Raw genomic sequence first — 288358 nt, 5'->3', positions numbered from 1 at the left:
CTGTTATTTACACAACCTGTTCTGTCATATTAGCAAAAGTAAATAAGTGTGATATTTACGAAATTTATAAAACGACCGAGAATTGGTGTGAGAAATCTTATAATCTTAAAGAAATTTTTTGTCATGTTTCCAAAACTAGTCTGAGATATTGCTAGTCCATAATATTTCTCATTTTATGGAAAATTTAATGTTATAAATACTATTTTAGTAATATTAATTAAACTGGAATCTTTCTGTAAAACATGATCATTTGTCCTCCTGCATTAACTGAATGAATATTACTTTTTAAAACAGTCGTTTAATTGAATTTTATTATTGCACCACAATTTCCTTTGTTATTACGTGGAGAAAATATATTATTTTGTAAAAGTTATTCCTCTCCATGATAAGATGAACGCTACAGCATCCGTTTTTCATGACTGTGTAAAGAAACATTCACAGTTTGGAAGTTATTTTTATTACAAAGAATGTGTTTCATCTGGTTAAGGGTTTTATCGGGTTTTAAGAAAATCTATCGAGAGTATTTCAAATCACTGGCTGGAAAGACAGATGTCATAACTGATAGTGAATGAACAATCTAAAAGAGATTTGTGTTGGATAAGACCAGCTTGTAAATCGTGAACACCACCAAACGAAGTGGAGCATCACATAAATCTGAAAATTGGTTAAGTAGGCCTAAGCTTTATACAACGTAGCTACACTGGAACTAGCTACTTTCAGATTTATATGACGTATGTGTGGCACTACAGTGCACTTTGTTTGGTGATGTGCATGTTTTACAAGTCCATCAGAAATATTTTTTAGATAATTTATTCATCATCAGTTCTGACCAAACTGCGATATGATATGCTCATGATAAATTTTCATAAAATATGATGTACCCTTAACCAGGTGAAATGCTTTATTTGTAATAAAAATAATTTGGCAACAGAGACTCTTTCTTTATACATATTCTGTTTTGCACAGAAACACAAAGTGACTTGAGAACAGCCTAGAAGGCTCAAACTAGTTGAGAAGAAATAAAATTAATGCAATGAAAGTGGAAAACACCAACTTATTTTAATAAATTTATTGCTGTGGTATCTACTGTGAAGAAAGTTTATGATATGCTACCAAAAAAAAATAAGGGTGAAATCCAACGTTATCAGTACATAAAAATTAGATGGTTGAAGAGTATTAAAAGCATCAAATAAAATGAACTGTTGAAAGTACTCCTAAGTTTCATCAATGTTTTATTAAACTTATAACACAAGTCGCTAAAAAGTGGAAATGTATAGTGATATTATGCAGATCAAATATGAAATTCATGCTAAATTTAAACAGAAGTTCTGGTTCAAATGTCATTTACATCTTGCACATCTACAAGGAAAAATGTTCACTTCAGTGCAATGTAATTTAATACTCAGATTAGTTAATGAGTATTCATATCTTGTGAGCAAAAAATTTAGACACACATATAAACAAATGAACAATGGCATAGTTCATGTTCAAATGTAAACAACTTATAAATGTGAAGAAGTAATCTACAGTAACTTAAAATTTTTGAATTTATAGAAGCAGAGCTAGATCTCCCGAACAATGAAATTTAATCTACCTTTCAAACTCGAAAGTAGTGTGATTAAAAATCTTATAGACTATAAAAAATAACCTTAGATATGGCACAACTCCCCATTGTAAATAAAAAAGATTGCTTCTAAAATCTCTGAAATCATTACAGAGCAAACAAAACACAATGCCACAGGCAGTTACCAGATAAGGGCTAACCAAAATACAATGTGATATATTAACAAGAAATCAAATAAACATGACACATGTAGAGGCAACACATTGGTAATAATACGAAAAGATGACCATCTCAATAAAATTTATAAGTTTCTTTGTAAAGAATGATATAATTATGTTAAAACATGATCCTATAAACAAATTGAATCCAAAAATCAAAGAAGTCCTTAAAATTTCAATTTTCACTTATAAAGGGATAAAGGAATGCACAGTTCTGAACTCCCAAAACCCAGAAATACAAGCACTACCAAAAGTCCATAAAAAGGACATACCTATCAACCCTATTTTTAGTAGTATTGATGGTTCTTCCTATTTATATGGAAAAAGCTCAGTTATCTACACAAAATGCTCTACACAAATGAAAATAAATACACAATAAAAATACACATGAATTCATTAACTAAATCAAAAATACATGTGTACTTGATAACAATAAACTGGTTTCTTCTGACATAATTAATCTTTACACAAGTATTCCTATTAAGGAAATCATTAATAGAGTTAAAATAATGTAATTAAATACATGTAACTAATTCCAGCTGAAAGCCACAAGTTCATTCAACTATTATAACTCACTCTGTCATATAACTGTTTTTGCTTACAAAACAGTTTAGAGTGATGGGTAATTGCATGGCAGGAACCTTAGCCAACATTCATTAAACATATTAAAGTAAGAAGTTTTGAGAAATTTAAGCATACAGCAGACAAAATATTTTATTACAAATGGTATGGTGATGACGCATTAATCCTACCACATGGTAAAGAAGAAGACATTGCCATCATGCATTACAACCAAATAGTATGCACAACAAAATCAAATTCACGTACAAAATTGAACTAAATAACTTTATTAACTTCTTACTTGTCACAGTAAGAAAAGAAAATTCACAGCACAAATTTTCAATTTTTTGAAAACCAGTGTTTACAGACACACTAATCAATAATTAATCATTCCACACACAAACCCATAGAAGAAATATTTTCATTCAATGATATGGAGATAAATTTTCAACCTGAAGAAAATGAGACGAAACAAAAATTAGTATTGCCAGAAATTTTACCTGAAGTACATTATTTCAGATCAAAAATATCTAAAAGAATAGATATAAAAAGAAAATTAAGCGAAAATCGGATGGAGATAAAATTACTCTAAAAAGAGAGTAAGCCAAACAAAAAACAAAATTTTTTGTTATGCTCTTTTAAAGAATCATTTGAAATGAAATAGCCAAAACTTTTAAAAATACAAATATCGAAATTATGTCTCTTGCTAGAAACAATATTAGTAATATAAGACATATCACAAGTACAACAGAGCCATTTAATTAGTCAGGGATCTACAAAACTTGATGTGGTGATTCTGACAGAATATACATTGAACAAATTGGTAGAGAGTTTCAGGTATGTTCAAGAGAGCACATAAAATGTAATGATGACAGCACAACATCTCCAAGGCAACAAACTTACACTCAAAAACATTAATGAAATGCTCGTAAATTTACGTTATGCTAAGAAATGGAAGCAAATTAATATCTTAGAAGAAATCGAAATTTCCAGTCATTTAAATAGCCATCCTGATACACTTCTTAATAAGTAAATAGATCTTCAGAACACAAAATCCCTGGATAACTTCTGGCACATTCTGCTAATCACCAGTCAGAGAGCATATATAGAATAAAGTGAAATTTTGAAATATAATCTCTCCTCACTATACACTTTAATATTTATTTTAATTTTATTTTATGTCATTTTACACACTGTTTTATTTCTTACTATTTTTAACTTTTGTCATCTACACAAATAAATATACAGTTTTAGTAATTGAAATCATTGCTCCAGTTATTCCATGCTTAGCTTTTTCTCTTTGATCGGTCTAATACCTTTGTAAGTGCTAAGCTGTCAAACCAAAAAGACAGTACTTGTGAACCAAAATGAATAGAAAAAAAATCGAAGACCTCTGATTTCAGTTTTCTATTGCAGGTAAACGCATTTAAAACACGTTTACACATATGATTACATTTCTATTCCTTTAGGTAATATAACATTTCTGATTTTATAGAGAACCACAAAATAACTAGAGAATGGCCTAGAAGACTGAAACTAATTGTGAAAAAATAAAGTAAATGCAGCAAAAGTGTAAAATGCCACCTTCTTTCAATAAATCCATTGCTTTGGTATCAGCTATGAAGAAAACGAAGGAAAAGAGTTTTATCAGTAGCCATATTAGAAGGTCCCTCATGAAACCTATTATACTATTAAGGACTCTAGTTTTTATAGATTCTCAATTCATGTTAATGAAACATGGTGTAATGAACTAGTTACTTCAACACTAGGAATATGGGTTTCATACAGGAATCCTAAAATACCATTTATGAAGGATTGTGTGGTATCTACTGAATCAGTAAGCAGTCAGTAACATTTCACTACTGTCCTGTCTTATGTATAAAAAATGAAATTTCGTGGTTGCAGTTCAGATAAGTGTCAAAGGGTCTGTTGCTTCGCGTCGCGATCGACTTTGCTTCAGTAATCGATAATCGATTATGAAACTCTTTCTGAAAGAGTGGAATTTAGCACTATAATTAATGTGTCGAATACAATAGTTGGCAGATGGAATGTGTAGCGTCTATTTGCGGCTTGTCGAAACCCCTACTGCCGCATGCAGATCACCGGGAAAATGGTATTCCAGCCTGTCTGAAAGAACAATGGGAATACTGCTCTGAGGGAACTCAGATAGTTATTTCAGGACTTGGCACTTGCCAAGTTACTTATGCATCAACGCACAGCTACACGAGATTTGGCTAAATAGGCGACAACATTGTTAGTGGAGCTGAAAAAGGAAATGAAAATATCAAATGTGGATATAACATGAATTAAAGTTAAAGAAATAAAAGCCTTAGGGATTGCCAATAGAATTGTATCTCTGCAGGTAATGCAATGGACTTGGACGAGGAATTGTACCGAATGCATACTTTCTTGAAAAGAAATGAAGTACAAACGAATTATATTAGGGATGCTGGGAAAACTCGGTTAGGAAGTGATGTCTATAGACTACCTTAGTTCTCAAACAAGGATTTGGTTATATCAACTGTCCATATGTGCTCCTCTCAATGTTACGATAACTACCTGCTTCTGCGCTTCCTGATACTTGACCATAGATTGGGCCCCTTTTACATATTCAACTAAAATAAATTACAGAGGTTTTAATGACTCCATAGCTGTTTCGTCATGGTGTTCAGTCTTGAATACTGTCTGGCTCGTCTTGTTTACCCTCTCAGCCTGAAGGTATGTTGACAACTACCCTGTAACGTCTAGTAAGACAACACCAAAAACCATTTACCTTCCACGTCTCACATGTAGCAGAATACTCAATAATCAAAGACTTGTGAATGGCTTTATTTTGTCCAAAGGACTACGGCTGGAGCCGATCTGAGACGAGCACCATCCTGAGCTCCTTCTTCTGGGGCTATGTGGTGATGTTGGCGCCTGCCGGATGGGTGGCGGACAGGTTCGATGCGAAGAACTTGTTTTCGGCCTCGCTCATCCTCTCCGGTATCCTCACCATGCTCACAGAGGTGGCTGCAGACACTGGCGGTGTGGTGCTCGTCTGTGCGTTCAGAGTAGTCATGGGTATCTCTCAGGTACGTGGCTGTGACATCCTTACCAGGAAGACATTATTCGTGTAGTATCTACTCCGCTCACAGCACTCAGAGTAACTACATGAACACAGGGTACAACTTCACATTCTGCAGCCAAATTGAATCCGCGAAACAACATAATGCACGACGCTTAAGGCGTGAAATAAAACATGTTATAGCATCATTGTGACACGTGACACATATGTGCAGACTTACGTTATGCTGTAAGATAGGACACTTACAGTATGCCTGCAACATACTCAATATCAATATAGGCAATTGACATACATGATGCAAAACTAAATTTCATACAACAGACGAAACTAACCAGCATGGCTTAAGATTGTTGCAGAAGCATACTGTAGACATCAGCAAGGCGCAAGTGTGGTAGCAATCCTTGGGCGGACAGAAACTCAAGTACCTAACAATAGAGGTCTATGGACCAGGCTGACTGCTACACCCAGATGATTTGCAGAAGAACTGTTCTTCGTGAGTAGATATGAAATGTGGGTACTACTATAAATTTGATCTTAACATGAAAAATTATATCTTTCTCATGAATATCTAGAAACATTCACAATACAATCATACCAATGCCTAAAATCTGAATACCATTAGTTTAAAAGTACGAGGCCGTGCAATTACCAAGTTCCTCCATTTCCTAAACAAAGTACGCACAATATACAATGGTAAAATAGTTTTATTGGCATTATACAATGCTTCAGTTATTTTCTACATAGTCGACATGTTTTCCCAAGCATTTTTTGTTACGTGACCGAAGCTTTTCCAAGACTGTTTGTACTAGGTTGGGTTCTGTGCTAGTAACTAGTTCTTGGGTGTTAATGTGACTTCTTCACCAGTGTTGATACGCTTACCTTCAAGACGACCTTTGAGTTTAGGGAACATACGAAAATAACTTTTGAGAAGAACTGGCGCATATGAATCTTCCGACCGCCGCCTGGGTCATTCGAGCTGAGTGATTCAGACCATTGACATGATGGGAGACAACTTTGCGACAGAAAAATCCAAGACATTTTCTTTTGGTGGCAGCTCGCAGATTCCTCAAGACATTACAGCACTTCTCTGCATTAATTGTGGTGTTGCGAGGCAGGTAGTGAACGAGTAACAATGTGTCGCAGCACCAAATGAGGGTTGACATTACTTTCCCTGTGGAATGTACGACCTTCGCCTTTTTTGGGCACTTAGCCCGGTTTCTTCCATGCCATACCCTGATGTTTCGCCTCAGGTGTCGAACGATGGAGTCAGGTCTCAATCTCATGCGAATACTCACACAGCCTTCTGCATAGACAAAGGTTAAGCCCCGATGTATGTCGACGGCAGACTTGTTTTGCAGCGGAAAACCGAATAACAGAGCGCAGCTCACAAGTGGACAAACGTTATAGTCCTTGACTCCATGCCAACTGGCAGCATACTGGCAAGATACTGCAGTAATCGTGGTAAGCCAGTGTTAGCGTTGTAAACACTTACTAGTCGAACTCCCCAGTCCTCGCATGTCACGGGTGTTTGATTTTGCAGAGAAATAAAATAGGGAAATTTACTGCTGGATGACCCTCGTAAAACCTTTCGTAATCATATTTGAAACACATGCTTACATTACGTCCAGCATGCTTTTGAGGGTAGGTATCTTAACTTCCATGTCTAAATTATTAAACTTCTTTTCAGGTTCGACAATGATGAATTTCCATTTGTTTTATATCACGCTCTAGAGTCATAGCTTCATCTATCAGATTACCTAAGTTTTTAGATGCTATGACAGCTATATAAATTATCTCAGGATAAAATTATAACTATTTTCAAATTATCCGCACCCTTCTTGCCTGCTAATTAGCCTTTTACACACCAATCTCAAAAAAACGAACACCTATATCTTTCCGTGCGAGCTCTGATTTCCATTGTTTTGTTATAGTGATGGTTTTATCTGTACCATTCTAAAATAAAGATTTGTGCTTTTTCGCTAGGTATTATAGATTTTGGTGCCCTGATTTGCATGTGAAATCAGTTACGATGAATCCAAAATTGTGAACAAAACCCTTGGTACATTTTAGAACAGAAAAAGTAGTGTTTCTACATTGACATCAACATGGATACTCTGCAAATCACACTTAAGTGCCTGACAAGGGCTTCATCGAACCACCTTCACAATAATTCTCTATTATTCCAATCTCAAAAAAACGAACACCTATATCTTTCCGTGCGAGTTCTGATTTCCATTATTTTGTTATGGTGATGGTTTTTCCCTATGTAGGTTGGCGTCAGCAAAATATTTTCGCATTCGGAGGAGAAAGTTGGTAATTGAAATTTTGTGAGAAGATCCTGCATCAACGAAAACCGCCTTTGTTTCAATGATGTGCACCCCAAATGCTGTATCATGTTAGTGACCCTCTCTTCCCTATTTCACGATAGCACAAAACTGTGCAGCTCTTCTTTGAACTTTCTCTGTGTACTCCGTTAATCCTATCTGTAAGGATCCCAGACTGCGCAGCAGTTCTCCAATAAAGCTTGGACAAACGTAGCGTAGGTAGTGTCTTTAGTAGCTCTGTTACATTTTCTAAATTTTCTGCCAATAAAAAATAGTATTTGGTTTGCTTTACCCACAACATTTTCTACGTGTTATTTACAATTTTGTAATTATAATTTCTAGGTATTTAGTTGAATTGGCGGATTTTAGATTTGACTGATTTGTCGTGTAACCGAAGTTCATTGGATTCCATTTGGCGCGCATGTGGATGATCTCACACTTTTCATTGTTTAGGGTCAATTGTCAATTTCTCACGATAGATATGTCTTTTCTAAATAGTTCTGCAATTTGTTTTGTTTTCTTCTGATGACTTTACTCAACGATAACCGACAGCATCATTTGCAAACAACCTAAGACGGCTGCTCAGATTGTTTCCTAAACCTTCTGTATATTGATACGAAACAGCAGAGGGCCTATAACACTGCCTTGGGGAACGCCAGAAGTCATTTCTGTTTTACTCGATGACTTTCGGTCAGTTACTACGAACTATGACCTCTCTGACAGTAAACCACGAATCCAGTCACGTAACTTAGACGATATTCCACAAGCATGCAATTTCACTACATCCCGCTTGTGTGGTGCAGTTTCAAAAGTCTTCTGGAACCCTAGACATACGGAATCAGTCTGATATCCCTAGCCGATAGCACTCAACACTTCGTCTTGGAAAAGTACTAGTTGTGTTTCACAAGAGCGATTTTCTAAATCCGTGTTGGCTGTATGTCAGTAGACCGTTGTCTAAGAGATAACTCATAATGTTTGTTTCAGTAGACCGTTGTCTTCGAGATAACTCATAATGTTCGAACACATGTTTCAAAATCCTGTTGAATTTCGACGTTAATTATATGGGCCTGTAATTTAGTGGATTACTCCTACTACCTTTAATAAATACTGCTATGGCCTGTGCAACTTTCCAGTCTTTGGGTAAGGATCTTTCTCCGAACGAGCTGTTGTATATGATTGTTAAGTATGCAGCTATTGCAGACTCAGAAAGGAACCTAATTGGCAAACAATCTGGACTGGAAGACTTGATTTAGTAACTGGTTTAAGTTGCTTCACTACTCCGAGGATATCTAGTTCTAAGTTACTCATGTTGGCAGCTGTTCTTTATTCGAATTCTGGAATATTTACTTCGTCTTCTTTGGTGAAGAAATTTCGTAAGGCTGTGTTTAGTAGCTCTACTTTGGTAACACTGTCATCGATAGTATTTCCATTGCGATCGCGCAGAGAGAGGATTGATTGTGTCCTACAGCTAGCATACTTTACATACTACCAGAATGGCTTTGGATTTTCTGCCAAGTTTCGAGACAAAGTTATTTATAGAAAGTATTAGAAGCATCTCGCACGTAAGTCTGTGCTAACTTTCGAGCTTCTGTGAAAGATCGCCACTCTCTCAGATTCTCGTTCGTTTAAATTTGGCATGCGTGTATCGTTGTTTCTGTGACGATGTTTAGGCCCGTTTTGTGTATCAAGGGGGATCAGCTCCTGCGTTTCTTAATTTATTTCTTATAAATCCCTCAATTGCTATGGTTATTATTTCTTTGAATTCAGTCAATTCAAGACACATCTGATCTACCCTTACGTTGTTAATTTGAAAGGAGTGGAGATTCTCTGTCAGGAAGACGTTGGGTGCATTTTTGTCGGCTTTTTTGAATAGGTTTTTTTTTTTGGGGGGGGGGGGGGTAGGATGATTGGTTGTTTCAGTATTCATTCTCGCTACGAAAGCCGCGTGTTCATTAATCCCCGCATGCGTTATGATACTCGTTATTAGCTCAGGGTTATTTGTTGCTAAAATGTCAAGTGTGATTTCACAACCGTTTATTATTCGCATGGGCTCATGAATTAACTACTCGAAATAATTTTCCGAGCATGCGTTTGACACAATTTCGGAATATGTTTTATGCATATCTCCTGATTTAAACATGTATTTTCACCAACATATCGAGGTAAATTAAAGTCTCCACCAACTACAATTGGATGAACCAGGTACATGTTCGAAATTAAACTGAGGTTTTCTTTGATCCATTCAGCAATTGTATCATCTGAGTTGAGAGGTCGGTAAAAGGATCCCGTTATTACACACACCAAAAGAAGTCTCGCATCACCTGGGTTCCGAGAGTTCCGGAACCTCTACAGAAAATTGGTATAGAGATCAACATAAACATCGTTCCCGCCCTTGTTATTGCTCATGAAAACCATACATTCCATTTTGTACCACCATACAGCGGGACCTTCAGAGGTGGTGGTCCAGATTGCTGTACACACCGGGCCGGTCGCTATGGCCGAGCAGTTCTAGGCGCTTCAGTTTGGAACCACGCGGCTGCTACGGCCGTAGGTACGAATCCTGCCTCGGGCATGGATGTGTGTGATGTCCTTAGGTTAGTTAGGTTTAAGTAGTTCTAAGTTCTAGGGGACTGATGACCTCAGATGTTAAGTCCCATAGTGCTTGGAGCCATTTGAACTATTTTTTCTACACACCGGTACCTCTAATGCCCAGTAGCAAGTCCTCTTGCATTGACGCATGCCTCTATTCGTCGTGGCATACTATCCACAAGTTCATCAAGGCACTGTTGGTCCAGATTGTCCCACTCCTCAACGGCGATTCCGCATAGATCCCTCAGAGTGTTGGTGGGTCACGTCGTCCATAAACTGCCCTTTCCAATCAATCCCAGACATGTTCGACAGCGTTCATGTCTGGAGGGCACGCTGGCCACTCTATTCGAGAGATGTCGTTATCCTGAAGGAAGTCATTCACAAGATGTGGACGATGGGGGCGCGAATTTTCGTCCATGAAGACGAATGCCTCGCCAATGTGCTGCCGATATGGTTGCATGATCGGTCGGAGGATGGCATTCACGTATCGTACAGGCGTTATGGCGCCTTCCATGACCACCAGCGGCGTACGTCGGCCCCATATAACGCCACCCCTAAACAGTAGGGGAGCTCCACCTTGCTGCAATCGCTGGCCAGTGGATCTAAGGAGCTTAGCCTAGCCGGGTTGCTCCTAACTCGTCTCCGACGAATGTCTGGTTGAAGGCATATGCGACATTCATTAGTGAAGAGAACGAGATGTCAATCCTGAGCGGTCCATTCGGCATGTTGTTGGGCCCATGTGTACCGCGCTGCATTGTATTGTGGTTGTAAAGATGGATCTCGTCATGGACCTCGGGGGCGAAGCTGCGCATCATGCAGCCTATTGCGCACAGTTAGAGTCGTAACACGAGGTCCTGTGGCTGCACAAAAAGCATAATTCAACATGAAACTTCCTGGCAGATTAAAACTGTGTGTTATTAAACATGGTGGCGTTGCTGTCAGGGTTCCTCCGAGTCATAATGCGTAGGTAGCGGCCGTCCACTGCGGTAGTAGCCCTTGGGCGGCCTGAGCGAGGCATGTCATCGGCAGTTCCTGTCTCTCCATCGCTTTGGTTCACTCCGAGACGCCTGGACACTTCACACTTCCCTTGTTCAGAGCCCATCCTTGCACAAAGTAACAATTCAGACGCTATGGAACCGCGGTATTGACCGTCTAGGCATGGTTGAACTACAGACAAAGGAATGAATGGAACTGATAGGCTGTCGGACCCCCTCCGTCTAATAGGCGCTGCTCATGCATTGTTGTTTACTTCTTTGGGCGGATTTTGTGACATCTCTGAATAGTCAAAGGGACTGTGTCTGTGCTACAGTATCCACAGTCAACGTCTCTCTTCAGGAGTTCTGGGAACCAGGGTGAAGCAAAACTTTTTTTGATGTGTGTATTTTACAGTATTCCGGTTGCAGGAATGATCTCTGCCCATACTGATTCACGGGAACTATCGACTGCAATTTCGCTACAAAATAAACTACTTCTAACAGCATGAAACTCATCACCGTCAACAACGTTTAGCCTATTCTTTCGGAACACCTTTAGGTTCTTCTCAAAAATTTCGCCTGAACGTATGTCCGTCTTCAGCCAGCATTCAGTAGCTATAACGATTTGAGCATCAGTGCTTTCTATTAAAGCGATGGTTCTTGGATTTACGTTCTTCCTGTGTTCTACCTCACTTTAGTGTCTTCCTCGATTAAGATATTTAAGTTGTTAATTCTTCTCTGAAAATTGTTTCAGAGCCGTAATTAAGGTTTTGAACGAAGACTTTTTCATTCTGAGCTGGAAGTTTTTTTAAATTTAATAAAGAAACTTATTTGTTTTTATTATAAAGACTAGCGAACACAGAAATTCTACGCAGTTGCTAAATATGTATGGGAATTGTATATGCGTCCTAATCTCCTTCTCCCCTCCTGTCTCTGTCTCTCACCATCTCCCCCTCCCTTTACCCAACCTCCCCTCCCGTTGTCTCAGTCCATCACCTTCCCCACGCTCCCTGTACGTCTCTTATCCCACACTCTGTCTATGCATCATCTCTTCCCTCGTCTTTCTGCCCACATCTTCTTTTCCCTTTTTTATATCCATTGTCTCCTCCCTCTGATGTTATTTATTGTTATTGCAAACGGAACCTTGATTGGGAACAGAAGTCAAAATTAATGGGTAAATCGGTTGGAATCTTTAGCACACGGTGTGTGAGAGAGACCTTTCCAGGTGCTACATCTGTGGGGATAGTAGCTTTAATGACGGTATTTGGCATGGTTTTGATGTACGAATATGTAGGATTGTAAAGTTAGCCATGAACACTGCTTTCTTGCTTTCTGTTGAATATAACTGCGAGAAGGAAAACTAAACCACACATTTTCTCATCAGAGCTTAACAGGTTCTTTCTCGCAGCCAGTTTCACAGGAGGTGTTTATTGTTTAGCTTGTCTATATACCGGTAGTGGTTCAGCCTATGAATTGTTTGTCAGTCTGTACGTCTGTCTGGCGAGAAATGATTCATACAATAGAATCTTTCCTTGAAAGCAACGAAACAATTTCAGTAAGATAATGAATTCATTGAAACGAAATAAATCCCAATTCATTGTTTTGGCAATAATTTGTTGGTGTTTTTAATGCGTTCAATGCAACGTGTGGTGTTTTGATCTTTCCGTTCGGAGAATTACAAATAGCGCCGATGTGTAACCGAATGTCGAGCACGCCATGTACAGCTACCCTCGGGAAAAACACGGCAATTCAAAACCTATTACACAAACATTGAGACGACAAGTCGGTTACAATCAGAGTTATTCCTGGAATCAGAATAGCCTCGCCTTTGAACTTCCCTGTGATTATCGTTGCTTCAGTCACGTCATTCGTCAGCTTCACAGCTAGTGTTGTTCCACTGCACAGTTTCGGTTGGTTCAGACTGCGTAACACGATTTTCACCGAGGCGACCTCGAGGTGTAAATTGAGCAGTGGCATTCCTGGCACACCCATTGAATTCAGAAATTCAATTGGAAAACAGGCGACTTTATCTGGATCTGTAATGGAATCGATCGAATTAAATGAATCCAATTTAGCAGGGATTCGACTTTGAATTTTTATGTTCATATTGTCTAAGTCCTCATTTCCAAGCCAAAATGGCTTGTTCGCTCCATCAAATACTGTTTGTGTAATTTGCAGCAATATTCGGGAACACTTTCGGGACGAATTTTCTTGCGATGTTGTGAATTGTCAAAAATGAAGTGGAAAAGAAATGAGGCCAGTGGGAACGTTAACCGGAATTTTTCCACTGCCATTGTCTAATAATTGCTTGGAAAACACTTCCGCGGTTCCTTCGTCTTGTAACGTAACTCGTATATTCGTTGTTAACTTGGGAGTTATCACGTGTCTCCACAAAGTCTATGACTTCAAGCAGTCGTTTAGTTCATTAGCAGCTGTTGATCTTGGAATGACCTGCAGCTTTTGTCGAAAATCGCCGGCCAGTAGAACTATCGCGCCTTCAAAGATGTCCAGATTATTGTGCAGATCTTTCAACGCTCGCGCGCCAACGGCCTTACCGCAGTGGTAACACCGATTCCGGTCAGATCACCGAAGTTAAGCGCTGTTGGGCTGGGCTAGCATTTGGATGGGTCACCATCCGGTCTGCCGAGCGTCGTTGGCAAGCGGGATGCATTCAGCCGTTGTGAGGCAAATTGAGGAGCTACTTGATTGAGAAGTAGCGGTTCCGGTTTCGTAAACTGACATACGGCCGGAAGGGCGGTGTGCTGACCGCATGCGCTCCTCCATATCCGCATCCAGTGACGCCTGTGGGCTGAGGATGACATGGCGGCCGGTCAGTACCGTTGGGCCTTACAAGGCCTGTTCGGGCAGAGTTTAGTTTTCAACGTTCGATCGAGTGCCCCCAATACTCGTTTGTGCGCCATCGTTCATTCATCCCGAATGGTTTATAACGCTAACTTCCGATACTGTTATACTATAACCTTAAAGCTGAAGGCAGTTCGTGTAGTCAAATTATTTTTATTCAGGTAATTATAGTATGAAGAAGCAGAGCAGTGTTACCCTCTCAAAGGATTTTAATTGTGTTGACCGTGATATACCTAACGGAGGTGGCTTATCGGAAGTGAAAGTCAGAAGTGCGTAAATATTTAAACAGTAATAAACAATATTCAGCCTATTCACACTGTTCAAAGGATAAAGAAAACGGGCGCCAGCCTAATTAGGAAAGAAAATGATTGCCATTCTTGTTCATGAAAATAAGTATGAGTAACTTTAACGGACAAACACAACCTATACTTTGCCACACGCGAGTGCAATGAACTCTGGTACCTGAATACAGTATGTTCACTTTAAGGTTGGAGCTAACAGATCAGAACAAACGATTTACTTAAATATAACACATAACAAAACACACTATTACCTTGAGGACTTAATCAAAGTAAATGGTCTCAATAACGTTACTATCAATATCCACTGTAGAATCGTGAATTGGACATAGGTTTAATATTACTTATCAAACAAATTCATATCTCACATGAAATATGGACATGGTCCACAGCAAATTTAGTTACTGTGCATAGATTAAGTCTTTCATTACTAAACACCTTTCTACTTTGAATGAAAATTAAATGGAATTCACTAACACATTACTTCTCACTGTCTTTTGAATAAAGAAGTTACTGTTTTCATAGATAGTTTTCTTTCTATTAATCGTTATGTAGCATGAGCACAGTAGACATACAGTGGATCCTGTTACAACATTAATATGCACTTTTAATACACAAGAGGAACCCAATATTGTACAGAATTTGACTTGAATAGCAATTGAAACTTTCTATAATTAAGTAAATTTGTGCATTTGAACTACTTTCAATGGAGGGGGCCCTTAAGCTTGATCACTGTAGAAGAGCAAACTAAACACCCTTTCATTACATCAGTGAAACAAGCACTTAGCAAGCATGAACATATAACTCTCAACAGTTGCAGTTCTGAACTTTTACTGCATTGAAACACAAAACTGAGATATTTGTAAGTTCCTTTCAACAAACAATATTAACTTTTGTACACTCTATTACCATATTAATTTTAATATGCTTTCAATGAAGGACGATAGGTAATCACTTCAGCATGGGAAGGACCCTAGGTGGTTGTGTGACTAGGGATAAAAAATCAAGGTAGGTATAAGAGCTCGAGTATAAGTTACCTTATATTTGCGCACACTAAAACATCCTATGAGCTTATCCTTCACTGTAAATTACTATAGTGTTCCATTACAGTGACTGCGCAATGTGGTGGCGATTGCATGTTGGTAGGTGGATTTGTAGGTAGAATTGCTGGACCCTTATCATTTCTTGGTGGCGATGATAGATACCAATTTCAGAATAGTTTCAGCTCTTTATCCATCCATCCGAGGCATTGGAAAGCGTCAGGGAAAGCCTCTCTCGGAACCAGCACAGTACACAATGTACAACTTTTACATGAACAGTTGATACTTTGGTAGCTCGGCCCCGACTGACTCTTGTTCCACCTTTCTATCCATGCCAACGACAATTTGCACGCGCTACACAGTTACGTTCGCTAGGGGAACCACAACACATTTTACATACAAAATAACTAAGAACCCTAAGTGAAGGTCAGCAGTTTACATAACAGAAACTGAACATATTGAATAAAACAGAACATTTCCACATATTGACATTTCTACAAAAAATTATTCACACAGAAATTACAATTATATACAATTAGTTTTGTCTCTCTCCAATTGAGACAAAGAATTTAAACGACAGATATACTACATTGCATAGAATCAAATCATGACATCAAATTTTTTACAAAGAAAGGAGTATACAATTTTGTGTTATCTATTCAATGAAACACATTTACAGAAGCTCAACGATGTAACATTAAACAAAAACAAAATGCAAAATAAATCAGTAGAGCATTAAAGCTATGGTGTTACAGGTTATTTTATTATGAAAGTGGTGCTTTTGCCATTGCTAAATTTTTGGTAGTATTGCATGTCGATTCATCCGTCATCTGGAAATTCAGTGGCAATCTGGGCCCAGAATGAACTGTTCGTCCTCCTTCTAACAATTTAGCAGCGATCTCAGATGATGCTACGGCCAACGGTATTTGTCCTTGTGAGAGAATCGACGCTAAAAACAATGAGATTACCAACGTTGTCCCAGGTCCGCCAGCTGGTTGAGGAAGAAGGTTTCTCATCAATGTTTCTCACGCTGTTTTCTGCTGCTGATTCCAAAGTTGGAATTGTGTTCGCACTGACTTACTCAAAGCATCTCGATCGTATTACAATTCTCGTTTATTTTCTCGACTGAATGCATCTTGCATGGGGCGATTCAGTGCTGGTATTCCTAATTCGAATAACATCTTGCCGGATCTCATCCGGGACAAATACTCTACCGAATCAACACCTCGTTGTGGATCTTCTGGTAGAATTCAAGTTCGTGATTCGCTATTGCCGCACGCACGTAGAATGTCTTCAGCGATATTGTCTTTGCATTTTTTCTACAAATCAGTTCGGCTGGATGAAAAACATGTTGAATGATGATGGCAAAACGTGATCGCATTTGATGCGCACTAGACGAATTAGCAGCATCAGCGAGTGTGGCATCCCAATGAATCTCATTCTCTAGCAAATGTAAATATTGACAGACTTCTCGATATATTGCGCACAACTCGCCACTGACAGTTCTTAAAAAATCAAATTAAGTCGGTGCAATAACATTAACCAACAACAAGTGCAGATAGAAACACTCGTCATTGCCCAAATGGGCTGCGTGAAAGCGCCCCAATGCATCGGGTGAACATACATTCACGTGTCCAGGAGCAGGCTTTTCGTGTTTCTGACGTTGGAATTTTTTATACGATGCGTTCCATGTAAAATATCCCGTCATGTCCGATCAAAGCAGCTTGTTGCAAATTGATCTCTTAACGTATGTCGCGAAAAAAATTGTCAGCTTTGTCGCCCGTGGTCATTCAGCGCTGCTTTAGATGCCATGAAATAAACTAATTGTCCTTTCTCCAGGTTCTCAGCGAAATGGTCCATAATGGGATGACAATCATGTATCGATAATGAAAAGATTCTCCAAATCGCCTCATTGTTGCTGCCGTATCTCCCCATCTCATAATGCGGAACTTCAACCGTGGCACCAGGAGCAACAGTATGAAATACAGCCACGCCGCTACCTTTCGTGGCATTATCGCAAACTTATTTGATGGACTTGACAAAATTGCAGTCTTAACGTTGCAATGCGCTTTGAATGTTTTGGAAAGCAGCGGCGAATACGGAACAGTCCAGCTGTTGCCAACTGCAACGTCCTTAGTCTTGACTTTCAGCGTCATCGTTATGCCGTTATCCTGTGCAGAGCGACTACGATTCAGGGGGTAACCGTCATTGCCTTTGATTGTGTCAGCCAACAAAGCACGTGGATAACGTTTGGAGCATTTGTTTTCGATCATGTAGAGTGATTCCCTGTTGTCATCGCCGCACGGTCCATGAACCGTATTCGTAATCACTACCTCATGCAACTAGGGATCTGTTTCGGGATCAGGAGTTTCTGCTCAAATGATGGCGTCAAGTTCATCTGTTCTTACTTTCTCGACCATCCACATGAGAAAATGCGCATGAGGTAGTCCTCTGATCTGCCATTCCACAGAGTACATCCAATATCACTCGTCTCCGAAGACATAATATCTGTTAATGAAGTCCAATGGCACCATGAGTTTCTACTTGAACAGTGGCGCTGTAATATCGTGGCGATCGATGGATGATTGACAGGGTAGTAGCAGTTGCGTGATTTCGATCCATTTTGCGCTATAAGTGAAAGTGATGAATAAGTCTGGTCGACCGTAATGACGCTTCTAACATACGTCGCTGACAAAATGGTGAGTCGGCCGACATTGTTTGCATTTCCATCTACATTCATGGTATGAAGCGGGTGAATGTATGCCTCTCGTATGCAATTTTTACTGATTGAAACTTTATATGTCAGACGTTTCGTTTCAATTTTGGCATGCATATCAACAGCGAACTGATGAAACAATATGCGACGTGTAAATATGTGATTGTTTTATTTTCGACGATTCATCAAATGCGGGAATAAAAAATCGTACAGCTGATCTTTTGTTTGATTCTTGATCTATAATTGAATAATGAATTTTTGTCACGTATCAAATTGAAACACGATGCTGCTATGTAGAGGTTATTGGATGAATCATCGTACCAGTTAAGGGATTAATCATTTTGATCAGAGAATGATATCTATCCTCTACTTGGGAAAATATCAGCGGGCACTGTAATGCATCATACAAATGACGAGTTTTTCAGATACGTTGAAGGTTATCACCATTACACAACGGAACCACTATGTCCCGAGACACCAAATTCTCGCCAACAACCACAATGGAAAATTCATTAACATCGGTGTATCGATATGTCTTTCATGTTCGCCCACTGGTCTTTTGTCTGGTCTGATCGCCATTTTGTAATCATCCGAAGGCATCATTTTTAAACCAGTCTTGAACAATTTGGCCAACTGATTGTGTTCATGTAAGAGTTGTAGTTGCGTAATAATCTCTCGCTTTACAGCGCGGCTGATAGCTCAACATTGATTGATCTTATCGTCCGGATTTCAGAGGAAATAAATCTGAAGAAGTTATGATCAGCATTCACTGGTGGCAATAATACTCCTACACCATGATGAAGCTGCCCTGAATCTGTAAAAATTATTGATTTATGAGCCTCGGCGAAACTTTGTGAGTAGTTGATGTTTGTTAGTATGATGTGTCTGTGTAAGTGATCTGTCATTCAGTCGAAAAAGAATTTCCCTTAAAAGTTGGAGTAAAAACTCGTTCTTCGACATTATTCGCCCCCAGATGATGTCATTTGGAATGAACTGTTGTACTTTTATACATTAATCAGCCAGAACAATATAACCACCGACCTACTATCGATATAAACCCATCCAGGAGGTAACAGTATCACCTGGCGAGGAATGACTGCTAGTCAGACACACTCACTTTGCGTATAATATCAAAGAGCGACCTGTCCTTGTGTAGTGTGGGGAAGGTGCCCGATCTATCTGAATTTGACTGAGGGCATATTGTGATGGCTCGGAGGCTCGGCACGAGAATTTCGGAAAATGCACGACCTGTCGGATGTTCGAGGAGTGCTATGGTGAATGTCTTCAACAAGTGGCGAAACCACATCTGTATGTCTTCGGGATGGGCGACCAACCCTCATTACGTATGTCGGATGTCGTAACCTGGGTAGACTGGTAAAACAAGACAGGTGGCTAACTATTGCGGAACTAACATCAGCCTTCTACATCTACATCTACATTTATGCTCTGCAGGCCACCCAACGGTATGTGGCGGAGGGCACTTTACGTGCCACTGTCGTTACCTCCCTTTCCTGTTCCAGTCGCGTACGATTCGCGAGAAGAACGACTGCCGGAAAGCCTCCGTGCGCCCTCGAATCCCTCTAATTTTACATTCGTGATCTCCTCAGGTATAGGGGGAAGCAATATATTCGATACCTCATCCAGAAACGCACACTCTCGAAACCTGGCGAGCAAGCTACACCTCGATGCAGAGCGCCTCTCTTGTAGAGTATGCCACTTGACTTTGCTAAACATCTCCGTAACGCTATCACGCTTACCAAATAACCCTGTGACGAAACGCGCCGCTCTTCTTTGGATCTTCTCTATCTCCTCTGTCAACCCGGCCTGGTACGGATCCCACACTGATGAGCAATACTCAAGTAGAGGTCGAACGAGTGTTTTGTAAGCCACCTCCTTTGTTGATGGGCTACATTTTCTAAGGACTCTCCCAATGACTTTCAACCTGGTACCCGCCTTACCAACAATTTATTAATTTTATATGATCATTCCACTTCAAATCGTTCCGTACGCATAGTCCCAGATATTTTACAGAAGTAACTGCTACCAGTGTTTGTTCCACTATCATATGATCATACAATAAAGGATCCTTTTTTCTATGTATTCGCAATACATTACATTTGTCTATGTTAAGGGTCAGTTGCCACTCCCTGCACCAAGTGCCTATCCGCTGCAGATCTTCCTACATTTCGCTGCAATTTTCAAATGCTGCAGCTTCTCTGTATATTACAGCATCATCCGCGAAAAGGAGCATGGAACTTCCGACACTATCTACTAGGGCATTTATATATATTGTGAAAAGCAATGGTCCCATAACACTCCCCTGTGGCACGCCAGAGGTTACTTTAACGTCTGTAGACATTTCTCCATTGAGAACAACATGCTGTGTTCTGTTTACTAAAAACTCATCAATCCAGCCACACAGCTGGTCTGATATTCCGTAGGCTCTTACTTTGTTTATCAGGCGACAGTGCAGAACTGTATCGAACGCCTTCCGAAAGTCAAGGAAAATGGCATCTACCTGGGAGCCTGTATCTAATATTTTCTGGATCTCATGAACAAATAAAGCGAATTGGGTCTCACACGATCGCTGTTTCCGGAATCCATGTTGATTCCTACAGAGTAGATTCTGGGGTTCCAGAAATGACATGATACGCGAGCAAAAACATGTTATAAAATTCTGCAACAGATCGATGTCAAAGATATGGGCCTATAGTTTTGCGCATCTGCTCGACGACCCTTCTTGAAAACTGGAACTACCTGTGCTCTTTTCCAATCATTGGTAACCTTCCGTTCCTTGAAACACTTGCGGTACACGGCTGTTAGAAGTGGGGAAAGTTCTTTCGCGTACTCTGTGTAGAATCTGAACAGGATACAGTGTGTCTGAACACACACTGCACCGAACACTCCTAACGATGGGCCTTCGCAGCCGACGACCCATGCACTCTACCAAGGTTAACACTACGATATCAGGATCTGTGACTGAAATGGACACGTGACTATCGGATGTTGGTGCAGTGGCAGAGAGTTACATGAAATGTTGCATCGCGATACCTTCTCGATCATGCCTATGGTAGGGCGCGAACCGGTCGTCTTCCAGGAGAACTGCCCCTTGACACCTGTTCTGTTGGAGGGAGACAAGCTCGCGGTGGCCCCATTGTGATCTGGGGAACTTCTATGTGGACTTCCAAGGAGCAAGTGAAGCTCGTACAAGGCACCATGACGGCCAATGAGTATCGCACACTGATTACAAGGCACATGCACCGCTTTCTGACGAGCATGTTCCCCAACGGCAGTGACATTTTGCAGCAAGCTAATGCGCCATATCACAAGACGAGTATGATGGATTGGTTCCAGGAACACATTGGCGATGTCCAATTGATGTGCTAGCCCCTTCTAGCTCACCAGATCTGAACCCTATCGAACACATCTGGGATGTGACTGAACGTGGCGTCAGAACTCATCGCCCTGCTCCCCGGAATTTATGGAAATTACATGACTTTTGTGTGCAGATGTGGTACCAGCTCCCTCCAGCGACCTGCTAAGGCCTCGCTGCTTCCGCGTCACTACGCCATGCCGCTGTTATCCGTGCAAAGATGGACGTACTGGCTATTAGACAGATAGTCGTAATGTTTCGGCCAATCAGTGTATATTCTGCGAGACATTCTTCGATCGAGGTTCTTGGCCAGAAAGCAATGATGCCAGTGGCTCTGGTGGCGGTGTAAGTTCCAGTAATTTGACCTTTCCGATCGCACAACACAATCCTAGTGGCTTGTGTTTAAACCTCAAAGCATTGCAATGTTTACAAACATTGTTCCGAAGTCGACCAGTATATCTACGGCGTAGTCAACTGCTGGATCGTATCTGAACGCTAAACGTTTAATTCTAATTGTCATGTTTGGCAATTTGTTTTCTCGACGATCTAATTTATTTTGTGCGTAAGTTACAACTGAGTCGAACTCGTCCGTATCCGATGTTCCAGTGTCGTAATGGATGTCGTTCGAGAAATTCTTATTCGATTTGCCTCCAAGCGCTGTCTACCTCTTCGTCAGTCTCACTGAGTCGACGATTATGTAGTTGATTGCGTTGCGTATAAGCCGATCGATATTTCAACGCCTCATTGGTGGCATTTTTTCCAAAGAAATTAACCCGAACTGAAATCAAATGTTTGCAGCACGCCAAATTACCACGAACTGACATCAGTCCAGTCTTTGCAGCACACCAAAGGTTTGATCACCGCCAATAACCCACTGAAATATTACTTTCAATTGTATTATTTTTCGTAAAACATCAGTATTCAATGCGGACTTTGTTGTTGTTATGAAAACATGCGACAGCAGAACTGTCAAACTGAATGTCATATTTATTTTTATCTTTTTATGAAATCATGTGACATCAGAACTGTCAAATCGACCGTCACGATTCTTTGATTAAGATTTTCATACAAAAAGACCACCCAAATTTTCGACTTTACTGATGGATTTTCCACAATTTTTTTTTTCATGCAAGCCTTGTTCGAACAATTACGAACACAACAAATGAATCAGCCAAACAGCTCGAATTGTTCTCAAGTGATCTTTCACACAGGGGGCCGCTGATTTTTTATTTATATACCTATGTTCTACCAAAAATGGAAAATGTCTCATTCAGATTTTCACAACAGTTCTAGAAAAGTGTTCCCAAATGCAGTAAGGGAATCATCTACACACTTACCTTAAGATACAGTATCATGATTATTTAGAACAATTTGATTAATTTTATCTTTCATTTGTCAAAATTTTTGCATTTCTTATAAACCACTTTCTAAAAGTAACAGAATTAATAGAACTCAACATTGTCAATTTGTTTCCAAAACTATCTCCAATTTCAAATCAACTTCCTTCTTGTAGTTGCATAATAAATTAAAAATTTACTCCCGTATAATGTTGAATGTAGGCGTCCGTAAGGTTCCCTTTCTGTGCAGCGACCGTGGAATATAAAATTATAAATAATGTAGCAACCAGTTGCGGAAACATAATTTATTTATCTTGTTGCAAATTGATTTCGACTGATATCAGTCATCTTTGGTACATTTTTCTAACCGATACATGTCATAAGTAGAAGTACTGTCGTTGGCAGATTTCTATCATGATAGACAGTACTTCTACTTATGACATGTATCGGTTAGAAAAACGTACCAAAGATGACTGATATCAGTCGAAATTGATTTGCAACGAGATAAATAAATTGTTTTCGCGACTGGTTGCTACATTCTTTATAATCCCATATACGACATTTTAAAATTATTCCTCTAAATTTCAATTTGTTTGTGCATCCACAAGAATTCTGAAACATGTGACGTAAGAACATGTTAAATGTCGGTTGAAACGCAGTTTTTTTTTACCTCAACGTCTTTGTCTAATACTTAATAAAAATTTAAAACATTCATATATTAGTCTTTAACAATTAAATTATTTTATATTATATGATATCTTTAGCAACAATATCTGTATTAAATCATAGCTAATTCCATTCATTTAAAGATTTAGTTCTTATGTAGGCCTACTACTAAGACAAATGCCTACTTTTATTGATAACCTAATTCAAAACTGTAGAACTTAAAGTTTTTTATGATACAACGTGAGCATTTCTCAGTAAATCATTTTATGTAATACGTGAAGTATAATTTTTTTGATATTAATACAACAAGAAGGAGGAATCATTATCCTATAATGACTAGAGATGAAACGGATATGCAACAGCTATCCAGTATCAGGCCTATCTGACACAGTTTACTGTCTGACTCGATCCTGATAGTAGGCCAAGATCTGAAGGCTAGTGAATTTTAAATAAATTATTAAAATGTCATAAAATCGACTTTATTTAATTCACATATAACATACTGTAAACACAAAGAAAATTGGAATATCTTCAGGTCAAAAAACTGAGAAAAAAATTATTTTAACGAAAGAATAAATTACTATTCATACTGTTACTGATACTGATACAGTTGCAAGGCACTCAAAGATAAATTCTGGCAGCTTTGTCAAATTCTGACAATGCGTCGCATTAGCTAAGCACCAAATACAAGAGTCGCTATTGTGAGTGATTCGAAATGTCTGCAAACAATAGTTAATCTCATTTGCAATCTAGACCATCACACTGACTGTTATTACTTTCATTTACCACCTCGTTAAACCGATCCCAAAACGTGTCGTGAGCTTTGCGAGCTGTAGTTGAAACTTATTACTTTCATTTACCACCTCGTTAAAGCGATCCCAAAACGTGTCGTGAGCTTTGCGAGCTATAGTTGATTCAGTCTCGTCTTCTCTACTTCTTTCAGCCGGCAATTGAGATGACCTGCTATGGATGGAAAGTTCTTTTCATAATTCCTGTAAGATCTTCTTCAGTTTCAACAATTATCATACAATCTGTGTTCTAGGAAGTTTGCAGTCAAGTAATTTGGATCCTCAGTTACGAAACGACTTTCTAATCCTGCTTTAAATGATGCTCTTGTCTATTGTAAGTCAGAGATCGATTGAGCTGTTTATCCTCATCACACTTATTTAATGCCACAACATGTAATTTTACAATGGATATGCAGGAGAGAAGAGAACTCATTTTTGTTATTTCTTCAAGGGCTTCAAAAGCTTAACTCATTTCTTCTTCAAACACTCTTGCTGGGACACCAAATCAATAAGCGTATCATGATCAGCAACATGCAGTGACATAGCCGATTTTTGTTTCAAGAGGTGTTCTTTCACATAAAAGGTGGAATTCCCTCTCCTGCTGATATCTTCTCCTTCTACTTCAGGTTGGTCCTTCAATGACTTATTTATAATTCTCTGAAGCGAATTGATGGAACATCTAGAGGAATTATACTCAGCTTCCAGAACAACTATGTCCGTGACAGAAACTATCATTAATGAATAAATGCATTTTTCTTTGGAAAATGTTCCTGCGATCTGCGACAAAATTAAGCTTCTTTGTAACGCAAAAAGACACAGCCAGAGTTGCAACTAAAATGGGTGTTTATTTAGTCGGTGACCGGTTACTCGCTGCGGCGTTCTGAAACCAACCAATGTTTGCCAATTGATTTCTGTCAAAATAGCAGTAAACAAATTGCGTACGTATACGTATGGTCCCTACTACAATTCGTTAACCAAAGTTCATGTTAACTACCATATTCTTATGTACACACTTCGTTCACTGCAATTTTGGCGGACATTTTATTTGGCAAACACTTGTCTGGTTTGACAATGGATGTAGCCCGAAACTGGTCACCGACAAAATAAACCTCCATTTTAGTTGCAACTCTGGCTGTCTCTTGTTGCATCACAATCTAAAAATGAGTTGCTCTCCTGCTATACCCAGCACACTATAGTTATGTAAGCTTCTTTGCTGTATTTTCTCCTTCTTGAGAACTTCGTGTTCCATCTGCGACGTAAAGCTTGTTCTAGGAGTCTTGGAAATCCAGTCCTTTTTTATGATAGATAATGGCTCATTGTACAGTGCAATCATATCTGCTATTAAAAAATAATATTTTTTGTAATTTACGTCGTGTACGTCCCAAAGCAATTTGCCTTCAAACGGTTCTGACATAGTTCTTTTTGTTGAATATGAATTTATTTTGAGGTTGGCTGAAGACGATGGAGCGACGAGGGAATCTGTAACTTTATTAACTGCTTGAAATTTATATGGATGTTCTGTTGTCAAATGATATTTCATAGCAGAAGTAACCTACCAGGGAAAAACAATATGTCATTAGGTTTAAGGTAGATTAGACGTTTTCCATTAGTTTAAGTGGTTTCTTGTAACTACATGTTGTAAAAACATGTACATACCACAAGAAATTTTATATAAACAGAATATTATATAAATAGATACCCACCTACCGGTATCAACAATCATAACTATGGACGATCATCTTGTTGATAAGTGTAATAAAACAATTCGAAATAAAAGAAGACAAACTAGGTCATTATTACATATCTGCTTTTTTTTACTTCCCCACTACGACAAATTCCAATTTGGCACAACAAAACAAAAAAGCAAAATTTTGATTTTCACTGTTTATATCAAAATATTGTCATACGGGCGATCTCTCCATTACCGATGAGATTTCTTATGACTTAACTTGCAATGAACAAAATAATTTTCAGATATAACTTCAAGTAACGGAAAGTTAAAGAAATCGCATATCGCAAGATATCAAATAGCTGAGTCAGTCAATCAATTTGTCAATCGTTCGCTTCATTCATGAACGACAATGCCCGAATTCACCCGAATCTGCCCAATCGTCCGCGACTGACCTCTGTGGGCTAGCTCACACTGCACGTTACGACATACTCCGTGGAAATGTTCAGCCGAATATCGGCCGAACATCCAGCTAACAGGATGGCCGGACATATGGTATCCGGCCACACAGCTATCCGTTTCATCTCTGGTAATGACTGCACTGCTGCGATGTTTTTTTCCCTAAATTCTGGCTTACCATAAGTTTCCTTGGTATTTTAGGGTTTCGTATTCCCATGCACGCATTCCTTGCTGGCAAAATGGATCACACCCAAAGAAAATGTTGTTTTGGGAACTGCTGTCTACACAGGTGACTTATGTTCAGTATGGCCTTCTAATCTGCTTATAACGGTTTCATGTGTAGATAGTTTCACTGCAAGTGACAGACGAATGGACAGATTTGAGAAATCTCTTATTAATTCAGTGAAAAGGAAGAGAAACTTTCTACTATTGTGCAGCTGCAAAATTATAGAGTTCTATTTTCTTGAATGTCTCAAGCATTGTAATCTTAATCTTGGGAAGTACGGCATGCTTTCCGAATAAGAAATTATTTAGAACAAAAAGTGGCTGACGTAATATAACTTTGCAACTATTTGGTTATAATGGGATCATGATTTGAATAAATATTACTCTATTTAATTCATTAAGTTTTTGCAGTGGAACAATGAGCTATTCTCTTTCAAAATGAAGCAATAATGATATTGTTTTCTCGACGTTTCTGTAGGTGATCAACTGGGCACAGTAGTAGCAATGATGATATCAGGAGCGTTAGCTCAGAGCGCCGTTGGGTGGCCATCTATCTTCTACTTCTTTGGTGGACTTTCCATTCTCTGGGGAGTGATGATATTCTGGTTTGGAGGGAATACCCCTTCTGGACACAAGCATATTTCTAGAGCTGAAACTTACCTATATTGAAGAATCTTGCAAAGATGTCTCACGTGAACGAGAGGTAAGATACAAGTTACTCGTATTTCTTATGAAATACATATTTATGTTATATATATTATGACTGAGACGGTTTTATGTATGTGGTTTATAGAAGTTTCCAACACCGTGGGTATCAATTTTCACATCACTGCCCTTCATTGCTCTCACAGTAGCCCATATGTCGCAGAACTGGGGATTCTATACGCTCCTGACAGAGACACCAACGTATTTAAGCAATGTTCTTGGGTTTGACATTGCATCTGTAAGTAAAACATCTTACATCTTCAACTGTACTCGGGTGTAAAATGTGTGACAGAAATTATTAACTGAGAAAGTGATTATAGTGAGCTTTTCTCCACCCTTTTGTCCACTGCACATATCAGTACTCTGACGTGATTTAGACTTTGCTGATAACTTTATAAATGAGTCTGGAAAAATTGTAGATGTGTAAATTACCGAAACTGTTACTGAAAATCAAAGAAATCAATCCGGCCCATCAACATTTGTGATCTCATGTCAGACCTGCAGCTTAAATTCGTCTGATGATGCAGTGAAAGAAATTGCACTCCGTTTTGAGAGGGAAAAATGGTTTAAGAAATTTCAAGAAGCTTTATTTCTAATCCTAAGGTCGCCTAACTATTTCTGAATGTAGCGCACGGTAATTATGCAAAGTCCTGAGCATTGCAGTCGAATGGCAGAATTTCCCAGTGTAATACTGGAAGTACCAAGAGATGAGGAATATGACATACTTCATCGTCACAATTGTATCACTTCTGTTACATGACTCGAAAGGAGATATATATACAATGAGATGACAAAAGTCGTTGGATAGACTTATGGACGTATATACACGCCTGGAAATTGAAATAAGAACACCGTGAATTCATTGTCCCAGGAAGGGGAAACTTTATTGACACATTCCTGGGGTCAGATACATCACATGATCACACTGACAGAACCACAGGCACATAGACACGGGCAACAGAGCATGCACAATGTCGGCACTAGTACAGTGTATATCCACCTTTCGCAGCTATGCAGGCTGCTATTCTCCCATGGAGACGATCGTAGAGATGCTGGATGTAGTTCTGTGGAACGGCTTGCCATGCCATTTCCACCTGGCACCTCAATTGGACCAGTGTTCGTGCTGGACGTGCAGACCGCGTGAGACGACGCTTCATCCAGTCCCAAACATGCTCAATGGGGGACAGATCCGGAGATCTTGCTGGCCAGGGTAGTTGACTTACACCTTCTAGAGCACGTTGGGTGGCACGGGATACATGCGGACGAACGTGCATTGTCCTGTTGGAACAGCAAGTTCCCTTGCCGGTCTAGGAATGGTAGAACGATGGGTTCGATGACGGTTTGGATGTACCGTGCACTATTCAGTGTCCCCTCGACGATCACCAGTGGTGTATGGCCAGTGTAGGAGATCGCTCCCCACACCATGATGCCGGGTGTTGGCCCTGTGTGCCTCGGTCGTATGCAGTGTCCTTAGTATTTCTGTTACATTTTCCAAGTGTCCTGCCAATAAAACGCAGTCTTTGTGTTCCTTCCGATTTAAGTTGTTCGTAATTGTAATGCTTAGGTATTTAGTTGAATTTACGGCTTTTAGATTAGACTGATTTATCGTGTGACCGAAGTTTAACGAGTTACTTTTAGCACTCATGTGGTTGACCTCACACTTTTCATTATTTAGGGTCAACTGCCGCTTTTCGGACCATTCCGATATTTCTTCTAAATCGTTTTGCAGTTTGTTTTGGTCTTTTGATGACTTTATTAGTCGATAAACGACAGCGTCAGCTGCAAACAACCGATGACGGATGCTCTGATTGTCTCCAAAATCGTTAATATAGATAAGGAGCAGCAAAGGGCCTATAACACTACCTTGGGGAACGCCAGAAATCACTTCTGTTTTACTCGATGACTTTCCGTCAGTTACTACGAACTGTGACCTCTCTGACAGGAAATCACATATCCAGTCACATAACTGAGACGATATTCCATAAGCACGCAGTTTCACTATGAGCCGCTAGTGTGTTACAGTGTCAAAAGCCTTCCGGAAATCCAGAAATACGGAATCGATCTGAAATCACTTGTCAATAGCACTCAACACTTGATGTGAGTAAAGAGCTACACTCCTGGAAATTGAAATAAGAACACCGTGAATTCATTGTCCCAGGAAGGGGAAACTTTATTGACACATTCCTGGGGTCAGATACATCACATGATCACACTGACAGAACCACAGGCACATAGATACAGGCAACAGAGCATGCACAATGTCGGCACTAGTACAGTGTATATCCACCTTTCGCAGCAATGCAGGCTGCTATTCTCCCATGGAGACGATCGTAGAGATGCTGGATGTAGTCCTGTGGAACGGCTTGCCATGCCATTTCCACCTGGCGCCTCAGTTGGACCAGCGTTCGTGCTGGACGTGCAGACCGCGTGAGACGACGCTTCATCCAGTCCCAAACATGCTCAATGGGGGACAGATCCGGAGATCTTGCTGGCCAGGGTAGTTGACTTACACCTTCTAGAGCACGTTGGGTGGCACGGGATACATGCGGACGTGCATTGTCCTGTTGGAACAGCAAGTTCCCTTGCCGGTCTAGGAATGGTAGAACGATGGGTTCGATGACGGTTTGGATGTACCGTGCACTATTCAGTGTCCCCTCGCCGATCACCAGTGGTGTACGGCCAGTGTAGGAGATCGCTCCCCACACCATGATGCCGGGTGTTGGCCCTGTGTGCCTCGGTCGTATGCAGTCCTGATTGTGGCGCTCACCTGCACGGCGCCAAACACGCATACGACCATCATTGGCACCAAGGCAGAAGCGACTCTCATCGCTGAAGACGACACGTCTCCATTCGTCCCTCCATTCACGCCTGTCGCGACACCACTGGAGGCAGGCTGCACGATGTTGGGGCGTGAGCGGAAGACGGCCTAACGGTGTGCGGGACCGTAGCCCAGCTTCATGGAGACGGTTGCGAATGGTCCTCGCCGATACCCCAGGAGCAACAGTGTCCCTAATTTGCTGGGACGTGGCGGTGCGGTCCCCTACGGCACTGCGTAGGATCCTACGGTCTTGGCGTGCATCCGTGCGTCGCTGCGGTCCGGTCCCAGGTCGACGGGCACGTGCACCTTCCGCCGACCACTGGCGACAACATCGATGTACTGTGGAGACCTCACGCCCCACGTGTTGAGCAATTCGGCGGTACGTCCACCCGGCCTCCCGCATGCCCACTATACGCCCTCGCTCAAAGTCCGTCAACTGCACATACGGTTCACGTCCACGCTGTCGCGGCATGCTACCAGTGTTAAAGACTGCGATGGAGCTCCGTATGCCACGGCAAACTGGCTGACACTGACGGCGGCGGTGCACAAATGCTGCGCAGCTAGCGCCATTCGACGGCCAACACCGCGGTTCCTGGTGTGTCCGCTGTGCCGTGCGTGTGATCATTGCTTGTACAGCCCTCTCGCAGTGTCCGGAGCAAGTATGGTGGGTCTGACACACCGGTGTCAATGTGTTCTTTTTTCCATTTCCAGGAGTGTAGTTGTGTTTCACAGGAACGATGTTTTCTAAACCCATGTTGACTGTGTGTCAATATACCGTTTTTTTCGATGTTCGACGTTAACGATATGGGCCTGTAATTTAGTGGATCACTCCTACTACCTTTCTTGAATATTGGTGTGACCTGTGGAACTTTCCAGTCTTTGGGTACGGATCTTTCGTCGAGCGAACTGTTGTATATGATTGTTAAGTATGGAGCGAATGCATCAGCATACTCTGAAAGGAGCCTATTGGTATACAGTCTGGACCAGAAGACTTCCTTTTATTAAGTGATTTAAGTTGATTCACTACTCCGAGGATATTTACTTCTACGTTACTCATGTTGGCAGCTGTTCTTGATTCGAATTCTGGACTATTTACTTCGTCTTCTTTTGTGAAGGCATTTCGGAAGGCTGAGATTAGTAACTCTGCCTTGACAGCACTGTCTCCGATAGTATCTCTATTTCTCTACTTTGCGTGGTTACTCCTGACATAAATTACTTATTGCGTTTCATAATAGTTACCAGTTATTTCTTTAATGAAGTCAGCTTTATCATTTGTGGATTGGGAAAATATTGTTCATCGTGTGCTCCAGGTTACTGGCTCCCAGCCGCGGCTTTAGTTGCCCTCAGCTTCATCTCAGTGGAGGACCCAACGGCAGCTGTGATCTTGCTGACTGTCTCCGTCGGTTTTAATGGTATGACCATCATGGGCTTCCAGATAAACCTTATCGACATCGCACCGAACTTCTCTGGCCTGATGATGGGTACTACTGGTTGTATCGGGACACTGATGTCCGTCGCTGCACCACTCTACGTGGGTGCTATAGTAAACGAGAACGTAAGTACAGCGGGCTTCACAGAGTAAAATTCAATTTCGGCTCCTTAGCGGAATGAATTTCTCACTTCACATATTTTTTAACCGTTTAATTGACGATATATATCATAAGGAGCACCTCTTTCCATCAGTTATTGTAGGAGTCCTAATATTCTAAAGTATTTTAAATGGCAGTGTACTATCAGTCATCCTTTGGCTGGGCACAGCTGGCAGCTGCTCTCATTTTCGTAGTGCAATATGTTGTCACCAGACGGCAATTATACAACAGGTTGCACGAGAACTGAGAGCTGCTGGATACCATGTGCTTTTTTTCTGATTTCTTTCATTGATCGCAAACGAGGACTAACTTTCATGCTGACTTTGTCAGTTAACTTTTGATGAAACGTATATCTATGTCTACTGTGATTTGTACATAAGTAAAGTAACGTTTTACGGAATGGTAGTACCTAATTGCTCATAGGCAACATCGTATATTATTTTGAGAAAACAAATAAAAAGAAACTTATGTGGAGTGTTAAGAAAGCGTCACATATTCCTACAGGTATTGGTATAGGTCAAAACTAGAAGAAAAGTTCCCATAAAGATATGCCTGGAAACCAATACCTTGTGAGATATGGACCATTTTGCTTGTGACGAGTAATATTGTAGTACGACGCAGGATTAACAAGAAATACATGAGTAAATCACCAAAACACGAACAATCATGGATGTGAAGCATTAGGATAGGTTCGGTATTAGCGTAGGGTCAGGAATTGTCGGTGAAGAAACTACACTTTCTAGACTAACAGGTACTGTCTATCAACGAGTAATGCGTTATATGAATTCTCCGAGATACTGGAGAACGTTACGCTTGCAGGAAGACAATGAGTATGGTTTATGCACGAAAGGGCAACGCCACATTTTCTACGGATCGTGTGATAGTGCCACGCCACGATACCCCACGGGTGCGGAACTGAACATGTAGGACTTCTGGCTAATGGGACTTTCAAACGCATTGCTGTATGCTCAACCCATCAACAATATGCTGGCATTACAGGAAATTGTGACCAGTGTATGTGACGCAATTCGATTGCAGCCAGGTGTATCTGAAAGAGCGTGTGCTTCACTACGAAGAGATGAAGGATGTGTAAGGATGCGTAGTAACCAACTACAGTGCTGACTATACTGTTCAAATGGTTCAGATGGCTCTGAGCACTATGGGACTTAACATCTGCGGTCATCAGTCCCCTAGAACTTAGAACTACTTAAACCTAACTAACCTAAGGACATCACACATATATCCATGCCCGAGGCAGGATTCGAACCTGCGACCGTAGTGGTCGTGGGGTTCCAGACTGAAGACTATACTCTTAACTCGTATTTCTGTGACCAGACATATGGGAATAAGAAGCCAGGTTAGTCAATGTATCAACAGGTATTGCTTTCTGGACATCGTATTATAGGTATTTTTCTTCTATTCTTGACCAATTCTAACTCCTATATTAATACGTGACGCTTTAGAAGAATGTCCTTTGCTAGTACCTCATAAAATACAAGGTGGTCACAAACAGCTGAACAGCTTGTCAGGGTGTTGCAGGATAGATTATGCTGAGAAATCAATGTTAAGGAAAAAATTCGATACTTTGCACCGTTTCAGATTTAATTAGCACTGAAGTTAGCCAATCGAGTCGTCGCGCGTTCAGATTCAAGCAGCCTGCCACAGAAGGTGTCGCCAAATGTCTTCTTCGTTCGGTTTCCTCAAAGCGAAGAAACGTAGCTTTTGCTCTCCTAGCTTAAATTTATCGCATCCGAAAAAGGCACATTTTAACTGGTAATGAGCGTTTGAACAAGTACCAGCTCACGGACCTATGGATTCTGCTAGTGCGTGCAAGTGCTTGAATTTGTGTGCGCGACAACCTGATTGGCTAACTTCAATATTAATTTAATCGGAAAGGGCACAACGTATCGAGTTTTTTTCTTAACGATTATTTCTTAGCATTACCTACCCTACAACATGCTTACAAGATTTTCAGACTGTTTCTGGGTACTGTGGTGCTTACCGCCCAGGTCCGAACACCGTCTCAAATATACTTACGGTGTACACAATGAATGCGACGAAAAGAGTGTGAGATCTTACCGACTAACTTTACTGATATTTACGCCCGACAAGAGCGTGAATAGAGCACTTATTTGGTGGAGCGGACACAAGAAAGAATCATGAAAATATGTGGAACCTGAATCTATACTTTCGTAAAATAGTTCTTTGAACCCTGGTTATTTAAGAGCGCGCGACCCACCGCCTTGTTAATATAAGATTGCACAAGGCGCTTTTAGAATTAGTTTAAACAGAGGTATACGCGGAGCTTTCATACTGACAAAAAAACGTAAACTTAATTTCAGGGATTGTATTTCGTGTTATCACATTAAAATATTGCTGCGGGATATCTTTACTGCAGTGAAATTTAATTAAAAGAAATCTTCTAATGAAATAAAGTATTTCTCTCTTTCTTAACGTAATAATCTTCGTCTTGCCGAGAAGCGGCCAATATTTGAACTTAATGGAATGTTCTTAGTTTTTACTTTCATACAATACAAAATAGTATATTCACTTTCTTTTCCTTCATAGTTATGATGCGAGTCTTTTAATGCGTCCGTTGATGACGAAATGCAATGAAATTTATAATGAAATTTTTCCTACGCAAGATGACTGCAAAGAATGGTCTATTGTTCGACCGTTGTTGTCGTTTACCCCGCGTGCTGAAAACTTTACAAATAATGTTTTTATTTCTGTATGCAGTTCACTAGGCATATGAAGGAAAAAATACACACTCAGAATAATTACCATATATTACCATATATTATTTAAAAATTACAACTTACTATGCGAAATGTCCGCCGAAGCGTGCGTTAGCTTCAAGAATAGGACAAAGAGTGAGTAATAACGCTGGTCTTTTTAGTTTCTTTCGTCAGCGAGTGAAAGAATAATTAATTAGCACAGAGATCCAATACAGTTACCTTACAGATTCTGTTTGTAGCATTATTATTTCATTGCATTATAAATTCCGTTATGGGAGCTAATTGCACGCGCATTTTCAGAGTTTTTTTACAATTTTCATTTTACTTCGTTTTGTGTCTGACTTTTTGTCGCACGATTTAATATTTTGTACCGCGTATCGCTACACCACCTTGTATAAAAAGCTCCATTTACTTTAGAAAAACGTTAAAATAATTTTTTCTCTACATTTTAAATTATTTCCAAATAAAGGATTTCTACAGAACCTCTGTGTTGAAACCTATAAAGTTACCTGACATCACTGGTTCGATCATCTGTTATGTAGATTCTATAAAAAAGGGATGTGGAACGAGTCAATGTCTACACGAACAAAAGAGAGGGGAATCGTAGAAACTTAGCCTGCATCCTATATTAAACGTAAACTATCGCTATAGTGCTTAACGCTACTTATAACTGTGCCACCTAAATCTGACCGAGTGCATCAGAAAGATGACAGCTTTTTCGGGGAAAGCTTCTACCTCCTCTGTTATATTAAGTAGCTGCTGTGTATCTGCTATTGGCACCTTCACATATACTTGATTACAGTGGTATTTTTCGTACACTATGAATAGGTACGGGCTGAACATTACAATCCGCACAAGAGTATTTTTATAGCTAGCATTCGTGCCTCCAAATTAGCATGACTACGGCATGGCTTAATTTTTTTGCCCGCAAGGGGTCTGCATATTTTGAATGTCATTACAACACTAGTGCACAAGAGATTCCTTTCAAAAATACCGCAGATTCTGTACACAGGTGTCACAAACATTTTAATTAGTTGGATTTTACATCTGGAATGGACTTGGATTAAAACGTTTAAGAGATAAATGCAAGAACAGTTCATCTTTTGCTAATTTATTTACTCATTTTTTTTGCTATGGGGACAGAAGGAATACCTCTCGCTATTTTTTGGGTTCTGTATTGCACTTGATAGAACTGTTATCTCTATTTTAATAAACTGTAATTCAGCGGCATTGTTAGTCTGCTTCCTATGACGCCAAAGCGAAGGTGTCCCGAAAAATATCGAACGTGGACCTATCACAAGTAGAAACATTTTTTAGGAGCGAAGTTTTTCAGTTTACATTATCTAATACCATGTGTTTTATCTTCATTCATCTTAAGGACAGTTAATATTAATGGCACATACTTATTATCCACATCGAAGGTACTGTAATACCATAGTTTTCTGTTGTGTACACTTTTTAGATAAGCACAGCGGGTTGCAGATCTGTACAAAACCAGCCAGTAATCACTCAGATTGTCAGGTATATAAATGTTGCCTGCAAGCGATTGTCCAAGAAGTAAATTAAAACAGTCCCCATTTTACAGTTCCAACAAAGATTTGCGGGAAGCTTCCCTGTCTACTGCTCCTTGCCAGTGTTTTCCACATATTCCTGTCCTCTCCGATTCTGCGCAGAACCTCCACATTCCTTATCTTATCAGTCCACCTAATTTTCAACGTTCGTCTGTTGCACCACATATCATATCCTTCGATTCTCTTCTGTTCCGGTTTTTCCACAGTCCATGGTTTCACTACCTTATAATGCTGTGTTCAAAACGTACATTCTAAGAAATTTCTTCCGCAACTGAAGGCCTATATTTGGTACTAGTAGACTTCTCTTGGACAGGAATGCCCCATTTTGTTAGTCTGCTTTTGATGTCCTTGATCCGCCCGTCATTGGTTATTTTACTGGTTACGTAGTAGAACTCCTTAAATTCATCTACTTCGTGGCCATTAATCCTGATATTAAGTTCTCACTGTTCTCTTTTCTGATACTTCTCATTACTTTCGTCTTTCTTCGATTTACTTTCATTCCATATCCTGTGCTCATTAGACTGTTCATTCCATTCAGCAGATCATGAAATCCTTCTCCAGTTTCACTCAGGATAGCAAAGTCGTCAGAGAATCGTGTCATTGATATCCTTTCACCTTGAATTTCAATTCCCCTCCTGAACCTTTCTTTTATTTCCATCATTGCTTCTTCGATCTACAGATTGAGCAGTATGGCCGAAAGACTAGATCCCTGTCTTACATCCTTTTTAATCCGAGCACTTCGTTCTCGGTCATCCACTCTTATTTTTCCCTCCTGGCTTTTGTACATATTGTAATTACTCGTCTCCCCCTATAGCGTACCCTTGTTTTTCTCATAATCAGAACATCTTGCAGCATTTCACATCGCAAACGCTTTTTCCAGGTCGACACATTCTATGAACGTGTCTTGATTTTTCTTTAGTCTTGCTTCCATTATTAACTGCAACGTCGGAATAGCCTCTCCCGTGCTTTTACCTATCCTAAAGCCAAACTGATCACCATCTAGCACATCCTCAGTTTTCTTTTCCATTCTTCTGTACATTATTACTGTCAGGAACTTCGATGTATGAGCTGTTAAGCTGACTGTGTCATAATTCTCGCACTTGTCAGCTCTTGCAGTCTTCGGAATTGAGCGGATGATATTTTTCCGCAAGTCAGATTGTATGTCGCTAGACTCATACATTCTACACACCAATGTGAATAGTCGTTTTGTTGCTACTTCCCCCAAGGATTTTAGAAATTCTGATGGAATGTTATCGATACCTTCTGCTTTATTTGATCTTAAGTCCTGAAAAGCTCTTTTAAATTCTGATTCTAATACTGGATCCTCTATCTCGTCAAAATCGACTCCTGTTTCTTCTTCTATCACATCAGACTAATCTTCCCTTTCATAGAGGCTTTCAATGTATTCTTTCCACCTATCCGCTCTCTCCTCTGCATTTAACAGTGGAATTCCCGTTGCATTCTTAATGTTACCACCCTTGCTTTTAATGTCACCGAAGATTGTTTTGACTTTCCTGTTTGCTGAGTCTGTCCTTCTTTTTCGATTTCGTCACATTTTTCACGCCGCCATTTCTTCTTAGCTTCCCTGCACTTCCTATTTACTTCGTTTCTCTGCGACTTGTATTTCTGTATTCCTGAGTTTCCTATAACATTTTTGTACTTTCTTCTTTCATTGATCAAATTAAGTATTTCTTCTGTTACCCATGGTTTCTTCGCAGATGTATTCTTTTTACCTATGTTTTCCTTCTCAACTTCCGTGATGGCCCTTTTCAGAGATATCCATTCCTCTTAACCTGTACTGCCTACTGAGCTATTCCTTATTGCTGTATGTATAGTCGCGTATCTCGTCATTCCTTAGTACTTCCGTATCCGACTTCTGTGAGTAGTGATTCTTCCTCACTAACGTCTTAAACTTCAGCCTACTCTTCATCACTACTATATTGTGATCTGAGTCTATATCTGCTCCTGGTCACGCCTTACAATCCAGTATCTGATTTCGGAATCTCTGTCTGACCATGATGTAATCTAACTGAAATCTTCCCGTATCACTCGGCCTTTTCCAAGTCTACCTGCTCCTCGTGTGATTCCTGAACGAAGTATTCGCTAATACTGGCTGAAATTTATTACAGAACTCAATTAGTGGTGCTCTTCTCTCATTCCTTGTCCCAAGCCCATATTCTCCTGCAACCTTTTCTCCTACTCCTTCCCCTATAACTGCATTCCAGTCCCCCACGACTATTAGATTTTCATGTTCCTTTACGTACTTTGTTACCTATTCAATATGCTTACGTACTTCCCTATCTCTTCATCTTTAGCTTGCGGCGTGGGCATGTATATCTGATGTATCGTTGTCGGTGTTGGCTTGCTGTCGATTCTGAACTGTTCACAGTAACACACTATCTGCCCTACCTTTCTGTTTATAACGAATCCTACTCCCGTTATACCATTTTATGCTGCCGTTGATATTTCCATGCACATATCTGACCAGAAATTCTTGTCTTCTTTCCATTTCACTTCACTGACCCGTACTATATCTGGATTGAGCCTTTGCATTTCCCTTTTAAGATTTTCTAGTTTCCATAACACGTTCAAGATTCTAAAATGCCAAACCCCGACTCGTAGAACGTTATCCCTTCGTTGATTATTCAGTCTTTTTCTCGCGGTCATCTTCCCATTGGCAGTCCCCTCCTGGATACCCGAACTGGGGAATATTCTGGAATCTTTTGCCAATGGAGAGATCATCATGACACTTTTTCAATTACAAGCCACATGTCCTGTGGAAACGCGTTACGTGTCTTTACTGCAGTGGTTTTCCTTGCCTCTGCATCCTCATGCCGTTGATCATTGCTGCCTTTAGGGACAGTTTCCTACCCCTGGGATAAGAGAGTGCCCTGAACCTCTGTCCTCCCCTCCGCCCTCTATGGCAAGGCCGTTGGCAGAATGAGGCTGACTTGTTATGCCGGAAGTCTTTGGCTGCCAGTGCTGATTATTAATCAAAATTTAAGCAGTGGCAGAATTCGAACCCGGCACCGAGAACGCTTTGATTACTAAGGCAAGATGCTACCCCCCCTTTTTTTCTCATTTAGTTCGTGATCGTTCGTTGCATTTGTTCTGGACGGACGTCCCCTGACATCCGTTGAAGTTCATTGTTGATCCATTCACTCAGTTTTTTATTACAACCCCTAGACCCGGTATATTATCGGATTTACAAACTGATAGTAGTATAAGCCTGATATTTACAACTCGTCTGAGATGCTACCGAAAGAGACTTCATAGAAGACGAGGCATCTGACTATTTTAAGAGAATTCGAAAGTGAGGAGGCATCCTGTGACAGATGTAGAGCATGCTCGTAACACTGCATCTTGAGCCAAAAATGATTTTAATATTCTACTCCTGTGGAACAATATATTTTTCTTCTGTCTTCGAAAATAACTGATATAAAAAGAAGGTATCTACATTTCACGTGTGAAATTCGAGGTTTATGGACAACAATATCCCTGTCTCGGATAGGGTAAAGTGGTTTTCTATTTCGTTTTTTAACTGTGGTGTATCTTGTTGGGCCGGAACTGCAGCTGGAACTATACATACAAGTCGCACCTGCTTGTCTTGTAGTGTCCCAGCGGCAGCGCCCTTTGGATAGCTGATAGCGAAGTAACTATTATTCTGGTTGAGCTGCAAAAAAACGTACGTATAAGCTGTGTGAGAAGATTCAATATGCCGAGTGAAACTTCCTGGCAGATTAAAACTGTGTGCCAGACCGAGACTCGAACTCGGGACCTTTGCCTTTCGCGGGCAAGTGCAGTTGGTAGAGCACTTGCCCGCGAAAGGCAAAGGTGCCGAGTTCGAGTCTCGGTCTGGCACACAGTTTTAATCTGCCAGGAAGTTTCATATCAGCGCACACTCCGCTGCAGAGTGAAAATCTCATTCTGGAAACATGCCTCGGGCTATGGATAAGCCATGTCTCCGCAACATTCTTTCTTTCAGGAGTGCTAATTCTGCAAGGTTCGCAGGAGAGCTTCTATAAAGTTTGGAATGTAGGAGACGAGATACTGGCAGAAGTAAAGCTGTGAGGACGGGGCGTGAGTCGTGCTTGGGTAGCTTAGTTGGTAGAGCACTTGCTCGCGAAAGGCGTAGGTCCCGAGCTCGAGTCTCGGTTTGGGACACAGTTTTAATCTGCCAGGAAGTTTCATATCAGCGTACACTCCGCTGCAGAGTGAAAATCTCATTCTGGAAATATACCGAGCGTTTGCGCTGGACCGCCATGTAAATTGGTCGCTTGACTCTTTGCTGTCACAAAGACAGTCTCTACAACCTCTGAGCGCCTGATACGGCTGAAGATGTACACGCAACCGCTGACATAGGCAATCTGTGTGCTGTCACTTTCGGACCAGCGCTACAGATCCTCTACGGCAGTCAGCGGATTTCGCGTGCTTCGCAGTTGTGTGTGCGACCGGAAGGTTATCGTCGGAAGTGTTTAGTAGAAACGTTGTGGTCGAGGAGGGTCCATGTGTTCTCAAACGTCGGTGCATATAAGACCTCGGATATGTTTAGTGCTATGATCTATTTGTGGTGGAAATTTAATTACTTGCTTTTAAAAATTTTTGTGTCTGGTTCTAAAATATTAAAACTGTGTTTTATTACAAAGAAGAAACATCATAAGATGGTGAGTGTTGGTAGCAATCTATTTGGCTCCTGGAAATTGTTGAACAATTAATTTGGTTGCGTAGTGTAAATTGACTATTTTCCACTATTTTTGATATCACACTTGCGCCAGCTCTTCTTTTGTCGTCACTATTAGCCAATAGGAGCGCAGTATTCTGAGGATGGATGTAAACTTCTGGCTGCGTGTTTGGACACGTTGGTTTATGCATGTGTTCACGCCAACAGCAAGGCAGAGATAGGAAGCGAGCCTGGAATTTCTCGGTCAAAGGAATGCCGCCACCTGGTGCTTTGTTCTGAAGCCACAAGAACGAATGGAGGTCCCTTGGCTCGTCACCTTGGTCTATAGATTTGAGGTGCAGATGTTACGACGGGAAGAAGTCACATGACAGAGAGCAGACGTGGTTTCCCGGATATCGAATACCCAAGGACGCTGTCTTCCGGTCAACCGTTGGTGGTGTTAAGTATCGAAAACGGCAGCTAATATACCACAGTTCATTCCATCCCTCAGTGCTTACAATTATTACATCATGGAAAGTGAGGGTGGGGAGGGGTAAGGGGACATGTCTTCCACAAATTTATTAATGGGAGATGGAAGGCAACTTTTATCCCTGTTCTGCCAATGCTATTTCACCCTTTGAAAAGGTACATTTTTAATAGAACTATAAGTGTTAAAATAGTGAAATTTTCGCTGAGTGTATATTACGTATATACTTACATTTAAAACTAAAATGAACAGAATAACTCTTATGGATTTGAAACCTTTTTTTATTCTTTCGCTAATAAAATTTAACTTTTTTAAATACTGTAATTATAATAAAACAATTCCTTCTGGGTTGGTGCTTCTCAGTTTACTTGTAATAAGTTATTACCATCCTGAGTACAAATTGACCAAATTTCATAGTTATTACCCAGTCACTTTAGGAAATAATGGTACCAGAAAGTAAAAAAAACATAGTATTCAGAGAAATCAATTTAAAGTTTAGTATTGCAATTTTAGTGTAGTTATTGATAAGAATTACTTGCCACCAGTATTTCTCTGCACCATACTGAGCATCATCTGAACCATGTACATCTTTTCTTCTCTTGGTCCCTCTTCTTATCTATCTGGCTTCTCTGTGCATTTAACTTAGAAATTTCTGCTTTGCAGATTCGTTCTTTATCTATCTGCGCCAAGGAATTTGCAGCATTCCCACTAGATTTAATGCCAAATACTTGCAGAACATCCAGTTTACTTGTTACACCTTCACTGAAGCATGAAATAGCATTATTAACAGCAAATTTGAGAACTGTAATGTGAACAAGTACAGTTTTACGTAACCGGGTCCAAATGTCAGAATTCACACATTCATTTACATTTTGCGTCTTCATAACGACATTTCTTCAGCAAAGCATCTTTATGAATTTCTCTAAATGTCGGTTTAATTTCATTTATTACTGCTGCCGGTAAAGAATGTTTGTGGTCATATTTTGCACTTCTCCTGTACTTGCTCCAAGGGTCATGTTCATTCAGGCAAAGGCAGTGCTGGGGATTTTCACTTGTGAAAATGTTATGGAAAAACATAGCCCGTAAACCTTTTTCATGTTTTCTAAGTTCCCAACGTCTCTTATGGCCAAGCATACTAATTCAGTAATATATCTATCTCAACATTTGTCAGGCGACCTTTACCACCTACCTTCCTACCATCTTACAGTAATGTTTTTGACTTTGATTTTAATAATCTTCTCAACCTGGACCCCTTTATCTTCTGGATACACTCAATGCATTCCATTTTAGAAATTGTGGCATTGGGACCATAGAGTTGTTCTGCACATATCCAGTCATAAGCATTGCTCTTATCGTCTGCTAAATAACATGTTTATCTAACACCTCTGTTTGCCACTGAATGATTAAAAAGTCTGAGTACTCTTGCTACTTACATCCCACCATTTGGACCAATACAATACATCTGACAGTTATGTTCATTTTGTATCAAATAATGCAGGTGTTACGACACCATTTAGTGAAGTGTGGCCACGTTTCAGCCAGCTCCCATCGAAACATGCACAAATATCACCACTTTCACTGTCATCACTTTCCTTGAGTGCTTTTTCAGCTGCTTTCTTCATTCGCAGGTTCGAATCCTGCCTCGGGCATGGATGTGTGTGAAGTCCTTAGGTTAGTTAGGTTTAAGTAGTTCTAAGTTCTAGGGGACTTATGACCACAGATGTTGAGTCCAATAGTGCTCAGAGCCATTTTTTTTTCCAGAAAACATGCAAATCCAGAGAAAACATAAATCAGCATTTACTTCAATCACACCAAACTTCACTAAGTACAACCAATAGTGCTCGTAAACAATAACAAACACGGTCGGAACGATGAATATCGATAGAAGATACTGGATAGGAAACCCTGACACGATAAAACTATAGAAGTAGGAAAATAATGTTCAAGCAATAAAAGAAACCTGTTCATTATCTCTGCGTGGTGCAAAAGAGAAGACATGGCATTTAAATGCCAGATGGCACAGAGTATCAGGAAAACAATCAAGGCGTCAACTCATGACCAATTTGTCGTATTTATATGAAACAAAGACTGTTTTATGCAGGAATCAGTGAGCATTTCAAATATGCAAGAGTCAAAAAATCCATTTTTTGAGCCCATTTGCCTTCCGCTTCTCCTTAAATGAAGAATATGCAAATTGAATTAAATAATATATTACTGACATTGATTTGAATATCGTATCCTGAAATCTTTCCTCTCAGCACAGACTGAAACTTTTTGCCATCAATTTCCAGATGGGATGGAGAGAGGGAAAGTGGGGGAGGGAGGGAAGGGATGGGAGATTTCCTAGTTGGCTGAAATGAGGTTCAGAAGTGAAATGGGGAGGGCTGTTAAAAAAGCGTCTCTTTCCCAGGGGAGTGGTGGAGTGGAAGGGAGAAGGCGGGGGGTTTTCTCAGATGGATAGATTTTCTTTGAGGGTCATATCTAAATTACCATACCAATAGGTATACCTAGGGAGTCCTGAATCAATTTATGTAACAATAAGTTAAGGGGGAGGGCAATTAATTTTTTCAATTTAATTAATTTCATATCAATTTGATATCAAAAGTATGCCAGAACACTCTTTATCTCACTACTTCTGTAACTACTACAGCTGCATTTCTGCATAAATTAGTGAGAAGCCAGTTTTATTTATTTTGGCTGTGACTTCTGAGCTGGTTAGTTAAAGTATAATATGTAAACTAGTGACTAGAGATCTTTATTGTCAAATTATGAGAATTTTTCTTAATTTTTTTCAAACAGACCATTCAAGAGTGGGGAACTGTGTTCCTCTCGGCAGCTGGAGTCTACTTTGTGGGCAATCTGATTTTCGTTATTTTTACTAAAGGCGAAGTTCAACCTTGGAACGACCCTAACTATTCTAAAGAAAAGAAAACAGGTGAGTTCCTTAATACATTGGAAGTGTGAATATGCAATAACTATAAATAAGGCTCAAGGTCAGAGAGATGGGGGAGGAGATGATGGACAGAAGGAGAGAGGTGGACAGAGAGAGGGGAAGGAGGAGGACAGAGACATGGGAGAAAAAGAGATTAGGACGTACATCCAATTCCCAGACACCTCAAAAACGTATGTTTCCTCTTCCCTTCCTTTTCCATTTAACCAGACGGAGCCAAAGCAATGTGTGGTTGGGAACAGCTAGTCACTAATACAGTGTGTTTCAAAGGATCCATTCTGTTTCATAAGACTACAGTTCTACGGGAATGGAGATAGAAACAGGGGTTTAATTTTAACTTACGGTTATGACTGCCAAGTTATTTCGAAAAGAACCATCCCATTTGACAAGCGTCTATTTTTACACGTATGCTCATACAATCTTCGGCTATCCTTTGTATTTACGTATAGGCTTAAAGTTTTCATTTGCTTTTCACACGTATTCAGTGTCCTCTTCATTGGACTTTAGACGACTTCGTCCTATACATTTTGCAAGCATATCTGCAGTTACTGCGTTCACTAATGCAGCCGAAGTTGTTTCATTGTTGGAAACATAGACAAAGTGGTTCACAACCTCCCCTCCCCCCCCCCCCCCCCCCCACCAAGAAAAAAATCACATAGCGTGAATTTAGGCGACTTTCGATGCCAGTGGCGCAGGGCCAGATCCGTACGTTTGTTTCGGACGATATTGTTAAAGAACGCTCTAACATGCAGATGTCACAAAGATGGTGTTCCGCCCTGTTGTGAAATTTTCGGTATGTTCTCGCAATTATGTGGAAAGCCAGATCTCCAACGTATTCAGGAACGTAATTCCTGTAATTGCATTTTCCTATTTTCTCTGTCCTATTAAAGACGTTTTATGGAATACGTAGGTCAGCTAATGCTGGGTTTTATTTCTTATTTAAGAAACGGCATGCAGATAGTTACGTTAAGCTGCTGGAGTAATGCGGAGGTACGGTACATCATCTGCGTGGGTAGAAATTACAATGGGACTCCCACATGCTTCGATCATTGGCCCACTATTGATCAAACTGACGTGTTGCTGCCTGCCCTGCCTCGCCAATACGTGCGCTGGCTCGCTAGAAAAGCACAGGCACCAAATGGGGGGGGGGGGGGATATAACGTCACCGTAGACTAATCATAGAGGACGACGACATCCAGTGCCTCCTGCCGGAGAAACAGGCCACCGTCTTCACATGCGCTATGAGGGAGAAGGGCGGTCGCAAATTGCGGCCCAGCGCGCTCGCAGGCATTGTGTTGGGGCCCAGTTTTAAGTGTCCGGACTCTGCATGACTCGTGTGACTGCTACCGTAAATGTCTTAGTACTGTCAGTGTTAGTTACCATGCCTTTCTAAGGTAAATGTCTTAGTACTGTCAGTGTTAGTTACCATGCCTTTCTAAGTTGAACTACCGCGTCTCTGTTAGTCATACGCATTACGATGGCTTCCTTAATGGTAGAGTACCATAATATGGAGGCGGATGAAAGGGTCTTAGTCACTCCACATTTCATGCTATGTCCCGTTTCAAGACGGTGTTGAACAACAGCAGACTTTCCTGCCTGACCCAGCCTGGTGTGACGTCTGTGTTCAGCGTATCTATCTTTAATTGTGCGACACTTCCCGCCAACGTATGATTTCCTACACTGGCACGGGATATTGTGCATCCCTGGCCTCCTCCGATTCAGGTTATCTTTAACAGAACCTAGCTGGAGGGGTTCTGTTTCTTGAACAGCCCGCAGATCTTAAGTGACCCACACCAACATCGTGTAGAAAACCATCCTCGTTGAATTCTCCGTTCCTTCCGGCAGTTATTGAGGTTTAGTGCGTGCCGGCTGAAACGCATTTCGAGTCTGTTTATCGGAGTGCCCGTACTGTACAAATACAAAGCGAAGATGAATAAGCTCTGCTGATAAGCTCTCTGGAACTGAGATAACTCTAGTTCTGTGAACGAGAGTCCGTAATATACCACTGCGTTGGGATGGGTGATGGCAGTTCGTATCTTGCAGGTATAGGTCAGTGTGTGTTGGTTTACAGAACACACTGTGACCCACGAAACCGCCATCTTTTCTGCGGACCAAGACATCTAAAAATGTCAGGTCTCCATTTTTCTCGACTTCCATATTCAAGAAAATGTTTGGATTGAGCACGTGTGAGTGTTGAGAGCTTTGCGTTTAAATTTGTGTTGTCGGGAAGTACATGAGAAGCACTTTTAAACTAGTGGTCAATATTGTTAACTCACAACTAACAAATGAATTTATCTGTCTTTTCCAGAAACTACAGAGAAAGTTGCTGCATGAGCCAGTCTAAGTGACGCCAGTAGTCTCATGGAATATAGTGTGAGCTACAGAACACTTCGTCAGTTGTGTCTGAAACATAAGTGTCTTCGCAATAAAACTTTCTACATAAAGAAGGCACAAGGAAGCAAAACTATGCAAAACATACAGCATTTCCGCAGCTCGAGTAACATACCAACGTCGGTTGGAGGAAACATATTTTATTTCATTCGATACAAAATTTATAAGTGCTAATTAAAAATGTAGTATCCACATCATAACATACATGAACTAACACTCCTACAACAGAAGGCTGATAGTTGTGATATAAGAGAAGTGGCTATGAAACTATAACTTAATGTAACTTAACATGAAGTATTATCAGATATTCGTGTGAATTATCTAAAGAGTTTTGATGAACAAGGATGTGATTCCATCGAGACCGAGGGATCTGAGGAATCCATTATTATATCTGTGAAAATGTTCTTATCTCTTGTTTCTGCTTCAGTTTTGAGAAGCGTCTCTCCATAAGCTGTGATAAGAGTCTATTGTCTATTAGACCAATGTAAGTTTTTTTGTGATATAAAAAATTAATAAACCTCTCTTCAACAGAAACTCCTTTATATTCAATGCCTCTGTCATATACAAAATTGTTCTGAAAAGATCCCGCAATAGTACTAAACAAAAACGTTTGCATATGACACATGAATATTTTTGAATCGACATAGGAAAAAAGTTTTATAATGCCGTATTCGTAATGTACATAACTTACTTTTGCTTTCTTTCAGACGTGGGTTCATTGGTTCCTTCATTCATTGCATTCCACAGATCGCCTCATCAAGTAGAGTAATTAGGAATGCGGAAAGAGTGTGCGTGAGAACCGAGAAATTGTCTCCAAATCCAAATATGTGGATTGTATTAAACATTAACTGTCATTGAACTCCTCTGTTATGTATATGCTTACATGGACTGTATGATGCAGATTCAAAACTCAACAGAAAATAAGTTACACTGAAAGAAACAGAGAATTTTCTTTCCAAGTACGCTAAAAACTCGCTCTTTTTTAATATTTACTTAATATTTGCACTGGTAATAACAGTTACTTAAAGTTCATACGAAAGGAGATATGTTTTCAATGAACAATTATACTGAAGTGTTTACGGCTTAAGTTCTGAGTCGTTAACTGAATCAATAGCTTCACCAATGACCTGTCAACCTGATGCTTTTCGTGATAAATTTAACCTTGTTTATTTTTTTTTTATGGTCGCCTTCTAGTAGTTTCTTGATGCTGTGGACCTGCTGTTCAGTTGCACTAATTGTACTACAAGGTGCATTCAAGTTCTAAGGCTTCCGATTTTTTTTCTCTGTACTGGAAAGAGATAGAAACATGCGCATTGTTTTAAAATGAGGCCGCGTTCATTGTCAATACGTCCCAGAGATGGCAGCACCGTATGGCAGATGGAATTTTACCGCCTGCGGCGAGAATGAGAACTGTTTAAATACCTAAAATGGCGACGTTTTCCTTCCTTGAACAGCGTGCAATCATTCGTTTTCTGAATTTGCGTGGTGTGAAACCAATTGAAATTCATCGACAGTTGAAGGAGACATGTGGTGATGGAGTTATGGATATGTCGAAAGTGCGTTTGTGGGTGCGACAGTTTAATGAAGGCAGAACATCGTGTGACAACAAACTGAAACAACCTTGGGCTCACACAAGCTGGTCTGACGACATGATCGAGAAAGTGGAGAGAATTGTTTTGGGGGATCACCGAATGACTGTTGAACAGATCGCCTCCAGAGTTGGCATTTCTGTGGGTTCTGTGCACACAATCCTGCATGACGACCTGAAAATGCGAAAAGTGTCATCCAGGTGGGTGCCATGAATGCTGACGGATGACCACATGGCTGCCCGTGTGGCATGTTGCCAAGCAATGTTGACGCGCAACGACAGCATGAATGGGACTTTCTTTTCGTCGGTTGTGACAATGGATGAGACCTGGATGCCATTTTTCAATCCAGAAACAAAGCGCCAGTCAGCTCAATGGAAGCACACAGATTCACCGCCACCAAAAAAATTTCGGGTAACCGCCAGTGCTGAAAAAATGATGGTGTCCATGTTCTGGGACAGCGAGGGCGTAATCCTTACCCATTGCGTTCGAAAGGGAACTACGGTAACAGGTGCATCCTACGAAAATGTTTTAAAGAACAAATTCCTTCCTGCACTGCAACAAAAACGTTCGGGAAGGGCTGCGCGTGTGCTGTTTCACCAAGACAACGCACCCGCTCATCGAGCTAACGTTACGCAACAGTTTCTTTGTGATAACAACTTTGAAGTGATTCCTCATGCTCCCTACTCACCTGACCTGGCTCTTAGTGACTTTTGGCTTTTTCCAACAATGAAAGACACTCTCCGTGGCCGCACATTCACCAGCCGTGCTGCTATTGCCTCAGCGATTTTGCAGTGGTCAAAACAGACTCCTAAAGAAGCCTTCGCCGCTGCCATGGAATCGTGGCGTCAGGGTTGTGAAAAATGTGTACGTCTGCAGGGCAATTACGTCGAGAAGTAACGCCAGTTTCATCGATTTCAGGTGAGTAGTTAATTAGAAAAAAAATCGGAGGCCTTAGAACTTGAATGCACCTCGTATGTGGCTGTAAGAGAGCTCTCACCTGCTCCAACTAGCTACGAAATCACGTAACCACTCTTAAAAAACTCTACTGTAATTTGCTTCTCTCATAAAACAATTGCTATGTCGGGTATGCAGTCATATATTCGACTACATTTACGTAGCAAAGATGGTGACAAACGCTGTCAGAATGTTATCACAGAAGTAAGTGACACATTACAGAACATTCTATGTTTGTTTCGGGATGTGGCTATTGTCGCCACCTCACCTTGTTCTGTGAATTTCCACGACACCTCCAAGCCCTGAAGCCAAAGTATAAAGGACCCTTCTCTCCTAAGTGGGGATATTCCATCGCTCCATCCTTGTTGGACGCTCTGCGCTTACATTTTCCTTTGCATATCTGTACACAGATAAAAAAAAAGGTGCATACAGTAAGAAGTCCTATCGATACACTACTTATCTATACAAGTTTTCTCCTCGTCCATCTTTGATCATTTTAACAGGAAGAAGTGAAGTATGTGGTTACATAATAACAGTATGTACCACTACGGATACCGTTATTGTAAGATGAAAGATGTGTAAAATAACTTATAATGCTCATTACCATCATAGTACTGCCTGTACCTGAAAAGTTTAGTAAATTATTATCATTGCTCAAAGTAATGTCTCGCCTGAATGAATTCAATTTCATTGCCCAACACAACAGTACATGTACGGCCAGACATATTAAGACAGCCATTTTTAAATTAACAGGGAATATTGATTTAAACATGAATTGTTTCCTTCATTACAATATAATAACGACTTTTCATTGGTCATTTTAGTGCATTATTATTAACAGACGATTAAATTGCTCATACATCTTCACGTTGTCACAAGGACTCATGTGAACCATTTGGCATGAGCGATCAGTTTCTATCATGATTACATTATTCCCAGTCAACGGTAATCCCATGTGATTAGCTTGTAACATCATAACTACCTCAACTTTATTGACCTATAAAAGTTTCAATCTTTATTTATCATAAGAAGTTAAATGCGGTCATTGTAATTTACTCTTCTTTCCACTGTTTCAAATCTGGATCTGTATTTTATGCAACGTGTACCGAAATGGAGATTCGAAGAATGAAGATAATACAGGTAAGTCTATTTGTCCTTAACTATTTTGGAGAATAATTAATTAGTGTGACTCTTAGCCAGTTAACAGCTTCATACCAACGTCCTAGCCTCACTTAAAACTTATTCTTTGGGCAGACACTGTATGCATGCATTGTTGTATATTTGATTAAGTGTTCCTTCTTTTCTCTTCCTAACAAGAAGGGGTCAGGTCGTTCCTTCCATGGAATCATCTGACCACGGATTAGACTCTTCCTTCTGTGTGTTCGCCTATCTATCATCTCTCCCCTATCCACAGCAAATCCAGATATATCTAATCTTATAGTTTTTCACTTGCGTAAAGTCTCTGACTTTTCCTCTTATACCTGTCAACGCAACCTATTGACTTTACTCAGGTAATTAAAACACAAAATTCCTTCCTCCCACTTTTATATCCTTTTTCTTATAATTTTCGTAAGGCCATTACTTACACATAGTTATATACTATCGAAATATTTAATACCGAGCATTGTCTCTGAGGCACTTGTCTTTAAGGGCTGTTCGCGTAGAACATACTGGTTGTTACTAAATTTAAATTGTTTTCATTAGGAACGCAGTTATCTACCGCTTACATTTTATCAATTATCAGGTACAAAACCCTTACTTAGCAGTTCCTTAATTCTTCTACCTAAGATTAATGGATATAATATATTATTGACGTTCCATTTTTCTTACATTTACATGAGTTTTTTATGCACTAGCGCATAACGTGAGCTTTTTTAGAATCGTTTCGTTCCTCATTTGTTAAAATAGTTAATTAGCGTTTTGTTATCGCCGATAACGCTAATGACATCTATCATAGCATCACTCAAAGAGCTTGCGTGTCACATCATCCCATTTTCGCATATGTATTTGTATGTCATCTTCTGCTTAAGGGATAGTATTAGCACACTTCCTTTAAACCCCTCCCCGTTCAATCGACGTTGACAACATGTGCGTCTTATCATAATATAATCGCTCTTCTCGATTACCATGCGTCAATAAATTGTTTTTCGTCTGTCCATAAGTAATATGTGTGGTAGCCTACATCTTACAAATAATCTCTCGCAGCTTCCAAAATAAAGCTCTTTCGCGTATTGTCCACATAGACTTTTCTTCTGATAGTAGTACTGCATGGTGACATCGTTGTCGTCTTTCTTCAAATGTTTATCTGTCTTTACATCTTGTTTTAGTCGTAAGACTAACCTTTTTACTTCATCGTTGGTAGAACTTAAATCAAGAAACTGATGGAAAAAATAACTCCTGGTACTCCAGTTCTCGTCATTTCATTCATGTTTGACGGTAATCGTGAGACTGCATTTGGTACTTTATTTTCTGAACAACCTTTTCTAGAGTTAATTTCTATTTGATGAAGGAATAACACCCATCACATTAATCGGCTACGTAGCAACCTTCTTTCAATAATGAAAACTAAAGCCTGGCGTTCTCTACACGTGATGATCTTAAAACCCCGCATTAGCGTTTGAACATTTTTGTGCTCAATACAATAACTAACAACTGTCTCTGTAGTTGAGTTCGTGTTTATGTAGACTTCTACTAGCGAAGGCTGTGATATTGTGTTCTCCTATCTCGGGATTGCATTCACCTTGGAACAGGTACACCATATTTTGAAGCGTCTGTTGTTAACAAAAATGCTTGTTAATTTAATATGGTTGCATCCACCAATCCATGCCTAATGTTCTGAACAGCCTCAAATTGTCCCTTTATTTCACACCCATTTGTTTTTTTGTTGTAATAACAATAATAATCTGCATCGTTCATTGGCTGCCCCTGTATGTAGTGAAAGTAAAATCCGGCTAATCCTAGGAAAGAGCGTATTTCGGATCAGGACAGTCTTTAATCGCCCTTATTCTCTCTGAATCTGGTCTTATTCCTGGGATTCGTACTAGATGTCCTAAAACTTGAGTTCTTCTCTTCCAAAATGTGATTTTGGTAACTTAAATGTAAGGTGTTTTTCATAAAACTCGTGTAAAGTTTTAGTTAACAACAATGTTCTTCTCCTGTCATGGACGTTAGTAAGATATCTTCTAAATAGATAGCTAACTCTTGTGACAACTCTTTACCTACAGCTTCATCTAGCGCTCTCATGAATACTAATAATAATGAGCGTATGGCATTGGTGGCCAGGAGACCCCTCGCGGGGTGGTTCGGCCGCCGCTCCACAAGTTCTTTAACGCCACTACGGCGACTTGCGAGTGAATGAGGATGAAATGATGATGAAAGGCACACAACACCCAGTCATCTCAAGGCAGAGAAAATCCCTGACCCCACTGGGAATCGAACCCGGGGCCCCGTGTGGGAAGCGAGAACGCCACCGCAAGACCACGAGCCGCGGACCTCATGGATACTGAGACACAAATATTCAAACAAAAGTGCGATGTCCTAAGCTGATTCGACTTACCGTCAAAACAAAAAATGCTGTACGCTTTCGTAAATTCTCATGTAATTTTATCTGCCAGTATTTATTTGTTATTAATTCCCGTAACTCATATGGAGCATAGCGCTGCAACAAAGAATCGTTATCTTGTTCTGTCTCTGCTAGTATTTTCACTTCTTCCCATCCTATTCTTTGCCGTTGACCTCCTGATCCAACTGATCGTCTCCACGTCATTTTGGAACTGCCTCGTTTCCATCGTCCCTGTGGGATCCAATGAAGTGCTCCCTTTGCAATATGTTCATTTGCTCTCCTACTGTGACGGTACGTTACATAAATATTGACATTTTTATTGGTTGTAAACGTATTTTATGAATATAATTAGTATAAAAGATATAGTTAATGTTCTTGAAACAACTGATATGCAGCGATAATTTAAGAGTAGCATCTTTATTTAATGTCTATGAAAATAAAAAAGGATCGAAAGAGACGCGATTGTGCGGCCGAGGAGGAAGGACGTATTTTGTGGGACACACACTGTTTTGTTTCGTGGTCCGGAACGCAGCCATTGAGCGGCTACACATGTTTTATGTAAGTTATTCGTATTTGTTGCTAAAATAAAATTGTTATTATTATCACAAAATGAATTCCTTTGTAATAGTTGTCACCTCAAATCCTCGCACTGGCTAATTATTTTTAATAAGCATTTTTTTAGTAATTTGCGCTGCGACAAGCTCATCTTCCGATGCAGCATCTGGTCGGCCTTTACGCGCCAAATTATTAATTTATTTTTCAAAGTGTTAACATTAAATGTAAATGCGAGAGATTTCATTGTAAGAACCTTTCTAAACTGAGATAATTATTTTACGTTAAAGTTCATGTTTTTAAAATATACAGATTCCATGAGTTCAGTAAGTTTTATCTTGGCCGCTCACCGGCAACAATCGAAATTCTCTCGAGCCTTGCTTTGCAACCAATAAATAGAAATTAACAAAATTACATTCAATTCAGTTAACGGCAACTGTATTTTAGTCATCACGTTCAAAATCTAAAGTTGGTACACGAATAACAGCGGCCCTTCAAGAACCCGTTTCATATTTACTTATCCACCACGTAAGTAAAAGTGATAATAAAAGACAATACCGAGAGAAAGAATCATGTAGATAAATTAAAAATAAAAATATATATAATATATATGTAATTTCTTTTGTATATGACGTAACGAATGCCACCGGACGTCACACTACGTGTACGTCCTAACCATCTCCACTTCCTGCTTCGTATTTGTAGCTCAATTGGCTTCCAGAGTGTTTCGTTAGAGATGACATTTGTCCACAGTATCCCCAGGATACCGGCAGTTAAATCCATTGAGCAAAAATACTTCCCTTGCTCAAACTTAAATAGTAATTTACCCGTATACATATATGTCCTTCTCTTTCTGTTTCTGCATGTTTAAGTGTTTGTGCATCTGACACTAAGTGCACACTTCCTCTAGCTTTCTTTATCACTAGTGAGGAATTGTCATATAAGCTTCAACTTCTTTCTATTACTTTATTTTCTACCATTTTAGTTATTTCTTCGTTTACTGTAGGTCTTAAACTCATTGGAGTACAATACAGCTTGCTTCACTTTCTTCTTTTTGAAATTCACAGAGATACTCACCTATCACTCCTGGTTTATATAATCGACTAGCAATATGTTATGGATCGTGATTTTTCTCAGTTAGCTGATTAGATTCACAGCCTTTAATCCTTGTTTGTTCACGTAATTAATCAAAATCCATGATTATTTCCTCTTTGCTCACTACCTGAGCAGTAGCAACTAAATGCATTTTATCTCTTAATGTGTGAGAGCTGTTTACTAAAGGATTTATCTTAAATGGCACTGCATGTTTAGAACCTCCAATGTGCCTGTATAATAATTTTACATTATATGCCAATAAACATAACATATATGCCAATAACCAATCAATGCCAAATAGTATTCGTAAATTCATACTTGGGACTTCTAACAGACTTAGCATGAACTTAACGTTTTTTTGTCTAGTTATCTTCCCTTTACTTCCAATTATTCCCACAATATAGACTCCAGTCACGGGTAATATAGAACAGGTATCCTTACTTCTAATTGTTTCCAGAAACTCCTGGGATAATAAGGGATAAATCTCACTTCCTGAATCTATGTAAATTTCAACGTGTTTCCATCGCGCATTTCTTATCACTGTAGATTTTGCATGTTATTTCTCTATCATCTTATATTCTTGTAGGAATAGTCGGTGTGAAAGTAATTATCCTCTCTGTGTACAGGCTTATGATTGTAGTATTACATCCTGGATTCTGACCCATGTTCCAGGATGTTGCCCATTTACCTTTACTGGAGTAGGATAATTATCTCTTTCATTGCTTTTTTTTGGTTGGAAAAGTTATTTTTTACTCTATTATCATCGGCATTATTGTTACTGGGTACAAATACCTGTGGACCATGCATTATTATTTATTTCATTATTTGTCGTTTTGTTGCCTCGATTGCTGTGTCTTTCATCTATATGGCAAAAGTTACTTGTTCTTTTCTTTTGAAAATTCGGCGGATAACGTCTATATCTGCTGTTTTCTTCATGTCTATTCTCTCCTTGAGTGAAAACTCCCCTTTGTTTAATTAGTGTATCTAGGCATTCTGTAAAAGTTAACAGATTATCTACATTAGTCCACCCTCTATACCAAATTTCTTACAGTACAAAGTAAGGTAATCTCATTCCAGAAACTGCACAAAATTTTTTCCTCTTATTTGTTGTTTAAATACTTAGATCTAGTCAAATGCCACTTTAGCTACCCCAGGTACTGTCGTAGTCCTTAGAAACCACTAATTTCAATGTTAATTTTTCTTGTGTCTCGGTGAGCAACTCTTTCTTTCAAATTTTTCCTCTCAGTCATCAGAATTCTTTCGAATGGGTGGCTCTTGTGTGAAGATCGAGAGAATATTCTCAAGAAATATGTCGGATGTACCTCACCGTCTGGTTCAAATTTCGAAAGCCCTTTTAACGCGGTCTTTCCATTTCCTGTCTGCAATTACTCTATCAGATCACATGATAACCTAGAGTTAGATAGTGTGGTCTTATTTTTAAATTCCTGCTGCGAATTTTCTACCACTTCCCTAAATTCTGAAATTTTATATGATGTTCAACAGCATCGTCAACAGAATTAGATGTAGCGCTAGCGGAATCTACTTTTTCTTGCATCTTCCGTTCTACTAATGCCTGCAAACGCCTCTCCCAATTAGTCAAACTGTTTGGGTCACTAGTGATTTCAACAACTACTCTATTTTGTTCTTATGCTTCTGCTGGATTTCACGTCTCTGAGATTTGACTGTTCGTTCAAGTAGCTCTAGAGTGAATCGTCCCTCTACGATCGTTTTGTTTTACCGTCTACCTCTGTACAGGATGGGCGTATGGGCAGGCGGTGGGCGTTGTGGAATAATAGGGTAATTTTTAGAGAAAGGCCATTTATTGGCTAAAGCATGTTGAAAGGGGCTACATAGGCCTAGGGAGGTGAGGGTGAGCCAGAGCTTACAATTTGGCGAACATTGTTCGCGAAGCTACCAAAAGTTGTTGTCTGCCAAAACCAAGTCCACAGTGCCGCAGCACCGGGAGAAGCGGGAGATGTTCAATGCTACAGGGCGCGCATCCGACTCACGGGTGAGCAAGCCCGGCGACAGGCGGCCGGGTATATTCGACACACCACGCGGCTTCCTCCGCCCTGATTGGGCAGGACCGAGCAAACCGTGCGGGCGGCATGGAACTTTCCAGAGCGTTGCCTGCTAAGCGACGCCTGGGACGGCGTTACCTCGTAAGCACATGAGAGAGGCGCGTGATCAAGGCGCCCTTCCTCGGTACTGACTTCCTGTTACTAGACCGTGGGACGAAAGAATTTACAGGCAGCTAACACTGGCGGCGGTGGCTTGGCCGCAATGTAAAAATGAAGTTACCGTTTGGAGGCTCATATAATAAAGTAAAATCCCTTATTGTCTGGCTCATCCTTTACACCTCTTTAAATTGTTCTACAACCTCCTTCCTGACCGCTAAACGTCATTGTTTTCGTATACCAGCACGCAAATCCTTAGGTAATATAAGGTCTCGTTTATATTGGAAAATTAACTATTTGAGGAGCTTATTTTTGTAGTTACCGTGTTTAATTGTTTCAATTCCACCCACTGAGCTTTAGTGTCATTTTGTAATTCCTCCACTTGCGCCTTATGAACTCTTTTGTAATTCGTCTATTTGTGCCTAAAAGACATTAGTTCCGCGATTTTACATGTAGTAACAGGCATACAATGTGGACAAAGTATATATAAACCTAAAAATAAGATTACGATCTAACACAGCTGCATACAATTAATGTCACACGCTTCTATCAAATTCCGCCGAGAAACTACTAACAAGTATTTCAGGGTTTTGGGTTGATTACAGCTCACTTAATCAGTATCACCGCTAGCTGCACCAGGCTGCTGATACGTCGTGTGGGTGCAGCGATGTCTCGATGAGCCGCTATGTAGACGTTGCCGTAATCTGCTGAACAACAGCTGTCCTGCGAGGTGAAGCTGCAGCTGTACTCGTAGCCTCGGAATCAGCACGCTGAGATTTTCCGTTTCGTCGACGAAATATGTCTTCACTCAGGTTTTATTTCAACACGTAAATATTTCTTGTTGTTGACTTGATTGCTGTGGTCAAGGAATCTCGTTCATTCCTTCTGCTGTGATAATACACAGTTATTTCGTTTGCACCAAATCAAAAAAGAAAATTTATTCCTTATTAAACATTTTAACTACATTGGGCGGGGACCGATGAACTCGATATTTGGTCTCCTCCACCAAATCAACGAACCTACATTGGGCGAAACTACCACGTGTGCTCGCTTCTACATTGATTCTTAAAAATTCTTTTTACTATCGCTAAAACTCTCTTACTTCGGTGCCTCTTATTCGCGTCCTTCACCTTGAGCGCCACAATGAAGTGTTTTTTCCTCACGTTGCGGGTTGTAACTGAGTCAGCAACTTCATTAACGATTAGTCACAACGATGCTTTGGTAAATGTTATCACAGAAGTGTTTTCGTCTGAAGTTATGGGTTGTAACCGAGTCAATAACTTCATTAACGCTTTATCATCGTGATGCTTTTGTGATCACTTCTACCTTGATTATTTTCTTACTGTCGCCTTCAAGTGACTTTTTGATGCTGTGGACTTGCTTGGTCGTGCCACTTATTGTACCTTGAGACTTTTTCTCCATCTACAGAGCTTCTCACGTTTACGCCAACTAGCTACAAAATCACGTAAGCACTCTTAACAAACGCTTCTGAAGTTTGCTTCTTTCACAAAACAATTACAACGTCGAGTGTACAGATCGTTATTCGATTACATTTACGTAACCAGGCTCGTGAAAGAAGCTGTCGGAATGTTATCACAGAAGTAAGTGACAGATAACAGAACAATCTTCGTTTGTTTAAGGATTTGGCCATTCCCGCCAGCCGCTCTTATTCTGTGAATTTGCAGGACAATCCCAAGCCGTGACGCCGAAGTGCGATTAAGCGATCCGGGGCCCACGAAATGTAGAGGCCCTGCAACGGCCTTGTGACGTCACACTAGACGGCTTGTCCGTCACACTTCGAGAACGCTCTGCTCTGTGCAAGCTCATGGGAAATCAATACGCAACTGAAAAACTACCCAGTCGTTTACTTTCATGCATTTAAACACGCAGTCAAGAATTATTAAACTCTTCTAAAATAGTTACTAGTTCCCGGCCAGAGATGGCTGCTGGCATTTGCAAGATTGGCAGTGGTACGTGCTATGACGCACGCGCCACTCCCAGGTGGAGACACCGTAACTTTCCTTCTTGAATGCTCTGCGCTCACTACTTATCTAAATAACCTTTCTCCACGACCATCTTTCAGCGGTTTAATAGGAAGAAGTGCAATATGTGGTCACATAATAACAACATGTTCCATTGCACTGGCTAACATGATTTGAACAGGGTTTCCAATCTCTAAATGTATTTAATACTAAGATACAAAGAATAAATGACGGATAATGTATCATTTTCTTTTTAGTATGAAGGAATTCTGTAATTGCTGGTTTCGATTTCCAAATGTTAAAATGCGGTAATGTCACAACTCGTTGTAACAGATCGCTGTGCTTAATCTCGCAATATATTGTTTTGTATGTGTATGTTTCAATCCCTGTGTCTCTCTCTTTCCCCCCCCCCCTCTCTCTCCCTCTCTCCTCCGTCTCTCTCTCTCTCTCACTCTCTGTCTCTCTCTCTCTCTCATTCTCACTCAACACACACACACACACACACACACACACACACACACACACACACACACACAGAGAGAGAGAGAGAGAGAGAGAGAGAGAGAGAGAGAGAGAGAGAGAGAGAGAGAGAGAGAGAGGAGCTGTGATTGTTCAACAAACCTGAGAGCATGCATATGTTTTTTCGTTTTTTAGCTTTTTCCTCTATCAGTTTCTATCAAACTGATCACTAAGATACGTATTAGAACACACTGACAAGATTTCCCATCGTTTCAGTGGAAATTATGCTATTCAGTGCTAATTATTATATGTAGGAAAAATTTCAATCAATCTTCCAGCTTACAAATTGTTTCAGGAAATAATTAAGTGTTCTTTGGTTTATGATTTTCAAAACAGCTTACACGCTTATTAATATCGCTATATTAATTTGTAGGCAAAAATTCGGTTGTCATGACTCCACAGTTTGACTGATGGGAGATTTATTAAGCATTTTAAGATGGAGTGTGTCTGCTGTAACAATAGTTAAACTGAAGTTTTGTGTAGTGTTGTACTGCATTTGTACAGACAGGTCATAGTGTAACTGTAGGTGATTCATTTTGCGTCATGTAGTTTTTCTACAAGAGTCTCGAGAACTACCATTATGAACCATTCCATTACAAACTTTGTTCATAAAGAAAATAGATAGAAGAATAAATGCCACATTCAACAACAGCAGATTTTAAAAAGGTGTAGAGAACAAGATAGATGTACATGTTGGAACAAACATTATTCTGAATCAGTTATAGTTATTTGCATTCACCCACTTTGTTAGTACTTGAAACAACTGAATAATGTGTTTCAAGAGACAGTGCTCTCATCATCATGATGTTGACACTCAGTTTGTGGTGCACAAGTACAGACTGAGCCTGGTCAAGACAAGAATTAGCTATTTAATACAAAAAGGAAATTTATTCCTTATTCAAAGTACAGATGGATGTGAGTAGTATATTTATGCCAATTCTGGCTCAAAGAACATTTTGATTAAAAATTCCAGGATAGAAACCAGGATTCCAATTTTTCAGTATTCCCCAAACAAAAAATTTATCTATACACACAAAACGAAAATTTCATTTCAAAATGATCAACAAAGATGAGCTACTTAAAAAAGTTAAAAAATTATAGTAAAGGAAATTTTTACTGTAATTAAAAAGTAGAAAAAATTATTAAAATTCAGTAACTTGAATGGGACGATTTTTTTGTTTTTTATTTTAATAAATAAAAAATAATCCAACAATTTTATCTGGTTTATCATTGTCATTTATAATGATTTTAGCATAACGATCTGGAAGAGTAATTTTATATTTATCATCTAAAAGTAATAAAACTTTATCACCAAATTTAGTTGGTAAAGTTTCAGCTTTTGGAGTGACATAAGATTTATGTGTTTTAAGTTCTGACAATTTAGTGAACACTTCTACACAAGCATTACTATAATTGTTAAGTTCAATTAATAGATTTTCAGTGCTATCTTTCATGTTAATTTTAGTTTTGAGATTATTTATATAGAAAACAGTTAAGGGATTCAAAAATCAAAACTTTTTGATATGTTTGGAAGACATTTTAATTTTTGAAAATCCAAAGTTTACGGTTTTTATCTTTTCTACATTTGTCGAAATATTTCAAAAGGAAATGAAAACATGAAGTTAATAGTTCGTTAAATTTTTTGTAATTTTTGATTCATTTGTGAAATTAAAAATATCAGTAAGCCTTCTGTGCTATGAATGATAAGTTTTCTTTTTAATATGCATAATAACTTATACAATTGTATCACTAGGTAGATTTTCATTGAAGAATGCATATAATTTTAGTGTTGTTTTTTAAGTAGTTAGAACATTTATTCTCCTAGACATATTAATTATGTAGATAGGCTAATTCTGAATAAATTTGAAAAGAATTACATTTATATCATTAGCTAACTGAGCTATTCTTTTAAAATCTCTAAGAGCATCATAAGATTTTAAGAACGTATTTGGTGCTTGAAGATTCCATAATTCTTAAGGAAAAACTTCATTTATTCCATTTTTGACATAGATATTTTGTGATGTAACTTGATCCAATAAGGAGGAATTATGTAATTGATTATTTTTTCTATTAGTTTGGAAAACTGTGGAAATAAAATAAGGCATATAAAATTTGGTAGAATTATAATAATTAGTAATATCTAGTCCAAAACTTCTTTTCCCTGTAATCTAGAAAATTTAGTAGTTTGGAGTTTGAAGAAAGAGATTGGAATTTTTGGATTTTTAAGTCTTTTTTGGTCTAGTTCAAGTGAATATTCTGGTTCATATAATTGGGTAGGCTTCCGCGGCCAGAGTCAGTCGACATAAAAGTTTTCTGGGTTTGGTACCACGTCATAATGTAAAAACTACTGTCTTTTTAAGAACAACGAGGAAAGAAAATAGAGACGATGGGGAGATGATCGGACAGGAAATTATAGACATGAGAAAAGAACACATGATCATGGAGGAGAGTCTGCGGAACGAAATTCGAGAGATAAGTGGAGAAACTAACGATTTTACAGAATTGGCAGAGAAATCTCTGAAAAAAATCAGATAAAGAGACAGACAAAGCCAAGAAGCAAAAATTATAGCAAATGAGCCACTTACAGCAAGTAAATAAACTGATAATACGAGCGGTGTTTGAAAATGCCGTGCTAAAATAAAAACTACTTACATGTTTAGGGTAAACCTTTTTTATTTTTCGACGTAGTCTCCTTTTAGACTTATACACTTTGTTCAACGCTGTTATAATTTGTTGATCCTTTCCAAATAACAGAAATTGTCCAAGCCTGCAAAATAGCTATTAGTTGCTGCAATCACCTGGAAGTGAAGCTAGAAACTGAGTGCATTTTACAACAGAGCATATTAAAACATGGGGCGTCGAAATCTGTCAGGAGTTGTTGAGAAGAAAGACAGATCAGTACACTTGCTACTGGACTCTAGACAAAACAATTCGATAATAAAATCGGATATGAACAAGATCCATGAGGCTGGAAGGACGAGGGAGTGGAGAGCAGACAAGAAGGCGTGAGTGAGGGAGTGCCATGTAGGACAGAAGGTTCTGGTGAAGCCTTTCCTTCTGTCTAATAATAATAAAAAAAGAAAGTGTGATTAGGCCTCCCTTCGGGTGGACTGTTTGCCTGGTGCAAGTCTTTCGATTTGACGCCACTTCGGCGACTTGCGGGTCGATGGGGATGAAATGATGATGATTACAACAACACAACACCAAGTCCCGGAGCGGAGAAAATCTCCGTCCCAGCCGGGAATCGAACCCAGGCCCTTTTTTTTCGCTTGCATCTGCTCGGGGCGGACGTCGTAAGACATCCATTTAAGTTCGTTGTTGATCTGTTAACTCAGTTTTTTTATTATAGAGGGCACATTACCCTCTGACCGAACAGGCTGAGCTACCATGCCGGCATCTTGTTGTCGTTAAGACTGTTGGGGAATATGTGATAGGTTTTCGTGCTCTTGTTTAATCTGTCGACACAGAACCGCATCACACACGATGATTGTTTGATTTATTGTTGTCCGAATCAGTGATGAGCATGGACATATTTGAGGAAATTGGTGTGTCATATTGGTTTGACGTCAGGAAACGTCCAAGGGTAGTGTATGTTCAATGTTTTTGTATTTTATAGGAGCACTTAGCCAAATGTTGGAATTACAGGCAAGTCTTTTAGTCAGTTGAAGGATAACGTGGGCAAGAATCACGACAGGAAGATGCTGTGCAGTGCAGACATTCCAAATGCATTTGATAATGTATAAGTTGTGCTGTTCTTAATTCATATTATCTATTAATAGTATTCAGGAGAACATAGGTTTACTGTAGCATTGGATTACCAGGGGGGGAGTGTGCATTGAATAATAATCAAGAAAGTTATAAAACAGCCAAAGATGATGATAATCGACAATTATGGGTATGATCGTGTAAAAGAGTGATGTACAGAAGGTAATTATGGCATCTGCATTCAGCTTTGCAAATTACTCCTTGTAAAAAACGAGAATGTGCATATACTAAAATGTGATACATCATTGTTCGTGAGTACTTTTTTCCCCTACAGGAAATAAGAGAACGTCGTGACAGAGAAAAAGCCATAGCCAGAAGGTTGACCGGGTACCCCAAATTTCAGAAAATATTTATGCATTCTGTTTGGAGTATTTGCATGTTAAGATTTATTAGGTCTATTTGCATGTTTGAATTAAGTAGGAATATTTGTATGTTAAGATTGCTTAGGCTACCTGCATAAAGATTTGTTAATGAGCGACTGTGCATGTAAAACGCCTTGAGTAATTAGGTCTAATGCATGAGTTGGTGGCATGGTAACTAACCATGACGTTATGGGGACAATTAGCGTGGGAGTAACCGGTTCTTGATTGGAAGAATGAGCATTAAGCAAATGATAAATTTTGTCGATATCATTAGCACAATGTGCAGAATCTATCTATCTATGATGCACAAGATATCAATTTGGATGAATACCAAACTTATAAAAGCATATCATGAAAGACAGGTGTGGACAATTGGTTATGGACCAGCACATGAATTTTGATAGCATCTGCCCTATGTTGCCTGTGCTATAACTGTCTGCTCTGGTGTGATGTTGCATATTTTGAAGTCGTGTGGTGAAGTTCCTTACGTGTCGGAAAACGTAAAAATACACAGTTGACAAACAGAGACACATTTCGGTGCTATTACTTCCATGGTGCAAGTCTGTTGAGCATCATCGTCTACGAAAGTCCTTCGTAGCGTCTCATGTATTATGATGAAAATAACTTATATATAATTATTTGATTATTAGTCACATCTTCCGATGTTTTATGTAGAAAAGTTGAGGAAGGTATTCTCATTAGCAAAATTTATCAGGTAAACCGAAAAAAATATCAAATGAAAAAAAGAGCCAATACCAAAAATTGAGCAGGCCGGTGTGGCCGAGCGGTTCTAGGCGCTTCAGTCTGGAACCGCGCGACCGCTACGGTCGCAGGTTCGAATCCTGCCTCGGGCATGGATGTGTGTGCTGTCCTTAGGTTAGATAGGTTTAAGTAGTTCTAAGTTCTAGGGGATGATGACCTTCAATGTTAAGTCCCATAGTACTCAGAACCATTTGAACCAAGAATTGAACACGGACCAGCAGTTTGGTAACCTAATGCCTTGACCATTTTTTCTTCCTCCAGCTGCGCTGACCGAGTTTTTTTATCCTCGTTCAGTCCTACTTTTTTGAATACCTTTCATAAGGAACCACGTAAAACATTTAAAAATGACATAAAAGGCAGAATATTCAAAACAAATGTGACTGTTTTCGTTAATTTCCTTACAAAGAGAAACCAGAACAAATCTGAAGCCTACTCCAAATTTTTCACAAGGAACCACATAAAAATATGAAAAATACCATAAGGGCAGAAAATTTTGATATAAATATGATTGTTATCTGTTTTACGAACAGGAAACAGAGTGCATCTGAATTTCGTTCCACATCTTTCACAAGGAAGTACATAAAAAATTGCAGACTTCCATAAAGACAGAAAATTATAAGAAAATAAGCTGCCACGCACTCCCGCAATAAATGAAAATAACTGTCTTGCAACATTACTACAAATAAAAGAACATCCGAATCTTCAGTCCTCGAACACAGGAGAGCCAATCGCTTTCACAGAATTTACAGTCCATAAGAGTTCGTTTGTGTATATAATCAAAAGTAATTACTGAGCGAAACTTCTCAGAACTGGGACACCCCGACTGTTGGGAGGATCCATGAATATTTTCTTAAGAAATTAGCGTAATATGTTCCATATCTCGTTCGTCTAAGTATATCCATATCTGCTGCACGTCCAATCCATTGTCGTCTTAGATGAAACTCACCGCCGTCCCTGCGATTCAGTTGATCGCTGTGGTATTTTTTCAGACGAAGTAAGCCATGTCCGGGTAAAGAGTTACCACCGGTGGGATCTCTATGTAAGCGGTACGGCTAAGAAAGGCTATCGTGTGATGTGTCAGAGCCTATTGCCTTTACACACAATAAAAGTTGTTCAGCCCTGTCCATCAGCTCGCAAGATGAGCAGTCAATCGTATTACGTGCAATCCGGCCCATGTCGTATACTTGTAAATAACTAGAACATACATCGAGGATTGAGCCGTCTAGTTCAAGTATAGGGGGTCGACGGAACAGCAGCGGATGGGCCAGACTAGCATGAGGTATCGCCATTTCACCACATTCCTGTTATGACACCACCTTAAGAGACGATAAATATCTCGCACCGACGGTTCTCTGAACGACAGTAGCTTATGACGGACGTAGCAATAGTCTACAACAAACGTTGCAATGTGAGCAAGTGTGCCGAAATGTTGACGACTGGAACAAGCAGCGCAAAAGAGCATTGCATCATTTAGTCATTCAGTGCCGATGTTACTGTGTATTTCGGAGGGTCCGTTATTCTTAGCATCGCCGACAGGAAATATTGCACAATTTATATTTATAAATATCTCCCAACCTAACGCGAATCATGAGGAGCAGGTGCCTGTAGCTCACTATCGCTGTCATCCGGAGATCAGGGTGAATGGAATTCACAAACATATCAACATTTCTACTACTCGTAATGGGCTGACGTCCCCATCCAGTTCTCGTCCAAGGAGCATTATCCCCGATTTTGCCATATTCAGCACACCGCCTCCCGCAACTCAATACTGTGTGATGCAATCGAGGGACCTTGAATCTCCTCTTCGAGGAATAGCAGGTTATCCGCATATGCTCGACAAGATGAACGTACCGCCCCTCAGCTCCATGCCAGTGAGCGTCCGCTCATGAGAGACTCAAGTGGTACCACGTAGAGGACTATTGAGCGGACAGCCTTGTATTACTGAGCTCATAATCGGTATAGGACCAGCATCTCGGCAGTTCACGATCACTGCGGAGACCACAGCCCTTAGCAGCCGCATCATGATGTGAATGAAAACAGGGGGAAAGGCCATGATGGGAGGAAGTCATGATTAATCTGGCAAAAAAAAAAAAAAAAAAAAATGAAGGTCCAACGGTATCGACAGGTCTACAGATGTCACTGGATGTGGATATATAGGGGCATGTGGTCAGCATACCGCTCTCCCTTCCACATGTCATGTGGCGACTAAGGCAGTCGCGCGGGTAGCAGCCGCTATCAGCTGACGGAACGCAAGTGTCAACGAGGTTCGCGTGCCGGCCGCGAGGAGCGCTGACAAGTACTTACTCCTTGCCGCGGCGCCGAGCGGTCCATGACTTTTAAACGATGTGCTACGTTATAACTGTTCCGTTGTTGATTTCACAGAACGTTTCTGGGGGGAGTTCTACCCAGGTTTTCTGTAACGTTCCATTGGTTATTATTTTGTAATCACTGTCTATGTTATGTGTTCTTTCCTGGTTCAAATGGCTCTGAGCACTATGGGACTTAACATGTAGAACTTAGAACTACTTAAACCTAACTAACCTAAGGACATCACACACGTCCATGCCCGAGGCAGGATTCGAACCTGCGACCGTAGCGGTCTCGCGGTTCCAGACCGAAGCGCCTAGAACCGCTCGGCCACAACGGCCGGCGTGTTCTTTTCTGAGTGATCTTCAACAAAAACATGATAAGCATATTCGTTTAAGATGTACTTCTTCCAAAATAAGAACGTGATAGTAAGTCGCGAGCGTCACGCACAGTGGGAACGCGACAGTCAGTTTACTAATCTGGTCACAAGCTTGATCAAAATCAACAGAGATCAGAGCCCCTCTAAGTCTACATGCAGTGGCCGGTGCGATCGCGTCTCTATAGTCGCTGAGCGCTGATTTTATGTCGCTATGTGTTCCAAAAAATATTTGATCTGGGGAAATTTGTGTGAAAATACGGTCTTGAGTCGTGGCGCCGTCAGCTGGGCAAAGATTTTAGAATCATCATTAAGCATGGCGAGTGGTCGGTAGTGATCCAGCTCTCACGCACTGACCTTGCTCTGCTAGACTCATTGAGTGACTGGTAACCACGCTACAACACGAAGACGTAAAAACATTAATAACTATAACATTATTAATGTTGGAGCCCGTATTATATTAGTAAAAAATGTTTGTTTTTAGACGATCTTCAGATGTATCGCATTGAAAATACGGATTTTCCGTTATCAACTTTGACCTCGATTTTTCATAAACTAGAAAGTGTCTAGCCACAAACTGAAACAAGTGTCTTTATTATTAGTATAGAACGTCCTTGGAAAACGTGATCGAACTCGGTGACCCATATGTCAGACCATCGGCTTGTAAGTGACGGTATGGAACTGTATACTGGGAGCTTTTAGTAAATAGGGCCCTACTAAAGGGAACAATCCCTGAGAGTGTATGGGGCAAAAACAAATTGACATATGGCCGCAAACGCCTTCCAATAGAGGTTCACCGACTTGAAGATGGCTATGAAATATCGTTGACAGCGATAAATTGCCAGCTGAGTTCTGCCTCACGTTCCACGGCGAACGTTTGTTTCACGATTTTTCTCAGGTTTCGCCAGCACGAGTGGCTGGCGTTGACAAAGCTTCAGTTCCATTACTGGTGGCGGACGGGAGCCGAACTCGCGACCACAGGTTATACTGTATGTACCCAGCGCGCCAACGAACGAGGGATTTTTCGTGGTCAACTCTTCTTATCTGCAGTGGTCGTTCGCTGCACGCAGAAATCCAGGATTTGTTCACCTTGAGGCTCTCCTCCTCTTTGAGAACGAAATCTTTCGTGACGTCATTATGTGCCTAAAACGGAACCCAACTCTGTCGTACACTAGAAGAAAGTTGCAGCTCCTGAAGAATTCTGGTCTAACAGAGGATGTCGTCAAACATTTTAGAGCACGAGCTCCTAGACCTGCTAGGCTGGATGGATTACCTGAGTTCCACATGGAAGGTATTCCATTGAGGCCAATTATTAGCGCCTTTGGTTATCCTATTGCAGGCTAGCCAAATATTTAACTAAGTTGACATCTCCAATAGTCGACCGTTGTGAAATTGCATCAAAAACTCTCAGATGTTCATTGAGAAAATTGAACAGGTTGGAGTTGGGACAAACAATATTTTACTCAGCCTGGATGTGGTCTCACTATTTACAAAAGTTCCTGCAGACGAAGCATTGAAACTGTTGGAAGAGCAATTTCTCCTTAAAACGATAAAGGTGTTGTAACATGTTATGACGACTACCTACTTCTTTTACGGCTGTAAATTTTATGAAATAAACGACGCAGTGGCTGCAGGTTCTCCATTGTCTCTAGCAATAGCCAACTTTTTTATGGGACATTTTGAGGAGCGTGCATTAAATTCAGCTCGCCTTCGTTCATCTTCATTTTATCTTTATGTTGACGAAATGTTTATGGTCTGACCACACACTGTAGAAGCTCTTGAGCACTTCCAGGAACATATGAACAGCGAAGATCCCGTTCATCGTCGAGACAGTGAAACGTCCCCTTTGAACAATTATACATGACTGTGCTTAAACTGACACACAATATTTTGTTAGCGCAACGCAATCTGACTTTCAAAACTCCCTACAAAAGAATGGCCCTGACTAACACTAAACCATACCTTTCACAAATCACTTACCTCACAAAAATCTTTGCTGCTCAAGCTATTGCAATACAGCAAGCGCCACTACTGCCAGCTAAATAAAAGATTCAAACTATGGAAGGCACTAACTACTGATAGGGATAGTTAGCAAATGGAAGATATTAATAGAGAACAAACAATGTATTTACCTTAATATCATCATATATAAATATAGCAGTTCATGACAAATTTCAAAACTCCGCCATCTCTCTCCCCACATCCACCACTGCTGGCGGCTCACCTCCAACTGCGCAACGCTACGCGCTGTTCACAGCCAGCTGCCTAACACTACAATGGCGAGTATTACAACAATGCAAAGCAGCCACAGACTGTACACAGCACAGCCAGTGATTTTCATACAGAGGTGGCGTTACCAATAAAAAAACCTAAACAGCCTACTTACATAGCCCCCATGCTCACCACAAAAAATTTTACAAATTGTTTTGGGCAGTGGCCAATAATGATTTGAAAATTTTTTTTATAATTAGAATAACAAAGAAATCAAATGCACACACTTATTGATACAATGTTGGTCAAAAGCTAAAATTTTCTCACAGTCCATAGAGACAGTCCTGATTGTTTATCACAGTAAAATAGCAGTGTTTGTCTCAAAGTCTGAGCAGTAAAAGAAAATGCACACGGAAGTAGTGGATTTCCATGCAGTCTTGAAGATGTAGTGTTGTCCTTCCAATGGAAAGACAGTGCTGACTCTTGACATGCTGACAGGTAATGGGCCACAACAGAGCAAACCCACAGCAGAGTCAGTCGACGTTTTGAAGAATATTGGTAGGTCATCACAGAGCAGACCCACTGTAGTCCTGGTAGAGATTACGATATTGGTGGGCCACCAGAGGCGCAGACCCACTGCAGTCCTTGTAGAAATAATGGTATTGATGGATCATCTAAGATGTAGACCCACTGTAGTCCTTGTAGAGATAGCCAGCAGCCATCTGTTGTGACTGTGCAGGTGCACAATCACCATTGAAGAGTCTTGCGGATAATATAGCAAGTCCATAAACCACCACTTGTGCACTCACAAAGTTTTTGGAATTGTCCTTAGAACCAACAATGCTGTTATCCAGTCCCTTGCTGAATTATTAACACACGTGCAAACACTAACAGTCCCTACTTCTCACATATTGTCCATATACTATGACCAACAGAAACGTGTGCAGTGAAATGTAACTTACAAGTTAATAATATGATGAATGGTGACAATTACAATTTTATAACATGAGAATACAATTACAAAGACACAGAAAACATCATTAAAAACATAATAATACAGATAACATTTGTAGTAATGCAGGCTTTACAGAAGAATCGAAATAACATATACATCAATGTTACAGGAATTATGAGATAAGTACATACATAAAAGATCAGAGTAACTTTCGAAACATCAACTTCACACATGAGCATTAAACAGAACAGAATTAATAATGTCTAACATCTTTACAAAGTAAATAACATATTATTAATGCCAATTATATTCGACGATAACAGTATTCCTCATCATAGTGAATGTAGCTTAATATTAAAAGAAGAAAAAATTCTATGAAACTACACAGAGACAGGAAGAAAACAAATACACAAGGGTACACAAACACACAGTGGGATAACACCAATAGGAAAGGACAGGGTTCGTTTTCAGTGTAACATTTGGTACTGCAGTCCAACCCAAAACTTCATATATCTTTCCTCTTATTTCATCCTTTGTTTCCACCAAAAAAAATTCTATCTAAGCATGCTTTCTGTATTTATATGTTCACACATTTCTTACCTCAACATTTATTTCCAAGAAAATCCTACCTAAACCTGTTTTCTGTACTTTTTTTCGTATAACTTCTCAATGCATTTCTTCCAATTCATCACAACTCATTCTCTTAGAGGCTACCCCCTCTTAAGCTAACTTAAATCTACTGAGCTCAGATGCTAAACTAAGGGTCGAGGCAATGCAGCAGCACAAAATAAGTAACGCAAACAGCAATGACCAAAAGAATGGAAAATTGCAAAGCAAGCTACAGTAAATCTAAATTACCAAGCAATGCAACATTACAACTATTATGAGCCAATGTGCAGCAACAAGAAAAATAAATGAGTAGTAAAATTGGCTTAGCAGAGTAACACAAAGTCAAATTCAGTAACACTATGCCTGGCAAACAGCAGTAACTTATACCTAAACATGACATAGCTCAAGCAGAAAAAATATTACAGTAAAAACAACAATGCAGATAAGGGAAATATATATCACATCTTAATGTCTATGTAATTAAAGTGGTGCACCACAACAACTTATTGTAAAAAAAATATTACCATGTAGTTGAAAAGAAAATTATGTGTCCAGTTACTGTTACTAGTTCCTTCTTATTGTTCTTTCCTTTCCAAGTGCTCCTTTTTTAAAGAATATGAATCATAAAATAATTATTTAATAGATCTGTTGACAGAAAGTGTTCACATTAGCAAATGCATTTCATTTTATAAAGCAATGCTGCAACACAGCTGGAAACCAGATATCAAATGAAATAAGCAACTATGAAAAGCAAAGCATAAAAATATCATTCAGTAGTCTTGTGACATTTCATAAGTTAGTAGAAATTCTCTCAACTCTCATAGAAAGACGCTTGTCATAATCAGGTGTGCAGATGTAAAATTATTTCTTGTCATTTTATTAGGCATTTCAGTAAATATCATAAATTACGAGCTCCACAGTATGCTTTCAACAAGGAAATGTCAGTAGCACGGACAATGGCCTCCCCTTTTTTTTTCTACCTGTGCCGCTGAAAGGCTAATGGCCTTTTTTTTATTTTTTTCGGGCGGCTGTCGCCCAGGTCGGTGCCCGCGACGCATTACGTGCAGGTGGTCACTTAACTTTCTTACAGAAATATTTACAACAGCAGTTACCGCTACAGTGACAGTCTCACATAAAAATATTTCACAGGTCAAGAATTAGCGTTGCAAATCTGTAGAAACAAAATCCTATAAATATAAGTGTCCAAATAAAATATTCGTCAGCATTGTGATACAGTCACGCATTTACGCACATTTCATAACTCTTAAAGTACGATTCTTGGTTTCCAACATACTTCCTATTCCTCATATACGGTAGCATCATCTTATTGATCATAAACATATCTCAACAGCATAGTACACATCGTCCTCGTAAAAATAACATCATAACACCTCAGTCAAATCTCAAAATCGTCGTAGCTTCCTCCAATAATTAAAAAAATTCTCTGCTCATGTCAAAAGTGTCATCTGCCTCAAACGTACTTTAAAAATCATGAATCCATACCAAATACATCATTCAAAGCTCTCATAGTATCACAATGGTTCCGAAAAAATATGAAGAGTTCACACAGTACAGACAAAATACAATTTCGTAAGTGTGAAGTTATCCAACGGTGTAATTACGTAAACATGTGTCACTGACGTAGTAAAAAACATGTTTATCTCTCAGTTAAATGATCAGATAGCTGTGTAATTTGTGTGTTAGAGAAATATGGTACCGATGTGTAAAGTTGTATAAGCAAATACCAAATTAGCTAGGGTTCCTTGTGGTTGCCACACACATGGTACACAAAGTAAGCATGTACCCCCCCTGAGGATTAATGTAATTACACCCTCAGGTGTTACAGATTACAGCAATGGAATGAAATGTATCACTGAAAACCTTTGTATCATTGTACTTCAAATATCTTTAAAAATAAATGTTTTAAGTACAAAATTAATCACTCAGATGCGTGTCCTGTAGCGCTAAATGTGCGTCTTGCTGTAAGATAATTCTGTGGAAGTGTCGTACTTATCGTCCTCCGAAAGCTAAGTTCTGCAGAAGTCAATGTACTTACCTCATGATAAACAAAAGTGCAATGCTTTATGTATAGATATCTTAGTTATTACGCTTATTGCCATGATGAAGAAAGTACTGTGCTGTAACGTATTGTTGTGCTACGGAAAAGGCAATCTCATTGTAGCTATACCACAAAAGTTACTACTAAAACATGTTTTACTTTGCAGAATAAAACAGAAAAACTGTGCAGAAATTAAACAAATACACCGCAAAAGCAACATTGTAAATTGTCACACATTAGTAGCGTCATGATATAGTCGTGTAGCTGTCAAATAAATTCCAGAATGTATTTTCAAGTAAACCAAAATGTTGCATTAAAATCTCATTAGCAGCACCAGTACATGTTCGAAGTATGTAAGCCTGATCGTCGTTACGTAATCGTGTAACTAACAAGCAAGAATGTACACACACAATAACACTGTGTCGTCTGTTCACAATAACAATGCATTCGTAATTTCTGTTTAAATAAGTTCTCTTGGTTCTTGACTGGATACTTAACTTCAAACATTGTTGCATATTAACAGATTCGAAGTCTGACAAAGCATACTAGTAATGTAAAGTGAAAAGTTATATGGCAAAGACAAAGTTAAAAAGCAGATTATCTTTCGATAAACGGTTTTACATGTGAAATGTGGTGTAAACCTTTACTCTTCCTGGTACGCAGAGGTTCAACTTGAACGGAATTATCACGCGGTATACGTCGGTGAGGAGTGCTAAAATTTTTTTCAAGGTTAGCGTCTTATGTTATTTTTCTCGGAGCCAGCGGGCGCACGCGGCTGCCTGCTGTGCGAGCCATTGTCTGTCTCTTTGTTAGCGCGCGCCGTTATTGGGATTAGGAGACCTAACTTCTACAAATTCACCTTGCCGAGAGGGCCCAGCTCTGTTAGAATCCCGCCAGTTCTGATGAAATTCACGTCTGTCGTTTTGTCGGTACTTTGCATAGCTCCTTGTTTGTCGGTCATTTGGTGGAGAATTTCTCCCTGAATCGTAACTCTGCGCCGAACTGTTGCGTCTGAAGTTATTCTGCCTCCCTTGATAATAATTGTTCTGGTTCCCATATTGTCTGTTTCTCTGATTGTCTCTGTGATAGTCATTACTACGGAATTGCGATCTTTCTCTGTAACTATTATTACTCTGCCAGTGGTTGTCAAATGGGTGGTGTCTGTTTTGGTCACGATTTGCGTTGTAAGAATAGGCTTGTCGTGTCCAGTTATTGCTTCTGTCGTCACGGAATTGTGACGGATGTGACCTGTAGTGATTGTTTTCCTGTTTTCGCATCCCACGACTGTCTGTGTCAATTTCTAATTCTTGTAAGAGTCCCTGAAAAGCTTCAATGTCGTCTTTGCAACGTCCTGCTAAAATAATATGTCGTAAATGTGCAGGTAATTTGATGAAGCAAATGCGGATGAGTTCTGAAGGGCTGTATGGGTTTGAAAGATATTGATTCTTATGCAACATGTCTTCAAAATATTTGACAAGACTGGAAAATTCAGATTGTTCAAAGTGTTTCATCATCATGATGCTATGTTTTACTCGGTCTTGTGTAGCTTGAGACCAATATGCTGAGAGGAAGGCATGGTAAAATTCTCCTTCACTGTGGCAATCGTGAATGACCGATCGCATTCTTACAGCTGGTTCATTCTGTAAGTAGCCACACATAAATTCTAATCTGTGTTCTAACGACCAGTTGGGAGGAAAACAATGAGAGAATTGATGGAGCCATGCTTGTGGATGAATGTCGTTACCAGAATTCTTAAATGTTTTGAATTTACGTGTAGTAATGAACAGCTTATAGTCAAAATCAACATGTCGGCGAGTCGCATATCGGTCATTGTTAGGTCGTGTCGGCCATTCCATCTCAAAATTCGGTGCACATTGCCAATTTCTTTCATAACTTCCGAAATGCCCTGTGTTATTATTTTGTGGCTTTTCCGTATTTCTAAGTCCCTCTTCCCGTGTTGGAGCGCGAGTGTCCTCTGAAATACGTAATTCTTTTATTACCTGTGTCAGCTGATCTTGTACTTCCCGGATTTCTCTTTGGTGTTGTGTATTAATTTGCTTCTGATTTTGTTTGAATTTCCTAATTTGTTCGTACTCTTCTGTGTCATTAAAGACTACCGGTCTTGCGTCAATCAGATTATCATCTACCTTCGTAGATAAATTAGTGAGTTGATCCGAAAGTTCGGCTACTTTCTCCGATAGTGTACTTATTTCCTCAGTGTGTTTTTCTGAACCAAGTTTCAGAGTATCTACTGTGTCCTTTAAGTTTTCCTGAGTTTTTGCAAGTTGTGTAACCGAATCGGTAGATGCAACTGAGTCAAATTTAGCTTGCAAGGTCTCATGATTTTCATGAACAATAGTTTGCAGTTCTTTTATGGCTGCTTTGTGATTCTGTAATGCATTTTCATGCCGCGAAAAAATAGGTTGAAAATGCTCACAAATTTGAGTTTTAATGTCATTACAGACTTTTTGACATTTCGATTCAATGTTATGTAACTCAGTAGTTAAATCTTCACGTGTTTGTTCAAGAATTTGTTCCAATGAATCTAACTTTTGAAGCTGTTGCTGTGTTTGTCTCTGATTTTGTTCCATCGTGTCTAACTTTTGAAGATTTTGTTCCATTGTGTCTAACTGTTGCTGTGTTTGTCTCTGGTGTTGTTCCATTGTGTCTAACTTTTCAAGCTTTTGTCCCATTTGTTGCATTAATTGTAATAACAATGCACTGGTGTCTGAAACATGTTCCTCAGTGCTTTTCGGCAGTGAAGTTGCACCGGCAACATTCACATTTTGACAAGGGGAAAATGTGTCTTGACTCATTTGAGAAAACGGTGGGAACCCAAAACCTGAGTCTACAGTATTTGCAATATTGTGTTCTGTCATTCCCGATTCCCGAGGCGAGCTGTTGCCGACCAATCGATTGATAACGCTTCCCTGTTCACTACCTGTTTCACTGTCTACACCATTGTTTGCCGCCCGCTCCATTTCCCTATGCGCAATTACCAAATTACTACTTTGAACATTAGTTAATTCATTACTCTGCGGCGCTAACACACTGCTTTCGTCTTCACTGTCATTTCTCAGTTTACTTTGGAGCCTAGTATTACGTTTTTCACACGCCATAATTGTCACAATATTTCACACGATAACACAGATAAACACAATATGAAGATCAAAAATAAGAGAACACATTAACATAGCACTGAAAATAATATCTAGTTAATTGCAGCTGCGAAATACTTGGTGCAAATCTACATGCATGCCACAACTGTTTTACTGTACAACAATGAAAGTCTGCAACTACAAAGGAGATTTTCTCTACAATTATGTGCTAGCAATAAACAATAGCTACACTAATTACACAAACTACAAGAAAAAATCAGAAGATTCCAGGTTCGAATCCTGGCAGGGTCGCCATATGAAACGTCCCCTTTGAACAATTATACATGACTGTGCTTAAACTGACACACAATATTTTGTTAGCGCAACGCAATCTGACTTTCAAAACTCCCTACAAAAGAATGGCCCTGACTAACACTAAACCATACCTTTCACAAATCACTTACCTCACAAAAATCTTTGCTGCTCAAGCTATTGCAATACAGCAAGCGCCACTACTGCCAGCTAATTAAAAGATTCAAACTATGGAAGGCACTAACTACTGATAGGGATAGTTAGCAAATGGAAGATATTAATAGAGAACAAACAATGTATTTACCTTAATATCATCATATATAAATATAGCAGTTCATGACAAATTTCAAAACTCCGCCATCTCTCTCCCCACATCCACCACTGCTGGCGGCTCACCTCCAACTGCGCAACGCTACGCGCTGTTCACAGCCAGCTGCCTAACACTACAATGGCGAGTATTACAACAATGCAAAGCAGCCACAGACTGTACACAGCACAGCCAGTGATTTTCATACAGAGGTGGCGTTACCAATAAAAAAACCTAAACAGCCTACTTACAAGAGAGAAAGAGGGAAGGCTGCCGCTTTTAGATGTTTTGGTACAACGAAGGTCGGATGGACGTCTCGGCCACTCGGTGTACGGGAAGCCGACGGACACTGATTTATATCCGAGCGCTCAGAGATTTCACCATCCAGTACAGAAGAGAGCGGTCTTGAGTACACTTGTACAAAGAGCAAAAACCGTTTCGAAAGAAGACCACTTGGATGCCGAAATCAGTTGTCTGCAGTATGTGTTGCGGAAGAACGGCTATAGGTGATTTGATATCAAGTCAGTATAACGTTTCCTGCTAAAATATGCTTTATAACTATGCATTTACAGTTTTATTTATATATAAGCACTGATTACGTCTGTGGACTCTGAATAATAATATAATAGAGACAATTACGTTGTATCTTGTATTTGTAAAGGATTACGTACTGGATTTGTGAAATAATATCTGTGTCGGCGAGTTCTGAAACCGCCACAGAAAAGAATTAGTAAAGAAAAACTCAGAGATTTCATGACAGTCAGCCATTGTATAAATAGTAGTGTAAGAATAATAATGTCGTTGTCGTCTTCTTGGAGTCACGTAGAGAGGAGGAACCTGTGACGCTAAGATTAACGCATAAGTAGCTTTCATTTGTCAAGATTGTGAGCTGGACGCCATTAGGCGCTGAAAGGCGTCTGAACTTGTTATTATTCGAGTTTTAAATATAGTTATTTAATGAGAATTTGTATGGTATTATTGGAAAGCTTGCCTGGTATTTTACCCATTTATTTCAGACGTCTTCAGCTTTTTAAGAGTAGTGTTCGTGATGCAGAGCTGCGACCCGGCGGAACGAGCCGCCGCCGCGGCAGATTCAAATCTGATAATAAGGGTGTAAGACGTGTATATTTCTATTGTCTACTGTCAAACCACAATTTATGAAAGATGTTTATATTTTATTAACAGGATTAAGTAGGAATAATTAATATTTGTCATGTTGGAAATAATTGTGGTAGGAGGGAATGTCTGCACCAAAGTATTGTTGGAAAGAGCGCACATTGATATAATTTTAAAAAAGGGCGGGAGAGGCCGCGTATGGATACATTTTAAGAAAAGATCCGGAAAGACCGCGCATTGATACATTTTGTAATGGTAGCACGGATTGTCTGCACCAGAAAGCATTGTTGGCAGGAGAGACCGCACTTTAGCGTTTGTAGGAAGTTAGTAGTAAGCGAGATGTGAAGCGAGTTGGTAGCAGGTCTTAAGCGAGAGGTTGAGAGGAGCGGTGTGTCTGCCAGTCAACAGCTATGATTTACAAGAGATTATAAACGGATGTACAGAGACATCAACTAACTATTATCGTAAGAGGAACTAATATTATTGAATTATTTTCTTTGCAAAACTCAAGACTCCTGAAGGTATGTTTGCGCAATGCTAGTTGTAAGATTATTGTAAAAAGTAAGTCCCAATTGAACGTTTGTAAAATCATTTCATTACCAACAGTAAATATTTGAAGCGTTTTCAGAATATAATTAATTTTTGTCAGCAATGTTCCATTACTGATTATAATCCGTCCCAAAAACCATCAACGTAAAACTCTGCAAAAATTTTATTGTTGTGAAGAAAAAGTGTAACTATGAATTACGTAACTTCAGTCAAATTAATTAAAGAATAACGTCAGCTTTGCTTTTAAAGAATAACGTCAGCTTTGGTAATAAATACAGCCACTTATTATGACAGCCCACCAGCAGTTAATAGAGTATAGTAAACCAGAGCAAGTATATTCGTGTCGCAGTTCGATGTAGCTGTCAGATGGTGATCCAGTTACAGTAAACAAGGTAAGGAACAGTTTTGGGTTGTTGCAGATAACGACTGAGGGCCACGACGACGACACATTCTATGTTTCGTCGAAATAATCAGAAAATCACTTTTAATAAGCAGCAATTAAATTTGTATGCGAAGGTTGAGAAAGAGAATAAATTTCAAAGGGAAGATTTCATTTGTTATTATTAAGCAAGAGATAGAAATCCTAAGGAAAAGAGTTTTATAGGTTATGTAGAAGGAAAAAAAAAAAAAAAAAAAAAAAAGATGTAGAGGAGACGGGAAGGTTTCAAGGGCAATCATACCGCAATAAGCGGTCAGGTAAAAAGTGAATTTAAAATTATTTCTTATATTTCTTACAGCAGTTCGAGATCGGAGTACAAAGCAGCAGATTTTACGTTGTGTTTCACAGGCGGACGCGGGCTGCTAATATTGTAAACTTTAACAGTGTCAAAGTTAAAATACTTTCATGTTTCAAAAGGAAATCTTGCTATGAAAAAATTCAGGACTGGGAAAAGTTACAGAATAACCATTTTCTGGTTAATAATGATAGTCTCATGCTCTAGTGTCAGCCGTGGTACTGATTAATAATTAATGTTGACGAAAAATCCGCTGCAAGATTTGAGGTTCTTTGAGCATTGCGTATGGCTCAAATGGCTCCGAGCACTATGGGACTTAACTTCTGAGGTCATCAGTCCCCTAGAACTTTGAATTACTTAAACCTAACTAACCTAAGGACATCACACACATCCATGCCAGAGGCAGGATTCGAACCTGCGACCGTAGCGGTCGCGCGGTTCCAGACTGTAGCGCCTAGAACCGCTCGGCCACTCGGGCCGGCCATTGCGTATGGTAACTTCATTATTTTTGATAACAGAAATAATTTCAGAACATTTTTACGATAGTTGTAGTGGAGATGGATGTGTTGTACATTATATTGAGTTACAGTAACAAAACTGTTCATTTAATAAGAAGCCAGTTCCAGTATAAGTAAACCAGTGTACCAAAAAAACATTGGAGCGCGAAATCAGCACTCACCAAGAAAAGGAAACATGAAGATGTTGAACATTCACGCGATGAGCACCGATTGCATTCTTCCCCTTATGCGACGCTATATTCAGCAGAGCCCGTTAAGACGAGGTATCGGATTAGTTTTCCGACCTTCTAAGAAGACAAAGCAGAGGCTACACTCTGTTAAGGACAGTGTTGGCCTCAGGATGCCTAGAATTTACAACACCCCGTGTGAATGTGGAAGCAATTACGTCGCTCAGTCCTACGGTAACTTTTCCTACCGCTGTGCAGAACATTAACGGCACATTAAAAATAGTGAGATGAAGAAATTTGCAGTTGCTGAGCACAGCTCAAAAAAAAAAAAAAAGTTCAAATGGCTCTGAGCACTATAGGACTTAACTCTTGGCGTCATCAGTCCCCTAGAACTTAGAACTACTTAAACCTAAGTAACCTAAGGACGTCACACACATCCATGCCCGAGGCGGGATTCGAACCTGCGACCGTAGCGGTCGCGCAGCTCAAGACTGTAGCGCCTAGAAGAGCTCGGCCACTCCGGCCGGCTGAGCACAGCCTCACAAACATAAAATACTGTTTGATCAAAGAGAAATTCTGTCCCATTCTCCAATATACTAGGAGTCTATAATTAAAGTATCAGTAAAAATAAGAATGTGTGAGAAAACCTTCAACTGTGACGGCGGATATAATCTTGGTGGTGCATGAAAGCCAGGTCTCGATACAGAGAAGAACCATTGATATTCGGCACAAAGTTTACGCTACGGCGGAAACGGTGGCGCCATCAGTGCAGACGTTGACACCACCTGCGACAGCATGACGTAACTGCCGACCAATCAGAAGACGTCTTCGTGCTATATAAGATCACCACAGCAACGAAGTTGACAGTCAGTTGCTCCTGACGATGACGATGGTGGAAATCTTCGAAAGCACGAGTTTTTACCCTGAACTGACGCGGCAAGATTTCCTCCTTTCCTTGGGCAGCACAGGAATCCGATGTCAGTTCACTGTGCTGCAGCGAACTACCGTAGCAAGTACCAAGGAGAGAACCTAGATGTAATGACCACGGAAAAGCCCTTGCATCTAGGCGCGCCAGGTACATACACGTACACAGGCCAGTCACATTAGCGTGACTACCTGTCAAATGTCTTAGTTACCACCGTTTTCAGCGCGTACCACTGCGAGTTGTGCAGGAAGAGAGCTGGAGAGGTTGTCGAAGGTAGCGACGGGGACGTGGAGCCATGCCGACTCAAGTGCTGTGGCCAGCTGTGCTAGGTATCTCGGCTGGTGGTCCAGGGCACAAACAGCCAGATCCAGGTGGTCCCGCAGATTCTCGATTGGGTTTTAATTTGTGGAGTTTGGTGGCCAGTGGCATGCACTAAACTAGTCTTAGTGCTCTTCAAACCACACACGTACACCGCGAGAGGTGTGGCACGTATTGACGTGTTGGTAGATGCCATAGTGCCGAGGGAAACCAAACTGGATACGTTGTGGACATGGTCCCCAAGGACAGATGCATATTTGTGTTATTCCACTATGCCTCCAGAACGACGAGATCACCTAGGGGATGCCACGAAAACCTTCCCCAGACCATAAAGCTCCCTCCTCCCCTGCTTTCAGGTAGTTCATGTAGTTTACAAATATGGCCATTACGGAAATGCTTCCAGCCTTGCCCCGAAAGCCGATGATCATGTTCTTTTGGACTTCAGGTAATCGCTACTTTTCTACGTTATGACAACTACGGCATTGTTTTTCCGTTTCCCTCTGACACGCTTTATACACCCTCCACTGCCACCTGTCGTCTGTGAATGGTTATTGCACGTTGACGTCAAACATAGGCCGTGGTCGCTTTGATATAACTGGATCGTGTAATCTGTGGCCGCCACCTCGACTCCAGTCCGCCGCCAGCAATGGGGAGTGAAGCTTTCACAATACTATTCACTCGTGTTAGCGAAACGTCAGAAAAATCCCCCTTTATTTTCGCTTTTTCAATTAATCATTGAAAACTAGTGTAGGCCGACATTAGCGACATCTGGTGAGCTAACAACACAAACATTTTGGGGCTACTGTACGGCAGCTTGTTTTAAATAGTAGTACCACTCACAACATGACTCCTGCATGTGATATTTATGTGTATTTGACGATGCTGGTGCTGATTCCGCATTTAACATTTGACGATGCCACTATGGCTGGAGTACATTAGGACTTATGAAACAGGTATTCCTCTTCATATTTAAAGCGCACAAACGTAAATTTTGTCAGTGCTACTTTTCATTATGGTCTATGTGTTGTTTTTAAGCTGTATACAGTTTGGCATATGTTTTTTCCCATTTTTGCTGCAGATCTGATGATGGTCATTAAAGACCGAGACCGGTAATCTGTTAACAAAAAGTTTGTGACCATAGACGTAAATTGAAGGAAACTTATCGTGAAGCCGGCCGCGGTGGCCGTGCTTCTAAAAAATGGCTCTGAGCACTATGGGACTTAACATCTGAGGTCATCAGTTCCCTAGAACTTAGAACTACTTAAACCTAACTAACCTGAGGACATCACACACATCAACGCCCGAGGCAGGATTCGAATCTGCGACCGTAGCGGTCGCGCGGTTCCAGACTATAGCGCTCGGCCACCCTGGCCGGCAGGGTGGAGGTAAAACACTAAACAGACAGAACATTCCCACTTACCTGATGTGTTTCAATGAAAGCTACACTGGCAAAGACCTTTTATTCAGTCTTCAAGTGGCTGTACCTCTATTGGAACGCATTATCTGCCGTATATCCATACGATCATTTTTGCTCCTTAACTTCTCAGGTATCGTTCCCTGCAGTTAGTCGCTATTTAGCAAAATCGCCCTTTTCGAATGACTAAATTTATGTGGACACGCACCACCATCCATCAATACAGTTCAAGTTAGCGAGGGCTTTAGTAGCCACGCTGTACCCGCTGGTAAGCAGTTCTCCAACAACTACAAGGCCGGCTGTGTAGTAGATAGCGGCAGGTGTAGTCGTGTGGTGGGGAGCTGCGAACAATTGCAATCAGATACAGCACAAGCGCATCAGTCACCTGCCATGGCTACGACGGACCACCAGACTGACCCAGACAAACATCGTAAGTACTGAAGCATCCATCAGAGCACGCTTATAACTTTAGGAGGCATCTAAAGAAAATTAGAAAACACTACTGAAGAATGGCTTGCAGTTTGACGCCGAATCACAGAAAACCAATTCAAAAGGCACTTGTTTCTTTGACACGGGCCAACTGATCATGAGTAGTCGTCTAATACCGTGGAGATCTACCTTCAGAATGGAAAACAGATCTACATGTATAGTCTGTGCTCCACTGTGAATTGCATGGCAGATGGTACTTTTTATTCGACCATATAATGAGTTTGGCGGCCGTTGTGACCGAGCGGTTGTAGGCGCTACAGTCTGCAAACGCGCAACCGCTACGGTCGCAGGTTCGAATCCTGCCTCGGGTATGGAAGTGTGTGATGTCCTTAGGTTAGCTAGGTTTAAGCAGTTCTTAGTTCTAGGGGACTGATGTCCTCAGAAGTTATGTCCCATAGTGCTCAGAGCCATTTGCACCATATATTAAGTTTCCTCTCTTTCCAGTCACGGATGGAGTGTGGGAAGAAGGACTGCCGTTACACACTTGATGTATATTGCATGAACTGTAGGGAAATAGTTTGTGTGTGTGCGGGGGGTGGGGGGGGGGGGGTGGGGGGTATTTTCGTAGATTCTGCCCTAAAGGCGAATCCTGAAGTTTTCTCAGCAGTTCTTATGGCTTCTTTCCCCGTATGTCCGAAAAACTATGTGACGTTTCTTTTCCCTCGCTTGCCTCTCATTGCCACTCAAAAAATTCATAACACAAATATTTGTATACGCTCGATGTGCCCCGTTCGATGATCTGTTATGGGTCTCATACAATTCAGTAATATTGTATGTCTAGGTGACGCCACATTGACTTTATTATATTTGCATATACTTTGAGCAGACGTGCTATACCACATTTTTAAACGCATATATACTGTACGTATGAAAATAATACAATTAGGTCCTATTTATTGCTTACAAAATGTAGGCTGGTCAGTAGTTGTTTAGGTTTCCTTTTTTGTGCAGGTCTGTAGATAGTCACTACTGACCGAAATCGAAGGCTTGAGGAGACAAATTTTGTGATCATAGACTGGAATAAAAAAAAAAAAAAAACTAATTCTACACTTCCTGGATCATTGTTTTTATTCACCCTTAGGTTGCAGCTTGAATATTAAGCTATCGGTGATTTTTAAGCAATCTCTTTTGTCTACAGTTTCCATTTTCCCAGTATCCTTCTAATGAATGGCGGAGTACCATTTTCTTTAGCTACAACTTAGTCTACAGTATGTTGTCCTTCCCCTCCGCCTCCCTGCACATCGTTACTCCTAAATATTTGTACTGTGTGACTAACACTAGTTGCGACTCACTAACCTTGTAGCCAAGGGATATCCAGCACTTACGTTTTGTGAAGTGCACACCTTTTTAATTAAGACCTTGGTGGCAGTCTTTACGCCATTACTGATATTTTATGGGGGCCTAACTGAATGACACTGTAATTTTTCGGGAAATATTTTTCTCTTACATAGCTCAATCATCTGCGAAAAGTCTGATATTACAACTAAGACTCAATGTGGTTCAATGTTAGGTGAACTCTACAATTATTTGCTACCAGGTCAGAGGCAGATGACAATAAATACCCGGTGATTTCTTTGGGTCAAGATACAGATTGACATTCATAACTGTTGTTGTTGCGGTCTGCAATCCGAAGGCAAATCTGATGCAGTTCTCCATGCTACTCTTCCGTGTGCAAGCATCTTCATCTTCGTATAACTACCGAAACCCACATCCTTCTGAATCTGCTTACTGTGTTCAGCTCTTGATCTGCCTTGACAATTTTTACCTCCTCGTCTTACCACCAGTATCAAATTGGCGATCCTTCGGTGTCTCAGAATGTGTCCTACCAACAACCGATCCCTTCTTCTAGTCAGGTTGAGTCACAAATTTGTTTTCTCCACAATTCTATTCAGTACCTCGTAATTAAGTGAGCTACCCATCTGATGTTTAATTTTCTTCTGTAGCACCACATTTCAAAATCTTCTATTCTCTTTTTGTCTAAACATTTTATCATACATGTTCCACTTCCATGTATGTCTGAACTCCGTACAAATACTTTCAGAAAAGACTTCCTAGCATTTAAATCTGTACTCGATATTAACAATTGTCTCTTCTTCAGAAGCGCTTTTCTTGCCAATCCCAGTATATATTTTATAACCTCTCTACTTTAGCCATCATCAGCTTTTTGCTGCCCAAGTAACAAAATCTACTACTGTATGTGTCTCGTTTCCTAATCTAATCTCTTCAGCATTATCTAATTTAATTCGAAAACATTCCATTATCCTAGTTTTGCTTTTGTTGATGTTCATCATATACCATCCTTTCAAGACACTGTGCATTCCGTTCAACTGCTCTTCCAAGTCCTTTGCAGTTTCTGATAGAATTACAATGTCATCAGAAAACCTCAAACTTTGTATTTCTTCTCCCTGAATTTTAGTTCCTACATCAAAGTTTTCGGTGGTTTCCTTTACTGATTGCTCAATGCATGGACTGAATAACCTAGGGGATAAGCCGCAACTATGTCTCACTTCCTTCTCAACCACTACTTCCCTTTCATGTCCCTCGACTCTTGTAACTGCTGCCTACTTTCTGAACAAGTTATAAATAACTTTCTACTCCCTGCGTTTAAGCCCTGCCCCCTTCAGGGTTTCAAAGAAAGCGGTCAACAATGTCAAAAGCTTTCTCTAAGTCTACAAATGCCATAAAGGTGGGTTTGAATTTTGTTAATCTATTTTCTAAGACAAGTGGTGGGTTCAGTATTAGCTCATGAGTCCCTAGATTTCTCTGGAATCCAACTGATCTTCCCGTCATAACTATGTTTCTCAAATAATTATGGCATTATTTTATCTCGTTGGACAGACAGTTATCGTGCTGGATAATGCTACGTTCGATGGCGGAAGACAAAGAGCATCATGGAGTTCAATTGGTCAGTAAGATAATTGTAATGAAACAGAATCTCCCACTGGGATTTTATTTTTTTACGTGACTGCTTTCCACCATCATCTTGTCATCATTGCATCGTGCTTGTTATACCAAAAAGAAAAGTTCTCTCAAATCAGTGGCATGTCATCTGCATACTTGGATTTTCTTGGAGTTATTAACTGCCATTTCATGCAGATACAAATTAAACAGAACGAGAGCAATGGGCTGATCTTTAAGAGAGGCCATTCTTGCTTAGGATTCTTCGCCTCCTAGCTTTTCCATCCGTAGATCAGAGAGCAAGTTATGACTAAATTTACTAGCTTCTAATACGACACTACACCAACAATCTTGAACATCAAGTCTTCTCTCCATACTGTATCGTAAGCTGTCACGAAAGCTGTAGTCAAAGTGAGGCCTCTCTGAAATACAGACCGAACCAATGTTGTAAATATTGTATTGAACATTCATCATTCGAAATAAGGTATGGAATTCTCTCAATCAAAAGTACTTAGAGCCAACTGTATAATTGTTAAGATACTTCATATGATTATGTCGTAGTTATGTCAGCAATGTTACACAATTGTAAACGCCGTTTGGAACTCTAGGAAGATGAAATCTATATGCTCAGCTGTACTTAATGTTTACAAGATTTCGCGTTTGAATATAATTTGCTGTTTTCCACACGCTAACTTTTTTTTACAAAATTTTGAATAAATCTCCTTTTCCTCAACAAATAAGTTCTTGGATTCAACCGTTGGACTTAATGGACACTGGCCTGTAATTCCGTGTATTCGTTCTTTTACCTCTCTAGCTGTGAGTGGCCTTTCCGCTAGAAATTGCTAAGAATTGAACCCAGGATTTCGCGTTCGTAGTTAACCGATTGAATAAGGAGGAGGACTGTTGCTTTAGATGTGGGAGTAGGAGGAAGTAAGTGGTGAGACGGCGTGGATGCTCCAATAGGAAAACATTTTTGCATATGAACATACGGATTACATCATGAGCATACAGGGAGATTTCGAAGCCAGAAGCAACTTGCAACATGCAAGTGAATGACATGTATCAGTAAATTAATTTTTCAGTTTCATATTTTCGAACAAAAGCAGTTCTGTTATTTTTATTTTTAGGTATCATCCACAGACTTCGTCTGTCAAAAACAGATAAATCAGATAATTGTAAACAGTGATTCCAAACAAAGAGGACTGACATTTCATGATGGACACCCTGAGAAGTGTAGGAAACGAAGCATGAATGAAAATTAATAATTGTAAAGTGAATTTTAGAAACGGATATGGAACAAATCACTAAAAGGCCACAACTACACTTGTCATACTAAGGCCGCGACCATCTTTGTCATACTAAACCCGTAAGTCTGTAAATGTCTGTGTATGAGAAAACCTTTATTTTTGTTGTTACTAGATTGTATTAACAAGACGTGTTCAGTATCCTTGTAAACGAGATCGACGGATTAATGAAACTGCTACTAGTACTACCACCACTATTACTACTACTACTACCTATTACTAACTACTACTACTTGTATTAAAACTACTATCAAGTGTTTTAATTATTAATTAATGTAAGTCTATAGAACGATTTCATATTAGCTGAAAGCGTTAAAGACTGGTAAGTCACATGAATATGCTCTCGAGGGACTAGAGAATCACTTAAGAGTTTCCGTACTGTTATTATCTAACTTCCAATTATTTAACAGTTTAACTAAGATGGCGGGCAGTTCGTTTCAAAATATTTATGTTTCTCTGGCACGCCATAAGGACCGTTACGCTGTGGGATGTCTTTGGAGGTTTCCGTTAAAAAGAAGTAACGTGAGGCCTCCTAACAGATGCCCCCAATGGCCATACGGTCTATTTTTTATGTTGTGTACCAACTGCAGAAAGCAAATACATCTCGCTGACCCCACAGAGAACACAAGAGTGTCATCGCCTGCTGTTCGGCAGTTATGTTGGCAGTTAGACACTGTGCAGTACAGAGGTAAAAGAAGGACGAATTTGATTTGATTTTCTGCTATTTTTAGCCTGTTCAGCTCACATTAGCTCAGCCTCAATCATGTACGTTCTCCAGTCGTGATTTCATGTTGGTGCAGGATTTAATACCAACCCTTGGTGTTCCGAAATGTGTAGCAGTGTCTAGAAGTGATCATAGGCATTAACTCGAATTATTTCCGACTTATCACGCACGTCTGGGTGCTGCTCCAGAGAGTGCATGCTAGATTTTGGCCACGCCATTGAATGCCCTACCGAGGGAATCTCCATCGGGTAATATGACCGCCACTTACTATATTCCCTCTCCATCGTAACCCTATCTGCGGAAGCCTCAGGTAAGCGTAATTTCTTTACCCTTGCGGCTAGTCGATGCTTTTTCCGACTACTCTTTCAGGTGTTCAGCGTATGCACCTAATCTGCCTAACTTAACCACTGTTCAGTATTCATATCTGCTGTAATACGTGCAACTCTTAAATAATCTTCTCAGTTCGTAAATAACCTATCGCATCAAAATTAGAGGTATTAGTTTAACTGTCTTCTTCCAACCTTTTGTAAGCCAGACTGCAATAAAAACTGCATGCAAAGCAACAAAGAGTTAGTGGTCGTTATTTGACTGTAGAGGTGTAGTTTCTACCCCTTATCCACACGTAATAACGCTTTTGCAGAAGCAATTAACTTATTAGGCGCTTCCGGATTATTGAGTAAAAGAGTGTCCATTGCTCAAAAGCGTGTAATCAGAATAATTGCTGGAGCTCATCCAAGATCATCCTGCAGACACTTATTTAAAGAGCTAGAGATCTTCACTGTAGCCTCACAATATATATATATTCACTTATGAAATTTGTTATTAACAATCCGAACGAATTCAAAAGTAATAGCAGTGTACATGGCTACAACCTAGGAGAAAGGATGATCTTCACTACTCAAGGTCAAATCTAACTTTGGCTCAGAAGGGGGTAAATTATGCTGCCACAAAAGTCTTTGGTCACTTACCTAATAGCATCAAAAGTCTGGCAGATAGCCATACACCATTTAAAAGGAAGCTAAAAGAATTTCTTAATACCAACTCCTTCTACTCATTAGATGAATTTTTGGATATAGTAAGTGGGTAATTTCCTAACCCCCACAAAAAATTAAAAATATTGAGTGTCATGTAATATTTTGTGTAATGTAATATCTTGTATAGACACCTTTTATTAATTTATCAATTTCCTCATTGACTGATAGGATTAATGTGGTATCGTCCCCTTTCTGTAGCATTAAAATCGATCCACGGAGGATCAAGAAAATTTTCTCGCTCTCGGGACACAGGAAGAGACCAAGAAGAAAACACCACCTGAAAAAGATGTTAGTCAGTTCTTTTTCGGGTAGGCAGGACTGTCTTTAAACCGAAACTTTGTAGTTGCTGAGCTCTTATACGAACCAGATGTTTTGTGCTATCGCTAACTGCTAGAAAAATTCTCTTAACAAACCTAGATTTGCAAAATGTTAACCACGTAGGCTTCTGCTACAAGTTTGACGTTTGTTAAGAAATGAAAAGTTCTGTGTATCAAGAAATATTATAATACCGTAAGCATAACACATGGTGAGCATATAATATTAGCGTGAAAACTTTAAAAAATTTTGATGCGAATTTAAAGTGAAAAAGAAAACACATTTTGGAACTTCTAGAACGACTTCGTTCAGCCACATTTCCATTTCGATTCACTGCACATACTGGGGAAAAACAAATCAGTAAACTGACATATTTTCCGTGTTTTGATTCAATAATCATGTATGGAATAATGTTCTTGGGTTAGTCAGCTTTAGGAAAGAAAATTTTCGTTTTTGAAAAAGTGCTATGATATGTGATGCTCACCCACAATCATCTTGCAGATATCTGTTTAAGCAGGTGGGCATTTTGATTACTGCTTCACAGCATATTTATTCTCTGACAGAGTTAGTGGTAAATAACCTACTGCAGTTCAAAAGGAACAATCACGTTCATAATTATCATACCAGAAGAAAAACATAACATTCATTACTGCAGTTAAGGCTTACCTTGGCACAAAGCTAGGGGCACATTGCTGACAGCACTGATATAAAAAAGTTAAATTTGAAACAAACTCATGAAGTTTCTCCTTGGCAACTCTTTCTATTCCGTAGGAGAATTTCTATTTTTCTAATGTGTAAAAGTTGGTGAGTAGGAATTAGAAACAACTTATGCATGGTCAGCTAGTAGCCATATTTGCATATGAATTTTTGATGTGAATGTAAAGTGACTCATTCCGTATCATTACGATTAGTAGTACTGAGGATCCATAGATAATTAAACTAACTAACAAGCAAGAAGTTGATATTGTTTCTATGAGTCGTAATTAACATCCAACTAACTTGTAATTCTCAAACAACGATCCCGTGGACTTTCAACCATTGATTACCCATTCCAATACAAGATAAATATTTTGAATGATGTACAGATGATGAGACCAACACTTGTAGCACGTGACAGTCATGTTTCGATAAGAACGATTGTCAAAAAGATTAAATGATAGTTTTTTATCAGCTACATGCTCTCACAGTGGACACAGATAATTATCTGTAGAAATACACAGCGAAGTCTAGCTTCAGCTGCAAGTTAACTATCTAACAGTGGCCACAGTTTTAACACTTAAGACTGCATAAAGTAGTTCTGGCGGAATTCCAATTCCAGTTTATGTGAAGTACGCTGGAAATTATTATCTTCTTTTTCAGCCATATATGTCGAGAATCTCTCGCTAGTGAAAGGTTGCGCGAGACTGGAAAAGATTAGTGATAACAGTATTGTATTGTTCGTTTACTATCTACATCTACATGCATACTCTGCCAATCACATTTAAGTGCCTGGCATAGGGTTCATCGAACCACGTTCACAATTCTCTATTATTCCAACCTCAAACAGCGCGCGGAAAGAACGAACACCTATATCTGTCCGTACGACCTCTGATTTCCATTGTATGGTGGTGATCGTTTCTCCTTATGTAAGTCTGTGTCAAAAAAATATTTTTACATTCGGAGGAGAAAGTTGGTGATTGGAATTTCGTGAGAAGATTCCGTCGCAACGAAACACGCCTTTGTTTTAATGATGTCGTATATCATTTCAGTGACACTTTCTCCCATATTTCACGATAATACAAAACGTGGTGCCCTTCTTTGAACCTTTTCGATGTACTCCACCACTCCTATCTGGTAAGGATCCCACATCGCGCAGCAGTATTCTAAAAGAGGACGGACAAGCGTAGCGTAGGCAGTCTCCTTAGTAGATCTGTTACATTTTCTAAGTATCCTGCCAATAAAACGCAGTCTTTGGTTAGCCTTCCCCACAACATTTTCTATGTCTTCCTTCCAATTTAAGTTGTTCGTAATTGTAATTCCTGGGTATTTAGTTGAATTTACGGCCTTTATATTTGACTAATTTATCGTGTAACCGAAGTTTAACGGATTCCTTTTAGCACTCGTGTCGATGACCTCACACCTTTCGTTATTTATGGTCAAATGCCAATTTTCGCACCCTTCAGATATTTTTTCTAAATCGTTTTGCAATTTATTTTGATCTTCTGATGACTTTATTAGTCAATAAACGACAGCTTCATCTGCAAACAGCCTAAGACAGCTGCTCAGATTGTCTCCCAAATCGTTTATATAGATAAGGAACAGCAAAGGGCTTATAACACACTACCTTGGGGAACGCCAGAAATCACTTCTGTTTTACTCGATGACTTTCCGTCAGTTACCACTAACTGAGACCTCTCTGACAGGAAGTCACAAATCCAGTCACCTATAGGATCCCAGTGAATAATCTGAGCTCTAAGACTATGACATTCCAGGATGGGAACAAACTCATCTTAAAATATGAGCTCTCGATTCAGAAAAAGCGCCAGTGCGAAACACAGCTTGCCCTATTCAAACATATCTTGTGTGAACAGGTTTATTCAGTCTTTCTATATATGCAAATGTAGGGATAAGTAAGTTACTGCAGTGTGTAGGACAAATAAGTCTATAATATCAGATACAGTACTAGTAGTGTACTGCTTCACATACACTCCTGGAAATGGAAAAAAGAACACACTGACACCGGTGTGTCAGACCCACCATACTTGCTCCGGACACTGCGAGAGGGCTGTACAAGCAATGATCACACGCACGGCACAGCGGACACACCAGGAACCGCGGTGTTGGCCGTCGAATGGCGCTAGCTGCGCAGCATTTGTGCACCGCCGCCGTCAGTGTCAGCCAGTTTGCCGTGGCATACGGAGCTCCATCGCAGTCTTTAACACTGGTAGCATGCCGCGACAGCGTGGACGTGAACCGTATGTGCAGTTGACGGACTTTGAGCGAGGGCGTATAGTGGGCATGCGGGAGGCCGGGTGGACGTACCGCCGAATTGCTCAACACGTGGGGCGTGAGGTCTCCACAGTACATCGATGTTGTCGCCAGTGGTCGGCGGAAGGTGCACGTGCCCGTCGACCTGGGACCGGACCGCAGCGACGCACGGATGCACGCCAAGACCGTAGGATCCTACGCAGTGCCGTAGGGGACCGCACCGCCACTTCCCAGCAAATTAGGGACACTGTTGCTCCTGGGGTATCGGCGAGGACCATTCGCAACCGTCTCCATGAAGCTGGGCTACGGTCCCGCACACCGTTAGGCCGTCTTCCGCTCACGCCCCAACATCGTGCAGCCCGCCTCCAGTGGTGTCGCGAAAGGCGTGAATGGATGGACCAATGGAGACGTGTCGTCTTCAGCGATGAGAGTCGCTTCTGCCTTGGTGCCAATGATGGTCGTATGCGTGTTTGGCGCCGTGCAGGTGAGCGCCACAATCAGGACTGCATACGACCGAGGCACACAGGGCCAACACCCGGCATCATGGTGTGGGGAGCGATCTCCTACACTGGCCGTACACCATTGGTGATCGTCGAGGGGACACTGAATAGTGCACGGTACATCCAAACCGTCATCGAACCCATCGTTCTACCATTCCTAGACCGGCAAGGGAACTTGCTGTTCCAACAGGACAATGCACGTCCGCATGTATCCCGTGCCACCCAACGTGCTCTAGAAGGTGTAAGTCAACTACCCTGGCCAGCAAGATCTCCGGATCTGTCCCCCATTGAGCATGTTTGGGACTGGATGAAGCGTCGTCTCACGCGTTCTGCACGTCCAGCACGAACGCTGGTCCAACTGAGGCGCCAGGTGGAAATGGCATGGCAAGCCGTTCCACAGGACTACATCCAGCATCTCTACGATCGTCTCCATGGGAGAATAGCAGCCTGCATTGCTGCGAAAGGTGGATATACACTGTACTAGTGCCGACATTGTGCATGCTCTGTTGCCTGTGTCTATGTGCCTGTGGTTCTGTCAGTGTGATCATGTGATGTATCTGACCCCAGGAATGTGTCAATAAAGTTTCCCCTTCTTGGGATAATGAATTCACGGTGTTCTTATTTCAATTTCCAGGAGTGTAGTCACGTCGATTAAATATGTAAAGCGCATGGTCGAGTTCGCTTTATTGGAGAATTATAACTCTTCTATAAATGAGACCGCGTGTAGAGCACTAGTGTGACCCATTTTTGACTGCTTGAGATTCTCAGCAGATCGGATTAAAGGAGAGGTCGTTAAAGGCGTCCTGCCACATCTGTTACTGGTAGGTTCGGTCAGCAGGCGCGTATGTTTCGTGAACATAAATGGGAATCCTTGTAGGGAATATGACAGTTTTTTGTGAAACGCTATTGAGAAAGTTTGCAGAACCGGCGTTTGCAGCCCTCTGCGAAACGATTTTTATACCGCCATCGTACATTTCGCGTAAGAATCGAGAAGTCAAGACAAGAGAAATTAGTGACCGTACGGAGGCGCGTAGAATGTCATTTTGTCCACGCTCCTTTTGCGCGTGGATTAAGAAAGGGAATGGGTTGTAATGGTACAAGGGACACTCCGCCATGCACCGTATGGTGGCCTTGGGTGTATGCGTACAGATGTACAGTCTCCACCACTTTATCAACTAATAGCAAAGATAAGGTCATACGAAGAATCTTCGGTAGTGTGTGTGGTTCGATGAACACTTGGCTAACAGAATCGAGTAGTATTATATTAGGCGGCGAATGCTCCGCAGAAGCGGAAGTATGAGGCGCGACCATGAATTTTCCGTTTGCTGCAGCACATATGCAACGTAGCGCGACTCTGATGTAGGTATATAAGCACCGACAGGGAGACAAGGGATTAGTGTGACATTTGTATCTTTCCAAGGCGCGTGCTGTGAACGCTGAAACGTAAATTGTGCTGACGTTATTACCAAATAGTTCCAAGGAGGACCAACGAGCTGTTATTGGTTTCTTGGCTGCCGAACGACAAACACCGGTCGACATCCATCAGAGAATGAAGAAGCATGTCTGTCAAAACCACCGTTGTGTAATAGTGCGCCAAGTTTGGTGCTGCTGGTTCAAGATAAGGCACGTCCCCATATCGCAAATGTTGTAGCGCAGGAGTTGTACCAAGTCAAGAAGTAGACTCTCGAGCACCTCCCTTGCAGTCCTGGACTGTCCCCATGCGATATCACGCCTTCAGTCACTTAACAAAGACCCAGAATAGTTGACGATTCCTGTCCGACGTGAATGTAGTTAGAGACTTATCGAGGCAGCAGGACATTGTGTTTTACCAACCAGGTAACTTCATTTTGCTTCAATTCTCATTGAAATTTTTGCCTGATTGGAATACTATTTCTGGACCCTACGGCTTTAGAATGGAAACCTTTTGAACGCCCCCTATAACATCGGCTGTGCCCCAAGGAAGTGTAATAAAAAAAGCAAGAAGAGCTTCGCGTTCTTGCCCAGACGGTACAGTCGGGACTGACCGACCGCCGTGTCTACCTCTGCCAGTGGCGTAATGTGGATACGATATGGACGGACATGGGAGCAGCGCACCGCTGTCCCGGCTGTTGTCGGCCTTTCAGACTTTGGCGCTGCTACTTCTCCCTTTCTGCTTTCAAATCGAGCACATATGGGACATCATCAGACGACTCCAGCGCCATCCACAAATAGCATTAACCGACATTACATTAGGTGTTCCACAGGGTTCGATCATGGGTCCCCTTCTGTTCTTGATGTATGTGAATGACCTTCCTTCTCATCTGAAACAAGAAACTAAACTGGCACTGTTTGCTGATCACACAAGCACCATTATTAACCCAGTAAAAGAAACTCCAATAGAAAATGATACAAATAATGTCTTTGGAAAAGTTATTGATTGGTATTCTGCAAATGAGCTTGCTATGAACTTTGAAAAAACACTGTACATCCAATTTTCTATTGCCAGGTGTACAGTTCCTTTAATAAATATATCATCAGAAGTCAGTAGCCAGGTTAGAGCATACTAGGTTTTTGGGTGTACATGTAGATGAGAATCTTAATTGGAAAAATCATATTTTGGGTCTCCTAAAACGACTAGATTCAGCAACGTTTCCAATGAGAATAATTGCTAATTTTGAGAATACAGAAATTAGCAAGCTAACATAATTTGCATATTTTCACTCTCTGATGTCATACGGAATAATTTTTTGGGGTAACTCAACTCTTGGCCGAAAAGTATTCGCTGCTCAAAAGAAAGTGGCTAGAATAATATGCGGGGATCATAGTCGCACATCTTGTAAACATCTCTTTAAAAGGTTAGGAATTCTTACAACAGCCTCACAGTACATTTACTCAGTAATGAAATTTGTTCTCAACAACATGGACCAGTTTAAAAACGACAGTGACATTCATGATTATATTACCAGAAGAAATAAAGATTCACACTGTCCTCTACTTAACCTATCTTTGGCACAGAAAAGGGTAAAATATTCTGCCGTAAGACATTTCCATAAATTACCAGATGAAATAAAATGTCTGACAGACGGCAGTAATTGTTTTAAAAATAAATTGAAATCATATCTCCATGGCAACTTCTTCTGTACCATAGATGAATTCTTGAATAGGAGTAAATAAATCTATACATATAATATATGCATTTTGTGCCATTTAAGGGAATGGGGTAAGTAATACAAGTTTCAAGCTTTAAAAAATTCATGTGTGCATTTCTTATGCATTGGACACATTCCACATCATAACGGGTGAGATTGATCAATGGAACATGTAACTAACTAACAAACTACCTAACCCTGTACTGACCGACCAAACTCGCGAGGCATGGACGCCAAGAGACATCCGACGTCAATACAACACAATGCATACACGTTGGCATGCTCGCGTTTAACATTCTGGAGGTTACACCGGTTATTAATGTACCATCGTTTCACGCTTGCAATGGTTTATCTCGGGCTTACATGAACCTTTTATCCTGTAACGTTAATTACTCATTTCGTCAGTCTATCACACTGATTTCCAGACTGACTGAACATACGTATAATAGTGTATATAAAATATATTTCTGTGAAAATTACGACGTTAAGTATAACTGAATGGTCTCGAGGAGATATGATAAAATAAAATCTTATCAGGCTTCCATCCATGTCTAGTTTATCTTACACTACTGGCCATTAAAATTGCTACACCTCGAAGATGACGTGCTACAGAGGCGACATTTAACCGACAGAAAGAAGATGCTGTGATATGCAAATGATTAGCTTCTCAGCGAATTCACACAAGGTTGGCGCCGTTGTCGACACCTACAACGTGCTGACATGAGGAAAGTTTCCAACAGATTTCTCATACTCACACAGCAGTTTACCGGAGTTGCCTGGTGAAAGGTTGTTGTGATGCCTCGCGTAAGGAGGGGAAATGCGTACCATCACGTTTCCGACTTTTATAAAGGTCGGATTGTGGCCCATCGCGATTGCGGTTTATCGTATCGCGACATTGCTTCTCGCGATGGTCAAGATCCAATGACTGTTAGCAGAAAATGGAATCGGTGGGTTCAGGAAGGCAATACAGAACGCCGTGCTGTATCCCAACGGCCTCGTATCACTAGCAGTCGATATGACAGGCATCTTATCCGCATGGCTGCAACGGATCGTGCAGCCACGTCTCGATCCCTGAGTCAACAGATGGGGACGTTTTCAAGACAACAACCATCTGCACGAACAGTTCGACGACGTTTGCAGCAGCATGAACTATCAGCCCGGAGACCATGGCTGCGGTTACCCTTGACTCTGCAGCACAGACAGGAGCGCCTGCGATGGTGTACTCAACGACGAACCTGGGTGCACGAACGGCAAAACGTCACTTTTTCGGATGAATCCAGTTTCTGTTTACAGCATCAAGACAGTTGCATCCGTGTCTGGCGACATCACAGTGAACGCACATTGGAAGCTTGTATTCGTCATCACCATACTGGCGTATCACCCAGAGTGATGGTACGGGGTGCCATTGGTTACACGTCTCGGTCACCTCTCATTCGCATTGACGGCACTTTGAACAGTGGACGTTACATTTCTGATGTGTTACGACCCGTGGCTCTACCCTTCATTCGATCCCTGCGAAACCCTACGTTTCAGCAGGATAATGCACAACCGTATGTTGCAGGTCCTGTACGGGCCTTTCTGGATACAGAAAATGTTCGACTGCTGCCCTGGCTAGCACATTCTCCAGATCTCTCACCAATTGAAAACGTCTGGTCAATGGTGACCGAGCAACTGGCTCGTCACAATACTCCAGTCACTACTATTAATGAACTGTGGTATCGTGTTGAAGTTGCATGGGCAGCTGTACCTGTACACGTCATCCAAGCTCTGTTTGACTCAATGCCCAGGCGTATTAAGGCCGTTATTACGGTCAGAGGTGGTTGTTCTGGGTACTGCTTTCTCAGGATCTATGCACCCAAATTGCGTGAAAATGTAATCACATGTCAGTTATAGTATAATATATTTGTCCAGTGGATACCCGTTTATCATCTGGATTTCTTCTTGGTGTAGCAATTTTAATGACCAGTAGTGTATATCGACGTATGCACTATCTTCCGCCCGAATTCTCCTCGGCCATTGTAAATGATAACTGCCTTGTGTATGTTCCTTTTCTGTTTTTCTTTTTTCATATTCTCTGCCCGTAAAGGTAGAGCAGTCTGATAGAATTCTGGCCCATTTTGGAGTCAGTCTCTTTTAAACCAAATGCCAGGTGAGCTCTTCAGTCTGGAACCGCGCGACCGCTACGGTCGCAGGTTCGAATCCTGCCTCGGGTGTGGACGTGTGTGTTGTCCGTAGGTTAGTTAGGTTTAAGTAGTTCTAAGACAGTTGGATACCAGGTCCATAGAGGTCACAGTCGGTACTCGCTGTAGACTCCTGGTGGCCCATAGAGGTTTAGAAGGTGATTGTGACCAGGATGGTGCGACGGCCTAAATCCAGTCTCGGCGGATGGATATGGCAACAACTACTTGCAGCTAAGTGACGTCGTGGGCGCAAGTACTGACGCGACAGCCTCGCTTTCTAATGTCGATGTGGCCGCCATCAGTTGAAGAAACTGGAGCCTTTGGGTGCAGCGTTGGCTGCCAGTGTGCTACTGTTCTTCGGAACAGATTGTTTTCGGTTCACGATGCCGTGGCGGCGACACGGCTACTCTACGCCCACCCAACTCACTTGGCTGTTGTGGTGGTGGAATACAGGTCTCGACACAGAAGAGCTGATAGTGCTGTAGAAGTAGTCTTAATTCGGAGGATTTTTGGAGGGAATTCCCAGTTTCGGTAGTTGTCTTACAGCCAAGAGAAACCTCCATGAAACCTGGGTCAGACCCAAGGGATGAGTACTAGTGTAATTGCAGCTCAGAGGAAAAGTGTCCCAGAGAAAAAAAATCAAAGTCTAGTATTTCTGTTGATACAGAGTGAAGTCAGTGACTTACTAGATACACTACGTGATCAAAAGTATCCGGAAACCTCGCTGAAAATGACTTACAAGTTCGTGGCGCCCTCCATAGGTAATGCTGGAATGCAACGTGGTGTTGGCCCACCCTTAGCCTTGATGGCAGCTTCCAATCTCGCAGGCATACGTTCAATTAGGTGCTGAAAAGTTTCTCGGGGAATGACAGCCCATTCTTCACGGAGTGCTACACTGAGGAGAGGTATCGATGACGGTCGGTGAGGCCTGGCACGAAGTCGGCGTTCCAAAACATCCCAAATGTGTTCTATAGTATTCAGGTTAGGACTCTGTGCAGGCCAGTCCATTACAGGGATGTTATTGTCGTGTAACCACTCCACCACAGACCGTGAATTATGAACAGCTGTGCGACTGATTCTGGCAGAGGTTCGAGTCCTCCCTCGGGCATGGGTGCGTGTGTTTGTCCTTAGGATAATGTAGGTTAAGTAGTGTGTAAGCTTAGGGACTGATGACCTCAGCAGTTAAGTGCCATAAGATTTCACACACACTTGAACATTTTTTTTTATGAACAGCTGCTCGATCGTGTTGAAAGATGCAATCGCCATCCCAGAGTTGCTCTTCAACTGTGGGAAGCAAGAAGGTGCTGAAAACAGCAATGTAGACCCGTGCTGCGATAGTGCCACACAAAACAACAAGTGGTGCAAACCCTTCCATGAGAAACACGATAACACCATAATACCACCGTCTCCGAATTTTACTGTTGGCACTGCACAAGCTCGCAGATGATGTTCACCAGGCATTCACTATACCCACACACTGCCATCGGAAACAGTAGACATAGGGATGTTTAGAAGTGTGGAAATCTCGCTCACAGACGTATGACACAAGTGATACCAAATCGCCTGACATGTTCGAAGTCCGTGAGTTCCGCGGAGCGCCCCATCATTCTGCTCTCTCACGATGTCTAATGACTACTGAGGTCGCTGATATGCAGTACCTGGCAGTAGGTGGCAGCACAATGCACCTAATATGAAAAACGTAATTTTTTGGGGGTGTCCGTATACTTTTGATCAAATAGTGTATGTGCAGTGTACCTATGCCTCTAATAATCACGAACGATTAGATGGGCTGCATATGAATAAATGCCGGTATGGTTGCTAGTCTCGTCCCAGTATAGCGGTGGTACAGACAACGACGTCGTCAGTGTTCAGTCCATCAGCGTACAAGGCAATGTTTTCGTACCGTCTCTACCGTACCCGCTTTAACGTCACGATGTCTGGATTCCACGCTGTGGACTACTAAATTGCAAACTCGACGTCTGCCTTGAGAGGTTGTAACACGTTTTGATCTCCATAGCTTATTTTATGATGCTATCCCAGAAAGCGTTAGCCCTCCTAGTGACGTTGGTTTCATCAAAGGCAATTTTATGTCAATTTTTCGAAGGATGTTCAGCTATCACCGATTCCTCCTGGTAGCGCAGTAACAGACACCTCTCACCTTATACCCGCCATTGTTCTAACGTGCGCAAGGTCTGCCCGACGTAGCACTATCCTCACTCAGACGGTATTTCGCTAACGACGAGAGCTACGAGGTCGACCTTATCTTTCACAGGGCTCTCGGCATATTTTAGTTTGGAGCCCGAGGACTAACTTCATGTTTTGTCTCTTCAGGAGGACTGAAACCCAGAACGGCTAGAACGCAAGGTTCTTACTGTCCTCCTCGGCGATGTTCAGCGTGCTGATACCACCTGTGGCCCCTCCCCGGAGGTTCGAGTCCTCCCTCGGGCATGGGTGTGTGTGTTGTTCTTAGCACAAGTTAGTTTAAGTAGTGTGTAAGTCTAGGGACCGATGACCTCAGTAGTTTGGTCCCTTAAGAATTCACACATATTTGATCATTTGATACCACCTGCGATATTTGTTGGTGACTCTAGGCATTCTCACGGAAGTCTTTCCGTAGGTAATTCAGTTCTTGTGGCAAATTTTCTGCATCAGAGGAGGTTTTCACTCGATGACCGGGGATTAAAAGAGCATAGTTCTGAGGAAATCTTAAATGGAAGGATACAGTACAGGCTGTCTAAAAGACATTCATCCGGTTTGACAAGACTGCATCTTTTACATGTACATGTACATGTACATGTACATGTACGAAAAAAAAACCATGCCGATGGGACTTAACATCTGAGGTCATCAGTCCTCTAGAACTTAGAACTACTTAAACCTGACTAACCTAAGGACATCACACACATCCATGCCCGAGGCAGGATTCGAACCTGCGACCGTAGCGGTCGTGCGGTTCCAGACTGAAGCGCCTAGAACCGCTCGGCCATTCCATCCGGCCCTTACGGCCAGTACATCGTAGAGGCAGCTCGTTGCTAGGAAATGGTCGTGCGAGCAGGTCCAGCGCGACTGTGCTCCATTCCATTGGAAGATGAAACTTAGCTGTATGTTCTCGCAGTCGTGGCAAACAGATAAATAATGGAACTAGTTGCTCCATTTAGACGGCTACTGGCAACCACAACAAGAACTGGGGCCAAGTTAAACTTAGAAGTTCTGATCCGTAAATTGCAATCCACCCCAAGACACTGTTTTCTTTCAAGTAGAAGAATAAGTCTTGTGAAATAAACTTGAATACCGCAGCAGATTGCTCTTGAAAGAAAAATATAAAAGAAACGACGGATAGTAGTGCTCTTCGTTTCGACAGTCTATTATGAAGACTGGTAATCCAGAATGAGATTTTCACTCTGCAGCGGAGTGTGCGCTGATATGAAACTTTCTGGCAGATTAAAACTGTGTGCCGGACCGAGACGCGAACTCGGGACCTTTGCCTTTCGCGGGCAGCTGAGCTACCCAAGCACGACTCACGCTCCGTCCTTACAGCTTTACTTCTGCGCGCGAAAGGCAAAGGTCCCGTGTTCGAGTCTCGTTCCGGCACACAGTTTTAATCTGCCAGGAAGTTTCAAGACTGATAATAATTATCAAGATAATATTGTAAGCAGTAGCGGTAAGACAACAAAGCTTCCTCTCCAAATAAGTCGTTCTGAAGAACGATCGTTATCGTGCTCATTATCAATAGTGGTCACTGGCCTTCTGATCTTCCACATACTTGAGCAAATATTATCATCAGTTGCAATTCAGATATCAGATTTCGCAAACCACATAAGCAGGATATTCCGAAAGCTGCTCAATGGTATCGTTGCGTGAGGTAGGCTTTTATCCGACTGCTCTGTAAGGAAATAAAAGAAGTAAGGCAAACATCAGAATACGAACATAAGCAGAAGAAAGCCATTATCAACGCTAAGGTACCATAGCTAATGGACGGTTACTGATCGACAGATTATAGCTTACAATCACCACCTGTGACATAGTCGCGTACATGAACATTGATCCAATACTATCAAATGTCTTTTATTCCAGTCCTTGATCACAATATCAATTCTTTTGACGATGAGCGGTTTCAGTTAGTAATAAACATCCTCAGATCTTTTCTACACCACGTCTTATATGTTTTGACGATGCCATTACGGCCTGATCACTTTAAGGCATGGTCTAGAAAAGATCTGTGGATGGCCATTACTGACTGAAACCGGTCATCGTCAAAAGAATTGGTATTGTGATCAAAGACTGGAATAAGAAACATTTTATAGCTTACAAATTTTAACGACGCTGTAAAATGCGCCACGGCTTCTTTGCCGGATCTAAGATAAATCACAAACAATAAGTGAAATACAGGCGTGCAATATCATTACTGTTAATTTATTTCAATTTGTCACTTGCAGTGAACAGAAATTATTTCGATCACATATTTTCCTGACGTATTTATAACTTGTAGAATTCTTGTGTGTCCGCCCGGGTCCGTCACACCTTCTCCACGATATTTCGGCAAACTCGTTGCCTTCGGTAGATGACTCGTGGAGACAGCTGCTCTGCTCTTGCCGGCGTCGTGTAAAGGGTGTTACAAAAAGGTACGGCCAAACTTTCAGGAAACATTCCTCACACACAAAGAAAGAAAATATGTTCTGTGGACATGTGTTCGGAAACGCTTACTTTCCATGTTAGAGCTCATTTTATTACTTCTCTTCAAATCACATTAATCATGGAATGGAAACACACAGCAACAGAACGTACCAGCGTGACTTCAAACACCTTGTTAAAGGATATGTTCAAAATATCCTCCGTTAGCGAGGATACATGCATCCACCCTCCGTCGCATGGAATCCCTGATGCGCTGATGCAGCCCTGGAGAATGGCGTTTTGTATCACAGCCGTCCACGATACGAGCACGAAGAGTCTCTACATTTGGTACCGGGGTTGCGTAGACAAGGTCTTTCAAATGCCCCCATGAATGAAAGTCAAGAGGGTTGAGGTCAGGAGAGCGTGGAGGCCATGGAATTGGTCCGCTTCTACCAATCCATCGGTCAGCGAATCTATTGTTGAGAAGCGTACGAACACTTCGACTGAAATGTGCAGGAGCTCCATCGTGCATGAACCACGTGTTGTGTCGTACTTGTAAAGGCACATGTTCTAGCAGCACAGGTAGAGTATCCCGTATGAAATCATGATAACGTGCTCCTTTGAGCGTAGGTGGAAGAACTTGGGGCCCAATTAAGACATCACCAACAATGCCTGCCCAAACGTTCACAGAAAATCTGTGTTGATGACGTGATTGCACAATTGCGTGCGGATTCTCGTCAGCCCACACATGTTGATTGTGAAAATTTACAATTTGATCACGTTGGAATGAAGCCTCATTCGTAAAGAGAACATTTGCTCTGAAATGAGGATTGACACATTGTTGGATGCACCATTCGCAGAAGTGTATCCGTGGAGGCCAATCAGCTGCTGATAGTTCCTGCACACGCTGTACATGGTACGGAAACAACTGGTTCTCCCGTAGCACTCTCCATACAGTGACGTGGTCAGCGTTACCTTGTACAGCAGCAACTTCTCTGACGGTGACAGTAGGGTTATCGTCAACTGCACGAAGAATTGCCTCGTCCATTGCAGGTGTCCTCGTCGTTCTAGGTCTTCCTTAGTCGCGAGTCATGGGCTGGAATGTTCCGTGCTCCCTAAGACGCCGATCAATTGCTTCGAACGTCTTCCTGTCGGGACACCTTCGATCTGGAAATCTGTCTCGATACAAACGTACCGCGCCACGGCTGTTGCCCCGTGATAATCCATACATCAAATGGGCATCTGCCAACTCCGCATTTGTAAACATTGCACTGACTGCAAAACCACGTTCGTGTTGAAACACTAACCTGTTGATGGTACGTACTGATGTGCTTGATGCTAGTACTGTAGAGCAATGAGTCGCATGTCAACACAAGCACCGTAGTCAACATTACCTTCCTTCAATTGGGCCAACTGGCGGTGAATCGAGGAAGTACAGTACATACTGACGAAACTAAAATGAGCTCTAACATGAAAATTAAGCGTTTCAGGACACATGTCCACATAACATCTTTTCTTTATTTGCGTGTGAGGAATGTTTCCTGATAGTTTGGCCGTACCTTTTTGTAACAGCCTGTATACGTTGGCGGTCACTCCGCTGCTGTCGCTATCTAATAGCGTTTGCACTAGGCTGGTCAGATAGTGTGTCTACACTCGCCCCATGCGGCGCACCTAACCACAGCATTCGGGCGTCACGCACGGCAGGTATTCAAATGGCATAACCTTTCCCCTAACTTTTGGTCTCGCTGACAAGCTAACAAGTTTTTAAACTCATAACTGACTCAGTTCTTTTGAAGGAGATCGACTGCAACAATTTCCACGTTTTGGGGAATTATATTCCTCTGAAAACCCTCCGTAAACAAAACTGCAATTTTTTTTATACTCACACGAGTAGACGTCTCCCTATTCTGCACAGGGATCCCTCCAAATCTGATGCGGTTCACGTCCCTTATGTACCCTACCAGACCTGGTAACACATTAAACACGAATAACACTAATCCACTCTGGCTGCTATTCTATCTGTCACAGAAAACTTAACCCTAATACTATATCTACCCGCCGATGCTGTGCGCGTCTTCTGGGTGCTTCACTTTTTTTGTCAGGCACTGTAGTAAGTTTGTCAAACTTCTCTTAGTAATGTACCACAAATTCACTAAATTTACCACCAACCCTCAATCGATCAAATGAATAAGTCGACTCCAGAAGACATTATATCTTACACTAAATTACGGTTAGAACAATGGATGTGAATTACCTCGGCCTGGGTTTCTTAGATTTTGAGCAAAACTTATGAGACAACTGCAACATCATCTGCACAGACAGACTTTACGAAACAGGCACTGCTTCAACTTCTGTCAGTACACACATACAATGCTAGAGCTTTCAGTATACTTTATCTCGACTGTGAGAACTTTAGGCTTGAACGAGGGGTCAGGCTTGAAAACGGTAAATCAAAACTGTTCCCAGCAGGGTTTAGAAGATGTTTTCAGATCCTTAAATTGGGGAAACAAATTAATGGAATATATCTGAGCCTTCTTTGTTTCGCTGACGACAAATGTTTTTTTTTCTCTAATGCAAAAAACTTCAACATAGAATGGAGGTAAGTACTTGTATTAGAAAAGTTTGGAAATAGGACCAAACGCTAATTGCAGTTAGAGTGACATACAAACAACACGTTGAAAATAAAATAGTACAACTCATCGATGAATTCATGAAACTAGTTGCAGAGTTTTCGCATTTATGGAGTCGGAGACAAGAAATGGATGTTCAGGAAAGGAAATAAACAGAACAATAAAAATGCATGGAGAGCATTCAATAAACTAAGTGGAGTTTTCAAAACTAAGCTTCAAGCTTGTCTCAAAAAGAAAGTTTATAATCGGAGTGTGATACCGGTTTTGATTCATGATAGTCAGACACAATTTTTCATTGCTAAAACCGTTGAACACTTGCAAGCTGCTCGTCAAGCAATTGATAGGCGTAACTTGAGAATTAGTTGGAGGGGCTGGGAAACAAAACAGTGTGCCAGCAAACAGACAGAACGAAGTCGTACAGGGTGTTTCACAATTCATGCTACACACTTCTAGAGGTCACAGAGGGGGCTTCGTAGATCAAGTTCCACATAGAAACCGATGTCCGGGAACGTCATCCAACGAAATTACAGAGCGTCAAAGTGATAGGAGCCGACACCTGTAAATATATGTAGGTAGAGAGTGATTCCGGGACGATGTTTCAAGCTTTCAAGGTTGATGGAGAAGGATAACTGTATCAGTCTGATGTAAGGGTTCCTGTAACATTCAAGGCTGATGGAGAACGATAAATGTAACAATCCAAGGTAAGGGTTCCTGTACCAGAAACGAACGAGTCGTAAATTATAGGCGAAAACCGTTCTGATACATCTGACAGTGGAATACATGAACCGCTACTGTCGTTACTAAGACTGTAGGGTAGGCAACTGTCAGAGGTGGCAGTATGGACTAAGACAAGAAAAATTGCCTAGTAACATCGGCCCTAAAATGCATACCTAAGGACTACGAGCACTTGTTCATATTCGCTATTCTATATCTACATGGATACTCCGCAAATCACATTTAAGTGCCTGGCAGAGGGTTCATCGAACCACCTTCACAATTCTCTATTATTCCAATCTCGTACAGCGCCCGGGAAGAAGGAACACCTATATCTTTCCGTGCAAGCTCTGATTTCCCTTTTTTTTTATCGTGGTGATCTTTTCTCCCTATGTCGATCGATGTCAACAAAATATTTTCGCATTCGCAGGAGAAAGTTGGTGATTGGAATTTCGGGAGAAGATTCCCTCACAACGAAAAACGCCTTTCTTTTAATGATGTACAGCCCAAATCTTGTATCATTTCAGTAACACTCTCTCCCACATTTCGCGATAATACAAAACGTGCTGCCCTTCTTTGAACTTTTTCGATATATTTCGTCAGTTCTATCTGGTAAGGATATTCTAAAAGAGGACGGACAAGCGTAGTGTAGATAGTCTCCTTAGTAGATCTGTTACATTTTCTAAGTGTCCTGCCAATAAAACGCAGTCTTTGCTTAGTCTTCCCCACAACATTTTCTATGTGTTCCAGTTTAAGTTGTCTGTAACTGTAATTCCTAGGTATTTAGTTGAATTTACAGCCTTTAGATTCGACTGATTTATCGTGTAACCGAAGTTTAAGGAATATCTTTTAGCACTCATGTGGATGACCTCAAACATTTCGTTATTTAGGATCAACGGCCAATTTTCGCACCATTCAGATATTTTTTCTAAATCGTTCTGCAATTTGTTTTGATCTTCTGATGACTTTGTTCATCAATAAACGACAGAGTCATCTGCAAACAACCTAAGACGGCTGCTCAGATTGGCTCCCAAATCGTTTATATAGATGAGGAACAGTAAAATGCCTGTACCACTGCCTTGGGGAACGCTAGAAATCACTTCTGTTTTACTCGATGACTTTCTAACAATTACTACGAACTGCAACCTCTATGACAGGAAATCACAAATACAGACTATATTCCATAAGCACGCAATTTCACTACGAGCCGCTTGTGTGGTACAGTGTCAAAAGCCTTCCGGAAATCCGGAATCGATCTGAAATCCCTTGTCAATAGCACTCAACACTTCATGCGAGTAAAGAGCTAGTTGTGTTTCACAAAAAAGATATTTTCTAAACCCATGTTGACTGTGTGTCAATAGACCGTATCCTTCGAGGTATTCATAATGTTCGAGCACAATGTATGCTCCGAAATCCTGTTGCATATCGACGTTAACGATATGGGCGTGTAATTTAGTGAATTACTCCTACTATCTTTTTTGAATATTTGTGTGACCTGTGCAACTTTCCAGTCTTTGGGTATTGATCATTTGTCGAGCGAACGGTTGTATATAATTCTTAAGTATGGAGCTAATGCATCAGCATACTCTGAAAGGAACCTAATTGGTATACAGTCTGGACCAGAAGACTTGCTTTTATTAAGTGATTTAAGTTGCTTCAGTACTCCGAAGATACGAGGGTTGGAACTTAAATAGTGGCAAATATTTATTCACAACCGATACAAAAGAGATACATGTTTTCACCTGTTACTGTCCTTCAAAGTAGTCGCCAGCATTGTGCAGAACCGGTTGCCAGCGATGTGGAAGGCGTCGTATACCGTTAGCAGAGCCTGTTCTATTGATGGTGCGAATGGAGCGGTCTAAAGTAGTGGTGATTCTCGTGTACGACTGTGATGGTGTTATTCTAAGGCATTACGTTCCTCCACGGTAGACCGTCAGTATTACTGTCCGTTTGTGGAGCATCACCTGCGACCAGCTTTACGAAAGAAGCGGCGACACTTCCTGCGCAACCAACCCACCATTTTGCACGACAATGCGCGGGCGCATACAACGCAAGCTGTGGCTGCTCTGTTCGGTCGAGAGGACTGGGAAGTACTGCACCATCCAACTTAAGTCTTTGTGACTTTGATCTGATTCCGAAGATGAAGGATCACTTCGAGGCATTCACTTCAAAACTGTTCCAGAGATTTGACAGGCAGTAGACCGCTCCATTCGCAACATCAATATAACAGGCTTTGCTAACGGTGTACTACGCCTTCCACATCGCTGGCAACCGTTTCTGCACAACGCTGGTGACTACTTTGAAGGACAGTAACATGTGCGAACATGTAACTCTTTTCTATCGGTTGTGAATAAATAGTTGCCACTATTTAAGTTCCAACCCTCGTATTTATTTCTATGTTACTCAAGTTGGCAGCTGTTTTTGATTCGAATTCTGGATTATTCACTTTGTCTTCTTTTGTGAAGGCATTTCGGAATGCTGTGTTTAGTAACTCTGCTTTGGCAGCACTGTTTTCGATAGTATCTCCACAGAGATGGCACTGATTGTTTCTTGCGGCCAACATACTTCACATACGACCACAATCTCTTTGGATTTCCTGCCAGGTTTCGAGACAAAGTTTCGTTTTGGAAACTGTTACAAGCATCTCGCATTGAAGTTCCCGCCAAAACTCGAGCTTTTGTAAAAGATTACCAATCTTGCGGATTTTGCGTCTGTTTAAATCTGGCATGTTTGTTTCGTTGTTTTTGCAACAGTGTTCTGACCCGTTATGTGTACCAAGGAGGATCAGCTCCGTCTTTCGTTAATTTTTTGGTAGAGGAGTTGATTGTGGAGAACAAAGGAGAGCAGAAATCTGGACATGCTTTTACCCTCTAAACAAGGGCGCACGTAGACATAACAATAGTCTATACGCTTCTTTTGTTTTAGGAGTCCCCGCGTTGGGCGTGAGGCACCTTCAGGCACTGCTGCTATGCATCGCACACGTGCTGGTCTTCTGCTTGCGGACCGACATGTCGGTGGCGGTGGTTGTCATGGCCAACAACACCGCTGGCAACCCTAACATCAAGGTGGGTACCTGCTGGCTGAGCTGCTGGGTCATCACAACACTGTCCTAGTGCAAACAACTTGTAATTCCTACAAATAAGGCTGATATGTAGTTTTCGTATTAGTCACGCCCTTTGTAATAAGTTTATGTAAGCTGAGTTTAGCATTTGTGCTCAGTGGTTCAATGGGGTGGCGGTACAGTAAGGGCCTCTTTCTGTATATGGCTGGGTTCTAGTGGACTTGGTTTATCATTCCTTTACCATGACCCACACACAACTGTGCGATAGTTTTGAAAAGTAGTGGTGTATTTCTTTAATTATAATTGGATATTGAGACTTGTCTCTGGTATAAATTGAGACATTTTCTATACATAGTAGTAGTAGTAGTAGTAGTAGTAGTAGTAGTAGCTTTATTCATCCATAGATTACTTTTTACAAGATATAGAACATGTCAAAGTATTAACAAGTTTAGACCAATTTAAAATAAGCTAATTCGTATACACACATATTTACAGGCTTCTAGTTAGACATAATCATTAGAATTACACCCATCATACAATACTTTTTTACAAATAACTTACTAAAGAATATAATGCCACAGCCTTCACTCGTATGTCACTATCGGTCACTGCACACACTATACACACATTGTTTCAAACACTTCATTCAATACACAGACACACACACACACACACACACACACACACTGGTGATATCTTGCCATTTTTTGTACTGCAGCTTCCCATTTGCTATCCTGAAAAACTGAGTCAGCATCCCTCCATAATGAGTGAGATGTTGAGCTCAGGAAGAGGAAGAGGTGTTAGTATTGTGCTATGCATAGCTATGGGGTAAGTATTTCTAGAAAGGAAAAAAGAAGGAAAAAACATAAAGTGAAGATGTTATGTGGAATGTTAGATGTTTTATAATCATTATTATTGTTATTTATTTGTACTAGATTTCTTTCTCAAACCCCTACTCTGTTTTATCTAAGTAATCCTTCAATGTATAAAATGTGTTGCTAACAAGTACTTTTTAGCTGCCTTTTTAAACGTGTTTTTTTTAGCAATTTGTTTAATCTCTTTTGGTAATTTATTGTGCAGTTTTATTCCTTGGTAGAAAATGCTGTTTTGAGCTTTATGTTTATTTTTTCTTGGTAAATGTAAGTTGAGTCTGTCTCTTGTGGCATGGCCATGGACACAGCTGTTTGTGCAGTAATTACCAATGTTATTTTTGATGTGTATAACGTATTTTTGATGTGGGCTCAGTAAAACCAAATTGTGGCTCCCATTCAATGCAGCGCAAATTCACCTTATAGATTTAATTAGTAACGTATGATTAAATAAACTGGCTGCAGTCCTTTCCAGGAGTCTGGCGTCAGAGTTCAATTGTACAACGTGCTGTGTGCCATGTAACTACTAATAAGTCATAACATGTCTCCATATCACAATATTTATTACATAAACACAACTCACAATAGAATTGCACAATAACAACAGACATCTATCATGTTTTTCCATTGATGCAAATCTATGGCGTTCACAGAAACAAAAGTACTGTAGATCTACATGACCTACCACAGCGCCATTTCACTCTGAACTCACTTTTGCCGTATCTCTAGAATCGATTTACTGACGTGCCTCTCCCCACCAGTTTAGGAGATACGAGGTCACAAAAATGAAGTATAAATATATACTTCATAGTAGAATGAGGCCGCCTGAAGCTAAGTGATATTTCAATTGGCGTTAGTCTGAATTCAAAAGAAATTTTCCTTTGTATATTAATGTGGTAGCAACCTTGCGTAAGTCAGCGGTTCTTCACAAAACCGGTTCTGTCATATTAGCAAAAGTAAATAAATGTAGTATTTACGAAATTTAAAACGACTGAGAATTGATGTGTGATACATACCAGCATAAAGAAATTTTTAGTGCTGAATTCAAAACTAATCTGAGATTTGGCGAGTCCGTAATACTTCTGAAGTTATGGAGAATTTAATATTATGAATAACATTTCAATAATATTAATGCAGCTGATATGTTTCTGTAAAACATGATCTTTTGTTCTCCAGCATTAGCTGAATGAAATTTACCTTTGAAAACAGTCATTTAATTGAATTTTAATTTTGCACCACAACTTCCTTCGTTGATATGTGGGGAAAATATCTTTTGTTTTGTAAAGGTTATTCCACTCCATGATAAGCCGAATGATACAGGAACCGTTTTCCATGACTGTAAAGAAACAGAAACAGTTAGAAACTTACTTTCGTTAAAAATAATGTGTTTCACCAGTTTAAGGCTTTATCAGATTTTATGAATACCTATCAAGAGCATTTTAAATCACTCTGGAAAGACGAATGGCCAGAACGGATAGTGAATAAACAATGTAAAAGACAGTTGTGTTGGACTAGACCCATTTGTAAATCGTGAACACCACCAGACGAAGTGCAGCATAGAGCCACAAGTACATCGTATAAACCCGAAAAATGGGTGAATAAACTATATACTAGGCGTCCACATTGGAACTAGCTAGTTCCAACGTTGTCCCCTTGAGTTTCGGGTTTATATGTTTCTATGACGTATATGTGGCACTACATTGCACTTTGTTCAGTGGTGTTCATGACTTAAAAGTGGATGTAATCCGACAGAAATATCTTTTGGATGGTTTAATCATCATCAGTTCTGAGCATGCTCCTTTCCACCTGCTGAAACGGAATGCTCTCGATAACTTTTTATCAAATCTGATGAAGCCTTAACAAGGTGAAAGGAGTTATTTGTAATAAAAATAACTTTGCAACTAAGGCTGTTTCTTTATAGATATTCTATTTTGCACAGAGCAACAAAGTCACTTGAGAACAGCCTAGAAGGCTGAAACTAGCTGAGAACAAATAAAATTAATGCAACAAAAGTAGAAAATTCCAGTTTATTTTAATAAATTCATTGCTGTGGTATCTACTGTGAAGAAAGTGTAGGACATGCTACCATACAAAGATAAGAATGAAATCCAACATTATCGGCACATAAAAATGAAACTGTTGAAAACCATTAAAACATAAGACATAACACACAGTTAAAAATACTCCTAAACTCCATGAATATTATTAAACTTATAACACAAGTCGCTAAGAAAGTGAAAAAGCGCAGTAACATTATGTGACTCAAATGTGAAATTCATGTTAACTTCAAACAAAAGATCTGGTTCAAATGGCTCCGAGCACTATGGGAATTACCTGCTCAGGTCATCAGTCCCCTAGAACTTAGAACTACTTAAACCTAACTAACCTAAGGACATCACACACATCCATGCCAGAGGCAGGATTCGAACCTGCGACCATACCAGTTGCGCGGTTCCAGGCTGTACCACCTAGAACCGCTCGGCCACCCTGGCCGGCTGATCTGTTTCAACTGTCAATTATATCTAGCACATCTACAACTAGGAAACATATTCACTTCAGTGCAATGTAATTTGATACTCAGATTAGTTAACGAGTATTCACATCTGTGAGCTAAAAAAATTAGAGACATATATAAACTAATTAACAATGTCATAGTTTATGCTGAAATGAAACAGCATTACAGATGTGAACAAGTAGACTATAATAACTTAAAAATTTTTAACATGTTGAGAATATGACAAATATTTAATTTACAGAAGCAGAGCTGGATCTCCTGAATAAAGAATTAAAATTGAATCTACCTTCCAAACTACAAAGAAGTATGAATAAAAATCTCATACTAAAATAGCCTTGGATATAGCACAGCTCTCCATTGTAGACCAAAACAAAATTGCTTCTAAAATCTCTGAACTCATTTCAGAGAATGTAAAACACAGTTACAAAGACAGTTACTTGATGAGGGCCAACCAAAATCCAATGTGATATGTTAACATGAAATCAAATAAACTTGATGCATTAACTCTCACATGATGTCTGGTGTCTTTTTAGACTCCAAGGCTCGTTTAACTACAAATATACAGTTAGTGGGTGTAGACTACTCATGCTCCAGATATGCTATTATGGACTTATTATTATAACTGGGTAAAACATTTATGCTTATATCACAGTTGTATTACAACAATTTGAAATTTTTGCAGTGTGATCATAAAATGCCCCAGGTATGTAATATGTGATTTTCAGCTTTATGTATAAGTTTTGTTACGAAAATAAATCTTGGCAACAGTTCGCCTTATAAACCGACATTCATTTGTACATTGTTGTAAAGAACGATTAGAAAATACATTCACATGTATTGTTGTGACAAATTCAGAGTTTGGAATTGAGTGTTGTGGAAGGAAGATGTGGTGTTATAATTTATTTGTCACGAATGGTGATATACCTTTTGCAAGGGGCTACAGTCTCCAGCAGGCTTTGGCAGATTTACAGAAGAGTAATAATGATAATGAATCAATTTTTGGAAATGAGGAAGACAGTGGTGTTGATGGAGATATGGTAGAGGAAGATGTACAAGTCGGAGAGGAAGTAGATATGAGTGATTGTGAAGAAGATGATAATGGTATTCAGATACAGAGTGCATCTACTTTTGTGTCTAGATGTGGACAGATAACATATAACACAGCACCACCTGATATGCGCAAGCAGATTCAAGGAATGTAATACGTGAAGCTTCGCATATTCCACGTCACCTTAGACCAAAACTACAGACAAGGGCAGATTATTTCAGACTTTTTATCACCAATCACATGCAAATAGTAATGCTTGCATGCAAAAGATATCAAAATTCCGTACACAACTCTTGAACGCTGGATTGATATTGATTCTACAGAGCAGCAAGAATTTTTTGGTCCACTAATAATAGCTGGTTCTCATAAGGCACGTGGGAAGCCTTTGAGTGAATTTTGGTCAGAAGAGTATGTCTTAACTATTTTTCGAGTCACGATGAGCTTATCAAGATTTTGTGATATTTTGATGTGCCTCCAGTTCGATGATAAACTTGCATGAGAAGAAAGAAAAGCTGCTTCCAGGTCAAAAGCTGAATCTATAAGAGCTGTGTTTGAAATGATCGTTGGTGCATACATTTCTCCTTATGTCCCTGGACCTTATATTACAGTTGATGAGCATCTGTGCCCACTTTCAGGGGACAGTGTCCATTCAAGGTGTACATTCCTTCGAAACCTGCAAAGTGTGGGATAAAAGTGTGGGCTACTGTGGATTGTGAGAACAATTATGGTAGTGGTGGTAAATTCCTATGAGACCAAACTGCTGAGGTCATCGGTCCCTAGGCTTACGCACTACTTAATCTAACTTAAACTTACGCTAAGGACAACACACACACTCATACCCGAGGGAGGATTTGAACCTCTGACGGGAGGGAGCCGCGCGAACTGTGGCAATGCGCCCTAGACTGTGGCACCAGTTATGTCCCAAACGCACGAATGTATTTGTCATAATTGTACGAGTTTATTCAAGGGAAACGAGTGTTACATGATGTAGTTGGTCACCTGAAAGAAAGTAGTAGGAACATTACCGCTGCTAACATTTTTACAAGTTTTGATTTGGGACAAGAACTTTTTGTTAATAAATTGACACTTGTGGGAGCTCTTCGGGCCAACCAGAAAGAGATATCAAAAGAAATGTTGTCATCAAAACAGAGGTCTTCATTATCAACTACTTTTGGGTATGCACAGAATACTGTTTTAGCTTCAAATGTTCCTGCACAAAATAAATCAGTCATTTTGTTGACTATTCTACACCAAACATTTGATGCAAGTGAGTATGAGCACAAAAAACCTGAAACAATGATCTTCTACAACTCAATAAAATTAGGAGTTGATACAGTTGATAAAATGGCTAGACACTGTTCAGTAAAAAGTGGAACAAGAAGGTGGCCATTGCTGTATTTTTTGATACAGTAGATTTAGTTTGTCTTGGTGCTTACGTTCTGTATTGTAAATTTTTACGTGATATGAGAAGTAAACATGCAAGAAGATAATTCCTCTCAGAACTAGGAAAACAACTAGTCAAACCTCATATTGAACGATGAATCCTGTCGCCCCAGTGCAGAACACAATGCATTTGTTCAGCAATAATATCTTCACCTTCAAGGATCTTCTAAAGTAAAAACAACACAATAACCAGGAAGCTGATGTTCCAACTCTGGAAAGAAAACGGTGTGGTTCCTGCCCAAGAAAGTGAATCAACAATGTGATGGGTGTCACAAGTTTGTCTGTAAAGAATATGCTAGGATATGTGTGTTGTGTAATGGTTGTTCGTCATATGTTGCATAGAGCGAGTAGGAGTGTATTTCTAATAAAGTTCCATGGAAGTCATATTACACATAATAATGAAAAATTACTTTGTTACATAGCGTGTGGGTTATGATTATTTTGTGGGAAAATAATTTTTTGAAGTAAACAAATTAAGCAAAATATGTTTTCATAGATCAACCAAATGTAGAATATAATTACAAGTTATATGTAATTTAATTATATTAAGAAACTATGGAGCTGTAATATCAACATTGTGCATATGTTTCTCAATAAATTATAATTACTTTTGTGGACATATTTCAAATTTTATCGCCATAAAGTTGCTTGAATCACTTTAGGGTCAAAAAAGACGCCAGGCATACAATACGTTTTTCCAAAGCTGATACCTTGCAAGGATTAAGCATAAAGGCAATGCATTGGTAATAATATTAAAATGTCTATCTCAATAAAATTCATGAGTGTTTTTGTAAAGCATGAATGTTGTTGTTGTGGTCTTCAGTCCTGAGACTGGTTTGATGCAGCTCTCCATGCTACTCTATCCTGTGCAAGCTTCTTCATCTCCCAGTACCTACTGCAACCTACATCCTTCTGTATCTGTTTGGTGTATTCATCTCTTGGTCTCCCTCTACGATTTTTTCCCTCCACACTGCCCCCAATACCAAATTGGTGATCCCTTGATGCCTCAGAACATGTCCTACCAACCGATCCCTTCTTCTAGTCAAGTTGTGCCACAAACTTCTCTTCTCCCCAATCCTATTCAGTACTTCCTCATTAGTTATGTGATCTACCCATCTAATCTTCAGCATTCTTCTGTAGCACAACATTTCGAAAGCTTCTATTCTCTTCATGTCCAAACTATTTATCGTCCATGTTTCACTTCCGTACATGGCTACACTCCACACAAAGCATGAATAATTAAGTTAAAACATGATCCTGTAAATAAATTTAATGCATATATCAATGAAGTCCTTAAAATTTCAATTTTCTCTTCACTGCTTAAGAGATAAAGAAATGCATAATTCTGAACCCCCAGGCTGGAGCATTATGAGCACAACCAAAAATCCATGAAAAGGACATACCTGTTAATCCTACTGTCAGTAGTATTGATAGTGCCTCCTATTTATATGCAAAAACCTCAGTTACTACACAACAAGCTCTACACATATGAAAATAAATACATATGAATTAACTAATCCAATCAAAAATACATGTGTTCCTGATAACAATAAGCTGGTTTCTTCTGATATCATTTTTGTTTACACAAATATTCTTATTAAGGAAACCATTAATATAATTGAAAACAATGTAATTAAATAAAAAGAACTGATTACAGCTGAAACCCAAAAGTTCATTCACACTAAAAAAAAAGAAAATTCAGAGAACAAATTTGGAATTTTTTGAAAACCAATAAGTACGGGCATACTTGTCAATAATTAGTCATACCAAGCAGAAGTGCATTGAAGACAAATTTTCACCCAATGATATGGAGATAAATTTTCAGTTCAAAGAAGATGATATGAACCAAGATTTAGTAATACTAGAAAATTTATCTGAAGTACATTATTTCAAACTGCAAATAAATAAAAGTATATGCAGAAAAAGAAAATTAAGGCAGAATCAGAAGGAAATAAAATTACTGTAAAAAGAGAGGAAGCTAAACAATAAACTAAATTTGTTGTTTTGATCTTTAAATAATCATTTCAAATGAAAGAGCAAAAACTTTCAATAATACGGAAATCTAAATTAGGTCCCATACTGAAAACAATACTAGTAATATAAACATACCACGAGTTCAACAGACCCATTTAGTGTCAGAGATCCACAAAATTTGATGTGATGATTGTGAGAGAGTTTACATTGAAGGAATTGGTATACACTTTGTAATGATGACAGTAAAAATGCGTTTTCGTTACATCTCCTAAGCAACTTACTTTCAAAAACATTAATGGAAAGCTGCAAATTTTTCATTATGCTGAGAAACTGAAACAAACAAATATCTTAGAAGAAATCAAAATATCCAGTCATTTAAAAAGGCAGGCTGATACACTTCCTAAAGACTAAATAGATCTTCAGAACACAAAATTCCTGGATAACTTCAGTCACATTCTGCTGATCATCAATCAGAGATCATCTATACAATAAAATGAAATTTTGAGATATAATCTCACTTCACCATACACTTTAACATTTATTTTTATTTTATTCTATGTTATTTTGCATACTATTGTTGTTTAACTTTTGTCATCTACACAAATAAGTATACAGTTTTTTTACATGAAATCATATTTCCAGTTATTCCATGCTTAGCTTTTTCTGGTTTATTAGTCTAACACGTTTGTAAATGTCAAGTTGTCAAAGCAAGAAGACAACATTTGTGAACCAAAATGAACAGAAAAAATTTCAAAGAAACTCTCATTTCAGTTTTTTGTTGCAGGTTTACAGTCACAACATTACATTTTTATTCATGGAGGTAATATAACACATCTTATTTTACACAGAACCACAAAATCACTAGAGACTGGCTTAGAAGCCTGAAACTACTTGTGAATAAAAGAAATATTACAGGAAAGTGGAAAATGCCACTCTCTTTTAATAAATTTGTGTCTTTAGGTTCAGCTATGAAGAAAATGAAGGAAAAACGTTTTGGAAGTAGCCAAATGAGTAGATCCATTTTGAAACCAATTATACCATTGTGAACTCTAATTGTTTAGATTCTTAATTCATGTTAACAAAATATGGGTTAATAATCTATTTGCAACACTAGGAAAATTGATTTCTTAAAGGAATCCTAAAATACAATTTCTGAAGTAATGTATAGTATCTACGGAATCAGCAAGCACTCACTAATATTTTTGTGCTGTTATGCTTGTATACCTATCTTATGAATTAAAAATGAAATGTATGTGGTGTTAGTGTAGATAAGTGCCAAAGAGTCTATTGCTATGTGTCACAATCGACTTTGCTTCAGTAATCGAAAATCAATTATGGAATTCTATCTGAAAGAGTGGTATATAGTTCTTTAATAAATGTGGAATACAATAGCTGCCAGAAGGAATGCGTAGCGTCTAGTTGCGACTTGTCAAAGCCCCTACTGCTACATTCAATTCATTGGGAAAGTGCTATTCTGGCCTGAAAGAACAATGGGAAAACTGTTCCGAGGGAAATCGCCTATTTCAGGACATGACACTTGTCAAGTTACTCGTGTATTAATGCACTGCTATATGAGATTTGACTAAACAGGCGACAGTATTGCCACTGGAGCTGGAAACGGAAATGATAATATCAAATGTGGATATAACATGAATTAAAGTTAAAGAAATAAAAGCGTTAGGGTTTGCCAATTGATTTGCAGCTCTGTAAGAACTCCAATGGACTTGGATAGGCAGTTGAACCAAATGGATATTTTCTAGAAAAGATGTTAAATAGAACGTTGGTAATGGAGTATAATCGAACTATGTTTGGTATTCCGAGACAGCTGGGTTAGGAAATGATGTCTATAGACTACCTTAGTTCTTAAACAAGTACTTGGTTGTGTCAACTGTATAGATATGCTTTCCTCAATATTACCCTAAACACCCACTACTTTATTTCCCAATACTTGACCATAGACTGAGCACCTTTTACACATTCAACTAAAATAAATTACACAGCTCTTAATGCATCCATAGTTGTTCCGTCACTAGTGTCGAGTCTTGAATAACGTCTGACTCGCCCCGTTTACCCCTTCAGCCTGAGGGTATGCTGACGATTATCCTTTAAACATCTAGTAATTCAACGCCATAAAACCACTTCTCACATGTATACAAAATACTGAATAATCAAAGACAAGAGAATGGCTTGGATTATTATGTCCAAAGGACTACAGCTGGAGCCAATCTGAGACGAGCACCATCCTGAGTTCATTCTTCTGGGGCTATGTGGTGATGCTGGCGCCAGCCGGGTGGATGGCGGACAGGTTCGATGCGAAGAACTTGTTGTCGGCCTCGCTCATCCTCTCCGGTATCCTCACCATGCTCACAGAGGTGGCTGCAGACACTGGCGGTGTGGTGCTCGTCTGTGCGTTCAGAGTAGTCATGGGTCTCACTCAGGTACGTGGCTGTGACATCCTTACAAGGAAGACATTATTCGTGTAGTATTTGTCCTGCTCACCACACTCAGAGTAACTACATTAACATACTTCACAACTTCAGATTCTGTATTTAAATTGACTCTCACTCGTGCCAACAAGTTAAGAGATCCACAAAACAACATGAGGTAAGTCGTTATGGTGTGGACTAAGATGGGTTGTAGCATCGTTGTAACACATAATACATACGTATAGACACATGTTTTACAACTGGCCATGGGGTGTGTGTGGCACTTACAGTATACCTTCGGCATACACAATATCATTATAGTCAATAGATATATATGATACAAAACAGGTTTCCATACAAGACATGAAGCTAACTAGCAAAGCTTGTGATTGTTGCAGAAGCATCCTGTAGAAGTCTGTAAGATGTAGGTGTGGCAGCAATCCTTGGGTATAGAGAAACACAAAGAGGTACCTCACGTAAGAAGTCTAGGGAGCACGTTGACTGCACAACACTATACCCAACTTGATTTGCAGAAGAATTGTGCTTTGTGAGTAGATTTGAAATTTGGGTTCTACTACGAATTTGATCTTCGTGATGTATCCACTTTTACACGGAAAATTACATCTTTCTTATGAATATCTAGGAATATTTACAGCAGAATCGTACCAATGCATAAAACCCGAAAATCTTTAATTAAAAAGTATGAGAGGTGCCCAATAAGCATATTTCTCTATTTTAGAAAAGAATTACACACAATTTATCATGATGAAATAATTTTATTGACGTTGTACAATGCCGCTGTTGCTTTTCTACATAGTCGACATGTTTTTGCAAGCGTTTTTGGTAACGTGACATAAGTTTTTCCAAGCCAGTGTTGTACCAATTTGGATCCTTTGCTCGTAACCAGTAGTTAATGTGACTTCATCACCGGTGTTGAAGCGCTTACCTTCAAGACAGTCTTTGTGTTGAGGGTGCATATGAAAACCACTTGGGACAATATCTGGTGAATATGGAGGATGCGAGAGCATTTCCAAGTTGAATCTTCCGAGGACCGCCTACGTCATTCGAGCTGCGCGATGCCAACCATTGTAATCAAGGGAGAGAACATTGTGAGACAAAAATCCACGATGTTTTCTCTCAATGGCAGCTCGCAGATTCTTCAAGACATTACAGCACTTCTCTGCATTAATTGTGGTGTTGCGAGACAGATAGTTAACGAGTAACGACCTCTAACAGCACCTAAAGAGGACTGACATTACATTCCCAGTGGAATGTATGGCTTTCGCCACGTTTCTTCCACACCATACTCTGGCGATTCGTCTCAGTTGTCAAATGATGGACTCAGGTCTCAACCCTATGCGAATGCCCACGCAGCTTTTTACATAGACAGAGGTTAATCCCCGATGTATATCAACAGTGGACTGTCGTTTCGCTGCGAAAAATCGAATAATAGAGTGCAGCTCTCAAGTGGACGAACTTCGTAGTGGTAACTCCATGCTACTTGGCAGCATACTGGCAAGCTACTGCAGTAATCGTGGTAAGCCAGTGTGATCGTTGTCAACACATACCAGTCGAATTCGTCAGTCCTCGCATGTCATGGTTTGCAACTTTGCAGGGAAATATAATAGGGAAACTTACTACTGGATGACCCTCATAAAACCTTTCAGAGTCTTTCCAGTTTCCGCAGTGATGAACTTTCTTTTCTTTTATTTCAAGATCTAGACTCACAGCTTCATCTATGAGAGCACCCAAGTTTTTAATTGATGCTGCAGCCATATAAATTATCTCGCCCCCCTACCCCCCCTCCCTACCCCCCACAACGAACCGTGGACCTTGCCGTTAGCGCGGAGGCTTGCGTGCCTCAGCGATACAGGTAGCTATACAGTAGGTACTACCACAACGGAGGGGTATCTGTTGAGAGGCCAGACAGACATGTGGTTCCTGAAAAGGAGCAGCAGCCTTTTGAGTAGTTGCGGGGCAACAGTCTGGATGAATGACTGATCTGGCCTTGTTAATTAACCAGCCTTGCTGTGCTGGTACTGCGAACGGCTGAAAGCAAGGGGAAACTACAGCTGTTATTTTTCCCGGGGGCATGCAGCTTTACTGTATGGTTAAATGACGATGGCATCCTCTTGGGTAAAATGTTCCAGAGGTAAAATAGTCCACCATTCGAATGTCCGGGCGGGGACTACTCAGGAGGACGTCGTTATCAGGAGAAACAAAACTTCGTTCTGCGGATCGGAGCGTGTAATGACGTCTTTTAATCGGGCAGGTAGATTAGAAAATTTAAAAAGGGAATTGGATAGGTTAAATTTAGATATAGTGGGAATTAGTGAAGTTTACTGGCAGGAGGAACAAGACTTCTGTTCAGGCGAGTACAGGGTTATAAATACAAAATCAAATAGGGGTAATGCAGGAGTATGTTTAATAATGAGTAAAAAATACGAGCGCACGTAAGCTACTACGAACACCATAGTACACGTATTATTGTGGCCAAGATATACACGAAGCCCACACCTACCACAGTAGTACAAGTTTATATGCCAACGAGCTGCGCAGGTGACGAAGAGATTGAAGAAATGTATGATGAGATGAAAGAAATTATTGAGATAGTGATGGGAGACGAAAATTTAATAGTCATGGGTGACTGGAATTCGATAGTAGGAGAAGGAAGAGATGGAAAAGTAGTAGGTGAAAATGGAAGGGGGGTAAGGAATGAAAGAGGAAGCCGCCTGGTAGAATTTGCACAGAGCTTAACTTAATCATAGTTAAAACTTGGTATAAGAATCATGAAAGAAGGCTGTATACGTGGAAGAGGCCTGGAGACACTGGGAGGTTTCAGATAGATTATATAATGGTAAAACAGATTGCAGATGCGTTGAATGTTATCACCATTTCTCCGTCGAACCATTATGTAGCGAGACACGAAACTCTCGCCGACAACCACAACGGCAACTTCATTCAATGTCGGTGTACTGCAGCGTCTTTCATGTTCGCCTACTGGCCCCTTGTCTGATCTGATCACTAATTTGTGATCATCTGAACGCATCTTTCTAGTTCAGTTGATTGTGTTCATATATGAGTTGTAGTTGGATAATAATTTTTCGAATTTCCTCACGGGTTATGGCACAACGCTGATTGATTTAATCTTCAGGATTTCCGAGGAAATAAATCTGAAGGAAATAGGATCAGCATTCAATGGCGGCAATAATGCTCTTGTACGATGGTGAACCTGTCCTTGAATCTATAAACGCGTAGGCAAGTTATAGATTTGCGAGCCTCAGTGAATCTTTGTGAACCGTTGACGTTTCTTTGTTTGATGTGCCTGTGTACGTGATCTGTGATTAAGACGATAAAGAATTTCCCTCAAAAGATCGGTAGAAACATCGTTCTTCGATAATATTCGCCCCAAATTATGTCATTTGGAATGAACTGTTGTACTTTTGTGCACTGATCATCCAGGACATGTTGACCTTCGACCTACAATCCATATCAATCCTTCCAGGCGATAGCAGCATCACCTGTCGAGGAATGACTGCTAGTCAGACATAATCGGTTTGATATTTCGTTCACCTTCAGCAACCGTAGTCGTATGTAAAGAAATAATAAGCAACCAGTTGCATATAAGAAATTTAATTTCTTGTATGGTTTTGGGCACTTAGTGTCCTTCTCCAGAAAGCTTAACCTTCTGAAGAAGGTCACTAAGGGCTCGAAACCAGTCAAATGGTTCAAATGGTTCAAATGGCTCTGAGCACTATGGGACTCAACTGCTGAGGTCATTAGTCCCCTAGAACTTAGAACTAGTTAAACCTAACTAACCTAAGGACATCACAAACATCCATGCCCGAGGCAGGATTCGAACCTGCGACCGTAGCGATCTTGCGGTTCCAGACTGCAGCGCCTTTAACCGCACGGCCACTTCGGCCGGCTCGAAACCAGTCAAGAAATTAAATTTTTCATGTGCAACTGGTCGCTTATTATTTCGTTTTTTACTCACGCACAGCGCGTGCAGTATCAGTGAGCGTGCTGTCCCTGTGTAGAATGGGGAAGACGCGCGATCTATCTGAGTTTGAACTGAGTTCGAGTCTCGGTCCAGCACACAGTTTCAATCCGCCAGGAAGTTTCAATTTGATTAATTTTGTCTTTCATTTGTCAAACTTTTTGCATTTCTTATAGACATCTTTCTAAAAGTGTCAGAATTAATAGAACTTACCATTGTCAACATGTTTCCAAAGGTATCTTAAGTTCCAAACGATCTTCCTTCTTTTAGTTACATAAGAAATTAGAAATTTATTACAACTGACTAGAAAGGATGGAAGTGCCATAAAGTGATCATTAAGAAAATGAGATCACAGATATCTATTATACGGACGTTATTCAGTAACTTACCAAAAATGTGTAGAGCATTCATACAGTTTTACTGTTCTGATGTACAATTGGAGGTGAGAAAGAAGTAGAAAAATACCGTACATTACACTTTTTAAAATTATTCATCTACATTTCAATTTGCTTGTGCATCTGCAAGAATTCTGAAACTTGTATCATAAGAAAATGTTAAATGTCAGTCGAAATTCAATGTCTTTATCTCAACTTCTTTGTCAAATATTTAATAAATTGAAAACATTCATATATTATTCTTTAATAATTATATTATGTTATATTATATGATTTCTTAGCAGCAATATCTCTATTAAATAAGAGCTACTTCCACTCATTTAAACATTTAATTCTCATGTAGGCCTACAGCTAAGAAGAAATACCTACTTTTACTAATAATCTAATAGAAAGATTTAGAAATTAGAGTTTGTTTGATAGTCTGTAAGCATTTCACAGTAAATCATTGTATGTGATTCATAAAATCTCATTTTATGATATTTATACAATAAGAAGTAGAAATCATTATCTTGTGTCAATGATAGTGACTGGAGATGAAACGGATATACAACAGCCAGCCAGTATCAGGCCCATCTGGCACAGTTTACTGTCTGGCTGGGAACCAACCAGTAGGCCAAAATCTGAAGTATACTGAATTTTCAATAAATTATGAAAATGTCACAAAATCGACTTTGTTTAATTCACATATAAGATACTCTAAACAGGGTAAGCATGCAATATCTTCCCATCAAAAGACTGAGAAAAAATATATTTTAACAAAAGAATAAATTAGTGTTCATACTATTACTGATACTCAAACTGCTGCAAGCTAGTCACAGATACATTCTGGGAGCTTTATCAGATTCTGGCACTGCGTTGCATTAGCTGACCACCAAATACAAGCATCACGATTGCGAATGATTTGAACTATCTTCAGATAACAGTTAACCCCTCTTTCAATTGTGTTTGTTTCTTGACCATCACACTGACTATTATTATTTTCATTTACTAACTCATTAAAGAAATTCCAAGACGTGTCGTGAGCTTCGCGAGCCATCGTTGATTCAATATTGTCTGCTCTACTTCCTTCAGCTGGCACTCGAGACTATCTGATACTAGTGGAAAGTTCTTCGCAGAATTCGTATAAGACTTTCTGCTGAGCTCTTTCAGTTTCAACAATCCCCAAGCAATCTGTGTTGAATCTTACATGTAGAAAGTTTTCAGTCAAGTAATTTGGATCTTCATTTAAGGAGCTGAAACGACTTCATAATCCTGCTCTGGTCTGCTGTAAGTGAGAGGTCCTTTGTGCTGTTTCAACCGTATATAACTACATATTTAATGCCATAACACGTAGTTCTACTTTGGATGCGTGGGAGAGATGAGAACTTATTTTTGTTATTTCTCCAAGGGCTTCAAAAGCTTAACTGAATTCTCCATCAAGAATTACTGATAAGACATGAAATTAGTAAGCATACCATGAATAACTAAATGCAGTGACATAGCCCGTTTTTGTTTCAAGAGGGGCTCTACCACATGAAAGGTGTTATTCACTCTCGTGCTGACATCTTCTCCTTCTGCTTCAGGTTGGACCTTCAATGACTTAGTTATAATCCTCTGAAGTGAATGGACCGAACATCTAGAAGGATTATACTCAGCCTCCAAAACAACTGCGTCCATGTTAGCACCTCTGTCATAATGAGTAAATACAGGGTGTTACAAAAAGGTATGGCCAAACTTTCAGGAAACATTCCTCACACACTAAGAAAGAAAATATGTTATGTGGACATGTCACCGGAAACGCTTACTTTCCATGTTAGAGCTCATTTTATTACTTCTCTTCAAATCACATTAATCATGGAATGGAAACACACAGCAACAGAACGTACCACCGTGACTTCAAACACTTTGTTACAGGAAATGTTCAAAATGTCCTCCGTTAGCGAGGATAAATGCATTCACCCTCCGTCGCATGGAATCACTGATGCGCTGATGCAGCCCTGGAGAATGGCGTATTCTATCACAGCCCTCCACAATACGAGCACGAAGAGTCTCTACATTTGGTACCGGGGTTGCGTAGACAAGAGCTTTCAAATGCCCCCATAAATGAAAGTCAAGAGGGTTGAGGTCAGGAGAGCGTGGAGGCCATGGAATTGGTCCGCCTCTACCAATCCATCGGTCACCGAATCTGTTGTTGAGAAGCGTACGAACACTTCGACTGAAATGTGCAGGAGCGTCATCGTGCATGAACCACATGTTGTGTCGTACTTGTGAAGGCCCATGTTCTAGCAGCACAGGTAGAGTACCCCGTATGATGATAACGTGCTCCATTGAGCGTAGGTGGAAGAACATGGGGCCCAATCAAGACATCACCAACAATGCCTGCCCAACCGTTCACATAAAATCTGTGTTGATGACGTGATTGCACAATTGCTTGCGGATTCTCGTCAGCCCACACATGTTGATTGTGAAAATTTACAATTTGATCACATTGGAATGAAGCCTCATCCGTAAAGAGAACATTAGCACTGAAATGAGGATTGACGCATTGTTGGATGAACCACGCAGAAGTTTACCCGTGGAGGCCAATCAGCTGCTGATAGTGCCTGCACACGCTGTACATGGTACGGAAACAACTGGTTCTCCCGTAGCACTCTCCATACAGTGACGTGGTCAACGTTACCTTGTACAGCAGCAACTTTTCTGACGCTAACAGTAGGGTTATCGTCAACTGCACGAAGAATTGCCTCGTCCATTGCAGGTGTCCTCGTCGTTCTAGGTCTTCCCCAGTCGCGAGTCATAGGCTGGAATGTTCCGTGCTCCCTAAGACGCCGATCAATTGCTTCGAACGTCTTCCTGTCGGGACACCTTCGTGCTGGAAATCTGTCTCGATGCAAACGTACCGCGCCACGGCTATTGCCCCGTGCTAATCCATACATCAAATGGGCATCTGCCAACTCCGCATTTGTAAACATTGCACTGACTGCAAAACCACGTTCGTGATGAACACTAACCTGTTGATGCTACGTACTGATGTGCTTGATGCTAGTACTGTAGAGTGATGAGTCGCATGTCAACACAAGCACCGAAGTCAACATTACCTTCCTTCAATTGGGCCAACTGGCGGTGAATCGAGGAAGTAAAGTACATACTGACGAAACTAAAATGAGCTCTAACATGGAAATTAAGCGCTTCCGGACACATGTCCACATAACATCTTTTCTTTATTTGTGTGTGAGAAATGTTTCCTGAAAGGTCGGCCGTACCTTTTTTAACACCCTGTATACACCTACATCATACTCCGCAAGCCACCTAATGGTGTGTGGCGGAGGGTACTTACAGTACCATTATCTGATCACTCCAACCCTGTTCCACTAGCGAGTAGTGCGTGGGAAGAATGATTGTCGGTAAGCCTATGTGTTGGCTCTAATGTATCTAATTTTCTCCTCGTGGTCAATACGCGATATATATGTGGGGGGGAAGTAATATGTTGTCCGACTCCCCCGGAAAAGAACTGTCCCGAAATTTCAATAGTTATTCTGTCCGTGATGCACAACGTCCCTCTTGTAACGGGGAGTCTGTTTAGCACCTCCATAACGCTCTCTCGCCAGCTAAACGATCCCGCGACGGAACGCGCCGCTCTTCGTTGGATCTTCTCTATCTCCTCTATTAGTTCTACCTGACAGGGATCCCAGGTAGATGAGCAATACTCAAGAATCGGACGAAGGAGCGTGAGTCTGATGTCTGCTTTTCCCAGTATCTGTTTTACGAGTATATGGTTATGCCACTTAAGGTCGCTCTGGATACGCTTGGATATTTAACAACCGTAGTTGTCTCCAGCTGTTTGTCATCAATAGTGCTGCTGTACAGTAGTGTATTTCTTTTCTGTCACAGCCTGCATCAATCATCAATTCTCTGCTGGTCGTTCTGCAAATTCTTACTATCTTCTGGCGTTGCCACTTTGGTATAGACAACTGCATCATCTGCGAATAGCCTTAAAGAGCATCCGACGCCTTCTACTAGATCATTTATATGTATTTTAAACAGCAACAGTGCTATCACTCTTGCCTGTGGTACTCCGGATATTACCTTTACATCTGTCTATTTTGTTCCGTTAAGGGCGACGGGCTGAGCTCTATCTGCAAGAAAGTCTTGAATCCAGTAGCAAGTCTGCTCCGATACACCATAAGCTCCTACTTTTTTCATTAAACGGCAATGCGGGACGGTGTCAAATGCCTTACTGAAATCAAGGAACATGGGATCAACCTGAGCGCCGTTGTCCACTGCGCTGTGGATCTCATGGAGGAACAGAGCGAGCTGAGTTTTGCAGGATCTCTGTTTGCGGAATCCATGTTGATTTTTATAGAGGAGATGTTAATTTTCCAAAAACGTCATAATTCTTGAGCATAAAACATGTTCCATATTTCTACACCAGGTTGACGTCAACGATATAGGTCTATAATTGTGTGGATCTGCCTTACGGCCTTTCTTAAAAACGGGAATGACTTGCGCTTTTTTCGTCAGATGCCTTTCGTTGCTCAAGCGATCTACCGTAACTTACTGCTAGAAGGGGAACAAGTTCTTTTCAATAATCTTTATAGAATCTTATAGGTATTTCATCTGCCCCAGACGCCTTTCCACTACTAAGCGATTGTAGCTGCTTTTCAGTTCCGCTATCGGTTCTCTCAATATCTGCCATTTCGACGTTCGCACGACGATTGAAAGCAGGGACAGTGTTATGATCTTCCCCGGTGAAACAACTTTGGAAGAACGAATTCAGTATTTCGACCTTCTCTCTGCTATCTTGCGTTTTGGTGCCGGTGTGGTCGCTGAGAGAATGAATAGATGATTTTTGCCCGTTTACTGATTTTACATACGACCAGAATCTCTTAGGGTTTTTACTCAGGTCGGTTGACAACATCTTACTTTCAAAATCATTGAACGCTTCTCTCATTGCTCTCCTTACTCTCATTTTCGCTTGTTCGTCAGCTAGGTTTTTACTTCTCTTAAATCTGAGATGAACTGCTCTTTGTTTACTTAGCACTTTTCTAAGATGGCTATTAAATCATGGTGCATCTTTCCCATCCCTTGCTCGGAATATACTTGTCTAGCGCATATTGAACGATGCCTTTGAATTTTTTCCATTTGTTCTCCACATCTTCGTCCTTATCACCGAATATTTGATACTGACTGCTGTGGTATTCTGAAATTTGTATCCTGTCATCCTCGCTGAGCAAATGTATCTTCCTACCTTTCTTAAAATTCCTTCTAGGACCCGTCGTCATAGATGCTGTCACAGCCTTGTGATCACTGATACCTTCCTCTAAGTTAACTGATTCGGTAGATTCAGGTGCGATTGTTGCCAGGAGGTCTAAGACGTTACCCTCTTGAGGTGGAGCTCTATCTGCTCAAGGTAATTTTCGGACAAGACATCCAGGACAATGCCACACGGTCCCTGTCTCTGTCACCAGTTTTGATGGCATAGCACTCCCAATCTATAGCTGGTAAGTCGAGGTCACCCCCTGTTCCAATGGCATGATCAAGAAAATTACTAATGATATTCTGCAAGCTCTGTCTAAAGCGCTCTACAACTACAGATCCTGACCAAGATGGTTTTTAGAAGCATCCGATCACCATTTTGGGCCGTTCTTTGATACTCAATTTGCAAATGCATTTTCCTTTGGAAAATATCCCTGCGATCCGCGACTGATAAAGCTTTTTTTTGACGCAAAAAGAGACAGCCAAAGGTGCAACTAAAACTGATGTTCATTTATTCTGTCAGCGGTTTCGGGCTATAGCCAATCTCAAACCAACCAATGTTTGCCGAGTAAAAGGTCCGCCAAAATAGCAGTAAATAAAGTGCAAATGTATGCGTATGGTCGCAGCTACTATTCGTCAATCAACGTTCACCTTAACTAACGTTAGGTAGTACCATACGCTTTCGTACACACTTTGTTCACTTATATTTTGACGGATAGTTTATTTGGCAAACATTGGTTGATTTGAGAATGGGTGTAGCCCAAGATTCGTCACCGACTAAATAAACATACTAAACACCCCTCTGGTTGTAATAAGCCAATGGCATGTTTACATTGTGTGCACGCTTCCACTTAGCGTGCATAATGCAGTTTGAACCCAACCTGTAAAGATGTGTACTACTACTCCCCAATGGTTTAGACTTCAGAAGAATAGCTGCCATCAGTGTTCCTAAAATATTCCAATGAGTTAGAAAGGGGACCTTTATCTTAGAAGATAGTAACTGCTCCATGAAATTGTATTAATTGGAATCACTTTTTCACATGGTGGGTCATTACAATGCTCAAGGGCAAACTAAGGTATTCTGGCATTAAATTTCTCAAATAACATGTAAGTCTGGCGCGCCCTGTGTTATCTGCCCTTGCTGTTCTCGCAAAAGTTTAAGGATTATTGGTTTGGATATGAAATTACATTTCATCGGTGCTCGTTTCCAATTTAATGTTTGTTTGTTTTGCTGTGGAGTAACGTGCGGAATGAGTACTGCATTCTTAGACAGCCAGTTATTCTTGGCTCTGGGCCGGCCTCAAGACAGAACTTATCTGTTTTGCCCCTCGTTCGTTGCCTGTGACTTAACTGATGCGAGCAACCTCGGATAAGGGTTCGCTCGCTCGTTTTTACTCATCCATCGTCCTGTGTTGCGTTCTGTTACCCGAAACAACTGGTCAGCTGGAAGGAGATCAGAAACGCCTGCTTTCTTCCACCCTCGAAGTTCACACTGCAACAGTGTGGTTGGTCCACCCGTTAAAATCATTGTTTCCTACAGCAAACGCACACTTCCCTCTCTCTCTCTCTCGTCTTCTTCATGCCAGGAAACTGCTTATCGCCCCTGCTGCTATCCTCGGTGCATCTGCATTTCTAGTGGCAGGATGTGATCTTGGTGATGTGTTACAACGACGCTTTTACAAATAATAATCATTAGCTCAGCTCTACACTCTACTTTCCCCGTTTTAACCTTCTGTGATGTTACATAAAAAAGGAAATTTTTTATATTTAACTATCTTTTTATAGCCTCATCAACTTTATAAAAAGAGGCGTCTTTAGCCTGTAATAAAAAACCATGAAGTTATGCCTTGTTATGCGCATCGGCTGTCCCTTTGACAGTAAAACCCTTTAATCTAAGTTATCTGCCTCCTTTACTTTACAACCAGACATATTATTTTTAAGGTTATCTAGTTTCCTCAGCTGCAAAAATGGTTAGTCTGAGTGGAAACTATGTTAGTGACTTGTGAATGTGTCAGTTTCATTTTCTCCATGCAGTTAGTAATTTACCTTCCCTACTCCATGTTGAACTTACGATTTAAGTTAGTTTTGTATCTAAAACTTCAGTTTTGGACTTCCTTGCTTTTCTACCATTTTCCTGTTACTGCTTCTGTCTCTTTAACTCTATGTTTGTTTGTCTGAAACAAAAACTCCTCTAATACTTTGTGGATGTTTACTGCATTGACCGACATCATATCTTTTCCTTGACTCTTTCTAACTTTATAAAATACATATTTTATCCTTCCCTTTATTATATTCAACTTACCATGAACTCATCAACTCTAAACTTTGCACCTTGGCCTCTATTGGGTCTGACATGAACCTCTTTCTCTAAATCTCCCTAACAATTCTCCTCTAAGTTGCATACTCTGATGCCTACAACTTCTTACAACACCTCGCATGCTCGTTTGCATTGAGTGCGTTAGATAAACCCATTATAAAGATGTCATCTGGCGCTTCCTGCGATCATAAATACCAATAATACCTATATAAATAACTGACATAGCCTCTAAGGTCCACCATCTAAATATTTCCCTTCATCTCCTAACTAATCCATTAAATTACAGGACCATACCGTTAACATCGATATGCAGCAGAATTTTAGATTATTTATTGTGTTCGAACATTATGAATTACCTCGAAGAAAACGGTCTATTGACACACAGTCAACATGGGTTTAGAAAGCATCGTTCCTGTAGAACACAACTAGCTCTTTATTCACATGAAGTGTTGGGTGCTATTGACAAGGGATTTCAGATCGATTCCGTATTTCTGGATTTCCGGAAGGCTTTTGACACTGTACCATACAAGTGGCTCGTAGTGAAATTGCGTGCTTATGGAATATCGTCTCAGATATGTGACTAGATTTGTCATTTCCTGTCAGAGAGGTCACAGTTCGTAGTAACTGAAGGAAAGTCATCGAGTAAAACAGAAGTGATTTCTGGCGTTCCCCAAAGTAGTGTTATAGGGCCTTTGCTGTTCCTTATCTATATAAGCCATTAGAGAGAAAATCTGAGCAGCTGTCTTCAGTTGTTTGCAGATGACGCTGTCGTTTATCGACTAATGAAGTCATCAGAAGATCACAACAAACTGCAAAACGATTTACAAAAGATATCTAAATGGTGCGAAAAGTGGCAATTGACTCTAAATAACGAAAAGTGTGAGGTCATCCACATGAGTGCTAAAAGGAACTCGTTAAATTTCGGTTACACGATAAATCAGTCTAATCTAAAAGCCATAAATTCAACTAAATACCTAGGTATTACAATTACGAACAACTTAAATTGGATAGAACACATAGAAAATGTTGTGGGGAAGGCTAACCAAAGGCTGTGTTTTACTGGCAGGACACTTAGAAAATGTAACAGACCTACTAAAGAGACTGCCTACACTACGCTTTTCCATCCTCTTTTAGAATACTGCTGCGCTGTGTGGGATACTTACCAGATAGGACCGACGGAGTACATCGAAAAAGTTCAAAGAAAGGCAGCACGTTTTGTATCATCGCGCAATATGGGAGAGAGTGTCACAGAAATGATACAGCATTTGGGCTGGAAATCATTAAAAGAAGCGTTTTTCGTTGCGACGGAATCTTCTCACGAAATTCCAATCACCAACCTTCTCCTCCGGATGCGGAAATTTTTTGTTGACACCGTCCTACATAGGGAGGAACGATCACCACGATAAAATAAGGGAAATCAGAGCTCCTACGGAAAGATACGGGTGTTCATTCTTTCCATGCGCTACACGAGATTGGAATAATAGAGAATTGTGCAGGTGGTTCGATGAACGCTCTGCCAGGCACTTGAATGTGATTTGCAGAGTATCCATGTAGATGTAGATGTAGATGTAATGAATGAGTTAGCCGTCTTACCAACATTAACCAAATGGAGTATAACTATTTACAGTTACCCACATGTATTTATATTCTTTGGCATTCTCATATTTGTTACATTGTTTTATAAGACAAGAGCTTCAAGATAAATTACATATTAAGCTATTAAATTTAACATCGTATGTTAATGTTTAAAAATATTTAACACATCAACTTCATAAATTAAGATACAATACATTTTTACAGAAAAACTGGTGAGAAACATTCCTGAACCTAACCGTAGTATTTCTTTAGGTGACTCACATGGTATCTACCCAATGATATTCTTGTTTTGGGATGTACTAACTCCACGGCATTTTTATGGATAATCTTACCAATTTCCAAAGGCCCCCTTATATTCTGCATAGGTTGGGTGACGTTTCATGCTAATACTGCGTTCGCTCTTCTCTCTTCTCCCCGTTGTATGTCATTCTATTAATTTGTTTCATAGCAAAGTTGTCTTGTGTTAGTATTGGACAGTCATCCGAACAGTCCACATCTCCATCTCCTAGTCAATTCTCGACTTCCCTGGATTAGGACCTCGAATTTCTATCTGATCTTGGTGTTCGACAGAATCATTTGCCTTCTGTATTTCTTGGTTGGCTCGTGTCAAACTGCTTTGTCCTGAAAAATTCTGGTTCTGCTGCTGAAATCCTCCTGATCTACTATTGTTTCCGTCATTTGACCAATTCTGGTTTCTTCTATCAAATCCTACTTGAAAACATCCTTGATTGTTGCCGAAATCATGCTATGGTTGGTAATTTCCAATTGAATTGAAAGGTAGACTCACATTGTTGTTCCCATTTACCAATTCGATTCATATTACGAAATCCATTCCCATTCCTCGGTCTATTATTCCTATTATTGGCGCACATCATTCTCCATTTTCTTGCGTCATTTTCACCGAAAATAAATTCCAACTCATGAAGCACTCCTTTAAACGCTTCTATATTATTGCCGCCCCTGCCCGCCAATGATTATTGATACCAGAGTGGCAATTTCATTGTGCACATCCTAGTTAATTCTCTGTTGCTCTACAGATTATCCAAACATTCGTTCCGTTTCGCCATGTCATCGAAGAACTTGTTCGCAGCTCGTGGTCTTGCGGTAGCGTTCTTGCTTCCCACGCACGGGGTCTCGGGTTCGATTGTCGGCGGGGTCACGGATTTTCTCTGCCTCGAGATGACTGGGTGTTGTGTGTCTCATCATCACTGACTCGAAAGTCGCCGAAGTGGCGTCGGCTAAAAAGGACTTGCAATTTCGGCGGGCGAACACCTCGCATGGGGTCTCCTGGCCAACAATGCCGTACGATCATTTCATTTCATTTCATCGAAGAACTTAATTGGACTCTTATCTCCCAAACTTTCAAATGATTTCTTCTGTAACAATCCATATTTCATCCAGTTCTGCGCCTCCGCAGACCTTGTCAGAAATGCTGAATTAAATTCCTCGAATGAATTGCACATCTACGCTATCCTTTGGAAGGTTTCATCAATCGCGCCATCCATATTTCCACATAAAAAATCCAGTACATGTCTTAACAGCCAATGTTGTGGAAGATCTACTTCAAATTGATTAATAAATTTTCTTGGGTATAGGCTACTCCCATTTTGAGTACTGTTAGGAAATGATCATTGTCAAATCGATTTCCTGCAGTCATTTGTGCCGAATTCTGATATGGTAAGTAAGAAATATTCTGTTGCTGGGTGGTGAATCTTTGGAACGGCGTACAATTGCCTGTTTCAAGTAGTTCGTGGCGTATTTCGCCTATCCTTCAGCGTTTGCTGTACCGAAGGCAAATACTGAGTCGTAGCATAACTCGTACTGTCTCCTATTGTGGGCAGTGGTGTAATAAATGGCGTCTTCTGAACATCCTCCATTCGTATAAAATTCTCTGTTGGTTGAGTCGGTTTCCTGTATCCTTCCAGCATCTGACGGTTGCTTTGTGGCGTGGGCGCCCCTGGTACTAATTATATTTTGTTCTGCGGAAGCTCGTGTGCCGTACTCTCTTTTTCTTGTAAATTATCTACACGCACCTGTAATTGTTCTACGTTCTGCGACGTGCATTCGGCTTGCTTCATTAAAGACAATGAAAGATTCTTAACTTTGTTAAGTACATCCGTTTCGTGTTCTACAACCGAGTCTACAGACACAACGGATTCTGAAACATCACTGCCATTGTTGGTACATGCTTCTATTGTTTGCTTCAATTCGCTACGAAGTTACACGAATTGTTGTTCGTTTTACTGCGGTTATTTTGCCAATATGGCTGTCAAACATCTTCAGCCCGGCTTTTGTCACTCTTTTCTGGATGTGTCTTCAACTGTCTGGCATACTTCGCTCGTAGCTTTCCATGCTAATGAATCAACACGTTTGCTGACTTTTTTCTAGCTCCGTTAGTGTTTGTGAGCGCAATGTATTGAACTCTGTACGTATCTGCTTTTGTCCTGCCATTAGCGACATTCTTTTGTCTGCAGCTCTCGGAGACATTCTTCCTCCATGTTTACTATTGATCTTACTTTCTGAATGTATAGCACTATCACTAACACTCCTTTGTCTCCCTACACTGACATATGGGATTGAACCTACTCACGTTCTGCAACAGATCTTCCATCCGCGCATCATCAGATTCTGGTTCTGTGTCGCTGGAATTTTCTGCCTGTCTGTGACTACCATGCTTCATGTCTCTCTAAGATTTTCACGACTTTTACTCTGCATTGGGTGTGGTGAAATGACAACATCTTCGCCTACCATTCTGAACTGATGCATTTCACGTGAGTCACTACTTTCACAGTGTTGCGTCTCATTTTCGAAACGATCGAGATTTTCTATTTCCTGATTTGCCTTCATTCTGTTCCTTTCTGTCTTTTCGGTTCCTGTCTATGGTGCATTGCCTGGGATCTAGTATTCATTCGATCATAAGATTTAATGGGTTTCCAGAAATGCATGAATATGCTATCTTATTCTGATTCTCTTGGTCCATTTCCCCAATATATTCAACCCCTCACAACGCCATTTTAGATAACAAAATCAAGCATAACAACGCCACTATAGATAGTGAAGTGAGGGTGAACTTTTGGAGAATCACTACTGCTCAACTACACAAAATTGATCAATGTCATGAAATTGTCTTAATCCAATTAAATTAATCCAGATAAATGAATGCAATCAGCTAGTGTGTCACACATGTACTTTACATTATACTTCTAATATATACAAGCTCGAAGTAAGAAGTATTCAGTCAAATCTATTGCTTTCATAACAATTGTTTTGTTAATTAACCATCCTGGCAGGGTCGCCATTATCTAAACACCTCTCTGGTTGGTAATAAGTGAATGCTGCACTACTGGCCATTAAAACTGCAACACCACGAAGATGACGTGCTGTAGGTGCGAAATTTAACCGACAGGAAGAAGATGGTATGATATGCAAATGATTAGCTTTAAAGAGCATTCACACAAGGTTGGCGCCGAAGGTGACACCTACAACGTGCTGACATGAGGAAAGTTTCCAACCGATTTCTCATACACAAACAGCAGTTGACCGGCGTTGCCTGGTGAAACGTTGTTGTGATGCCTCGTGTAAGGAGGAGAAATGCGTACCATCACGTTCCCGACTTTGATAAAGGTCGGATTGTAGCCTATCGCGAGTGTGGTTTATCGTATCGCGACACTGCTGCTCGCGTTGGTCGAAATCCAATGACTGTTAGCAGAATATGGAATCGGTGGGTTCAGGAGGGCAATACGGAATGCCATGCTGGATCCCAATGGTCTCGTATCACTAGCAGTCGAGATGACAGGCTTCTTATCCGCATGGCTGTAACGGATCGTGCAGCCACGTCTCGATCCTTGAGTCAACATATGGGAACGTTTGCAAGACTACAACCATCTGCACGAACAGTTCGACGACGTTTGCAGCAGCATGGACTGTCAGCTCGGAGACCATGGCTGCAGTTACCCTTGCCGCTGCATCACAGGCAGGAGCGCCTGCGATGGTGTACTCAACGACGAACCTGGGTGCACGAATGACAAAACGTCATTTTTTCGGATGAATCCAGGTTCTGTTTAAAGCATCATGATGGTCGCATCCGTGTTTGGTGACATCGCGGTGAACGCACATTGGAAGCGTGTATTCGTCATCGCCATACTCGCGTATCACCCGGCGTGATGGTATGGGGTGCCATTTGTTACACCTCTCGGTCACCTCTTGTTCGCATTGACGGCACTTTGAACAGTGGACGTTACATTTCAGATGTGTTACGACCCGTGGCTCTACCCTTCATTTGATCCCTGCAAAACCCTACATTTCAGCAGGATAACGCACGACCGCATGTTGCAGGTCCCGTACGGGCCTTTCTCGATACAGAAAATGTTCGACTGCTGCCTTGGCCAGCACATTCTCCAGATCACTCACCAATTGAAAACGTCTGGCCCATGGTGGTCGAGCAACTGGCTCGTCACAATACACCAGTCACTACTCTTGATGAACTGTGGTATCGTGTTGAAGCTGCATGGGCAGCTGTACCTGTACACGCCATCCAAGCTCTGTCTGACTCAATGCCTAGGCGTACCAAGGCCTTTATTACGGCCAGAGGGGGTTGTTGTGGGTACTGATTTCTCAGGATCTATGCACCCAAATTGCGTGAAAATGTGATCACATGTTAGTTCTAGTATAATATATTTGCCCAATGAATACCCGTTTATCATCTGCATTTCTTCTTGGTGTAGTAATTTTAATGGCCAGTAGTGTATGTTTGCATTGTGTGCACGATTCCACTTAGTGCGCGTAACACTGTTTAAACCCAACCTGTAAGGAAAGATGCTATTATTCACCAAGGGTTTGGACTTCAGAAGAATAGCCACCATCAATATACCTAAAATATTCCAATGAGGTAGAAAGGGGATCTCTATCTTAGAACAGATAGCAACAATCCCCATTAACTGTATTTATTGGAATCACTTTTGCACATGTTGGGCCATTACAAGGCACAAGATTAGTCTCAGGTATCGCCTGTTCTGACAAGGGGACCCTCCTGGTACTAAATTTCTCAAATAACATAAACTGCAAAAGATCAACAATATCACAACATTCAGGATACTTAATTATTTTAACTGAGAGGAAGACTCTCTGGTGGAAGACTATCCTAATGTCGAGCTGAACAATATTACTGGCTCTAACAAATTTAATTCTTTCCCCACAACTGTTAACCAAACGTGGTACATGAAAGAAACACGTTAATTTCGGGAAATATTACAAGGAGGACACATCTTCCTCTTTGAGCGTCGTATCACTGGAGTAAAAACTGGTGTGTGACACGACATTTACATTTAAGGGCGTGCTGCATCCCTTACCTAGCGTTGCACAGTGTCGTCGGCTAGGCTGCTGCCGTGTGTTGTCGGATCTGTAAATCTATCAAAATCCTATACTGAGCCTGGCTGATTCTGTATCAGCAAACTTGCCCTACGTTTTTGTGAAGCGAAAAACGTTAACTTCATCGTAGTTTGCTTTTAATGGCCAAGTACAAGCGCAAGGCCGGCGCACCGTGTGTTACTCTGCCCTTGCTGTTCTCACAAGAATTTAACTACGAGTATGTTGGCTCTCTTCGTTCTTCGCTCAGGAGATTTATGAAAAGAATTCAGCCAGCTCTTGTCTGAATTTTGGAGTTGGGTGAACAAAATGTTCACACCAATATATCTCCTTTCCGTGTCGTCACGTCAGAGGGGGATGCCCTCTGACGACCACGACATGTCAAGAGAAAGTGCCTGTCACGTTGGGCAGTTGTGCGTCTCCTCAGCCTAGTTTCCCTTCCCTCTACAGTGGGGTTGGACACGGGATAGAACAGCCAATGGCAGTCGCTCTTGCATTTCTTTTAGCCATGGCTGCCAATCAGCAAATGGCCTAATAAGTACAGTGTCGTATAATTCGCTGGCTTTCAAGTGAACAGCCAGTACTGTTACCTCCGTTATTAACCCTTTCACTGCTCATTTACTCTCAGCGGCTCCCGCCCTGTGCGCGATATTTTCACCCGGTGCGTATATATACGACTGTGGCAGTCTACCGTTATTATTGAGATAAAAATGAGCTGCAAAATCCAGTATTGTCGGTGTAAATCGTTTCCTTTTTTTTTAAATCTTTGTTCAGAAAGTCTTAATTTGTTCAAAAAAGGTACTTTATCACTAGAAAAAAATACAAAACGTATTACATTAGTAATACTTCAAAATGTGATATCTCTCGAAACAAAAATTCAAACATGAAGGCACATTACATTTTACACAAACGTATCATGTGTCATTTCGTTTATCATGTTTTGCACACACCTTCTCTGGGCGGCCTTCTTCTTTGAAGTTCCTGGGACTAGCGAGATAAAGTGGCGCTCGGTTAGGCGTAAGGGATTGTCACCATCAGCCGATCTCCTTTCACAACGTCCCTCGGCTTGCGGTTGGTGATGAATCTCTAGATCTCCTTCATAAGTTTCTGTTGAAAATCAGATACTGAAATATTTCGTCCCGTTTGAGTTTTATATAATGCACGCGCATTGAGCAGAGAGGGTTCCGCCAAATGAAAAAAATACTTTTTTATATCATTTTACTGTTTTTCGTATACATTCTACTGAACTTCGCATCATGTCGCTTCTGTCGACGGCCCCCATATTTTCAGTGTCGCTTACGTTGCAAGCTGGTTTTGTTTTTGGTTCATTCGTGGTTCTGTCAATTTTGTCAGTCGCTGTAATTTTGCTTGTATGAAGAATCGAAAGTATCCTCACTTCCAACTTATCCTGCCACTTCAGAGCAAGAAGTTTATCTGTTGACATAAACTCGATCTCGCCTTTTCTAAGTTTTTTTGAGAAAGCAGGCATGCCCTTGCGGTTTGTTCACATAGTTCCACAGGCATTAGTGACTCTGTCATGCAAATAAGAAAATAACGTTGGGCTAGTGTACCAATTGTCAACATATAATGTGTGACCTTTACCAATGTAACGTTCAAGTACAGTGAGAACAATGTTTTCAGGTATTCCAATATTTACACCAAAGTCAGTTTCTTTTTTTACGTCTGTTGCTGTACCCACATAAATAATAAAGTCAAGAATATAACCAGTTTCACAATCACATAACACAAAAAATTTTACACCACATCTGTGGCGTTTGGAAGGAATGTACTGCTTGAAGAAAATACGACCTTTGAAGAGAACTAAACTTTCGTCAATGCACAAATTTTTAAAAGGATAGAAAGCACCTGGAAATACGTTTCTTGAGTGATGCACAATTCGACGTAATTTCCAGATTTTGTCATCTCCAGGTTCCTTACTGTCATCAGCAAAATGTAACATTCTAAGTAACACAAGATATCTATCTCTCGACATGATTTGCGCAAACATTGGAGTAGACAGTAACAGATCATTGGTCCAATAACTGTTTATATCATTTTTTCTCACTTGAGCCATCAGAAAATTTACAGCAAGGAAACAGTAAACTTCGTCACTGTGTTTTTCTAACGTCGCAGTCTTGATTTTTCACTGGCATCATTGCAAAGGTGTTCATAATATAAATTACATTGCTCGGCTATGTAGCTCACAGTTTCTTGGCTAGAAAAAAAACTAGGAAGCAGTCGTATACAGTACATAAATCATCTAAATTGACGATTTTGCAACCGGGACCACTGTTATCGAAATTATACACTTTAGGGTCCAAATCAGAGTCTTTCACGAATGTCCCAGTGTCAGATACTGTGAACATCCTAGAAGAACGCGTGGCACCTGATATATGTGAGCTTGTGCGCCACTGTCTGACGACCACCTATTTCAAGTGGAGAGGTCAATTTTATGAACAAACTGACGGTGTAGCTATGGGCTCACCCCTATCGCCTATCGCAGCAGAAATTTTCATGGCGGCATTTGAGGAAACAGCCCTCCGGTCCGCACCATTACGTCCAAATTGTTGGCTTCGCTATGTCGATGATACTTTCGTCATCTGGCCCCACGGAGAAGAGGAGTTACAGAACTTCCACAAGCACCTTAACCAACAGCATAGGAAAATTCAGTTTACAATGGAAACAGAGAAGAATGGGGTGCTGCCCTTTCTCGACGTGGAAGTTTATCGAAAACCTGATGGTAAACTTAGCCACAAAGTGTACAGGAAACCAACCAATACAGACAGGTGCCTTCACGCCTCCTCCCACCATCACCCCACGCAGAAGAAGTCCGCCCTGCACACGCTAACGAAGAGAGCGTACAGGATAAGCGACGAAGAACATCTGAAGACAGAACTTGAACGCCTCAGGTCCATCTTCGGAACTAATGGCTATGGGAAGCAGATGATAGACAGCACCATGTCGACAAGGGAGAAGACTAATAGGGAAGAGGAGAAGGAGGCACAGAGCATTGCTGTGTTACCATATGTACAAGGGGTCACCGAACGTATTGGCAAAATTCTACGAAAAGCCGACATCAAACCAATTTTCCGAAGCAGAAACAAAATATCAGACATGCTCGGTTCTACCAAGGATGCAGTTGACAAACTACACACAGCTGGCGTGTATGAAATTGGTTGTGCGTGTGGATTAGTCTACATAGGTGAGACGGGACGTCCGATTAGCACAAGGCTCTCGGAACATGAAAGATATATCCGCCTGAAACAACACACTAAGTCAGCAATGGCGGAACACCGAGACGAGTGAGGGAAACCAATATTTTTTCAAGAAGCCCGCGTCCTGGCGAAACAGCCTCTCACTTTCAAAAGAAACATTAGAGAGGCGATAGAAATAGCAAAAAGACCCGCCAACATGAATAGAGAGGACGGGTACAAGCTTCCGAGGTCTTGGCTGCCTGCAATAGCGGGGCTACGGAGCGGCGGCAGAGCCGTGGCGGCCCATGCAGACACGCGGAGAGCCGCAGTAGTGGTCGCGAGCACACAAAGCAATGGCACGCCGCAGCCGGCTTCTGGACAGCATGGAAACAGTGTGACGTCACAGCCATCACCTGTTCGCTATTCGTCCGTCTCCTCCAATGGGGTGGATTAATATAAAGACCAATAGAAAACAGCTATTCAGCCAATGACAGATAATAAAGGAAACACCAATAAAGCATACCTTTCACCCCTCCTCCTCCTCCTTTTACAGCCAATCAAGTAACGACACGGTTTTCTCGTGCAGCTATTTAAGGAACCAAGCGTGTTCATTTAGCAGTTAACGAAAGGCCCTGATGAAGGCTAGCTGCAACGCTGGCCGAAACATTGGCGCATTTTAAATTATGACGATGCGGTCTGATACCCTGAAGAATTTTATTGAAGAAGACAGAGTCTTTCCATCTAAAATCAACTGTTTTGTGTCTCTTAGGAGTTTTTTCAGGCATACGCTCAGGCGTTTCTCCGGAATCGGAGAAAAAATCGACGATAACATCAAAATCTGGATCTGCATTTACTGGTTCAACGTTTGTTGATTCACAAATATTTTTTTATATTTGTGGGGACAGATTTATCTGCCAGCTCGTCGCCGTCATTATTGACCTCCCATAATCAGCTGGATTGGGCATGATGATGCCCTCGTCGTCACTTTGGTTTAGAAGACTCAGCAGCTCATCGTCTGTAAACGGACGGTAACGTCGCGTCATTTTATTCGGTAACGCGGAAACGGCCGCACACAAACTAGGTAATATAGCGATACGAATGAACTCAGCAGGAAGAGAATTCAGCATTCGATAGTCGTTCAGGAACTTCCTAGTATTCCAACAATTAAACTGCAGACTTGCGCAACAATTACCTCGGACTCGCTGGCCCGATTGTCGGCGTTATACGTAACTATACGACTGTAGCAGCGAACCGCTGTAAGTATTTTTTATAGCAAATAGTGTATATACGTCTGGAGCAGTGGAGCGATTAGCGTATATTTACGTCTGGAGCAGTGAAAGGGTTAACACTCCATCATCCACAAGAGTGGTAAGTCATGTCCTCACGCGCCGCTCACGCGATACACAGTTCTTTCCCCGGTTCTCTGCCGTGTCCATCACTTGCGCTTGACTTTGACCAGGCTGTGGCGCTGCAGGCCATGGTGTTACAGCGTGGCTAACTAAAACTGGCATCCCCTCCAGTGATGTTTCCACCCTGTTTCTACGTAACAGAAACATGCAAATTTACGTAAGGGAGTTACTCTCGTCGCTCTGTATGCCACGCGTATTAAATCTCAAACAAGTGAAATATTCTCGCGAAAGTCCGTCCATGTTTGAAAACCAGAGTCTTGCAAGACTGTAAACGGCACATAGAACTGAGGCACCCGACATATGTGTCCATAATACTGACACCTTCCAACATCAGTTTTAGTTGCAACTCTGGCTGTCTCCTTTTGCGTCACAATCTGTCAGTGTGTTGCTGTCCCACTATATCCAGCACACTAGAGTTATGTAAGCTTCTTTGCTGTATTTTCTGCATCTTCAGAACCTTAATAAAGCGTCACACCAAGAACTCCATGTTTCGGTTGCGATGGGAAGCTTATTCTCGGAATCTTGTAAATTCGGTCATTTCTATGAAAGATAATGGTTCGTTGTATATTGCAATCATATCTGTATTAAACAATAATATTTTTTGCCATTTACATTGAGTACGTCCCAAAGCAATTCCTGGCATAGTTCTTTGTGTTGAAGATGAATTTGTATGGGGGGTGCCTGAAGACAATGAAGCTTTGAGGGACGCTGTAGCTTTATTAACTGCTTAAAATTTATCTGGATGTTTCGTTGCCAAATGATTTTTCATACCTAAAGTACCTGTTAGGGAAAAACAATATGTCGTTAGGATTAAGTTATATTAGATATTGTCTATTACTTCAAGTTGTTTCTTATAACTACATTTTGCAAAAACATGTACGTATCCCAAAAAAAAAAAAAAAAATTAAAAGAAATGAGCGTATGGCATCGTTGGCCAAGAGGCCCCATCTGGGGAAGTTCGGCCGCCAAGTGCAAGTCTTATTTCAGTCGACGCAACATTGGGCGACTTGCGCGCCGGTGATGAGGATGAAATGAGGGTAAGGTCAACACAACACCCAGGCACCGAGCGGAGAAAATCTCTAACCGGGCCAGGAATCGAACACGGGCCTGCTTGCATAGGAGGCGAGCATGTTACCACCCAGCTAATCAGGCGGACAATTTTAAATAAACCGAATAACCGACAAATAGATACCTAGTTAACGGTATCAATTGTCATATCTATGGAAAAATACCTTGTTTAGCAGTGTAATAAAACAATTCAAAAGAAAAGAGTAGAAGACAAACTAGGGCCTTGGTATGTATATCCTCTTTTCATTTCTTCACTTTCAATTCGGCCCAAAAAAAAAGAAATATAAGCAAAATTTTAATTTTCAACAATTATAACAAAATATTAGCATAAAGGCGATCTCTTCTTTACCGATGACATTTTTTGTAATTTACCTTGCTATGAACAAATAATTTTCAGATATACATCACATTACGTCAAGTTAAAGTATTCGCATTTCGCAAGAAAGCCAATAGATGGGTCACTCAATTGATATGTCATTCGTTCGCTTCACTTATGAACGACGATGCCCGAATTCACCCGAATCTGTCCGATCGTCCGCGCCTGACTTCTGTGGGCTCCTTCATACTACACGTTACGACATACTCCGTGGAAATGTTCAGCCGATTGTCGACCGAATATCCAGCTAACAGCATGGCTGGACATCTGGTATCCGGCCAAACAGCTATCCGTTTCATCTCTGGTAATGACAGTACTGCTGCGATGTTTTCTTTCCCTAAAGTTTGTCTTACCATAAGTTTCCTTGATATTTTAGGGTTTCGTATACCCATGCACACATTCCTTGCTGGCAAAATGGATCCCACCCAAAGAAAATTATGTTTTGGGAACCGCTGTTTACACAGGTAACTTATGTTCAGTATGGCTATTTAATTTGCTTCTAACTCTTTCATGTGTATATAGTTTCAACGCAAGTGAAAGATGTAAGGACAGTTTTGAGAAATCTGTTATTAGCTCAGTGAAAAGTATGAGAAACATTCTACTATTCTACAGCTGCAAAATTACAGAGTTCTATTTTCTTGAGTGTCTCAGGAAGTGTACTTTTAATTTGAGAAGGGTGGTATGCTTTGCGAATAAGAAACTATTGAGAACTGACGTGGCTGAAGACATATAACTTTGCAAGAAGTTGCTTTCAACAGTTTCGTCATTTGAATGAATATTAATCAGTTTAATGCATTTAGTCTTGGCAGTGGAACGATCAGCTGTTCTTTTTCAAAATGAAGCTGTAATGATACCGTTTTCTCGGCATTCCCGTAGGCGATCAACTGGGCACAGTAGCAGCACTGATAATATCAGGAGCATTAGCTCAGAGCGCCGTTGGGTGGCCGTCTATCTTCTACTTCTTTGGTGGACTTTCCATCCTCTGGGGAGTGATCTTATTCTGGCTTGGAGGGAATACCCCATCTGGACACAAGCATATTTCCAGAGCAGAACTTACTTATATTGAAGAATCTCGGAAGGATGTCTCACGTGAAAGAATGGTACGATACAACTTGTTTCTTACGAAATACCTACATTCGTTGAATATGTTATTGCTGAGGGAGTTTTATGTATGTTGTTCACAGAAGTTTCCAACGCCGTGGGTATCAATTTTTACATCACTGCCCGTATTTGCTCTCGCAGTAGCCACCATGACGGAGTGCTGGGGATTCTACACGCTGTTGACAGAGACACCAACGTATTTGAGTAATGTTCTTGGATTTGACATTGCATCTGTAAGTAAAACAGTTTACATCATCAAATGTACTTGGATGTGAAATATGTGACAGAAGTTGTGAACTGAGGAACTGATTATAGAGAGTTTTGTCCATCCTTTGATCCATTGCGCATATCAATAATCTGAGATGCTTTAGACTTTGCTGATAACTTTTTAAAAGAGCCTGGAAAAATCATAGATGTGAAAATTGCTGAAACTGTTACTGATAATCAAAGAATGAATCATTATGAAACCATTCCAGCCCACCAACGCTAGCAGCTCCAGCTTACGTTGTCTAACGATGCAGTGAAAGAAACACGTCCTAGATACAAACAAATTTCACTCCATTCTAGCGGACGGACGAATGCCAGAATTTCTCAGTATCTTACGTGAAGTCCCAAGAGTGATGAATATGACATTCTGTGTTGTCACAGCGGTATCAGTTGTGTTGCATGGCTCGAAAGGAGATGTGCACTGTGGTGCAAAAGTCATGCGACAGTGTTACGTACATATACAAATGGCTGTAACATCGCGTATACAACGTTTAAAAGGGGAGTCCATTGGGGGACCTGTCATTTGTGATTCATATGAGAATGTTTCCGTCGTGATTACGGACGAACGACGGTAACTAACAGAGTTTGAAAGCGGAATGTTAGTTGGAGCTAGATGGGTGGGATACTGAGGCGTCGCCGTATACCGATCCTGCCTTGGAGACGGTTAAGTGGGATATGTGTCTCAGACCTGGATAGTGGCAGATGGTGACACGAGACTGGACGCGCACGTAGTTTATGTATCAGCCGATAGAGGACAATATTGGATAGGGGGACTGTGATTTTAGTTTCGATTGTGCCCACTAGAGTACACTACAGTAATAGAATGTTTTTCATAAACTGTTCTAGTATTGTCGTAAAGTGTTATTATGTCTTTTTGCGTATGTAAAATGTTATCAATGTGTTTTAGCAGTATGAATGATGCGTGAGTGTGGTTTAAGGTTAATAGGAAGATAATTGTTTAACGAGTTATGTAGTAGGATTTAGTGTGGGAACATTGCGAAGAAGTATGGATATGGACAAAGGGGATTTTTGTAGAATAGATTTGTAAAGTAAGTTTATGGTAAAGGGTATAAATAGCAATAGTAAATAACGTAATGCATAAACAAAACTTCAGCATATTAGATAATTACGTCAGTAAAAATTGCAGTCATGAGGTTTACTATTTTGCGATTGGTTATTGATGAAAAGCGCGGACTGACGCTGGAGAATGTAGTTTTGCTATTGGCTGTTGAGTAAACTGACCAATGATAAAGCAATATTCTTCGAGCGCCTTTCTCTGCTGGTAGAGAAGACTTAGAGTATTCTAGAGAGGAGTCGAAGCCTAGCCATGAAACAGTTCGGACGTGTGTAGTAGTAGTTCCGATGGAAATGATAAGTTTCCGGGTCTAGCAGTGTTACATACATCAAAAGGGTGGTAAAGTGACGGTATAATTATTCCAATGGGTGTGTAGAAATCTCGGAATTTTTAAGTGAATTTTGTGATGAGAAAAGACTTATATTCCGCGTGGCGTATTGAGCAGGTCGGTGTGTGGGGCGGCGGGTGGAATAATAGAATAAATGTTTTGTATTTATGCTGTTTGCCGTTCTCAACACTGGCTCTCTAACTGCAATATTGGCAACCAGAAAGTGATTAGCAAAACGTGAAGCCTGTAATTAGAATTCCTAGTGCCCACTTCATCTGAGAAATACATTTATAGCTACAGCTTATAGCTCTGAGGAATTAGGAGATTGTCTGGGATTCATAATCAAAAACCATTCTCTCTAAAATGTTCGCTATATTCTGAAAGTCACAAACCAAGAAGAATCCACACAATCCAACTACCAGAGCAGTTCAGAGTCTAATGCACTGATGCCACTATAACTGTTCAAATTAAATGTTTAAGTGAATGCTCGCCATAATTTGATGATAATGTTCATCAAACGCCACGCTAATAATGGTAGAATGTCTGTCCTGCGGCGGCACGTGAAAATACGACATACGCAAACTAAAGATAGATCATTAACGTCATCCCAAAATTAACACTTCACTTGAAAACGATTTTATGGTTATGCGTATCCCGAGTAACTTACTACTGCATCCGAGGCTGTTTATATCAACGATACCGACGCGACGTGACTCCCGGTACAGGTGGTGCGCTAATCAGCGTCTGGAGAGAACTGGGGCCTTCCTCTTCTCGCGCAGCGTTCTTACATATAAGGCCGCGGTGCGGACGGCTAAGGCAACACCTGATCAAATCTGCTCTCCTGACTAGCCGATGGGCTAGTAATGCACCACTTTAAGTTATCGAATAAATCATTGCTTCCTTTGCTGATGGCCGATGAAGCTTTTAATTTAATTGTGCAATCAGCACACAGGTAAGTAATCATAATAAAAGTCTGATGTGGCTAACTCAAACATTTTGGGTGAGAGAATTAATTTAATTACACTACACGCAGTAGACGAGCTCTGAACTTGCCCTTTGGAGATACGCTATCGCTATACTTTTATAGTTATTCAGTTGAAACTTCTCACATCTTTATGATTATAGCGGATCTCCCTTCTACTGAAATTTAAACATCCTAGCTTTATTTATTCGCCTACTTAATCTATCTTGCTTCCTTAATTTTTAGGATAAAAACCAGAAAATCATGAATTTCAACAAAAATTTTAATTTATGAGATCCAGAATGCTGTTTCTACTAAATTATTATGCAAAAGGAATCTAAATATAAATTTTTAAGTTTCTAGCTCTTTTCTGTAGCGCCAATGATTTTAACAGAAAAACATCCAAGTTTCGAAAATGGTTAAAGTTATTGAACTGATATCCAACACATATTGATTTTGTATTACTCCTGACGTGCTAGAGACGTTTCAGGTTATTTACTTCATTTTAAAGTATTGCACAATATTTATGACATCAGAGCTAGTTACAACGGACTAGGCTGGCACACAATGGAAAGACTGATGTGAATTTTATAAGGCGTGAGTATGCTGCTTCCTTACATCACCCTCTACTTAATTTTTTTGAATGTAAATGAAAAAAAATTAATTACAAGAAGGGAAGCAAGAGTACAGCTTAACTCTTAAAATTGAAATGTAAACATATAGAAATATTAAAAGATAACTTATTACCTACTTCTATTATTTAAATGGCTGGCATGTTCACTGCATCTTAAGCAATATTATCCCTCAAATTTTAAGCAAATCAATGAAACACTTTGGCATACATATTGCCTTAGACAGACAAACACATAAAAATATGTAAAATTATGAAAATCTTAAATCCATTAAATTGTCTGTAAATATTTTTACATAAATTCAAAGAAAATAACACAGTTATTCATGATACATAAACAGATAATTATATCTTAGCAGCATTTTCTAAACCTGAAACAAAATTTCACAAATCATGACAATTTCATTTTTACACACGTGTTTGTAACCGCTTTGGCTGGCGTTCTACACTTCCATTCACAAGGGTAGAGGAGGGGAAGTTGCTATGGTGTGCATCCTTCATTCTAAATTACATGGGGAAAGGGGAGGGGTCACTGTGAGTTGTGTCCAAGTCACTCCACACTTTCACACAGTTATCAGGCTGCCATTATCTGGTTTGTCCTGTGGAACAAACAAAAAGAGTGCCTCAGACTCTGTTCATTTAAAATGTAAGGGTGGGTCACAATGAAATGGGGATATATATATATATATATATATATATATATATATATATATATATATATATATATACACTCCTGGAAATGGAAAAAAGAACACATTGACACCGGTGTGTCAGAGCCACCATACTTGCTCCGGACACTGCGAGAGGGCTGTACAAGCAATGATCACACGCACGGCACAGCGGACACACCAGGAACCGCGGTGTTGGCCGTCGAATGGCGCTAGCTGCGCAGCATTTGTGCACCGCCGCCGTCAGTGTCAGCCAGTTTGCCGTGGCATACGGAGCTCCATCGCAGTCTTTAACACTGGTAGCATGCCGCGACAGCGTGGACGTGAACCGTATGTGCAGTTGACGGACTAAGAGCGAGGGCGTATAGTGGGCATGCGGGAGGCCGGGTGGACGTACCGCCGAATTGCTCAACACGTGGGGCGTGAGGTCTCCACAGTACATCGATGTTGTCGCCAGTGGTCGGCGGAAGGTGCACGTGCCCATCGACCTGGGACCGGACCGCAGCGACTCACGGATGCACGCCAAGACCTTAGGATCCTACGCAGTGCCGTAGGGGACCGCACCACCACTTCCCAGCAAATTAGGGACACTGTTGCTCCTGGGGTATCGGCGAGGACCTTTCGCAACCGTCTCCATGAAGCTGGGCTACGGTCCCGCACACCGTTAGGCCGTCTTCCGCTCACGCCCCAACATCGTGCAGCCCGCCTCCAGTGGTGTCGCGACAGGCGTGAATGGAGGGACGAATGGAGACGTGTCGTCTTCAGCGATGAGAGTCGCTTCTGCCTTGGTGCCAATGATGGTCGTATGCGTGTTTGGCGCCGTGCAGGTGAGCGCCACAATCAGGACTGCATACGACCGAGGCACACAGGGCCAACACCCGGCATCATGGTGTGGGGAGCGATCTCCTACACTGGCCGTACACCACTGGTGATCGTCGAGGGGACACTGAATAGTGCACGGTACATCCAAACCGTCATCGAACCCATCGTTCTATCATTCCTAGACCGGCAAGGGAACTTGCTGTTCCAACAGGACAATGCACGTCCGCATGTATCCCGTGCCACCCAACGTGCTCTAGAAGGTGTAAGTCAACTACCCTGGCCAGCAAGATCTCCGGATCTGTCCCCCATTGAGCATGTTTGGGACTGGATGAAGCGTCATCTCACGCGGTCTGCACGTCCAGCACGAACGCTGGTCCAACTGAGGCGCCAGGTGGAAATAGCATGGCAAGCCGTTCCACAGGACTACATCCAGCATCTCTACGATCGTCTCCATGGGAGAATAGCAGCCTGCATTGCTGCACTGTACTAGTGCCGACATTGTGCATGCTCTGTTGCCTGTGTCTATGTGCCTGTGGTTCTGTCAGTGTGATCATGTGATGTATCTGACCCCAGGAATGTGTCAATAAAGTTTCCCCGTCCTGGGACAATGAATTCACTGTGTTCTTATTTCAATTTCCAGGAGTGTATATATATATATATATATATATATATATATATATATATATATATATATATATATATTTATCTTTCAATATGTTACTGGAACAAAGTTAACAGAACTTTTTCAATTTTACTCTCGCAGTTACTTAACTGACATAAAATCGATAAACAAATGGCTCAGAACGCCGTTAGTCATGTACTAGAGAAAATGTATGCTCAAGGCATATAATCATGAATCCTATTTAATCTCAATTTATTATTTCTGGGCCAGAACACTGAACCAATGCTCGGTACATTCTTGATACATTTGTATTTTAATTACTTAGCTGACTCATCTTCGATTACCTTATTCTTAGAGATAGTATGAGTATATTTGATTAGTAGTTGTCTTCTCAGCTTCTTTGTCCATGTGAGTAACTTGTGGTAATAGTACAGTTCTGAGTGTTCAAAACACACTACGTTTAGTTGACTACTAAATCCACTTATTGGTCTTCTGCTGCTGTGTCAGTTCCACATCTGCAATTATGTACTTACTTCATCGAAGTGTATTTATGCTGAGCTATAAATAATGTTTCACGTCTGCCATTATGTTAATTATGTTGCTAGTGTATGTACTTATTTAACACTCACTCCATTAACATTTAATGCATAGGATAGCACATTTATTTCATATCTATAGTGTATTGCAGCCGATCAGTTTGCTCACGTTGCAATCCATTTCCACTTGATTGGATGCTGAAACCCCAGGTAGTCTCTCTCGACCTACCACTAAAGAGCATTAAGTAATTATGGCCGAGCGTAATGCTAATTTCCTTAAACCTATAGGACACCATGAGCTGCTCTGTCTCATCTAACATAAGGGTACCTATGGTCGCATTCACGCCTCCAACTCATAACCTCAATACGTGTAGGAGTGTCCTGTCACACACTACACCAAATAACGGCCAGCTCGAACCTTATAAATATTTCAAGGACGTGTCCTTCACGTCTCAACCACAAGCACTGTTCAATTCTATTCCACTGCCATTCCTTGCTACACAAGGTAAGTTCATTCTTACAACTTATCTGCATATTTTTCATAACACTAAGCAATCTCTTTTACCATTAATTAGTTAGCTCTACAGCATACAATAGGTTTCACTGCCACTTCAGATCCTGCTTGTACACGAATTTGTATATCTTTTTAAATTACTGTTGGTGGACCATTTCCAATAAAACAACAACTTTGTACTTATTACCAGGGTTCTATACATACCTGTTACTCAAATACCTTTGTATCTTAATTACATCATACTTCTCTGTTGTTTATGTCACTGTTAGGTTTGTCACACTAGGTATTTTCTTCACTAATCGGTGGATAGAATGGTTACAGAACTCATGGCTCGATAGCCATGACGGAAAATTTTTGTATTGCAAAGAAGGAGTCGAAACTTTGGTGGATAGGAAAGATGAAGAATGAGTGAGACCTGAAAAGGAAAGAAGATCTCACACTGCTGGGACTGCACAGCTGCCACACTGTGTAGAGGTTACAGAACAACCTCCTCCCTACAGAATTCATTGGTTTCAGAAAATTTTCGTAGTGGAAAGAAGGGGTCAAAATTTTAGGTGGATAGGAAAGCTGAAGAGAGAGTGAGATCTGTAATGTGAAAGAAGATCTCACTCAGCTGGGACTGCACAGCTGCCACACTGTGTAGAGGTTACTGAACAACCTCCTCCCTACAGAATTCATTATCTTAATGCTGGCTTGATAGTCATACCGGAAGATTTTTGTATTTGAGAGTAAGAACCGAAATTTTGGTGGATAGGAAAGATGAAGAATGAGTGAGACCTGAAAATGAAAGAAGATCTCACACAGCTGGGCCTGCAAAGCTGCCACACTGTGTAGAGGTTACAGAACAACCTCCTCCCTACAGAAAGCATTCACTACCTATGAACTTCTTTAGGTCGATCACGTTCCTGAGACCTAATAGCTTTTTCCTCTGAGGGTACTCTAGCCTATATGCATTGGCATGTGGTTTTCCTATGATCCTGAAAGATCCTTGGTATACGAACATGAATTTCTTGGTTTCTGCATTTATTTTCTTTGATTTTTACTTGTTTTTGACAAGGACTAACTAACCTATTTCAAAACTGGTGGGTGCAGCTTTTGCGTCATGACGCTTCTTCCTTTCCAATGCTCTTTTTCTTATATTTGCCCTAGCCTTTAACTTCTTCTCGTCTGTGGATATTTGCGTTAGAATAGGGAATTCTACCATATCTGCAATCACATTGTGCGGTTCTTGGCCAAACATCAATTCGCAAGGCGCAAAACCAGTTGCATCATGCCTTAAGTTGTTAATTTCATTCTCAAAATACTTTATGTGCTCTGCCCAACTTGAGTGTTTCCGAGCATAATAAGTCCTGCAAAGCCTATTCAATTCTCTCATAATAGTTCACTCATATTTCCTTGGGGGAAATACGCAGATACTTTCAAATGTTTCACTTCGGCCTTATCCAGACATTCTTTAAATCTATCAGAAGTAAATTGAGGCCCATTGTCTGACAGCAAACTCTTCGGAACGCCAACGTTCATGAAGAAATCTTTTACGCAGGTCGATTTGAAAATACCTTATGATGCCTTTTTAAAACCTGTCTCAGTTCTTCCTTCTGATTAGCTGAAATTTTATCGATTTCCTGCAATTTAGCTTCTATCTTGTCCAAAATAATTGCTTCTTCTTCTTCTTCTTCTGTGTTTAGCTTACTTTTACTAAGATTAACACCTTCGTCCCAATATCTCCTATTTTTCAGAACTCGTATAGGCAGCTCCCAAGTTTCATCATTAGTTACTACATGTTTATCAATAAAAGGTACCGTAATTACTCCAGTTATCGGCAAGACCATTTTTAACTGGCTTCTTTCAAAGTCAACAACACTCTGATGTTTTGACAAGAAATCTATGCCAATTAAAACCTCAATACTGAGATTATTTACAATTAAGCATGGATGATCAATTAAATTACCATTAATATCAAATGGCAGTAAAGCTTCTTGCTTTACCGTTTTTGACACCTTGCCAGTAGCACCAATTATTCTTAGTCCTGATACCCTCATTACTGTAAGCTTGTCTTTACCAGGTAATGCATCAAAGAAGGACTGAGATATCGCACTCACCTCACTTCCACTGTCTAAGAGACAACGTAAACTGATACCCAACATATTCAGTATTATTATAGGGTGGCTTATTCTAGGTTGTACAGGTGGTTCCTCAAACTCATCCAATAGTTCCTTTTGGATTTGTCTCCAACTAAAGTGATCGACATCTGTCTTCATTACATTTAGGTCGAAGTGTGTAGGGGTTTCCTGAACTACATTTTCAGCTGCCTTTTCCAGTCGATCTATTAATTTCAAATCGAAACACCGCTCGACTTCATTACATTTAGTTTGCTGAACATGACCCAAATTACTGTACTCTGAGCGATTCTTTGCCTCCAGACCGGGCATAACACTAGTTACAGATAAACCACTTTCACTATTATCGTCGGGTTCCTTCTCCAGTGACAACTGGTCACAGCTACTGGGTCATCGACCCCCAACAGGCTACCCCCTACATTCTCACTTACCTCCTGTCCTAAATCTATTAGTACACTATCAACATCCTGCACAGGCACTTTAGATAAGAGCACATCATCCTCATCGTAAACATAAGCATGAATTTCTTCTGCTTCTTCACCTGACAATACAGTATTTTGTAGCTCTTCCCTACCATTACACTGCTGCGCCTTCTCTTTCTCTTCCCACTTAGAAAGCGTCTCTAACACGGTATCTATTAAATACTGTGAGTGATCTAATATTTCTGCTGTATCCTTAGATTCTACCGACCCCTCATCCACATGTTCAGTCTGAATATTCTGATGTGTCTTACCAATTGCTGTAATTACTGGCTTAAGAAAAGTAACCGCCTGGTGAGCGCCAGTATCCTCATAGACGGGAACTAGTTTTCCAGCCTCTGCCTACTACTGTTACCTTTATTTGCATTATAGTTAACTGGCACAGCATTGCTTTCAACACTGTTGTTTTCTTGCACATTTTTGTTAGGAACAAAATTACTGTCATTTGGATGCCATTGTTGGTTCTGGTAATTATTTTCCTACCTTTCTTAGGATGTCGAACACCTACTGTTCTGATGTTTACATTGCCATTCTGCTTGTTCTTAAAATTACTACTAGTGTTATTAGCATTTCTGTTATTACGTGCTTGCTCCTCATTGGCAGCCACACACTCTACAAGTTCCAAATATTCAATGAAACGATCCAGATTGTATCTAGGGGCCGATATAATTCTAGTTTGCCAATACCATGGCAGTTTGGCATCAAGACCTAGTATTATCATTTCAGGTTTTAGCTTTTCGGCCAAATGTGACAAACGTGAGATCCATGACCTGGCAAACTCTTTAACAGATTCCTTGCCTGCATTGAAGCGTTTTCCACTCAAAAATTCTCTCAAAACTTCATTTTGCTTATTGCTAGACCAATACTCATTAATGAAAGCTGTTTTAAATTCCGCTAATGTTTTACACTTCAACGTAACATCAGCTGACCAACGCATGGCGTCACCTGCTAAATGGCTTCTAATAAATGAGATTTTCTCTCGTTCAGACCAAGTTGATGGAATCACATCTTCAAAATCGTTCCAGAAATCTAGCGGGTGGATATTTTTACCTGTATCGAACCGCAAGAACTGCCGACACCCGATAAAAGCGGCGTTTGCAGCTACAACTTGTTGCATACTACCATTACCAGAAGTTACTGAAGCTACTTTACTCTCAATGTTAGCAATGTTAGTACTAATATTTTCTACTCTCATTTCAACATTATCTACTCTTTGCACAAAATGAGTAGTATCAGTTTTGATTGCATCTACTTCTGCTTGACATATGTTTACTTTTATATTAACATCTTTAAACCTATCTGAGCACAGTTCAGATTCCGCCTCAATCTTTTCTGTTAACTTGTGCTCCTGCTTCGCATCTTCCATTTGGAAGTCTTTGCGAACCTCAGCAACTTCGGATTTTACTGTTTTATACATCTCAGATAACTGTTGAGCAACCTTTTTCTTAATATCCTCATGGTTGTAATCAATTTTATAATTTAAACTGTCCAGATCCTCTTTCAAGTTATTGCAGCCAGTCTTGAAGGAAGTTTCTAATTCAGCTTTATTGGATTCTAATTTATTGTCCATTCCCTCAAACCTTTTATTAAAATTGATTTGGCTGGCCACAATCCTGTTATTTACCTCAATTATATCAGATTTTAACTCAGATGTCATTCTAGCATTACTGGCTGACATTTTTGTATTACTGGCAGCTATTGCTTGTAATATTACATTTAAATCAATAGCCCCAGTATCTCACTAGCTGGCTTTTTATCACACTCAGGTGACGAAAAACTAGCTCCAACACCAGAATCATCAAAACTAAATGAAACTTCTCATTGATCAGTCATATCTCACTTCTCATTTTTAAACTCTACCATCTCTGATGACTGTTTCATTTTTAATTAATCAGAGAAACTATCATCCAGTAACTTAACACTTTCTGATTTCTGCTTTACTACAGGGGTCTCTACTATTGAATCGTTGCCCTTTTTCACACTACTGTCAGGAGACACTAGTTCGGATTTCACTTTAACATTACTATTTTCATGCATATTTACACTTGAACCGTTGTCTGGATTTACAGTTCCTTCAACAGACATAGGTCCTGATTTAGGTTTAACTTCTGTTTCTTTTTGCGGTTCCATCACCGACAGTCTTTCAGTGCGGGTTAGTAAAAGTTTTAACAGCTTGTCACTTAACTTATTTCCTTCTGCACGACGTATGGCGTTGCCGACGCGGCGTACCAGGATAACTGATGTGACGTGGCGCATTGAACTGCAGACGGCACCTCGACAACTGCTGTGTTGTGGGCGTAGCCCGCAACACAGCAGACGCGGCTCCGGTCTGCTCCGACGGATGACTGCGGTGCGGCCAGACTGACTTCTCGCGATGCCAGCAGTGCAGCTAGACTCAGCGCCAGCTCCGTCAATCCAGATGCGTTGTTAATCCAATTGCGTCGTCCACATGCACACGTAACACTGTCTATCACTGTTCCATTGCTCAGTTGCGTGTCGCATTTCACTTCCGAATCCGAATATTTAAAAATCACTTTCACTTTACCTCAGTTTGTTTCCCAGCCGATGCACCGTATGTGGGGCGGCGGGTGGAATAATAGAATAAATGTTTTGTATTTATGCTGTTTGCCGTTCTCAACACTGGCTCTCTAACTGCAATATTGGCAACCAGAAAGTGATTAGCAAAACGTGAAGCCTGTAATTAGAATTCCTAGTGCCCACTTCATCTGAGAAATACATTTATAGCTACAGATTATAGCTCTGAGGAATTAGGAGATTGTCTGGGATTCATACTCAAAAACCATTCTCTCTAAAATGTTCGCTATATTCTGAAAGTCACAAACCAAGAAGAATCCACACAATCCAACTACCAGAGCAGTTCAGAGTCTAATGCACTGATGCCACTATAACTGTTCAAATTAAATGTTTAAGTGAATGCTCGCCATAATTTGATGATAATGTTCATCAAACGCCACGCTAATAATGGTAGAATGTCTGTCCTGCGGCGGCACGTGAAAATACGACATACGCAAACTAAAGATAGATCATTAACGTCTACCAAAATTAACACTTCACTCGAAAACGATTTCATGGTTATGCGTATCCCGAGTAACTTAATACTGCATCCGAGGCTGTTTATATCAACGATACCGACGCGACGTGACCCCCGGTACAGGTGGTGCGCTAATCAGCGTCTGGAGAGAACTAGAGCCTTCCTCTTCTCGCGCAGCATTCTTACATATAAAGCCGCAGTGCGGACGGCTAAGGGAACGCCTGATCAAATCTGCTCTTCTGACTAGCTGATGGGCTAGTAATGCACCACTTTAAGTTATCGAATAAATCATTGCTTCCCTTGCTGATGGCCGATGAAGCTTTCAATTTAATTGTGCAATCAGCACACAGGTATGTAATCATTTTTGTCTGACGTGGCTAAGTCAAATATTTTGGCCGAGAGAATTATTTTAATTACACTGCACGCAGTAGACGAGCTCTGAACTTGCCCTTTGGAGATACGCTATCGCTATACTTTTATAGTTATTCAGTTGAAACTTCTCACATCTTTATGATTATAGCGGATCTCCCTTCTACTGAAATTTAAACATCCTAGCTTTATTTATTCGCCTACTTAATCTATCTTGCTTCCTTAATTTTTAAGATAAAAACCAGAAAATCATGAATTTCAACAAAAATTTTAATTTGTGAGATCCAGAATGCTGTTTCTACTAAATTATTATGCAAAAGGAATCTAAATATAAATTTTTAAGTTTCTAGCTCTTTTCTGTAGCGCCAATGATTTTTACAGAAAAACATCCAAGTTTCGAAAATAGTTAAAGTTATTGAACTGATATCCAACACATATTGATTTTGTATTACTCCTGACATGCTAGAAACGTTTCAGGTTATTTACTTCATTTTAAAGTATTGCGCAATATTTATGACATCAGAGCTAGTTACAGCGGACTAGGCTGGCACACAATGGAAAGACTGATGTGAATTTTATAAGGCGTGAGTAGGCTGCTTCGTACAGGTGGCTAAAAGCTGTGACTGCATTTGGTACCGACAGACTTAATATTTGGCGAGCATTATCAATCAAAAATAAGCAGTATTTTTGTAGCCATTACGTTTTCGGGAAATGCAACACCATAAACTTGCTAAAGTGACTGAAAAGGGTTATGAGTGACTGTGTTAAGACTAGCAAGGGCTTGGCAGTGATACTTGTTCACCTAAGTTTCAGAATATATTAATTGAGGACAAAATTTCCAACCTTTCATTTCGTGTGAAAACTTTCTCCCAAAACGTAGATTAGTGACTTAAATTGCAGCCTGGTTCACGTCGAAGTACAGTAGGTTTCACTCGGCTTTCCTACTGATGATCTGCTGAGACAATGTTCACAGGTAGGTGCAGGTCCGTCGTAAAGGGACGGAAAGAACCGCGCCGCCGCAATACTCCATTTCAGAGATCGTTAGGGAATTTAATGTTCCGAGATCCACAGTGTGAAGAGCGTGCCGTGAATACCAAATTTCAGGAATTAACTGTCACCAAGGACTACGCAATCACTTAACGACCGAGAGCAGCTGCGTTTGTTTAGAGTTGTCAGTGCTAACAGACAAGCAACAATGCGTGAAACCGCAGAAATCAATGTGGGACGTACGACAAAAGTATCCGTTACAACAGTGCGATAATGGGCTTTGGGGGCAGATGACCGACGCGAGTGCCTTTGCTAACAGCGTGACATCGCCTGCAGCGACTCTCCGCGTCTCGTGACCGTAATTGTAGCGTTCGAGTATGGCGCAGACCCCATGAAGCCATGGCAGGTTGTCCACAAGCACTGTGCAAGCAGGTGGTGGTTCCGTAATGGTGTGCACTGTGTTTACGTGGACTGAAGTGGGTCCTATGGTGCAAGTGAAAGACCATTGGCTGGAAATAGTTTTGTTAGGCTACTTGGAGGCAATTTTCAGCCGTTCATGGAGATAATGGTTCCAAAAAACGATGTCATGTCACTGGGCCACAATTATTCGGGATCGGTGTGAAGAACATTCTGGACAATTCGAGCGGCTGATCTGGCCACCCAGATCGACCGAAATGAATCCTACCTGACTTTTATGGGACATAATCGAGAGGTCAGTTCGTGCACTTTCTGCACCGGCAACACTTTCGCATTTATGGATTTCTCTAGAGGCAGCATGGCTGTGTATTTCTGTAGGGGTCTGCCAGCGACTTGGGCCGCGCGGGGTAGCCGTGCCGTCTCAGGCGTCGTGTCACGGTTCGCACCGCTACCGCCGTCGGAGGTTCGAGTCCTCCCTCGGGCGTCGGTGTGTGTGTCTGTCCTTAGTGTAAGTTAGTTTAAGTTAGATTAAGTAGTGTTTAAGCCTAGGGACCGATGACCTCAGCAGTTTGCTCCCATACTCCTTAGCGCAAATTTCCAAATTTCCAACGACTTGTTCAGTCCATACCACGTCGAGTTTCCGGGTAAAAGGACGTCCTCCATGATGTTGGGAGGAACTCCAAGACTTTTGTCACCTCAGTGTAGTCTTAGTACACTTTCGTAACACTTTATGCCCGCATCTCGTGGTCGTGCGGTTGCGTTCTCGCTTCCCACGCCCGCGTTCCCGGGTTCGATTCCCGGCGGGGTCAGGGATTTTCTCTGCCTCGTGATGGCTGGGTGTTGTGTGCTGTCCTTAGGTTAGTTAGGTTTAAGTAGTTCTAAGTTCTAGGGGACTGATGACCATAGATGTTAAGTCCCATAGTGCTCAGAGCCATTTGAACCATTTCGTAACACTTTATGTTGTAATACTTAGCGCTCGCATCAACATCCACCTCTACAGAAATAATAAATAGCAGGAAAAGGAGGTATAAACTATGTTGTAAGTTACTCTGGGCGATCAATATCTTGTACACTCAGCAGAAAAAGAAAAAAAGAAACAGACCCCACTGTAGACAAAACGGAAGAAAATTCGATCCATTTGGCAACAGCAGGAGAGAAACTGGTTCAGACAGAGAAAGTGAGCCGTTGATTCAGGAACTGTGGGATATTCTACACTCACTCTGTAGCTGAATTTCCCTACGTGCATGACAGCTGATTTGACTGAATGGAAGAGAGAATACCTATTGCATATGAGACAGATTATAGACCTGACTGAACGTTCGAGAAACAATGAATGCAACTAGGTATCGACATATGTGAGACACAGAGGTTATAAAACTTTTAAGAATGCGCTTATAACGACTCACTTTCTGTCTTTCTGTCGTATCTGTTTAACTCCATGTAACCAAAAGTGAAAGATTTATGGAATGCAGATTAACGCCAAAGAATTAACAGCCACGACTGTATCGAATCTTGTAATTATGGAGCATACTGCCTCACGTCTATTTTCTCGCCGCGTTGTGTTTTGGGGAAAGAAGCGGCGATCTGCAAATGCTTTGCTTTTTTCCGTTTCAGCGAATAAATTCACTAGAAAGAAATTAGGAGAATGTTTACCCAAAACATGCAGTCGAATACGAATAACGAGACAGGTGGCCTTACTGCACGTAAGCTGCACTATAATCTAAATATTTTTCTTCTTACGGTGCCTTATGTCAGACACCACCAAAATAAATATCCGGAGAGAAATTTTTCTCTCTTACTCTCTCCACTCCATTAGCATTTTACTCCTTTCTCCCAAAAATAATAAAAAACACTAAGCACTAACTGTTTAAATTATTCAAACATCCCTCTTTTAATTTTTTACTCTTCATTACTGCCAATATCTATGGAATAGTTCAATTTCAAATCCCCTTTTTCATCGCCCATCCTTCACACTCACACCATCTCTGCCTCGCCTTCTCTGACTACCCAAACATAAATGGAATTTACCTCTTCTTTCCTTATTTTTAAAACTCTTTTATGTTTTACTTACACGATTCTCCCTGTTTCTTGCTATCTTTCTCCCTTCTTCCCTCCTATATCTCTCCCTCTCTCTCTGTTTCTCTCTCTGTCTGTCTCGAGCCTAACTCCCACACCCTCCCTCTCTCTCTCTCTCTCTCTCTCTCTCTCTCTTTCTCCCTTTTTCTCCGTCTTTCGATTCAATGGTATAAGACAAGTCATGGCTTCCAGAGAGACGCAGGAAACAATGGTTAATTTAGGAAGCATATCGAATTCTCAAGGCATATGTGTGGGGATTGAAGAAGTTACTCTTTGGATACAATCAAAGTCTATAAGCTCTAAGTTATGTCTCTTTACACGGGATGGGGGCTCAACGACGGTTTCTGACTTCCTAAGGCGGATGCTGTTGCTTACTAAAGATATGAGAGACTTTACAAAGGCAACGGTCGGCAGTGATGGCTTATCGGCAATTTTGTAATTCCAAGCACAGTCTCCACGAGACTTGGAAGAGACTGATATTAACAGAAGGCAGACTCATCGTGTACATAACTGGCCGTCAGAGGCTTCTTAAAAAGGAAATGAACAACACTGTTTCAGTGAGGACAGATATGTTTTTGGTTTAATCTGACTAGTGGATTTTTTCAATTTGATGTTTTGAACATTGGACCTGAATTTTTTTGCCCTGCGATTTTTGATTACATTGCTATGTAGGTAACTCGAACGTGATAGCAATGTACACTGAAGTGATAAAAGTCATGCGACACCTAATATCGTGTCGGACCGCCTTTTTCCCGGTGTAGTGCAGCAACTCATTGTGGCATGGACTGAAAAAAATTGCTGGGAGTCCCCTGCAGAAATATTGAGCCATGCTGCCTCTATAGCCGTCCTTAACTGATGAAGTATTGTCGGTGCAGGATTTTGTGCACCAAAAATACACTCCTGGAAATTGAAATAAGAACACCGTGAATTCATTGTCCCAGGAAGGGGAAACTTTATTGACACATTCCTGGGGTCAGATACATCACATGATCACACTGACAGAACCACAGGCACATAGACACAGGCAACAGAGCATGCACAATGTCGGCACTAGTACAGTGTATATCCACCGTTCGCAGCAATGCAGGCTGCTATTCTCCCATGGAGACGATCGTAGAGATGCTGGATGTAGTCCTGTGGAACGGCTTGCCATGCCATTTCCACCTGGCGCCTCAGTTGGACCAGCGTTCGTGCTGGACGTGCAGACCGCGTGAGACGACGCTTCATCCAGTCCCAAACATGCTCAATGGGGGACAGATCCGGAGATCTTGCTGGCCAGGGTAGCTGACTTACACCTTCTAGAGCACGTTGGGTGGCACGGGATACATGCGGACTTGCATTGTCCTGTTGGAACAGCAAGTTCCCTTGCCGGTCTAGGAATGGTAGAACGATGGGTTCGATGACGGTTTGGATGTACCGTGCACTATTCAGTGTCCCCTCGACGATCACCAGTGGTGTACGGCCAGTGTAGGAGATCGCTCCCCACATCATGATGCCGGGTGTTGGCCCTGTGTGCCACGGTCGTATGCAGTCCTGATTGTGGCGCTCACCTGCACGGCGCCAAACACGCATACGACCATCATTGGCACCAAGGCAGAAGCGACTCTCATCGCTGAAGACGACACGTCTCCATTCGTCCCTCCATTCACGCCTGTCGCGACACCACTGGAGGCGGGCTGCACGATGTTGGGGCGTGAGCGGAAGACGGCCTAACGGTGTGCAGGACCGTAGCCCAGCTTCATGGAGACGGTTGCGAAAGGTCCTCGCCGATACCCCAGGAGCAACAGTGTCCCTAATTTTCTGGGAAGTGGCGGTGCGGTCCCCTACGGCACTGCGTAGGATCTTACGGTTTTGGCGTGCATCCGTGCGTCGCTGCGGTCCGGTCCCAGGTCGACGGGCACGTGCACCTTCCGCCGACCACTGGCGACAACATCGATGTACTGTGGAGACCTCACGCCCCACGTGTTGAGCAATTCGGCGGTACGTCCACCCGGCCTCCCGCATGGCCACTATACGCCCTCGCTCAAAGTCCGTCAACTGCACATACGGTTCACGTCCACGCTGTCGCGGCATGCTACCAGTGTTAAAGACTGCGATGGAGCTCCGTATGCCACGGCAAACTGGCTGACACTGACGGCGGCGGTGCACAAATGCTGCGCAGCTAGCGCCATTCGACGGCCAACACCGCGGTTCCTGGTGTGTCCGCTGTGCCGTGCGTGTGATCATTGCTTGTACAGCCCTCTCGCAGTGTCCGGAGCAAGTATGGTGGGTCTGACACACCGGTGTCAATGTGTTCTTTTTTCCATTTCCAGGAGTGTATTCGATGGGATTCATGACAGGCTAACCGGGTGGCCAAATCATTCGCTCGAGTTGTCCACAATGTTCTTCAGACTGATCACGCACAGTTATGGCCTTGTGACATGATGCATTGGCATCCATAAAAATTCCATAGTTGTTTGAGAACATGAAGTCCATGAGTAGCTGCAAATGGTCTCCAAATAGCCGAACAAACCAGAGGGCCCATTCTACTATTGAGCCACCACCAGCTTGCACAGTGCCTTGTTGCCAACTTGATTCCTTAACTTAGTGTGGTCTGTGCCACACTCGAACCACACCGTTAGCTCTTACCAACTGAAATCGGAAGTTATTTGATTAGGTCACGGTGTTCCAGCCGTCTAGGTCTAACCGATATCGTCACGAGCCCAGAAGAGTCGCTGCAGGCGATGTCGAGCAGTTCGCAACGGAATTCGCGTCCATCAACTGCTGCCATAGTCCATTAATACCAAATTTTGCGCCCGCATCTCGTGGTCGTGCGGTAGCGTTCTCACTTCCCATGCCCGGGTTCCCGGGTTCGATTCCCGGGGGGGTCAGGGATTTTCTCTGCCTCGTGATGGCTGGGTGTTGTGTGCTGTCCTTAGGTTAGTTAAGTTTAAGTAGTTCTAAGTTCTAGGGGACTGATGACCATAGATGTTAAGTCCCATAGTGCTCAGAGCCATTTGAACCATTTTTGAACCAAATTTTGCCGCGCTGTCCTAACTTTCGTTGTACGTCTCACGTTGATTTATACGGTTATTTGACGCAAGGTTGCTCGTTTGTTAACAATGACAAATCTACGCAAACGCTGCTGCTCTCGATCGTTAAGTGAAGGCCATCACAGATTGCGTTGTCAGTGTTGACAGGTAATGTCTGAAATTTGGTGTTTGCGCCACACTCTTTACACCGTGGATCTCGCAATATTAAATTCCCTAACGATTTCCGAAATGAGGTATCCCATGCGCCTACCTCAACTAACATTTCGCGTTCAGGGTCTGTTAATTCCCGTCGTGCGGGCATAATCACGACGGAAATCTTCTCACATGAGTCACCTGAGTACAAATGACAGCTGCGTCAACGCATTGCCCTTTTGTACTATTTGTACGCGATGTCACCGCCATCTGTATATGTGCATAACGCCCATGACTTTTGTCGCAGGTTCGAATCCTGCCTCGGGCATGGAGGTGTCTGATGTTCTTAGGTTAGTTAGGTTTAAGTAGTTCTAAGTTCTAGGGGACTGATGACCACAGCAGTTAAGTCCCATAGTGCTCAGAGTAATTTGAACCAACTTGACTTTTGTCACCTCGCCGACCGGTGTGGCCGAGCGGTTCTAGGCGCTTCAGTCTGGAACCGAGTGACCGCTACGGTCGCAGGTTCGAATCCTGCCTCGGGCATGGATGTGTGTGATGTCCTTAGGTTAGTTAGGTTTAAGTAGTTCTAAGTTCTAGGGGACGGATGACCTCAGATGTCAAGTCCCGTAGTGCTCAGAGCCCGTTGAGCCATTTTTTGTCACATCAGTGTATTTCTCCGATTCAGTGACAGGATTTTCCAATTTGACAAGTGTAATCTGTTTGTTACAGAGCTGATGACGTTTTGTTACTTTTGTCTCGCGTGTCGCGTGTCCTTGTCTAAGCTACATAGACGCATAAAACCTAAGGATGAAAGTAACTTTCCCATGATTTGTCACTACGAAGTGAGATAGCTCGATGAAACTTGGACCATACATAGAAAGAACAGCTGCAGTAAAGTGCAGAAGGTAACTGAAGGTAATAGGCTATAAGACGATCAGAAACGACTTATTCTAGTCACTGCGATTCGTGATGGTCCCCCGGACATTACAAAAGGTGGGTCGTGTTGCTTAATTGGGTATGTGAACACCAGGGATGGCAGTGTATGCTCTGTAACGTGTTGCCATGCTGGCCATGCTGGCCACAAGGTTGGTAAGGAGTCGTTCAATCACTCCACCAGCGCCGCTGGCAATGCTGGAATGCTGGATGGTCGATGTTGCATGCGGACGAGATGTAATACGTCTCCCCCAATGCATCCTGAACGTGCTCGATGGGATTTAAGACGGGGCAACGATCAGGCCAGTCCATTGCACGACTACCCTCTCGTTGCGTGAGCTGCTCCAACTGCCCTGTTCGAGGCGGTCTCATTTGTCATCCACAAAAATGAGGTCAGGGCCGTATCCATCATTGTGTGGACGCACATAGGGAACGAGCATAACGTCAAATAATGACATTAACAAGTGAGTGTACTCTTGTCAAAGATATGGAGGACGTCACACCCATGCAACGTTGTTCCTGCCCGCGTCATAGCACCTGGACAAGCAAAACGTCAATGCTGCGCGTATACTCATATGACGAGAACTGGGAAGTCGGAGTGCATGGGAAACGTTGTCGAATAGGAAGGCTTTGGTGGTCCTGGTGTTATGGTGTGGGGAGGCTTAATGTCTCATTGGCGTACTGACCTCCACATCTTTGAACATGGTACACTCGCCGGTAAAGGTTACTGTGACACTGTACTCCTCCACATGTGCGTCTTTTCGGTTGTTTATTGACCCTCGATTTCATTTTTAAGGATGACAATGCGCTACCGTATCGAATACTGCAGGTAGAGCAGCTCATGGAACGAGAGGATAATTGGCGAATAGACTTGTCTGTTCGTTCCACAGACTTACATCCAATCGAATATGTGTGTGATGCATTGGGGAGACGCACTGCTGCAGGTCCACATGCACCATTGACCATTCTGCATTTGTCGGCCATGCTGGTGGACGAATGGGACCCACTACCACAAGAACTCCTTGTCAAACTTGTGGTTAGCATCGGAGCACGTTGCTGAGCATGCGCTGCCATCTGTGGTCATCAAACACTCTACTAAGAACTGTATACCGCAGTTTGTAAGGTCCAGGGGACTACCACGAAACGCAGTGACTTTTTTGTTATTATTTTCTTTGAATAAAGGTGTCATTTCTGTTCGTCTCATTGCGTATGTCCTTCAGTTGTCTATTGTAGTATACTGCAGTAGGTCCTTCTACGTTTGTCCCAAGTTTCCTTTGAGTTGTGTCATTTGACAATGGGACGTCACACAAAACTTATCTTCGTCCTTAAGTTTTGCACAGTAGTCTGTTTCGTTCATACTCGCATGTTGGGAGTTGATCTGGGTTTGTCGATAAAATTTTTACGTAATGACATAATTGCCTCTTGCAGTGAGAAATCACACCTTATAGCCCTAGGACTGCATTGATGCTAGCCACTGTATCCACATAGAAACGTGGGAAAACTAACAGGCACAGTGAACTTGCTTTGGCACCTATATGTTCAATCTGTTCCACTGTCATACCTACTAAAGCCGCTGCTTTAGTATTTTTCGATATCATAATGACTTCTAGAAGCGGCGTCGTTAGTCACAACATCTACTTGTCTTTCTCTCACATTACATTTATGGGACCGTCTCCCCCACCCCCACCCACCCAAAAAATTGTTTAAATAAGCTAGAGCCGCTGCACAATGGCATTGGAACACAGTTTGGTGTTCCTAGGACCCATCTCAAAAGGAATATTCTACCTTCATTATAGCCTCAAAGCCTTTTCCCTGGTTTTTGTGGTGCTGAACACTTTAAGGTTTGAAATCAGGTGATTTCTTTCGTCTACCATCGAATATTTCAGCTACATTTCTCCTTGATTTAGTTGCAACAGAGAATCATATTCACACAACATTTCATTATATTACGTCCAGTAACACAATTTACACACTCTCCATGTGGTGTGGAGTGTTCAATTGTTTATTACTTCCACAGCGAGGTCTGATACTTCTATAGAACAAATTCAGTTGTTCACCTTTTTAACAAATCGCTAATTTTCACTCAATAATTAGTCAAGTTCGCATTCACAAAAATTTAAAATTTTGTGGCTGAAGCAGAAAAATGTCGGGATTAATAAGTGTCTAACACAGGAATTTCAGATCTATAAGATAACTGATCAAGGCTGTGAGTAGATTATGATGCAGTGGTTTTCTTAAGATTCCTTTGCTGATATTCTGTCTGGGAGTTTATAGTTCGATTAAACAAGAGGAATAACGGAGATGAAGTATTTTGCGTTGTGTTGTATTGAACTGGGGAGCTAGAAACGACGGAGAAGCTTCGTCCCCGCCGTAGCCTCAGTGGTACACAACTCCACAACAGCCTACAGCAGTCTACTCACCCCGCCGCCGCCCCACACAGAACCTAGAGTTATTGTGTGGTTCTCCCGCCAGTGGACCCCCGGGGAACGTCTCACACCAGACGAGTGTAACCCTCAATGTTTGGGTGGTAGAGTAATTACGGTGTACTCGTACGTGGAGAACTGAGGCGGAAAAAGGCGAACCAGCCCGCATTCGCTGAGGCAGATGGAAAACCGCCTTAAAAACCATCCACAGACTGGCCGGCACACCGGACCTCGACACCAATCCGCCGAGGACCGGCACGAATTCCCGCCCGGATTTTTTTTTTCATCTTTCATTCCTTACCCTGAAGGGATGAGGCGGGCACATGGAGAGCCTGTTGCTCTTTGGTGCCTTATATTAACTTAAGGTGTGCTGTGGTGACACATTCTATTTGGAGAAAGGGGGTATGGATTTTCTAATCTTATCACGAAACTCATCTCGTATATAATCGCTTTCTGTCGCGTGGGAGGGTAAAAAGATCTACATCTACATCTACATTGATACTCCGCAAGCCACCCAACGGTGTGTGGCGGAGGGCACTTTACGTGCCACTGTCATTACCTCCCTTTCCTGTTCCAGTCGTGTATGGTTCGCGGGAAGAACGACTGTCTGAAAGCCTCCGTGCGCGCTCTAATCTCTCTAATTTTACATTCGTGATGTCCTCGGGAGGTATAAGTAGGGGGAAGCAATATATTCGATACCTCATCCAGAAACGCACCCTCTCGAAACCTGGCGAGCAAGCTACACCGCGATGCAGAGCGCCTCTCTTGCAGAGTCTGCCACTTGAGTTTATTAAACATCTCCGTAACGCTATCACGGTTACCAAATGACCCTGTGACGAAACGCGCCGCTCTTCTTTGGATCTTCTCTATCTCCTCCGTCAGACCGATCTGGTACGGATCCCACACTGATGAGCAATACTCAAGTATAGGTCGAACGAGTGTTTTGTAAGCCACCTCCTTTGTTGATGGACTACATTTTCTAAGCACTCTCCCAATGAATCTCAACCTGTTACCCGCCTTACCAACAATTAATTTTATATGATCATTCCACTTCAAATCGTTCCGCACACATACTCCCAGATATTTTACAGAAGTAACTGCTACCAGTGTTTGTTCCGCTATCATATAATCATACAATAAAGGATCCTTCTTTCTATGTATTCGTAATACATTACATTTGTCTATGTTAAGGGTCAGTTGCCACTCCCTGCACCAAGTGCCTATCCGCTGCAGATCTTCCTGCATTTCGCTACAATTTTCTAATGCTGCAACTTCTCTGTATACTACAGCATCATCCGCGAAAAGCCACATGGAACTTCCGACACTATCTACTGGCATTTGCCCGAGTGTTGAGGGAAACCTCCCTAAAACCTCATCAAGCATCTGTTGAATCTTCTGTTTCTTGCGTTTAGCTGTTTTATCTTCTTTGGTGTCAGTGTGTAGTCGTGTTTTTTGTTCTTGTTTTAAGTGTCGTCTTCCTCTTCTGATTCATCCTCCTGAAGGTGTTTTATCATGTCCTCTTGTACGTCTTTGTGGGTGAAGTTTGTTTATGCATTTCTATTTATTGCCGTTATACTGGTTTTGATTACTATAGAAGGATAGGGGTATTTTGTTTTTGGGTAACTCAGGACTGTGTAATTTCTTAGTAAAATGACTGTTATGGCAGTTCTAATCTGTTATCTGTTGGTGCCGATTTTGGCGGTTAGTACTAGCTATTTTTTCCTTAAGAGGTGCACTTGTGCATTTCTGTGTACTAATTCATTTCGGGTCCTGGGGTTCATCAGGCCTGCTATCCTTAGTATTTTTCTTTCTGTTGCCATTATCCTCCGTGTCACAGTTTTGTTTGCCATCCATACTGGAGCAGCGTATTCTAGTATGGGGCGAACAAAAGCTTTGTACGTGTAGAGAACTGTTTCCTTTTTGTCTCCGTTTGTCCTGCCTATGAGTAGGCGGAGTAGGTTTAGTCTCGTTTCAGCTTTTGTCGTGATGTCCCTTGCATGTGCCTCCCATGACTTATCATTTTCAAGGCTAATACCCAGATACCTTGCAGTATCTTTCGCCTTTATGTTTTGTTCCCATAGTTATAATCTGCAGCCTTCTGGGTTCTGTTGGCGAGTGCAAGCGCGTTTATGTTTAAAAAGAGTAAGTTGTGTCTTGCCAGCGTTTGGTTTGATCTTCCATTGGCTGAGTCAGCTTTCTAGTAGGGATAAGTAATCTTGGGTTTGTCTATTTGTCTTGTGTGTTGTTGGTGCATGGCACTAGTACGCTGTGTCGTCTGCATACAGCGTCAGACCCTCGGTCCACTTGTTGGGTAGTGGGATGTCTGCCGTGTATAATGTACAAAGCAGAGGAGAGATGATGGCTCCCTGTGCGACTCCCGCTTTTGGCATAAAAGGGTCTGATTCCGCATCGTTGACGGCGACCTTGGAAGGGCGGTTTTCGAGGCTGTTCGACAAGAGTGTGGTGACCTTCGCAGGTACATCCATTTTTAGTAGCTTGTAATATAGACCTTTGTGTCACACTTTGTCGAACGCCCTTTCGATGTCTAAAAATATGGCAGCGGTGCAGTCCAGAAGGTCTAGGCCTTCGGTGGCGTCGCTGCATAGATGCACTGTGGGGTCTATGGTTGCATGATTCTTTCTGAACCCTGACTGGCAGTCAGGTATTAGGTGGTTCTTGTCTGCAAAGGTAATTAATCTGTTTTTGATTATTGTTTCAAAGACTTTCACTAGTACCAGAAGCAGAGTGATGGGACGATATGATCTGGGGTCATTGAGTGGTTTCCCTGGTTTGGGAAGCATCACTATTTTCGCTTGTTTCCATTGGACTGGGGCGTTGCCTATTTTCAAGGTTGCGTTGTACAGTCTTGAAACAGTTGATCGTTGTCTCTCTGGGGGCTAGGCGTATCTGGTTTCTTTTGATGCCATCGTTTCACAGCGCGCTGTTTTTTTCCTTTTAGAATGGCTTCCTCCACTTCTGAGTTCGTAATTTCTGTTGTGAGCGCTGCTTCGGCTTCTGTCGGTGTAACGATGGTTGTTTGTACTGTATCTAGTTCAAGTGTGATCTCTCTTTCGTGTGTTAAGTCGAACTTTGGGTCAGTTGGGAACCTGTGAATTTCGTCGAGAACTTCTCTGAATATGTTTGCTTTCTGTGTGTTACCTGTTATGATATTCCCATCATGGTAGAGGGTTGGATCTGATCTGTGGTGGATTCCTGTTACTTTCCGAAAGGTGTGCCAATATCTGCTTGTTTGTCTATGATCTAGATTTTTGCTTACTTCTGCCCATTTGTTTGCTCTGAACTCTGTCAGCTGCTACTTGACCAAGTTGTTCAGTCTATTCCATTCTCGTTTATATTCGCAGTCAGCCGTTTGCTTGAAAAGTTTGTAAATACGTCTTACTTCTTTATTGTGCTTCATATTCTCTGTGGAATTCAGTCCGCGTCGGGTTTTATGATCCTGATTGGCGCGTTTTTCGTCGTCGCGTTCGTGATATAATGTCGGTGTTGTATTGTTCTAGTTCGTCGATGCTTGTGATTTCTTTGGTTGGCGGTAGGCTTTTCGTAAGTTCCTCTTCGTAGTTTTGAACGTTTAGATTTTTGATGTCAACTATGGATTTTCTATTTTTGTTGCTCTGTGGTTAGTGCATCAGGTGAGTTCGTATTATTAACGGCAGGTGTTCTGACAGCAGTGCTTTAGACTGCACATCTAACTGGGCGGGCTCAGGTGAAGTACACTAGTCCTTCAGTCAGACTGGAACCAGCAGCTAATACAGCGATCAGTTTAGACAGTGGCCACATTACGACTTTGGTGGGGAGTTACTGTGAAAAACCCCGAGATAGCTCTTAGACACATTCAATTTTCTCCACATATTATTGTTCACCAGCTTTTGCTCAGATGAAAAATTTTGCTGTCGCTTACACAGGGTATAAGTTGTATAAGTGCAGATATTTCTGTTGGTCACTGAGGACCGTGTACGGAACAACATTATATCTGTATTTCCTTCATTTGCAGCTTCCAAGTACATGTGGCAAGAAGAAGTCATTAGTGCTTATTTTCCCCTGGGCAGCAAGTCAGGTGTTCAACTGTGGACATGTGGACGCAAAGCGGTTAGTCTATATTGACAGGAGTAGTCCACTTAGTGGTGCAATTACGACCATGCCGAAAACGTCTGGTCGTAAAGTTTCTGATGTGTTTGTGGGAAGAGTGTTCGACACAGAGAAAAGCAACCAACACCCTGGTGTTCGTACAGATTGAGGTAGCATACATAAAAATACTCCCACTTATACCCGTTACGCTATTGATGAAACGAAACCAGAACGACAAATAGGAATGAGAACTAGCAATCACACAGCTGACATCACTCGAAAAACCTGACAGATTCGTAAGGAATCGAAAAAATCTTGAGGCAACGGATCAAGATGATATGGGAGAGGAAAAAATAAATATCGCAGTACCAAAGCAAAATGTGTTGCTTCCATGAGCTTTCCTGTGCTGATTAGCCCCTAGATGACGACATTGTCCCTCATACGTGTCACGACGTCCTCTTCGAGACTTACTGTAATAGCTTATGGTCGTAGTCGCCACCGACAACGCAGTCCCAGTGCAATATGGCTGTGGCATCACTACATGACACTCTCATGGAAGACGATGCAGGTTGGCAGTTGGTGCTGCAATGTGCGGAGACTATCCAGATACTGTTCATTTGTGTTGACAAATTACCATAGTTTTCACCCATAATGCATACTGATAGATATTAGCTACAGTTTACCTTGAAATAAGTAATCGCTGTTTATTATACTACTCAATTATTCGTTCACAATAGATTCTCTATCGCTTATTGTCGCTATTTTTGATTGTCAGGGTTGGAAGAATGGAAGCATGTTTTCGAAACCTATTATTCGCATTTATCTTAGCTGTTAATTTAATTTTTAGAGCAAAAGGGGAACACTCAGCCAGAATGCCTGTAACAGGATGCTGCTAATGTAGGTACAAAAGTACAACAATTTCGGATGATTTATCACAAGATGACAAATTTTCTTGGAACATGTTACCCAGTTACTGAATGAGTAATATATGCTACCAGAACTCCATGATGAGCGATCTTGATTAGTCTAGAATTGTTTATTGTTGTCTGAAGTGCAGACTTCATTGAATTAACGTAGGAAGTTACATAACATTTCATGACACTGGGAATCTCAACTTACAAGGTATGAAAAGGTCGTAACACGGGCCAAGTCTTGTTTTTGGATCAAACTCCCAGAGTTGCATACTAGTAGTTTCTCTTGTGACGTATGATGATAAAAGCTATTCCGAGGACTACTGGCAACAGCGATTTAGTATCTTTTGAGCGTAGTCATAATCGGACAGTGGTAATGCTGCGACTTCGCAGAATTTAATTTACGAACCTACAGGAACGGATTGGTGTAGTAGTAATTTGTTCATAGCAGTTCCTGAGTCGTAGTTCAAATAAGATTTCCCTTTACAGTGCGACGAGCTGTGGGCTGAGGTTGGTACACAAAGATGGATGCGAATCTTCAGGTTTTCGCGGCGCAAAGACTGCTCCATTAAATTTCGGGAATGCAGCCGCATAAATTCTGCTTCTTCTTCTAATATTTCGGCTGTATATCTTTCAGCCATCTTCAGAGAGAGCCGTACGACTGACGCTCCAGCGCTCGCTCCATCCTTTTAAACTCGCGGACCGCGCCACTGCGCATGCGGCCACAGATGAACAAGGCGCCAGTGATGTTGATCGGCGGCAAAGACGTAACATATGCATGAGTTACGTCTGTGGCTGCGCATTCGATCCATGCTGGGAGATCGATGTATTACTGGGAGCTGAACTGTAGCGACGTCTTTGTAAGTTCAATATTGAAAGTGCCGGATTCCATGATTTATCTAATGTGAAACCGCTGTCTCTATTAATTAAATTCTTCGCCAAGCGGATTTCAATGGCCTCTTTTACTACGGAGTCCCAGAAAGATGAAACAGAAGAAGAACGGCTGCACTCCTGGGTTCCGTTAAAGATGACTTACTACTCCGCAAACCTGGAGTTTACAAGATACCATGTGAATGTGGCCTTTCATATATCGGACAAACGAATCGTACAGTCCAAGAGAGGTGTACGGAACATCGCAGGTACACTCGGCTCTTACAACCCAGTAAATCGGCTGTGGCAGAGCATTGTATTGATTCTGGTCACTCTATGGTATATGAAAATGTCGAAATTCTGACTTCTGTTTCATCTTTCTGGGACTCCGTAGTAAAAGAGGCCATTGAAATCCGCTTGGCGAAGAATTTAATTAATAGAGACAGCGGTTTCACATTAGATAAATCATGGAATCCGGCACTTTCAATATTGAACTTACAAAGACGTCGCTACAGTTCAGCTCCCAGTAATACATCGATCTCCCAGCATGGATCGAATGCGCAGCCACAGACGTAACTCATGCATATGTTACGTCTTTGCCGCCGATCAACATCACTGGCGCCTTGTTCATCTGTGGCCGCATGCGCAGTGGCGCGGTCCGCGAGTTTAAAAGGATGGAGCGAGCGCTGGAGCGTCAGTCGTACGGCTCTCTCTGAAGATGGCTGAAAGATATACAGCCGAAATATTAGAAGAAGAAGCAGAATTTATGCGGCTGCATTCCCGAAATTTAATGGAGCAAAGATGGATGCCTCCGTTTGCTTATAGCCATTAATGATATGATACCACTTTCTTCGGCTGCTTTGGGGTTGATGTGAGGGTTTCCTGTGACGTCATGAGAATTTTTCTGATAGTCACTGTGAGAGAGTTACTTGAGCTACAATCAGAACGCAGGACGATTTATGATCGTGCTTTTAGGGACATAGGAGGGCAGACTAGCGCAGTGACCCGTGGGTGCCGCAAGATGACGAACAACTTGTAGGTGCAGTGCTGATCTGAGGAAATGCGTAAATCATAAACTATGTCAGCTACTGCTGAGAACGCACTGAATCGATGAATCGGTTGTTGTGCCTCGTCGATGATAGAAGTGAGGTCCCAGGGGCCAGATGGACACAGGAAGTGGTGTTTAAGTTCGGTAGTACATCACTTTCTCAAAACAGACAAATGCAGTTCATAGGTATTGGCCAAGCTCATTTCGGCCACAGGAATACTTTGTGTGAGTGTTGAATTTTATCGCCAGTATCCGACACTTTATAGTGGACGTACAGAGAGGAAGATGGTATTATTGATCGAAGGCAGCCTCAAGGAAATAATTAGTAATTCAAATTAATGTCTGGTGTGAGGCACGTGGAACTGAGAATAAATCGTATTATGTGGTCACCGCTGCGATTTTATTCTGCTGAAATTGCTTATGACATTGTAGCATGTTAGTTAGAGTTAGTCGATGTATTTTTCTGTTTCAGTGGTATGAATTTCTAAGTTCACTAAAGGCAATCAGGTTGCAATAGAGCAGTTAGTAAAACACGTCTCTAAAGGCAAAGTGAGGCTGGTGAACCTTAACTACACAGTTCGTTATTACGGGAATTTTACGATCTGGTCTATGTAAATCGATAACTTATCACATAATGGCACAATTGTGTAGCGTAGAAAAGCCACATGCCGTATCGCACTTCGACTGCGTTGATACTTCCGTTTGTCCTCTACCATATCATCCCAATAAGTACTTTATCGTATGACCTCAGAAGTTAAGTCCCATAGTGCTCAGAGCCATTTGAACCATTTTAGATCGATTAATGATCCAGATTTCCCCAAATGTGTTGTGAAGTAACTGAATGACCTCTCGAGTAATGTGTCGACCGACTATCGTTAAGAGCAGCAGCACCATTGCTGTTGTTTTGATGACGTAGCTTTACGAGTAAAGCCCTGCTCACCTGTCCAGACCCACGTAGACTGTCTGCAATTCGTATGCACACTGATGCTTGTGTTTCAGCCCTGCGTCGCCGTATCAGTACTGGCGCCTAAAGGTAAATCATGACATTGACACTGCTAACAGCACTAAACCTGCAGCACACAGTAGATTGGATTAGATTAGTACTTGTTCCATAGATCATGAATACGACACTTCGTAATGATGTGGAACGAGTCAGGTTAATAAAAGGTGTCTATCCAAGATATTACATTACACAAAATATTGCATGACACTTAATATTTTTAATTTTTTTAAATTTTTTGGGGGGTTGGGAAATTACCCGCTTACTATATCCAAAAATTCATCTAATGCGTAGAAGGAGTTGCCATTAAGAAGTTCTTTTAATTTCCTTTTAAATGCTATATGGCTATCTATTAGACTTCTGATGCTATTAGGTAAGTGACCAAAGACTTTTGTGGCAGCATAATTTACCCCCTTCTGAGCCAAAGTTAGATTTAATCTTGAGTAGTGAAGATCATCCTTTCTCCTAGTGTTGTAGCCATGTACACTGCTATTTTGAATTCGTTTGGATTGTTAATAACAAATTTCATAAGTGAATACATATATTGTGAGGCTACAGTGAAGATCTCTAGCTCTTTAAATAAGTGTCTGCAGGATGATCTTGTATGAGCTCCAGCAATTATTCTGATTACACGCTTTTGTGCAATGAACACTCTTTTACTCAATGATGAGTTACCCCAGAATCTGTTGCCACACGAAAGCAGAGAATAAAAGTAGGCATAGTAAGCTAATTAACTCAGATGTATATCGCCAAAATTTGCAATGACCCTAATAGCATAAGTAGCTGAACTCAAAAGTTTCAGCAGATCCTCAGTGTGTTTTTTCCAGTTCAACCCCTCATCAATGCAAACACCTAGAAATTTTGAATATTCTACCTTAGCTACCGATTTCTGATCGAAGTCTATATTTATTAATAGTGTCATTCCGTTTACTGTGTGGAACTGTATATACCGTATTTTGTCAAAGTTTGATGAGAGCCCATTTGCAAAGAACCACTTAGTGATTTTCTTAAAAACATCGTTTACAATTTCACCGGTTAATTCTTGTCTGTTCGGTTTGATAGCTATACTTGTATCATCGGAAAAAGTACCAGCTTTGCATCTTCGTGAATATTGAATGCCAAGTCATTAATATATATTAAGAACAACAGAGGACCCAAGACCGAACCTTGCGGCACCCCATTCTTGATTGTTCCCCAGTTTGAGAAATCAACAGTTTTTTTTGCATATTATGTGAACAGCTTATTTTTACTTTCTGCACTCTTCCAGTTAGGTATGATTTAAACCATTTGAGCACTGTATCATTCATATCACGGTACTTGAGCTTATCTAGAAGTATTCTATGATTGACACAATCAAAAGCCTTTGATAGATCACAAAAAATCCGAACGGGTGACTTCCAGTTACTCAGAGCATTTAATATTTCATTATTGAAAGTATATATAGCATTTTCCGTTGAAAAACCCTTCTGGAAACCAAACTGACATTTTGTTAAAACTTAAGTTTTGCAATACATTACATTTTGAAGAATTTTGGATAAGGCGCTCAGAAGAGAGATAGGGCGGTAGTTGTTGACACGGACGTATACCCTTTTTTATGCAGTGGTTTAAAAATGGCATACTTCAGTCTATGTGAGAAAATACCCTGCTTCAGAGAGCTATTACGTATATCTGAACACCATTCTGATAAAGTTGGGTGGCCACACGGTAAATAGTTTTTCGTCTACACTGCCTTAAGTAGCGACAGTTTAATTATAACCACCCTGTATGGCCGTGCTGGGCGAAAGAGCAGTATACCCATTATGTAAAAATCAGTATGTTTGGTTTTCTGACATGCTCATGTAATGAAACCTGATGAGGGCCGAACTTCGGGTGTCAGTAAATTGCTTCTAGCGGGTGTTGCTAATGAAACTGTGTCATCCACATCTTGATTCGTTGAAGTTGTGGTGGTGTTGTGCTCTGAAAGCTGCACGCCCAGTGGGATTTAAATTGAGGAAGCTGCGTGTGGCGTCTCTGAAGGCTCTTCGTCTGTAACGTATGCGGACTTCATTCTACAGTGTTGTAGCTTTACTGTCTTGAAGTATTAAAAAGTATTCGAGCCGCTGTGTAATAGTCAGTATGGTCCAGCGTGATGTAGAACAGCTTCAATATGTAAGTAAATGTGCAACAAGGTTGGAGGTCCTTGTGTAAAACTGTTAACTTGATAGCGTGACGGGCTGGTGCTGCTAGAATGAGTCACTGCATTGAGTACCGCAGTGTTTATGTGAACTCTTGCAGGACGCGGGCAGAGGGTGTCTTCGCTTCTTGGTTCTTTATAAGGTCGGCGGGAACAAGAATTTGTTGTTCATCACTAAATGACTCGGGGCCAGGTTGATATCTTTTTCTACAGCCGTCCTTAAACCCAGTAATACGACAGACAATGTGGCAGTCCTGGTAATTTCTTGCCTCATGAGCGCTGCTTAGAGTGTTCGATGCAGTCCTTCCACCGTCCTGTTACTTGCTGGATTGAAGTTAGTACTTTTTAGTTAGGAGATGCCGCTTAATTTTATGAGCTCTGTGATTAACGAGCAGTCATATTGTTTACTGTGATCTGTAGTCAGTGTGCGGACGAATTCCTTACCCTCCAGTGGACTCACAGCTCTTTCCTGTGTTCGTGTGTGATGCATACGAGGCCCCAAGGTATTGTGACAGTTTTTTCATCCTGGGCTGCATTTCCAAGTCCCTTTCCCGTGCCCTCCCTCTCTGCTCCTGCTCCTTCCCCTGTGACCCCTCCTATTCCTCTTTCGTGGTCCTTGATTATGCTGTCCAACTACCATCCCTTTGGTTTTGTTCTTGTTTTGTTTTGATTTTTCACTTTTCCTTTTCGACGCTTTTTGTTCCAATTTACGGTCTGATCTCCTAAATTTTGTCTGTGTAGTGTGAGCCAACTTGGGAAGAACATCTTACTTTGCGCCTTTTCCATTTTTCTTTCGCCACAGTCGTCCTTTAACGCTATATGGCCAGTACAGTACGCAGTCCGTGTGGTGTTGTCGCTATGTACCCTTTCAGTTGACTCCACGGACAACACAGGGATTACACTTCTGATACCTGAGCTGCTGTCACCTCATGTATGTCTAGGAGTGGATGCTTGTCATTCTGGGGCAATGGAACTCCTGACATCAGCTGCCATGCCAGGCAACCCTTTTTGTCATTGAGTGGTACCCACAGGGAGAACCCATGATTGGAGTGGCTGGTACAGGTTGGTCACTTTGCGTATTAGACATCATAAGCTTAAAAAAATCTGGTCATTCTCCTACTGACATCTTTTTAGTTGGGAATGAATGTATCCTGCTTGTTATGGTCCTGCAGCATTGCCTTCCAGGCTCGCCGGCTTGGTCTGAAACTCTTTCCCCATTACCTGGTATGCACCAGGAGTGACAGGGACACTTTTATCGGCACCAGGCCGGCAGTTTTCGCGGAAACTATCGAAGACAAGTTGGTGAAGTGGACGGAGTGATACTTGATTGGATTCGCTTTTGAGCAAAAATTCTTCTGCCACCCAGTCTGCAGCCCTTCGTGTTTGTAACCATCTTCGTGAGCTCCTGGTGTACATTACTCCTCACCCGTCTTTAAATAAAGTTGAGGGCGTCACTGTTGCCCTGTCCTGTTTGGCGCTGGGTTGTGACCCAACAGCGTCATCAGATTCGGCCCATTCGCTTCCCATCTGGATCATGGTTCCATACTTGTTGAATAGTGCGATCCAGTGTTGCAATCCCTTATTTCCTTTTACTCCGTAGCTTGTGTCATTCTACAGGAATCTCATTTTACATATGCTCACTCTCTTACACTTCATGGGTGAGAACCGGGTCAGCCTTTTGAGGACTCAGTGGCGTTTGTACGTTGGCCTGTACAAACGTTGTTAGAACCTGAATCATATTTTACTCACTGTTTGCAGCCTCTGTCTCTCTCATAAGAAGCCACCTACAACTGCTGCTGCTACCCTAACTGCCATCCTTCAGCAACTCCCACCTCTACTCTTCCTCCTTGTGGATTTTAATGCCCGTCACTACTTGTAGAGCAGTACTTTTTCATCTAGTTGGAATATCCCCATAGACCACTTTCTTGCTAGCCACGATCTTTGCCTTCATAACGATGCTTCCCCTACTGATGCTTATTGCACTTTCTATGCCACTGATTTTTCGCTCACTTCTCCTCCCCTTCTCTTTTCACTACATTGGTTGCCACAGGATTATCTCTGTGACATTGACCACTTCCCACCTGCCAATGGCCAAGTTAGACCACTGGGATTTCTATTGCGATGATTGGCCTCTACGCACCCCTCAGGTCGTGTTTACCCCCTCGTTGTCAGGTCGTATTGATGAAGTCCTCTGTGACGTATTCAGTATGATTATTCATGCTGCCAACATTGCTGCCCCACATTCAGTGGGTCCCTTCGCCAATGGACAGCCACGTGGTGGAGAATGGCCATTGACAGCGCCATCCATGATAGCTGTCAAACTTTGCAATGCCTTAAGCAGCATCTGTCATCCGCCAGTCTTACTAGCTTTAAAAGACGTCGCGCCAAAGCTCGTTACTTAATCAAACAGAACAAGCAGGTGTGTCGGGAACGCTTCATCTCCCCTTTAGGTTCTTTGGTGCCTTTGTCGTGGGTGTGGGCTATGCCTCGCACCCTCCAAAGTTTCCAGTGCTCATCTTCCTTGCACTCCCAGGTGGGCTTTGTAAGCATTCATTGGTTCTCATGGAGCACCCAATGACTCATTCTGCGATGGTATTGGTGTAATCCTCCTATCCAGCCAGCTTCCTCTTCCGGAAATAGAAGATATATTTTATCTCTTGATATGGGGAATCCTACATTGAACATTTTACTGAACGGGAACTTCTTTTGGCCCTCTCCTCTTCCCACAGTTCAGGCCCTGGCTCCGATTCCATACATAACCAATTGTTTCAACATCTCAGTGCCCCAAAATGACAATATCTCCTCTAGGTGTTTAACTGTCTTTGGCTCCAAGGCATTTTCCCCTCTCAGTGGACAGGCAGTTTTATGGTTCCTGTCCTAAAGCCCGATAAGTATCTCTCGTCTCTCGATAGTTACCAGCCGATCAGTCTTAGCAAGGTGCCCTCCAAGGTTTATGTATGAATGGTGGCTCGTTGGCTCTGTTGGGTCCTTGAATCTCAGGACCTTCTGTCTTCACACAAGAGCAGCTTTCAGGGGAGACAGTCTTCGATCTATCATCTCTTTTAATCGGAAACCGCAATTTGACAGGCCTTTCCTGAGCACCGCCATCTTATCGCAATTTTCTTCGATTTTTGTAAGGACTATGACATGACTTTGCACCATCACATCTCATTTACACTCCATGAGTTGGGGCTTCAGGGCAGTGACCCGATTTTTATTCGCTAGTTCCTGTCTCATAGGTCATTCCGAATTGGGGTTCGCACCATTCACAGCTTTTTGTAGACCATGGAAAATGGCATTTCACAGAGTTCCGTATTGTCTTTCTTTTCCTCATCACTATTAATGGATTCGTGGCCTCCATTGGACATTTGGTCACGTTTGATCTGTGTGTGGATTGTTTCTGTATCTGAACTCGTTCCTTTCGTCAGAGCCATCCAATTCGCTTCTGCATGGACTCTTTCCTGGAGTTTTCAGTTCTCTCCCTTTAAATCTCCGCTGCTGCATTTGTGTCACTGTACTATGGTCCATTCCGATCCAGTGTTATACCTCGACGCCTGGTGCCTGTCCATGGTCTCACAGTTCCGTTTCTTGGGTCTATTTCCTTTGGCAACAAGGTTACTTGGCTGCCCCATATCTGCCTTCTGAAGATTGGCTGTTTCCATAAACTCAATGTCCTTCACTTCTTTGCCCACATCTCTTAGGATGCAGATCGTTCAACTCGTCCCCACCTTTATTAGTCCCATCTGGACTATGGTTGTCAAGTTTATGGCTCAGCTGCTCCTCTTGCATCTGATACACCAACGTCATATGTGTTTGGCGAGTGGTGCCCTTCACACTGTCAATAGTCTTCTGGTTGATGCTGAGATCCGCTCCCCCCCCCCCCCCCCCCACGCACCCCCTGGCGCCTTTCGGTTTGGCGTTCCCTGCTTCTGGTTTCCTATGCTACTGAAATCTTTTATTTCCTGCCCACTCCTCCTGCTCTGTTGTTTCCCTGACTTCGGGACATTCCCTAGCTGCTGCCCGTCATTGCGTGGTTTACTGGTTGGTCCCTGCCTTGATTCTCTCCATCACGATTTCCATCTTCCCTCCTTGTTCTATTCCCCAAATTCTCTCCTTAACATCCCCCCCCCCACCATCCCCAGACCCCCCCCCCCCCCCGGCCTGGTTAGTTCCTTGTCCTTGGCCCGAGATTCGGATGGATCTCTCCTGTGGTTCGAAAGTCTCCATGTCTCCATTGCTCTGAGGGTGTTCCATTGCTTGTTCTACTCAATCTGAAACTTATGTGTTCAAGTTCTTCAATATACATTTGTGTAATTATTATTTGTTCTTGTGGAAGATGTATGGAAATGTCTGACGTTCCGTCTTTGATAATAACAGTATTCTGACTGAGAACAAAAAACAGAAATTAATTACTCTTCCTACAAATCACAAAAAAATCAGTAGTCAAGTATCTGACTGCGAGTTTTAAAATATTCTCTCAAGTCCCTAACAACTATACTACAACTCCCCTGTTCACAATGGACAACTTACCTTGTCTTTCCACTGCAACTACGTGATCAGCAACACGCTAAAAATAGTTTAAAAGCAATACTGCGATCCATTCAGAGGGCAATGTATGGTCACGACTACTGATACAACTACTGCCTTTTTTATGTACATTGAAAGATCAGTTACAGTATGGTCAACAAGCGTTAAGTGGTGTGAAAATGAAAGAAACCAATAAAGGCTTTAATTAACTGTATTCAGAAAACAGATAATTTAGACATTGACAGACTTTACACAGACCTGTCCTTTTGTTCAACCGAATGATTAGCAACAGCTTAATTCTACGATGTCTATAATTAATAATCAATCACGTATCTGGTCCCAATAAAGATACAAATATTACTCTCAATGTATGCATACACAAATCTGACAAAATCCCTCCAGCGTGCAATCAAGCAAGATCTATGAGCATCAAAAAAGGCAAATTACCAAAAATCTCATTGGCGGCCGCTGAGGCCTTCCATTGGCGGTGCCAAAAAAAAATTAGTTTGGTAGCATCGAACGTATTACGGAATTTGGTCAATAATTCATTTATTTCATAAGATATTACAACAAACAAAACGTATAGGGAAACAGAAATATACACTTGTTACAACAGCGCCCTTCTTACGCACAGTAAGAGTTTGATATATTCCTGGAAAACATGATACCAAGTATTTGTATGAGAGAGAGAGAGAGAGAGAGAGAGAGAGAGAGAGAAAGTGGTTGCTTTAGCTAACCTTTTCTCATGTCTGCACAACCTATGAAACGTAACATCAACTCCGAAAATCTCTCTCGCACACGCAAATGCACGTGTGCTCACAATTCTTCACTGCTCACAGGGTATGTGCGATCACTTTTATGTGGCAGTCGTAAGCAGAGGGTGTTTCGATGTATGGTTGCCTAAGATACCGGTGGAGATCGGGCCTGAACTACCACGTTCATGACAGTGCCAACCTCAGCTAACAATTGCGCTCCAGCCGTTACCTAATGGTATATGTGCTCTGCTTTGTTTTCAGTTGTGCTTGCCGTTTGTTTCCTTTTCTTATTTTGAAATGAGTACCATGAGCAATCTTACTCTGTCACAAGGTTCGAATACCACTCTCACAACACCAGTTGGAATCAGTGATCAATACATCCATCAATACATCCAATACATCTATCCGTTACCTAATGGTATATGTGCTCCTCTTTGCTTTCAGTTGTGCTTGCCGGTTGTTTCGTTTTCTTAGTTTGAAATGAGTACCGTGAGCAATCTCACTCTGTCACAAGGTTCGAATACGACTCTCACAACACCATTTGGAATCAGTGGTCAATATATCCATTATTCTGTCGGTTCTTCGTTCCCAGAAACACAGAACACGGACGCAGGCTGATAACCCTGTGAGAGGGAGGGCGTGGCTTGTCTCCTCACTCTGCTCTTCTCTCCTGGGCAGCCAGAACTCTCGTTTGTTTTACGTTGGCGGCCGACTGCTAGAAAAGACTCCTATACAACATGAATGCCAGTGCAAGAAATAATAGAGCATATATAAATTATTTAAACATGTAATCAAATTACCAACACTCAAAACTAAAAGCAATGTACTCACCAAAAGTACCAACTCCATGACTTTGGGAAGACAGCTTCAAAATAGTTAGTACGAACAGTATTGGAAATCCATTCATCACTCGTTCTTGTTGGCAAATAAATCTGTCACTCTCAAATTGAAATCTTCAGTTTTACACACGAATGACTTTTCACAGGATAGCACCACTAAGGCACTCAGTCGTTCTTCTTTCATGATGTTTTGTAGGAAGGTTTTAATTCTCTTGGGCATTGAAAAGCACCACTCGGCTTTTGATGTCGTGATTGGCAGTTTCAAAACTTTAACGTTCTCGTCGAATGTGTCACTAAGTTCATCCTCTAGAATCAACGAAAGAAATGGAACATTGCCAGAAACTGCTCTCAACTCAGGCCTAGCATAGAAGACTTGAAGCTCATCCTTCAACTTTTGTTTCCAGGAATGTATATGTGTCTGTAATTTCAAGGTATTTGTCTGTAAATTTTGTGATGTGTTTGTCAAACTGATTTATATCATATAAGTTGGCTGCAAAGAGATGTCCAGTAAACTGAAAACGTACTTTTATTTCAGAAAGGATGGTTTCGCTCCCATCCAAAGCAACTCTCGTTTTTTTTGCCCATCAAGAATCCGTAGCTCCTTGGCAGGCAACGTTTCGTTATTTTCGAAACTAATCTCATTAAGGATGGAGTCAAGTGTCATCTCCGATGTTTTGCATTATCGCTCCAAAGTTCTGGATGTCTTGTTTTGCTTTGGTCAGTACGGTTATCTTCTTCTGAAGCTGATTAAAAAGTACATCTGCATGAGGCATTATCTTACAGAAAAATGATAGCCAGAAAATGTATTCGTTATCTTGCAGTCTTTGTTTATATGAACCAGCTTTTTCAATAGTAGAAGATAGTTCTAGGCTCTCACTTGTTTCAATAACTTCCATAACAGTAATAAGATTTTCCCTGTTGCCAAAAACACCTTTTACTACTCGCGAATGGTAATTCCATGTCGCGACACATACAGTGGCGGTCAAAATAATAGAGCCACCTGGCAAAGGTTTGGAATAAAGTGCACATTTATTACTAGACATGTTTGAACTATGATGGAAACCATTACAACCGAGTCACATTGTACTATAGTCAGTTATATCGATAACACAACACAAAATAATCAGTAATAATCAATAATATTCAAAAGAATACCAGACCACAGGGTCAAAAAAATAGAGCCAATTGAAACAAATATATTGTACTTGATCTCAGTCTTATGAAACGTACAGGAACAGTCTTTTTTGCATAGGACTGCATTAGTACTTCGTGGGGTAACCCTTATTTTTGAGGATTGCCCTGCACCTCTTACCCATAGAGTCTACTAAACGCCTGCATTCGTCACTACTGATCGTATACCAGGCTCTCTGGATTTCTTCCCACAGTTTTTCTGAAGATGTAGCTTTTGAGCGGTCAATTCTCTTGTCTAAGATCTCCCATAAGTTCTCAATGGGTGATGCGTCAGGGGACTGAGGTGGCCACTCTAATACTTCGATATTGTGCTCTTGAACAAACTGCCTTATGATCCTTGCAGTATGCTTTGGATCGTTATCGTGCTGAAATTTCCATTTCAGCGGCATTTCCTCTTCAGCATAAGGCAGCATCACATTTGCCAAGATGTCTTTGTACATTTCTGCGTTCATTATGCCGTTGATACGGTGTATTGGACCAATGCCGTACCACGAAAAACATCCCCATACCATAACACTTCCGCCACCGTATTTCACAGTTTTTAAAGTGTACTTGGGATTAAATTCCTGGTTTGGTGGGCGGCGCACATAGACTTTTCCGTCTGAGGCAAACCTATTAAACTTGGAATCATCGGACCAAAGGATGTTCCTCCACCAAGTATTAGGTTTTTGTTCATTTCTCCGGGCAAAGGCTAACCTTTTCCGAACATTAGCTTGTGAAACATGTGGCTTCTTTCTTGCAATGCGCCCATTCAATTTTGCAGATCTCAGTCGTCTTTGAATCGTTGAGGTTGATGGTTGAACATCATGTTCGTCGCTAAACAAAATGGCTTTCAGTCGTGGTGTTGACAAAAATGGGTCTTTCTTCACTTCCCTAGTGATGAGTCTGTCTACGCGAGGAGTAGTTACACGAGGTCGCCCCCTGTTCTCCACCTGCGGCTTTGTTTGTTTTGACCGTCTCATGGCGTTCTGGACTCGTTTTCGCGAAACGTGCAAGACATTGGCTATTTTATTCATGGACATCCCACTTTTGAACATCCGGAACATTACTATACGCTCATCTTCACTGGTATGCTTTGCTCTGCCCATCTAGACGAATGTAAACAAAACCACACGTCAATTTACATACAAAACAACTGCATAAAAATCAATTTAAAGGCACATGTGTAAAGCGGCTCTATTATTTTGACCCATAAGATTCTTACCTTTATGCCTCTTTTCACACGTCTAGCTCAAACGCTTCATTTCGGACGACTAAAGATAGCAGCAACGTCTTCCCTGATGTTGTCTACAAGGGACTGACAACACGGCACTCGTGGCGATTTCGCGAACTAATAGATATCCTAGTTCTTAATCTCGTCAATAGAGGTGGCTCTATTATTTCGACCGCCACTGTACATGGGGGAGCCTTTTTGAATAATGCTTTGCAACACTTTTGATCTCTGTGGCGAGTTAGAAAAGAAAAAAAAAATACCTGAAAGATGTGCAAAAAAGATGTGTGCTTTTCGATTAACAGAGGCTTCCGTAGACATAATAAGATTGAACAGATGCACATAACAATGGATGTAGTTTGCGTTGGGGTATTTGTCTTTAGTTAATTCATGAACCCCACTCGAGCTGTCACTCATAACATGACAACATTTACACTGTCGTAGCTCTGAGCTATTATTTGTGCTCTATCATCGCAAATTAATGGTTGAATTTCTTACAGAATACACTCAGCTGTAGAGTGAGAATTCTGATTTTCTGGACTAACAAAGTTCCCAAATCTTTCAACAGGTTTTTCCTCAACAACATAACGCAAAACAATAATCAACTGAAATTCACAAGACACATCTGTGATTTCATCCACCATTATCGCAACATAGTCGGCATGTTTTATCTCTATAAGAACTTCACCATGGTACACTTCCAAAATGCTTTCCAGTAGTTCGTTGTGAACAGTCTTAGAAATGCCTTCGGACACTGATGCTTGACTGAGATGAACTTGAAGATCACACAGTTTCACGCTGAACTGCGATTTTCCTGTGAGTGATACAGCCACCGCCCATTACATTGTCACCTGTAAGCTTTGCCAATATCCCCCTTCCATACCTATTGCGGTGCGGGCCATGCCTAGTGAAACCCAGTCTATTTATAGACTTAACTGGCACCACTGCAATGTGAACCATGCCCTCCACACACATGTTAGTTATCGACACTTGCATGGTTACAATAAATGTATTTTCATTTTCAGAAAAATGACAACCATCAGCTGTAGAATACCATTACGACACTGAATATTTGTGCCAGACTAGGACTCGAACCCGTGTCTGTCTCTTTATCGCCTTTCAATTTGGCTATTCCTGCACGACTCATGGTCATGCCCAAACTTCCGTATGTCGTCAACCATGCGTCTACAACCTGTTCTCACACATCCGTTATATATGTTTCCATACTGGTAAGACATTTTATTCTAACGTAGCTTGCCCAGTGTCGGCAGATAAATACGACATCGCAATGCCTGTGTTACTCGGAATTACGATGCAGAGTTCATTTGGCAGCGTCACACCATAAGAATAGGCAACGCTGGAAGAAAGGTCTCCTTAAATTTGTAACTGTAGCTGCCATAGCGTAATAACATTTGTAACTCTGGATCCGTGCACTGGGTGGTCACAGTATCGGGCTTGCTGCATGCCCGCAGGAGGCAGTCTGCGACAGTATTTTTAAAGCTCAAGTAACTTACGAGAGTGCAGCCAGGCGATGTCGTCGGCAACCACCAGCAGCAAACCCAGCCGTTTTCAAGGCAAAACTGCAGCAAATATGTGCTATGCAAGGGAGTTTAAAAACTCGGATTTACCTTGCACGGGTAAAGCTGCGTCGTCAAAATCTTCTTCGGTGATATTTACAAAGAACGTTGACGTTGCACAACTAGACCCGGAGCCTCGGAAACTTTCAAACTTCGCCCAATGCTGGGCAGTTACAGAATGAAATTCCCAGTCAATCCCAATAAAAATCAATAATTTTTTAACCAGTCACTAAATGAAGCCGAAACAATTCCTTGGAAACAAAATTCAACTGTCGACGAGTGCAATGGATTCTTTCACGAGCAAGAGATAGGCTAGCGTGTTGCTTGATGTAACAGGCGGCAGGAGACTTAATATTTGAGAAACGTTGGAACAATATTTTTGTCACGACACCTCAACACAAACGACAACGCACATTGCAATCTTACTCCTCTGCTGCGAAGTTTATCTGAACTCCGCCAGAAACGATAAACTTCCTCCTCGCAGAGGTAAACAACTGTACACACACACACACACACACACACACACACACACACACTAACGCACGCGCGCGCGCTCACTGTAAACACTAGCGCCATCAAAAACGAAAGGTGAAAGCGTTAGAAGTCACCAGTAGTGAAAATAATAATCAACGCAGGGAGTATTTCGAAAAGGATTTGACGTATTTTGTGGAAATACGATGACCACGGTCTAAGATGACGGATGCCTGGCGTATTCTTTGCTGTTGAGGCGTTTCATGTATTGGTCAGACAATCAGGACTGTGGAGGACCGGCATTGCAGAACATTCACTGTTGGTAACTTCTGACATCAGTCGTCTTTCGCCTGAAGTCCCGTAAGTTATTTGAACATTGTACACGTCGGGAGAAATTAAGGTCTCACATTTTAAAGCTGCTTTCATGTCGGATGTTGATGGTAAATTGTCCTATACATTTTTGGTGTCTCGTACAGCGAGGTGGGCTTTGGTCATTAACTTATTGGAAGGCTGGTAGAAAACTTTGCCTGAAGTTCGTTGCTTCGTATATTGCAAGGAGCACTCGGTCGACTGCTCACCGCGGGCCGAGCGGTTCTAGGCGCTTCAGTCTGACACCGCGCGACCGCTACCGTCGCAGGTTCGAATCCTGCCTTAGGCATGGATGTGTATGGTGTCCTTAGGTTAGTTAGGTTTAAGTAGTTCTACGTTCTAGGGGACTGATGACCTCAAATGTTAAGTCCCATAGTGCTCAGAGCCATCTGAACCATTCGACTGCCGACCAAAGACTATGAGTCAGTGAAAGTTTTCGGGAATAGTACACAAATGGCTGCCAATTTCCCGATAACCACTCAAATGAAGTGTTAGTGTGGCATTGTTGGCCGCGAGGCCCAATCTGGGGAGTTAGGCCGCCGTGTTGCACGTTCGGGAAGGGTCTGATGCCCTCTGTTGACACTTTGTCTCATCAAAAAATTAAGACGGCTTCCCTAATGTACACTTGTTTGCATTTAGAAGGACGTCATACTCCTGAACGTATTGAAATAACAGCTGTAAGTGTTTTTTGTGCTCTTATTCATTACGAGAAAGGACCAGGATGACGTTTATTTATGAAAAAAAATTGAACCTCTTAAAACTTAATAGTTTTATAAAGCACTACCACATCTGGGCTGCATATGGCATAAAACGAAACTCAGACTACTCGAAATGGGAAATCACAGCCGTCATCGGTATGTCACTGGGGGCCACTGGGATACAAGTACGGATCTTGTCACAATCAGTTACAGTGAAAACTGAGGCATCGTATAATGCACTTGTAAAGTCCTGAATATCTGGGAATATTTGGGATGGCATAACGATCTGGGACAGTTCCAGCAGTTAAGGCCATAAAGTACCATCTTTTTTACTCAGCAAAGGAAGCGGTAAAGACCAGGAGTTATCTGCTTATCCGGTTGAGAATGGTCTTTCAGATCATGGTGCACAGCTAGTTACAGTACATGACATAGCTCCACGCAGTATATCAAATCAGAATTTCAAAGCAGTGCGTTCAATTAACAATATAAATATTGCAAACTTTAGGGAAAGCCTACAGCAGCTAGACTGGGATGAAGTGTATAAGGAACCCGATGCAAACTTGAAATATAACTTATTTCACGATACATATTTAAGGGTATTTGAAAATTTTTTTCCCTAGAAAATAGTTAAACATAATTCCAAGAAAACATATAAAAACCTTGGCTAACTAAAGGAATAAGAATATCTTGCAACCGTAAAAGAGAACTGTATCTAACAGCAAGAGGGAGTACTGACCCCGAAATTGTTCAATATTATAAAAACTATTGTGCGGTACTAAGAAAAGTTATTAAAAAGTCCAGAAGCATGTGTATCATGTCTGAGATCAGTAGCTCTGATAATAAAATTAAAGCAATTTGGAATATTATTGAAAGGGAAACAGGGCAACCAAGACCACAGGAAGACTTAAGTGCCATAAAACTGAATGACAAGTGTACTAACAAACAATCAGAAATTGAAAATATTTTCAATAATCATTTTTTAAATGTTGTGGAGAAAATAGGATCTAGATCTTCACTAGAAGAGGCAAGGCTACTAATAGAAGAGGCCATACCTGTGCAATTTGAAACAACTGTATTTCCACCGACCTCTCCCCCTGAAATCAGTAAAATAATAAACTCACTGAAAAGTAAAAGCTCTTACGGAATTGATGGCATTTCCAGCAAGGTACTTAAAGCTTGTTCCCCACAGATAAGTAGGATTCTCAGCCACGTATGTAATAGCTCTTTGCAGCAGGGTGTTTTCCCCGATAGACTGAAATATGCCATTGTAAAACCATTGCATAAAAAGGGGGATACGTCGGATGCCAACAACTATCGCCCAATCTCTCTTCTGACAGCTCTATCAAAATTTTTTGAGAAAGTAATGTATTCAAGAGTAGCCTCCCATATTTGTAAAAATAAAGTACTAACAAAATGTCAGTTTGGTTTTCAGAAAGGCTTTTCAACAGAAAATGCTATATACGCTTTCACTGATCAAATATTAAATGCTCTGAATAACCGGACATCGCCCATTGGTATTTTTTGTGGTCTCTCAAAGGCCTTTGATTGTGTAAATCATGGAATTCTTTTAGATAAGCTAAATCATTATGGTTTGAGGGGGGCAGTGCACAAATGGTTTAATTCATACATAACTGGAAGAATGCAGACAGTCGAAATAAGTGGTTCATGTAATGTTAAAACAACAGCTGAATCCTCAAACTGGGGGGGCTATCAAGTACGGGGTCCCAAAGGGATCGGTCTTAGGTTCTTTACTGTTCTTGATATACATTAATGACTTACCATTCCACATTGATTAAGATGCAAAGTTAGTTCTTTTTGCTGATGATACAAGTATAGTAATAACATCCAAAAACCAAGAACTAAGTGATGTAATTGTAGATGATGTTTTTCACAAAATTATTAAGTGGTTCTCAGCAAACGGACTCTCTTTAAGTTTTGATAAAACACAGTATATACAGTTCCGTACAGTAAATGGCGCAACTCCAGTAATAAATATAGACTTTGAACAGAAGTCTGTAGCTAAGGTAGAATTTTCAAAATTTTTAGGTTTGTCCATTGATGAGAGGTTAAACTGGAAGCAACACATTGATGGTCTGCTGAAACGTCTGAGTTCAGCTACGCATGCTATTAGGGTTATTGCAAATTTTGGTGATAAGAATCTCAATAAATTAGCTTACTATGCCTACTTTCATTCACTGCTTTCTGGGGTAATTCATCGTTGAGTAGAAAAGTATTCATTGCTCAATAACGTGTAATCAGAATAATTGCTGGAGCCCACCCACGGTCATCCTGCAGACATCTATTTAAGGATCTAGGGATCCTCTCAGTAAACTCACATTATATATATTCACTTATGAAATTTGTTGTTAATAATCCAACCCAGTTCCAAGGTAATAGCAGTGTGCATAGCTATAACACCAGGAGAAAGGATGATCTTCACTATGCAGGGTTAAATCTAACTTTGGCACAGAAAGGGGTACATTATGCTGCCACAAAAGTCTTTGGTCACCTACCAAACAGCATCAAAAGCCTGACAGATAGCCAACCAACATTTAAAAATAAATTAAAAGAATTTCTAGATGACAACTCCTTCTACTCATTGGCTGAATTTTTAGATATAAATCAAGGGAGGGGAAAAAAACCAACTTAAACATTAGCGTCATCCAATATTTTGTGTAATGTAATATTTGTACAGACATCTTTTATTAATCCGACACGTTCCCATCATTACGAAGTGTCGTATTCATGATCTATGGAACAAGTATTAATCTAATCTAATCTAATCTAATCTGATCTGCATACAACTCGTGGGTCCAATCACTGTGGTTACTGCGTGATGTTGTGATAGGCGGCATCTGATGGCGGAGACAGGCCGTCCAGTTATTTTCCGAATGTGAAATGACGTGCTTGGATAGTGTGGGTAACTCTGGTTAGTGTCGTAGAAGTTGCTGTAATAGATTTTTGGCCTCACTGGTGGTGGCGGTTGTATTTGAACCTGTCGTCATAGTTATAGGGACTGTATGCTGAAGATCAGTCGTAATCAGCTGTCGCCCTCTAAGAGTTTAAACTGGTTCAAAACATCCACTCCTAGGATGGGATGAGAGACGACTGCAGCAACCTTGAAAGTCCATCCGCCGTATATTCACTGACAGGGGAGTTACAGCAGGGGAAGGAATAACAGAATTATCTGCCGCTTATGTGCAGCCATGCTGATGATATGTTGCCTTGGTGCATTGAAGCAGCGGGAAGCTGATGTCTGAACCACTGTAAATCAAGTACTTGATACCGTATGCTCTGTATTCAACACAGATACGTCTCACTGAAGCACCTGACACTTGCGGAAGCACATTCCGTGAGGAAGTGGAATTCTGATACACTCTATTTTATTTAGCGTATGCGGGGAGCTGAAGCTGTTTTTTCGGTCAATAATGCCATCTATCGGTCGCTTTTGGAGTTTTGTTAACGGCACAGATGTTCACACCTCAAATTTAACGTGATACCAGAACTAAGTGGATGTGTGACTTTTGTTGCCCTCTAACTTTCGGCTGTGCCCCTGAAGAGACTGAACATAGTTTGCGCGGCGATTGACAATATTTTTCTTTTCTAGGATACTGAACGCGCTGTAGGTTCCTTAAAACGGAGTCAGTTTTCTCTATCTCAATTTTATCTCACTCTTCCACCAAGAACGGCGTCAATGTGAAGTTTCGGTGTGGAGCTTTATCCAACACCGCCATAATCCGGAGCGTACGGTACTATGTTGTAGCACACATATTCTCAAAAGTGGCGTAGGGAAAGAATAGAACATTGACTCCACCTCCTCTGTTAATGAAGATAATGGTAAATTATCGTGTGCTGCCAAACCACACTTATTGTTGATGCCGTATTGTGCGTAATGCCTCTGAGAACAGCTTCTAACCCACCAGTTTACGCAAGTGCCATAACAATACTGTCAGGCTTCCGTTTCCGATAGACTCTTCATTCAAGATTCGTTGCAAACGTTGTCTCTTAGGTACTGACAGGCTCCTCTGTAACACCCCACCTGTCACTTATCTGGTTTTGGCGTGTGTTCACCCCAGCTAATTGACTAACTGATCAACAGAGAGTGCAAAACTACCGCAATATCGGATAACGCAAAGAAAGTAATAAGGCCCTGTCACTCCTGATTGAACAGCGGTGGCAGTGTTGACATTAATTGATTCAGAATTGATCACTTTTAATTAAAAAGGGGTGCACATTGATGTTATATGCAGCTATTGAACACCAGATGCAAATGTTGAACATAAAATTAATTAAGAAAGTGACTTGGGATTTCAACTACTTGATTGAAAACAGATGCAGTCGATTTTTACAAATTTATTTTAACTCACGACCTTCAGTCATCACATTACATGACTCTTCTACCAGGCAGTGGTAATAAATTGCGTTTGCGTGTAGTAAAGCTCGATAACTCAAAAGTAATTCCTATCGACTGACCCAGGCGTAATGCGAAGTGCGAGAAGAATTCTACAGTACACGGCCCATGAAACCCTCATGGAAGCTTTGCCGACATGATCCAACAAATTAATCAGTGGCCGGAGCGGGCGCAATAGCACTGAGTACAGCGTGGCGGAGCGTCGTCATTGTGTGGACGTCGGTCGACCTCGTGGTGCTGCAAGGCTGCGCTCATCTATTCACTCCTAGCTACCTTGCTCAGTACATAGCTGAACCAAAACTTTCTATCTCCAAGCTCAATCGTTCCATTCGCTTAAACTGCAGCGATGCTCGCTCTTTCTCAGGCAAGCTGAGTAAAGAACGCCACGTCCGCACTCTAGGCAAGCTGGGAACGGAAGACCTCTACTGAGACTTCTGCCAGTCCACTCTTCGCCTCGGTTTCCCCTCCAGCAAATCACTTACGCCAATTGCAGCGCAAGTCGCGTTAATTATGCGTCGCTTCCCAGCGCCGACCAATGCCTGCTCTGGGAAGTGAACAAATTCCCACAAAATTTCCCTTCCTCTCAACTTGATATTTAGTAGCTCCCAGGCCACCCGTCAAGGTTAGTGTCTGCACAACACCAAGTTTTCCGGAATTCTGACTCCCAGGAGAGTACTTCAGATTCCTTGGTGCTACGTTACCATCGGAGGCCGGTGTATTTCATTCTGTCCCTCTTCACCTGATTTACTTCAGACTCTGTGGACCGTGAATTCAGCGTGAAGTTGCTATAGTCACGAACACGCATATTTTGACCTCTGTTGACTGCTCCACCGTAGCTTTGCGCGGCTTTCTCGCTTGTTTCACAGAAAACAGGACGACGGACATTTATCAACAGGCGTACAAGTTCTCCATCTGTTTCCCGGTACAACAGCATGGAGTCGGGGTCAACGACCCACTCACTGTCACTCATTTTAAGGCGGCTGGAGGCTGCGCACCATTACCGCTTTCTCAGAGCTTGAGCCACCCTAAGCTGCCTATTGTCACTTCCCTTAGCCGGTACCCAGCCGGCCACGGTCAAATACTTCCCTGGGGTAAACTAGCGTCCAGTAAAGCGACTCGTTTCCACAAAGTTTTCATGTCGTGTGACTTACTTTAAAACCATCACCCGACATTAATTATTCCACTATGTCCATACTGTACCCTCTACAAGATGCATTGTGCCTTGTCAGTCATTTTGTTCAGCCCTACTGTTCGCTCAACGTGAGTTAGGTGATCTTTAATGACTTCATGTAAGGGGCATAGTTCTTGCCATCTTACACCTCATTACCATGTCTCTAAACTGCTGATATGACTGCTCCGAGTCGAGCGGGGTTAGCCGAGCGGTCTCAGGCGCTGCAGTGATGGACTATGCTGCTGGTCCTGGCAGAGGTTCGAGTCCTCCCTCGTGCATGCGTGTGTGTTTGTCCTTAGGATAATTTAGGCTAAGTAGTGTGCACGCTTAGGGACTGATGACTTTAGCAGTTAAGTCCCATAAGATTTCACACACATCTGAACATTTTTTTTGACTGCTGCAGTACAAAGTCTTGTACCACTTTAACCAATTATTCATCCATATAGCGAAGATTACGTTCAATTTGCCTTTGTTGTTACATACGCCATTTTGTTGGAAAAAGCACGAACCGTTCTGTACGATGAGTTGTCTAGAAAATTGGTAGCCGTACTGAAGCTGTTGGTGTCGTTGCAGCTGGACTGCCCATTTGCGAGAAATCGTTGGAAAAACCGGTGTAATGTGATTATATGGATGTTGGTTTTCTTCTGGTTTGCAGGGAAGCCAGTATGGTTATAAGTTTTGTTCCTCCACTGTCGTGACCTCGCGCTAGGTTACACGATGCAGAAGAATTGTTTTCTATAAAACAGGGTGACCACTGTAGTACTCACTTTACCCTATTGTAAAAGACAAATAAACAGTAACAACTAAAGACCTTTATTGAAATTTGTAGGACACATCAGCGACACATCGAATCACAAAATGCTTGTTGTTACAATGCTCTTTTACAGATAATAGACACTCTGAATTATTCTAGTCGACCTCTCACACTATCGATGTGTTTTTTACGAAAAGTCGTCATACACACGGAGCCTAGACAGTTACAGAGTGAGTGTCGGGTATCTCACATTTCCTAAATCGAGACGCATTTCCGCTCTCTCTCTGACGTCACGCCCCAGACTGGTTTTTCTGCTGCTGTTGCCAAACGGTCAGAACTTTCTGCCATTTCGTCTACAGTGCCCCAGTTTATTTCCTGTCGAATGGTTGTGTTTCTCAATGGTATTGCGACTGTTTATACATTATTTACTAGCTGGCGGATGAAAGGAAATAGATCTTCTTGTAGGGAAACCGCAACTTTACAGGCCCATTTTGAAAAATGAGTAACCCGCTCCCCCCCCACCCGATGATTGTGGATTAAGACCTGTTCCGCGGTTTCTTCAATTTTTTTTTAAAGAAAAGACGTGGTAGCTTGATATTGCTGCTCTGGGAAAAAGATGAAACTTCTCTTTCGTGGCTCGCCATCTGTAGACAACATTACTGATTTTTACTGGGCGTGCTAAGTGAATACACCTTCAACCATAAGGTAAACTTCTGACAAGCATACAGTTATAAACACAACGAATATAACGAAACTGTTGTAACCGTATTGGTGCTTGATTCCCTGTGTGCCACATATTCTGTCCAGAGAATCACGAAGAGTCTGTGGATGAGTACAGATAGGGAGGAGGAGATTCGTGTTTAAAGTCCCGTCGAAGACGCGGTCATTAGAGACAGAGCAGAAGCCCGGATTGGAGAAGGATGAGGAAGGATGAGGAAGGATGAGGGAGGAAGGGGGCAGTGCTAAGGAACTACCCGGGCAATCAGGATGGTCGCACGAGGCTTTGAGCCGTCGTCCTCCTGCATGCGAGTCCAGCGTGCTAACCACTGCGCTACCCTGCTCGATTGGACGAGTATTATAAATATCATCTTTTTCAATATCTCACAACTGTAAACGGTAAGGAATAAAATCGGGTAATCTTTGTGCGTATTTCCTACATGAACTCAGGGCAAGACCAGCCACTTGGCTAAAGTATTCTTACTTGTAATTCTGTCTTCGTTACGTTTAATTAAACTGTCAACTACACAACTGCCCATTAAAATTGCTACACCACGAACACTATATGTGCTACAGACGCGAAATTTAACCGACAGGAAGAAGATGCTGTGATATGTAAATGATTAGTTTTTCATAGCAGTCACACAAGGTGGGCGCCGGTGGCGACACCTACAACGTGCTGAGATGACGAACGTTTCCAACCGATTTCGCATACACAAACAGCAGTTGGCCGGCGTTGCCTGCTGAAATGTTGTTGTGATGCCTCGTGTAAGGAGGAGAAATGCGTACCATCACGTTTCCGACTTTAATAAAGGTCGGATTGTAGCCTATCGCGATTGCGGTTTATCGTATCGCGACATTGCTGCTCGCGTTGGTCGAGATCCAATAACTGTTGGCAGAATATGGAATCGGTGGGTTCAGGAGGGTAATACGGAACGCCGCGCTGGATCCCAACTGCCTCGTATCACTAGCAGTCGAGATGACAGGCATCTTATCCACATGGCTGTAACGCATCGTGCAGCCACGTCTCGACCCCTGAGTCAAGAGATGAGGACATTTGCAAGACAACAACCATCTGCACGAACAGTTTTGCGACGTTTGCAGCAGCATGGACTATCAGCTCGAAGACCATGGCTGCGGTTACCCTTGACGCTGCATCACAGACAGGAGTGCCTGCGATAATGTACTCAACGACGAACTTGGGTGCACGAATGGCTAAACGTAATTTTTTCGGATGAATCCAGGTTCTGTTTACAGCATCATGATGGTCGCATCCGTGCTTGGCGTCATCGCGGTGAACGCACATTGGAAGCGTGTATTCGTCATCGCCATACTGGCGTATCATCCGGCATGATCTACTTCTACATCTACATTTATACTCCGCAAGCCACCAAACGGTGTGTGGCGGAGGGCACTTTACGTGCCACTGTCATTACCTCCCTTTCCTGTTCCAGTCGCGTATCGTTCGCGGGAAGAACGACTGTCTGAAAGCCTCTGTGCGCGCTCTAATCTCTCTAATTTTACATTCGTGATCTCCTCGGGAGGTATAAGTAGAGGGAAGCAATATATTCGATACCTCATCCAGAAACGCACCCTCTCTAAACCTGGCGAGCAAGCTACACCGCGATGCAGAGCGCCTCTCTTGCAGAGTCTGCCACTTGAGTTTGTTAAACATCTCCGTAACGCTATCACGGCTACCAAACAACCCTGTGACGAAACGCGCCGCTCTTCTTTGGATCTTCTCTATCTCCTCCGTCAACCCGATCTGGTACGGATCCCACACTGATGAGCAATACTCAAGTATAGGTCGAACGAGTGTTTTGTAAGCCACCTCCTTTGTTGATGGACTACATTTTCTAAGGACTCGCCCAATGAATCTCAACCTGGTACCCGCCTTACCAACAATTAATTTTATATGATCATTCCACTTCAAATCGTTCCGCACGCATACTCCCAGATATTTTACAGAAGTAGCTGCTACCAGTGTTTGTTCCGCTATCATATAATCATACAATAAAGGATCCTTCTTTCTATGTATTCGCAATACATTACATTTGTCTATGTTAAGGGTCAGTTGCCACTCCCTGCACCAAGTGCCTATCCGCTGCAGATCTTCCTGCATTTAGCTACAATTTTCTAATGCTGCAACTTCCCTGTATACTACAGCATCATCCGCGAAAAGCCGCATGGAACTTCCCACACTAGCATCTGGAAATGCTTCAAGGCCACCGTAATCTGCTTGATTGCCCCATACAACTGCAAGTGTCAACCACATACTACCTCCAAACACTGGTTGTACATCACAGGTAAAGTTCAGATGGAGTCCTCGAAATACATTTGGACCTCCAATCAATTGCTGTTTATTGAACTGACCAGCCAAGTCAATATCAATAGCCTTCAAACTGCGATACACAGGTACACTGCGCCGCCAGCGACGACGGTAACCACGTCGCAGAGGCATGGTATGGGGTGCTATTGGTTACACGTCTCGGTCACCTCTTGTTCGCATTGACGGCATTTTGAACAGTGGACGTTTCATTTCAGATGTGTTACGGCCCGTGGCTCTACCCTTCATTCGATCCCTGCGAAACCCTACATTTCAGCTGGATAATGCACGACCACATGTTGCAGGTCCTGTACGGGCCTTTCTGGATACAGAAATTTTCGACTGCTGCCCTGGCCAGCACATTCTCCAGATCTCTCACCAATTGAAAACACTGGTCCATGGTGGCCGTGCAACTGGCTTGTCACAATACGCCAGTCACTACTCTTGATGAACTGTGGTATCGTGTTGAAGCTGCATGGACAGCTGTACCTGTACACGCCATCCGAGCTTTGTTTGACTCAATGTCCAGGCGTATCAAGGCCGTTATTACGGCCAGAGGTAGTTGTTCTGGGTACCGATTTCTCAGGATCTGTGCACCCAAATTGCGTGAAAATGTAATCACATGTCAGTTCTAGTAAATATATTTGTCCAATGAATACCCGTTTATCATCTGCATTTATTCTTGGTGTAGCAATTTTAATGGCCAGTAGTGTAGTTTCGAACTTCTAAGTTCATTTTCAAGGGAAGCTTCTTAAAGCTACACTAACAGTGGTTAGGTGACAGTCACTTTGCACTTAGGTGATGCACACATGATATAGAATGTGGACTTCATTAAGACGTTTACATTGCGAAACTAATCTGGTTCCCATGTGACTGTATCATGTGTGTATTACCTACATGTGAAGTGATTGTCGCCTAACCGAGCACCATTATAACTTTGTGTCCTGCCGTACCGTAGGTCCTGTCATGGGGGAAGCATCGTCAGAGAGGTCCACCGCATGAGTGGCTAGGGAATGATTCCAGTGGTGGTTTCCCGTTGCCTTCCACTCGTGGTTAGTGCAGCTTTAATAGGCCTGGCTTGAAAATGAACTCGATGGTTCGATACTAGTCGCCAGTTTAATGAAACGCAGCTATGTCGGAATTACAGTAAAGAACTTGGTAATATTTGTGATTAATTTGTAGGTCAACGACGACCTATCTGTCACCCTAGAAAGTGGATTTCTGTCTAACTATGAATGTCAATAGGAAAACCTGGATGTACATAAGTGTGTGGTCTAAGCCATTACCCTACTGAAAGGTTACAGATAAGAAAATTGCCTGAGATATAACTGCCATTGTCTGTGGTCTTTAGAACGCCTTATGCGCCCTAGTCACAGCACAATCAAGTGTAATTTTTGGATGCGACTCAATTTTTTAAAAGAGTACTTCAATAATAATACAATGATTCTCGTTTACAATACTATACCTCTGTCTCCCAAAGGAGCACTCTCTTATGAGAGAATAACATTTTATCCACAGATCAGGATTGCATTCTTTCCAGTAACATGCCTGAGAGTCCATACAGTGTTCACAAACCTTGGAGGAAAATTCCTACGCTTCCAGGGGCGGTATCCAGCTTTGACTAAATGACCAAAAAATGGACATTTTAGAACTTCTTTCAAAAATTTCCCAGATACAATCCGCTGATCATGATGTTGATCTATGTAGCTCCAGGATAAACACAGCGTTAGTCATATGAGATGTAGACACATTTGCATCATAGATTTATCCAGTGTCCAGGAGCCGTTCGGTGTCAAGACTAAGCCACTATTGAGGCTCAGGACTACATCATCAGGAAATCATAGCAGAGTTAACGTGTAAGAGCCCCCCAATGGTAACTTGTCTAACGTGGTGAGATAAATCTCACCACAATCAGTACCACGGATTCCTTAGAGACTGGTTGAGAATTTAAGTTCACAAGTGAATAGTCCGGCCAACAGGGATCACTCGTCCGTACACATTTTACAGATGCGTCAGCAGCGCGGCCTCCATGTGACTCCCCTTGGCAACTGGCCAGCGATTTTGTTACTACTAGCTCTTGCCTCAAGATACTCCTCTTGAGAGTGACGAGCCACAAATAGAGTAATTATTCTTGACTAATTTGTGGGACGGTGCTTGGAACTAGTGGTGGGTACTCCTATATTTCGTTACTGTGGACTGGTTCACAGTCGACAAATGAATTGCCTTACGCTACGAGTTGTTTAGAACTAAGGACCAATGTGAATGAAAAGAACTAAGAGTGTCGAATGTAAGCCAGAGCTTCATAAGCGCAGTACAGAGTTGATCCCCATTCATATATAAACTGAAGATGACTGAGTTGAGTGTGCTATTGACATCCCTTTGAGGCCCCACGAATGATAAACTCTAACAATGGACTGCATTACTTTGAAGCTTGCCGAAATATTTCCGCGTTCGTCAACATTTATCAGTGTTGGAAATTTATCTTCTGCAATGGTAATAACGATAGCAACAATAATAAAGAACCTGCTTTCGTTCAGTGTGATATATCGTGTAAAGTGCACGGTTTCTTTAGGCTTTAGTATCGTGTTATCAATATTATTTATGAGGTACTCTGTGGAATGCAACAAGAAGCTCCCATTCTGCAGCTGAATTTTTCTGTTTGTTCTCGCAGAACGGGCTACTTTCTGCACTGCCGTACGTCGTTAACTGTGTCCTGAGCCTTTCCTTCAGCTGGATCGTCAACAGCGTACAGAAGAAGTTAATATTCAGCAAGGCGGCCTTAAGGAAGGTGGCCAATTCCATTGGTAAGAAAGTATGTGCAGATAAGTGTGTACTGCTTTTCGTACAAGGGCTATTCAGAAAGTAGGCAACGTTTTAGCACAAAAACAACTAAGTACTAGAAATAAATTTTATTATATACATCTGAAAGAGCGGCTGACATTCTACTTTTCCACATAGTCAGCAAACACATTAAGACACTTATCATAGTGGTGGACAAGATTTGAAATACCTTCGTCGTAAAATTCTGCAACCTGAGACTTCAGCCAGTGAGTCACGCCCGCCTGGAGTTCCGTGTCGTCATCAAAGGGCTGCGTTGCAAGCCAGTTCTTCATTTCGGGAAACAAGTGGAAGTCGCTTGGTGCAAGATCGGGGCTGTAGGGCGGATGAGGGTAAAGTTCCCATTTGAATGAATTAAGGAGTTCTTTAGTGGGATTTGCTGTGTGAGGTCTGGCATTGTCGTGCAAAAACAAAATTTTGGATGTCAGCTTTCCTCGTGGTTTGTTTCGAACTCCTCTTCTAAGGGTGTGCAAAGTTTGACAGTACCGAGCAGAATTTATGGTTGCTCCACGTTCGAGAAAATCAATAAGAAGCACACCTTACCTGTCCCAAAACACTGTCGCTATCAACTTCCTTGCCGACAAGGTTTGCAAACATTTTCTTGGTTTTTGGTGGGACCTTGTGTGTCCCCACTCCAAGGATTGTAATTTTGTCTTGCAATTGACGTGTTTCACCCAAGTCTCGTCACCAGTTACGATTAGATCCAGTAATGAATCACCATGTTTGTGGTAGGCATCCAGAAATGTCAACGTTGCCCCCATTCACTGTTCTTTATGGTGCTCTGTAAGCATTTTGGGCACCCATCGTGCACAAAATTTGTGGTAGCCTAGCTTTTGAGTAACAATTTCAAACAACAAAGTAAGTAAAACTTGTGGAAAACAAAGTGAAAGCTCCGTTATTGTGAAGCGACGGTTTTCACGAATCGTTTCATCAACTATGCGATAAGATCGTCAATCACAATACTTGGGCGTACACTTCACACAGTTCACGATACATTTGTATAGGTTTTAGGTTTTTTGCTAACAAAAACCTTATCACAGACCGCACCTCACAACTGGCGGCATTTTCGATCACAGCGCATATTTCAAATTCGAATATCGAGAAAACCAGACTTTCCCGCTGTCACGGATGGATGCTGACTGAGCTGCCGAGCACGCACATACCAAAATATACGCGATCGGCGCGCGCCTAGCGGCGTCAGACGGAAACGTTTCCTACTTTCTGCATAGCCCTCGTACAAGACGTCATGAAATTACAAGAAAGGTAAATTATCAATAAAGTCGAAAACTCTATTTATTAAATTTTTACACTGGTCTGATCAGGGCCACCAGGTCCTGTCTTGCGTCGGAGAAGGGTTCACATATAAAGTACATTCTTTACGTCATAGTTACTAAGAAATAACAATTGCGACAAATAGTATGAAAATGTTCCAAAAACTTAGATCTATACGTCCGGGTGGTCGTCGACAACCACCGATACTTTGACCGGAGCACACTGTGTCATTTGCAAAGCACAAATGCACCAAGTAAACGAAGTGTAAGGAAATTTAAAACCTTTTCGCCGGATTGTGAGTAATGTTGGTGTTTCGACATATCGTGTAGCAAGTACCTTGCTACTCTCTTTAGCTCTATAGTAGGTCGGCGTGAGCATCACATTAAGAAGTCGGCAGATTTCTTACATCGATTAGACGGAATGCGTTTCAATGAATCGGATATTCAAGTAAGTTCTGATGTGATCTCTCTCTTCATTCGCGATCCTGTGTCGATTCGTTACTGTTAATTGAGGTTAGGTTTGATGTTGAATTAACGAATCTATTTCGACATGCGTTGACTCACACTTACGTTTTATTGAATGACCAGCAATGAGAGCAGACAGATGGCCTTGCGATGGAAGGCCTGTTTCTCCTATTATTGCCAGTTTTTTTATGGAGGAGTTCGAGGAAAGTTCCTTTGAGTCTCTAGCTTTGAAACCTGCGTTTTTTTGTTTTTTTTTTGCAGATATTAGACGACATTTCCGTTGTTTGGCCTCATGAGAGTGAGAATGACGTTTTAGCACACCTGGATTCCATCCACTGGAATATTTGTTTGACGTTCGAGGTGGAATAGAATGGCTGCCTTCCCTTCTTTGATGTGTTGGTCAGGAGGAAGGCTGATTGTACGTTAAAACATGCATTTTATAGGTAGCCTACTCATGCTGACTTGTATCTACATGCTGATAATTGACACTGTCCTGCTTAGCGTGAAGGGGTACTTCGTACCTTGGTTCACAGGGATCACGCTATCTCGGGCCCCGAGAGTTTGTCAACTGAGTTAGCCCATTTTGAGACCATTTTTCCTCAGAATGGTTATAGTGAAAGACAGAGCAGACGTGTGTTACGCTATCGACCAATTGTTCAGCGAGTGAGTGATGATAATACCGAGGTGGCACCGAAGTCTACAGCCTTTTTGCCTTACGCAGGAGCATTTCGAACAGGACTTGTCGTATTTTGCTAAAATATTGTATGGTATCCCTTTTCCGACTACGATCAAAGACCAGGGTACTTTTAGGTTCCGCAAACGATAAAGCCGGTGTCTATCGTATTCCTTGCAGTTGTGGCATGTTATATACTGATCAGACTGGGACTGTGGAGGACCGGTGTACTGGACATAAACGGCACACACGTTTCCAAAAACCAACAAAATCTCCCCTTGCAGAGCACTGACGTGACACCGGTCATTATATGGAACCTAACAACACGGAGATTCTGACCCCCACTTCCAGCCGTTGGGAGAGTGTTATTAAGGAAACAGTTGAAATCAAATTAGCATGTAACCGCGTAAATCGAGACGGTAGTTTTTCTTTAAATTCTGTTGGAACCCTGTCATCTCCATCGTCAAAAAACAAGGGATCGAGTTGATGCTACTTCATCCGTTGCTGATTTATTTCACTATCGATAACTTCTCACGTCGGTCATCTTTGGACTGTATGATGGCTATAAGGTTTACAGTGTGTGGATCTGCGTTATCTGTCCGGAGTTTCTCTGCAGTTTCTCTGTAGTTTTAATGGCCAGTAGGATATACGTAGATCAATAGTTGACAATGTTCTACTGAGAGGATACTGTACCTAAGAAAACACTGTACGTTGAAATAGATTTTAGAACCACATAAAGGAAAGGGTGCTATAGACATCTACACGCAATTTATGCCGTTTTCTATAGTTTTTGTTGTTGTTAGACATGGATTCTATGTTTTGCAAAGCATTTGTAAATATTTCTCGTTGCATTCATTTAAGTGCTGTACCGTATATTAAAGCGTAATGTATTGTTAATTTTTCAGTTACAGAATTTTATTGTGAGTAAAATTGTATATAATTTTAGAGTTATTAATTTAACGTATTGACAGTTAAGCCATACTTCGTCGATCGTGCACCATCTTTCACCTTGAAACAGGAGATTTCTTACTGTCGTATATGCAATACTTGCAAATTAACTGTTTTTTCTTATATCTTAAGTACTCGTATTTTACCTATCTTGAAAATGGAAATTGGTTTTTGTTTCCAACAGCTCCTATTTCAAAATGTATTTACTTTAACTTGTAATTCGCTTTTATTAATAGTTCTGCTTGACTCGATTTCAATTATTATTGCTGTATAGTTGAGTTTAGATCAGATTAGATTAGTACTTGTTCCATAGATCATGAATACGACACTTCGTAATGATGTGGAAAGCGTCAGGTTAATAAAATGTGTCTATCCAAGATATTAGAGTACATAAAATATTACATGACAATATTTTTAATCTTTTGGGGGGGGGGGGGGGGGGAGAAAATTACCCACTTACTATATCCAAAAATTCAGCTAATGAGTAGAAGGAGTTGCCATTCAGAAATTCTTTTCATTTCCTTTTAAATTCTATATGGCTACCAGTCAGACTTTTGATGCTATTAGGTAAGTGACTAAAGACTTTTGTAGCAACATAATTTACCCCCTTCTGAGCCAAAGTTAGATTTAACCTTGAGTAGTGAGGATCATCCTTTCTCCTAGTGTTGTAGCCATGTACACTGCTATTACTTTTGAATTCGTTCGGATTGTTAATAACACATTTCATAAATGAATATATATATATTGTGAAGCTCTTGAAATAAGTGTCTGCAGGATGATCAAGGATGAGCTCCAGCAATTACTCTGATTACATGCTTTTGTGCGATGAACACTCTTTTACTCAATGATGAGTTACCCCAAAATATGATGCCATACAAAAGCAGAGAATGAAAATAGGCGTGGTAAGCTAATTAACTATGATGTATATCGCCAAAATTTGCAATGACCCTAATAGCATAAGTAGCTGAACTCAAACGTTTCAGCATATCTTCAGTGTTTTTTTTTCCAGTTCGACCTCTCATCAATGCATACACCTAGAAATTTTGAAAATTCTACGTTAGCTACCGATTTCTGATCGAAGTCTATATTTCTTAAAGGTCTCATTCCATTTATTGTTTGGAAATGTATATACTGTGTTTTGTCAAAGTTTAATGAGAGCCCATTTGCAGAGAACCACTTAATGATTTTCTGAAACAATCGTTTACAATTTCACCAGTTAATTCTTGTCTGTTGGGTGTGATAGCTATACTTGTATCATCGGCAAAAAGTACCAGCTTTGCATCTTCGTGGATATAGAATGGAAAGTCATTAATATATGTTAAGAACAGCAGAAGACCCAAGACCGAACCTTGCGGCACCCAGTTCTTGATTATTCCCCAGTTTGAGCAATCACCAGTTTTCTGCATATTATGTGAACTGCTTATTTCAACTTTCTGCACTCTTCCAGTTAGGTATGATTTAAACCATTTGGGCATTGTCCCATTCATACCACAGTTATTGAGCTTATCTAGAAGTATTCCATGATTTACACAATCAAAAGCCTTTGAGAGATGACAAAAAATCCCAACAGGTGACTTCCAGTTACTAAGGGCATTTAATATTTCATTAGTGAAAGTATATGTAGTATTTTCCGTTGAAAGACCTTTCTGGAAACCAAATTGACATTTTGTTGAAACTTTACTTCTGTACGATACACTACTTTTTCAAGAATTTTGCATAAGGCAGTCAGAAGAGAGATTGGGCGGTAGTTATTGACATTAGACGTATCCCCTTTTTTATGCAATGGATTAACAATGACATAATTCAGTCTATCTGGGAAAATACCCTGCTTCAGAGAGCTATTACATATGTGGCTAAGAATCCCATTTATCTCTTGGGAATAAACTTTTACTAACCTGCTGGAAATGCCATCGATTCCATCTGACAGACAGATTACCCACCTATTATTTGTTCATAGATACATGGCCATTTTTTACCTTGGAACGTATTTTCACATTTGGAAAGACCTTAATTTTCGAAGTAATTTTTATAATTTCAGAAAAAGACTGGAGCACATACAAGGTGGATGCCGTCTTTTAAAATAGAAAAAAAGGATATATTAAGCTTCTATTGAGGGTTGGCTTGAGGCAAAAGTGTGAAATGTGATCCAAGGTAGAACACCGTCCCCTATGCATTACATTTTATGTGAGATGTTACGATATTGCTGTAAACAAAAATATGAAATAAATTTTTAAAAAACTTGCACTTCTAAACATAGTGGTAGACGTGAAACAATAAAAAATAACTGAAATAGCATCCAATGAAGTATTCAAAAACATCAGCAGGTGAGTTAAGATAAGTCTCAATACATATAGAGCACGGATCTCTAACTGAAACATTTCCAATTTTCCAACATTCATGAAAAATTGTATTATTTCATGGAGAAGGAAGTCAGCACGAATGTACGTCAAGAACTATACTTCGAGAAGTTACATCTGAGATAAATTACTTATTGCATTTCGTAATAAGCACCACTTTATTAAAGTCAGATTTATCATTTGTGAATTGGGAAAATAGTATTCAGTGTATGTTCCAGCTTCCTGGCTCCCAGCTGCGACTTTAGTAGCCCTCAGCTTCATCCCAGTAGAGGACCCAACGGCAGCGGTGATCTTGCTGACTGTCGCCATCGGTTTTAATGGTATGACCATCATGGGCTACCAGATGAACCATATCGACATCGCACCAAACTTCTCTGGCCTGATGATTGGTATTTGTGGCAGTATAGGGACACTGACTTCCATCGCTGCACCACTTTATGTGGGGGCTATAGTCAAGGAGAACGTAAGTACAGAGGGCTTCGCAGAATAAAATTCAGTTTCAGTTCCAATCAGTTTCTCAGTTCACATATTTTTAATCATTTAATCGACAATGTAGTTCACATACAGTCATTCCCTGGCTGGGCTCAGCTGGTCTCTTCTTCGTAGTGTGGTATCTTGCCACCAGATGGCAATTATAAGGCAGGTTGCACGAGAACTGAAATTTCTGGATGCCACACGCTTTTTTTCTGCTTTCTTTGTTTGATCGCAAACGAGGGATATCTTTCATGCCGTCTTTGTTAGCAAACTTTTATAAAACGTATATAGATACGTGATTTGTACGAGGGCGAGTCAAATGAAAACATTAAATATTTTTTTAAAATATTATTTATTATGCAGAAGTGGTACAAAGCTGTATCACTTTTCAACATAATCTCCCCCACGCTCAATGCAAGTCCTCCAGCGCTTAAGAAAGTGGATAAATTCCTTTAGAGAAAAATTCTTTTGGTAGTCCGGACAACCACTCATGCACTGTGTGGCGTACCTCTTCATCAGAACGGAACTTCTTTCCTGCCATTGCGCCTTTGAGTGGTCCAAACATATGTAAATCACTTGGGGTAAGGTCTGGTGAGTATGGTGGATGAGGAAGACACTCAAAATGCACGTCTGTGATTGTTGCAACTGTTTTACAGGCAGTGTGGGGCGTTGCATTGCCATGTGGCAAAAGGACACCTGCTGACAGCAATTCACATCGCTTTGATTTGATTGGAGGCCGCAGATGATTTTTTAGATCTGTGTATGATGCACTGGTGACAGTGGTCCCTCTAGGCATGTAATGCTCCAAAATGACGCCTTTTGCGCCCCAAAAGAGAGGCAGCATAACCTTATCTGCTGATGATTCTGTTCGAAACTTCTTTGGTTTTGGTGACGAGGAATGGCACCATTCCTTGCTCGCTCTCTTCGTTTCCAGTTGGTGGAAGTGAACCCAGGTTTCGTCCCCAGTAACGATTCTTGCAAGGAAGCCATCACCTTCTCGTTCAAAGCGCCAAAGAAGTTCTTCACAAGCATCAACACGTCGTTCTCTCATTTGAGGAGCCAACTGCTGTGGCACCCATCTTGCAGACACTTTGTGAAACTGGAGCTCATCATGCACAATGTGGTGTGCTGACCCATGACTAATATGTAAACATGCTGCAATGTCATTCAGTGTCACTCGGCGGTTTTCCTTCACTATAGCTTCAACTGCTGCAATGTTCTGTGGAATCACAACTCGTTGTGCCTGACCTGGACGAGGAGCATCTTCCACTGAAGTCACACCATTTGCGAACTTCCTACTCCACTCGTAGACTTGCTGCTGTGACAAAAATGCATCACGGTACTGAGCCTTCATTCGTCGATGAACTTCAATAGACCTCACACCTTCACTAAGCAAAATCCGAATAACAGGACGCTTTTCTTCCCTGGTGGAAGTCGCAAGTGGGGCGGCCATCTTTATACTGATACTGCGACGGTATGTGTGCATCTGCACTATGCTGCCACCTACAGACCATTCTGCACGCTGTTTGTAGCACGCTTACCAACTCACAGGATATTGGTGCGAAATTTCGATCTGTTGTTACAAATTTAAGGTTTTCATTTGACTCACCCTCGTGCATAAGTACTTAAATATTTTACAGAATGGTAGCACTCGGCTGCTTACAGGCAACATTGTGCATTTTTTATACAAATGAAAAGAAACTTCTATGGAGTGTTAAAAAAGCGTCACTTATTCCTACAGGTGGTGGTATAGGTCAAAACTAGAAGAAAAGTTCCCTCAACGATATGCCTGGAAGCCAATACCTGGTGAGATATGTGCCATTTTACTCTTGACGACTAATATTGTAGCATGAGGCAGAATTCACAGGAGACGGCATAGGAAATCAGCACAACACGAGCAACTCGAGCAATCATGGAAGTGAAGTATCAGGATCGCTTTGGTTCAGTGTATGTGCGGGTACTGTCGCTGACAACTCACAGGGTTAATGTTATTTCCAGACTGACAGGCAGTGGTGGCTCGTGAATATACATTCTTGGTGTTCACAATTTTAGATAAATTTGAGAGTGCTAAACTAATAGCATCTGATGTATAAGCTATGCTTATCAACAGGTTTATACAACTACAGCCTGTGCCAATAATAATAATAATAATAATAATAATAATAATAATAATATGCACAACTAATCTGACAAAAGAAAGAATTTTTTGTGGAATTTTGTTGTTTTGTACGTACATAAATACAGCATAGGGCAATATCGAAATAATGAGTAAGTTTCGAAACTCTCTGTTTCGCATTTTTTGTATGTGGAAGTTTTCATGCTTTTCCATTTTTTTGAACAAATGTACAAGATCCCTAAAAGGTGCGTTAGTCCACGAATTTACTTCCGGGCTGAAGATCAGATATTCTTACATTACATCCACACAACTTATGCCCATTGTTCAGTTCCATGTTAACTCTTCGCTTGTAGTCACGCTTATTTCGTCACTGTTTCAATCAACGGATCTGGTCTCGGAGGCCATGGTTCCTTTGCGGCTAACTTTCCCTGGCAATTTACTTTTCTGTTCCCAGAGTAAAGTTTCTACTCTGCAGCGGAGTGCGCGCTGAATGAAACTTCCTGGCAGATTAAAACTGTATGCTAGACCTAGACTAGAACTCGGGGCCTTGGCCCTTCGCGGGATAATTGCTCTATCGACTTAGATACCAAAGCACGACCTGTTATCGTAGCTTTACTTTTCTGTTGGCGTTTCAAATAGATTCAGCATAGTCTATGTTTACGCTGCATGCGAAAGCCGATCCCTGCACAGTAAACAACGAATTCTAAACACAAACTGCTATTTATGGAAATGATTAAACTCGAATACTAACATCTACCAAAGTGGTCACTTCACTAGAATACAAATGAAGCGCTGAGATCCATAAGGACCTAAAGCACACAAGCACACCGTCGCCGATCCCACATTTAAGAGAATATCACAGACACCGGTGACAGAGCTTTTCATGAATTTTCATACATACAGTGTGGGCCTACAGCACAGATAAACAATAAATCAACAGATTCCAGAAACATGAATAAATGCTACAGTCTCACAATCGATTGTGATGTGCTTTAGGCCCTTATGATTCTCAGCACCTCAAATCGGTTACTGTATGATAAAATTAAAACTTAATACACTATAATTCATTCAGAAGTCCACAAAATATGTTTTTCTGTCAGTATAACGTAACTGACATCCGATCTCATTTTACTGTACAGGGAGTCAAGTGGCGTATCTGAGGAGTGTGCTGTCATCTAGCGAGATTTATGCCGAATTAACGGAGATAGAAGTCTGCCGCAGTGCGCTACCACCTGATGACACTGATGTAAACTTGCTGTTGTGCACATCGTGAACCGTGCACATTGTTTATCAAATTCGTTTGTATTTGGCACCTAAGAGAATTACGTCACACCAATTGCGCATGCTCAAAAGCCCCTTAAAACGTACACAACTGAAGGTGTGCTCGTGACCCTGATGGAAGTTCTAGAGGAGCAGTAGCGGCTTAGATTTAAGTGCCGTATCTTTCAGATTGCAGCATCTACGTTACATTTAACAGCATTCAAAGAAAAATAACCAATAAAACCGTAAGTTACCGTAAGTTCCGGTGTTCACGTGCTCTTGTGCTCTTACACAGCAGCCGCCACTGCTAACAGGTGCTGTATGTCACCTATATGAATTCCCCGAGTTATTAGAGAACGCTACGCTTGCAGAAAGACAATGAGAATGGTTTGTGCACAATGGGGCAACGCCACAATTGCTACGGATCGTGCGACAGTACCTCGCCGCAACGCTTTATGTCGGATGGATTGTCGAGGAGTTGCGGTTGCGTGGCCTCCCCGTTCACCGGAACTGAAGCCGTAGGGCTTCCGGCCAAGAGAACATTCAAAGGCATTGGTGTATACCAAGCCCAACAACTTATGCAGGCGTTACAGGAAAGCTGTGACCAATGTATGTGACGCAATCCGAATGGAGCCAGGTGTATCTGAAAGAGCGCATGATTCACTGTGAAGAAGAGATGAAGGATGTGTCAGGAGGCGTACCAACCTCATGCAGCGCTGACTATAGTATTTACTCGTGGCCCGCCCGGTTGGCCGTGGGGTCTAACGCTCGGCTTTCCGGGCGGGAAGGAGCGCCTGGTCCCCGGCACGAATCCGCCCCGTGAATTTGTGTCGAGGTCCGGTGAGCCGGCCAGTCTGTGGATGGTTTTTAGGCGGTTTTCCATCTGCATCGGCGAATGCGGGCTGGTTCCTCTTATTCCGCCTCAGTTACACTGTGTCGGCGATTGCTGCGCAGACAAGTTCTCCACTTACGCGTACACCACCATTACTCTACCACGCAAACATAGGGGTTACACTCGTCTGGTGTGAGACGTTCCGTGGGGGGTCCACCGGGGGCCGAACCGCACAATAGCCCTGGGTTCGTTGTGGGGCGCGGAGGGGTGAAGTGGACTGCGATAGACGTCGTGGGGTTGTGGACCACTGCGGCTGCGGCGGGGACGGAGCCTCTCCGTCGTTTCTAGGTCCTCTGTTAACATACAATACAGTACTATAGTATTTACTAGAATTTCTGTGTAACAGTCATATGGGAATAAGAAGACAGGTTGGTCCGTATATCAACAGGTATTGGTTTCCGGACATCGCATCACAGGTATTTTCTAGTTTTGGTCAATTTAAACTCCTGTCGTAAAATATGACACTTTAGAAAAGTGCTCTTTGCACGTACTTCATATAACATGGAAGCAGTCTGAAAAGCTTGTCGGAATGTTGCAGGGTAAATTGTGTTGAGAAATGTTAACGAAAAAATTCAATCTGCGTCGTTTCCGATTTAGTTGGGATTGAAGTCAGCCAATAGAGTCGTCGCGCGTTCAGATTCAAGCAGTCTGCCAGAGACAGTGTCGCCAAATGTCTTCTTCGTTTGGTTTCCTCAAAGCGGACAAATCTAGCTTTTTCTGACCTACATTAGATTTAACTCTTCTGAAAAAGGTACACTTTTCTTAGTAACGAGCGTTTGAACACGTGGCACCCCATGGACTTTAATGATTTCTTTAAATCATTAAAGTCCACGAGTTGTCATTTGTTCAAACACTCATCACCAACAAAAATGTGCCTTTTTCGGAATGACCGTTTGAGCAAGTGGCAGCTCATGGAGCCATAGAAGTTTGTGTATTTCTGCATTCTAGCGCTTGCAGGTGCTTGAACTTGCGTGCGCGACCGCCTGAGAGGCTAACTTCACTGCTAATTTAATCGGAGATGGCACAACATATCGAATATTTTTCTTAATGATTATTTCTCAGCAGAACCTACCCTGCAAAACGCTTACAAGATATTCAGACTGTTTCTAGCCACCAGTACATAAAGCTCCATTTATTCTAGAAAAGCATTAAAACACTTTTTCTCTAAATTTTAAATTACTTCGAAATAAACGGTTAATACATAAGATTTGTGTTGAAGCCTGTATCGGTACGTGGCATCAGTCGTTGGTTCATCCGTTGTGTAGATCCTATAGAAAGGGAGAAATTTTAATAATGTGGAACGAGTCACGTCTACATGAACAAAAGAGAAGGAATTCGTAGAATCTTAACCTGCATGCTTTGTTAAACGTAAACTATCGCTATAGTGATTAACAGTACTTATGCTTGTGCTAGCTAAATTTGATCGAGTAAATCAGAAAGAGGGCAGCTACTTCGAAGAAAGCTGCTGCCTCTTCTGTTTTACGAAGCAGCTGTTGTTGATCTGCAACTGGCATCTTCGTATGAGTTGACTACAGTGGTACTTCTCGTACACTATGAATAGCTACCGGCTGAGCATTAGAAGGCGCAGAAGAGAATTTATGTCGCTAGCATTCATGCCTCCAAATTCACGTGACTATGGCTTGGCTTAAAGTTTTGTCCGTAAGCTCTTTGTATATTTTGAACGTCATTACAACACTAGTGCAGGGAGATTCCTTTCAAAAATACTGTTTATTTTGTACGCGGGTGTCATAGCCATCTTAATTAATTGGATTCGACATCTGGAATGAACTTGGATTGAAGCTTTTAAGAGATAAATGCAAGAGAATTTCATCTATTGCTTTTTCTTGTTATACAGAAAGGAGGGAGAGCTATCGCTGTTTATTGGGTTTTGTATTCCAGTTGACTGAATTGGTATCTTTATTTGAGTAAACTGTACTGCAGGGGCATTGCTGGTCTACTCCCTATAACGCTACAGCGAAAGTGGAGCTATGTCATGCAGCAAATCGATGATAAATCACAAATCTAAATATTTTAGGGGCAAAATTTTTCGGTTTTTATTTTTTAGTACCACTTGTTTATTCGTCGTCCATATTAAGGACAACTGAAATACACACATGAAAAAAGTTTTGCATTACCTTGTTTCCGAGAGTTCCGGAACCTGTACAGGAAATAGGAACAGGGATTATCATAAAAATTATTTCAGCCCTTTTTTATTGCTCACGAAAACCACACATTGCATGTTGTACCACCATACAGCGAGACCTTCAGAAGTGGTGGTCCACATTGTTGTACACAGCGGTACCCCTAATACCCACTAGCACTTCCTCTTGCATTGATGCATGCCTGTATTCATCATCGCATACTACCCATAAGTTCATTAAGGCACTGTTCGTTCAGATTGTCCCACTCCTCAACAGCGATTCGGCGTAGATCCCTCAGAGCGGTTGGTGGGTCACATCGTCATAAGCAGCCCTTTTAAATGAATCCCAGGCATGTTCGATAGGGTTCATGCCTGGGGAACATGCTGGCCACTCTAGTCGAGCGCTGTCGTTATCCTGAAGGAAGTCATTCACAAGTGGTGCACGATGGGGACGCGAATTGTCGTCCATGAAGACGAATGTCTCGCTAATATGCTGCCGATATGGTTGCACTATCGGTCGGAGGATGGCATTCACGTATCGTACAGCCGTTACGGCACCTTCCAGGACTATCAGCAGCGTACATCGGCCCCACATAATGCCACCCCAAAACAGCAGGGGACCTCCACCTTGCTGCACTCGCTGGACAGTGTGACTAAGGCGTTCAGCCTGACCGGCTTGCCTCCAAACAGGTCTCCGTCGATTATCAGGTTGAAGGCATATGTGACACTCACCGGTGAAGAGAACGTGATGCCAATCCTGAGCGGTCTATTCGGCATGTTGCTGGATCCATCTGTACCGCGCCGCATGGTGTCGTGGCTCCAAAGATGGATCTCGCCATGGACCTCGGGAGTGAAATTGCGCATCATGCAGCCTATTGCGCACAGTTTGAGTCGTAACACGACGTTCTCTGGCTGTACGAAAAGCATCATTCAACATGGTGGCATTGCTGTCAGGTTTCCTTCGAGCCGTAATCTTTAGGTAGCGGTCATCCACTGCAGTAGTAGCCCTCGAGTAACCTGAGCGTGGCATGTCATCGACAGTTCCTGTCTCTCTGTATCTCCTCCGTGTCCGAACAACATCGCTTTGGTTCACTCCGAGAAGCCTGGACACTTCCCTTGTTGAGAGCCCTTCCTGGCACAAAGTAACAATGCAGATGAGATCGAACCGCGGTATTGCCCGTCTAGGCATGGTTGAACTACAGACAAAGGAATGGATGGAACTGATCAGCTGTCGGACCCCCTCCATGTAATACGCGCTGCTCATGCATGGTTGTTAACATGTTTGGGTGGGTTTAGTGACATCTCTGAACATTCAAAGGGACTGTGTCTGTGACAGAATATCCACAGTCAAAGTCTATCTTCAGGAGTTCTGGGAACTGTGGTGATGCAAAACCTTTTTTAATATGTGTATTAATGGCACATACTTAGTGTACATGTCATAGGTACTGTAATACGTTTGTTTTCAGTTGTAAGTAATTTTTAAAAAAACAGTGAGTTAGACATCTCATAAAATTAGCAAGCAGTGACTCAGATTTCCAGATATAGGGGGTGTTGGAAAACAAGTGTCGAATACTCTGAGTGGTGGTGGTACTCATCGAAACAAGAAAAATAAGTCCAATAATGGTATATCCAGAAACGCATACCTTCTACGATATAGTGACATCTCTGAACATTCAAAGGGACTGTGTCCGTGACAGAATGTCCACAGTCAATGTCTATCTTCACGAGTTCTGGGAACCGTGGTGATGCAAAACCTTTTTTTATATGTGTATTAATGGCACATCATAGGTACTGTAATACGTTTGTTTTCAGTTGTGAGTAGTTTTTAAAAAAGCACAGTGAGTTAGGCATCTCATAAAATTAACTAGTAGTTACTCAAATTTCCAGATATAGGGGGTGATGGAAAACAAGTGTCGAATACTCTGAGTGGTGGTGGTAATCATCGAAAAAAGAAAAATAAGTCCAATAATGGTGGACCCAGAAACGCATACCTTCTGCGATAAACACATGTTTACTGGAGGTGTTCATCGTGGCTTAAGTGGCGATGCAGACTTTGAAGTATACCCAGTTGTTGTTGAACCTGTTGGTCATGCATGGAAGACTCGACCCTGTAGTGCCCACACACTGTTGACTGGTGGGGAGTAGACCAGTTCCGTCAAGTGTATCTAGGTGATTGAAGTCTAGGCACAGAGCAAAGCCAAGGTGGGGAGAGGTCCCCTGCCCCCCCCCCCCCCCCCCTCCCCACCACGACCTAACCGCCGTCTGTGGTCCTCAGCTGTTGTGGTACCACATATGGCACCCATTAATCTTCTCCAAGTACACCTGTCCATACATTGATTGAGAATAGGTGTTGATACCTTCTTCCCTGAAGGACTGAGGATTTACATCTGCCCATACAACATTATCTATTGTGAATGCGGCCTCATAAGTAAATAAAATCTGGGGTGTGAACAGCGGATCTGTGGCACACTTCTGCAACAGCAGTCGACAGAACCGCCATCTGCCATGATGATCTTGAGGCCTTAGGGCCTGAATGGCCTGTAGATGATATGGATACAGCAGTTGTTCATGGCATACTCTCCAGGTAAGGGACTGAGACACGGCTTCTACAGCAGCTAATAATTAACACACACTGCTCCCAGGGGTTTCTTCCACCAAATGTAGCACATGCTACTCCATACCAGGCGTGTGGACTGTGTTGGGACTTCCAGTGCCAGTCTTCCGAAGTACGAGGGTACTGTAAATGTCAGCTTACCAGAGGGCACTCTGCGCTGTGGAAATTTTTCAGCACAGAGGGCACAGGCTCGCAAGCTACACTACTGGCCATTAAAATTGCTACACCAAGAAGAAATGCAGATGATAAACGGGTATTCACTGCACAAATATATTATACTAGAACTCACATGTGACTACATTTACACGCAATTTGGGTGAATAGATCCTGAGAAATCAGCACCCAGAACTACCACCTCTGGCCGTAATAACGGCCTTGATGCGCCTGGACATTGAGTCAAACAGAACTTGGATGGCGTGTACAGGTACAGCTAGCTGTCCATGCAGCTTCAACACGATACCACTGTTCATCAAGAGTAGTGACTGGCGTATTGTGACGAGCCAGTTGCTCGGCCACAATTGACCAGACGTATTCAGTTGGTGAGAGATCTGGAGAATGTGCTGGCCAGGGCAGCAGTCGAATATTTTCTGTATCCAGAAAGGCCCGTACAGAACCTGCAACATGCGGTCGTGCATTATCCTGCTGAAATGTAGGGTTTCGCACGGATCGATTGAAGGGTAGAGCCACGGGTCGTAAAACATCTGAAATGTAACGTCCACTGTTCAAAGTGCCGTCAATGCGAACAAGAGGTGACCGAGACGTGTAACTAATGGCACCCCATACCGTCACACCGGTGATACGCCAGTATGGCGATGACGAATACAGGCTACCAATGTGCGTTCACCGCGATGTCGCCAAACACGGTTGCGACCATCATGATGCTGTAAACAGAACCTGGATTCATCCGAAAAAATGACGTTTTGCCATTCGTGCACCCAGGTTCGTCGTTGAGTACACCGTCGCAGGCGCTCCTGTCTGTGATGCAGCGTCAAGGGTAACCGCAGCCATGGTCTTCGAGCTGATAGTCCATGCTGCTGCAAACGTCTTAAAACTGTTCGTGCAGATGGTTGTTGTCTTGCAAATGTCTTTATCTCTTGACTCAGGGATCGAGACGTGGCTGCACGATCCGTTACAGCCATGTGGATAAGATGCCTGTCATCTCGACTGCTAGTGATACGAGGCCGTTGGGATCCAGCACGGCGTTCCGTATTACCCTCCTGAATCCACCGATTCCATACTCTGCAAACAGTCATTGGATCTCGACCAACGCGAGCAGCAATGGCGCGATGCGATAAACCGCAATCGCGATACGCTACAATCCGACCTTTATCGAAGTCGGAAACGTGATGGTACGCATTTCTCCTCCTTACACGAGGCATCACAACAACGTTTCACCAAGCAACGCCGGTCATCTGCTGTTTGTGTATGAGAAATCAGTTGGAAACTTTCGTCATGTCAGCACGTTGTAGGTGTCGCCACCGGCGCCAACCTTGTGTGAATGCTCTGAAAAGCTAATCATTTGCATATCACAGTATCTTCTTCCTGTCGGTTAAATTTCGCGTCTGTAGCACGTCATTTTGGTGGTACAGCAATTTTAATGGCCAGTAGTGTGCATCCATTTGCTAAATGATAGCAGAATATCATATCCGCCATTTCATTTGTCGAGTAGTGTGCTTGCACTGCTAAGAAATGGTGGAAGAGAGAAAATGTAGAAGTACTACACCATTTGTATGTACAAACTGCGCGATAACGGTAAACACGTAAGTTATTCCCGTTTGGTAGAAGGCAAAACACCATGAAGTGTACCAGCGTTGACAGTGCTACATGACAAGGCACACAAAAGCGATGAAAATTAACGTAGCCTACAACACGACTCAACTACACAACTGACTGCAGACCACCTAATGGTAGGTAGAGTACTGTGAGTAAGACATCACAATACCCGGCAGACACATTTGACGGAGCGCCAACGCAGCGTCTGTGCTAACATCCGCGACCAACCGTGCTTATCTCGAAAATTATAAGTATCCGGTCCCATGTTTACTGGACTTATTTTTGTTTTGTTTCGATGAGTAGTACCACATCTGAAAGTTTTCGATCTTTTTTCGAACACCCTGTGTAAATGATACCTGTAAGCAACTGTCCAAGAAATAAATTAAAATAGTTCCCATCCCATATTTCTAGTTTCGCTTCCTATTGAGGTATTCTCGTGAAGTCAACGCAGTTCTACAACGGGCCGCCCTGCTGTCACAAAATGGGAACGAAAAAGAAATATAGCTATCGAATTTATCTAGTACTTGTCTCACAAATATAAGCCCACTCAGTTACATAAATCAGACCTACGATATTGGCTATTTATTACATTGAGTCTCAGTACTTTTAACATGAAGTACCTCATTCCAGTGTAATAAGTACGAGATCTCTGCGTTGCTTATGTACGAAAAATACTTTGACATATATCATTTTGTATCCGTAGAGGGCAATAGTTATTCACCAACGTTGTTACTAAGATTTAATGTGTAAAAGAGGCCCATAAGTCTACTATTAAAGTTTCAGTCTTAGGGCAAAAGTTAAACAAACAGTGGCATACGGAAGCCAAGTGGTCATTTCAGTTCGATGTTGCCGCTATGCGCAGTATGTTATGCTCAGTCCATACGTATTTCTACTTTATGGTATTTTTCAAAGAAAATATTTACCTACATATAAATACTGAGTCCTGATTCCACTACATAACTACTTGGCACTCGGCTTTACAACAGACACTGCTACTTTCCATGTAGCACAACTTTTCTGTACCTGAATCTAGATATTCAAATATTGTAGAAAAACTGGCTAATGAGATACGTTTATAAAGTTCTTTTGAACTGCTACGCATTCCCTGTTCGTGCTTCATATTAGCTCTGAGTGTGTTGACTATCTATCACCAGTGTACGTAACTCGTTTCTCAATGTTAGGCAGGGAGGCCATCACTCAATGCACTAAATACCAGGGTTCAACAATTAGTAGGAATGAAATGATCACAGAAGCTCAGTCATGGCTAAAGCATGTGACAGACTTAGGTTCATTAGCAGAATACTGGGAAAATGTAGTCAATCTACAAAGCAAGTTGTTCACAAAACAGTCGTGGGAGCTATTCTACAATATTACGCAAGTGTGTGGAGCCCATACCAAACAGATCTAACAGCAGATGTCACAAACATAATAGAGCAATACTCAGAAGTAGATGTGATTGTGTACACAACAACATGGAGATAAGATCAGCAATAAGAGAGGATGTACAGAAGCCACTAAAAGGACTAGAAACTTGAACAAAGGAAAATGACCAGAAATTAAACCAAGAGAAAAAATTCAAATGACTCTCCGAAATGGGGGAAAATATTATCCAAACACAGTATAACTTTACAGAATGAACTACTACAAATAGTACTGAAAGATACGGCTAAATGCCTGGGAAATGCGTTACAGACAACTGCAACATTTTTGGTATACACCTTCAGGAAAGAGCAGCAGCAGCCGTCAAAGCTTCATAAAATATTTCGAACACAACAAATTATCGACAACACAGTGATGACACTATTCATTGCGGCAGTCGCGCCAGTCATAATGTATGCGATAGAGATCGTACGGGAAGTACTTAAGATCGGCTATATGAGAACAATAGAAAAACCGAAGTCGATGTTTATGAAGAGGCTACTACAAGTGAGAAACATTGCGCCATCCCAACTTGTTATGAAAGAGACTTGTTTCGTGGAGGTCATCAGATTACAGCACTGGCTGTCTCCCGCAAGACCGTATCAGGAACTGATTAACATAATGGAGTGGGAGAAGAAGAAGGTAGACCTGGAGTTCTACAATACAATAGCCACGCTATACCACAGCGCGACCAGAGAATGTAGGAAACAACAGAACTCGCAATACATGGATTTCATCGTAAAATAAGTACCAAGAACAACCTCCACAAACGAACTGAAGAGTGGTAAATTTGTGCCTCATGGACAACAATGTGTTACCACATTATAACGTGTTCAAAAGTGCCGAAAACTTTAACAGAGACTAAAAAACTTGTATATTAATGCTCAGTCTTAGTGGAGCACACAAGTACAATGCATACCTCACCTGACAGTAGAAATAGAACTGAGACAACGTGCGTTTGGGTCAGAAGCGTCACCAAAGACACATAATCAAAGACACACTAAGGTAATAAGTAAATTTGCACAAAAAGGACAACCGAAATTAATCAGCACAACGAGCTATACAATTCAAATCACTCCATAAGTAGTGAAGTAATAAGAGTTCTGGCACATTGTTGATATCAAATTGATATCTAATTAATTGAATTGAACAAGCAGTGTATCATTGTCAACCCAACACTGACCGAATCAGAGCATTTGTAAGGGATTGAGCTCTTTGTATACCATCAGTGACAGGATAGAACAGGCCTGGTGGAAAACCAGTATCCCCATCTATTGTGGGGGGGGGGGGGGGAGTGGTGGAGAGGGAGGGAGGAGGAGTGTAAAAGGGGAGGTTAAGACTGGCTCTAAGATGCTTAGTCTCTGTCGACACATTGAGGTGAATACACATACATGGTTCTGGTGGAAGATTTTTCTGATAGTTTTGTGATATTATTACAATGTTCCATCTTCCTGTACAATCATGAGGGGGGGGGGGGGATGTATTCATAGCATAACGTAGTCGTCTATATTTTGTGTTTTTAGTAGTTGTTCGCTTATAAGCAGATTACAGATCTCTCCTACAAAGGCACACTGGCCCCTCCCTCAAGAAAAACGCATCAACCGATCCTTAAATGTTCGCTTAATATTGATCATGTTGTTGTTTAGTCCTACCACCATTGCATTATTTGGGAATCCTTCTACTCGCCACAGTGTGTGGAACGTCCTAGATGAATGTATGTTTAAGGACTTTTGGAGGTTTTAAGTGCTTATTTTGTAGTATATTTACAATTTGTACAGAAACCAGATGGCAGTTATAAGAGTAGAGGGGCATGAAAGGGAAGCAGTGGTTGGGAAGGGAGTAAGACAGGGTTGTAGCCTCTCCCCGATGTTATTCAATCTGTATATTGAGCAAGCAGTAAAGGAAACAAAAGAAAAATTTGGAGTAGGTATTAAAATCCATGGAGAAGAAATAAAAACTTTGAGGTTCGCCGGTGACATTGTAATTCTGTCAGAGACAGCAAAGGACTTGGAAGAGCAGTTGAACGGAATGGACAGTGTCTTGAAAGGAGGATATAAGATGAACATCAACAAAAGCAAAACGAGGATAATGGAATGTATTCGGATGAAGTCGGGTGATGCTGAGGGAATTAGATTAGAAAATGAGACACTTAAAGTAGTAAAGGAGTTTTGCTATTTGGGGAGCAAAATAACTGATGATGGTCGAAGTAGAGAGGATATAAAATGTAGACTGGCAATGGCAAGGACAGCGTTTCTGAAGAAGAGAAATTTGTTAACATCGAGTATAGATTTAAGTGTCAGGAAGTCATTTCTGAAAGTATTTGTACGGAGTGTAGCCATGTATGGAAGTGAAACATGGACGATAAATAGTTTGGACAAGAAGAGAATAGAAGCTTTCGAAATGTGGTGCTACAGAAGAATGCTGAAGATTGGATGGGTAGATCACATAACTAATGAGGAAGTATTGAATAGGATTGGGGAGAAGAGAAGTTTGTGGCACAACTTGACCAGAAGAAGGGATCGGTTGGTAGGACATGTTCTGAGGCATCAAGGGATCACCAATTTAGTATTGGAGGGCAGCGTGGAGGGTAAAAATCGTAGAGGGAGACCAAGAGATGAATACACTAAGCAGATTCAGAAGTATGTAGGTTACAGTAGGTACTGGGAGATGAAGAAGCTTGCACAGGATAGAGTAGCATGGAGAGCTGCATCAAACCAGTCTCAGGACTGAAGACCACAACAACAACAACATCCAACCAAGATTCAATGTTCTCTGTCCAATAATCATTGTAGCAAGCATAAGCTCACACCACTGGTGTGAATTTACACTTATTTAGCTGGAGATTTCATTGATTTTAGTACTATATCCGCTATCTGAACTGTTATGTCACGGTGTTCGTTTTAAAAGCGTAACACTACACGCTTTACACGATGTGAGGGGAGATCTGTCGGTATAATATTTCGTTGTAGCAATGTAGCAATGGTGAATATCACACCTGGAAAATACACTGTGGCAATATTTGATGCAGCAAACGAGTGTTCATGTTTATTCAGTCACTTTTTTTTAGATAAATGAGCTAACATTACAGCAGTTGATCTGCTAAGAATGGCAACGCTGTAGGCATATTGAAAAAATTAGAGGCTAATATGAATATATTTACCGAGACACAATCAGCAGCAGAAGTTCTGTCTTTCGTTTTCTCGAAAAATAAGGGACAAAATTCTTCCGTGAAGTTTGTGTACCTTTAAATGCATGGAGAGTTGTTTAGAATGTAGACTAAATTTATATTTATATCTGTATGCTTACTCCCCAACCATCGTACAGTGTGTGGCGGAAGGCACCGTGTACCACCACTAGTCATTTCCTTGCGTATTCCATTCTCAAATACATGATGTTACACAAAGAGCTCAATCCTGCTTGCAGCCAGCTTCAGATGTCTGTTCTTTAAATTTTCTCAAGACAATTCCTTGAAAAGAACATCGCCTTCCCTCTCAGGATTCCCATTTGAGCTACCTGGCGAGTGTAATCTGGTTGCAGGGAAAAAATGCTCACAATGCAAAGGGACTCTCAGGTTCAATTTAATTAATTAGTCAATCAATCTGGTGGAAATGAGGGCAAGACTACCATAGATATGATTCGCAAGTGGAGTGGTAATCCGGCGTTTTCTCTTTTCGGCGATATCTTTTAATGAAATTACAATCTCCCATCAACACAGGGAGAGAAGACCATCATAATAAAATGAGTTGTATTACAGAATTTACGATGTGATACGTAGTATAAACATGATATTTACAACTCGTTTGAGCTGCTGCCGAAAGACACTTCATAGATGATGAGGCATCTGGATATTTTACGAGAGTTCGAAAGTGAGGAGGCATCCTGTGACAGACGTAGAGCATGCTTCTAGCACTCAATCATGAGCCAAAATTGAGCTTGATATTCTAGTCCTGTGGTGCAGTTTGTATGAGGTATTAAGCTGACAAAAACAGATTTTTTTATCTAATGAAAGAATACTTAGAGGGAATGTAGCCTAGACCATACTGATGTACAGAATTTTCACAACAAATAACGATATCTTAGTGATGTGAAAATGCTTGTATTTCTTCTGTCTTCGAAAATAACTGATACAAAAGGAAGGAATCTACATTTTGCGGGAGAAATTCGAGGTTTGTGGACAACGACATCCCCGTCTCAGATAAAGTAAAGTGGAATTTTTTAACTGTGGTGTGTCTGGTCGGGTAGGAATTACAGTTAGAACTATACATACAAGCTGCACCTGCTTGTCTTTTACTGTGCTGCAATCAGCGGCAGCGGCAGTTATAGGGCTTGGCTGACAGGAAGCTACAGTTCTACATCTACATCTACATCCATACTCTGCAAGCCACCTGACGGTGTATGGTGGAGGGTACCCTGAGTACCTCTATCGGTTCTCCCTTCTATTACAGTCTCGTATCGTTCGTGGAAAGAAGGATTGTCGGTATGCTTCTGTGTGGGCTCTAATCTCTCTGATTTTATCCTCATGGTCTCTTCGCGAGATATACGTAGGAGGGAGCAATATACTGCTTGACTCTTCGGTGAAGGTATGTTCTCGAAACTTTAACAAAAGCCCGTACCGAACTACTGAGCGTCTCTCCCGCAGAGTCTTCCACTGGAGTTTATCTATCATCTCCGTAACGCTTTCGCGATTGCTAAATGATCCTGTAACGAAGCGCGCTGCTCTTCGTTGGATCTTCTCTATCTCTTCTATCAACCCTATCTGGTACGGATCCCACACTGCTGAGCAGTATTCAAGCAGTGGGCGAACAAGTGTACTGTAACCTACTTCCTTTGTTTTCGGATTGCATTTCCTTAAGATTGTTCCAATGAATCTCAGTCTGGCATCTGCTTTACCGACGATCAACTTCATATGATCATTCCATTTTAAATCACTCCTAATGCGCACTCCCAGATAATTTATGGAATTAACTACTTCCAGTTGCTGACCTGCTATTTTGTAGCTAAATGATAAGGGATCTATCTTTCTATGTATTCGCAGCACATTACACTTGTCTACATTGAGATTCAATTGCCATTCCCTGCACCATGCGTCAATTCGCTGCAGATCCTCCTGCATTTCAGTACAATTTTCCATTGTTACAACCTCTCGATACACCACGGCATCATCTGCAAAAAGCCTCAGTGAACTTCCGATGTCATCCACAAGGCCATTTATGTATATTGTGAATAGCAACGGTCCTATGACACTACCCTGCGGCACACCTGAAATCACTCTTACTTCGGAAGACTTCTCTCCATTGAGAATGACATGCTGCGTTCTGTTATCTACGAACTCTTCAATCCAATCACACAATTGGTCTGATAGTCCATATGCTCTTACTTTGTTTATTTAACGACTGTGGGGAACTGTATCGAACGCCTTGCGGAAGTCAAGAAACAAAGCATCTACCTGTGAACCCGTGTCAATGGCCCTCTGAGTCTCCTGGACGAATAGCGCGAGCTGGGTTTCGCACGACCCATGCTGATTCCTACAGAGTAGATTTCTAGTCTCCAGAAAAGTCATTATACTCGAACATAATACGTGTTCCAAAATTCTGCAACTGATCGACGTTAGAGATATAGGTCTATAGTTCTGCACATCTGTTCGACGTCCCTTCTTGAAAACGGGGATGACCTGTGCTCTTTTCCAATCCTTTGGAACGCTACGCTCTTCTAGAGACCTACGGTACACCGCTGCAAGAAGGGGGGCAAGTTCCTTCGCGTACTCTGTGTAAAATCGAACTGGTATCCCATCCGGTCCAGCGGCCTTTCCTCTTTTGAGCGATTTTAATTGTTTCTCTATCCCTCTGTCGTCTGTTTCGATATCTACCATTTTGTCATCTGTGCGACAATCTAGAGAAGGAACTACAGTGCACTCTTCCTCTGTGAAACAGCTTTGGAAAAAGACATTTAGTATTTCGGCCTTTAGTCCGTCATCCTCTGTTTCAGTACCATTTTGGTCACAGAGTGTCTGGACATTTTGTTTTGATCCACCTACCGCTTTGACATAAGACCAAAATTTCTTAGGATTTTCTGCCAAGTCAGTACGTAGAACTTTACTTTCGAAGTCATTGAACGCCTCTCGCATAGCCCTCCTCACACTACATTTCGCTTCGCGTAATTTTTGATTGTCTGCAAGGCTTTGGCTATGTTTATGTTTGCTGTGAAGTTCCCTTTGCTACCGCAGCTGTTTTCTAACTCGGTTGTTGTACCACGGTGGCTCTTTTCCACCTCTTACGATCTTGCTTGGCGCATACTCGTCTAACGCATATTGTACGATGGTTTTGAACTTTGTCCACTGATCCTCAACACTATCTATACTTGAGACAAAACTTTTGTGTTGAGCCGTCAGGTACTCTGTAATCTGCTTTTTGTCACTTTTGCTAAACAGGAAAATCTTCCTACCTGTTTTAATATTTCTATTTACGGCTGAAATCATCGATGCCGTAACCGCTTTATGATCGCTGATTCCCTGTTCTGCGTTAACTGTTTCAAATAGTTCGGGTCTGTTTGTCACCAGAAGGTCTAATATGTTATCGCGACGAGTCGGTTCGCTGTTTAACTGCTCAAGGTAGTTTTCAGATAAAGCACTTAAAAAAATTTCACTGGATTCTTTGTCCCTGCCACCCGTTATGAACGTTTGAGCCTCCCAGTCTATATCCGGCAAATTAAAATCTCCACCCAGAACTATAACATAGTGGGGAAATCTACTCGAAATATTATCCAAATTATCCTTCAGGTGCTCAACCACAACAGCTGCTGAGCCAGGGGGCCTATAGGGACATCCAATTACCATGTCTGAGCCTGCTTTAACCGTGACCTTCATCCAAATCATTTCACATTTCGGATCTCCGTCAATTTCCTTCGATACTATTGCACTTCTTATCGCTATAAACACGCCTCCCCCTTCACTGTCCAGCCTGTCTCTGCGGTATACATTCCAATCTGAGTTTAGGATTTCATCTGGTTTCAGCCAACTTTCTGTCCCTAGTAGTATATGGGCGTTGTGACCGTTTATTAATGAGAGCAGTTCTGGGACCTTTCTATAGACGCTCCTGCAGTTTACTATTAGCACATTAATATTGTTATTCCCTGTTGCATTTTGCCTACTCCTACCTTGTAGCGTCTCAGGAGGCGTCTTGTCGGGCCTAGGGAGGGAATTCTCTAACCTAAAAAAACCCCATGTGCACTCCACACGTACTGCGCTACCCTTGTAGCCGCTTCCGGCGTGTAGTGCACGCCTGACCTATTCAGGGGGACCCTGCATTTCTCCACCCGATAGCGGAGTTTAGCCTGTGACGCATGGTTAGTTACAAAAAAATGGCCCGCAGCTGCAGGAACAACTCCCGGTGGCACCACCCTCTGGATAGCTGACAGCGAAGTAACCAGTATGCTGCTTGAGCGGCGATAAGATGGATGTATGTGTTGTGTGAGAAGCTTCAATATGCTGAGTGTTTGCGCTGGACGATTATTCCCCCCATGTAAATTGATCGGTTCATCTTTGGCGGTCACAACGACAGTCTCTACAGACTATGAGCATCTGGTACGGTTGGAGATGTGCACGCAACTGCTGGTGTAGCCAATGTGTATGCGGGCATCTCCCAACCAATGTTACAGACGCTCTCCAGCAGTCAGCAGATGGCGCGTGCTTCGCAGCAGTTGGGAGTGTGTGCGATCAGAAGTTTTTTTTGTTTTTTTTTTTTTTTTTTTTGCGTGTATGTTTAGTGGAAATGTCATGGTGGAGAAGAGTCCGTATGTTCTCTCTATTTGTGGTAGACATTTAATTGCTCCATTTCCAAAATTTTTGTGTGTCATTCTCAAACATTGAAACCATGTTTTATTACAAAGAAGAATCATCCTAAGATGATGAGTGTTGTAACCAATCTATTGCACTCCTGTTAAATGTTAAATAATTAATTTGGTTATGTAGTGCAAATGGACTATTTCCCACTATTTTTGATATTACAATTGCGCCAACTCTCCCTTTGTCCCTATCATTAGCCAACTTTTTTTTAATCATCAGCACTCTGATTGGTCTGATGTGGCCCGCCACAAGTTCCTCTTCTCTGCAATGTCTTCATCTCAGAGTAGCACCTGCTACCTACATCTTCAGTTATCTGCTACATGTATCCCAACCTTTGTCATCCTCTACGGTTTTTATCCTCTACAGTCTCTCTAGTACCACGTATGTCATTCCCCCATGTCTTAACAGATGTCCTATCGACCTATCCCTTCTCCTTGTCAGTGTTTTCGATATATTCCTTTCCCCTCTGATTCTGCCAGAACCTCCTCATTCCTTATCAGTCCACCTAATTTTCAACATTCGTCTTTAGCACCACAACTCAAATGTTTCGATTGTCTTCTGTTCTGGTTTTTCGTTTTTCCACAGTAAATGTTTCATTACCACACAATGCTGTACTCTAAACATACATTCTCAGAAATTTGTTCCTCAAATTAAGGCTTAGGTCTGATGCTAGTAGACTTCTCGGCCAGAAATGCTCTTTTTGCCAATGCTAGTCTGCTTCTGATGTCCTCCTTACTCCATCCATGATAGCTTATTTTGCTGCCTAGGTATCAGAATTCTTTAACTTCATCTACTTCTTGACCATCAATCCTGATGTCAAATTTCTCGCTGTTCTCATTTCTGCTACTTCTCATTACTTTCACTTTTCTTCGATTTACTAAATCCTTGTTATGCACTCGTTAGACTGTATATTCCGTTCATCGGATTATCCAGTTCTCCTTCACTTTCACTCAGAGTAGCAATGTCATCAGCGAGTCGTATCATTGATATCTTCACAGCTTGAATTTTCATTCCGCTCCTGAAACTTTTTTTTTTATTTCCATCATTGCTTCTTCGATGTAGATATTAAACAGTATGGGCGAAAGACTATATCCCTGTCTTCCATACTTTTTAATCCGAGCACTTCGTTCTTCGTCGTCCAGTCTTAATGTTCCGTCTTGATTCTAGGACAAATTGCATATTACCAACCTCTCCCGATAGCTTATTCCTATTTTTCTCAGAATTTCGAACATCTTTCACCATTTTACATTGTCAAACGCTTTTTCCAGGTCGACAAATCCTATGAAAGTATCTTGATTTTTCTTTAGTATTGCTTCAGTTACCAACCGCAATGTCAAACTTGCCTCTCTTGTGACGTTACCTTTTCTAAAGCCAAACTGATCGTCATCTAGCGTGTCCTCAATTTTCTTTTCCATTCTCCTGAATGATATACTTGTCAGCAACTTGGATGCTGAGCTGTTAAGCTGGTTGTGCGATAGTTCTCGCACTTGTCAGCTCTTTCAGTCTTTGGAATTGTATGGATGGATGATATTTTTCTGAAAATCAGATGGCATGTCGCGAGACTCATACATTCTACACAACAACTTGAATAGTCATTTTGTTGCCACTTCCCCCAATGATTTTAGAAATACTGATGGAATGCTGTCTGTCTCCTCCAAAGCTCTCTTAAATTCTGATTCTAATACTGGATCCACTATCTCTTCGGAATCAACTACTATTTTATCTTCTATCATATCAGACAAATCTTCCCCCTCATAGAGGCCTTCAACATAAGCTTTCCTCCTATCCGCTCTTCTTTTGCATTTAGCTGTGGAACTCCAGTTACACCCTTAATGTTACCACCCTTGCTTTTAATATCAGCAAAGGTTCTTTTGACTATCCTGTATGCTGAGTCAGTCCTTCTGATAATCATTTCTTTTCGATGTCCTCATATTTTTCATGGAGACATTTCATTTTAGCTTCCCTGCTTTTCCTATTTATTTCATTCCTCAGCGACTTGTATTTCTCTATTCCTGAGTTTTCTGGAATATTTTTGTACTTCCTCCTTTCATTGATCAACTGAAGTATATCTTCTGTTACCCATGGTTTCTTCACAGTTACCTTCTTTGTACTTATGTACTCCCTCCCAACGTCTGCGATGGCCCTTTTTAGAGGTATCCACTCCTTATCAACTTTACTGCATACTGAGCTATTCCTTATTGCTGCATCTATAGCCTTAGAGAACTACAAACGTATCTTTTCATTCGTTAGTACTTCCGTATCCCACTTCTTTGCACACTGATTCTTCCTGACTACTCTCTTGAACTTCAACCTACTCTTCATCACTACTACATTGTGATCTTAGTCTGTGTCTGCTACAGGGTACATCTTACAATCTAGTGTCTGATTTCGGAATCTCTGCCTGACCATGACGTAATCTGACTAAAACCTTCCCATATCACTCAGGCTTTTCCATGAATACCTCCTTCTTTTGTGGTTCTTGAACGGAGTATTCGCTATTTCTAGGTGAAATTTATTGCAGAACTCAGTTAATCTATCTCCTCTCTCATTCCATGTCCCAAGCGCATATTCTTCTGTAGCCTTTGCTTCTACTCTTTCCGCTACAACTGCATTTCAGTCCCCGATGACTGTTAGATTTTCATCCCCCTTTATGTACTACATTATTGTTTCAATATCCTCATATACTTCCTCTCTAACTTCATGCCGGCCGTAGTGGCCGAGCGGTTCTAGGTACTTCAGTCTGGAACCGCGCGACCGCTACGGTCGCAGGTTCGAATCCTGCCTCGGGCATGGATGTGTGTGATGTCCTTAGGTTAGTTATGTTTAAGTAGTTCTCAGTTCTAGGGACTGATGACCTCAGAAGTTAAGTCCCATAGTGCTCAGAGCCATTTGAACCATTTTTTATAACTTCATTTTCAGCTTGCGATGACGGCATGTATACCTGAATTATCAATGTCGGTGCTGGTTTGCTCGATTCTGATAAGAAGAACACTATCACAAAGCTGTTCACAGTAACGCGCTCTCTGCTCTACCATCCTACTCAAGACAAATTCTACTCCACTTATTCGATTTTCTGCTGCTGTTGATATTGCCCTAACTAGAAATTCTCATGCCGTTGATTGTTGCTGATTCTTTCCCCTTTAGGAGCATTTTCCCACCCTAAGGAGAAGAGAGTGCCCTGAAACTCTGACCGCTCCTTCGCACTCGTTGACAGGGTGTGAGCGTACAAGCTGTGGTGGGAGTTTAGAGCGGCAGTTTGCTGCCGCAGAGCACGTGACTGGCGGTTGCTATGGGGCGTGACGAGCGGCTAGTGGTAAGTGGCCTTGGAAAAACCCGTGCGGGCGCTAGGCAGAGGCGTAAAGGTACGTTGTCCAAGACGCGACGCACACCAGCGACTGCGACGGGTCGCTACGTGACGTCAGAAGCTGTCCGCTGGCGCATGCGCAGTTCGAGTTTGGGATGCGACGCGCGACTGTTGCGGCAGCTGTCGCAGCACTGCACCAGTGAGCAGTGTTGCGACGGAAGTCGCACGACACAAAGACGTACGGCTGCGAGAAGATGTCGAGCCAGTCAAGGAAAACTGAAACGAGCCACTCACAGGATGTGATGCTCTGTGAGCTGGTCTCGCAACAGCCTTGCCTTTACGATTTGAAGAACCCTAAATATAGAGACACTATGTTCAGAGACAGAATTTGGGAAGAAATTGGTGCACAGTTGAAACTGGCAGGAGAGTGAAATATATAATATTTTCCCATTAATGCAAATTTTTCAGACCTGTTATGAAAATCAGTATAATCCATGCAGATGTAGAATTAGAATGGTGAAAATGAACTTGAAGGTCAATTTTCGCATTACTCTTTTTTGTGACGATAAAAATTGAAAACGGCAAATACATTATAAAATGAACAATCTAACGTACAACGAGAAAGTTACATTTTACAATACCTTCACTTTGAAAGTAAACGGTAGATTGGTGTCTTGATGATACCTTCTAGTTGTGAAAAACCACCGCCAGATTGTTGTACAGCTTTCTGTAATCAATAGATGTTCGTTTTTGAGGAAGGCGTTTCTCAACAGATTGCGCAAACAGTATGCTGCAATAAGTAATTTGTCACATTCACTTCAATTCATTGGTAGAAGATGGTGCTCAAAAAACTTGTGCCAAAAGTGCACTACTGTTTTACAAGGCCCTTCTGGTCTGACACAGTTCACAATTGAAATTCGTCTTTTGTAAATCCTGGAGTCATCTTTTGAGTGCAGCTTGGCAAGATTAAATGGATTAAATGTTGATGTCATCCATAACGATGTATGCTGTCAGAATACAAGAATATGGAAGTTCATTTCGATGGGAATAAAGATTCAGTCGGCTATGAAAGTTGCCTTAGCTTGTTCCAAAAGTTTCTGCATGGGAGAAACTGACAAGTATAATTTGGGGAAATTTTGTGAACAAGCACGGACATTATTTCTTCCACATTTCTGCCAGTGTATACTGTAGACGTTCAGAATCAAAATTCTAGAGATGTTTAAGGTGTAACCCTATCTTGTTGTCAAGAACTTGAAACAATGCAATGAAGCTAGCGTGCGCTTATTGTTAATAAACTTATCTTTCATTGGAATTTTAGGTGAAATGTGCAAAAGCAGATGGAGGAATATTCGGGACTCGTATCAGAGAAATAAACGAGAAAGAAAGCTTGGAACAGGTTCAGATGCCTCAGCAAAACCAAGAAAATGGGTTCTGCTTGATCACTTGGCTTTAAGAAACCTACGTTTCGTGGCATTTTAAATGAAATTGTCAAGAGCATATGGAGAAATATTAGTAACTCATACCGGAGGAATATGACATAAAATGGTTTCATTAGGTCCAAATGTGTCAGCGAAACAAAACAAATGCATTCTCTATCGTGTGATGACCACACGATTCTCGTTGCGCGTCGACAGAACTGGCGGCTAGTCGCGACGCTCCCGGAGATATATGAGCCCAAATCTCGGAAACGGAGATCGATATCAATCTGATCTCAACTTAAAAAATAATTTCGATATGTTAGCTTCTTTTCATCGGCAACGATGTATGACCTAACGTGAACCATACGTAAAGTAGCCAGCGACCACATTTTTCACTGTACACAATTCAAATTTTATGCAGTAGGTTACTTGTAAATTAAGTATCGGGATAACTGTGACGAATATCGGAAAAATAGACACCTCATTATCAAGCTGTGATGTGAAACTGTAAGATACGCAAACATCAATTTTTTGTGCCTTTTACTTTCCTCACAATTGATAGAGAAGTAATATACAGCGAAAAAAACACGCAAAACCGGAAGAGATACTTTTCAATTTTTTAAAGTAAAAGGAGAATCTGTATCGAAAAACTAACTCTGGGAGCCGATGTAACTTTGTTGCATTAACATACAGTATTTTTTACAGCAAGAAAATCGGAATTCTTATTTTTCTTATGTATTTGAATCCGCCGCCGCCGACCGGAGCTTGGGAAACGGCGACGACTCCAGTCGTGTTGCGGCCGTGTCGCCGTCTGCCAGGGTGGGGAAAGAGGAGGGGGCAGCGTCGCAGTCGCAGCCAAGTGTCGCGTCTTGCACAACGTAACTTAAATGGTCGTGTTTGCGCGCTTGGAGAAATTTAAAAATGGTTCAGATGGCTCTGAGCACTATGGGACTTAACATCTGAGGTCATCAGTCCCCTAGAACTTAGAACTACTTAAACCTAACTAACCTAAGGACATCACACACATCCATGCCCGAGGCAGGATTTGAGCCTGCGACCGTAGCGGTCGCGCGGTTCCCGACTGCAGCGCCTGGAACCGCGTGGCCACCGCGGTCGGCGGAGAGATTTATACGCCAGAGAAAAATTGATAAAAACAAAACTAAGAGTGACACGGAAGTGCGAGTTGGCACTCATGGACAGAAAAATATGTAAAATCAAGTTGTCTAGACGCACCACAAAAATATATAATAATTTAAATGTTACTGTAGTCTTAAAAATCGTAAATTTATGGAAGTTTAAAAGCTAATATCTCGGCAATGCTTTGGCCGATTAATATAAACAAAGTGTCTACTGATGGGGCCAGTAGAACTACATTGAGCAATCATAGTCGATTTAGCAAAACATGTACCATTTTTGAATGAGAGGTCGGAATATGGGATTCAACTGAGAGAAACTGTGTTTTTGGTATTAAATGTATTTGAAGAGACGAAACTAGCGACAGCATTCTAAAGTTCAAAGAGGTAGATGAGTAATTATACATGTATTTGTTTATTTATGTTTGTATTAAAAAGTCTGGGAACAGCAAAATCACGCCACAAGAATATTATTTGTGAGAAAACAGTGGCAGATACAAAAAACTGAACTTTAAATTTTTATTGCCCAGAAATTTCCATATTTGTCAATATATCATACATGTTCTAGAATATTCGTAATTTTTGTCAAACATTGCTTTGAGATAGGCAGTCGTTTCGAGGGTGGATAGGGCTGCCATCTTTGAGGACAGTTGGTTCTGAGCAACGCTAAGAGCTGGAAGTGCCACACTTCTGGGGGTATAGTAGTGGGTTGGTAGCTCCATTCGAAAGCGATCAAGTGGAGTGCAATATAGTGGTTTAGGATAGCAGATAAGAGTGTATTTTGTGAATTGTGAACAGTCTGTCGAATGCCGTGATTGCAACATATGAATTTTATAGTGAAGTGTTGTAGCAACAGTTGTTAAAGGCCGCTCTTACATAAAAGCCCTTCAGACTACATTTTAAGTGTTTAGTGAATATACCGAAAAAAAACTACTTGTCTAAATTATAAATCATCATGAGTGACTCAACATTTTAAATTTCACCGCAATAACTGCTTGCATGGTTTTTTATGTTTTATTTCACCTTAAAAGTTGAGTTTACAACAGGTGTGCCATATCACACGGGCGCTCGAGCAAAACTATTCAAACTTCAATGTGTAGTGCCCAGTACAGTCGTAAAGGCCACTGGCAGAATAGTGTGACTCCTTATGCTGAAAGTCTTCGGCCACCAATGCTGATTATTAATCAAAATTTAAAGTGGTGGCAGGCTTCAAACCCGGGACCAATGACTTTCTGATAACCAATCAAAGACGTTACCTCTAGACCAAGAAGAGCGCAGTTTTCTGAGGAAGGATGAAGACCTCTTTCAGTACTTTTGGACATGTTGATTCATACATGTGTTCACACAAACAAGAAGTAACCACTTAATAGAGACAGAGACAGGTAGCTAGTCCGGAATTTCTTGATCTAGGGAATGGCTCCACTTGATGGTTTGGTCAGGAACCACGAGAACTAATGGAGGTCCCTCAGGCATGGTAGGCACGTCACCTTGGTCTACAGGATTGAGGTGCAGATGTTACAACAGGAAGTAACCACATGAGAGAGAGTGAAGATGGTTTCCCAGATATCAGAATCAAAGTACGCTGACTTCCGGTCTGTAGTTGGTATTTAGTATCGAAAACGGCAGTTAATATACCATATGTCATTCCATCCCTGAGCACTTACAGTTATTTCATCATGGAAAGTGGGGGCGGGGGATGCAGAAATCAGCTCTACTCAAGCAAGGGAACCATGTGTTCCACAAACTGATTAAGGGGAGATGGATAGTAATTTCAATCCCTTTTCTGCCAATGCTATTTCACCCTTTGAATAGGTACACTTTTCAAAAGATCTGTAAGTGTTAAAGCAGTTAAATTTTTACTGACTGAACATATATGAATGAACATATGTGCTGCATTTACAAGTAAAGTGAACAAAATACCTCTTATGGATTTAAAGAAATACTTTTTAATTTCACTGATAAAATTTCACTTTTTTAGTACATTCATCATTATAAAACAGTTTTTGTTGGGGTGATGGTTCTCAATTCACTTGTAATAAGTTTTTGCCATCCTGTGTACAAATGGACCCTATTTCATACATTTAATCCAATTAATTTAGAAAATAATTGTACCTGAAAATCAAAAATTGTAGTTTTGGACAAAAATCAATTTAAAGTTTAGGGCTGCAATTTTAGTGTATTTATCGATAAGAATTACTTACCACTAACAGTTACCTGGAGCATACTGAGCACCTTCTGAATCATACTGATTTTCTTTTCCTCTCTTGATTCCTCTTCTTTTCTATCTTGTTTTCCTCATTTTAAATTAGCAATTTCTGATTTGCAGATTCTCTCTTTATCTACCTGCACCAAGGATTTTGCAGTACTTTCACTAGATTCTATGCTCAATATTTCCAAAACATTCAGTTTTCTTGTTACACCCTCACTGAAGCATAAAATAGTATCACAAATCTGAAGAAGTACAGTTTTAGATAGCTGAGTCAAATGACAGAATTCCCACATTCATCTAAATTTTGCGTTTGGCCATGAAGGCATTTCTACAATGAAGTGTCTTACGAAGATCTCTAAATGTAGGTTTAATTTCATTGATTACCGCTGGAGGTAAAGAATATTTGTGGTCACATTTTGCACTTCTCCTGTACTTGCGCCAAGTGTCACGATCGTTCAGACAAAGACAGTGCTGAGGATTTTCATCTGTGGAAATCTTATGGAAAAATATAGTCCATAAGGCTTTTTCATTTTTTCTACATGCCCAACATTTCTTATGGCCAAGCCACAACAATTATGTGATCTATGTATTTCAACATTTGTCAGGCGACCTTTACCAACTATTTTCTTGCCATATTCCAGTAGTATTTTCCACTTTTCTTTTAGTAATCTTCTCAACCTGGACACCATTCTCTTCTGGGCATGCTCAATGCATTCTAATTTAGAAAGTGTGACGTTAGGACCACAGATTTGTTCCATACAGATTCTTTCATAAGCCTTGCGGTCACTGTCCTCTAAATAATGTGTGTGTCTGACACCTCTGTTGGCCACTGAATGATTAAAAATCTTAAAAACTACTGCTAATTCTATCCTACAACTTGGACCAGGATATTTCATCTGACACATATATTCACACTCTTTCAGTTTCACTGCTACAAATTTTGCATCAATTACCTTGCATGTTTCAAATGCTGTAGGTGTCATGACACCATTTAGTAAAGAGTGGCCACTTTTCTGCCACCTGCCATGAAAGCATGCACAATATCATCACCTTCATGGTTATTGCTTTTCCTGAGTTCTTCTTCAGATGCTTCCATCATTGAGACGTTACAAACTTCAGCAACATCAATTCTAATAATTTTACTGTAAGTCATAAATTTTGCAGTTGGATTTGGAATGTCAACTAATGCACATACACTTTGTGATCAAAAGTATCCAGACACCCCGAAAAACATACTTCTCTCATATTAGGTGCATTGTGCGGCCACATACTGCCAGGTACTCCGTATCAGCGACCTCATTAGTCATGAAGCATCGTGAAAGAGCAGAATTGGGCGCTCTGCGGAACTCACAGACTTCGAACGTGTCAGGTAATTGGGTGTCCCTTGAGTCATACATCAGTACGCGAGATTTCCAGACTCCTAAACATCCATAGGTCCACTGTTTCTGATGTGATAGTGAAGTGGAAACATGAAGGGACATGTACAGGACAAAAGCGTACAGGCCGACGTCGTCTGTTGACTGACAGAGACCACCGACAGTTGCAGAGGGTTGTAATGTGTAATAGGCAGACATCTATGCAAACCATCACACAGGAATTTCAAACTGCATCAGGATCCAATGCAAGTATTATGACAGTTAGGCAGGAGGTGAGAAAACCTGTATTTCATGATCGAGCAGCTGCTCATAAGCCACACATCAAACCGGTAATGCCAAATGACGCTTGGTGTATGGAGTGTAGACACTGGTTGACTTAACAGCGGAAAAAGGTTGTGTGGAGTGACGATTCACGGTACACGGTGTAGCGATCTGATGGCAGGGTGTGGGTGTGATAAATGCCCAGTGAATGTCATCAGCCAGCATGTGTAGTGCCAACAATAAAATTCGGATTCAGTGGTATTAAGCTGTGATCGTGTTTTTCATAGAGGGGGCTGGAACCCCTTGTTGTTTTGGGTGGCACTGTCATAGCACAGGCCTACATTGATGTTTTAAGCACCTTCTTGCTTCCCACTGTTGAAGAGCAATCCGGGGATGGCGACTGTATCTTTCAACACGATCGAACACCTGTTCATGGCGCACGGCCTGTGGCGGAGTGGTTGCATGACAATAACATCCCTGTAATGGACTGGTCTCCGCAGATTCCTCACCTGAGTCCTTTAGAACACCTTATGGATATTTTGGAACGCCGACTTTGTGCCAGGCCTCACCGACCGACATCGATACCTCTCCTCAGTGCAGCACTCCATGAAGAATGGGCTGCCATTCCCCAAGAAACCTTCCGGCACCTGACTGAATGTATGCGTGAGAGAGTGGAAGCTGTCATCAAGGCTAAGGGTGGGCCAACGCCATATTGACTTTCAGCATTACTGATGGAGGGTGCGATTTTAAACCATCTGTCCATATACTTTTGATCACATAGTGTAAGAGTTTGCCTGCCTCCATCGGTTTAACAATTCATCTGAGAACATAAACTAGCCTTATGTTGTTCTCATACCAATTATTATTTGTCATTTCTGATGTCATTGTTGTAGCAACTGCACCATATTTTGTACAATTTTACATCAGGTGAGACACAATCACTTTGCGGAGACACTGATTCTCTCCCAAGGATACATCACCACCATTTAATCTGCCACAATATTTTTGGAAATGAAATCACAGGGCATGCTAAGGGTCAATATTTCCAAATGAGTATTCATCTCCCCAAGGTGATTGGGAAGAAAACTCCTTGAAGACAATGCAGTTTCTTTCTTGAGGTGCTGATTATCTTTATGACCAATATTCTTGGTGCCTTTGACCCATCAATCTTATTTACCTTTACGTATTTACCTCTGAATTTTAATTTAGGTGAGAATTTCTTTAGTTGCCGCACTTTTATAAAAACGTGCTAAGCCATAGAAAATGTAGATCAGCACATACTTCACTCGCAAAAATCTTCAGAAAGTACAGCCGATAGCGCTCGAAAACAATGGAAAACATGGTCGGAAAAATGAGAATTGGTAGCAGAGAATGGGTAGGAAACCTTGACGAGATAAAACAATACAAGCAGGAAATACCATAAAAGGAATAAAAGACACCAGTGCATTATTTCTGCATAGTGCAAAAAAGAAGGCATGGAATTTAAATGCCAGATCGCATAGAGCATAGGAAAACCATCATAACTCACAAAAAAAAATCGTCGTATTTGTAAGAAACAAAAACTGTTCTATGCAGGAAACAGCAGGTATTTCAGATACGAAAAAATCTAAAAATCAGTTTTTTGAGCCCATTTGCCTTCTGTCTCTCCTTAAATAAAGAGTATGCAAATTGATTATGTAATATATTATTCACACTGATTTGAATTTCGTATCATGAGATCTTTCCTCTCAGCATGGAGTGAATGTTTCTGCCATTTTCAAGATGGGGGTGGGGAGAGGGAAAGTGTGGCATGGGGAAGGGGTGGGGGATTTTCCAGTGAAGTGAAAATGGTTTCAGAACTGAACTGGAAAGGGGTGACAAAAAATATCCCTTTCCCAGAAGGGCAGTGGAGGAGGAGAGGAAGGGCTCGGAGATTCTCAGAGGGATGGATTTTTCCCAGGGGGTCATAAATGAATTACCATGCCAATAGGTATATCTAGGGAGTGATAAATTAATTTATATAACAGTAGTTTAGTGGAGAGGGTAATTAATTGCTCAATTTAACGATCATATCTGTTTCAAATTCTGAAAGTAGCAGGGGTGAAACACAGGGAGCGAAAGGCTATTTACAGTTTGTACGGTACAGAGTCCAGATGGCAGTTATAAGAATCGAGGGACATGAAAGGGAAGCAGTGATTGGGAAGGGAGTGCGACAGGGTTGTAGCCTCTCCCTGATGTTATTCAATCTGTATATTGAGCAAGCAGTAAAGGAAACAAGAAAAATTCGAAGTAGGAATTAAAATTCATGGAGAAGAAATAAAAACGTTGAGATTCGCCGATGACATTGTAATTTTGTCAGAGACAGCAAAGGACTTGGAAGAGCAGTTGAACGGAATGGACAGTGTCTTGAAAGGAGGATATAAGATGAACATCAACAAAAACAAAACTAGGATAATGGAATGTAGTCGAATTAAGTCGGGTGATGTTGAGGGAATTAGATTAGGAAATGAGAAACTTAAAGTAGTAAAGGAGTTTTGCTATTGTGGAAGCAGAATAACTGATGATGGTCGAAGTAGAGAGGATATAAAATGTAGACTGGCAATGACAAGGAAAGTGTTTCTGAATAAGAGAAATTTGTTAACATCGAGTATAGATTTAAATGTCAGGAAGTCGTTTATGAAAGTATTTGTACAGAGTGTGGCCATGTATGGAAGTGAAACATGAACGATAAGTAGTTTGGACAAGAAGAGAATAGAAGCTTTCGAAATGTGGTGCTACAGAAGAACGCTGAAGATTAGATGGGTAGATCACATAACTAATGAGGAGGTATTGAATAGAATTGGGGAGAAGAGGAGTTTGTAGCACAACTTGACTATAAGAAGGGATCGGTTAGTAGGACATGTTCTGAGGCATCAAGGGATCACCATTTTAGTATTGGAGGGCAGCGTGGAGGGTAAAAGTCGTAGAGGGAGACCACTACGCAGATTCAGAAGTATGTAGGTTGCAGTAAGTACTGGGAAATGAAGAAGCTTGCACAGGATAGAGTAGGATGGAGAGCTGCATCAAACCAGTCTCAGGACTGAAGACAACAACAACAACAACAACAACATCTGTTTCACATCAAAAGTGTGCCAGAAGTCTTTTTACCCCATTACTTGCGTAACTACTACAGCTGCATTTCTGCACAAATCAGTGAGAAGCCAGTTTTATTTAGTTTGGCTGTGACTTCTGAGCTTGTTAGTTAAAGTAAACTAGTGACTGGAGATCTTTATCATCAACTTGTGAGAACATTTGTTCCATCAACTTTGAGCTTTTCTGAATTCTTTCCAACAGACCATTCAAGAGTGGAGAATTGTGTTCCTCACGGCAGCTGGAGTCTTCTTCGTGGGCAATCTGATTTTCGTTATTTTCGCTGATGGGGAAGTTCAACCTTGGAACGCCCCTAACTATTCGAGAGGAAAGAACAAAGGTGAGTTCCATGAATACTAGATCTAAAGTGCTTCTAGAAGTTCTCTCTAAGTTGTTAGTATATTGTCATACTCCGTTAATATTTATCATCAGTTGCCGAATCGTGGTGTTTGGTAACATGTATCTGTATAGTGTTTACGTGGGCATGTTTACGTGAGCCAGTTGCCTGCAGTTTGCACCAGTAATCGTGCACATAGGCGTGAAAATTTTGAGTCCAATCACGTCTAGTTTACTTTTGCAACATGGCGCGCAACTGAATTAATACTTGAGAGCAATCGAGCCGTGGATTTCATTGCACTTCAGAAGGTTGAAGAACGCTTGAATATTGAAATAAGAAGACGGAATTGCCCGTTTCTTCTGGCAGTTCTTGAGGTTTAGTGTGTGCCGGTTGAAACGCATTTCGAATCTGTTAATCAGAATACCCGTAATGTAGAAACACATAGTGAAGACGTATAAGCTTTGCTGATATGGTCTCTGGATCTGAGATAACTCTCGCCCTGCGACCAAGAGTCGGTAATGCTCCACTGCGTTGGGATGGGTGGTGGCAGCTCTTATTTTGCAGATATAGATCAGTGTGAGTTGCTTTAAGGAACACATTGTGACCCACGAAACCGTCACCTTTACTGCGGACCAAGACGTCTAAAAACGGCAGGTCTCCATTTTTCTACAAAGCCATATTGAAGCAAATGCTGAGTTGGAACACTTGAGAGTGCAGAGAGCTCTGCGTTTAAATTTGTGTTGTCGGGAAATACTGTACATGACAAGCACTTTTAAACTAGTTGACCATATTGTTAACTCGCAAATAACAAATGAAATTTCTTTTTTTTCTTTTCCAGAAACTATAGAAAAGGTTGCAGCTTGAGCAACTCTAAGAGACGCCGCTAGCCACATGGAATACAGTTTGAGAAACAAAAGTTTCTTCACAATAAAACTTTACACATAAAGAAATCACAGGAAAGGACAGCTCTGCAAAACATACACCTTTCCTGCAGCTTGAGTAACACACCAACGTCACTTGGAAGAAACATACTCTATTCGATACCAAATGTATACATGCCAATAAAAAATGTAGCATCCACATCATATATGCATGAACTACTACACCTACAACAGAAGGTTGACAGTTATGATACAAGAGAAGTGGCTGTGAAACTATAACTTAATCTAACTTAACATGATGTACCTGAAGAACTTTGATGTATGAAGATGTGATTCCGTCGAGACCAAGAGATCTGAGGAATCCGTAATTATATCTGTGTAAGTGTGAGACGCGGATATTGTTTTTGCATGGCTTGTTTCTGCTTCAGTTTTGAGAAGCGTCTCTCCAGAAGTTGTGATAAGAGTTTACTTCCTATTAGAACAATGTAAGTTTTTCTGTGATATAAAAAATTAATAAACTTCTCTTCAACAGAAACGCCTTACTATTCAATGGCTCTGTCTTACACTATATAGTTCTGAAGACGCCCCACATTAATACTAAGTAAAAGCATTTGAGTATGACCGTAGACACTTGAATATTTTTATTCTACACCGGAAACACTATTGTGATGGCGTGTTCGTAGTGCACATCTCTTTTTTTTGCATTCGTTCACGTAGTGATTGATTGATTCATCCATTCATTCATTGTACCCCATAGGTCACATCGTCAAGGAGAATCATTAGGAATGTGGAAAGAGTGTGCATCAATAGAGAATTTGTCTCCAAATCCAATTTTGAGGGTTGTATTAAAATCGTTTAACTCCTCTGTTGTGTGTATTCTTTTATTTATTTATTTAGACGTCAAGTTCCGTAGGACCAACTTGAGGTGCAAATCTCCACAGTCATGGAACGTGTCAATACTTGAAATTGCAACGTAAATGTAATAACAGATAAAATTAAAATATTTATGAACCAAAAAAAGTCAAGCCGTAAGTTTCAGTAAACGCAATCAATTATACAATAAGAATAAGCTTAATTTTTCAAAGAACTCCTCGACATATTAGGAGGAGCGACCCATGAGGAAACTCATCAATTTCGATTTGAAAATGTGTGGATTACAGCTAAAACTTTTGAATTCTTGAGGTAGCTTATTGAAAATGGATGCTGTAGTACACTGCACAACGCTTTGCACAAGAGTAAGGAAGTCCGATCCAAACGCAGGTTGGATTTTTGCCGGGTATTGGCTGAGTGAATGCTGCTTTTTCTTGGGAATAAGCTGATGTTGTTAACAGGAAACGACAGTAAAGAATATATACATATTAAGAGGCCAATGTCGAAATACCCACACTAGTGAACAGGGGTCGACAAGCGATTCGCGAACGTACACCACTTATTGCTCGAACTGCCCGTTTCTGAGGCAAAAATATCCTTTTAAAATGGGAAGCGTTACCTCAAAATATAATACCATATGACACAAGCGAATGAAAATAAGCAAAGTAGACTAATTTTTGTGTCGAATGATCACTTACTTCAGATACTGTTTGAATAGTAAAAAATGCAGCATTCAGTCTTTGAGCAAGATGCTGAATGTTGGCTTTCCACGACAGTTTACTATATATGTGTACACCTAGAAATTTGAACTTTTTAGTTTCACCAATCATATGCCTATTCTGAGAAATTAAAACGTCGGGTTTTGTTGAACTGGTGGGTTACAAACTGTAAAAACTGAGTCTTACTGTGATTTAGAGTTAGTTTATTTTCTACACGATTTTAACTTATGTCATGAACTGCAATATTTGCAACAGGGCCAATGTTGCACACAACATTCTTCACTACCAAGCTAGTGTCATCTGCAAACAGAAATATTTTAGAACTACCCATAATACTAAAGGGCATATCATTTATATAAATACAGAATAGGAGTGCCCCCAACACTGATCCCTGGGACACCACCCCCCCCCCTCCCCCACTTAACCATGCCCCACTCACACCCCACATCATAGCCATTTTCAGCACTTTGAATAATGACCATTTGCTGTGTGTTGTTAAAGTAGGAGGTGGACCAGTTGTGAGCCACAGCCTGTATTCCATTATGGTCCAACTTCTGGAGCAACATTTATTTAAACACGAAATTACAATGTAATGGACGACTTGTTCATTGTATATTTTACTGCATTAACAGACGGGTACTTTGCTCATACATCATTACACTGTCACCAGACCACGTGCAAAGCATTTGCAACGATTGCTCAGCCTCTTTGACGATTACATTTTTCCTAGTCAATGTTTAGTTCATTTGATTAGCTTGCAACAACATTAACTTTCTCAACTTTGTTGAGGTGTAAAATTTTCAGTCTTTATTTGTCGTAAGAAGCTACATACTGACATTTTAATCTGCTCTCCTTTGCACGGTTTCAAATCTCAGATTTGTATTTTATCCAACATGTACAGAAACGAAAATTCAAAGAATGATTGTCATACCGGTAAGTATATTTGCTCCGACCTGTTTCGGAGATAACTTCATTAGTGTGATTTCTAGTCAGTTGATAGCTTCGTATCTATGTGCTAGTCGCACTTATAACTTATTCTTTATGCAGACACTATGTACATACATTGTTGTATTTTCGATGTAATTGTTCCTTCAGTTTCCCTTCCAAAGAAAAACGGATCAGCTCCTTCCTTCCATGGATCAGCTGACCACTGAATAGACAATCCCTTCTGTGAGGTCGCCTTTCTTTCATCTCTTCTCTACCTACATCAAATGCGGATACATCTCATTTTATAATTTTAAACTTATGCAAAGTCTCTGACCTTTCTTATGATATCTGTCATCGTACCCTAGTGAATTTACCTGGGTAATTAAAACACAAATTTCCTGCTTTCTACTTTTACGTATCTTTTTTTGTAATTTTCGTAATTCCATTCCTTACACGTTTGTACAGATTATCGAAGTATTTAATATCGATCCCTGTTTCTCAGGTGCTTATCTTTAAATGCTGTTCGCCAAGAACCTATTCAGTATTATTAAATTCCTGTTGTTTTGTATAATGAACACGGTTATCTACCGCTTACTTTAAAATCTATGGACAAGTGCAGAGTGTTTACGTAATTTTTATTGCATTTTCTTTCATTTATATTTACAAAAAATCGCTACATATATTAAAACACAGCTACCTAAAACCTGTAGAGAACACCACCTACTTTGTTGTTAATCTCTGTTTAATCATATTTTATCAATTATTAGGTACAAAACCCTTACGTAGCAGCTCTTTAATTCTTACACCTTACAGTAAGAGACGTAATATATTAATAACTATCGCATTTTTATTACATGCAATAGCGCATTCTTATCGGAGACAACGTGAGTTTTTTAGAGTAACTTCGCTCGCTATTTGTTAAAATAGTTGTTAGTGCTTTCTTGTTGGGTATTACTCTAATGTCGCCTATCATAGCATCGCCCAAACAGTATGTGTGCAATGTAATCTAATTTGCACGTATATGTTAGTAAGTGGCCTTATGTTTTAGGGGTAGTGTTAACACACTTCTTTTAATCCCATTCAGTTGACATAACTAATATGCGCGTCGTATCACAGTATAAACGATTTTCTCGTTCATCATGCATCAAAAAAATTTTTCTTCCACTGCTAATATATCATATGCGTGGTTGCCTACACCTGACAAATAATCTCTCACAACTTCCGAAATAAAGATTCCTCGCTTATACTCCACATAAACTTTTCTTTTAGTAGTAGTACTGCCTGGTCACATTGTTGTCGCTGTTCTTAAAAATATTCATCTATCTTTACATCATATTTTATCATAATGCTAACCACCTTAATTCATATTTGGCAGAATTTAAAAGTAAGAAATTGATGGAAAAAGCAACTCCTGATCCTCCAGTTCTCGTCATTTCGTTCATGCCAAACGGTAATCGTGACAATACATCTAGTACTTTATTTTCTGAAGAACCTTTTCTAAAATTAAGTTTTATTAATTGACTATGCAGCAATCTTCTTTCCTCAAGGAAATCTAAGGCCTGATGTTCTCTACATGTGTTGATCTCAAACTCCAAATTAGTGTTTGAAACATTTTTATGCTCCATACAACAGCGAACAATTCTTTCTCTGCAGCTATATAGTTGTTTGACTTCATGTTTATTTAGGCCTCTGCTAGCAAAGGCTGTGGTGTTATATTCACTATCTCGGGATGCTATTCAGTTTGGAACAGTTCACGAGCTACACCATATTTGGAAGTGTCTGATGCCAATTTGAATGCTTGATTCAATACAGGGTGTTTTGAAACTTTGGCGGATAACGATAATTTTCGCTGTTATCTTTATGTCGATTCTGTCCTTGAGTGAAATCTCCCCTTTCTTTATTTACTGTGTCTAGGCATTCTATAAAAGTTAAGAGATTACTACATTAGTTCATCCTCTCTACCAAATTTCTCTCTGTAAAAAGTAAGGTGATACCAGGGCCGGTACTAAGTTTTTTCCTCTAAGGATTGTGCAAATATTTAGATCTAGTCAAATGCCACTATAGCCACCCATGTACTGATATAGTCCTTAGAAATTACTAAATCCAGAGTTAATTTTTCTTGTGTCTCGGTGACCAATTCTTTCTTTTAAATTTTCCCTGGAAATCATCGCAATTCATCCGAATGAGTGGTTCTCCATTCCGCTTGCGTGAAGATCGAAATGTATTGACTGTATCTCACTATATAGTTCACATTCGAAAACTGTTTTAACCAATATTTTTCCATTTCCTTTCTGCACTTCTTCTATCGGATGAGTTGATAACCCAGTTACATACTGTGGTCTTATTTCTAAATTCCTAGATTTTCTAGCGCTTCCCATAACTTATGAAATTTATGAAGATGTTCAACAGCGTCGTCCACAGAATTAGATGTAGCGCTGGCGAAATCTACTTTTTCACCTTTTGTTCTACTAATACCTGCAAACGCTTCTACAAATTAGCTGCGCTTTTCGGATCACTAGTTATTTCGACATGTTCCCTATTTTGTTCTAATGCTTCTACACGATTTCACGTCTCTGAGATTTAATTGTTCATGTAAGTAGCTCCAGAGTGGATCGTTCCTCTACGATCGTTTTGTTTTAGCGTCTATTTCTTTAAATTGTTCTGCAACGTCCTTCCAAGTCACTATATCGCATTGTTTTCGCATTACAGTCCGCAAATCCCTAGGTAAACTAACTAAGGTCTCGTCCATATTGTAAAATTAAGTATTTGAAGAGCCTATTTTCGTAGCTATCGTGTCTGATTGCTTTAATTCCTCCCACTGTGCTCCAGTGCCATTTTGTAATTCCTCCATTTTCGCTTATTACTCTACTGGCCATTAAAATTGCTATACCAAGAGAAGATGTAGATGTTAAACGGGTAATCATTGGACAAATATATTACACTAGAATTCACATGTGATTACATTTTCGCGCAAGTTGGGTGCATAGATCCTGAGTGACCAGTACCCAGAACATCCTGTAACCTCCCCCCCACTTATCGACCTTAATGACAGTGAAAAATTAAACCGCGTGTACCTAATGGAAATTTGGGAAAATCAATCGTCAACGAAGTTAATCTGTCGGTAAAGAGGGAGGAAAGGGTTACATCTAAATGAAAGGAAAAATGCAAATGAAACTGGTGGAAATTAATTTTGAAAAGGGGCAAAGTTAATAAAGAAAGTAAATGTGCGGCCGTTACGTTAACAATTAACTAGCGGTAATTAGATATTTGAGATTTGGGGGAAATTGCAGTCGTCAGTCCTATGGACAATTACTATAGTAACTGAAAAAGAAAGGTTATTACGCATATAATTAGCACTAGAAGCGTGGCAACTGAAGGTTGACACGTGTAGTGTGAAAACTGAAAGTTTGTCAGAAGTAATAAATTTCGCTACACTCTGACTTAATTTAGCAAAAGAATGAATAAAACCGGAAAATTGAAAGTTAATTTAGTGACTGAAATTAATAGTGAACTTTGTTTCTGAAGCACATCGAAATTCAGTAAAATACGGTTAGTCTTGGGCTACCTCAACAATCATTTCAAAAGCTACTTGAATCTACGCAATTTAGAAATAAGAGATTTAACTTTGAACTTGAATTAAATGATTCTGAACAATTAACAATAGTAAAATTTAGTACGTACCAAGCTGAGCTGCAGTCACAGGTAAGCTAAAATACGGTAACAAAACTCGCACTCTCGATTTGTGTAATCTAAATATTGTAGCCAGCTATGAATACCTTAACTGAACTTTGAAATTAAAGCATTAAAATCGAATGATATTACTTTAATGCTGGCGTTTGAATTTCAACGACACTCGGGTTCATTCCGAAAAAGGAAGGGACCCTGCTTGGTAATGCAATTGGGACAATGAGCAACAAAGGTTTATGCTACGTTGCTGTAATTTAGTGAGAAAAATTTAACAGTTTGAAAAGCTGAGGTCTGCCATTCAGTTCTAAAACTTTATGTGCTACCAGTCTCCCTTGTTGGTTGATTGAAGGTTTGAAGTCGTCGATCGAGGAGGTGGCGACAGTCACTCATTGTCGGCCGTCGCTGTTGCAGAAGTTGGATGTTGGCGCGCCTTCTTCTCGACACGCTCTCCAGCCGAAACGAGCTCTTGATGTGTGCCAGCTAACGCTTCCCGTCCGCGACACCATGTGAGAAACTAACATAGCAAGTCGAGCGCAATTACATGCTGCCAAATCCCGAAAGCGCGGCAACCCGCGGGAACGTCACACAACACACCTGCTCCACTGCCCTACCCCAGCCAGACTCCCTTCTGCCCGCGCTCCACGCGACAGAGTTAACACTCTCAAAGATCGTAAACACTTCGGTTCTCCACACGACCTATCGATGTAATCGTTCGATAGCATAGTTTTCCCTAGGCAAGACCCAGCGTAAAAATACGAATAATATTTACAAAACAAACCAATTATACATCTACATAAATACAGGGTTATTACAAATGATTGAAGCGATTTCACAGCTCTACAATAACTTTATTATTTGAGATATTTTCACAATGCTTTGCACCCACATACAAAAACTCAAAAAGCTATTAAAGGCATTCACAAATGTTCGATATGTGCCCCTTTAGTGATTCGGCAGACATCAAGCCGATAATCAAGTTCCTCCCACACTCGGCGCAGCATGTCCCCATCAATGAGTTCGAAAGCATCGTTGATGCGAGCTCGCAGTTCTGGCACGTTTCTTGGTAGAGGAGGTTTAAACACTGAATCTTTCACGTAACCCCACAGAAAGAAATCGCATGGGGTTAAGTCGGGAGAGCGTGGAGGCCATGACATAAATTGCTGATCATGATCTCCACCACGACCGATCCATCGGTTTTCCAATCTCCTGTTTAAGAAATGCCGAACATCATGATAGAAGTGCGGTGGAGCACCATCCTGTTGAAAGATGAAGTCGGCGCTGTCGGTCTCCAGTTGTGGCATGAGCCAATTTTTCAGCATGTCCAGATACACGTGCCCTGTAACGTTTTTTTCGCAGAAGAAAAAGGGGCCGTAAACTTTAAACCGTGAGATTGCACAAAAAACGTTAACTTTTGGTGAATTGCGAATTTGCTGCACGAATGCGTGAGGATTCTCTACCGCCCAGATTCACACATTGTATCTGTTTACTTCACCATTAAGAAAAAATGTTGCTTCATCACTGAAAACAAGTTTCGCACTGAACGCATCCTCTTCCATGAGCTGTTGCAACCGCGCCGAAAATTCAAAGCGTTTGACTTTGTCATCGGGTGTCAGGGATTGTAGCAATTGTAAACGGTAAGGCTTCTGCTTTAGCCTTTTCCGTAAGATTTTCCAAACCGTCGGCTGTGGTACGTTTAGCTCCCTGCTTGCTTTATTCGTCGACTTCCGCGGGCTACGCGTGAAACTTGCCCGCACGCGTTCAACCGTTTCTTCGCTCACTGCAGGCCGACCCGTTGATTTCCCCTTACACAGGCATCCAGAAGCTTTAAACTGCGCGTACCATCGCCGAATGGAGTTAGCAGTTGGTGGATCTTCGTTGAACTTCGTCCTGAAGTGTCGTTGCACTGTTATGACTGACTGAAGTGAGTGCATTTCAAGCACGACATATGCTTTCTCGGCTCCTGTCGCTATTTTGTCTCACTGCGCTGTCGAGCGCTCTGGCGGCAGAAACCTAAAGTGCGGCTTCAGCCGAACAAAACTTTATGAGTTTTTCTACGTATCTGTAGTATGTCGTGACCATATGTCAATGAATGCAGCTACAGTGAATTTATGAAATCGCTTCAATCATTTGTAATAGCCCTGTATACATATATATACAAATAGTAAAAGAATTACAATATATAAAGACACAGAAACACCATATCTTCAGGTAACAAAATATGGAAAAACATTATAGTACAATAGATGGAAATAGGAGGATATGCATTTCCGGCGTTACAAACCACTTCTGGCCGTAATAACGGCGTTGATACGCCTGTGCATTGAGTTAAACAGAACTTGAATGGCGTGTACAGGTACAGCTGCCCATCCAGTTTCAACACGATACCACATTTCGTCAAGAGTAGCGACTGGCGTATTGTGACGAGCCAGTTGGTCGGCCACCATTGACCAGACGTTTTCAATTGGTGAGAGATCTGGAGAATGTGCTGGCCAGGGTAGCAGTCGAACATTTTATGTATCCAGAAAGGACCTGCAACATGTGGTCGTGCATTATGCTGCTGATGTGTAGGGTTTCGCAGGGATCGAACGAAGGGTAGAGCCACGGGTCGTAACACATCTGAAATGTAACGTCCACTGTTCAAAGTGCCGTCAATGCGAACAAGAGGTGACCGAGAGGTGTAACCAATGGCACACCATACCATCACGCCGGGTGATAAGCCAGTATGGCGATGACGAATACACGCATCCAATGTGCGTTCTCTGTGATGTCGCCAAACACGGATGCAACCATCATGATGCTGTAAACAGAACCTGGATTCTTCCGAAAAAATGACGTTTTGCCATTCGTGCACCCAGGTTCGTCGTTGAGTATACCATCGCAGGCGCTCCTGCCTATGATGCAGCGTCAAGGGTAACCGCAGCCATGGTCTCCGAGCTGATAGTCCATGCTGCTGCATACGTCGTCGAACTGTTTGTGCAAATGGTGGTTGTCTTGCAAACGTCTCCATCTGTTGACTTAGAGATCGAGACGTGGCTGCACGATCCGTTACAGCCATGCGGATTAGATGCCTATCATCTCGACTGATAGTGATACGAGGCAGTTGGGATCCAGCACGGCGTTCCGTATTACCCTCTTGAACCCACCAATTCCATATTCTGCTAACAGTCTTTGGATCTCGACTAACGCGAGCAGCGGCCGGTCTCGGTGGTCTAGCGGTTCTAGGCGCTCAGTCCGGAGCCGCGCGGCTGCTACGGTCGCAGGTTCGAATCCTGCCTCGGGCATGGATGTGTGTGATGTCCTTAGGTTAGTTAGGTTTAAGTAGTTCTAAGTTCTAGGGGACTGATGACCACAGATGTTAAGTCCCATAGTGCTCAGAGCCATTTGAACCATTAACGCGAGCAGCAAAGCCGCGATACGATCAACCGCAATTGCGATAGGCTACAATCCGACCTTTATCAAAGTCGGTAGCGTGGTGGTATGCATTTCTGCTCCTTACACGAGGCATCACAACAACGTTTCACCAGGCAATGCCGGTCAACTGCTGTTTGTGTATGAGAAATCGGTTGGAAACTTTCGTCATGTCAGCACGTTGTAGGTATCGCACTGGCGCCAACCTTGTGTGAATGCTCTCAAAAGCTAATCATTTGCATTTCACAGCACCTTCTTCCTGTCGGTTAAATTTCACGTCTGTAGCACGTCATCTTCGTGGTGTAGCAATTTTAATCGCCAGTAGAGTAACATTTTTAATTCGTCTATTTGTGCTTAAAGGGCATTATTTCTGCTATTTCACATGCAAAAACAGACATACAATGTAGAGAAACTATACATAAACCTAAAAATCCCTTCCCGATAAGATTACATTCTAACACAGCTGCACAATTAGTGACACACCCTTCTATCGGCTTCCGCACGAGGAATTGCTAAGAATAGAGTTTCAGGGTTTTGGGGTGATTACAGCTCACTTAATCAGTATCACCGCTAGCTGCACCAGGCTGCTGATACGTCGTGTGGGTGCAGCGATGTCTCGATGAGCCGCTATGGAGACGTTGCCGTAATCAGCTGAACAACAGCTGTCCTGCGAGGCGAAGCTGCAGCTGTACTCGTAGGCTCGGAATCAGCACGCTGAAATTTTCCGTTTCGTCGCCGAAATATGTCTTCACTCATGTGTTGACTTGATTGCTGTGGTCACTAATCTCGTTATTCCTTCTGACACGATAATTCCCGCTCGTTTGCTTTGCACAAAAGAAACTTACTTTTTCTGAAATATTGTAATCACATTGGGCGGGTACCGACGAACTCGATATTTTGTCCCCTTCACCAAGTCGGTCAACCTACATTGGGCGACACAACGTTTATGCTCGCTTCTACATTGTTTCTTGAAAATTCTTTTTACCGTCGCTAAAGCTCTCTCACTTCAGTGCCTGTTATTCGCGCCCTTCACCTTGGGCGCCATAATGAAGTGTTTTCGTCTCAATGTAGAGGTTGTAACTGAGTCAACAACTTCATTAACGATTTGTCGCCCTGATGCTTTTGTGATCACTTCTACCTTGATTATTTTCTTACGGTCGCCGTCAAGTAGTTTATTGATGCTGTGGCCCTGCTGTGCAGTGCCACTAATTGTATCTTGTGACTTCCAGAGGTTCAAGGGCTGTAAGAGATCTCACCTCTACGCCAACTATCTACAAAATCACGTAACCACTCTTAACAAACTCTTCTGTAATTTGCTTATCTCATAAGCAATTACAACGTCGAGTGTACAGATCGTTATTCGATTACATGTACGTAGCCAAGGTCGTTAATGAGGCTGTCAGAATGTTATCACAGAAGTAAGTGACACATTACCGATTATTCTTCGTTTGTATAAGAATGTAACCATTGCCGCCAGCCCCTTTCATTCTGTGAGTTTGCACGACACATCCAAGCCGCGACGCCGAAGTACGATTAAGCGATCCGGGGCCAAAGAAATGTACGGGCCCTGCAACGAACTTGCGACGTCACACTAGTCGGCTTGTTCGCCATACTTCGCAAACGCTCTGCTCCGTTCAGGGCTGAAAAAGTACCCCCTAAAGTTCTTAAATTTCTCGTGTGCTATAGAGGGCTATATGCGCTTAACAAGCAATCAAGCATTATTGAACTCGTCTGAAATACTTTCTGGCTTCCTGTCGGAGACACCTGCTGGCATTCACAAGACTCGCAGTGTCACGTGCAGTGACGTGCGCGCCACTCCCGAGCGGAGACATTGTATTGCTCCATCCTTGCTGGATGCTATGCGCTCACATTTCTCTCCGCGCATGTGTATATAGATTTTAAAGAAAAACCGTGCACAGTGGGAAGTTCTTTCTATACACTACTTTTCTAAATAACCTTTTTCCACGACCATCTTTCAGCGGTTTAGTAGGAAGTAGTGAAATACGTAGTCACGTAATAACAGCATGTTCCACTACAATAGCTAACATGGTATGAACAGGATTTTTAATCTCTAAATATGTTTAATACGAAGATACAAAGAACAAATAACGGATAACGTATCATTTTCTTTTTAGTATGAAGGAATTGCTGGTTTCGATTTCCGTATGTTAAAATGCGGTACTGTCACAACTCGTAACAAAGAGCTGTGCTTAATCTGACAGTGTATTGTATTGCATGTTTTTCTTCCTCTCTCTATCTCTCTCTCTCTCTCTCTCTCTCTCTCTCACACACACACACACACACACACACACACACACACACACACGCACACACACACACACACACACACACACACACACACACACAGAGAGAGAGAGAGAGAGAGAGAGAGAGAGAGAGAGGGAGGGAGAGGGAGAGAAGAGAGAGAGAGAGAGAGAGAGAGAGAGAGAGAGAGAGAGAGAGAGAGAGGGAGACAGAGAGAGAAGCTATGATTGTTTAACAAGACTGAGAGTGTGCACCTGTTAATCTATTTCTTAGCTTTTCCCCTTGTCTGTTCCTAAGGCTGATTAGTAAGATACGTGTTGGAATACACTGGTAAGATTTCCTATCGTTTCAGTGGAAGTTATGGTACTCAGTGGCAATTCTTATACGTATGAAAAATTTCATTTCAATCTTTCGGCTTACAAATTGTTTCAGGGAATATTTCAGTGTTCTTTGGTTTATGATTTTCGAAATGGATCACATAGTTACTTATATCACTATATTAATTTGGAGACAAAAATTCGGTTGTCACGACTCCACAGTTTGACTGATTGAAGATTTATTAACCAGTAGGCCGCAGTGCAACTTGAGGTGACTCATTTTAGGTGATATAATTTTGCTATAAGATTATTGAGAACTAGAAATTTGAACTATCCCATTACAAACTTTGTTCATAAAGAAAATAGATAGAAGAATAAATGCCACTCTCAACAACAGCAGATTTTAAAGAGGTACAGGGGAGAAGATAGATGCACACGTACATGTTGGAACAAACATTGTTATGAATCAGTTATAGTTATTTGCATTCATCCATTTTGTTGGTACTTGATACAATTAAATAATGCGTTTCAAGAGATCCTGTCTCATCATCAGGATGCTGACGCTCAGTTTGTGGCGCGTGTGCAGGTACAGACTGAGCCTGGTCAAGACATTCATCGCGTTGGCATTTTTGAGAGAACGTTTTGTCATTAGAAGTAAGTTTTTAAGACAAAAAGGAAATTTAATACTCATTCAGAGTACAGATGTGCTTTCCAAGGTTGATTTGCAAGGAGCCAGTCATTCATAGCTGGGTCGAAAGATAAATTAGGATAGAACTAAAGTCTGCGAACAACTTAGGCGGGAAACAAATCCTGGCTAGCTGGATGCCGGTGTCAGAGTGAGCTTTTGGTTCGTAGCCGACACTCTTTCGTATCGGCCAGCAATCAACACGTGAATGCTCTCCCACAGTCCCTATTGGCTGCAAACAGCGAGTGCATAGGAGGAAAACTGTCAGCAATTCATGTTTCAGAAGCAAATAGCCTCTGCTTAAATGACAATCTTATTAGGTTAATAAGCTTCAATTAATTATAGCTGAAGATTCAAAGAAAAATTTTGATGAATAATTCCAAATAATATCAGACTGGCTGGGCGACCTTTATAGAGGCCATTTTCTTCGGCTGTGGGTACCAAGAGTGTCCACCTGTCACATGTCCTGCTGTTCGGAGGTAATACTATGAGCTGCTGTGCCCGAATACTACTGTGCATGAGCAACTATTGTTTGTATTTATAAAGATATTATTTGGCCAACTTCTAGCTATTACTTCCTAGGAATACTATAAATTTATAACAATCAATTTGCATTTAATAACTTCTAAAAGCTGTTAAAGATTATTCACAATTTTTCCAGTTACCGGGAGTCTATTGTGAGAACAGAAGCCCATGAAAGTGTAGGAGTAGTGAAAATGGTGTGAAGAGGTTTGTAGCCAATCCCAAACATTATACGCACTACACATTGAGCAAGCTTTGAGGGAAACCAAGGAGAAATTTGGAGACAGAGTTAACGTTTACAGAGATGAGATAAAAATTTTTGCTGTCGAAATTACATTCTGTCAGAGGTTTATTAAGTCTTTATGACATGTGATATAACAACAAGCTTTTTCATCAACAATAAAATACAAAATCAAATCATCCACAGTACCCAACCTACTACGAAAAGATATCAAAAGTCAAGGGTGCACAAACTCATTTGTACCGCATGTCCAAGCCTCTAATTGGATAGACTGCTAGAAGCTTCACAACAAGATTCAAAGAGCACAAAGATGCACTTCGTCTTAACAAACTGAGCAAGTGCATCTGCATCACACATCTTGCTCGTCATAGCTATTCTGTAAACAGCGTCGAGCAGAAACTTAAGATAATCCCTCTTGCTAATAAAAGGCATAAAGCTCGACCTTCTTGAACAAACTGAAATTTTATCAATACATATATAGCACCATATCACTTTCCCAGTGGCCGGATTGAAATGGGAAGCAAACTGCTCCTACAGAACTCGAAAGATTTACTAACTCAGAACCGCTAATCAGCCAATTCCACCCACCTCTTACTCTCTCCCTCCCTCTTCTTCTCACTTGCACTTGTATCTACGTTAACATCAGTAACTTTCCAAAGAATAATTATTGTGCTATCTATTTAATTAAGTCAGTCTACTGTAGATAAAATTCATTTAAATCATAATGTCTTAAATAAACTGAACCAGTGGGCACCCTCACCCAGTATCTCAAAGTAGTGTTACTGTGAAAATAGAAACAAAACAGCTGCTCAAGTTTAATTTCCTCCAGTAAATTTAAAATAATGTAGATAAATAGCTGCAGTTTTATGAGCCTGTTATTACTGTGAGACTATTTTTCAGCATCGATGTTGACATCAATTTAGATTAATGTATTAGTCTATGCAGCGATTATATGACGTTGACCAAAACCAAATAACTGCTTCCTAAAGAAAAACGATGTACCTCTGACTGAAAATCTTTGTAATATACCTCAGTTTGTAAGGTGGCTATAATTTCACACCTTACAAGCACTCATCCACATACTTTGCTGTGATCTACAAACACAATTAGATATCATGTAATATCTTGTACATCGTATATATGAATATACAAAGGAGACTGATAGTCACGTACGCCTTATTGCATGAAAGGTGACGGAGTTTCTTTATTATTAGAACGGTGTAATGACTGACTGCCTATACTAGTAGAGGTTGGAACGCCAGTGGAGATGAAACGGCAGGCAGAACTCAAGCTCTGGGTGGAAGGCCCACACAGGTGTTTGTCCTGCTTAAACACAGAAAGTAGCTAGACGGATGTCGTGACACCTGAGTGCAAAGACACAATACAGGGGCGACCGGCCGCTATTGTAGTAGGGCCTGAAGGATAACCGGATAATACTTCCGAAGTTTGCAAATCTTGGACGCAGGTGAGAGGAACGAAGAAGCGGCACCTTGGAAACCACGCAGGGTGGGTTATTTCCAAGGAGTTTTACTCAGAAGCATACCGTTGTATGAGTATAGGTATTTCCTCGCAAACTCTCCGCTATGGACGACAAAAGACTAAAATATGGTTGGTCGGCGTTTGGAAGAATCTGTAGAGAGGGAGAATATTCCGTGGTTTCGGGAATATGATTCGTTTTTGGAATTACGATGGTGGGGAGCCGAGCCTTGCTGGGAAGCCAGCGGTGGAGAGACGAGGTCTTCCGTTGTGAGCGCCCGTGTGTGACGGTCGCTCGATATCAGCTTTGTTGGTACAGACGGACTTGCTGTCTTTGCTCTCAGAGGAGTTTATAGTGAGAACAGTTAGGCACTGTACTGTTGCGAACCTATACAATTCTGGACTTCACCTCCGGGTCGGAAGTCGTCGTTGAGTACGCAGCGGTAAGTAATTGAGAGCACTTCCTCAGCCTATACTTACGTTGAGACGTTACCTGAACTCCGTTCTTGTGGCTGGGAGTTCGCGTTTCTCGTATGTAGAACACAGAGAGGGGAAGACCGTATTAGAGTATATTAGTCAGAGGACCGCTTTCTGCCGTACTTGTGTTTGAAAGAGTTTATTTGAGGCTGGAGTTCTTCCACCGTCGCAGACGAGTACGAGAACCATCACAACACACCGGACGCAGTACGTACGGTGAAATCTCAAATTGCTTAGGCTTATTAGGGCTATAAAAGCTAAACAGCTGTGATCACGTTAGTTTATTGCCACTGAGGTTCCACACCACCGTCGATCATCTTTGAAAGTAGTGTCTTCTAGAATTTGGTGTGTAGATGATGTCAGCCATTTCGCAAAGGATGGGGCCCCTCCACGCCCACACCAACGTGGTGACCAAACCAAAAGTTCTACTGTCACCTCCGTATAAGATGTTAGTCCATGAATCAGGAGTCACAGGATGCGGGCTGTGATGTTATCCATGCGTCTGGGTAAGATTACTCATTAACATGGTCCATCAGGAGATAGAAAGTGAACGAAAGCGATCGAAGGGTAGCGGCTGTAAGAGCAGAGGAAAAAAAGTGCCAAGGCAAGCGCCAAGGGAAAAAAACCTCTGCGACAGTAGGACGGGTAGCAAGGGCAGTAGCGGCTTGCTATCTGCGACAGTGCATGCAAGGTGTGGTGATGTTAGTTCGAGGTATCGTGCATCGTTACCTTTGTCGTTGTTGGAGCTCGTTGCGGCGCTTGCTGCAGTTGCTGCGTCCCTGCAACAGTTCAAGGTCGTTGTACATTAGTGTGCGATCGGTCATAGATCGGCTCACAGACGGTGTAGGGGGTTTGTGTGGTTGGTTTGCGTGCTGTGTACAGTACGGTTTCCCTACGGTTGCCTGTTTTTCGGCTGGTCGAGCATCTGGGTTTGCCAGTAATAGCTTTCTTGCAGGGGCTTGCCAGTACTGTCGTGTTAGCGTTCTATGTACCATAGATGTTTAGTTCCTAGCAAGTAGTGCCTTTGGTCTGTTATGCTTCCATCTATGGTTGTGGTCGTAGTTACCCAGAGAAAGGACAAACGGGTTGCGCGGGTGTCTCGTGTTATTGTACAGTCGTGTGGAGAGTTTTTGGAATACCTGCAAGATACCTAGCCGGTATTCCCGGTGAAGGTCCGCGATGCGTGTGTAGCGCGGAGCGTTGCTTATGATGACGTATGATAGTGACGAGTGCTTAGCAACCATATAGACTGCACTACTGCCACTCAGTTTTAAAGTTAGAACAAGGAGAAGCAGGGCGCATACACCTCTGAGTAAATAGTTGCTTATTGTGGGATTGAACCAGTATCTCAAGTGTGGGGCAGTACGCCGGAATTCTACACTGTTATATACGGTGCGATTTCTTCCACAAACTCTAGGGACTGATCGATCAGAGGATACGGAAGAAAAACGGTCGAGTGAACTTATGTCTGTGAATGTATGGCTTCCGCGCTAGAGACCATTTGTTCAGTCATACGCTGTTAGAGAGACTGCGGTCTAAGACGAGCTCTACCATGCAGCCACAGTTACAGTATTTGTTGAAAATGCTTCCCTTGTGCCTGAGCGAATGCGTGTATGCGCCGTAGCATGTTCTGTCTCACACGTTCACATTAGCCAGGCTGCACCCGAACAGTGTCAAAGGCAGCATGAATACGTTGCTCCAGTGTCTCCACATCTGGAATGGACTCTGCATACACGATACTTTTGAGATAGCCCCGTATCCAGAAATCGCATGGGTTGACATCCGGTGAACGACTAGGCCATGCAACTGGACCCGCTCGTCCGATCCATCAATTCGGGAAGATACGATTGAGATGCGTCCGGATGCTAACCGCGAAGTGGGCTGCAGCACAGTCATGTAGCAGCCACATAAGCCTTCGATGGCACTTCTTCAGCAGGGGACGCAAAGTCACCCATAAGAAAACACCGATAGTTCCGGCCGGTCACGCGACGTGGAAGGAAGACTGGTCCCAATATCGCCAGTTGCACAGATGCTGATGATTCGCTGTCACCATACTACGTGGGTTCTGCATACTATCCGACAGATGACTGTTATGAAAGCTGAAGATACCACTCCGCATAAAGGTGGCCTGAATAGAATGGATTACACAAATCATGGTTGCCTGGGGAAGAAACCAGTGACAAAACTGCTCCCGATGTGGAAAGTCTGTCGCTAGTAAGCCCTTCTCACGCTGTAATTGATAAGGGTGGTAACAATGGTCATGGAGAATTTTCCACACGGTCGACTGCCTTCCCTGTACTAGTGGGTCAACTGCCTGGTACTGACACGGCTGTCGCGTTCCAAAGTGTTAATCACGTTTTCCTCTAAGTCTGGTGAGCGAATATTACGGGGACGTGCTTCATGATTTCCTGCTTCCTTAAACGAACCTGTCTCAGACCAACGGCGAAACACGGTTTCTAACATTGAATGCTGTGGTTGTTGTCGTTGGGCGTTGGGTGGGGATAGGTCTCCTGATACAACATCGATGCCCGATGCCCTTTGCTATTTGCATTTCTATAAGTAAACACCATGTCGGTAAGCTCCCGATTCGAGTCGTTGTGTACAAAGCTGTATTACATCCACTTCAAGGTGAATCAGCAAGAAAAGTGAATCGTACGCAACATTACCAGTTACTATGGCAGGAGAGGGCGCTAGGGCATGACGTACGAGGAACAGTGGCACCCTCTAAGAGGAAACCATGCATGCTGTAACTGTAGCTGCATGATACAACTCGTATTAGACCGCAATCTCTGTAACAAAGCATGACTGAATAAATGGTCTCTAGGATGGAAACCATGTATTTCCCGACATAGATGCTTCAAATGGCTCTAAGCACTATGGAACTTAACATCTGAAGTCATCAGTCCTGTAGACTTAGAACTACTTAAACCTAACTAATCTAAGGACATCAACACATTCATGCCCGAGGCAGGATTCGAACCAGCGACCGTAGCAGCAGTGCGGTTCCGGACTGAAGCGCCTAGAACCGCTCGACCACCCCAGCCGGCTCCGGACATAAGTTCATTAGACCATTTGTATTCCGTATCCTCTCATCGATCGATCCCTGGAGTTTGTACACGGTGGAAAAAATGACGCTGGTTCCCGACATAAGTGGTTCAAATGGCTCTAAGCACTATGGACCTTAACATCTGAGGTCATCAGTCCCCTAGAACTTAGAACTACTTAAACCTAACTAATCTAAGGACATCAACACATTCATGCCCGAGGCAAGATTCGAACCAGCGACCGTAGCAGCAGTGCGGTTCCGGACTGAAGCGCCTAGAACCGCTCGGCCACCCCGGCCGGCTCCGGACATAAGTTCATTAGATCTTTTGTATTCCGTATCCTCTCATCGATCGATCCCTGGAGTTTGTACACGGTGGAAAAAATGACGCTGGTTCCCGACATAAGTGGTTCAAATGGCTCTAAGCACTATGGAACTTAACATCTGAGGTCATCAGTCCCCTATAACTTAGAACTACTTAAACCTAACTAATCTAAGGACATCAACACATCCATGCCCGAGGCAGGATTCGAACCAGCGACCGTAGCAGCAGTGTGGTTCCGGACTGAAGCGCCTAGAACCGCTCGACCACCCCGGCCGGCTCCGGACATAAGTTCATTAGATCTTTTGTATTCCGTATCCTCTCATCGATCGATCCCTGGAGTTTGTACACGGTGGAAAAAATGACGCTGGTTCCCGACATAAGTGGTTCAAATGGCTCTAAGCACTATGGAACTTAACATCTGAGGTCATCAGTCCCCTAGAACTTAGAACTACTTAAACCTAACTAATCTAAGGACATCAACACATTCATGCCCGAGGCAGGATTCGAACCAGCGACCGTAGCAGCAGTGCGGTTCCGGACTGAAGCGCCTAGAACCGCTCGACCACCCCAGCCGGCTCCGGACATAAGTTCATTAGACCATTTGTATTCCGTATCCTCTCATCGATCGATCCCTGGAGTTCGTACACGGTGGAAAAAATGACGCTGTATAGCCCAGCTCGTGTGAGCTGGGTTGTGACGTCACACAGCCAGGGCCAGCACATTAAGTCTAGGATCACATGTCGGAACTCTACACTATTATAAACAGCACGACAGATCTGAGCTGTATTGAGACATCATAGAGCTGCACCTTTATGCCTCGGTCACCATGTTCGATCGCCATCTTGTATTTCAGGTCGGCCATCTTGGATTCCGACATCATAGGCTGGTGTTCGTATTCCAAGTCTCGGACTGTCACGCCATAGAGCTTTCCACAATAATCCTTCATTAGGAAACAGACTATTGGGCTGGTTTCATGAATTTCCAACTAGAATTTGAATTTACTGCTATTTTATCATAGGTAAATTGACCTTTGTTGGCGGGGGAGGACGACGATGGGTGGGGAAATCCCAAGACTCATTGGTCACATCATCGATGACGTGAGGAGTTGCACATACAGTGCCTGAATGCTCACCACATTTCCACTGACAGTTGGGGTAGGTTGTGGTCAGCTCACTTCTTTTTCCTTAAGAAAGTGAGGTAAGTATGTTAATTTATTCATCAGGTGTTGGCTTGGGTTAGTTAAAAGTTGAATATTAACACAAAGCAAGACACAATGTGAATTAGTTTACAGTGTTCTTGATCTGCATTGGTCGTTCGGTTCTTGTCAGTCACAGGACGAACAGGCAATTTATCCTGCACAGTAATCAAGCCCGATAGGTGACTAACTTGACGGTAGCGTAACGAATAACAGCAGCCAGTTTGCGGATAAACTCAGTTCAGCGAGCAGCAGTACTCGATAGAAACGGCAGGCGTCAGACAACAACATGTTGATCCAGTGGTAACCACCCATAATTCGGAGGAGAGACGAAGATCGAATCGGGCTGCTGGAGAGATCTACTCGGTACATTCCAGAGCAGCGTCGCCAGATAAAGATAGTGAGTCAGGAGATAGTGAATTGAACATAACTGTCTTTTTAAGAGCAATGACGAAAGAAAATAGAGACGTTGGGGAAATGATCGGACAGGACATTATAGACATGAGGAAAGATCATGTGGTCATGGAGGAGAGTTTGCGGAACAGAAATTCGAGACGGAAGTGGAGAAACTAAGGAATTTACCAAATAGGCAAAGAAATATCACAAAAAGGCTGATAAAGAGACAGACAAAGCCGAGGAAGCAGAAAGGTTAGAGACTGAGCCACTACCAGCAAGTGAACAAACCGACAAGAATAGCAGTAAGGCCATATCTGAAATATACTAAACAGTCGAGAACACCGAGCAGCATATCGATGTAAGGTTAGAAGAAACTGCAAATCTTCTTGTGAACGAAATGCGGGACATAATTAACACCACAGTTCAGGTACTAAGAGCGGGTCTAGACACCACAAATCCGACACAACTAGCAGAAACATAGGAAAGGCGTACACTACTAATTTTTAAAAAGCATAAGAGAAAATCGATTCGAAGATGACGATAGAAGAGGCGTTCAGAAAGTGTGTCGAACAACATGGAAAAGATAGGAGGACAGTCACTGCGGATGAAGGGTCCAACGAGTCACACAATTGTACCACTGAGTAGGAGCCACGATCAGACTCTTAGTGAATTCGGCCTCAGATTTGACAATAGGGGAAGATCAGAAGTTGGAAAGAGGCAAGAAGACCTGCACAGGGTAGAAGCGAGCGTCCGGCCAAAAGTAACATCGGAAATATCGTTCAATTTCAAACATTTTCTGCCGGTCAGAAATTTTCAGAAGTGCAAGGACGAGAGGAATTCACTACACACGAAAACGTGGATTTCCCTGTTTAGCTTAGTATCGTTACCGTCTTTGTCACTACGGTATAAACTTCATTTTTTCTGCAGACATTTAGAAGAAATGGCAGCGGAAAAGTTACGCGCAACTGCGGCAATTTGCCACTGTTACCGAGAGTTTCATGGAGAATTTCTCGAGAGCTACTGGTATTGGAAGACAAAAGAACGAATAAAACACGAGATGATTGTCGCAAAAGATTATGAAGGATCGGAATTCAAGAGCGCACTAGCATTTTTAGAGAACATGATCAAGAAAAATCAGTTTCTAGACGATCCATACAAGAAAATTCCGCCTCACCACCTTGAAGTACTAACAGGAAGATGCGACATGGATATCAGTGGTTTCCAACACACACTGCACAAACCGGAATCTCCGTTTGATGTCAGGGATAGCCACCAGTGTGAACACGAAGGACACTTTAGCGGAGTGTACGTCACCAAAAGCACGACAACTGCGATAGAAACGGACGTTTAGGAGATGGGCACCATTCATTGAATGCATCAGGAGGAGCAGGCTTGGGAAACAACAGGCCGAATAATGGAGACTGGAACGGAGACAGGAGAAATACTCACAGACCTCGAAACAGAAGATGGAACGTCGAAAGAAAATGTAACAAAGGACCACAAAAGAGACGGATGGCACAACATGGAAAATATTAATCATGGAGAACGTGTCGGAGCTAACGAAGGGGATAGGGAACTAAACTAAAGCGGGATCGAGAACGTGGAAATCCGTAACTCGAACCCAAGACCCCATCGGTGTGGACAGAGAGCTCCTAGGCACTGACGTTCGGAAAGCGAGGTGGAAACAAACATAAGGCTCCTCGTCATCGATTAGACCTAGCCTCATAAATGTTATTCAATATGACGACATTTCAGAAGCCTTACGTAACGGAAGGAAACTACAGTGACAGGGGACATCCATCTGGTACTAAACGTGACCGTAGGTGTGGGGAAATATTTGGAATTTTGGATAGTGGAAGCCAAATTTTGGCGATAGGAGAAATGACATTGAACAGATGTAAAAAGAATCATAGTTGGATGAAGCTATCACTAATTAGTTACTGAGTGCAAATTCTCAAAACTGGGACATCCCACTGTTGGGAGGATCCATAAATACTCTTCTTAAGAAATTAGCATAATGTGTTCCATCTTTCGTTCGACGCTTCATCTCATCCCGTTGGTCGGTGTAGTATTTTTTTAGGCAAAGTATGCCACGTCCGGGTAAAGAATTACAGCTGGTGGGATCTCTGTATAAGCGGTATGGCTGAGATAGTTTATCCTCTGACGTGTCAGAGTCTATCGCCTTTCCATGCACTAAACGTTGTTCAGCCCTGTCCATCAGCTCGCAAAATGCGCAATCAATCATTTTTCTTACGCGAAGTCCGGCCCATGTCGTATACTTGTAAATAATTACAACATACCTCGAGGATTGAGCCTTCGAGCTCAAATATGCGGGGTGCGCAAAACACCAGCGGATGGGCCAGAATCGTATCAGGTATCGCCATTTCCCGACGTTCATACCATGATACCACATTAAGAGGCGATAAGTATCTCGCACCGTCAGTTCCCTGGACGACAGCAGCTAATGACGGACGTAGCTACAGTCTACAAGAAACGTTACAATGTGTGAAAGTTTCGCCGAAATGTTGACGACTGGAACAGGCAGCGCATAAGAGCATGACATTAGTTCGTCATTCAGTGCCGATGTTACTGTATGCTGAGGAGGGTGCCTTATTCCTAGAATCGCCGACAGGAACGGGACCGAAGATTTAAGACTGACGTTCGCACGGCGAAGGCCACCATTCCACGTGGCGAGGTTTAGTGTGGTGTAGCATCCCGCGGCTGACAAAATATCCCCAGTCCGCCAGCAGGCTATCCACAGTTCTCGTCGGGAGCGGAAATATCTGTGCAGTACGTGGTAATCGTGACGTAAGATATACGTTGACATATTGCTCACATTCTATCATGTCCAGGACTCGTAAGGAATTATCTCGCATCCTAACGCGAATCGTCTGAAGCAGCTGTCCTCCGCAGATCAGGGTCAGCGGAATCCCCGAACATCACGACAGTTTTACTACTCTTAATGGGCCGTGGTCCCCATCCAGTCCTCGACCAATGAGCATTATCCCCGATTTTGCCTTATTCAGCACTCTGTCCTCCGTAAGTACCATACTGCGTGATCCAATCGAGGGATTTTCACACCTCTTCCACCGTCACACGAGGAATAGCGGATCATCCGCATTCTCTCGACGGGCGAAGATATCGCTCCTCAACTCCATGCCAGTGAGCGTCCACCACAGCTCGTTCATGAGTGGTTCAAGTGCTACCACGGAGAGGACCACAGGCGGCGGTCATCCTTGTCTTACTGAGATCATAATTGGTATAGGACATGCGCCGGCCAGGGTGGCCGAGCGGTACTAGGCGCTACAGTCTGGAACCGCATGACCGCTACGGTCGCAGGTTCGAATCCTGCCTCGGGCATGGATGTGTGTGATGCCCTTAGGTTAGTTAGGTTTAAGTAGTTCTAAGTTCTAGGGGACTGATGACCTCAGAAGTTAAGTCCCATAGTGGTCAGAGCCATTTTATAGGACATGCATCTCGGCCATTCAAGATCACTGCGGAGACCACAGCCCGTAGCAGCTGCATGATGATCTGAATAAAAACGAGGGGAACCGCCACGCAGCGTATGACCGATGTTAGGAAGTCACGATTAATCACGCCCGAACAGGCCATGAAAGTCCAAATGTACCGAACGGCCGCCGTGTCATCCTCAGTCCACAGACGACACTGGATGCAGATATAGAGGGGCATGTGGTCAGCACACCGCTCTCCTGGCCATATGCTACTTTAATAATCTGGTCAAAAGCTTGAGCAAAATCGACAGAGACCAGAGTCGCTCTAAGCTACATGCAGTGGCCAGAGCGATTACGTACCGACAGTAGCTAAGCGCTGATTTTATGTTGCTATATATTTCAAGAAATGTTTTATCTAGGGAAATTTTTGTAAAAATACTGTCTTGAGTCGTGGCGCTGTCAGTCGGGCAAAGATTTTACAATCATCATAAAGCATGGTGAGTGGTTAGTAGTGATCCAGCTCTGACGCACCGAGCTTGCTCTGCTAGACACACTGAATGACTGTTAACCACGCTGCAACATCAAGAGACAAAAAAGTTAGTAACTAGAACATTATTAACGTTGGAGCCCGTATTATATTAATAAAAATGTTTGTTTCTAGACGATCGTTAGGTGTATCACATTGAAAATACTGTTTTCCATCAGCATCTTTGACTTCGATTTTTCAAAAACAACGGAGTGTCTAGAAAAAACTGAAACAAGCGTCTTTTTACTATCAATATTGAACGTCCTGGGAAAAATTGATCAAACACGGTGACCCAAAAGTCAGACCCTCGGCTTGTAACTCACAGTGTGAAACTATAAACAGGGTGATTTTACTCAATGGGGCCGTACTAAAGATAACGATCCCAGAGAGGGTAAGGGCTAATAATATCTCATGGAGATACGGTTGGAAATGAGTTTAAATAGAGGTACACCGACTAGAAGATAGAGATAAAAGACCTTTGACAGCGATAAATTGCCTGATGACTTCTGCCTCACGTTCCTCGGCCGACGTTTGTTTCACGATTTATCTGACATATCGCCAGCACGAGTGACTGGCTTTGACAAAGCTTCACGTTCCATAGCTTGTGGCGGACGTGAGCTCGGGAGCACACTTTATACTGCATGTACCCAGCGCACCAACGTACTAGGGCTTTTTCGTGATCAACACCGCTATGGTTGCCTCCTTCTTATCTGTGGTGGTCGTTCGCTGCACACAGAAATCCAGGATCTGTTCACCTTGAGGCTTTCCTCCTCTTTGAGAACGAAGTCTTTCGCGACGTCATTATGTGCCTAAAAGGGGACCCAATTCCATCATACAGTAGAGAAAGGTGGAGATCCTGAAGAATTCTTGGCTATCAGAGAATGTCATCAAAAATGTTAGAGCACGAGCTCCTAGGCTGGGCGGATTACCTGAAGTCTACAAGGGAGGTATTTCATTGAGGTCAATTATTAGCACCATTGGTTCTCCTACCTACAGGCAAGCCAAATATTTAACTAAGTTGATGATTCCGATAGTTGGCTGCTGTGAAAGTCGCATCAAATACTCTCAGATGTTCATTGAGAAAATTAAACAGATTAGAGCGGGCACAAACGATATTTTAGTCAGCTTGGATGTGGTCTCACTATTTCAAAAGTTCCTGAGGAGGACGCATTGAAACTGCTGGTAGAGCATTTTTCTCCTGAAAGAATAAAGTTGTTTGGACTTGTTATGACAACTACCTACTTCTTGTACGGCGGTAAATTTTATGAAACGACGGACGGAATGGCTATAGGTTTACGGTTGTCTCCAGCAATGGCCAACTTTTTTATGGAACATTTCGTGGAATGTGCATAAACTCAGCTCCTCTTCGTTCATGTTCATTTTATCGTTGTGTTGATGACACGTTTATGGTCTGGCCACACGGCGTAGAAGCTCTTGAGCACTTCCAGGAACATACGAACATCAGGCACCCAAACATCCAGTTCACCGTCGAGACAGAGAAAGAGGGAAGGCTGCTAATTTTAGGTGTTCTGGTACAACGAAGATCGGATGGACGTCTCGGCCACTCGGTGTTCCGCAAGCCGACGCACTCTGATTTATATCCGAGTTACCAGAATTTTCACCATCCAGTACGAAAGAGAGCGGCCTTAAATACACTGGTACACAAAGGAAATGCCGTTTCGAACGAAGACCACTTCGATTGTGAAATCAGTCTTCTGAAGTATGTGTTACGGAAGAACGGTCATGGGTCATGTGATATCAAGTCAGCATTCAACAAGAAAAGGAAACGCGAAAATGTTAAACATTCACATGATGGGCCACCGATTGCATTTCTTTCCTTCTGCAGTGCTACATGTAGTAAAATAGGAGTAGCCTGGGAAGACGAGGTATCAGATCTGTTTTCTGACTTTCTAGGAAGTCAAAGCAGACGCTACTCCCTGTTAAGGACAGTAATGGCCTCAGGATTCCTGGAATTTACAAATTCCCATGTGAATGCGGAAGCAATTACATCGGTCAGTCCATCCGCATCGTTATCGACCGCTATGCAGAACATCAACGGCAACATTAAAAATCGTGAGCTGGAACAATCCGCAGTTGCTGAGGACAGCCCCACAAACAAACATAAAATACTGTTTGATGAAACAAAAGTTTTCCCGAAGGCTCGAACATACTGCGACTCTATAATTAAAGAGGCAGTAGAGATAAGAATGTATGAGAAAACCTTCAACAGTGACGGTGAATATAATCTTGGCGGAGCATGGAGGCGAGCTCTCGATGCGGAGAAGAACCGTAGATATTCGTCACAATACGCTACGGCGGAAACGGTGGTGCCAGCAGTGCAGACGTTGACACCAACTGCGATAGCGTGACGTAACTACCGACCAATCAGAAGCCGTCTTTGTGCTATATAACATTACCACAGCAGCTATTTTGACTGCAAGTCGCTCCTGACGATGACGATGGTGGAAATCTTCGATAGCACGAGATTTTACCCTGAACTTTCCTTGAGCAGCATAGGAAGCCAGGGTTCGTTCACCGTGCTGCAGCAAATTACCGTAGCACGTACCAAGGGGAGAACCTAGATGTAATGACAACGGAAAAGCCCTAGCACCTAAGTGCACCAGGTAAATATGCGTACACAGTCCAGTCACATTAACGTGACTACCTGTCAAAATCCTTAATTACCACCTTTTTCAGCACGGACCACTGCGAGATATGCAGGAAGAGAGCCGGAGAGATTGTCGAAGGTACCGACGGGGACGTGGAGCCATGCCGACTCAAGTGCTGTGGTCAGCTGCGCTAGGTATCTCGGCTGGCGGTCCACGGTACAAACAGCCCGATCGATGTGGTCCCGCAGATCTTCGATCTGGTTTGGAGTTTGGTGGCCACTGGCCTACGCTAAACTAGTCATAGTGCTCTTCGAAACACGGAGAGGTGCGCCACGTTGCATTGACGTGCTGGTGGATGCCATTGTTGTTGTTGCGGTCTTCAGTCCTGAGACTGGTTTGATGCAGCTCTCCATGCTACTCTATCCTGTGCAAGGTTCTTCATCTCCCAGTACCTACCGCAACCTACATCCTTCTGAATCTGCTTAGTGTATTCATCTCTTGGTCTCCCTCTAGGATTTTTACCCTCCACGCTGCCATCCAATACTAAATTGGTGATCCCTTGATGCCTCAGAACATGTCTTACCAACCGATCCCTTCTTTTAGTCAAGTTGTGCCACAAACTTCTCTTCTCCCCAATCCTATTCAATACTTCCTCATTAGTTATGTGATCTACCCATCTAATCTTTAGCATTCTTCTGTAGCACCACATTTCGAAAGCTTCTATTCTCTTCTTGTCCAAACTATTTATCGTCCATGTTTCACTTCCATACATGGCTACACTCCATACAAATACTTTCAAAAATGACTTCCTGACACTTAAATCTACACTCGATGTTAACAAATTTCTCTTCTTCAGAAACGCTTTTCTTGCCATTGCCAGTCTACATTTTATATCCTCTCTACTTCGACCATCATCAGTTATTTTGCTCCCCAAATAGCAAAACTCCTTTACTACTTTAAGTGTCTCATTTTCTAATCTAATTCCCTCAGCATCACCCGACTTAATTCGACTACATTCCATTATCCTCATTTTGCTTTTGTTGATGTTCATCTTATATCCTCCTTTCAAGACACTATCCATTCCGTTCAACTGCTCTTCCAAGTCCTTTGCTGTCTCTGACAGAATTACAATGTCATCGGCGAGCCTCAAAGCTTTTATTTCTTCTCCATGGATTTTAATACCTACTCCGAATTTTTCTTTTGTTTCCTTCACTGCTTGCTCAATATACAGATTGAATAACATCGGGGAGAGACTACAACCCTGTCTCACTCCCCTCCAAACTACTGCTTCCGTTTCATGTCCCTCGACTCTTATAACTGCCATCTGGTTTCCTTACAAATTGTAAATAGCCTTTCTCTCCCTGTATTTTTACCCCTGCCACCTTCAGAATTTGAAAGAGAGTATTCCAGTCAACATTATCAAAAGCTTTCTCTAAGTCTACCAATGCTAGAAACGTAGGTATGCCCTTCCTTAATCTAGCTTCTAAGATAAGTGGATGTCATAGTGCCGTGGAAAAGCAAAGTGGATGTGTTGTGGGCATGGTCTCCTCGGACAGATGCATATTTGTGTTGATCTACTGTGCCTGTGACAAGATCACCTAGGGGATGCCACGAAAACTTTCCCCAGGCCATAAAGCACCCTTCTCCTCTGCTTTCAGACATTTGACGCAGTTAACAAACTTAGCCATTTCGGAAATGCTTCTAGTCTTGGTCTGGAAGCCAATGATCATGCTCTTTTGGACGTCTGGTGAATCGTTCCTTTCCTGCGTTACGACACCGACTGCACTGTTTATCCGCTCCCCTCTGACACACTTTATATATCCCCCACTGCCACCTGTCGTCTGTGAATGGTTATTGCACGTTGACATCGAATATAGGCTGTGATCACATTGATATAACTGGATCGCGTAATCTACGGCCGCCACCTCGTCTACACTCCGCCGCCAGCAATGGGGAGTGAAGCTTTCACAACACTATTCACTCGTGCTAGCGAAACGTCAGAAAAGTCGTGAGACAAACGTTGGCCAAGGAAACTGAGGATGAAGTCAACAAGCAGCAGTTTGTCAAGAAGTGGCTACGAAAGTCTTAAAAGTTTTACTTTTGACAGTATTGGTTTCAGTGACTGAAAGTACATATGAGAACCCAACACACAAGTGAGAGTGATCTGTCTGCAGTAGTGTTTTGTCTCCAAACTCAATACGGTAGTAATGTTGCTTATGACAACTGCCAGTATCCGCATTTCTTGCAAATCGGGCAGGCCTCGTTGCCCAAGGATTTGCTGTAGCAATCCTTTAGCGTAACCACCATGCATGCTCTATAGAGTGTGGAGGTAAAACAATAAACAGACGGAACATTCGTACTTCTCTGGCGTGGTTTGATTCACAGCTACACTGACAAAGCTCCTTTATTTCCATCTTCAAGTGTCTATACCTCCATTGGGACGCAGTGTCAGCCGTATTTCCATATGATCTTTTTTTGCTTCTTAACTTCTCAGGTATCGTTCCCTGCAGTTAGTCGCCATTTATCAAAATCGACCTTTTAGAATGACTTCCAAATACCATAGACACGCATCAGCATCCATCAATATAGTTTAAGTCAGCGAACGCCTTAGTAGCCTCAGTGTACCCGTTGGTGAGCAGTACTCCAATAACTTCGAGACAAGGCCAGCTGTTTAATAGATAGCGGCAGGTGTAGTCGTGTGGTGGGGAGGTGCGGACGACTGCAATCAGATCAAGCACACGCACATCAGTCAGTTGCCATGGCTAGGAAGGATCACCAGCCTGACCCAGAGAAAGACCGTAAGTATTGCAGCACCCATCAGAGCACGCTTATAACCGTATGAGGCGTCTAAAGAAAATTAGAAAACACTACTGATGAATGGCTTGCAGTTTGACGCTGAATCAAAGAAAACCGGTTCAAAAGACACTGATTTCTTTGACAAGCACCAACCGATCATGAGTAGCCGTCTAATATAGTGGAAATCTTCCTCCAGCACGGCAAACAGATCTACATCTACACTCTGTGAATCACTGTGAATTGCATTGTGATTATATTTTTTATTCAATCATATAATAAGTATCTTCTCGTTCTATTCAAGGATGGAGTGTGGGAACAAGGACTGCCGTTACACACTTGATTTATTTTGCACAAACTGTAGGAGATTAATGCAATTTTGTCATATGATGACATGATGGAGGCCGTGGCTGTTGTTTGAAGATAAATGTTGTTGGTATTAGGACAGCAACCAGCCACAAATTTACTTTCAGTTCCTTTATTCAAAGGGCACCGTTACCGGTTTCGAATCGTTGTGATTCATCCTCAGACGGTTTACACGCTTTCTTTATGACATATTGTGTGTTTTTTACAGACTAATTTTCGTGAAACGTCGGTTTGGAGTGTTTGTTTCCATAACATTCGTCCAACAGATGTAAATGCATTCCCACTGCATTGTTATTGTTGCACACGTAAATTCTTCTCGATAAACACTCCAAACCGACGTCTCACGAAAGTTAATCTGTAAAAAACACACAACATATCATAAAGAAAGCTTGTAAACCGTCTGAGGATGAATCACAACGATTCGAAACCGGTAACGGTGCCCTTTGAATACAAGAACTGAAAGTAAATTTGTGGCTGGTTGCTGTCCTAACACCATCAACGTTTGTAGGAGATTAGTTTGTGCATGTGCATAGGAGGGGGTATTTTCGTAGTTTCTGCCATGAAGGCGAATACTGAAGCTTTCTCAGCAGTTCTTATGGCTTCTTTCCCCGCATGTCCGAAAGATTATGTGACATTATTTTACCCCCTCTTGCCACTCACTGCCACTCAGATAATTCACACCACAAATCTTTGTATACATTCTATGTTCACTGTTCGATTATCTGGTATGGGTCCCATACAAATCAGTAATATTGTATTTCTTGGTGACGCGAGTCTGACTTTATTATATTTGCATAAACTTTGAACAGACGTGCCTTACCACATTTTTAAATGCATGTATTCTGTACGTATGAAAATAATACCATTATGTCATATTCATTGGTTAGAAGATACCGACTGTCCAGTTGTTGTTTTGTTTTCCTCTTTTTCTGCAGATCTGGAGATGGCCACTGCTGACCGTAATTGAAGGTCTGCGGACACAAGTTTTGTGATCATAGACTGGAATAAAAGAAACTAATTCTACACTTTCTGGATCATCGTTTTTATTCGCGATTATGTTGCTGCTTGAATATCAAGCTGTCGGTTGTACAAGTTATTTGTATGCAATCTCTTTTGTCTACAGTTTCCATTTTCCCCGTACCCTTACAATGAATGGCGGACTACCATTTTCTTTAGCTACAACTGAGCCTACAGTATGTTGTCCGTCCTCTCCGCTTCTCTGGAAATCGTTACTCCTAAATATCTGTACGGTATAACTGAACCTAATTGATTCACTAACCTTGTAATCAAGGGATTTCCAGCATTTATGTTTTGTGAAGTGCACATCTTTTTAATTTCTCCAAATTAAGAGTTATGTGGCAGTATTGACTAACCGGATATTATTGTCATTTTTCTGGGAAAGATTTTTCTATTACATAGCCCCATCATTTGCGAAACGTCTGACATTACTACTGAGACAGAATGCGGTTCAGTGTTCGGTGAACTATACAATTACTTGCTACAAGATCAGAGTCAGATGAAAACAGATACGCGGTGATTTTTTTGGGTCAACATAGAGACTGACATTCTTAACTCTTGTTGTTGTGGTCTGCAGTCCGAAGACAAATCTGATGCAGCTCTCCATGCTACTCTTCCTGTGCAAGCATCTTCGTCTTCGTATAACTATTGCAGCGTACATCTTCTGAAACTGCTTACTGTATTCATCTGATCTGCCTTGACGAATTTTTACCCCCCACCCCCACCGTCTTGCCTACAATACTAAAATGGTGATCCCTCGGTGTCTCTGAATGTGTCCTACCAACAACCGATCCCTTTCTCTAGTCAGGTCTTATCGCAAATTTCTTTCCTCCCCAATTCTGTTCAGTACCTCCTCATTAGTAACGTGATCTGCCAATCTAATCATTAGCACTCTTCCATAGTACCACATTTCAAAATCTTCTATTCTTTTTGTCTAAATATTTTATCATCCATGTTCCACTTCCATACATGGCTGCACTCCATACAAATACTTTCAGAAACGACTTCCTAACAGTTAAATCTATATCCGATATTAACAATTGTCTCTTCTTCAGAAACTCTCTTCTAGCCATTGTCAGTCCATGTTTTATAATCTCTCTACTTCAGCCATCGTCAGTTATTTTGCTGCCTAAGTAACAAAATCTTCTACTTTAAGTGTCTCGTCTCCTAATCTAATCTCTTCAGCATTATTTAATTCAATTCTAAAACATTCCATTATCCTTGTTTTGCCTGTGTTGATGTTCATCTTACACCACCCTTTCAAGACAATGTCCACTCCGTTCAGGTGCTGTTCCAAGTCCTTTGCTCTCTCTTACAGAATTACAATGTCATCGGCAAACCTCAAAATTTTTATTTTTTCTACCTGAGTTTTAATTCCTACATCAAATTTTTCGTTTTTTTTCCTTTACTGATTGCTGAATGCATGGATTGAGTATCCTATGTGATAGACTACAATTCTGTCCCACTTTCTTCTCAATCACTGCTTGCCTATCTTGTGCGTCGACTCTTGTAACTGCTGCCTAGTTTCTATACAAGTTTTAAATAGCCTTTTACTCCATGCGTTTTAGCCCTGCCACCTTCAGCATTTCAAAGAAAGTAATCTAGTCAACATTATCAAAAGCTTTCCTCGGTCTACAAATGCTAAAAACGTAGGTTTGCCTTTTCTTAATCTATTTTCTAAGACACGTTGTGGGGTCAGTATTACCTCGCGAGTTCCTACATGTCTCTGGAATTCAAACTGATCTTCCCCGCATAGCTACGTTTCTTAAGTAATTATAGCATTATTTTTTCTCGTTGGACACAAAGTTATCGTTCTGGATAATGCTACGTTCTATGGTGGATGACAAAGAGCATCATGGAGTTCAAATGGTCAGTAAGATAACTGTAATGAAACGGGATCTCCCATAGGGATTTTATTATTACCTGTGACTGCTTTCCACCATCATCCTGTCATCGTTGCAGCGTGCTTGTTATGCCAAAAATAGAAGTTCTCTCAAATCAAAGACAGGTCATCTGCATACTTGGATTTTCTTACAGTTAGTAACTAGCATGTGATGGAGATACAAATTAAACAGAATGAGAGCAAGGGCTCAATTTTAAGAGAGGCCATTCTTGCTTAGGATTCATCGTCTTCTAGCTTCTCCATCCAGAAAAAGTGGAAACTATAGATCAGAGAGCAAGTTGATGAGTAAATTTACATGAGATTACACCAACAAACTCGAACATCAGATGCTCTCTCCATACTATCATGGAAGCTGTAGTGGAACGTTCACCATTCGGGATACGGTACTGAATTCTCTGCGTCAAAATTACTTTGAGCCAACTGCATAATTGTTAAGATACTTCACATGATTATGTCATAGTTATCTCAGCAACGTTATACAATTTTATCCGCATTTTGGAAATCTAGGAAGATGAAATCTACCTGCTCAGTTTTATTTAATGTTTGCAGGATTTTGCGTTTGTTTGCGTTTGAATATAACTTGTTGTTTTCCACAGGCTAACTTTTTTTTTTTTTTTGAATTTTGTGTAAATTTTCTTTCGCTCAATAAATATGTTCGTGGTGGTTTCAACCATCAATGGACTTAATGGGCACTGGCTCCCCTGTAATTCCGTGTATCAGTTCTTCTACTCCTATAGGCTGGAGTGACCTTCCCACCGCAGAAAAATTTGAGTGATTGTTAGGAATCGAACTCCGGACTTGGTGTTAGTTGTTAACTGATGGAATATGGAGGAGACCTCTTGCTTCAGGTGTGGCAGTAGGAGGAAGTAAGTGGTGGGACGGCGTAGATGCTCCAGTAAGAATACGTTTCCTCATGTTAACATATGGATCACATCATGAGCATACAGGAAGGTTTCGAAGCCAAAAGCAACCTTTACATACAACATAAAAGTGAATGACATGAACAGTAAATTATTTTTTCAGTTTTATATTTTCTAACAAAAGCAGTTATTTTTAGTTTGGGGTGTCATCCATAGTCTTCGTCTGTCAAAAACAGATAAATCAGATAATTGTAAATAGAGATTCCAAAGAAAGAGGACTGGCATTTTGTGAAGAGCATTATTTAAAGTCACACTCCGCTTCGGTATATCCAAATCTGGCATGCTGTCAGCAACATGTGAAGCCTGATTTCTCTGAGAAATGTAGGGAAAGTAGCAGGAATGAAAATTAACAATCGTAAAGTGAATTTTCGAAACGGATATGGAACAAATCACTATAGGGCCACGTCAATCGTTGTCATAATAAGGCCACGACCGTCTTTGTCATACTACACCCGTAAGTCTGTAAATATCTATGTATGTGAAGAGCTTTTTTTTTTGTTGTACTTAGATAGTATTAATAAGACATGTTCAATGTCCTTGTAAAAGAAATCGACAGATGAATGAAACTACTACTACTACTACTACTACTACTACCACTACTATTGCTACTACTACTACTACTAACTATTACTAACTACTAATACTTGTATTAAAACTACTATCAAGTGTTTAATTATTAATTCATGTAAATCGAGAGATCAATTTCGTAACAGCTGAAATGATTAAAGCTGGCAAGCCACATCAATATGCTATTGAGGAATTAGAGAGCTACTTAAGAGTTTCTGTCCAGTTATTATCTAACTCCAATTATTTAACAGATTAACTCATGGCGAACAGTTCCTTTCAAAGGATTTACCTTTCTTTGGCAGGCCATAAGGACCGTTTCGTTGTGGGATGTCGTTGCAGATTCCGTTAAAAAGAAGTGACGTGGGGCCTCCTAACATGACCATGACCATACGGTCTATTTTTTATGCTGCGTACCAACTGCAGAAAGCAAATACACTCCTGGAAATTGAAATAAGAACACCGTGAATTCATTGTCCCAGGAAGGGGAAACTTTATTGACACATTCCTGGGGTCAGATACATCACATGATCACACTGACAGAACCACAGGCACATAGACACAGACAACAGAGCATGCACAATGTCGGCACTAGTACAGTGTATATCCACCTTTCGCAGCAATACAGTCTGCTATTCTCCCATGGAGACGATCGTAGAGATGCTGCATGTAGTCCTGTGGAACGGCTTGCCATGCCATTTCCACCTGGCGCCTCAGTTGGACCAGCGTTCGTGCTGGACGTGCAGACCACGTGAGACGACGCTTCATCCAGTCCCAAACATGCTCAATGGGGGACAGATCCGGAGATCTTGCTGACCAGGGTAGTTGACTTACACCTTCTAGAGAACGTTGGGTGGCACGGGATACATGCGGACGTGCATTGTCCTGTTGGAACAGCAAGTTCCCTTGCCGGTCTAGGAATGGTAGAACGATGGGTTCGATGACGGTTTGGATGTACCGTGCACTATTCAGTGTCCCCTCGACGATCACCAGTGGTGTACGGCCAGTGTAGGAGATCGCTCCCCACACCATGATGCCGGGTGTTGGCCCTGTGTGCCTCGGTCGTATGCAGTCCTGATTGTGGCGCTCACCTGCACGGCGCCAAACACGCATACGACCATCATTGGCACCAAGGCAGAAGCGACTCTCATCGCTGAAGACGACACGTCTCCATTCGTCCCTCCATTCACGCCTGTCGCGACACCACTGGAGGCGGGCTGCACGATGTTGGGGCGTGAGCGGAAGACGGCCTAACGGAGTGCGGGACCGTAGCCCAGCTTCATGGAGACGGTTGCGAATGGTCCTCGCCGATACCCCAGGAGCAACAGTGTCCCTAATTTGCTGGGAAGTGGCGGTGCAGTTCCCTACGGCACTGCGTAGGATCCTACGGTCTTGGCGTGCATCCGTGCGTCGCTGCGGTCCGGTCCCAGGTCGACGGGCACGTGCACCTTCCGCCGACCACTGGCGACAATATCGATGTACTGTGGAGACCTCACGCCCCACGTGTTGAGCAATTAGGCGGTACGTCCACCCGGCCTCCCGCATGCCCACTATACGCCCTCGCTCAAAGTCCGTCAACTGCACATACGGTTCACGTCCACGCTGTCGCGGCATGCTACCAGTGTTAAAGACTGCGATGGAGCTCCGTATGCCACGGCAAACTGGCTGGCACTGACGGCGGCGGTGCGCAAATGCTGCGCAGCTAGCGCCATTCAACGGCCAACACCGCGGTTCCTGGTGTGTCCGCTGTGCCGTGCGTGTGATCATTGCTTGTACAGCCCCCTCGCAGGGTCCGGAGCTAGTATGGTGGGTCTGACACACCGGTGTCAATGTGTTCTTTTTTCCATTTCCAGGAGTGTACATCTCGCTGACCCTACAGACAACACAAGAGTGTCATCTCCTGCTGTTTGGCAGTTATGTTGGCAGTTAGACACTGTGCAGCACAGAGATAATAAAAGGACGAATTTGATTTGATTCCGCCGGCCGGAGTGGCCGTTCGGTTCTAGGCGCTACAGTCTGGAGCCGAGCGACCGCTACGGTCGCAGGTTCGAATCCTGCCTCGGGCATGGAAGTGTGTGATGTCCTTAGGTTAGTTAGGTTTAAGTAGTTCTAAGTTCTAGGCGACTGATGACCTCAGAAGTTAAGTCGCATAGTGCTCAGAGCCATTTGAACCATTTTTGATTTGATTCTCTGCTATTTTTAACCTGTTCAGCTCACATTAGCTCAGTCTCAATCATGTACGTTCTCCGGTCTTGATTTCATGTTGGCACAGTATTTAACACCAATCCTTGGTGTTCCGAAATGAGAGCAGTGTCTAGAAGCGATCATAGGCATTAAGTATAATGACTTCCGATTTATCATGCACGTGATTGTCTGGGTGGTGCTCCAGAGAGTGCATGCCAGACTATGCTCAGCCCTTTGGATACCCTACCAAGGGAATCTCTGTCATGACCACAGTTTACAAGCGTCCCTCTTCATCGTAACCATGTCTGTGGAAGCCTCAGGCAAAGTTAATTTCGTTACCCTTGTGGCTAGACGATGTTTTTTCCAACACTTTCAGTTGCTCACCGTATGGACCTAATCTATCTCACTTAATCACTATTCAGTATTCATATCTGCTGTAATACGTGCAACTCTTAAATGATCGTCTCAATTCCTAAATAACCTATCGTATCAAAATTAGAGGTGGTAGTTTAACTGCCTTCTTCCAACCTTATGTAAACTAGACTGCAATAAAAACTGCATGCAAAGCAACAAAGAGTTACTGCTCATTATTTGACTGTAGAGGTGTTGTTTCTCCCCTTTATCAACACGTAATAACGTTTTTGCAGAAGCACTTAACTGATTAGGCGCTGTCAGAACGATTACTTGCTTGTCAGATGCGAAGTTCATTTTTGCCATTGTATCAATTTCCCCGTTGACTGAGAGGATTAATCTTGTATCGTCCCCTTTCTGTAGCATTAAAATCGATCCAAGGAGGATCAGGAAAATTTTCTCTCTCGCGGGACGCAAGAAGAGACCATGAAGAAAATACCACTGAAAAAGATGTTACTCAGTTTGTCTACTGACACATTCTCGTTCGAGTAGACAGGACTGTCTTTAAACAGAACGTTTGTTGTTGCTGAACGCCCATACGAACCAGATGTATTGTGCTCATAGCAATCTGCTAGAAAAAGTTTCTTAACAAACAAAGATTTTAAAAATATTACCCACGTAGGCTTCTGCTTCTGCTTGACGTTTGTTAAGAAATGACAAGTTCTGCATATCATGAGATTCTATACCACTGATAAACATAACAAATAGTGAGGAAATAATAACTAGCGTGGAAACTTTAAAACTTTTAGATGTCAGTACTGATGCGAATTTAATGTGAAAAACAAACCACATTCTGGAAGTCCTACAGCAACTTCGTTCGGCCACATTTCCACTTCGAATCACTGCAAATCTCGGAGAGAACAAATCAGTCAGTTGACATATTTTGCGTGTTTTGATTCAATAATCTCGTATGGAATAATGATCTAGTATTAGCTGTAGGAAAGAGAATTTTCGTTGTTGAAAAAGTGCTGTAAGAATAATATGTGATGATCACCCACAATCATCTTGCAGATATTTGTTTAAGTAGGTGTGCATTTTGATTCACAGCTTAATTATTCTCTGATGGAGTTCGTGGTAAATAATCTAATGCAACTCAAACCGAACAATCACGTTCATAATTACAATACCAGAAGAAGAAAATGACATTCATTACTGCAATTAAGGCTTACTTTGGCACAATGCTGGGGCACATTGCTGACACCAAAATTTTTATTCGCTTATCCATTGATATAAAAAAAGTTTGCTTGAAACAAACTCATGAAGTTTCTCCTTGGTAACTCTTTCTATTTCGTAGAAGAATTTGTACTTTTCTAATGTGTAGAGGTTGGTGAGTAGGAAATAGAAACAACTTATGCATGGTCAGCTAGTAGCCAAATTTGCATATGAATGTTTGATATGAATGTAAAGTGACTCATTCCACATCATTACGATTAGTAGTACTAAAGATCCATAGATTATTAAACTAACAAGCAAGAAGTTGATAGCGTTTCTATGAATCGTAATTAACAACCAACTAACTGGTAATTCTCACACAACGATCCCGTGGACTTTCAACCAATGATTATCCATTCCAATACAAGTTAAATATTTTGAATAATGTACAGATGATGAGACCAACACTTGTGGCATGTGATGTCATATTTCGATATGAACGATTGTCAAAAAGATTAAGTGATAGTTGTTTATCAGCTACATGCTCCCACAGTGGACACAGATAATTATCTGTGGAAATACATAACGAAGTCTCACTGCAGCTGAGTTAACTATCTAAAAGTGGCCACAGTTTTCCGCCACTTACTGCAGTGATAACTTCTCGATGGAAAGTTTTTAAATGATCGCGACTTTAAAAATTTATTTCAGAGAATAACACTGATTTTTTCTAATTTTGTTTACGTGGTAGAGGCAAATACGCTTTCTGTATCCCTTTAACTATGTATGACAGAGAGAAGTGGAGCCGTGCCTCAAAGGATTACTCATTTAAATGTGTTAAAGCTTGAAGATACCAAGGATTGAACTTCGATAGAAACTTAACAATAGTTTGCTACTGAAAAACAATTAAGACTACATAAAGTCAACAAAGGATCACGTTCTGACGGAATTCCAATTCCACTTTATCTGAAGTATGCTGCAAACCATTACCTTCTTCTTTAGTCACATGTATCGAGAATCTGTCACATACTGAAAAGTTGCGTGAGACTAGAAATGATCAGTGATCACAGTGTTTTTTCGTTCGTTTGTTATAGGATCCCAATGAATAATCCGAGATAAAAGATTATGACATTACAGGATGGAAACAAACTCATCTTAAAATATGAGCTCGCCCTATCGGTTATAGGCGCTACAGTCTGGAACCGCGAGACCGCTGCGGTCGCAGGTCGAATCCTGCCTTGGGCATGGATGTGTGTGATGTCCTTAGGTTAGGTAGGTTTACGTAGTTCTAAGTTCTAGGGGACTGATGACCTCAGAAGTTAAGTTCCATAGTGCTCAGAGCCATTTGAACCATTTTATGAGCTCGCAATTCTGAAAAACAACCAGTGCGAAACACAGCTTGCCCTATTCAAACATATCTTGTGTGAACAGTTTTCTTCAGTTTTCCTAGATTTGCAAATGCGGGGATATGTTAGTTAATGCAATGTTGTTGTTGTTGTGGTCTTCAGTCCTGAGACTGGTTTGATGCAGCTCTCCATGCTACTCTATCCTGTGCAAGCTTTTTCATCTCCCAGTACCTACTGCAACCTACATCCTTCTGAATCTGCTTAGTGTATTCATCTCTTGGTCTCCCTCTACGATTTTTACCCTCCACGCTGCCCTCCAATACTAAATTGGTGATCCCTTGATGCCTCAGAACATGTCCTACCAACCGATCCCTTCTTCTGGTCAAGTTGTGCCACAAACTTCTCTTCTCCCCAATCCTATTCAATACTTCCTCATTAGTTATGTAGTTAATGCAATGTGTAGGACAAATTAGTTTGTAATATCAGATGCAGTACTAGTGGTGTCCTGCTTCACATAGTTACGTCGATTAAATATCTAGGCGTAACGTCGGTGCTACGTAAGGCGAGTGCTCGAATTCGCTTTATTGGGAGAATCGTAGCTCATCTATAAATGCGACTGCGTGTAGAGCACTAGCGCGACCCATTCTTGACTGCTTGAGATTCTCAGCAGATCGGATTAAAGGAGGTGTCGCCATAGGAGTCCTGCTATGTCACCGGTAGGTTCGCTCAGTAGGCGAATATTATTTGAGATGTTTCGTAAACTTAAATGGGAATCCTTGGAGGGAATACGACATTCATTTTGCAACACGCTATTGAGAAAGTTTAGAGAACCGGCGTTTCGGCTGACTGCCAAACGATTCTTATGCCGCCATTGTACATTTCGCGTAAGAATCGGGAAGTAAAGACAAGAGAAATTAATGTTCGTACGGAGGCGCGTAGAACGTCAGTTTGTCCACGCCAATTTTGCGAGTGGATCAGGAAAGGGACTGGGTAGTAGTGGTACAAGTACACCCCCGCCATGCACCATATGGTGACCTTGGACAGATGTACACTCTCGACTAATAGCAAAGATACAGTCATACGGAGTATCTTCGTTAATGTGTGTCTGTGGCTCCATGAACACTTGGCTAACTGTACCGAGTATATTCTATCAGGCGGCGAATGTTCCGCAGAAGCGGAAGTATAAGGCGCGTCTACAAATTTTCCTTTTGCTGCAGCACATACACTCCTGGAAATTGAAATAAGAACACCGTGAATTCATTGTCCCAGGAAGGGGAAACTTTATTGACACATTCCTGGGGTCAGATACATCACATGATCACACTAACAGAACCACAGGCACATAGACACAGGCAACAGAGCATGCACAATGTCGGCACTAGTACAGTGTATATCCACCTTCCGCAGCAATGCAGGCTGCTATTCTCCCATGGAGACGATCGTAGAGATGCTGGATGTAGTCCTGTGGAACGGCTTGCCATGCCATTTCCACCTAGCGCCTCAGTTGGACCAGCGTTCGTGCTGGACGTGCAGACCGCGTGAGACGACGATTCATCCAGTCCCAAACATGCTCAATGGGGGACAGATCCGCAGATCTTGCTGGCCAGGGTAGTTGACTTACACCTTCTAGAGCACGTTGGGTGGCACGGGATACATGCGGACGTGCATTGTCCTGTTGGAACAGCAAGTTCCCTTGCCGGTCTAGGAATGGTAGAACGATGGGTTCGATGACGGTTTGGATGTACCGTGCACTATTCAGTGTCCACTCGACGATCACCAGTGGTGTACGGCCAGTGTAGGAGATCGCTCCCCACACCATGATGCCGGGTGTTGGCCCTGTGTGCCTCGGTCGTATGCAGTCCTGATTGTGGCGCTCACCTGCACGGCGCCAAACACGCATACGACCATCATTGGCACCAAGGCAGAAGCGACTCTCATCGCTGAAGACGACACGTCTCCATTCGTCCCTCCATTCACGCCTGTCGCGACACCACTGGAAGCGGGCTGCACGATGTTGGGGCGTGAGCGGAAGACGGCCTAACGGTGTGCGGGACCGTAGCCCAGCTTCATGGAGACGGTTGCGAATGGTCCTCGCCGATACCCCAGGAGCAACAGTGTCCCTAATTTGCTGGGAAGTGGCGGTGCGGTCCCCTACGGCACTGCGTAGGATCCTACGGTCTTGGCGTGCATCCGTGCGTCGCTGCGGTCCGGTCCCAGGTCGACGGGCACGTGCACCTTCCGCCGACCACTGGCGACAACATCGATGTACTGTGGAGACCTCACGCCCCACGTGTTGAGCAATTCGGCGGTACGTCCACCCGGCCTCCCGCATGCCCACTATACGCCCTCGCTCAAAGTCCGTCAACTGCACATACGGTTCACGTCCACGCTGTCGCGGCATGCTACCAGTGTTAAAGACTGCGATGGAGCTCCGTATGCCACGGCAAACTGGCTGACACTGACGGCGGCGGTGCACAAATGCTGCGCAGCTAGCGCCATTCGATGGCCAACACCGCGTTTCCTGGTTGTCCGCTGTGCCGTGCGTGTGATCATTGCTTGTACAGCCCTCTCGCAGTGTCCGGAGCAAGTATGGTGGGTCTGACACACCGGTGTCAATGTGTTGTTTTTTCCATTTCCAGGAGTGTATGTGACGTAGCGCGACTCCGATGTAGGCATATAAGCACTGACAGGGAGGCATGGGATTAGTGTGACATTTGTACCTTTCCATCGCGCGTGCTGTGAATGCTGAAACGTTAATTGTGGCGACGTTATTACCAAATGGTTCCAAGGACGACCAACGTGCTGTTATTGTTTTCCTGGCTGCCGAAGGACAAACACCAGTTGACATTCATCGGAAAATGAAGAACCATGTCTGTCGAAACCACCGTTGTGTGATCGTGCGCTAAGTTTCGTGGTGCTGGTTGATGATAACGCACGTCCACACATTGCAAATATTGTTGCGCATGAGTTATACCAAGTCAAGAGGGAGGCTCTCGAGCACCTGCCCGACAGTCCTGGTCTATGCGATACAACGCCTTCGGTATCTTAAAAAAGACCCAGAATGCTCGACGATTGCTGGCCGTGGTGGCTGAGCGGTTCTAGGCGCAACAGTCTGGAACCGCGCGACCGCGGTCGGTCGGTCCCGACTGGACCGTCTGGCCAAGAACGCGAAGCTCTTCTTGCTTTTTTTTTACACTTCCTTAGGACACAGACGATGTTATAAGAGGTGTTCAAAGAGTTTCCATTCTGAAGCCGTATGGTCCAGAAACAGTATACGAATCAGGCAAAAAATTTCAATGAGCATTGAAGCAAATGTCCCACCGACACAGCAAATTGAAGATACCTGGTTGGTAAAACACAGTGTCCGGCTACCTGAATAAGTCCGTAACTACGCGTTGCACATATACTTCGGACAGGAATCGTCGAGCAAATGGTTCAAATGGCTCTGAGCACTATGGGACTGAACTTCTGAGGTCATCAGTCCCCTAGAACTTAGAACTACTTAAACTTAACAAACCCAAGGACATCACACACATCCATGCCCGAGGCAGGATTTGAATCCGCGATCGTAGCGGTCGCGCGGTTCCAGAATGAAGCGCCTAGAACCGCTCGGCCACTCCGGCCGGCATGTGCGGCTGGGTTCGTCATTTCGTGACAATAACAAACTAAAAGTACGGTAAATTAGAATATCAGTGGTGTTTGTCGCAGGATTCTGGTGCGAATCGTCTACGAGATACCTTATTTTGAAATGTTTCCACACCGACACTTGTTTGTACTATTCAACCTGCGTTATTGCTAGGTACAATGTTCTTATGTTTGCTTAGAATGTGCTTGTGTGTTCCTTGACTGCAATGCAACCTGCTACTCAGTTAGTGTGTGACAGCACACGCATTAGGCCATGCTTGAACGATGGGATTTACAATGGCAGAAAAAGCCAACATGCTTATGGTGCATGGAGAGTGAATGAAGGACGCAGTTTCTTTCTTGTGCGTTGTATGTGGCAAGATACCCCAATAGATGTCAACCACCTCGTCAGTTATTTATCAACCTATTTAACCTGTTACGTGAAATTGGTAGTGTAGCACCTGGACAACGTAACACAACGAAACAAGTGATGACAGGAGAGGATGAAATTAATGTTCTTGCTGCTGTTGTTTTGATCCGCATGTTACCTCCCCGGGAATCGTATGAGGGAGTGTCATGAATCAGAAAATTCTCTTACACATTCTCCGTCGACATTGGTTCGATCCCTACCATATCTCTCTCCATCGAGAGCTGCGTGGAAACAATTGTGAGAGTAGTGTTAACTTCTATACATGGGCATTAGGACAGGATACACTAGATCCATCATGTATCTTGTTTAATGATGAAATCACATTTAGCTGTCATGACCAGGCAGATCACAAAAACATGCACTATTGGCCTGTTGACAATCCCCGTTGGCTTCGTCAGGTGCAAGGTCAGCGTTCATGGAGCGTAAAAGTGTGGTGTGGTATAGTGAACCATGAGCTCATAGCCCTGTTTTCCATAGACGGAACACTGAACGCGCACAAGTATCTTAGCCTCCTAAAAAACCATCTAACGCGCATGCTAGAAGACGTTTCTCTGCAGACTTGGAGGAACCTGTGGTACCAACATGATAGCTGTCCAGCCCATAGTGCACTAAGTACTACAGCATGTCTTCAGTAATTCTTTCCAAATCGTTGGATTGGATGCAGAGGACCTGTGCATTTACCGTCCCGTTTCCTGGATTTGAAACCTTTTTTTGGTGGGGGAAGCAGAAAGAGTGTGTCTACAAGGACACTCCAAATACACCAGGTGCTACTAGAGCCTGTTCGGACATCTCCGCTGAAAGGCTAGCATGTACGCAGCATCCGTTCCATACCAGACCGGAAGCGTTTACGTACAGCTGCTACCGGTTGTCATTTTGAACACAACTATTATGGCCAGTTGTCACGTCACTGGTCAGAATCCACATAAATAGCGCACGTACTTATACTGTTCTGTAGTGTGCGCTACCACAGGTATTGTACAAGTGATGCTGTGGCAGCTTTTGAAAATACGATGTCTCGCAAACGACTCCACTATGTTCTCATTTACCATACATTTTGTGTTGATGTCTACAAGCATTGTTTCATTTAAAAAGTATGTATTTGCACATGAAATACACTTTCTAAGTATTATTATAATTTGTGGAGTGGCTAACAATAAGAAATTCTGACTACCAATCCACGCTGTGAAAACCGCGCATAAATAGCTCTTTCCATTTCCGCAATATTTGCGGTGAAAGTTTTACTGATTCACCCAGTATAAACGATTTAGGAGACAATATGAGCAGCCTTCTTAGATTTTTTTGAAGGAGATCCTGTCACTTCTAGTCTAATAAAGTCTTCAGAAAATCCAAACTAATTGGAAAATGCTTTAGAGAAGTTATCTGAATGACGTGCAAAGTGGCAAATGACTCTAAATAATGAAAAAGTGTGAGGTCTTCTACATGAGTACTAAAAGGAATCCATTAAATTTTTATTAGACAATAAATCACACATATCTGAAGGATATAGCCAATATATTCGCACCGAGAGAATCAGCAACTCTAATTATATATTCTTTAGTCCAGTTTGCACATGTTTAGTTACGTGAAATGTTTCGGTCTCCCTCGATCATCTTCAGATCTAAGTAGTTTCGTCAATAACCTGTCTTGCCTGTGTCAGAACCACATGTTTGAACAATTAAAAATGTGCAACTGAGACTGAAGAATTAACGAGAATTGTTTGGAAAATAAAGGTGTCAATTCTACTCAATGCCTGGGGATTACCCTGAGGTGACAAAAGTCATGGGATACCTCCTGATATCGAGTTCGTCCTCCTCTTGCAATGCAAATCGACGCGGCATGGACTCAACAAGTCGCTGGAAGTCCCCTGCAGAAATACTGAGCCATGCTGCCTCAATCGCCGTCCATAATTGCGAAAATGTTTTCTGTGCAGGATTTTGTGCACGAACTGACGTCTCGATTAAGCCCCATAAACGTTTGCTCAGATTTATGTCGGACGATCTGGGTGGCCAACATTCTTTCGAATTGTCCAGAATGTTCTTCAAATCAATCAGGCGAAATATCCACAGACTTCAAGAAGATTATAATAATTCCAATCCCAAAGAAAGCAGGTGTTGACAGATGTGAAAATTACCGAACTATCAGTTTAATAAGTCACAGCTGCAAAATACTAACGCGGATTCTTTACAGATGAATGGAAAAACTGGTAGAAGCGGACCTCGGGGAAGATCAGTTTGGATTCCGTAGAAATGTTGGAACACGTGAGGCAATACTAACCTTACGACTTATCTTAGAAGAAAGATTAAGAAAAGGCAAACCTACGTTTCTAGCATTTGTAGACTTAGAGAAAGCTTTTGACAACGTTAACAGGAATACTCTCTTTCAAATTCTAAAGGTGGCAGGGGTAAAATACAGGGAGCGAAAGGCTATTTACAATTTGTACAGAAACTAGATGGGAGTTATAAGACTCGAGGGGCGTGAAAGGGAAGCAGTGGTTGGGAAAGGAGTGAGACAGGGTTGTAGCCTCTCCCCGATGTTATTCAATCTGTATATTGAGCAAGCAGTAAAGGAAACAAAAGAAAAATTCGGAGTAGGTATTAAAATTCATGGAGAAGAAGTAAAAACTTTGAGGTTCGCCGATGACATTGTAATTCTGTCAGAGACAGCAAAGGACTTGGAAGAGCAGTTGAAAGGAATGGACAGTGTCTTGAAAGGAGGATATAAGATGAACATCAACAAAAGCAAAACGAGGATAATGGAATGTAGTCAAATTAAATCGGGTGATGCTGAGGGGATTAGATTAGGAAATGAGACACTTAAATTAGTAAAGGAGTTTTGCTATTTAGGGAGTAAAATAACTGATGATGGTCGAAGTAGAGAAGATATAAAATGTAGACTGGCAATAGCAAGGAAATCGTTTCTGAAGAAGAAAAATTTGTTAACATCGAGTATAGATTTAAGTGTCAGGAAGTCGTTTCTGAAAGTATTTGTATGGAGTGTAGACATGTATGGAAGTGAAACGTGGACGATAAATAGTTTGGAC

The 288358-nt window shown here is 41.6% G+C and overlaps 3 protein-coding genes and 1 pseudogene across 3 annotated transcripts; all 4 read left to right on the top strand.

Annotated features, from left to right (window-relative positions):
• The first annotated feature begins 5004 nt into the window (after positions 1-5004).
• LOC124596925 (sialin-like) lies at positions 5005-62813 on the top strand. Its single transcript, XM_047135905.1, has 5 exons — positions 5005-5061; positions 5187-5385; positions 31565-31809; positions 44099-44234; positions 62716-62813. Exons 1-5 carry the CDS (start codon positions 5005-5007, stop codon positions 62811-62813), a joined length of 735 nt encoding a protein of 244 aa, XP_046991861.1.
• LOC124552387 lies at positions 13839-13956 on the top strand (annotated as a pseudogene).
• Positions 62814-108436: 45623 nt separating the features above from the next.
• On the top strand, positions 108437-207234 carry LOC124596909 (putative inorganic phosphate cotransporter). The gene is made up of 7 exons (XM_047135904.1): positions 108437-108493; positions 118546-118776; positions 144095-144182; positions 144595-144818; positions 144903-145052; positions 201036-201168; positions 207116-207234. Exons 1-7 carry the CDS (start codon positions 108437-108439, stop codon positions 207232-207234), a joined length of 1002 nt encoding a protein of 333 aa, XP_046991860.1.
• Positions 207146-241878, top strand: LOC124552170 (vesicular glutamate transporter 1-like). Its single transcript, XM_047126497.1, has 3 exons — positions 207146-207379; positions 240458-240593; positions 241429-241878. The coding sequence occupies exons 1-3, from the start codon at positions 207239-207241 to the stop codon at positions 241452-241454; spliced, it is 303 nt and encodes a 100-aa protein (XP_046982453.1). The 5' UTR covers positions 207146-207238; the 3' UTR covers positions 241455-241878.
• The last annotated feature ends 46480 nt before the right edge of the window (positions 241879-288358 follow it).

Source organism: Schistocerca americana, chromosome 1, assembly GCF_021461395.2.
Source record: "Schistocerca americana isolate TAMUIC-IGC-003095 chromosome 1, iqSchAmer2.1, whole genome shotgun sequence".
NCBI classification, from domain to species: Eukaryota; Metazoa; Arthropoda; class Insecta; order Orthoptera; family Acrididae; genus Schistocerca; species Schistocerca americana.
The sequence above is the reverse complement of the archived record's forward strand: the minus strand, read 5'-3'. Positions and strand labels throughout refer to the sequence as shown.

Coding starts and splice junctions, on each gene's coding strand:
- LOC124596909 (XM_047135904.1), top strand. CDS start 108,437: ATGTCGGTGGCGGTGGTTGTCATGGCCAACAACACCGCTGGCAACCCT. Junction 144,183..144,594: donor GGGAACCGCTGTTTACACAG/GTAACTTATGTT, acceptor GCATTCCCGTAG/GCGATCAACTGGGCACAGTA. Junction 145,053..201,035: donor TTGGATTTGACATTGCATCT/GTAAGTAAAACA, acceptor TTGTTCTCGCAG/AACGGGCTACTTTCTGCACT.
- LOC124596925 (XM_047135905.1), top strand. CDS start 5,005: ATGGTGTTCAGTCTTGAATACTGTCTGGCTCGTCTTGTTTACCCTCTC. Junction 5,386..31,564: donor TGGCGGTGTGGTGCTCGTCT/GTGCGTTCAGAG, acceptor CGTGTGCTCCAG/GTTACTGGCTCCCAGCCGCG. Junction 44,235..62,715: donor TTCTAAAGAAAAGAAAACAG/GTGAGTTCCTTA, acceptor TTGGAATTACAG/GCAAGTCTTTTAGTCAGTTG.
- LOC124552170 (XM_047126497.1), top strand. CDS start 207,239: ATGACCATCATGGGCTACCAGATGAACCATATCGACATCGCACCAAAC. Junction 207,380..240,457: donor GGGCTATAGTCAAGGAGAAC/GTAAGTACAGAG, acceptor TCTTTCCAACAG/ACCATTCAAGAGTGGAGAAT. Junction 240,594..241,428: donor TTCGAGAGGAAAGAACAAAG/GTGAGTTCCATG, acceptor TTTCTTTTCCAG/AAACTATAGAAAAGGTTGCA.